At 38.2% G+C, this 288,358-nt stretch overlaps 2 protein-coding genes and 1 non-coding gene across 3 annotated transcripts; all 3 read left to right on the forward strand.

Annotated features, from left to right (window-relative positions):
• The first annotated feature begins 73,748 nt into the window (after nt 1-73,748).
• On the forward strand, nt 73,749-76,265 carry LOC141588575 (uncharacterized). Its single transcript, XM_074410008.1, has 5 exons — nt 73,749-73,932; nt 73,979-74,264; nt 74,352-75,087; nt 75,259-75,724; nt 75,934-76,265. The coding sequence occupies exons 1-5, from the start codon at nt 73,749-73,751 to the stop codon at nt 76,263-76,265; spliced, it is 2,004 nt and encodes a 667-aa protein (XP_074266109.1).
• A 156-nt stretch (nt 76,266-76,421) lies between these two features.
• Nucleotides 76,422-76,847, forward strand: LOC141588576 (uncharacterized). Its single transcript, XM_074410009.1, has one exon. The coding sequence runs from the start codon at nt 76,422-76,424 to the stop codon at nt 76,845-76,847; it is 426 nt and encodes a 141-aa protein (XP_074266110.1).
• Nucleotides 76,848-211,945: 135,098 nt separating this feature from the next.
• On the forward strand, nt 211,946-212,052 carry LOC141589366 (small nucleolar RNA R71). Its single transcript, XR_012520308.1, has one exon. It is a non-coding gene; the product is annotated as a small nucleolar RNA R71 (small nucleolar RNA).
• The last annotated feature ends 76,306 nt before the right edge of the window (nt 212,053-288,358 follow it).

Consider the following 288,358-nt stretch of genomic DNA (forward strand, 5'->3'; position numbering starts at 1 on the left):
TCACCAGTAGGCAGAAAGGTAACATGAGCATTGATAACTTGATCCATTTTGTTAATGACCTCCACTTTATAGTGTATATTATCCCAGATAAGCCATATTCTTCCTCCTTCATGACAACAATTATTATTCACCATAGCCCATTGAATACCCAGACCTTGATGAACCTTATTAATAGAGCTACTCCTAACCCTAGTCTCAACTAAACCAAAAAGACCTACATTATTAGTATGCAGAAACCATCTAATATCCTTCTGCTTATTCACATTATTCATACCACGGACATTCCAAAAACCAATGCTACCCATTTTCAATGTTTGGTTGTTCTCCCCCCAAATCCTCCTGAACCATCTGTCTATACTGCACAGATTGCTCCAAGACCTCCATCACACTCCTCCCTCCTGCCCCTACATGTGTCCCTTCTTGCCTAGTCAACCTGGTAAGTATCCTGGCAGTAGAGAAAGGAGTAAAAGACACAGGGATTGGGGTAATCATTCTAGTAGGCACAATGCTTGCATTCTTCTGAGTCATAGGTGCTACTGAGGGAATATGAACAGGTACTGCCACTGCAACAGGTTTTGGTTGTTGTGGTTGTTTAGGTACCCATTGTTGTTTGTTCTTTCCCTTCCCAATAGCCTGTTTCTTCCTACAGTCTCTACCAATATGACCAAGTCCCTTGCACTCTGAGCAAATGACAGGTTTCCATTCATAATGGACAATCTGCCTATGATCTATACCCAGTTCATCAGTAAACTCAATCACATCTGGTAGGTCCTCTCCCATTTTAACCTCAACCATAATTCTAGCATGTCCATTGAATGTTTTAAGGAGAGTGTTACTATCGCATCGAACTGGTTTCCCAACCAGTCCTGCAATCTTATTCAAAGCGAGATTAGTCTTTATAAGGGCAAACAACTATGAATCCCTTCTTCGTCGGTAGGCATAATATGACCCCTTCTACATTGGGTAAGTAGTTGTGTTGACTTAGTTTACCTCAACATCATAGTCCGAAGAGTTTCTCGTGATTATGATGGACTAAAGATAGAATTTACAGAAATTTATCGACCAAGAATTCTAACGGTAGAATTAGCTAAAAGGTTAGCTTATCAATTTACAGAGAATTGAGTCTTGGGATCATTTATATAATTCTTGAGGGAGGTCAATTGTATAAATGTTTTGAGTCTTCGCGTTATGACAGTAGTTCATTAGACTTAAAAATATAAACGATGCACATGCTTATTATTTTTATTCTTCTTCTCGCAGTGTAGAACACGTTTATTTTGATAATACTGTTACAACAAAATGTCTAGAAATAACGCAATCCAAATGCCTAGTGCCACACTTGGACACGAGTCCTGGCTGCAAATATTCATGGACCAGATGAATCAGTTCACACGTCTGAAAAACGACGGGTCCAACTTTGCGGATCGGGAAGCAAAGACTACGGAATCCGCCATTCCGACGGTAAGCTTAAGTACTTAACTGAGCCAATACCGGTAAACCCAGGCCCCAATGCAGGAGTCAACGAGTCACTCGCTTATAGTGACTTCGTTATGGAAGCGGGTGCGATAAAGAACGTACTCATCTTTGCAATGGAAACCAATTTGCAGAGACGCTTCATTGCCCAAGGTGCGAACAAGATTTTCACCACGCTCACTAACGAGTTCTCTAAAGCACCGAGAATCGTTACATATGAGCATACCTGTCGCTTCTTTGATGCAAAACTCCAGAAGGGCCAACCGGTTAGCCCACACATTCTTCACATGATTCAGAATGCCGAGAAGCTGGAGGCTCTTGATTGCAAAATCAGTGAGAGCATTGTCATTGACCGAATGCTTCATTCTCTTCATGATGGTTTTGCCCTTTTCAGGGCGAACTACTACATGAATGACTTAAAAAAGAGTCCTCATGAGCTACACTCCCTTCTCGTACAGACCGAGAAGGATATGAAATTGAGTGGGAGCATGAAGCAGGATGTTGTCACGATTTCCAACAAGGGTAAAGGTAAGGGCAAGGCTCATGGCGACCTAGCTGTAGGTAAGCCAAAGTTTAAAAAACCAGGAAACGGTAAGAGTGGGCCCGGTGAGACTAGTGGCTCACAGGGCAAGGCAAAGAGCAAGGGCGGTGACATTGAGTGCCACCATTGTCACAAGACTGGACATTGGAGGAGGAACTGTCCCGTCAACCGTGAGGACATCAAAGCGAGGCGCGTCGTTCTGTTGGTATGTCATCTTATATTCATATGATTGAGATTAACCATGCAAGTTTGAAAACTTGGGTACTTGATACTAGTTGTGGTTCTCATCTGTGTAATCATTTGCGAGCCTAAAGAACATCATACCTCTCGAAAAAGGTGATGTGGACTTGCGAGTCGGGAATGGAGCACGAGTTCTTCTTTGTCTCGAAGGGAACATATGTAATCCAACTCCCTAGTGGTTTTGAGTTATTTTTAAATAACTGTTACTATGTACCCAGTTTGTCTAAGAACATTATTTCTGTTTCCGTACTTCCTAAAGACGGTTTTGCATTTTCAATTAAGGATAATAGCTGTATTTTCTCTTTCAATGAAATGATTTATGGCAAAGCAGTTTCCATGAATGGAATTTACATCTTAGATCAAACCACGGAAGTATTACACATGAATAATAAGAAATTAAAGGTTGGTGACAAAGATCAAACCTATCTATGGCATTGTCGAATGGGACGCATAAATGAGAAACACGTAAAGAAACTTGTCGATAATGGGACTATTCCCGCATTCGAATTTTCTACATATGGCACGTGTGAATCATGTCTCATTGGCAAAATGACTCGAATTTCCTTCAAAGGTGTCGGAATGCGCGCTAGTGACCTATTAGGACTCATACATACTGATGTTTGTGGACCTATGTCAATTACCGCTAGAGATGGCTATAGATATTTTCACTTTCACGGACGATTTGAGTAGATACGGATATGTCTACTTAATGAAGCATAAAAGTGAGTCCTTTGAGAAATTCAAGGAATACCAGAACAGGGTACAAAACCAACTGGGTAGAAAGGTTAAAGCACTCCGTTCAGATCGGTGGCGAATATCTTTCAAATGAGTTTGATCAACACCTTAAAGACCTTGGAATCGTTCTACAGTTAACTCCACCTGGAACACCTCAATTAAATGGTGTGTCCAAACGGAGAAATCGAACCTTACTTGATATGGTTCGATCCATGATGAGTCACACGGTAGTGCCTGATTCATTATGGGGTTTTGCTCTTTTGTCAGCTACTCTTATACTTAACCGAAGTCCGACTAAAGGTGTCGACAAGACTCCATATGAAATGTGAAAGGGAACGGTCCCTAATTTTACCTTTATTCGGGTTTGGGGGTGCGAGGCTTATGTCAAGTGGAGACACGAGGATAAGCTCGTCCCGCGATCGGTCAAGACATACTTTATAGGTTATCCAAAAGGAAAATTTGGTCATTACTTCTATTCGCCTACCGAACATCGAGTTTTTGTTGCGGCTAGTGCGACGTTCTTAGAGAAAGAATTTCTCGAGAACAAGACGAGTAATAGAACCTTCGAGCTGTCGGAGATTCCAGAACCAATAACCGAGGAACGGATGGAGGAAGTTGTTCCTCCAACTGATGATACGGCTAATATTCCTGAGGAACCTAGGAGGCCGGGTAGAGTCTCTCACCCTCCGGACAGATACATTGGTATGGTCGAGGAGAATGACGTTTTACTCCTAGAGAGTAATGAACCCGTTACCTATAAAGGTGCTATGACCTGTTCTGACTCAAAGCTATGGCTCGAAACCATGCAATCCGAGATGGACTCCATGTATGAGAATGACGTATGGGATCTAGTTGATTTACCTAATAAGGTAAACCTCTACAGTGCAAGTGGCTTTACAAAATAAAGCGTTACGCCAGACGCGCAACGGATATACCTATAAGGCACGACTAGTGGCAAAAGGTTTCACTCAAGTGCACGGATTGCATTATGATGAGAGTTTTGCACCTGTAGTCATGCTACGTTCCATTCGGATAATCTTAGCGATTGCCGCTTTTCATGATAATGAAATTTGGCAAATGGATGTGAAAACCGCCTTCTTAAACGGTTATTTGGAGGAAGAGTTGTACATGGTGCAACCCGAAGGTTTCATAGATCCTGAACATCCTAAGAAAGTATGTAAGCTTAAGCGCTCCATTTATGGACTTAAGCAAGCTTCTCGGAGTTGGAATCATCGTTTCGACCAGGTGATAAAAGAGTATGGTTTCACTCGATCAGTCGAAGAACCATGCTTATATATCAAGTCGAGTGGGAGCAAGATTGTATTCTTGATATTGTATGTCGATGACATACTCCTGATTGGGAATGACATTCCTCTCCTATCTTCGGTTAAAGAATGGTTGAAGAACCATTTCCAGATGAAAGATCAGGGTGAGCCACAGCGCATTTTGGGAATCCGTATCTACCGAGATAGATCACGATGGACGTTATCACTTAGTCAGGAGTCTTATTTGGATAAGATTCTTGAGAAGTTCAGCATGACCAACTCCAAGAAGGGGAACCTTCCAATGACGACTCGGGATGCGAGTTGAGCAAGTCTCGATCACCCACGACGCCCTGAAGGATTGAGCGCATGAGTCGTGTTCCTTATGCATCCGCAATAGGATCGATCATGTATGCCATGATATGCACACGTCCGGACGTGGCATATGCATTGAGTATGACGAGTCGGTACCAAAAGACTCCGGTGAAACACCTTTGGATAGCTGTTAAAAACATCCTCAAGTACCTACGGAGGACTAAGGATTGGGTATTGACTTATGGAGGCGATACTAAGCTATGCGCAATCGGTTACGCAGATGCTAGCTTCCAAACGGATCGAGATGACTCAAAATCTCAGTGCGGGTTTGTCTTCACTCTTAATGGTGCTGCGGTCAGCTGGAAGAGTTCCAAATAGAGTGTTGTAGTAGATTCTACTACTGAACCCGAGTACTATGCCGCTTCGGAGGCAGCAAAGGAAGCGATATGGATGCGTCAATTCTTACAAGGACTTACAGTAGTTCCTAGTTCGAATGACCCGATCACCATCTATTGTGATAATAGAGGTGCCATCTTCCAAGCTAAGGAGCCAAAGTCTAGCAATAAATCTAGATATGTACATCGGAAAGCTCACCTGATCCGTGATTACGTGGAGCAAGAGGAGATAGTGATAGACAAGATTGCGACGGATGATAACATCGCGGATCCTCTCACTAAACCGTTGAATTATGATAAGCATGTAGGACACGTTATTTCCATGGGAATTAAACGTGTTCCTGAGTTGTAGTACTTGATTATGGATTTGATACATTATCTTTTTCATATACTATTTATAACTTCATCGTTTTATTATAATATTTTGTTTTTCATGTGGATTGTACTGACAACATTGAACGCCACAAAGTGAACTGAATTACATTATATTTGTTTGGTCCGTAATCGCCCATATGAGTTGATAACTCCGGCTATTATATTGTTCAGTCGATTGATGGTGGGTTCAACGAGCCATAAGTCAAACTGTTGACTGATCGATCAAAATGCGAGATTATAACGATACCTCGTAGGACAAATTTTTGACAACGTAATGTAGTCCTAAATTTTTAAAAACATTCGGTGCCAGGTCGTGGATAGGACATCCATTGTGTTCCTAGAGTCGATTCTTTTGACTATCGACTGTCTCTTGAGATTAAGGCAGTTTTTGGGTGACTTTGATTTCTTTCTCACGGTGCCGTGAATCGAGGCTAAGTAGATTTTTTCTGGGTCATTTCATACTGTACTTACATCTGCAGGATTCGAGTTAAGGAAAATATCCAACCCTTATCAGGTATAGTTATTTCTCAGGGCCACTCGAGGAGTTGTAACTGAAATGCATGGCCATGCTCGAATGATGATTCGTTTATCAGTTAAGTTACTCTCTAGTCGAGGAAACCACTCTTGATGATGATCGCTTGTAAAATACGACCTTTGTGAATACGGATTTGCAAATTGTTTTACATTGAGTGGGAGAAATTTTAGGATATGAGAATCGGTTATCGCACATACACTTGTGAGGACAAGTGGGAGTTTGTTGGAGCTTGTGTCCTCCACAAATTAGTGTGATAACATTTGTAAATCTCTTACAGGTTCACAAGGGTATACTTCGTATTTTAATCAGTTGATTAACGATTACCTAATAACGGTTGGCTTGCTAGAAAGTTTGACGTTATTATCATACAGATGGCAGTGATCGACTGGTCCGTAAAGGTCACACCTATAGGATGTGTTTGAGAGATGTGGTTATAGAAATATAATCAAATTGATGCCTTATATGACTAAACAGTTAGTCAATGTGTTGATAAGACAATTATTTAATGAAGATTAAATAATATTAGTTGAGACAAATTAACTGTCAATTCGTAAATTGAATATAATAAGTTATATTTAATTTAATGTATGTAATGTTTGCTTGGACGAATTAATCTGTTAATTCGTACTTAAATGTAATCGGTTATATTTAATCAACAAGTTGAATGTGTCATAGTGGTAATAGTAAGGGTACTCAAACCAAGAGGTTATGGGTTCGATCCTCACTAGAAACACATTTTATACATTTTTGGAATAACCGAAAATAAGAGAAATAACTCTCTTAATTTCGGAAATATTGGGCCGAAATTATGGAAAAGAAAATCCACCCTATTTCTCCATATACTCGGTTGTTATAAGGGGAGATGAGGGAATTTTTCTTAACCTAATTTTATTCCCATTCTTGCCTCCATCTCATCAGAAAAAACACAAAAACCTAAAATTAATTAGTTAATTTTTGGATCGATTCTAGCATAATCAAAGGGCATATCTCATATCGTCTTGGGTGCAACTGATAGGCGAATATCTACTTTGATATTGTTCTTAGGTCGTATTTCTAGGACCGAAGGTTATTTCTTAATCTTTTACAATTTTGTTTATGCAATTTATTTTATGACTAGTTTCATCATCATTATAATTCGTTATAGTCATTGTTGTCAGAATCGCGATTCGATCCAACGATTCTACGATTTTACGATCCAAAAATGCTTGACCGATCCTGGATCCTACGATTCCATCATAGTTATAGAATCTTACGATCTTGTTAATTTGAAAATTTCTAGAGATGGGATCATAATACGATCCTACGATTTTACGACCCTACGATCCAATTCTATAATAAAAAAAATTAATATATATTTTTATATAATGACACCGTAAACTAAAATTTCGTGTAAGTTGTAGAAACATGTTCATACAATGACACTAAAATAATTACTTACCAATATTTTATGAATAAATAATAATAAATAAGTATTTTAATTTTCAATTATATGTTTTTACCAAATAAAAAATTATATTTAGTGAGTTTGTAGAATCTTGCGATTCTACGATCCGATTCTATTGATTCGATCCTACTCTCCCCATCGATCCAAAGTAGAATCCCGATCCTGACAACATTGGTTATAGTCCTTAAAATTAAAGGGATGCATACAGATAAATCCCACATTTATTGCACGCATTTATATGAGATTCTCGTAGTATTATGCTACAAATGTCCCCTGGATAGTCTATTTTGGACTGCTTTGCTTTATTTGCAGGAATGTACCAAAGAAGGCGGAATTGAGCCTCTTTATCGTCCCTTAGCTTGCATTTACGGAGATGGAATGTAATACCACGATTTTTTTGAGTCTAGTATACTCGGCCGAATAGGGATATCTCGCCCGGGTAGTGCGTCGTGTGTTTCTGGTCAGGCTACTGTCCCGGAATACTCAGCCGAGTATGGTAATACTCGACCAAGTAAGGGATACTCGGCCGAGTATTCTCAATACTCGAACGAATATCCGGTCTGACAGGTTAAATTCCGCGGTTTGGTTAAGGTGATTAGAGATTATATAAATTATGCTTTTACAGTTTTTAAATCATTTTCACCAAAACTTAACGACGTTCATCTCTCTCTCTAATCACCCTAATCACTTTCAAGGCTAATTGATCGATCGCAAGTCTACATTTCCGTCTCTTGTCTCGATTTCTTTGGTAAGTCTCTAGTTCTTTGTAGTCAGCTAATAGGTTGTCTTTTAGGGTTTGGCCCTAATTATTGCTTTGGGTTAATTTGGGGGAAGGATTTATAGTGATGGTATGTGATTGTTGTGTGTAGGTGATGGTGTCATGGAGAATTGCGATTGATTGCTTGCGTGTTCTTGGATTGCGGAAGGGTAGGGTTTCCCTACTCGGTTTACTGTTTAATTATTATATGACTTTGTGGTAATTGTTGTATTATTGATTATCTGCTGATCGTTGTTGGTGCTGGTGTTGGTGTTGTGATGGTTGATGATGATGCTCGCGAGGTGCGTCCTCGGCTGAGTCGAGTCACTTGTGGGAGTGGCTTGACGCACTAGTTTTGCCCTATGTGGAACCCGCCACAGAAGGGGATGTGCACATCAATGAACAGGGTTATCGCTCGTTGATGAACGAGGCTTAGGTGGGGATTGGCTGCGGTCCCCCACTGGCGGAGAGGATTACTTGTTGCGATTTGTGTTCTGGCAGGGCTACAAACTTCGGTGTGTAGTCAGTTACTATGTGAGATCGGGAGTTGGAGGTGGATGGTGATCAGCAGTTTGTCTTTTCGTACTTGTTTTATTTTGATTATGCAGCGAGGTACCCCGTTGTTGTTGTTTTTGTAAACATGTGGTGATCCATTCAGGGATGGTGAGCAGATTGTCACAGGTGATGGTTGCCTTTAGCTACGGGGACGAGATGGGATGTTATCACTTCGAGTCTAGCTTCTGCTGTTACGAGTTTAGCTGTCTTTGATTTCAGTTGTATTGAGATCGTTATACTTTTCTTTTGAGTTGGTTTGAGATAATGTAATCGTTAACTCTTTACACTTTAATAAATGTTGTTTTGGAATGGTAACTTTGATATACTAACCTCGGGAAACCGCGATGGTGACAGTCTCTCATGCTAAGGTGGTCCTGGTAAGGCATCTTGGTATGTGGGGGTGTCACAAAGTGGTATCAGAGCGACGATTCTGGAACCTAAAACCAATGAACCCAATGAATATAGGGAGTTTAAATAAAATGAACCCGAGGAGATTTGTTTGGAGCTACCGCAAAGGCTTGGGAGACGTCCCGAAGTCGCATTGAGGCCCTTATGATTTCTAGCCGGTCACATGGGGGAAGTCAGTCTTAGGAACTGTTGTGTGTTGACTCATGTGCGTGTGATACCTATAACTTGAATCCTGTGAAGTTGTTGGATGAATAGTGAAAGTGTTGGAACTTGGTAATATATGAAAGGTGGAATGTGAATTCGTATATGATAGATCTTGAGCATGAAATATGTTGAACATGTTACCTGTTTAATACGTGGCTTTCAAAAGGGTAGTGGTACATATGTATATACTTTGATAGAATTACATGTTTAAGTATGTTATCGTAAGTTTATGTTGTGTTTAATGTACATGTGGATATGATAAAAGTTCGCCTATGTACTGGTTTTTAGAAGTATTGAGTTGTTATTGTTTGCCTCATTCATGTTCAAGTTGTTTTGTTAAGAAAAAAATGATTTGTATGAAGACCGATTATGGAAGGGTTGTTTTAAAATAGTCATAAGTCGAGTTCTAGATATGATACTGCTGTGATTCCTATTGGGGTGATAGCTTGTCCTCTTAAGATTATAACGATAGGTCACACGCCCAAAATGACCAAGTAACGAGTGAGATATGTCTGTTTTACGAAAACTGGACGTTGCTGAGAACTGTACCGATACTCGATCGAGTAGGCCCTACTCGGCCGCGTATCTTTGATACTCGACCGAGTATCCCATATTCGGCCGAATAATCTTTCTGGGATAATCTTGTTCAGCTTCTGGAGTCATGAACTCGGCCGAGTAGTTTCATTACTCGACCGAGTGTCCTGTACTAGGCCGAGTACGTCAGTCGTCAAGTACTTAATCGAGTATCTCTTTGGGCGGTTGTTTTGAGTCGACAGCTACGTTCTCACATATGTTTTGAGTAGTAGGTTATGTGCACATATATGTTTTGGATCTTAAAGCATTCTTTTATATATGTGAAGGTCTTGATACGTAAGTTACCGGATGCTATGATATGGAAATGTCGGCTTATGAGGGATATGTGTTGGATAGAGAGGACTTGAGTTATATGTGGTTGTGAGGGATAATGGAAAAAGAAAGGGAAGATTGATGAGCTAATTGAGGCAAGGAGCATATTTTGTGAGATATGGTGAGTGATATAGTCGCGTGTTGAGTAATATAAAAGTAAGTGTATATGGGCAAGGGTGATGTAAGTGTAAAGAAACGTGAGAATGAAAGATTGAAAGGAAGGATGTGAATAGTGACAACTTGAGTGTTGTAAGGATCTATGGAGGGAGATGGTTATGATTGTGTTAGTTAAGAATATATATGTAATGAAAGGTTGTTGTAGAGGGATGGAGAAGAGGGGTATATAGTGAACTTAGATGGAGTTATGTCGTGACGTGGATTTGTGGATAGTGACCGAGTTTGGGAATTTGGAATATCAAGAGGTAAGCCTAGTGTGTAATTCTTTGGGCAAGTAACGATATGAGGTGAATATTTGGTTTTCTAGGGATAAGAAAGGGAGATACAACTAATTTAAGAGTAACCTTTAGTTGTGTGGAGTTGATGGTGACAAGTGTAAGTGAGTAGTATGATGGGAGAGGATCAGTGATAATAAAGAATGAGAAGATATTGATATGATCAATGAATGGAATTTGAGTTGTGGAGCAACAAGGAGGTAACCGGATTACTAAAGAGTTAGGTAAAAGAAGGAAGGAGATAAATTATTAATTGGTATTATTGGATGGAAGCAAGCTGGGAGAATGTTGACCAAAGTTATGGAACATGAAAGTAAGGAATCATGGAAAGGTAAGATAGCATCATGAGAGGGTAGGGAGTTAATGGTTATATAGGAGTTCAGGACGACATGTTAGCCGTAAGTTTCGAGGTATTAAGGGAGTAAGAAGCTAGTAGAGTGTTTGCACGATATGAGATTTTGGTGGAGAGTTAGGTAATGATACAACTAAAGATAGAATTGGAAAGAATGTTGAGGTAAATTTTGTTGATGGATTTGGTGTTCATTATTCGAGATGATAGCCAAAGAGAGGAAACAGATTGTTATATTAAGAAGTGATAGTAAGAGAGTAGTGGCATGAAAGATGGTGGTGTCGTAGTGTTGTCACTAGTGGTTAAGGATGATGTTAAATAAGGAAGTTAGTCGTTCTAAAAAGGTTGATTTTGTTCATGCCTGATTGGTAAGTATGGATGTGAGAGAGTATAAGATGTGGATATATGAGGTGTTTGCTGGTAGTTGGGTACTTATGATATGGTTACGTATATCGGGTGATGATAATTGTGTGGATGGGAGGATATGTTATGAAGGGCATCTGAGTTAACCTCAGGTGAGAGATATCCATTGTCTAGTGGTAACTTACGTGATTAGGATTGGCTAGTTAGATTTGTTTATGGGTCCATGATATGTGTAAATGTTTGTGTTAGGTTCTGACCTCATGAGTAATGGTATGGTGTGATGGTTGTAAGTCATTATATGTTATTCCGTGTAATATGTTGCGTTGTGATCTAGTAAAACAGTTTAAAGAAAGTCTTCCAGTCAAGGAAGTTATACTGAGTCAGTGTTATGAGATTGTAAAAGTTGCGATGAATATCGATATGGTTGTTGTGCCTCGAGTGGAGATCTGGGCAGAGTTATATAGATTGTTGTTTATTTTCTGATGAGATGAATTTTCTAAAGTATATATATTAGTTATATAGATCGTTGTTTGTTTACTGCTGTTTGCTGTCAGTGTCGGTCTGGGCATATAGAGTGTTGTTTTGTTTATTAATATTTCTTACCAGTTTCGGCTTGTGAGTGATGGTAGAGTAGGGTATGGAAGAAAGTTGCGTATTTTTCCGTCGTTGTCATGGTATAGTGATATTCTTTTATTGAGGCAGTGAGTAAAGGGTGTTGGAAGCTAGTATTATGTTGAGTTAGATGAGTTTTACGGCAATAAATAGGAAAACTTGAGGATCTAGCGTGAGTGTGTCTAACAATTGTGGATCGTGAGTTATGATTGTGGAGATAAGTGCATTTATAAAGAAGTATATCATTTTGGCGGAAATGTTGAAGAGATAGAGTAGTGGTTATACTGAGGATTACATGATATAGGTTAGATGGAGTGTAGAATAATTGGAGGCACAAGAGCTGTTCGGGAGAGAGCCTTGGATATGGGATGGTTGTCGTGTTGAAGTTATAGTCGATGATAGGTGATATAGGATGAGGATAAGGGGAAGAACACAGCTAAGGATCTAGTACTAGTGGGTTACGAGGGCGTAACATTTATATTAACAGGAGTAGGATGCAACAAAGAGAGTTTGATGGCTGTGCATGTCGTAAGTATATTTGGAAGTTTACGCCTTGGTGTAGTTTAAAGGATGGATTTGTGTTATGGTTGATTTTATTAAAGGTACGGGCAGTGCTTTTACTAGTATGGGGATTATGAGTGTGAGTATTGACGGTTTGGGTGACGATGTTTAGGAGTATGATTAAACTTCGAGGACGAAATTCATTTTAAAGGTGGTAGAATGTAACATTCTGTTTTGGTGGTTGATCTTGTTTGGTGGACTGTCTTGATATCGAGTTTGCTAGTGAGTGTTATGGAAGTAAGACTGAGTTGGCAGTACTTATGTTATTGGCATTCGATAGTAGTATGGAGTTGGCTGAGTTATTCTACGGTTGATGTTGTGTTCTGAGTTGCGTGGTTTAGATAGGCGTTGTTAAGTGAGTGAGCGTCGAGAATGTAGGATGAGAGTTGAGAGATGTTGGTTGGCTGAGTGGCATGTGTGTATGCTTTGTTTTGTGTATGGTATGAACTTCGGGAACGAAGTTATTTTTAAGGAGGGAAGACTGTAATACCACGGTTTTCTGAGTCTAGTATACTCGGCCGAATAGGGCTAACTCGGCCAAATAGTGCGTCGCGTGTTTCTGGTCAGGCTATTGTCCAGGAATACTCGACCGAGTATGGTAATACTCGACCGAGTATCCAGTCTGACGGGTTAAATTTCGCGGTTTGGTTAAGGTGATTAGAGATTATATAAATTATGCTTTTACAGTTTCTAAATCATTTTTACCAAAACCTAACGACGTTCATCTCTCTCTCTCTCTCTCTCTCTCTCTCTCTCTCTCTCTCTCTCTCTCTCTCTCTCTCTCTCTCTCTCTCTCTCTCTCTCTCTAATCACCATCATCACTCTCAAGTCTAATTGATCGATCGCAAGTCTACACTTCTGTCTCTTATCTCGATTTCTTTGGTAAGTCTCTAGTTCTTTGTAATCAGCTAATAGGTTGTCTTTTAATTAGGGTTTGGCCCTAATTATTGTTTTAGGTTAATTTGGGAGAAGGGTTTATAGTGATGGTATGTGATTGTTCTGTGTAGGTGACGGTGTTATGGAGTATTGCGATCTATTGCTTGTGTGTGCTTGGATTGCGGAAAGGTAGGGTTTCCCTACTCGGTTTATCGTTTAATTAATATATGACTTTGTGGTAATTGTTGTACTATTGATTATCTGTTGATCGTTGTTGGTATTGGTGTTGTGATGGTTGATGATGATGTTTGCGAGGTGCGTCCTCGACTGAGTGGAGTCACTTGCGGGAGTGGCTTCACTCCCTAGTTTCGCCCTCTGTGGAACCCGCCACAGAAGGAGATGTGCACATTAATGAACATGGTTATCGCTCGTTGATGAGCAGGGCTTAGGTGGGGATTGGCTGCGGTCCCCCACTAGCGGCGAGGATTACCTACTCCGATGGGTAATCTGGCAGGGCTACACACTTCGGTGTGTAGTCAGTTACTATGTGAGATCGGGAGTTGGAGGTTGATGGTGATCAGCAGTTTGTCTTTTCGTACTTGTCTTATTTTTATTAGGTAGTGAACTGACCCCGTTGTTGTTGTTTTGTAAACCTTTGGTGATCCATTCGGGGATGGTGAGCAAATTGTGATAGGTGATGGTTGCCTTTAGCTATGGGGATGAGATGGGATTGTTATCACTTCGAGTTTAGCTTCTGCTGTTATGAGTTTAGCTGTTTTTGATTTCAGTTGTATTGAGATCTTTACACTTTTCTTTTGAGTTGGTTTGAGATAATGTAATCGTTAACTCTTTACACTTTAATAAATGTTGTTTTTGAATGGTAACTTTGATATACTAACCTCGGGAAACCGAGATGGTGACAGTCTCTCATGCTAGAGTGGTCCTGGTAAGGCATCTTGGTATGTGAGGGTGTCACATGGAAGAACTGGAGCAAGAGTGCCTCTGCCTCGGGAAGTGTGAAGTGGTCTTAGAAGCTAAATCAACGAAACAAGTGCTGGTTCAGTGGCAATGTACTCGATCGAAGCCTTTTGTTGGCTAATCTGTTCGATCGAGCGACTATGGTGAAGAGAAAGTCTCGATCGAAAGGTATGTTGCCTTCGATCGAGAGGTGGTATTTTGAAGGCCTTCGATCGAGAAGTGAAGTCCACGATCGAGAGGTTTGGATAGAATAAATGTTCGATCGAGTAGTTCTATTGAACTTAATACGGTCGTTATATACCAAAAATAAATGCCTAAGTACGACTAACAGAAGCTAGTGATAAGTAGGGTCGATCTCCACAGGGAGGCTAATGTATCTATCTGATAAGTACGTTTGTCAGGTCACAATTGGGGGTTTTGAAATTTGTTTTCTAAACTACTAAAGATATAAGGTATGAGAAATAAAAGCAAGAGCGATAAAAGCAAGAAAAAGCTAAGATTGATCAGATAAAGAGAGATATGTTAGGATTTCGGTTCACCACGGCAGTTTACTAACTCAATCATAAATATTCTTGACAATCGACTGTGAGAAGGGCAAGGGAAAGGTCCTTCCGGTCCGCTATCCACCCTAGACTACTACTAACTTAATTTCCGCCCTCATTAGGTAGTCTACTGTTCATAGAAGATCTGTTCACTCCAATCTTTCGATCTAGGAACGAATTTAACCAGATTAAAGTTATTTTGAAGCGTGCACTCAACTAAACATATTACAGTTATATTGCTATGGGGACGGGTTCTCACAATTAATCGTCTAGCCTGTCTATAACATCGTTACTTTACTACCATGGCTCCCCTAATCCTAACATATAAGGGTTTAGTTACTCATGCTATCAGATTTAACAATAACAACGATAAGCATACTAAAGGAAGACATGATAAATAGATTATGATAGAGATTAAACATAAACAATAACAATAACAAGGATAATAAACAAGTGAACGAAGATTAAGAACAAAAAAAGTATTAGATTAAGATTAAGAGGAAGAGAGATTACAAAAGTGTGAATCCGGCGTAAAGAACTAAAATAGCAGCAGTAATTAAGAGCCAAAGCAGTGTTTAAGAGTATGAAAGTATGAAGTAATAGATGTTTATGACCTAATGACGACTTCCCTTATATAGGGAAGAGAAAATTAACAAAAGATAAACCTAAACACGGAATAATTAACCCGTGTACTATAGCTAGTTACTCGATCGACGCTTTTTATTCCTCTCGATCGAGTACTTCTCCAGCAAAACTAATACGTGCAATTTATATAAAATTTTTAAGCCTCTTATTACACGCATTTCTATGCCTTTTGTATCGCTTTATATTGCAAAATGCTCGAATTGGCTACTTTGGTTTGTTTTGTCTTAATAGCAGAAATGGACCCGAAAGTAGCGGAATCGTCCCTTATTCGTCCCATTGAGCATGCGTGAAAGGAGGTCAATGGAAGCTGTCAAGACCAGTTGAGGGCTGATGCATTGGATTTCCACTCGATTGAGATGTTCTGGAGTTCGATCGAGCGGTTTAGCAGGAACTGAAGGTAGATCGAGTAGTTCTTTATACTCGATCGAAATGCGCTTTATTGGAAGAGTTCGATCGAGAGCCCTTTTTATTCGATCGAACAGTTTGGCTGGAGAAGACCTCGATCGAGTAGTCTGAAAGTACTCGATCGAATAGTTTTTTGTGTTACACGGGTTTTAGTAATCCGTGTTAGGTTTATTTTTTTAATAATTTCGCTCTCCTATATAAGGAAGTGATTATTAGGTCTAAAACACACGTCTACACTTCAAAAACTTTTCTTAATTATGTTTTGTGCTCTCTTTTGACAGCTGAAACTTTTCTGCCTCTTTTCTCTCGAATTTGGATTGTAATAATTCTTTTCTCTTTAATCTAAATCTTGTTTGCTCTCATTAATTGTTCCTTTATTATTGTTTAGGCTTTATTATCATCTCTTTATTATGTCTCTTATTAGCATGTACTTTGTTGTTATTGTTGACTGTCCTAAGAACATAAGTAGCAAATTTCCCTATGTTAAGACCAGGGGATCCATGGTAGAATTGTGACGATATAGTAAATAGATTAGAGATTTACATGTGAGAATATGTGACTGTAGCAATATAACTGTAACATATTTAGTTGAGTGCACGCTTCTAAATAACATTAATTCGGTTAACTTTGTTCCTGGATCGGAAGATTGGAATAAACAGACCTGTTATGAACAGTAGAACCCTAATGAGGACGGAAGTTAAGTTAGTGGAAATCTAGGTTGGTTTACCGGACCGGAAGGACCTTTCCCTTGCCCTTCTCACAGTAGATTGTCTAGGCTATTTGCAACTGTGTCGATAAACTGCCATGGTGAACCGAAATCCTGACATACTCTCTCTTATCTGATCGTTTATTTCTCATTTTCTCACTTAATTGCTCCTGCTTTATTTCTCTTGCCTTTTAATCTTTAGTAGTTTTAGAAACCAAACTTAAAACCCTCAATTGTGACTTAGATATACGGACTTACAGATAGATACCTTGCCTCCCTGTGGAGATCGACCCTACTATCACTAGCTTCTGTTACTTATATTTAGGTATTTATTTTTGGTACATAACGACCGTATCAAATTTTAGCGTCATTGTCGGGGAGGCAATAGCCTATTTATCTGTTCTTTGCTTCGTTTATTTCTACGTCTCAGGAAATTTTTATTCCTTGAGACAGTTCTCACTTATTTCCTTCAATGTTGTGTATGCCCAGGTCTAGCAGGTTAAAATTAGTTCCAGCTGATCCTGAGCCAGAGATATCTTTTCGGCATAGACTAAGACTATAGAGGAAGATTCAAAAGGAAGTCTTGAGTACTTTTGAACACGAGCTAGAACATTTTCTCTTTGCAGAAGATTCGTGTTGTGAAGAAGACAACTCTATTTCTGCTATAAAGCCATTTAAGATGCCTAACATTGCGAGTCATCCGGAGCCCACAGCTGCCTCAATCCCTAACGGTTTCAAGCTTTCGACAGAGGATGGAAATACATTCGATATCAGGCCATCGTATATAAACCTGGTTGAACAAAACCTGTACCGAGGCGTGGCGGGTGAAGATCCGCGCAAACATATTGAAGTTTTCACTGACTATTGCTCTACCATTCCCGCTACCAAGGGAGTGACTCAGGACAAGATTAAGGAGGTCCTATTTCCTTTTTCCTTGACCGATGGAGCCCGAGAGTGGCTCACTGATCTTGATAGAGAAGCAGCTGGTATCACCAACTGGGAGACTCTTGCACTTGCCTTTTATAAAAGGTATTTTCCTCAACAACGTACTAATCAGCTGAGAGGAAAAATCACAAGTTTCAAGTAGGCACCCGATGAGAATTTTTATGAAGCTTGGTGTCGGTTCAAGAAGTTAGTGCGGTCTCTTCCTCATCACTTTTTTGATTAGTAGTTTTTATGCAACCAGTTCTATAATGGGTTGTATGATGACCACCGTGATATATTGGATGCCTCATCTAATGGGCGATTTCAGAAGAACAATAATGATGACAAGGGATGGGGAATTATTGAGGCGATGGCTACCCATTGCGCTGAGTATGGGAATCCGAGAGACGGTATTCAGACAGTTAATTTAGTTGATAATGCTGTAGTGCCTCACTTGGAAGCCATGAATGCCCGTTTTGACAAGTTAGAGTTGCAGCATACTGGTGATCAACAGACGGTTCACTTGTTGACTAGACAGGAAACCGTTACTTGTGAGAGATGTGGGAGTAATGACGGTCACACTGTTGTTGACTGTCTAACAGAGAAGGAGCAAGTCCTTGCCTTTCAGCAATATAGGCAAGGAGGAGGTTCCTACTATAATAATGAGAGGGGAGTCCATCCCAATTTGAGATGGAGTAGTCAGAATGTGCTTAATCCTACTCCTCCTTCGCAGCAGCAACAAGCTTATGTTCCTTCTCACAAAGCTCAACAAGGCTTTCAAAAGCCTCCATCTTTTCCACCACCGCATCAAGGAGCTTCTTCTAGTGGAGTAAGTGAATTGGCTGAGTTGAAGTCGATGCTCCAATCATTGACTAAACAGTTGCCGATAAGTGACCAACAAAAAGAAGCATCAATAAAGTCACTCGAAACCCAAGTTGCTCAACTGGCTGCTAGCCAATCTATGAGAAAGCTGGGTCACTTACCGTCTCAATCTGAGAAGAATACACACGAGACGATAAACCTGATTAACTTACGCAGTGGTCTTTCTTATGAAGGACCCAAAATGTTAACTGTTGAGGACATATCAGACCCGGAGGATGTCGTTGTTGATGGTGAACAGTCGTCCATTGACGAAACTATGCTTAATTCGAAGAAAATACTCGATCGATTGATTTCGAGAGGTCGATCGAGTAGAATTGCTGAAGATAATGCTCGATCGAGTGGAATTATGGATCGATCGAGTACAGTGGACAATCGGGGATTCGATCGAGTGGGTGAAATTACTCGATCGAGTGAAAATTCTGGGAAAAGTGTTCGATTGAGTGAAATCTTGCCTCGATCGAACAATGCTGATAATGAAGGATTTGATCAAGAGTCTGAAAGTGCTCGATCGAGTGAAAAAGCTGTTGAAAGACCTCGATGGAGAGGTAAAAGGGACCGATCGAATAGAAATGAGTTTGAACCTGTCGAGACATTGGAAGAAGGGAATAAAGGGCTCGAAATTCCTATCACGGTGCCCTTTCCAAGGCAATTACAGTACAACAAGGCTAACCAACAGTTCGGGAAATTTGCTGAGATCCTGAAGAGCCTTCACGTCAACGTTCCTTTCGCCGAATTACTTACCTTGGTATCCTCTTACATGAAATTCATGAAAGAATTTTTATCGCGTAAGAGACATATAAATGATCACGAAACGGCGGCTCTGACTGAGGTAGGGACTGCCATAGTTCAGAATAAGACACCACCCAAACAATCAGACCCGGGTAGCTTTTCAATTCCTTGTCATATAGAGATCCATTTGATTTACAACGCGTTATGCGACTTAGGAGCTAGCGTGAGTGTTTTACCTTTGTCTTTCGCTAGGAGATTGGGTTTGACCAAGTTTAATTGTACTAATATGATCATTCAGGTGGCCGACCGTAGTATATCACGACCACTTGGAGTAATAGAGGACATACCTATCAAGATCGGGAGATTATTCATTCCCGTAGACTTTGTGGTTCTAGACATCCCCGAGGACACTCACACCCCTATCATTTTAGGGCGACCATTTTTATTTAATGCTCGTGCAGTAATTGACATCGGGGGAAAGACCCTTACATTTCAGGTAGGAGACGAGGAGCTGATATTTCATCATTCTAAATCTTGTAGAGCTCCCATGCAAGTTCAACCTTGCAATGCCCTACCCTCTATTGCCTCATATACAAACACTCCAGCTGAAAAAATTGAATATTGATACAGACGCTCCTTCTGTTACACAGCCGGTCTATCCGGCTAATTTTATTCCTCCTCCACCTTTTGAGGCGTCCGAGATCATTGACCAAGTGCGCCATGACGGTTTGCTTCTCGAGTTGCTTACCAGGCAGGCTCCTATGGAGCGGGATCAGGCACTTCCCTTGTTCCCTCTGTACGAGTATCACATGAGGAGAGGACGTCGATTCCTGAGGGCTGGCCATACGCTTCTTTCTACCGGTACCCGGCGGAGGGGTACCTGCAGCCAGAGAGTGAGGCGGACACAGCTGAGGAGGAGGAGAGGACTAGAGCTGACGAGAGCAGGAGGAGAGAGCAGGAGGAGGATCCTGACTTCACGGTGGTAGGAGAGGAGGAGGCGGCTGCTAACGTGTAGCTACTGCTCTACTCACTTCCCTAGTTTTCTGGCTGGTTTGGGGAAGTTCGTCATTTTGTATGTACTTCTTGCTCTTTTATTCCTTTTTGTCTCCTTTATTTATTTTATTTTTTTCCATTCATTTAATTTTTATTGGTTGTTTTACCCCATTCCCATGTATTTACTGCTGGTGTATGCTGGAGGACAACGACGGCGCTGTCCGTTTTGGTTTGGAGAGGGTATTGCATCCTTTGAGTCTGCATTTTGCATTTGTTTTTCATTCACGTTTACTTTCATGCTTGCATTGTAATTTATTTCAAAAATTCATCAAAAAAATCCAAAAACAAAAATTAGAAAATTAAAAATCAAAAAAATATTCATGTTTCATTTTGCATATAGGTTGAGTCGGAACGATAGATTTCCATGATGAAACTTCACTTTAACTTGTCATATCACTTGAGCCTTGCATCTATTTGGCAGTTATTAGTTTAGTCATGCGCATACGAGTTAATGTCATAAAATATAGCTGACTGTCTAGACTTGACCTGATAAATTGCAAACCTACTTTACAATTCCTGAGTTTTAGAGCCATATAACTGGTGACATTCATGACCATTTCATATAGGAATTGAGAGTAGTACTCCTTCCATAACATGTTCATCACTTTTGCACATTTATGAATTTCGATTGCTTGTCAATTGCATATATTCGGGTTTATGGTTGGTGTCACATGTAGGGAGGTACTTACAATATCCCTTTCTTTCATTCTAACCCATTTAGCTCCACATTAGCCAAATATAGCCTTTTTAACCCAGCTACACCCAAATTTAGCCGGCCAGTCAAGCTAGTTTAGTGTGACTTTTGTGGTATGTTTAGAATTATTGCGAGTTTGGCTCGTTCATATTTGTACAGAGTTGGTGGAAATATAAACAATGTGGGAATAAAATGATAAAAAGAAACGTGGAAAAAAAATGAAAAAAAATGAAAAACGTGAATCACAGTGATCAGAAAAAAAAAGAAAGAAAGAAAAAAAAAAAGAAAAAGAGAATTTGAAATGAAAAATAGACCGTATTAAAAAAGGGAAGTTTGTGACGGTCTACTCCCTCCATTCTTATTTATATCTTTTTGAGGAGATTGTGTATTGGTTAGTGAGTTTTGTGCCAAAGAAGGGCACTTGTGTTTGATTTTTAGTCAGCTGAGAATTGGATGGTCTTGAATGGTCCTGTTTAGGTGCTAGCTTGACGCTTTACCTCCACATTTCCATAATCTATTTTGCCTTTTCTTACATGTACCCTCACTTTCCCATATCTTTTGTAAGTCCTCGGCTGTGACGGACATTGTTGGTTGGAATGTATGTATGGTATTTGAATCGTCTATCATTGTTGTTGCATGCATGTTATGTAAGTCGCACTTTAGGTGAGTGACTGTCTTCTCTTCTTCTCTAACACATATACTTTCACCCTTTGTTTCATGAGAGAAGAGTGACCCGTGAGAGTCCGATTTTAATGGTCTTGCAAGGTCGACAAGCCAGCTTATTTATAGACATCATATAACTCGTTTGCGTATTGACTGTTGTAGCTGTAACTGTTAATTTTTGATTGCGTTAAATGGTTTAAGTGGACAAGTTATAGCTGGCTCTAAGTTTTCATATCCGTTCCATTAGTTTGAATTTAGTTTACTCGAGGACGAGTAAAGGTTCGGTTTGGGGAGATTTGATACGTGCAATTTATATAGACTTTTTAGCCTCTTATTGCACGCATTTCTATGCCTTTTGTATCGCTTTATATTGCAAAATGCCCCGAATTGGCTACTTTGGTTTTTTTGTCTTAATTGCAGAAATGGACCCGAAAGTAGCAGAATCGTCCCTTATTCGTCCCATTTAGCATGCATTGTAGGGAGACAGAGATCTTAGAGTAGAGGCCGTAACTCGGGATGCGTGAAAGGAGGTCAATGGAAGCTGCCAAGACGAGTTCAGAGCTGATGCATTGGATTTCCACTCGATCGAGATGTTATGGAGTTCGATCGAGTGGTTTGGCAGGAAATGAAGGTCGATCGGGTAGTTCTTTATACTCGATCAAAATGCGCTTTATTGGAAGAGTTCGATCGAGAGCCATTTTTATTCGATCGAACAGTTTGGCTGGAGAAGACCTCGATCGAGTAGTCTGCAGGTATTCGATCGAGTACTTTGTTGTGTTACACGGGTTTTAGTAATCCGTGTTAGGTTTATTTTGTTAATAATTTCGCTCTCCTATATAAGGAAGTGATTATTAGGTCTAAAACACACTTCTACACTTCAAAAACTTTGCTTAATTACGTTCTTTGCTCTCTTTTGACAGCTGAAACTTTTCTGCCTCTTTTCTCTCGGATTTGGATTGTAATCATTCTTTTCTCTTTAATCTAAATCATGTTTGCTCTCATTAATTATTCCTTTATTCTTGTTTATGCTTTATTATCATCTCTTTATTATGTCTCTTATTAGCATGCTCTTTGTTCTTATTGTTGACTGACCTAAGAACATGAGTAGCTAATTTCCCTATGTTAGGACTTGGGGATCCATGGTAGAATTGTGACGATGTAGTGAATAGACTAGACGATTTACATGTGAGAACCTATGACCATAGCATTATAACTGTAACATATTTAGTTAAGTGAACGCTTCTAAATAACATTAATTCGGTTAACTTTGTTCCTGGATCGGAAGATTGGAATAAGCAGACCTGCTATGAACAATAGACTACCCTAATGAAGACGGAAGTTAAGTTAGTGGAAATCTAGGGTGGATAGCGGACGGGAAAGACCTTTCCCTTGCCCTTCTCATCGTAGATTGTGTAGGCTATTTACAACTGAGTCGATAAACTGCCATGGTGAACCGAAATCCTGACATACTCTCTCTTATCTGATCGTTTATATCTCATTTTCTCACTTTATTGCTCCTGCTTTATTTCTCTTGCCTTTTAATCTTTAGTAGTTTTAGAAACCAAACTTAAAATCTCCAATTGTGACTTAGATAGGCTGACTTACAAATAGATACCTTGCTTCCCTGTGGAGATCGACCCTACTTATCACTAGCTTTTGTTAGTTATATTTAGGTATTTATTTTTGGTACATAACGACCGTATCAAAAACTGTTCGATCGAGCTTAAGAACCACTCGATCGACCATCTTCAGCTTCCAAACCAATCGATCGAACATCAAATATTCTCGATCGAGTGTCTTTCTTAGAGAACATCATCAAACTCGTTTGGTTAGCCTTCCATGGACCTCCTTCACGCTTCCTGAGGTATGACTCCTGCTCTAAATCTCCGTCTCCTTATAATGCTTGCAAAGTGGGACGACTAAGGCACGATTCCACTACTTTTAAGTCCATTTCTGCAATTAAGACAAAACAAACCAAAGTAGGCAATTCGGGGCATTTTGCAATACAAAGCAATGAAAAAGGCATAGAAATGCGTGCAATAAGAGGCTAAAAAGTCAATATACATTGCACGTATCAAATCTTCCCAAACCGAACCTTTACTCATCCTCGAGTAAACTAAATGCAAACTAATGGAACGGATATGAAAACTCAGAGCTAGCTATAACTTGTCCACTTAAGTCATTTAATGTAATCAAAATCTAACAGTTATAGCTCTAGCAAGCAATACGCAAACGAGTTGTATGATGTCTATAAATAAGCTGACCTGTCGACCTTACAAGACCATTAAAATGGGACTCTCACGGGTCACTCTTCTCTCATGAAGCAAAGGGTGAAGGTATATGTGTAATAGAAGAAGAGGAAGAACAGTCAATCACCTAAACCGCGACCTACATAACATGCATGCAACAAAAATGATAGACGAATCCAATCACCGCACATACATTCCAACCAACAATATCCGTCACAACCGAGGGCTTAAAAATGATATGGGAGAGTGAGGTTACAGATAAGAAAAGGCAAAACAGATTATGGAAATGGGGAGGTAAAGCGTCAAGCTAGCACCTAAACAGGGCCATTCAAGACCATCCAATTCTCAGCTGACTAGAAATCGAACACAAGTGCCCTTCTTTGGCACAAAACTTACTAACCAATACACAATCTCCTTAAAAAAGATATAAATAAAAACGGAGGAGTAAAACCGTCACAAACTTCCCTTTTTTAATACGGTCTTTTTTTATTTTCCAATTTTTATTTTCTTTTATTTCTTTTCTTTTTCTGACCATCACATTTTTTTTCTTTTTTTTTTATTCATTTCTTTTCTTTCATTTTTCATGCTTTTCTCATTTTCTTGCCCAATTTTCTTTCTTTTCTACCAACTCCATATGAATAAGAGCAAACCAACTCGCAACAAAGAAATATATACCACAAAAAGTACACTAAACTAGCTTGACTGGTAGCCTTAATTTGGGTGTAGTTAATGGGTCAAAAAGGCTAAGTTTGGCTAATGTGGAGCTAATTGGTTGAAATGAAAGAAAGGGGAAATTGTAAGCACCTCCCTGCATGTGACACCGACTACAAACCCGAATATATGCAAGCAAAAAGCAATCGAATGTTATAAAAGTGCAAAAATGATGAACATGCTATGCAAGGAGTATACTACTCTCAAATTCCTATATGAACTGGTCATGAATGACACCAGTTATATGGCTCTAATAACTAAAAAATTTTAAAGTAGTTTGCCAAATTTTCAGGTCAAGTCTATATGATCAGCTGTATTTTATGACACTAACTCGTAGACTATGCGCATGTAAAAGCTAATAACTATCTATTAGATGCAAGGCTCAAATGAAATGACAAGTTACAGTGCAATATCATCATGGAAATCTACCGTTCCGACTCGACCTATATGCAAAATGAGGCGTGATTTATTTTTTGATTTTGAGAATTTTCTATATTTTTTTATTTATTATTTTAAATAAAATACAATGCATACAGAAAAATAAACGTGAATGCAAAACAAAATGTAAATGTAGAATCAAAGTATGCAATACCCTCTCCAAACCAAAATGGACAATGCCCTCGTTGTCCTCCAGCATACACAAGCATTATATATAAGGGAATGGGATAAAACAACCAAAAAAACAATGAAAAATAAATAAAATAAACAAGAAGATGAAGATAAATAAAAGAACATAAATACATACAAAATGACGAACTTCCCCAAACCAGCCAGAAAACTGGGGAAGTGAGTGGACCAGCGGCTACTCGTCACCCTCCTCCTCCTCCTCCGTAACCACCACAAAGTCAGGATCCCGCTCTTGCTCCCGCCTCCTACCCTCCTCAACTGTGTCCGCCTCAGTCTCTTGCTGCAGGTACCCCTCCGCCGGGAACCGGTAAAAAAAAGGGTGTGACCAGCCATCTGGAACGGGACGTCTTCTCCTCATGTGATACTCGTATAGAGGGAACAAGACAAGTGCCTGGTCCCGCTCCATACGAGCTACCCTGGTACACATCTCAAGAAGCAAACTGTCACGACGCCCTCGGTCCATGACCTCAGGCTCCACAAAGAGAGCAGGAGGAACAAAATTAGCCGGAAAGACCGGCTGTGTAACAGAAGGTGTAGGAATAGGGGTAGGGGTCCGCATAGGAGTGGGCGTGGATGTGAACGTCCGCCCAGCCTCAGTCGGTGTGGACCCCTCCCCGATCTCAAGTCTCTTCCGCTTCTTAGGAGCGGAAGTAGTGGGGGCAAAGAGTGGAAGGTGGTAAGAATGTAGAGGTGGAGGTAACCTACCCGACACTGTAGTCAAAGGTATAAGACGGGGTAGGTCGGAATAGGGTAAGGTCACGGACCTGGTACGACCAATCTTCTAGGTCTGATAGTCTGAAGCTAACCAAAACATCGCCAAAAGGGCGTTAACATGTAAATCCGCTTCCTTATCTAAGTGAGTCAAGCCTCTGGGGAAATCAGTGTAAAGGGAACGTGCAATAAAAGAGGCTATGCCTCCATAAGTAATCGTGCCCGACACCTTCAGCCCAACCTCGTGAAAATATTGAGCTGTCGAGTAAGCAATGTTAAGAACAAAGGGGCCAGCGCTATCAATGTTCAGATAGCCTCCTAAAATCGACAACTCATTGTTATTAATGTTGTTGGGCTCCTTGCGACCAAAAATAATTCCACCAATGAGACACAAAAAGTAACGGGCCGGGGGTAGATGAATGTGAGCCAACTTGCGCTCCCCATAGGGTGTCTGTGCCAAAGTAGGCCAAAGTAAACGTAGGACCTTCTGAGGAGGGTCCAGCTCACCGTGGGAAGACAAACCTAACCGACTCCCGAACTCAGTTAAGGTCCAAGTGGTGGTCTGGTTAAACAACCTATATGAGACATAGGAGCTCTCCTTGTCAGTGTCGTAGGCACCAACAGAAAAGGTGAACGAGCTGAAAAACTCAAGTGTGAGCTGCTCGTAGGTCAGTGCGTACATGTTGGTCAACCCAATCATCCCCGTCCCATTCAGTAACTCGGCAACAGGCTCATAAATCCCCAGTCTATCAAGTGTAGTCCAACTCAAGAATTTAGTAGAAATAATATCACAGCGCCTTAAATTTTTAAAGCGTTTACGATGCATAGAATTCATAAAACGTACCTCAGGGTAATCAGGCAGGGGGTCAAGGGAGGTATCTGCACAGAAGGTGGCATTGGCGCGTCCAGAAGTAAGAGGACCCCGCCCTTGGCCAGCAGTAGAAGTAGCACATCCTGGAATAGGCCGACGGGGTACAAGCACGTATGTGAACTCAGCTGTGACAGACGGTGACGACGCAGTAGAGGTTATCACTGAGGAAGGGACGGTAGCAGTGGAAGTAGCAATGGCAGCGGTAGTAACAACAGAAATGACGGTGGGAGCAACAGGGACCACCATCTCAAACAGGGATGGGGTAACAGTAGAGCTAGTCGAGGGCATGGTGTTACTATCCATCCTAATCAATCAAATAAGTGCATTAATTAATCAAACAAGCAATTAAACACGATTTCCCCAAATTTTTCGAAAATTTTCGAACCCTAATGCCCTAATTAGATCGAAAAAAAACAGCAATTAATCAACAATAAATAAAGGGGAATACTAACTTGATTGATAACCCACAAGAATATGCAAAGAAATCGACAAATAGCACAAGAAATTAATCGGATTAATCTCGACTTCGAACAAACCCTAATTCCTCAATTAAAACGCAACAAAGACAAAATTGAAGGGAAAGATAGGGGGCAAATGTCGATATTAAAGCAATAAAAACAATGTGGGAGATGAATTTGGTATTGGGGAAGAAAAAGTGGAGGATTTGGGGGTTTTTTCATGAGCTTATCGCAAAAACAAAGAGGGAGAAAAGTTTGAATCAAAATAGAAGAGGAAGAGTTTACTCCCTGCGTCATATAAGCCTTAGTCACTTGATCAAATGATTTAAAACCACTCGATCAAGACCTTTTCCCTGCATTCTTCTCAATTGAGTAAAGAGCCATTCGATCGAGAACTCCTCTCTTTTGAGAATTCGATCGAGAGCCTAAAACTGCTTGATCGATCTCTTTTTCTAGGCAATCCTCTCGATCGAGTACAAAAAGCACTCGATTGAGGTGTTTTCCTTTGGCACACATCTCAATGCGATAAATCTTCCCCAAACCTTCATAGAAACACGTAGAAATACTTCCCGCAAATACCAAATTCACAAAATACGCAGTCTATATTCGGTTTTACGCTAAAACTAACTACGCTATAGTCTAACAGTCTAAAACGCACTTAAAAGGTCTAACGGAAATTCAAAATTACAAAATGTTACAACGGGGCATTCACCGCTCATCTTCCAAAACATTGTAGTAGCCCAAAAAAGGGCTTCTGACTGGAGGAGGTCCCTTTAGCATCGCGGACCGTCCTCTTGGATTGCCATGAGCTTGAACTCAAACAAATGGATGGAGAATAGTTCGCGTCTACATACGCCTTCACCTTCTTCTTTCCTTTTGCATTCCTATCTTTTTGGTGGCATTCCCATCACTTAATTTGACCTTCACTGTACCATGACCGACAGCATCTCCGGTATCCACTCCGTCTGTACCTGCAGTAAGGAAAATAACTGAATGGCCCTCCTTTTTGCTCTCAGTCTTAGGCGGAGGTGTCACTAAAGCAGCACAATACTCAATATTTTCAGCTGGAGTGTCTGTGTCTGGGTATATAGAGGGTAGGGCATTGCAAGGTTGAACTTGCATAGGAGCCCTATGAGCTTTGGACTGATAAAATGTCAACTTCTCATCTCCTACCTGGAAGGTAAGGGTCTTTCCCCCGACATCAATTACTGCGCGAGCAGTAAATAAGAATGGTCAACCTAAAATAATAGGGGTATAAGAGTCTTCGGGTATGTCTAAGACCACAAAGTCAACGGGAATAAAGAATCTCCCGATTTTCACAGGTATGTCCTCTAGGACACCTAGTGGTCGTGATATACTACGGTCGGCCATCTGAACGCTCATATTGGTACAACTAAACTTGGTCAAACCCAGTCTCTTAGCGAGAGACATAGGTAAGACAGTCACGCTAACTCCTAAGACACAAAGCACGTTGTTAATTAAGTGGGTCCCTATATGACAAGGAATTGAAAAGCTACCCAGATCTGATTGTTTGGGTGGTGTCTTATTCTGGACTAAGGCAGAACCTACTTCAGTCAAAGCCACCGTTTCATGGTCACTTATATGTCTCTTACGCGAAAAAATTTCTGTCATGAACTTCATGTAAGAGGGTACCTGGGTAAGCAGCTCGACGAAAGGAACGTTGACATGAAGGCTCTTCAGGATATCAGCAAATTTCCCAAACTGTTGGTTGGCCTTATTATTCTGAAATCGCCTTGAAAGGGAACCATGATAGGAATTTCTAACCCTTTGTTACGTTCTGCCAATGTCTCGACAGGATCATCAATATTTCTGCTCGATCGATCCCTTTTTCCTCTCGATCGAGGTCTTTCAGCAACTATTTCATTCGATCAAGCATCATCAACAACTCGATCGAAGTCCTCTTTATCAGCATCACTCGATCGAGGTATGATTTCACTATATCGAGCAAATTCCTCAGCCATTTCATTCGATCGAGGCATTTCCTCCTCTCGATTGAAGTCTTGATTATCAGTTGTACTCGATCAAACTCCAGCTTCACTCGATCGAGTACTATTTCCCACATTTCCTCTCGATCAACCACCAGAAATGAGTCGATCGAGGATTTTCCTGGATTGACATGGTTTTGTCCATCGACGATTGTTCACCCTCAAAGAACAATAGGTCTTGGGTCCGATATGTGTTCGCCAGTCGACATTTTGGGTCCTTCATAAGGGAGACCGCTTCGCAAATTTATCAAATTAATCGTCTCATGTTGGTTGTTCTCAAGTTGAGACGGTAAATGACCCGACTTCCTTGTAGATTGGTGTTGGGCCCTAAATTATCCTGCCTGATCAGGTATAGGCCAGGCAACAGCCAAGGACAACTTCCAGGCAAAAGATATCTAAAATCAGGCATTACTTCAACACGGATAGGCACCAAGCAGGAGTTGATAGAAGACAGGCGAAAGATAACCAGCAGCCTGAAAAGGAAAAGCACCAGGCTACTGTAGGCAACAAACAGGCAGTTTTATATATGTTCCCTACAAAAAAGGAAGACCAATTCCAGAAAGCAAAGATATAGGGAGCAGACAAAGCAACGGCTAAGAAAGAAGCAACCATCTCCGGGTAAATAGGGCACACTCCCTATTTACCAGGAAAACCTAAACGGCACAAAGACAATTGGAAGCAACCACCTATAAATAGAAAGGAAGAGAAGACAAGAAGGATCATCTGAAAAACCATCACTTTTACTCATATTCTTTGTATTCTTAAGCAATATATTTACTTTGTCACGCCCGATATAACAATACGTCGGGCTATCTAAAATCATAGTAACAATCACTCCTGGCTTGGTGCCCGTGGTTTTTTCCCTTATTCCCAGGGTTTTTCCACGTATAAATCCTTGTGTCATTATTTATTAGTTTGTTTTACATTTAATTATACCAATCAGGCAAGTCATTCGAGTTAGATCACCCTACATATAAATCCCTGGCAGGACGCTCTAGATCAATAAAAATCCTGCCAAAACAATTGGCGCCCACCGTGGGGGCATCTAACTCAGAAAATAATCAAAAGCCCACCACCAAATACCACAAAAAACTAAGAAAAAATGGCAGGAGATAGCATTGAGCAACAATTAGCTGCTGCCAAACAACAGTTGTTGGAGATGGAACAACTGAAACAAAAAATGATCCAGTCAAGTCAAGTGGCAAAATTGAAAGAATCGAGAATCCACCTAAAGATATTTGGGAGAAAAAGCTTCAGGATCAAAATTGAAAGTCCACTGGCACACCATTCTCCTCCATCATAAGGAACATTAACTTCTCCAATATTGGTACTCCAACTCCATCAAAATCCAAAGCAGGAGAAGAAATGGACTCAGGAGAACTCCAAAATCAAGAACTCCAAGATCAGACTAACACGGCCATTATGATGGCTATGCTCCAGGAAATCCAAAAACTTCACGAGAGATTTGAAAAGATCCCAGGAGTTCCTACCCCAATTGAAGAAGCAAATCCGAAAGCTATCTTTGATTCACCCTTCGTGGATGAAATAGTAAAGATAGACTGCAAAGAAATTTGTGATTCCCTCAATGAGAATCTATGATGCAACCACTGATCCACAAAACCATGTTGCCTATTACAAGCAAAGGATCTTTGGCAAAAGCATCAATTCCCGATGAACTACGTCAAGTCTGTATGTGTAAGGGATTTGGAACAACTACGAACGGACGTGCCTTGCAATGGTACATAAACCGCCAAATGGAAGCATCAAGTCCTTTGCGACCTGGTCAATTCTTTCAATCATCAATTTGCCAGCAGCAGGAACTAGAAAAGAGATCCGTGACATGTACGGGGTTAAACGAAGCCTGGAGAATCCATCAGATCATACATGACAAGATTCAACAAAGAAAAAGTGTCAATCCCCAGATGTGATGTTGGAACAGCCGTTGAAGCTTTCAGGCAAGGGCTACCCCTGGACAGTGACTTCTACGATGAAATGACCATGAAGCCCTGTCATACCTTTGAAGATGTCCAAGCATTAGCCATAGGCTATATCAGGCTGGAAGAAGACAAAGGCTACAAGGCAGATAATGCTGACAACAACTCAGGATATGACAAAACCAACAGAAAAAGCTTTAACAACAAAGGAAGCAGTTCCAGGCCATCTCCCTACACAAGACCTGACAGATCAGAAGTCAACTATACACATGAACAACGAGGTAACTCCTATACTTATCCTCCTGTCCAGGAATATAACTTCTCTGTTGACATTGCAGGATTAATCAAGAGGCTTGACCATATGGGAGACATTGTCAAGTGGCCAAAGAAGTCAGACAACCCCAACTCAAGAAAGGACACCACCAGGTGGTGTGAATTTCACATGGACATAGGTCACATGAGAAGAATGCCTGGGATTACGGAGACAAGTGGCTTACCCTGCTAAAGAAAGGGTACGAAAGACTTGATACAAACAAAGAACAGGGGAAAGATGATGGAACAAGAAGAAACACGAAAGGCAACAACGTGACCTACCCCCTCGCACCACCCATTTATGAAGTCAAATTCATCAATGGAGGATCGAAAATTTGTGGCTTTGACCAGTTCAGCTGCTAAGAAAATTGCCAGGGAGTCAAAAATGAAATCTCCTTTAAAACCTATCAATTTACCTCAAATTACTTTTGACGACAACGATATGCGGGATGCGTTCAGGACCTCCACCATGACGATCTAGTGATCACCATGCAAATAGGACTGCACGAGTCATGAGAATCACGATAGATGGAGGCGGCTCAAGTAAACCCGATCATGCTTGATGTCCTTAAAGCAATGAAGATTGATGAAAGCCAAATCATAAAGAAGTCTAATGTCCTAGTAGGATTCAGTGGAGAAACAAGAAACACACTGGGAGAAATACACCTGCCCACATATGTGGAAGGAGTATCTTCATATGAAAGATTTGGAGTCCTGGACTGCCTGTCATCCTACAATGCCATATTGGGAAGACCATGGATCCACAACGTAAGGGCCATACCCTCCACCTATCACCAATGCATCAAAATACCAACGGAATGGGAAGTAGCAACCATTAAAGGTGAACAAAAATCTGCCCAGGAATGTTATCGAGTCACTTTGAAGCCTTCAAGGCGGGTAAGTCCCTCGCCTAGCAATTACGATTACCCTGTCGGGACAACTCATGTGGCGAGAAACCAAAATGGGCGATCAAGTGATCTTAGACCCGATTACCAGCGGGCATGTCTTGGTAGGATCGATGTCCCTGATAATATCGGACGAGAATTAGTAAATTTTCTTAAAAGTAAATCTTCATGTTTTGCCTGGTCACATTTTGATATGACCGGAATAGATGCCAATATTATTACACATAAACTAAATGTTGATGAGTCTTATAAGCATCCGTCCCAGAGAAAAAGAAGAAAGTTTGCATTTGAAAGACATGCCATCATTAATGAAGAAGTAGACAAACTATTGGACATGGGGATGATAAGAGAAGTCATGTACCCTAGCTGGCTAGCCAACGTAGTGGTGGTTCAAAAGAAGAATGGCAAGTGGAGAGTTTGTGTAGATTACACAGACCTCAATAAAGCTTTGTCCAAAAGACCCATTTCCACTCCCACACATAGACGCAATGGTGGATGCTACAGCAGGACATGAACTCTTGACATTCATGGATGCCTCAAGTGGATTCAATCAAATCAAGATGCACCCATCGATCGGGAACATCTTTGCATTTATCACGGAAAGGGCATATCTTGCTCGCTACACAAAGAATGCCCTTTGGCCTGAAAAATGCGGGGGCAAACATAACATACCAATGCCTGGTCAATACAATGTTTAAAGACCAAATAGGGGACACCATGGAAGTCTATATTGATGACATGGTAGTTAAATCAAAGAAAGTGAAGATCATGTCGGGGACTTGGAAACGACCTTTAAGATCCTAGAAGATTTCAATATGAAACTCAACCCATCTAAATGCCATTTTGGGGTATCCTCAGGAAAATTCCTGGGGTACATGGTGACCAAAAGAGGAATAGAAGCTAGCCCAGAACAAATTAGAGCCATACTAGAACTGGAATCCCCAAGTCGAGTCAAAGACATTCAAAAAGCGACGGGACGAGTTGCGACCACTGAATAGATTCATTTCCGGATCATCGTAAGATGCAAGGCATTCTATGACCTACTCGGGAAGAACAAAACATTCAAATGGTTGCACGAACACGAGTCGGCCTTCCAGGAGCTCAAAACATACCGACTACACCTCCGCTACTTGCCAAACGGACAAAGGAGAACCCCCGACGGTCTACCTACCTCGTCAAAAAGCAGTGATAAGTGGAGTCGACCAAAGAAATTGATGGCCAACAAAGCATCCGTCTACTATGTAAGTAAAAGTCTCCTAGATGCAGAAACCAAGTATGGCCTACTTGAAAAATATGTACTTGCTTTAGTAATGTCCTGCACTAAACTTCGACCTTATTTTGAAAGTCACCCAATCGTTGTAAGAACCAACTTGCCTATCAAATATGTCCTGAGAAAGCCTGAGTTATCAGGCAGAATGGCAAAATGGTCAGTACAAATCAGCACCTATGATATAACCTTTGAACCCAGGACGGCAATTAAATCTCGGGCATTAGCGGACTTCGTGGTGAATTCGGTCCTACCCTAGAACCAGACCTCATAAAAGAGGTCAATCTTCTTGACACCCAAAAAACAGGACCGGGAATGGACTCTCCATGTAGATGGGGCAACAAATATGAAAGGCACTGGCCTAGGATTAGTCCTAAAATCACCACAGGGAGACCTGATTGCACAGGCTATTAGTTGTGAGTTCAAAGCCACGAATAATGAGGCTGAATATGAAGCCCCGATTCTTTGGATTAAAGGTATGTATAGAACTCGGTGTAGCAAACCTCAAGGTAAAAACTGACTCTCTCTTAATTTCCAATCAAGTTAAAGGAGTATATCTTTGCGCAAAAGATTCAAAGATGATACTCTATTTGGAATATGTCAAAAACCTTTGCAAAAAATTCAGAACCTTTGACATTGACCAAATACCAAGGGACCTAAATACCCAGGCGGATGCCCTAGCCAGCATGGGATCAAATTTCACCACTGTGTGTTTGACAAAATACCCATCGTCCCTGCTGGAACCAACCATAGAAAGGCACGAACAAATTTGTCCTATCCGGGAAGATACAAATTCTGGACTAAACCTTACTATGATTGGTTCCTACAGGGATACTCCCTACAAATAAAAACGAAGCAAGGGCCCCGAAAATCAAAGCATCCACTTATACCATTATAAATAACACCTTGTTTAAAAAGTCTCAAATTTTGGACCTTACTTACGTTGCACGGAACCAAATGAAGCCACCAGGTCATAGAAGACATACATAATGGATCTGCGGAAATCATAAAGGTGGAAGGAGCCTGGCAAGCAAAATTCTCGGGACAGGCTACTTCGGCCAACCCCGAGAGCCGATCGCATAGCATATGACTCAAAATGTGAAGCTTTGTCAAATCCATTCCCCTTATATCCATCAACCATCGAACTACTACATTCCATCTCGGCCCCCGGCCATTCATGAAATGGGGCATGGACATAGTAGGGAAGCTACCTCGGCGCCGGACAGAAAGTCTTCATGCTAGCAATGACTGACTACTTTTCCAAATGGATAGAGGCAGACTCTTACAGGCAAGTCAAAGAAAAAGATGTCATATCATTTATCAAAAGGAACATCATATGCAGATATGGAATACCTTCAGAAATAGTCTGTGATAATGGAACACAATTTGTGGGAAAAAGAACAGCTAATTTCTGTGCACAATGGAATATCAATCTAGTCACATCTACACCAGGCTACCCTAAAGCCAACGGCCAAGCAGAATCAAGCAACAAAGTAGTAATCAGTTGCCTGAAGAAAAAGCTGAAAAGAAGAAAAGGAAGATGGGCAGAAGAGCTCCCCCTAGTCCTATGGGCTGACAGGACCACACCCAAAACAGCCACAGGCCAAACACCATATTCCCTGGTCTATGGCTGAAGCAAAGAATATACAAGCAGAAATTCATGTGCCAACTACCGAGCGGCTGAACACAATAGAAGAGAACAGGCCCCTATTACAAGATAACCTACTCTTAACAGAAAGAACCGAGAGATGCGGCCAAAGTCGGGATAACCGCCTACCAACAGCAAAGAGAGAAGTTACAACAAGAATGTCAACATCAGAGTATTCAAAGAAGGAGACCTGGTACTAAGGAAAGTTTTCCCCAACACCAGAGAAAAGAACGCAGGCAAACTAGCCCCTACATGGGAAGGCCCGTACTTAATTGATTCAATAGTGGGACAAGGAGCTTACAGGCTACAAACTTTGGAAGGAGAAATGATCCCCAGATCTTGGAACATTTCCCACTTAAAACTATTTCATATCTGAGAAGCAGGTAAAATTACCCACCCTATATACATGTGCTAAATTCCATACCTGCTATGTGCTAAGTTCCCACTTAAAACTATTTCATACCTGCTATGTGCTAAGTTGCTTACCTGTTATTCTTAATTTTACCCAAAACTTTATTTCAAATCATGAAAACTTGTTTTACGCCTTCTTTTCACTTATTATATATTACACTTTAGGCTTAAACAAATGTTCAGGATTGAGGGCCACTCCACCCAACCTGAACAGCATTTCCAAAAATGCTCTAATTTGGCACCTGCCTGCCTGACCCGAAAAATAAAATGAGCTCAGTACATAAAAAGACAAGTACAAAGGTGGAATAGACCATAGTACTTGTCAAAGAAGCCCTCCTGACAGGCTGAGGGCCATAAGCCCTCCTGACCGGCAACCACCCTCATTCTTATAAGCCCTCCCGACAGCAGATAAAGCCACCATTTCCTATAAACACGGGGAATGAGGGCCATAAGCCCTCCTGACAGGCATTACTCTAACAAAAAAATATCACATGAATGTACAGGTACAAATCCCAGTCAAAAACAGCAAGAAAATCAAGAAAAGGATATATATATTAAAACCTACCCAGGAATACACCCTCCCAGTGGGGAAGAACACACCGTTTATCCAGGCAAAGCCAACAAAAACCAAAACAAATCCTAAATTATTTGTTCAGGGAACATCCCCCCCCTGAATAGGCCAAAACAACACAAAATCCCACAAACAGAAAAAATCAAACTAGCCCACCTTGGACACGAAGCAGAGCCAATCCCCCCTCTTCAGACCTCCTCTTCTTCATCTCCATCCCCTTCAACATCACTATTTTTCCCTTTGGATGGAGGAGAGTCCACCTCCTCGTCAGCATGCAACTTACAAAGCTCAGGATAAGTGGTATTGAGATCAGCCAATTCCCGATCGGGATTCCAAAAAGGCGACTTCAAGCAGCTCTTTCATAGCATCCACACGACCCTTGCCAAAGAAATACAATCAAAGCATCTTTATACCCGGCCCGAACCTCATCCCTTTCTACAACCAATTCTTCATTTACCTTTAATCGCTCCCGCATAGCTTTGTTTTTCAGACCTTCAATTCTTCTTGGGCAATATCAAACTTAGCCACGAAGAGCTTTCAAGGCATCTGAGCGAGATTTTAGCTTAGCAGACTCCACCAAAGAACCGAGCCTTCCCCGCCTCATTATCCTCCTTCAACGAATGATTCTCGGCCTTGGACACCTCCAAATCGCCTTTAAACTTGTCAAAGATCTTTTTCAAGATTTGTACCTCCCAATCCAAGGCATTTTTAGACCATGGACTGATTCCAGTTGACAGGCACTCCTCAGCACATCATTAACATTCTAAAACAAAAGATGCCCATCTAAGCCACAAAAAAAGAAAACACACACAAAAACCCACAACAAGCAAAGACAAAAAATATATACCTCCTGAAGCATGGTAACCAGGTTGGCAAAGATAATCCCTGGAACGATACATAGCGGCCAAAGCACGAGCAGAAGCTTCCCCTGCTGGTACTTGAAATAAGGATCATCAACCACAAAAGCCCGAGCCTGAATTTGATCCTTAGCAAACTGAACCTCATCCATACGAGCCCCCGACTCCCCGACCTCATGAACTCCTCCCAAAGACTCATCCACTCTCTTCCTCTTCTCAGGACGATCACTTTCATCCACAATCTTTTCAAAGCGACACCAACCGAGCCCCCCGCGAGTTCATGAATCAACAAAGACTATCACTCCCCGTTGCCTCACCGCTCTTTGACTTCTCCCCGTAATTTGAGAAACCCCGCCTTCACCAAAGACAGGACCAAAACTAGCAATTCTTGCAGAAGCCCCGGTAGCGCACGACGAATTTCTAAATCAGCAATATAAGCATGAATCCAATACAGGAAACAGAAGGACAAAACAAGCAAAAGAACTTACTCCCTGACGAAGATGCCCCTGGAACCTTAGTGCTCTTCACAGGCTTATAAGTGCTCAACTTAGCCTTCTTAAAACGAGGCATAGCAGCTTGCCCCAGACAGGCAGGCCAAGCCCTCTCCTCTTCAGGCAACGCCATAAACGCTGCTATCCGGTCAGCCGACCCCTCAGCATCAGGATCATTCACCCAATCATTTACTAAAAGAAAGCACGGGCAAAGTAAGTGAACTCTCCAAAAAATACTATTACCAAACCAAAAATTATGCGGGGAAAGAAAGATTACCTCCTTCAACATTTGGATAATTGAGATAGTCCAGTCGGGGGCAATTGAATCGGCCTTGATAAACATATAAGTCTGAGCCCACCTTTATCATCCCCTGAATCAAAATTGGTAATCAGGTGAGCCATCTTTGACCTGACTCGAAAATTGAACCTCCCAGTAGAATGACTCTTCAGGTGATAAACATTATTAAAATCATCCAGAGTAACAACCAACTTATGCTTAGAACATAAATGCTCAATAGAATGGACAATCTTCCAAACCATTGGCATGAGTTGAAACGGAGGAACCCTAATAGCCCTAATCACCTCAGTCATAAAAGGAGAAAGGGGAAGTTGACCACCACCCCTGAAAGCCCACTAAAAATACGAGAACCAACCCGGGCTACTCCAATTAGCCCGATAGGACCATTCTCGGGAATCCAAACCTCGGCCCCATGAGGAATGAGACCCCGCCCTTTATATAATGCTCAAAAGCAGGTTTCAGTTGATTAGCCTCATGGAAAGAGACTGCCAAAGCCTTATTAGGAGAATACTCAACCCCCTTATAAGACATAGACAAAATCTTTGGAGGAGGAACAACCTCCACCACATGATCCTCAGGAATGACATCAGGCACCCCCTCAACCTCAGCAAAAACCATTTCAACTTCAACAGGAACTTTTTCAACCTCACCAGGAGCTTTTGAAGCTGCTGTCCTTCTCCTGCCACCAGCCATATATTATTTTTTCTGGAAGATGAATTTTTGCAAAGGGAGAATTTTTTAGAAAGAGAAAGAAGAAAGTTAGAGATTGGAATGTGAAGACATACACGGAATAAGCAGGATATTTATAGCCGCAAAACCATAACGGCTAGGAAAGCAAGTGGTTAAGATCAATCATGACTCTCCTAGGGTTTTGTGAACCTACCCTATTTATGGCAAGTAACCGTTACAAGAAGTTGAATCAAACACAAATTCTGAATCCGATAGAAAGTCCCTGCACAAATCACTTGCCTGGCCCAAATTTTTATCTCCTCATTCCTGGCCAGACCCAATAAAGGAATAAGCAGATAAGGGGCAATTGTTGGGCCCTAAATTATCCTGCCTGATCAGGTATAGGCCAGGCAACAGCCAAGGACAACTTCCAGGCAAAAGATATCTAAAATCAGGCATTACTTCAACACGGATAGGCACCAAGCAGGAGTTGATAGAAGACAGGCGAAAGATAACCAGCAGCCTGAAAAGGAAAAGCACCAGGCTACTGCAGGCAACAAACAGGCAGTTTTATATATGTTCCCTACAAAAAAGGAAGACCAATTCCAGAAAGCAAAGATATAGGGAGCAGTCAAAGCAACGGCTAAGAAAGAAGCAACCATCTCCGGGTAAATAGGGCACACTCCCTATTTACCAGGAAAACCTAAACGGCACAAAGACAATTGGAAGCAACCACCTATAAATAGAAAGGAAGAGAAGACAAGAAGGATCATCTGAAAAACCATCACTTTTACTCATATTCTTTGTATTCTTAAGCAATATATTCGCCTGTCACGCCTGATATAACAATACTCTGTCAGGCTATCTAAAATCATAGTAACAATCACTCCTGGCTTGGTGCCCGTGGTTTTTTCCCTTATTCCCAGGGTTTTTCCACGTATAAATCCTTGTGTCATTATTTATTAGTTTGTTTTACATTTAATTATACCAATCAGGCAAGTCATTCGAGTTAGATCACCCTACATATAAATCCCTGGCAGGACGCTCTAGATCAATAAAAATCCTGCCAAAACAATTGGTTACTGGCAATTTGAGCTATCTAAGACTCGAGTGACTTAATCGCCGAATCTTTTTGTTGTTCACTCCTTTGCAATTGGAATGTCAACGATTGTATCATTGACTTCAATTCAGTCATCTCACTTACCCAACTGGAAGAAGCTCCTTGATTGGACGGTGGAAAAGATGGAGGCTTTTGAAAGCCTTGTTGAGCTTTATGAGGGGGAACATAAGGTTGTTGCTACTGTGGTGGAGGTGTAGGATTTAACACATTATGACTAGTCCATCTCAAATTGGGATGGACTCCGCTCTGATTGTTATAATAGGAATTTCCTTGCCTATATTGCTGAAAGGCAAGAACTTGCTCTTTCTCAGTTAAACAGTCAACACAGTGTGACCGTCATTACCTCTGCACCTCTCACATGAAATGGTTTCTTGCCTAGTCAACAAGGGAACCGTTTGTTTATCACCAGCATGCTGCAACTCCAACTTATCAAAACGGGCATTCATGACTTTAAGCTGAACCACAATTGCATTACCGACATAATGAACTGTCTGAATACCATCTCTTGGGTTCCCATACTCAGCACAATGGGTAGCCATCTCCTCAATAATTCCCCATCCCTTGTCATCATCGATGTTTTTCTGGAATCGACTGTTCGATGAAGCATCCAAAATAGCACGGTGGTCGTCATATAACCTATTATAGAACTGGTTGCACAAGAACCACTGATCGAAACCATGATGAGGAAGAGACCGCACCAACTTCTTAAACCGGCACCAAGCTTCATAAAAGTTCTCATCTGGTGCCTGCTTGAAACTTGTAATTTTTCCTCTCAGCTGATTAGTACGTTGTGGAGGAAAATACCTTTTATAAAAGGCAAGGGCCAGAGTCTCCCAGTTACTAATACTGACTGCCTCTCTATCAAGATCAGTGAGCCACTCTCAGGCTCCATCGATCAAAGAGAAAGGAAATAGAACCTCCTTAATCTTGTCCTGAGTCACTCCCTTAGTAGCAGGAATGGTTGAGCAATAATCCGTAAAAACCTCCATATGCTTCCATGGGTCCTCACCAGCTACACCACGATAAAGATTTTTTTCGACCAGGTTGATATAGGATGGTCGAATGTCGAATGTATTTCCATCCTCGGTCGAAAGCTTGAAACCTTTAGGGATTGAAGCAGCTCTAGGCTCCCAATGACTTGCAATATTAGGCATTTTCACAGGACTAGCGGCATAAATAGATTTGTCTTCTTCAAAAGTCGGTTCTTCTGCAAATAGAAAATGTTCTAGCTCGGGTTCAAAAGTACTCAAGGCTTCCTTTTGAATCTTTCTCTGCAGTCTTTGTCTATAACGGAAGGACCGTTCTGGTTCAGGATCAGCTGGAACTAACTCTGACCTGTTAGACCTGGGCATAAATAAGACAAAAGGAAATAAATAAGAACTGTCTCAAGGAATTAAAAATTCCCTGAGACTGAGAGACAAACTAAACAAAAACAGATAAATAGGCGAATTGCCTCCCCGACAACAGCGCCAAAATTTCATACGGTCGTTATGTACCAAAAATAAATACCTGATGTAGAGCGAGTCGTTGTTCACTCTATCAAACACATTTATATTCTCAACAAATAACTAGTTAGTGGTTAAGTCGAGTTCAATCCATGGGACGGTGTTTTTTGGGTTCTAAGTCTATCTATCTCAATTTATGCTAGTGTCACAATTGATTTTGGTTGGAGTTGGTGAGTCAAAACTAATAGAAGCAATAAAGTAAAACAAACAATAAATTAAGAAGGATGTAAACAAAGGACTAAAAGTGCTAGGATATCATGGGTTCATAGGGGATTCATGGGAGTTGATCATACAAACATGTTCTCAATTATATGCAAGCACTTATTGTTGTGATGGGATCGAGTTGGTGTATAAGCTTATAGTCCCTAAGAAGGTTTGGGTCCCGGAGCCGAATCGATTAGATTGTACAACACCTACAAGTCGACTGAATCCTTCCTATTCAACATTATACATGGTCTAATGAGGCTCGAGTTGGTTTATATGCTTACAAGCCGCATTGAAAAGATAGGTGATGGATCAAAAAAAATGCAAGGATTCATAGCCTCGCATTTCATCAAACATAACATGTGCATAAGTTGAAATCACAACAAGCAAGCAAATTAATTATGAAAGCATATTAGATTAAGCATGAATCATTCCCCATGTTTGTTTCCCCTAATTCCCCATTAATCCTAGCTAAAAGACTACTCACTCATTATCATGGGAAACATGTCATTAATGGTGTCAATCATCACAATAAGTATAAACATGATAAGAGAATGAGGAAATAAACAATAAAGAGTAAAGAGTAAAGAGATTATACCAAACTTCAGATGATCCAAATAATAAAGCAAAGAATAATAGAAGAAAATTTGATTGATTGATGAAGAGTCGTCAGTTCTCCAATAATATCCCAATAATCTTCAATTACCCAATAATAATAAACTTGAACAATGATTAAGGAAAGATTAATGTGGAATGATTAAGAATAATCTGTTCTAATCTACTCCAAATCTAATCTAAGAGAACTTTATTTAATCTAAGGAAACTTCTTACTAAGAGGGCTTGGTCTTGATTATTACAAATGGAGTATATATAGTGGTACATCATTAGGTTAAGTAAGGGTAGATTAGTAAATAGCATTGCTAAGTGTTGAGTAGGGAATGCAAGTCTCGAAGGAGATGCGCATATCACGTTGCTACTCCCACCACGATCCGCTCGGATCATCTTGAAGCACGGTAGGTTCTGCCAAGGGACCCGCCCGTCTCTGGGAGAAGACGCTCGGGTCACGGGGCTTGGAGACGCTCGTCTTTAGTGCGGGATGCTCGGATCGTGACAAAACAATCCGCCCGTCTTGTACTTAGGACGCACGGATTCTTAGGCAGTTTTCCACTCTTCCCTTTAGTAACCCATGTCATACGTATACTCTTTGTTCTTACTTCATTGGTCATCGTTCTTGCCTCCTCTTCATACTATTCCATCCGATATCGTCAAAAGGCTTCTAAATATGCACGGGAGACGGGAACTCCACCTCATTATGTTCTTTCCTACAAGACATATAAAATGTACTAGGAAAGCTAAATAGGAAGGAATTGACGGATAAAATGGTCATGAAATGCTATATTAGTATGCAAAATAGGAGGGTACGTATTAGGAAGCTCTTTTTCTCGTGGATGCCAATGAACACGGATGTTCACAGATATCTGGAGTAAGGGGTGAGGGTACGTATTAGGAAGCTCTTTTGATCGAACACCTAATCCCTCCCGCCTCGATAGCGGCCTCTACTAATGATCTAGGTAGCACCAAAACGGACACGGACACGGCACGGACACGTGACACGGCTTCCCATAAAATTTAGGACACGGGACACGTTATTTAAATTAAATAAATATATATTTTATAATTATGAACGTTCGATTTTATTTGTATAAAATTATTGGATAGTAAATTTAAAAAAGTGAAGGTAAAATTTGCCCTTGATTATAACTTATTTTCATTTACCATCTAAACGTATCTTCTAATCAATCTCTTTCGACTACTCATTTCTCATTTAAAGAACATCATTCACCTCAAATGATGTCTAAATGTTATGGACACGCGTCGGACACGGCCCAAATACCATGGACACGCGTCAGACACGTGCCCAAATAAATGTAGAAAGTTAGACACGGCTTTATAGGTGTCGGACACATTTCGGCGTGTGTCCGAGGAGTGTCGGTGTCCGACACGGTGTCGGACACGGGACGACTGATTAGGAGAAGTGTCCGTGCTACCTAGCTAATGATTAGGGAAGTTATTCGTACTCGATATGTTGTCTATTATATGCATGCAATGCAACATCCATTAGATTAATCCTAACATGTGAAGAATTAAACTAAGTCGGTGAACATTTAATTAGCATACAATAGGTCGAAGTAGGATTTAAGGTTGATTGCATGTGAGAGCATGTAAATAAATCATACAAATGCGATAAATAATACAATAATAGAAAATTACAATAATTACAACGGATTAATTGATTTACATCGAAAATACATTTGATACAGATGGTTTGAGAAAAGAAAGCATAAATAAATAAACGAACAGATTAGCAGCGATAATACAGTTAATAGTTAATTAATACGTAATTAAACTAATTAGGTCAAGGCAGAAACGGGAGTTCAGAGACATAACTCAACCTAGGAACAGGCGTAGCAGAGCTGCGTCCTTTGGAAGAGGCGCATCAGTTGCTGCGTCTGTTCCTGAGTTCAGTTCTGGCAGTGAAGCCGTAATTGCAAATCGTTAATGTTCGTGGGTGAATTTAATGATCGATTAATAATATTTGACTCGGATAGAAGTGGTTTAATAGATTATTTACATATGATTGGGTCATAAAAACTATAAAACATGAGATGAAACTAAATAGAACAAATTAAATACAAGATGAACGGATTAATTACGAGATAAACGAACTAATTTATTAATTAGGTTAAACAGATTATTAATGATGAACTAATGATAGCAATGATGAATTAAAGATGCAAATATATCAATGACAAATTCCAGAGACTCAATAATGATGAATCAAACCTCTACAACCCGAATTGATTTTAATGACGAAAACCCGCAAATATGAATTATAAGGGATTTAAGTCGGGAATTAAAAGATGAATTAATATTAATGATTTAAATATTAAAATTGTTATACAAAAAGTTGTCGTGTTAATGAAACCTAAACAATTAAAATCAAAAGAAAAACAATCAGACGAACAAAAGACGAAGGAAGAAGAAAGGAAGCAGGAACTGCAGCAGCCTCAGAAAGAGGCGCAGCAGGTGCCGCGTCCCTTCGAAGAGGCGCAGCAGTTGCTGCATCCTTTCTCGACATTTGTCTCCTGTTAATCCTTAAAAAGGGTTTAAACGAGGGTTTTAGAAATCGATTTTGAATGTATTTTCGACGTAAACCTTACAATAATGATTACAAAAGATAATGTACAATAATAAAATAAGGATTTACACCCTCAAACTTACATGTTGACGAAACGAGATTGACTAAGTTAACGATTAGTGATTGCTCGACTCGAATGTACGACGAAAGTGCCCTCTAAGAGGAAATTAAAACAAGTTGATTAAAGTTGATTGATGTTGAGTTGGTCAAATTGGTCGGTCATGCAAAACGAGGCTGGTACTCAGAAAGATCCGAGCTTACATGATCGAAAGATTAAGCACGTAGACGCCAAAAAAGCAAGAGCGTGGTCTAGAATGCAAAGGGAGAAGAGAAGGGCGGACACCGCGTGAGAAATATGTGAGACCGAAGGTCTCTATTATACTAATCATGGAATTAGGGTTTAGGAAAGGAGAGAAAGATCCGGAAACAACCGACTTAGATTAAACACGAAAACTTGGACAAAAAGAAAGCCAGGAGAAAAAGCGCAGCAGTTGCTGCGTCCCTTGGAAGAGGCGCATCACTTGCTGCGTCCTTTCCCCAGCGGCTTCCTCCTGCGCAAGAAAGCGCGTTTGACAGCCTGACGTATTTTAGGCATAACTTTCTCCACAAGACTCGGAATAAGGTGATTTTGGTGGCGTTGGAAAGCTAAAATAAAGATCTAGAACTTTCTGTGAAATAGGCCTAACCTAAAAAAGTCGTTATCACCTCAAAAAGTGGGCCTAAAGGTCGAGTTGTCATTTTAACTAAATGAAATGCACATTTTATAATGTAAACTTTAAGTTTAGCCCAAAGAAGTGAAATGGGACTCAAATTGAGAATAATCATGACATTTTATGACATCCTAACCTTAGGTAGACAAGCACATTGCTTTTGACTCGGGATTTGACGGTTTCAGGAAATGAAGACGGTTTTTGACCCGGACTCCAAATGAACTCTAATTACTGTTAAAACGACCTTAATGACACCTAGATGACAACCATGAGGTAGAAACAAGTATTTGAGCTATCACTTGTCAATAAACTTACGAGTTGTCATAAATCGTTCCGTGTACCAAACATGCGGCCCAATCATCACCGGGTGGCTTGCGGGAGGTGCAGAAATGAGGTATCTACAGAGCCCCCACTTTGACTGAGGCTTGGACAAGGCGAAAGTTAAAGTATAGTCATCAAGTCAATCAAAGATTACTACCTGACGACTATGGCGACGCGAGGCGACTCAAGGGGTCTGAGCCAAGGACCTGTCGTCGGGAACATTTTAGAGTATGTCGACTTCCGGGGAGGGTCGTTTAAAGTCCATTAGACTACGTAAGGAAGCTCGCCAGCCATAATAAGAGACCATACTTGAGACTTCTTTCCCTAGATGTGTCCGGAGGTGCATATGAGCTAAGGTTAAGCGTAGGAGCTAAGGTTAAGACCTAAAAGATATATAAGGATTGTGCTAGGGTGTGGGACCCTAAAAGAAAACATCGACGGGAAGGAGGCCAAATATAAGTTCAACCTAAGGGGTAACTAAAGTTTGGGTGTAGGAACTCTAAGGGAGTGTGATCCCAACAGATGGAAATGCTAGAAGTGTTTGAACTCTAGGGAGTTTGCTAACCTAAAGAATTAGGTGTATGAACCTGGGTATGTGAATCTAAAAGGACGGCTGGTATGGGAACTTCAAGGCTTGTGAACATAAGAGGATTTGGGATTCTAGGGTTAAGTTTAGGAACTACTGGGTTACTAATTCTTATTTTAAACGCGGGCATTTAAGCTTTCTGAGGTATGAGAACTCCAAAAGGATTTATGGGTTTATGAACCAAAGGATGTTGGTGTGGGAGCTTAAAGGTTTATGAACCTAAAGGAACCCATTTTGGGATCTAAGAATCTAGGGGGTAAGAATCCTAACTTTTGGTTTACGAACCTATGGAAGGAGGCGCTGGTTTTGGAACTTCTGGAGAACGACACCTTTCCCGAACTCTCTGAGGAAACAATAATATCGAGGGTAGCTGGACGTCGGTAGAAACTGCTGGGTGGAATCTGCTTGGGTCTTTTTTTCAAACAAACTTCGGTCGGCAAAACTTGAGGCTGATGTTGATCTCCACGTGTTGAGAGGGACAATTGGCTGTCCAGAAATCTCGCTGGGGGAACTTAATCGAGGCTGATCTCCACGTCTTGAGAGGAACATTTGGTTGTCCGGAACTCTAGCTAGGGGAACATAATTGAGGCGTGTCAAAACACCTGTCGGAGAATATTCGCTCGTTGTGGCAAGCGAGGTCTTGAGGTTGAATCTGCTTCTGATACTTACCTGCATGGTTAGTGGCCACACAAGAATGCAATCTAATAGAAAAATAGCACATAGCATATAAGCACATAAACAATTAGCACATGGATCTTGAAGGAGGAAGCACATGGGCTTTGCAAAACTTGTTTCTTTATAAAAGTTGTTTAAAACTTGCTCAAAGAAATTTGTCGTTTATAATGCGTTATGCATATTCAAATGGGCTTTAAACACGTGACTGATGTGATATAGACTCACTAGGACACAAGACGACAGAGTGACGCCACGGTGACTTAGATTTGACGCGACACAGGGATGAATTTGACAGACTTTGCCTAAGTATGCGCAACCCCTAGCTAAGTATGGGTGACAATGCGTATCAGTTCCAAAGGTAGAATAATTTCAAGAATGGTGACGATATATAAAGGCAAGGCATGAGTCATGGATCAGCTGTCTACTTGGACATCTTTTGTCGCCGCTTGCTGTAAGAGAGATCCCTCTTGAGGCACGATAACTTAGAGAATCGATCTAAGACCTTTGTCATTGTCCGGACCGAGCACTAGCTAGACTTAAAATAAGAGAGAGGAATAAAGAAAGGGTGGCATCTCGTAAGAGAAGCCCCCAGGATGAGATGGTGACTCTGAAATTTGGTAAAAAGGAGACTGGGTGACAAGAAGGAACCCCCAGTAAAGAGGTATAAATGGAAATTGTGGTTGGAAGGTTGAAATTGAAAGGGATGGTTGATAATTGAGGTGGTTGATAATTGAGGTTGTAAGCTTATAGTTGTGATGATTGTGTACTTGAGGGAAAGTTTATAATTAGGATGGTTGATAATTGAGGTTGAAAGTTAAAAGTGGGGATGGTTGTGTCCATGAGGACTGCCTACGTATTCACGTGAAGTGAAATCAAACCAGATCGTAGTTCTGAGGTTTGGTTAATTTTATTTGGGTGTTGCGGTTGTATCCCTCTTGTGTAATAAAGGACTGCCTACGTATCCACCTGAAGAGGTGAAATCAAATCATGCTCGTAGTTCAGGTGTGTGCCTAAGCTTATGTTGTCAGGACCTTAATGTGCATGGGTCAGGAGAGTATTTTCCTTTGGTGACTTGAAGAATCGATTTGAGATAACTCCCTCTGATCATAGACCAAAGAGGTATAACTAATTTTGTAAAAATTTCCTTGTCATGTGAGCACACTCAAAAGTGGACCTTAAGGATGGATAGGGGTTTGTCCCGTCCTAGGTAGCAAAGTATTTAAAGACTCCGTGTCTGGGTCAAGGTGAAACTGGATTGGAAATTTGGAATGTGGAGCTTGGTAATAAGAGGCTTTGATGAGCAAATCTCTGGAGTTTGATTTTGTGGAGTTAAGGCTCGAAGGGATTATGGCTTGTAATGTAGCTTGGAAATGGAGTCTCTGGCTTGATGTAGCCTAAGCACATAAAGGTAGGTTGAAATGACGCGGGATCAAGTTTCCATGTCTTGGCCCTAAAGGATGGGTATATTTGGCGAGCTTGAGAGGATTCTCAAAATTCCTAACTATCTCCCTGTAACGGTCTCGAGAAGGACTTAGGGTGTGTGAAAGGCTAAGTGAGGGTGCTAGCTGACCATCTTCATTTTCAGGTTCGGTTGTTGACTTGGCATTTGATATTTGAATTCTCTTTTGGCACTTGATTTCAGCCTTGTTCTTGATTCAGAGTCAGATTCTTGGTCTAGACAACTTTGACCTTGGATATTGTCATTGACTTGCTTGATCGAGTCTTCTTCTCATGACTCTTTTATCTTGGATATTAATCTTGGTTATTTCTCTTGATTAAGCCTTTGTTTTTGATCATGGCTCGTATCATCTTGGACTTGCTTCAATGGATTTGGGTCGGACTAGCACCTTTGGTGTGAAACGGGTTGGTCTTTAGTAATACGAGTTGTTTATTGTGGGGAATGGGCTTGCCTTCCGTCATGGATCGTTAACAAGGGAGATGGTCTGGATTTGTCCTAGAGTATCTTGAGATAAGCTCGTCCTAAACTAAGGTATAGTGAGGTTTCTATTGCCAGACATGGAATAGGTAAGAAAAGAACACGGAGTTTCAGGTCCTTTACAACTTGGAATGGAACATCGTTTAAGTGTACTCACATCGACTTGGCATGTGTTGTTGTTCGTTTTAAAATATCTCAAAACCAATTCTTGTTGTCACAGGAGAATGGATAAAGGAAGAGATGTGGATTACAATATATGGATTGAAAAGTGTACTTTTATTGAAATGAGTAATGAAATGTATTTAACACAGACTCGAGAAGACATGTGACTCGTGGGACAGCCCCCAGATTGTCACTAGAAATGGAAATGGACACAAAGAAAGACACTATGAAAAGTTATGGGATAGAAAGCCTAAGACTCAAGCTCGGACTCGGACTCGGACTTTGACTCGATTTCAGATCCAGACTCGTAATCATCGGCGCACGCTTGAACATTTACTCTTCCAGCAACTGGCTTTGGCATCTGGCTTTGAGCATTCACCCATTTGAGCACCTCGTCCTCATCATTGGGAACACTGGAAGGGTAATAGTCAAGAAGAGTTTCCTGATAAGTGGCATATCCATGAGGATTGTCTAACTTGCCATGTGGATTAAAAGTTGAGAGGGACAACTTCCCACGTTCGATCATATCCTGAATCACATACTTGAGCTTATAACACATCTCAGTATCATGTCCTCTGCCCCTGTGATATTGGCAATAAGCATTCTCATCCCAGAACCTAGACTTCTTTTCTGGATTGGTGTAGGACTGATAGGTTTCAACATTCGTCGCTCCCTGAGTCTATGAAGGGCATCCGTGTATGTAATACCAATGTTGGTAAATTTATTTTTGTTGTCGAAAGCCTTTGTGAATGACCTTGGAGAGTTGTTAGGTTTCTTTGATGAAGGCTCCTTGAGGTTGCCTTTGTTGATTTTGATTCTTGGATGAGAAGAACTAGGAATAGATTGCTTGCTTGTTGATTTCTCCTTAGGACTGTCAGGTTGAGGGTTTGTCTGGACACTTTTCATCTTGAGAGGTTGGGCATCAAGCTTCTTACCCATTTCAGTAAACTGGTTCTCCATGTTGGAAAGTCGAGAGTTTAGGCTATCAATAGCTCGCTCTATTTTGGAAAATTTATTGTTGAAGGCAATGGAAAGCATGAGCATTCCACTTTGGATATCGTCGTCTTCGAGCACGTTGATATCTCTGGCGTCATAAGGATCAAGGAGATGAGAACAGTCTAGAGATTATTCTTCATCATGTTTAATGATATTAGACCCAAGAGGGTCTATTTCCTTGGATTGTCCGACAGAAGCCGGCTTAGGAAGCTTGCCCTCTTCGATCATATCTTGGATGGTGTGTTTCAAGAGAAAACACTCTTCAATATCATGGCCTCTACCTTGGTGATATAAGCAGTATTTGTTGCCCTTCCAGAGGCTCACCTGTCTCTCTAAAGGTGGATCCGGAGTCGGCCCTATTGGATGTAGCTTGCCTTGGGCAGAGAGTCTCTTCAAAGCATCGGCATAAGACATGCCTAAATTGGTAAGCACCCTTTGATGCCTCATAGGTTTCCTTTCAGCTGTTTTCGGCTTTCTAGGACGATGGTTATTGCAAGAGGTAAGCTTTGGACGACCTAGACTTGAGGTTTCTCTAGGTGGCGTATTCTTTTCCACCATTCTGTTCTCATGGGTGAGGACGCGAATGCCAAATTTTCCATTGTAGCTTGAACTCGTAGGAACATGGTATAAATGTCTTGGAGAGACACGGTGATTGTGGCTTGATCTGCTTCGTGACTAAGCTGACTGACAGAACTTGTTGGATTCCTACTAGACAGAAATGACGCGCATTACAACTCGATTCGACATGGGATCACGCATACTAAGGCAACAAACAAAGGATATACGACGAGATGAGATGACTAGACTCTTGACTTGTGAATCCAGGAAATGTCGTGAGTGACTTCTCGTGTTTGGACTCACGGTGTTTGACTATAATTTTAGACTCGAGTGTTGACTTTGACGGAGTGACCCTCATATGATTGACTTTATTGACGGGATTGATGACACGTGTTAATTATAATTTGTGTGTTTAAGACAGACTTGACTCGAGGTTCGGGTATGTGTGTCCCGAACGTGTCATTAGGATAATTCAAGAGACGGATTTTGGAATGACTCGATGTGCTAGCCTCAAGTGCGTGAGTCGAGGTGTGGGAAATGTTTAGATCCTAACTGAAATGGGGTAGAGGGTCCAAAATGACGGCGTGACGCCTTAGGACTTTACTTGGACTTTGAAAAGACCCAAAATGTAAAGGAAGACGGGTTTATGACTAGACAGAGTTCCGACTAGGACATAGTCAGTTTTGAATTTTTACTCTAACTTAGCCCAATTGAATTTACATATTCACATTTAGATGTTTTGAAAATATTTTGGTTACAATTTTTTTTGGACTTTTTATTTTTTTCCGTTTTTATTTTTTGGATTTTTTCTTTTCGGTTTTTTTTTACGTTTTTGAAAAGGGGTTTTAGGCCCGAAGTTTGACTCAACATTTGGACAGAGTTTCGGCTTATTTTCCGCTATTTTGAAAATGTTTACATTTTGAAAAGGAATTTATTTTACAAAATGGTTTTATTTACAAAATGGTGATCACATATATCCAAACATATATACAGGCATTATAACGGGATGCTGAGTGCATTTAAAAGGGTTTTGGTTTAAAGGGTGGGTTGCCATACCGAACAATCAAACCCGGGGTCTGTGGAGAGGCTCGTACCAAACATGAGTAAGGCCGATTCCTAGTCCATTTTCTCGTGTAGTAAAAGTCCTCGATACAAACAGGAGTAAGTACCGTGATATGGTTGACGTCAATCGCTATCCATCCTTAGGCCCAAATAAGAATTTGGACCGTCTAGACGGGACGATTGGTCGAATGGGTTGGGTTGGGCCTAGGAAGACCGAATAAACGATCTAGGAAGACCGAGTTATGAAAACCAACAACTGTCTCGTAGAAACTATTCCCTAACCTTGTTCAAGTTTCACCCTTGGCTACACGTAAGTGTATTATCCCCAGCGGAGTCACCAAACTGTGAACGCGGACCCACGGGAGAAAAGCGAGCAAGCTTTTGTTGGATTCTGCATTTGTGGAGTCGCCACCAATTTTTGTGGGAAATTATAACGTTCGAATGCCTCGTGTCATGTCAAGACACGAAGTAATGACATAGACACTAAGAACTCGTTACCCTTAGCATTCTATGTCTAGAATGACTCTCGTGGATGCCAATGAACACGGATGTTCACAGAGATTTGGAGTAAGGGGTGAGGGTACATATTAGGAAGCTCTTTTGATCGAACACCTAATCCGGCCCGCCTCGATAGCGGCCTCTACTAATGATTAGGGAAGTTATTCGTACTCGATATGTTGTCGATTATATGCATGCAATGCAACATCCATTAGATTAATCCTAACATGTGAAGAATTAAACTAAGTCGGTGAACATGTAATTAGCATACAATAGGTCGAAGTAGGATTTAAGGTTGATTGCATGTGAGAGCATGTAAATAAATCATACAAATGCGATAAATAATACAATAATAGAAAATTACAATAATTACAACGGATTAATTGATTTACGTCGAAAATACATTTGAAACGGATGGTTTGAGAAAAGAAAGCATAAATAAATAAACGAACAGATTAGCAGCGATAATACAGTTAATAGTTAATTAATACGTAATTAAACTAATTAGGTCAAGGCAGAAATGGGAGTTCAGAGACAGAACTCAACCTAGGAACAGGCGTAGCAGAGCTGCGTCCTTTGGAAGAGGCGCAGCAGTTGTTGCGGGTTCCTGAGTTCATTTCTGGCTGTGAAGCCGTAATTGCAAATCGTTAATGTTCGTGGGTGAATTTAATGATCGATTAATACTATTTGACTCGGATGGAAGTGGTTTAATAGATTATTTACATATGATTGGGTCATAAAAACTATAAAACATGAGATGAAACTAAATACAACAAATTAAATATAAGATGAACGGATTAATTACGAGATAAACGAACTAATTTATTAATTAGGTTAAAAAGATTATTAATGATGAACTAATGATAGCAATGATGAATTACATATGCAAATATATCAAAGACAAATTTCAGAGACTCAATATTGATGAATCAAACCTCTAAAACCCGAATTAATTTTAATGACAAAAACCCGCAAATATGAATTATAAGGGATTTAAGTCGGGAATTAAAAGATGAATAAATATTAATGATTTAAATGTTAAAATTGTTATACTAAAAGTTGTCGTGTTAATGAAACGTAAACAATTAAAATCAAAAGAAAAACAATCAGACGAACAAAAGACGAAGGAAGAAGAAAGGAAGCAGGAACTGCGGCAGCCTCAGGAAGAGGCGCAGCAAGTGCTGCGTCCCTTCGAAGAGGCGCAACAGTTGCTGCATCCTTTCTCGACGTTTGTCTCCTGTTAATCCGTAAAAAGGGTTTAAACGAGGGTTTTAGAAATCGATTTTGAATGTATTTTCGACGTAAACCTTACAATAATGATTACAAAAAATATTGTACAATAATAAAATAAGGATTTACACCTTCAGACTTACATGTTTGATGAAACGAGATTGACTAAGTTAACGATTAGTGATTGCTCGACTCGAATGTACGACGAAAGTGCCCTCTAAGAGGAAATTAAAACAAGTTGATTAAAGTTGATTGATCTGGAGTTGGTCAAATTGGTCGCTCATGCAAAATGAGGCTGGCATTCAGAAAGATCCGAGCTTACGTGATCGAAAGATCAAGCCTGAGGCGCCAAAAAGCAAGATCGTGGTCTAGAATGCAAAGGGAGAAGAGAAGGGCGGACACCGCGTGAGAAATATGTGAGACCGAAGGTCTCTATTTATACTAATCACGGAATTAGGGTGTAGGAAAGGAGAGAAAGATCCGGAAACAACCGACTTAGGTTAAACACGGAAACTTGGACAAAAAGAAAGTCTGGATAAAAGGCGCAGCAGGTGGTGCATCCCTTGGAAGAAGCGCATCACTTGCTGCGTCCTTTCCCCAGCGGCTTCCTCCTGCGCAAGAAAGCGCGTTTGACAGCCTATCGTATTTTAGGCATAACTTTCTCTACAAGACTCGGAATAAGGTGATTTCGGTGGCGCTGGAAAGCTAAAAGAAAAATCTAGAACTTTCTCTGAAATATACCTGACCCAAAAAAGGCATTATCACCTCGAAAAGTGGGCCTAAAGGTCGAGTTGTCATTTTAACTAAATGAAATGCACATTTTGTAATGTAAACTTTATGTTTAGCCCAAAGAAGTGACATGGGACTCAAAATGAGAATAATCATGACATTTTATGACATCGTAAACTTAGGTAGACAAGCACATTGCTTTTGACTCGGGATTTGACGGTTTCAGGAAATGAAGACGGTTTTTGACCCAGACTCCAAATGAACTCTAATTACTGCCAAAACGACCGTAATGACACCTAGATGACAACCATGAGGTAGGCACAAGTATTTGAGTTATCATTTGACGATAAACTTGCGAACTGTCATAAATCGTCCCGTGTACCAAACATGCGGCCCAATCATCACCGGGTGGCTTGCGGGAGGTACAGAAATGAGGTATCTACACAATTAGGGGACTAAATGTGCACAATTAAGAGTCACATCAATACCTAAGTACGCCTTACATAAGCTAGTGATAAGTAAGGTCGATCTCCGCAGGGAAGCTAATATATCTATCTGATAAGTACGTCTGTCAGAGCACAATTGGGGGTTTGGAAATTTGTTTTCTAAACTACTAATGATATAAGGCATGAGAAATAAAGGCAAGAGCGATAAAAGCAAGAAAAAGCTAAGATTGATCAGATAAAGAGAGATATGTCAGGATTTCTGTTCACCATGGCAGTTTACTAACTCAATCATAAATATTCTGGACAATCTACTGTGAGAAGGGCAAGGGAAAGGTCCTTCCGGTCCGTTATCCACCCTAGACTACTACTAACTTAACTTCCGCCCTCATTAGGTAGTCTACTGTTCATAGCAGGTATGTTCACTCCAATCTTCCGATCTAGGAACGAATTTAACAAGAATAAAGTTATTTAGAAGCGTGTACTCAACTAAACATATTACTGTTATATTGATATGGGGACAGGTTCTCACAATTAATCGTCTAGCCTATCTATAACATCGTTACTTTACTACCATGGCTCCCCTAATCCTAACATATAAGGGTTTAGTTACGTACTCATGCTATCAGATTTAACAATAACAATGATAAGAACACTAAAGCAAGACATGATAAATAGATTATGATAGAGATTAAACATAAACAATAACAATAACAAGGATAATAAACAAGAGAACGAAGATTAAGAACAAATAAAGTATTAGATTAAGATTAAGCGGAAGAGAGATTACAAAAGTGTAAATCCGGCGTAAAGAACTAAAATAGCAGCAGTAATTAAGAGCCAAAGCAGTGTTTAAGAGTATGAAAGTATGAAGTAAGAGATGTTTATGACCTAATGACGACTTCCCTTATATAGGGAAGCGAAAATTAACAAAAAATAAACCTAAACACGGAATAATTGACCCGTGTACTATAGCTAGTTACTCGATCGAGGCTTTTTATTCCTCTCGATCGAGTACTTCTCCAGCAAAACTGTTCGATTGAGCAACTGAGGCTCTCGATCGAACACCTCCTAATTTGCCACTTTCGATCGAGCTCAAGAACCACTCGATCGACCATCTTCAGCTGCCAAACCACTCGATCGACCATCAAATCTTCTCGATCGAGTGTCTTTCACAGAGAACAGCATCAAACTCGTTTGATTAGCCTTCCAAGGACCTTCTTCACGCTTCCCGAGGTATGACACCTGCTCTAAATCTCTGTCTCCTTATAATTCATGCAAAGTGGGACGACTAAGGCACGATTCCACTACTTTTAAGTCCATTTCTGCAATTAAGATAAAACAAACAAAAGTAGCCAATTCGGGGCATTTTGCAATACAAAAAAATGAAAAAGGCATATAAATGCGTGCAATAAGAGGCTAAAAAGTCTATATAAATTGCACGTATCAATACTCGATCGAGAACTTTCGTTATTAGACGTAGGATTTAATATCTTAATTACGTTTTAGGTTAATAAAATATCTTCCCTATTTAAAGGGAAGACAAAATTAGGTTTAATTATCTATTATTCTGCATACTTTACTCTTAATTACTCAGTATACATTCTCGGTTGCAACGTTGCTTTGCTCTCTACATTCCGGATTCGAACTTTTGTAATTTTTCTTACTTTCTTTATTTAATTCTCTTTTGCACTCTTAATCTTTTGTTCTTAATTTCTGTTTTAATTCGTATTATTATTGGTTTATGTTATTTCTTCTTAATCATCTTTATATCTTGTCTTCCATTGTTTCATTAATTATTGTTTGTCTCATCATAAATATGCATAGCTAATTCCTTTAGTGCTAGGATTAGGGGAGCCATGATAGTGAAGCAATAATGTTATAATTAGATTAGGCGGTTTTGATCGTGAGAATTGATTCATAGCAATTTAATTGTAATCGTTTAGTTGAGTCCACGCTTCTAAACTAGTTAATCCGGTTAAATTAAGACCTAGATCGAGAGATTGGAATGAACAGACCTATTATGAACAATAGACTACACTAATCAGGGCGAAAGCTAAGTTGGTAGTATTTTGGGGCGGATAGCGGACCGAAAGGACCTTTATTTTACCATTCTCACATCAAACCGACTAACCTTACCTTTAGCAGAATTATGTGATATCATGTGAACCGGCATCCTGGCATTTTTCTCTTTATTTGATCACATTTTATTTCATTTTACTATTTTTATCGCTCTCTCTCTGCTTTACATTTCGTTCAGTGGTTTAGAAAACAAATTCAAACACCCTAATTTATTACCGTGACGGACTAGAATAACAAGTAGATATAATAGCCTCTCTGTGGAGTACGATATCTGACATACCTCTGCTATATTAGTGATTGCTCGACTCGAATGTACGACGAAAGTGCCCTCTAAGAGGAAATTAAAACAAGTTGATTAAAGTTGATTGATCTGGAGTTGGTCAAATTGGTCGCTCATGCAAAATGAGGCTGGCATTCAGAAAGATCCGAGCTTACGGGATCGAAAGATCAAGCCTGAGGCGCCAAAAAGCAAGAGCGTGGTCTAGAATGCAAAGGGAGAAGAGAAGGGCGGACACTGCGTGAGAAATATGTGAGACCGAAGGTCTCTATTTATACTAATCACGGAATTAAGGTGTAGGAAAGGAGAGAAAGATCCGGAAACAACTGACTTAGGTTAAACACGGAAACTTGGACAAAAAGAAAGTCTGGATAAAAGGCGCAGCAGGTGGTGCATCCCTTGGAAGAAGCGCATCACTTGTTGCGTCCTTTCCCCAGCGGCTTCCTACTGCGCAAGAAAGCGCGTTTGACAGCCTGTAGTATTTTAGGCATAACTTTCTCTACAAGACTTGGAATAAGGTGATTTCGGTGGCGCAGGAAAGCTAAAAGAAAAATCTAGAACTTTCTCTGAAATAGACCTGACCCGAAAAAGTCATTATCGCCTCGAAAAGTGGGCCTAAAGGTCGAGTTGTCATTTTAACTAAATGAAATGCACATTTTGTAATGTAAACTTTAAGTTTAGCCCAAAGAAGTGACATGGGACTCAAAATGAGAATAATCATGACATTTTATGACATCCTAACCTTAGGTAGACAAGCACATTGCTTTTGACTCGGGATTTGACGGTTTCGGGAAATGAAGACGGTTTTTGACCCGGACTCCAAATGAACTCTAATTACTGCCAAAACGACCGTAATGACACCTAGATGACAACCATGAGGTAGACACAAGTATTTGAGTTATCACTTGACGATAAACTTGCGAACTGTCATAAATCGTCCCGTGTACCAAACATGCGGCCCAATCATCACCGGGTGGCTTGCGGGAGGTACAGAAATGAGGTATCTACACAATTAGGAGACTAAATGTGCACAATTAAGAGTCACATCAATACCTAAGTACGCCTTACATAATCTAGTGATAAGTAAGGTCGATCTCCGCAGGGAGGCTAATATATCTATCTGATAAGTACGTCTGTCAGAGCACAATTGGGGGTTTTGAAATTTGTTTTCTAAACTACTAATGATATAAGGTATGAGAAATAAAGGCAAGAGCGATAAAAGCAAGAAAAAGCTAAGATTGATCAGATAAAGAGAGATATGTCAGGATTTCTGTTCACCATGGCAGTTTACTAACTCAATCATAAATATTCTGGACAATCTACTGTGAGAAGGGCAAGGGAAAGGTCCTTCTGGTCCGTTATCCACCCTAGACTACTACTAACTTAACTTCCGCCCTCATTAGGTAGTCTACTGTTCATAGCAGGTATGTTCACTCCAATCTTCCGATCTAGGAACGAATTTAACAAGAATAAAGTTATTTAGAAGCGTGTACTCAACTAAACATATTACAGTTATATTGATATGGGGACAGGTTCTCACAATTAATCGTCTAGCCTATCTATAACATCGTTACTTTACTACCATGGCTCCCCTAATCCTAACATATAAGGGTTTAGTTACGTACTCATGCTATCAGATTTAACAATAACAATGATAAGAACACTAAAGCAAGACATGATAAATAGATTATGATAGAGATTAAACATAAACAATAACAATAACAAGGATAATAAACAAGAGAACGAAGATTAAGAACAAATAAAGTATTAGATTAAGATTAAGCGGAAGAGAAATTACAAAAGTGTGAATCCGGCGTAAAGAACTAAAATAGCAGCAGTAATTAAGAGCCAAAGCAGTGTTTAAGAGTATGAAAGTATGAAGTAAGAGATGTTTATGACCTAATGACGACTTCCCTTATATAGGGAAGCGAAAATTAACAAAAAATAAACCTAAACACGGAATAATTGACCCGTGTACTATAGCTAGTTACTCGATCGAGGCTTTTTATTCCTCTCGATCGAGTACTTCTCCAGCAAAACTGTTCGATCGAGCAACTGAGGCTCTCGATCGAACACCTCCTAATTTGCCACTTTCGATCGAGCTCAAGAACCACTCGATCGACCATCTTCAGCTGCCAAACCACTCGATCGACCATCAAATCTTCTCGATCGAGTGTCTTTCACAGAGAACAGCATCAAACTCGTTTGATTAGCCTTCCAAGGACCTTCTTCACGCTTTCCGAGGTATGACACCTGCTCTAAATCTCTGTCTCCTTATAATGCATGCAAAGTGGAACGACTAAGGCACGATTCCACTACTTTTAAGTCCATTTCTGCAATTAAGATAAAACAAACAAAAGTAGCCAATTCGGGGCATTTTGCAATACAAAACAATGAAAAAGGCATATAAATGTGTGCAATAACAGGTTAAAAAGTCTATATAAATTGCACGTATCAGTACTCGATCGAGAACTTTCGTTATTAGACGTAGGATTTAATATCTTAATTACGTTTTAGGTTAATAAAATATCTTCCCTATTTAAAGGGAAGACAAAATTAGGTTTAATTATCTATTATTCTGCATACTTTACTCTTAATTACTCAGTATACATTCTCGGTTGCAACGTTGCTTTGCTCTCTACATTCCGGATTCGAACTTTTGTAATTTTTCTTACTTTCTTTATTTAATTCTCTTTTGCACTCTTAATATTTTGTTCTTAATTTCTGTTTTAATTCGTATTATTATTGGTTTATGTTATTTCTTCTTAATCATCTTTATATCTTGTCTTCCATTGTTTCATTAATTATTGTTTGTCTCATCATAAATATGCATAGCTAATTCCTTTAGTGCTAGGATTAGGGGAGCCATGATAGTGAAGCAATAATGTTATAATTAGATTAGGCGGTTTTGATCGTGAGAATTGATTCATAGCAATTTAATTGTAATCGTTTAGTTGAGTGCACGCTTCTAAACTAGTTAATCCGGTTAAATTAAGACCTAGATCGAGAGATTGGAATGAACAGACCTATTATGAACAATAGACTACACTAATCAGGGCGAAAGCTAAGTTGGTAGTATTTTGGGGCGGATAGCGGACCGAAAAGACCTTTATTTTACCATTCTCACATCAAACCGACTAACCTTACCTTTAGCAGAATTATGTGATATCATGTGAACCGACATCCTGGCATTTTTCTCTTTATTTGATCACATCTTATTTCATTTTACTATTTTTATCGCTCTCTCTCTGCTTTACATTTCGTTCAGTGGTTTAGAAAACAAATTCAAACACCCTAATTTATTACCGTGACGGACTAGAATAACAAGTAGATATAATAGCCTCTCTGTGGAGTACGATATCTGACATACCTCTGCTATATTAGTTAGAGCCGGTTGGTTTATTTTTGAAAGGGTTGCGATAGTCGTGTCAGTAACCCCGCAAGAAGATGTTTTGGCCACTGTGGTGAGAGTTATTGTCGTTGTACGGGTATATGTGGTGTCACTTATAAGTTTTTTCAATACATTTTTTAAATAACTAATATATGTTACTAGTCACATGCACATGTATATTCATATATTTAAAATATGGTGACTTAATCAAGTGATGAATTTTCTCTACTATTTTTTGGAAAACAAAAATAGCTTTAATGACTATAGTTTGTAGTTTAGTATCATCACTTAATCAATTGAAAATATATGTGAAACACAAAGAAATTAACATCTCTCGGTGTACAGCTAAGTTAAATTCGCCTACATATTATTATATATTCGTATGCTTATATTATTGACAACTCAACTACAAAAAGTAGAATAGAAGGAACATCAATAAATCAACAAAATTATACAAGAACAACATTTAAATGAAATAAATTAAACATTCCCCTTATATTAGCAATTATAGTTATGCACACCGGGTATATTTCTTATATAGAGAATCACACTTCATAAACAATCACTCATCATGTTTTTATATTATATAAATATAATTATATATATATATATATATATATATATATATATATATATATATATATATATATATGTGTATAATTAGCAAATACCATTTGTAGAAAACGCATACATTGATATTATTTATATCTATTGGGAAATTAAATAAACCATGGGTTAAAGGTCACAAGCATTATAATTTAGAGAGATTGTTAGAGTTTAAGAAGGTTCTTTTGAAACACATTCTCCAAAAAGTTTCATCAAATTGAAATGAATTTAGATGAATGTGATGAATATTGTGCATAGAAACTTAAATAATGTTACAAGAAACGACAACATTGGAAAAATGAGGTTTTAATGAAATAGTATTTTGTAAATAGTTATAAAAGGGAAATATATTTACATTGTCATGGCTAGAGTCTGATGATGTCATAGTAATATGTGAATGTCCCATGCCGATGCATCATAGTTGCGATCGTTCAAGACGACATGAATAATCACGATGCCCTAATTATCATTGTTTTTTATTTTTTTGAAAGACCTAATTATCATTGATGTGAAATACGGATCTCGTTTGAAGCCATACAAGTATAAAAAAGTATTAAGAGCAAAAGAGGCAAAGAAATTGTGCCATATTATACAATGATATATTTGCCATAATTACTAATAATGAGCATTTTTTGTATTCAGTATAATTGACACTTTTCGAAACCGAGTGCGACCACATCTTTTACATGATGGGTAGAAGTTACTTATATAAATATATAAAGTAAATTGTGCTTCTGATTCTTTTATTACCTAGATGGTCTACATTCAATGAGTAGAAGACATGTAAAAGAATTCTATATATGTTATATTTAGATCGGTTTGAAAAATAACATGTTGAAGTTAAGATGAGAAATGGGTTAGCCGCAACTCTTACCGATAGCTCTATAAAATTACTATTAGAACATAGGTCCTATTATTATCAAAGATGTGTATACAAATAACGAATAATAATTGAAAATATAACCCAAAAGATGATAATATGTATGCACTAGTTTTAGGGCCTAACCCCTTCTGGGCTAAATAAACTTAACTTTTAAAATTTGTTTCATATGAAATTTAATAGCATTGACTTGCCTAATCCATAATTGTTTATATATATCAAGTAGATGATAATATGTATACAACATCTCAGTTGCCCGAAGTAGTACATATCAAGTAGACCATAATGAAATAATTATTAAGATAATTAAAGTTTAGTTGATTACATAAACTAAAACCAAAGAAATATAACTGTAATCCAAAGTATAAGAATATCTAAGACTCGACGGAAACTATGAAACTAATCTGCATCGTCCATGTCCCGTCTAATCCCACATGCAAGCTCAACATCATCACCTGCTAGACTCACTACTCACCATTCCCACAATGGATCACCACAGTTTTGAAAATAATTGAAGGGGGTCAGTATGATTACACAAATATCAACAGCAACCACAAGAATAATTAACATAAGTTAACACAATAATATCCACCACCTCCAAACTCCAAGATCCACAAATGGCTCTCATCGCAACAGGTACCTACACCGCCAGTGGTAGACCGCAACCTTGCCACCTAAAGCCCCACTCATCACAACAAACGAACCAATATCATTAATGTGCACATCTCCCTTGTGACGGGAGCCACAAGAGGCGAACATGAGGGTGAAGACCATCTCCCGACAATGGCTCCACAATCAATACCAATAAACACCTTCATCAACCACAAATACGATATCACAATAATCACAAATAATCAACCCCAATATCAATCAATACAACAACGGTATAATCATACTATGTAGGGAAAACCTACCTTTTTGCAATCCAAGCACGCACAAGTAATCGCAATAGTAATCCTCCATGAAACTGTCAACTACAAATAATAATCACATACAATTAATACTACCCCGTAATAATCAATTTAAAGCCTGGTTACCAAGTCCCCCAAATCCCCCAAATCCCGCAAATCCCCCAAAACTAAGGTTATGTCTTCTATAAACATAAGAATAGAGATCGAGACTTACAACAACGTTTGACATGACGTAAGGTGAAATCCGACAAGAAAAGCTAGATCCTTGATAGGTTGATGATTAGAGTGATTAGGGAGTGTTTAGAGAAATGTTTTAGGGTTAGAAATGATTAACGAAAACTGATTATGTGATATATAACTCCCAAATTCATTCTAATCAAACTGCACAGAACACGTCCCCAGACCGGGCACTCGGCCGAGTACGCAATACTCGACCGAATGCCTCACTGACTCGGTCGAGTAACCCCTAGGCAGATGTCTGACCAAACACAAGTCTACTTTAATCAGTCGAGTACAACCCACTCGACCGAGTACCCGGCTATCAGAATACGTAGTATTACAGTCTTCCCTCCTTAAAAACAAACTTCGTCCTTCCAGTTCACACTCATATATGCACCACAAAATCCCCTTCCTCTAATCCCAACACCCACTCACCTAACCTCCATAATACTATCAAATACCAACAACACTAGCACCAACGCACATCTAACACTTTCTTACTTACCATATCGCCACTAATAAATCCAAAACCAAAAAAAATCACCAAGCAAGAGCACTACCGGAATGAAATGTTACATTCTACCACCCTTAAAAACAAGGTTACGTCCTCGTAACCGAACAACTAAATACCAATCATACAACCACAAAGGAGAATACCAAGTAAAAAAGGTTACTTCCACACAACCATGCTGCTAGAACCTTCACAACACTACAAGCCAACGTTACACCAAGAAAACCCTTACCTTTACAATTATAACATAGTAAATTTAATATGAAAATAACAACTTAACAAATGCAGAGTGTTAGACAAGATCAAACCATGTAATAAATCAACACCCACACATGATGAATAGATATGATGTCAACAATCCACATAAGAAAATATTAAGGCAATATAAAGTCACATTGTTAACCAAATTGTAAAATAATGGAAACAAACAACATACTCTGCTCCCGTAAAAGCAACTTCGTCCCAAAGTATTTTAGCGAGTACTTACCAATTCATACCATCACATAAACTATTAATTATGTCGTTAACCACGATTTACTTATACCTCAATTCATACAAAGTTACATAATGCAAGCTAAGTATTTCTATTATCGCTCAAAGTTTTGGAGTAGCATGCTCACTTGTAGGGATGTGTTTGTTCAAGCTGCTAGGGTTGTGCTACTACAAAGCTCTTGTTGAGCTGGAGCTATTTTAAAACACGGGTTTATGATCTTCTACAAGCTAAAGGATTCTCCTTCTCAAACACATAAAACACTGGGAGACTCTTTAAATTATTCAAAATATGTATGGATTGTACTTTAATTTTCTTATTTAGGTAGCCACACTGGCTACCCTTGTAGATTGGAACATGATTTGTAATTATTCATTTTCATATTTGATGTGACTCTTAATTGCGCACATTTAGTCCCCTAATTGAACCCATTTTGCATACTATTATAGCATTTCATGGCTATTTTATCCGTCAATCCCTTCCTATGTTGCTTTCCTAGTGCATTTTATATGTCTTATAGGAAAGGAGATAATGAGGCAGAATTCCCATCTCTCGTGCATATTTGGAAGCTTGATGACGATCTTAGATGGACTAGTATGGAGAGGAGTCAAGAATGATGACCAGAGAAGTAAGAATAAAGAGTATACATATATCATAGGCCTTTTAGCGAGAAGATGAATCTTGTCCAGGATCCGTGCGTCCTTGGCACGGGCGGGGCGGATTGCAGGGCCATGATCCGAGCGGCTCCTACACGGGACGAGCGGATCTCCAAACAGACTGGCCGTGCTTCAAGCCGATCTGGGCGGATCGTGGTGGGAGTAGCAACGTGATCTACGCATTTCCCACGGGACTTGCAATTCCTTATTTAAAACTTAGCATTGTTATTTACTAATCTATCCTTACTTAACCTAATTATGTACCACTATATATATTCCATTTGTAATAATCAGGGGAATTAAGTTCCCTTAGGAGAAGAATCCCTCTTAGTAGAGGCAAACCTTCCTTAGATTAGATTAGGAGTAGGTTAGAATAGATTAATCTCAATCATTCCACAAAATTACACATTAATATTTTCTTAATTATTATTCAAGCTTCATTATTATTGGGTAATTGAAGATTATTGGTTATTATTGGAGAATTGACAACTCTTCATCAATCAATCAACTTTTCTTCTATTATTCTTGGCTTTCCATTCGTTCATCTTAAGTTTGGTATCTCTTTACGCTTTACTCTTTATTGCTTATTTCCTTATTTTCTTATCATGTTTATACTTGTTGTGATGATTGACACAATTAGAGACATGTTTCCCACGATAATGAGTGAGTAATTAGTTAACTAGGATTAATGGGGGGCTAGGGGAGTTAATAATGGGACAATTTTATGCATAATGAGTTCATTTGTATAGTTGCTTATTGTTCCTCATCTTATGCACATACCATGTTTGTCGAAATGCTTGATTGACAACCTAGCATGTTTCTCTTATCTTTTCAATAAAGCTTGTAAGATATAAACCAACTCAAGTCTTATTAGACCTTACATATTGTTGAGTAGGAAAAACAAAAACCGACTTGTAGGTGTTGTCTGGAACACAAAAGACTCGGCTCACGAGATGTAAGTTTCCTAGAATTTAGTTTATCATGCATGTTGTTCAATAAGAGGAATTAAGTCGACTTGTAGGTGTTGTACAATCACAAATGACTCGGCTCCGGGACCCAAATCTTCTTATGAACCATTTGACATGAACTAACTTAAAATCCAACAATAATAGTTTGCTTGCATCCATATAACTCAATTATGTTATCTTACTCTGACTCCCTTATGATCCTATGCCATCCTAGTATCTTTGTTAATTGTTTACATCTCTTAATTTATTATTTGTTTTACTTTATTACTTCTATTAGTTTAGACTCACCAACTTCAACCTAAATCCATTGTGACACTAGCATAAATTGAGATAAATAGACTTAGAACCCAAAACACACCGTCCCGTGGATCGACCTCGACTTAACCAGTAACTAGTAGTTGTTTGTTGAGAAATACAAATGTGTTTGATGGAGTGAACAACGACTCGCTCACCATCAATATAAATATAACAATCCTAGCGTTATGAAAAAAAAACTAACATATGAATCTTTTATTTGAGGTAATATAATCTTCATGGTACTAAAGTTACTCAAATTTGTCAGAAATCAATAAAATATCACTTTAGTTGATTTTTATAAATGTATCAATATTGGTCAAATTGGTATGCAATTTTTTGTTTCCAAGCTAACAACAAAGGTGAATAAATAGATTTGGTTAACATACATGGGGTTATGCTATATAAATATCACACTTGTGTACATCACAACTCACTTCAATAAGATCAAATTATAATAACAAAATCAGAAGATAGTACATTAGAAAATGGAGTTTCTAAGTTCTTTGAAGTCAATCTTGTTCCTTGTTCTAATAGTTACATCAAGTTTGTTATTTTTCTATTCATATTTATGCATTATCTTTATTAGCATTTTCAAATATGCAATGCATAAAACATCTTACTCATTGCTCTTAGTCTTTCTACTTGCTGTAACTTACCTTGTCATTATTATTTGTAAAAAGATTATTAATTATAACCAAAATTTTCAGTGTCAAAATTTTCTAATTAATTTTGACAACACTTTTTATTTTATATAACTAACACATGGTTTCTAAAAATTAGATCGAGATTTTTATATTCGTTTTTCAGTTGCCTAAGTTTTTTTTCATTTTTCTTTTATATAATTCGAACATATTTTGTCATCTAATTTATAGCAGTGGAATCAAGTTTATGTCAGACAAAGTCGTAATATTCTCGATTTGCTTATGGGAAAAATAAAAAGTCCTACCTAAGTTTTAGTTTGTATAAAATTATTCGTTAATTTCAGTTAATAATAAATTTTTTAAACTTGTTATACAAATATGTATTTCTAAAAATTAATCGTATTATTGCAGGCTTATCAATTTTCTTTAGTGAAGTGGATTCGAGTTCGTTGAATGATGATGCTGGAGGAAAGGATACTATTAGTAAGAACCAGATAATAACCATTAAACCGTGCCAACAAAATAGTGATTGTACTGATTATTCGATTAGGTTTTGTAACCCGCAAGAAGATGTTTTGGCATTTGTGGTGAGGGTTATTGTCGTTGTACTGGTATATGTGGTGTCACCTATTAGTTTCTTCAACAAATTTTTTAAATAACTAATATATGTTACTAGTCACATGCACATGTATAATCATATATTTAAGGTATGTTGACTTAATGAAGTGACGAATTTGCTCTACTATTTTTTGGAAAACAAAAATAGCTTTAATGACTATAGTTTGTAGTTTAGTATCATTGATATCACTTAATCAATTGAAAATATATGTGAAACACAAAGATATTAGCATATCTCGGTGTACAACTAAGTTAAATTCGCCTACATATTATTATATATTCATATGCTTATATTATTGACAACTTAACTACAAAAAGTAGAATAGAAGGAATATCGATAAATCAACAAAATTATACAAGAACAACATTCAAATGAAATAAATAAAACATTCCCCTCATATTAGCAATTATGGTTATGCACATTGGGTATATTTCTCATATAGGGAATCACACTTCATACACAATCACTCATCATGTTTTTATATTATATAAATATAATTAGCAAATACCATTTGTAGAAAACGCATACATTGATATTATTTATATCTATTGGGAAATTAAATAAACCATGGGTCAAACGTCACAAGCATTATTAAGAGAGATTGTTAGAGCTTAAGAATGTTTTTGAAACAAATTCTCCAAAAAGTTTCATCAAATTGAAATGAATTTTAGATGAATGTGATGAATATTGTGCATAGAAAATAAAATAATGTCACAAGAAACGACAACATTGGCAAAAATGAGGTTTTAATGAAATAGTATTTTGTAAAGAGTTATAAAAGGGGAATATATTTCCATTGTCATGGCTAGAGTCTTATGACGTCATAGTGATATGTGAATGCCCCATGCCGATGCATCATAGTTGTGATCGTTCAAGATGACATGATTAATCGCGATGCCCTAATTATCATTGTTTTTTATTTTTTTTTGAAAGACCTAATTATCAATGATGTATTAGCCATAATAACTAATAAAGAGCATTTTTTGTATTCAGTATAACTGACACTTTTCAAAACCGAGTGCGACCATGTCTTTTATATGATGGGTAGAAGTTACTTATATAAATATATAAAGTAAATTGTGCTTCTGATTCTTTTCTTACCTAGATGCTCTACATTCCATGAGTAGAAGACATGTAAAAGAATTTTATATATGTTATATTAAGATCGGTTTGAAAAATAACAAGTTTAAGTTAAGATGGGAAATGGGTTAGCCGCAACTCTTACCGATAGCTCTATAAAATTATTACAAAACAGGTCATATTATTATCAAAGATGTGCATACAAATAACGATTAACAATTGAAAATATAACCCAAAAGATGATAATATGTATACACTAGTTTTGGAGCCTAACCCCTTCTGGACTAAATAAACTTAACTTTTAAAATTTAATTCATATGAAATTTAATAGCATTGATTTGCCTAAACCATAATTGTTTCTAATATATCAAGTAGATGATAATATGTATACACCATCTATTTTAGAGGTAGTACATATCAAGTAGACCATAATGATATAATTATTAAGATAATTAAAGTTTAGTTGATTACATAAACTAAAACCAAAAAAATACAACTGTAAATCTAAAGTATTAGAATATCTAAAACTTGACGGAAGCTTTGAAACTAATATACATCGTCCGTGTCCCGTCTAATCCCACATGCAAGCTCAACATCATCACCCGCTAGCTAGACTCACTGCTCACCATTCCCACAATTGATCACCACAGTTTTGACAACAATTAAAGAGGGTCAGTATGATTACACAAACATCAACAGCAACCACAAGAATAATCAATACAAGTTAACGCAACAATATCGACCACCTCCAAACTCCAAGATCCACAAATGGCTCTCAGCGCAATAGGTACCCACACCGCAAGTGGTAGATCGCAACCTTGCCACCTAAAGCCCCACTCATTGCAACTAGCGAACCCATATCATTAATGTGCACATCTCCCTTGTAACGGGAGCCACAAGAGGCGAACATAGGAGTGAAGATTATCTCCCAACAATGGCTCCCCAATCAATACCAATAAACACCTCCATCAACCACAAATACGATATTACAATAATCATAAAAAATCAACCACAATATCAATCAATACAACAACGGTATAATCATAATATGTAGGGAAATCCTACCTTTTCGCAATCCAAGCACGCCCAAATAATCGCAATAGTAATCCTCCATGAAACCGTCACCTATAAATAATAATCACATACAATTAATACTACCCCTTAATAATCAATCTAATGCCTAGTTACCAATTTCCCCAAATCCCCCAAAATTAAGGTTATGTCTACTATAAACATAAGAATATAGATTGAGACTTACAACAACGATTGACCTGACGTAAGGTGAAATCCGACAACAAAAGCTAGATTGTACCACCCTTAAAATTCACAAAGCAAGAACACTAACGGAATGAAATGTTACATTTTACCACCCTTAAAAACAAGGTTACGTCCTTGTAACCGAACTCATATCTGAATAACTAAATACCAATCATACAACCACAACGGAGAATACCAACTAAAGAAGGTTACTTCCACACAACCATGCTGCTAGAATCTTCACAAGACTACAAGCCAACGTTATAGCAATATAACCCTTATCCTTACAATGATAACATAATAAATTTAATATGAAAATAGTGCGATCACACTAGGAATTTTATTTTGCTTTGCATTTCTTTTAATAAGTTGCATGCATTGTCAAATCGCCATAACAACACATGCATATCATATCGAGTCTTCGACCGTGTCAATTATAGTTATCGATAATTCGACTTTTAGCTCACTTAAAATTGATAGATAATAAATTGACAAGACCTTTACTTTTAAAAGATTGAGACTTAGCCTTATCAAATAGTGGGAGCCTATGAATCTCAATTTCATAAGGGGTATAATACGATTTTTTGGGGTACTTCTATTGACGATGGGAAAGTGGGGGTAAAAAATAGTTATTACACTTCGAAAGTTTGGTTGATCTCAACGAATGTATTTTGCGACCGTAGCCGCAATTGGTTCGGGCTAAAGATGAACTTAACGTAAGTTCATCGACCGAGAGTTCTAATTGTAGAATCAGTTAAGAGGGTTAACCCACCAAGTTATATTAGTAAAGGTGTAGAGGGCCCGTTGGCTCACATCCAAGTTAATATGAATTTTGGGTCTCGGAATCATTTATTATAGTTGAGTAGAGGTCACTATAGAAATGCTAAACTTGTTGAAAATATTTTACAAGTTTAAAAATGATAAATGTTAATTATTTCCTTCATCTCCGTTTTTGTAGTTATTTTTCCGCAATGGATTCATCTAATTCTCTTACACCGATCACCATTAATTTGTGGCTCCTATCATTCAATGAAAAATGCTCCTTGTATGACAATGATACGACTAGAGAACTACGCTTTAGCATTGGTGAGGATGGAAATCTTTGTTACCTTACCACTTCCACACCTCCCACTCCCATATTCATGCCCACCTCTTTGGTAAGAGAATCTAGTGAAGAAAATCTCACTAATTCAAAGGCATCCTTGTTTGTAGAAGCAAGGAGAAATATTATATTGAGTGGGAGTTCTAGCAAGAATGTCCTTGCAACTGAAAGGAGTAATGGTATTATTAAAGGAAAGGCAAAGAAGGGTAAGAAACTCAAACCCGATTATGGATTGGAAGTGGATAGTGAGACTACCACAACCAAAACCAAGAAGGGTGCCCAATCCTACGATGAATGTCATTATTGTAATGTCATGGGCCATTGGAAACTAAATTGCCCCAAGTATTTGGAAGATATCAAAGCTGGACTTGTCACTCCAGTCAGGGTTAAAAAGTGTGGAAGCACTTAGCAAGGGTAACGTGGATCTCTGATTAGCAAACGGATCTAGAGTAAGGGAACCTATGTGATTGCCTTAACTAAGTGATTTTAAGTTGCATCTACACAATTGTTATTATGTACCCACTTTGTCTAAAAACATTATTTCCATTTCTATGTTAGACATGGAAGGATTTCTTTCCCTATAAAAAATAATCGTTGTATTTTGTTTAAAATGACTTGGCCGTGAGCCAAGCCACGCACTTCTATTAATGGTATTTATGTTTTAGACACTTCCAACTCAACTAAAGATATCTATAACCTACTCTCCAAAACACTCAAAACAAGTGACCCAAATGAATCGTACATTTGGTATTGTCGATTAGGTCACATAAATGAGAAACGGATTAAAAGGCTAGTGTCGACTGGAATTATTAAGCCATTTTATTTCTAATCATATGGAGTATGCGAATCTTGTCTCCTTGGAAAAATGATTCATGCCCCCTTTAGTAGTAAAGGGACACGAACAAGTGATTTGTTGGGACTAATACATACCGATGTATATGGTCCAATGAGTATCATCGCAAGGGGAAATTATGACTACTTCGTCACTTTTACCGATGATTTAAGTGGATATAGGTATATTTACTTAATCAAATATAAAAGTGAAGCATTTGAAAAATTTAAAGAATTTCAAAAGGAAGTAGAGAACCAATTGAATATGAAGATTAAAACACTACGATCCGATCGTAGTGGAGAATATCTTAGCAATGAATTCGATTCTCACTTAAAAGATTATGGTATTGTATCACAACTCACTCCACCAAGTACACCTCAACTCAATGGTGTTGCCGAAAGGAGGAATCGAACCCTACTAGATATGGTTCGATCTATGATGAGTCAAACGGATCTGCCAGATTTGTTTTGGGGTTTTGCAATTCTGACGGCCATAAAATATTTAAATCAATGTCCAACCAAAGCTGCAGATAAGACTCCATATGAGATATAGAAGGGAAAAGTTCAAACTTGTCATATATGAAAATTTAGGGTTGTGATGCTTATGTCAAGATTAAATCTACCGATAAGCTAGCACCCAAATCTGACAAGTGTTACTTTGTAGGTTATCCAAAAAACACTCGTGGATATTACTTCTACAACCGTCATGAGAATAAAGTGTTTGTGGCTGATGAGGCAGTCTTTCTAGAATTGGATTACATTTCTAGAAGACAGAACGGGAGAAAATTTGAACTTAACGAAGTTCAAAAACCATAGAAACAATGACCTAGAGATAGAAAGAGAAGCAGCCGTCCTCTCTAGGTCCTGAGATCTTTATCTTGATTGGTGACTAATCATGACTAAGAAGTCAAACAAATCTAATTCAAATAAGAATCACATTGCTCATGGTAATTCAGTAGTCTCGAATGGTATTCGAAATGAAAAAGTCAAAGTTCTAAGTCGGATTGATCCGGCAGAAGGCACAAAAGTGAAAAGTATCCATGAGATTAATGAGATCCCAATACTACAAGATTCTGAATTACATGTGGAGACTGTGATGATGGAAACTAGTACTGATGATGATGAGAGCAACACCATGGATGAGCAGGAGAATACAGCCGTAGATAAGGAAGAGGAGATCTGGTACCAAAGGCATGGTAAACGCACCATGGCTATAATTGAGGATAATCTGGATGATCTTCTGCAACTCTCGGATGAAGATGTCCAAGATGAAGTAGACTACTGGAAGCAGGCTGTCTACGGCTTTGTTGTGGGGGCAAATCCTCCATGGCAAGTCTTGGAAGGGTTCCTGAAACGAATATGGAGTAAGTTCAATTTCGATAAAATTTCATTTATGCCTAATGGTGTATTTCTTGCTCATTTTCAAACTGAAGAAATGAAACAACGAGTGCTAAATAGTGGACACTTCCTTTTTGATAATAAACCTTTGTTCATAAAGGAGTGGAAACCTGATATTGAATTAACTAAGGAGGAAATAAAGGCAGTACCTGCTTGGATTAGACTTCATAAGTTACCTCTGAAATTTTGGGGAAAGAGTCTTCCTAAATTGGCTAATCTGATTGGGGAATATATTAAGAGTGATGCTCCAATGGAGAGTAAATCAAGATTAGGGTTCGCTCGTGTTCAGGTGGAGCTTAAATTAGGGCAGCAATTTCCTAAAACAATTAAGTTCCTAGATGAGACTAAATGTCTTATTGAGATTGATATTGAGTATGAATGGAAGCCCACGGTGTGTTCAAAGTGCAACCTAATTGGTCATGAGAAGGAAAGGTGTAGGAAAAACAAACCTCCACCAATGAAGCAACAGACACACAAAGCCTGGAGGCCTAAGGTTACAGCTACTACTGCCCCTGTACAAATGATTGTACCTGTAGTGTACAAAGATAAGAGTACTAGTCAGATTCCTCCAGATAGGCCTAAACAATCAGATGAAAGTAAGTCTCCTGTTACTCCTCAGAGAGTGTCTCAACAGGATGTTGATATTAGCTCAGATTTTCAACAACATCCTATATACAAGGAAGCATTGAGTGGACTGAGCCCCCCTAAGACAGGTGTGGGTGTCATTGGTAGTGTTCCTTTCAATTTTTCAACATAATTTTTGGTTTTTAGAATATTCGTGGTATGAATAGAGTAGAGAAGCAATGTTTTATAAATAATTTTATGCTCAAGAATAAAGTTTGTTTATTTGGTTTGCTAGAGACCAAGGTTAATCCATGTAATTATAATATGGATGTGAATGTTTTTCAGGATTGGAGTATCTCAACGAATTCCCATCTTCACAAAGGGGGAAGGATCTGGGTCATGTGGAAGCCTAGTATGGTGGATATTATGTTTCTGGAGTATCATGCTTAATATGTTCATATGGAGGTTATTGAGAAAGCTTCCCAATGTTCCTTTATGGTGACTATGATATATGCATCTAACGATTTAAAGGAAAGGGAGGAGCTTTGGGGGAGTCTGAGGAGAATTGCCATTGGAATAGTGGTACCATGGGTGATTGGAGGGGATTTTAATTGTGTGACCCAAAGTTCTGAGAGGCTTGGAGGTAGGGTTCTGAATCTTTGAAACTGAACCCTTTAAGAATTGAATAGAGGATTGTGGTTTCCTGGATATGCAAGCTACTGGTGCGTACTACACTTGGAACAACAAGCAAAAGGTTGAGTTAAGAACTTACAGTAGACTTGATAGGGTATTCCATAATAGGGAGTGGATGAGAGCTAAGCCGGGCTATTTTGCTAATTTTCTGCCTGAGGGGAATTTTGATCATACTCCTTTCATAATTCGAGAGAAAGTTAAATATTCAAGCTCAAGCAGACCCTTTAAATATTTTAACATGTGGAGTAGAGCTCCTAACTTCAGAGAGGTGGTGAATAAGGGGTGGAATCATTTAATTCAGGGAACCCAAATGTTTCAGCTTGTGAGAAGGCTAAAATTACTGAAACCTGAGCTTAAGTAATTGAACAGAGAATGTTTTTCTGATATTGAGAATAAGGCTGATATAGCCTACGCTCAATTAATTCAGATTCAGGAAGCATTAATTCACCAGCCTGGAGATCAGGAATTAATACAACAAGAACATGCTGCTAATGAGAATGCTCGAATTCTTCAAACAGCCAAGACTGAATATTTGAAACAAAAAGCCAAGGCTCACTGGTTGTCTGAGGGGGACTCAAATACTTCTTATTTTCATGGGATTATTAAGGCTAGGAGAAACTCCAATTCTATATATCAAATTAAAGATCATGAGGGGCAGTTACACAAGGAGGAAAAGGATATTCAGCAAGCTTTTCTGAAATATTACCAGATGTTACTGGGTTCCAAGAGTAACACCATTCAAGTTAATGAAGCCATTGTCAGGAAAGGTTCTCTTTGCAACGAAGACCATGCTCAGATCCTCCTATCACCAGTAACAAGGAATGAGGTAAAGGAAGTTATGTTCAGTATTCCTAATGATAAAGCTCCTGGGCCTGATGGCTATTCTAGCAAGTTTTTTAAAGACTCATGGAATATTGTGGGCAATGATGTCATTAATGCAGTATTAGATTACAGTGGTCAGATCCTTAAACAACTTAATACAACTTTGGTCACTTTGATTCCCAAAAAGGAGAGACCTGAATCTGTTCTAGAATATAGACCTATTGCGTGTTGCAATGTCATCTATAAGTGCATCTCAAAGCTCATTTGCAATAGACTAACCAAGGTACTACCTCATATCATTTCCAATACTCAAGGGGGCTTTATTCAAGGGCGTAGCATATTGGAGAATATCATGGTGTGTCATGATATCATTAGACTCTATGAGAGGAAAGCAGTTTCTCCAAGATGCCTTATAAAGATGGATCTATAGAAAGCTTACGATACTGTGGAATAGGATTTCTTGGATCAGATGATGAAAGCTTTGAATATGCCTGAGAATTTTAGAGGATGGATTATGCAATGTGTCACAACTGATAGTTACTCTCTTAATCTCAATGGCAATGTTTTTGGATTTTTTCAAGGAAAGAGAGGACTCAGGCAAGGGGGCCCTCTCTCTCCTCTTTTATTCACAATTTGCATGGAATACCTGTCAAGATTACTGGCTCACACTACCTCTAGTGAAAAATTCAGATTCCATCCATTATGCAAGCCAATGAGTTTATCTCATCTCATGTTTGCGGATGATCTGCTTCTTTTTAGTAAAGGTAATACTGACTCTATGATGATACTCCTTAAGACTTTCTCGCACTTTTCACACTCCTCTGGGCCTAAGATGAGTAAGGGGAAATCTAATGTTTATTTCAATGGAGTTAAAGATGACATCAGGGCTGATATCCTCAAAGTATCAGGGCTCATTGAAAGTAATTTGCCATTCAGATATATCTTGGGGTCCCTACTAAAACCACAAGGTTATCTTGGAAAGAATGCCAACCACTCATTGACAAAATTGTCCACAAAATTCACATTCTTGGTTCTAGAAAGCTTTCCTATGCTGGGAGACTTACTCTAGTTAAGGCAGTTTTCAAGTCCTTACATAATTATTGGGCTCAGATTTTTATCCTTCCCTCAGGGGTCATCAACAAGATTGAGTGCATCTGTAGGAATTTTCTATGGAATGGTGGTGTAGACTATATGAAAGCCCCTTTAGTTTCTTGGGAAAAGACGTGCAGGCCTAAACAGGAAGGAGGGCTAGGACTCAGAAATGATCTCATATGGAATAGAGCAGCAATTGGCAAATTGGTGTGGTGGCTAGCTATCAAAACAGACAGATTATGGGTCAAATGGATCCAACATATTTATCTGAAAGGGCGAGATTGGTTAGCCTATGAACCCCCAGCTTCTACCTCGTGGTATTGGAGAAAGATATGTCAAGTTAAAAGCATCATGAAAGAGGCATTATGACAACAAATCTGGAATGACTCTAACAGCTACACCATTGCAAAGGGTTACGATCACATGTGAGACAAAGCACCCAAAATTAAGTGGCACAAGTATGTTTGGAACCAATATACGGTACCAAAGCACGCGTTTCTAGGGTGGATCTACTATCACGGAAACATGAATACAAATGATAAGCTATTTAATCTGAAGATTTGTGAACATAATACCTGTGACATGTATGGAATAGCAACAGAATCTACAGATCATCTCTTTTTCGACTGTCAGGTCAGCCGGAAGATTCTTCAACAGGTGAGTGACTGGGTAGGCATACGACTTCCGGTTAACAACATTGGTGTCTGGAGAAGCCAGTTGAAGGAGGGAAAAGCCAAATCTGATATGCTTAACGCCTTACTGAATGTGTGTATCTATCACATATGGGATCAACGAAACAAGGTTCGTCATGACCTTGTTATTTACGCACCTCAATTTACAACGAAGACGGTGATAGCTGAAGTGAAGATTATGGTAAGAGCATCAATGGAGAAGACAAAGGTAAGAGGAGTAGATGGATGGGTGACGCGGATTCTCAACTGGAATCCCTAATTTTTGGGGATTTTGGGGATGAATGTAATGAAAGGTTAATCTGTTTTTGATGTTGTATTTCCTTTTGTTGATGGACCGACTTGAGGATAGGGTCCAGTCGGGTAATATTTGTTGGGGCGACTCAAGCACCTGAAAACGGGTTTTGATTCGTCTTGTATGGTTACAGTTTTTTCTTTGATATAAATACTTACATTTTATCAGAAAAAAAAAAAAAAGTTCAAAAACCACAAACTGGAGAAGAGGTGCAAGAAGATGTTCCTTCATCGTCTAATCAAGTTATTGTTCCTTCCGAACCTAGGAAGTCAGGGAGGGTTAGTCGCCAACCCGATCGATACATGGGCATCATCGATTTGGATGACGAATTGGACGTCTTAATTTTGGAAAGTGACGAACCCGCAACCTACAAATGTAACACCCCCATACTCCAAGTGCCTTACCAGGACCACCCAGGTATAAGGATGCTACCATCTCGGTTACCCGAGGCAATGATAATCAAATAAACAATGACGAAACAACATTTAAATAGAAATACTTTAGCGAAAGGTTACAATCTCAAAACCAAAACCAAAATATGAATACATGTTCTCAAACCAACTGTCTAGTCAGCTAACTGAAAAGTTTATTAAACTACTAGCTACAGCGGAAGACTTCTATTATCAGACCGTGGCACATCCCAGCTATCCCAGTAACTCGACTCATACCTGCTCAATAATTGCTCACCATCCCCGAATGGATCACCACAGTTTTTAAAACATTAAACGGGGTCAGTACTAATCACACAATTTATATAAACCAACAATACAGTAAAACAAACAGCTCAATCACCACAGATATTCTCCGAACTCCAAACCCAACTCCACAATCCTGACTACACACTAAAGTGTGTAGCCCTGCCAGAGTGCCCATCGCAACAGGTCACTCCTCGCGCTGATGGGGACCGCAGCCGTTCCCACCTAAGCCCCGCTCATCTCCATCGAGCGATAAACCCAAATCTATTAATGTGCACATCCCTTATGTGGCGGGTTCCACAGAAGGGAAATCATGGGCGTAAAGCCACTCCCGCAAGTGACTCCACTCAGCCAGGGACGCACCCCGAAGAACACAGACAGATACAGTCAATCACAACTACTATCAGCAACCAAGTCCAGCAATCGTCACAATACGAGTATGATAATATTCAACAACCACAAACACCAATCAACACATCATGGGACTAATACCGAGTAGGAAACCCTACCCGGAAAGCACAAAGACAATCGACGATCTCACAAACTAATATCAAAATGCTTCCTCTACGAATCCTCCTCCTAACATACAAACATATAATCACTACCAATCATAAAGTACAACAAAACCCCCAATTCCCAACATTAGGGTTTAACCAACTTTAATGAAATACTATAAAAACGATATATAGGTCTTACCCTCGACGCAAGGATCACAACGGTATAAAGAAAGGTAAAATCCGACCTTCCAAGCTCCGGGATTTGTCAACAATGTGATTGATGCAAAGAACGTACTTTGATTTCTCTTTGTTGAAAGTGATTAGGTTTTAAAAGTGTTTAAAGAACAATGACGGAAGTTATTATATACTTAATCGCATTATTAACAAAACCCGAGAAATCATCCCCCATAAACCGGCTACTCGATCGAGTAGCTAAGGTACTCGATCGAGTGCCCCCTTACTCGATCGAGTATCTACGTTACTCGATCGAGTACCCAACAGGTCAGAAACTATTTTAATCTGCAGCTCGCCCTTACTCGACAGAGTAAGGCCTACTCGATAGAGTACCCAAAGACTCATAAATCCGTAGTATTACAGTCTTCCCTCCTTAAAAAGAACTTCGTCCCCGAAGTTCAAACCACAATAAAACAAAGACTCACACTACGACACTCCCGACTCAACAACCAAAACAAACTCAACATAAAACATGTTATTAACCCAAACTCAACCCGACTCAACGACAACAACCATACCGACACAACATAAAAGGTTATAAAAACTCTTAAAACTCTTTGCGATCATCTCCTACCCCCTAAAAGAAACAAGGTTACGTCCCCGTAACCATACATACCTGATCAAAAAGGAAAGGGTAACGCTCTCTCATGGCATCCTCTGCCTCCCATGTAGCTTCCTCAGTCTCGTGATTCGACCAAAGGATCTTAAGCAAAACTGTCTCACCACTCCTAGTCTTCCTAACCTTCCGGTCAAGAATTTGCTTAGGTACCTCAAGATATGATAAGGACTCATCTAGTTCTAAGCTCTCTGCCTCTAACACATGTGACGGGTCACTCACATACTTCCGCAGCTGCGATACATGAAACACATTATGCACTCTCTCTAACGCAACTGGTAAAGCCAGACGATATGCAACCTCTCCAACCTGCTCTAAGATCTCACAAGGCCCGATGAACTTCTGACTCAGCTTGCCTTTCTTACCAAATCTCATAACCCCACGCATAGGAGACACTTTCAGAAGAACCTTATCCCCAACCTGAAACTCTATATCTCGGCGATGTAGATCTGCATAACTCTTTTGCCTATCCTGAGCTGTTCTCATCCGTTCCCTGATCATCTTAATCTGTTCAACCATCTCATGTACCATCTCTGGTCCTAGAACCACTGCCTCAGCACTGTCGTCCCAACAAATCGGACTCCTGCATCTCCTCCCATATAAGCCTCAAACGGTGCCATGCCAATACTAGTGTGATAGATGTTGTTGTAAGATAACTCTATCAAATCCAACCTCGGTTCCCAGCTACCACCAAAGTCCATCACACAAGCTCGTAACATATCCTCAAGAGTTTTGATTGTTCTCTCAGTCTGACCGTCTGTCGCAGGATGAAAAGCACTACTCATCTTCAAAGTTGTTCCCAAAGATTCCTGCAACTCTTTCCAAAACCTTGAGATAAACCTCGCATCTCTGTCAGATACTATGTCCTTAGGGACTCCATGTAACTTTAGCACATTCTTCCGATAAGCCATAGCTAATTGTGCTTTAGTCCATGTATCTTTTATTGACACAAAGTGAGCTGACTTGGTCAGTCGATCCACTATCACCCAAATCATGTTGTTACCATGTTGACTCTTTGGCAAACCCACGATAAAATCCATAGAAATGGATTCCCACTTCCACTCAGGTACCTCTAAAGACTGAATCTTACCTTGTGGTTGTCGCTGCTCCCCTTTAACTCTCTGGCATGTCAAACAACGGGCCACAAACTCAGCTGTTTCTTTCTTCATCCCAGGCCACCAAAACGTGTTCTTCAAGTCCTTGTATAGTTTGTCACCACCTGGATGTACTGAATATGGTGTACAATGTGCCTCTGTCATGATAGTCTTTTTCAGCTCCTCATCATTAGGGACACACCACCTACCATCGAACCTCAAACTACCATCTGTATGAATAGAGAATCGAGACACTTTGTCCCTTTCTCTACTTCAGACTTTCCACTCAACCATCTTAGGATCTAAAGCCTCGTTTACCTCGAATATCATCATAAAGATCGGGATGTCTTGTCAAATCTCCCACAAAGATCCCCTCTCTCGCATCATATGTATCCCAAACTTCCCCACCTCATATCTCAACCTCATCAAAGATAGAGCTGTACACAGGGAGTGTACACTCTTCCTACTCAAAGCATCTGCAACAACATTGGCTTTCCCTTCATGGTAGATAATATCCATGTCATAATCGCCAATCAGCTCCATCCACCTCCTCTGTCTCATGTTCAACTCCTTTTGAGTGAAGATGTACTTGAGACTCTTGTGATCCGAAAATACCTTAAAGGTCGCCCCATAAAGGTAATGTCTCCAAATCTTGAGAGCAAACACCACTGCACCTAACTCTAGATCATGAGTAGGGTAGTTCTCCTCATACGGCTTCAATTACCTAGAAGCATAGGCAATCACCTTACCGTTGTGCATCAACACACATCCCAACCCATTATTTGAGGCATCTGTATAAACCTCAAAGTTCTCGATCCCTTCAGGCAATGCTAAGATAGGAGCTGTGGTCAAACGCTCCTTTAATGTTTGGAACGCCTTCTCACAACTCTCATCCCAACGAAACCTGTTCTCTTTCCTCATCAAAGCTGTCATAGGTCTAGCTATCTTGGAGAAATCTTTCACGAACCGTCGTAGTATCACTAAACCCAAGAAACTCCCGATCTCAAAGAACATTCTTTGGTGCTTCCCACTTTGTCACCGCCTCAATCTTCTTAGGATCCACTGACTACTTTCTCCTTAGAGATCACATGCCCTTAAAAGCAACTTTCTCTAACCGTAACTCAAACTTGACAAATTTTAGCATATAACTCATGCTCCCTCAAAGTCTGCAACACAATCCTCAGATGCTCCTCCTTAGTCTTAGAGTAGACTAAGATGTCATCGATCAACACCACCACAAACTTGTCCAAAAATTGTCTGAAGATTCTGTTCATCAAATCCATAAACACAGTCGGTGCATTAGATAACCCAAACGGCATCACCACATACTCATAATGGCCATACCTCGACGTGAAGGCTGTCTTTGGTATGTCCACCTCTCTAATCTTCACCTGATGGTATCCCGACCTCAAATCAATCTTAGAAAAGACTGCTGCACCACTCAACTGATCAAATAGGCCGTCTATCCTTGGCAACGTATACTTGTTCTTCACCGTCACTCGGTTCAGCTCCCTGTAGTCTATGCACAACCTCAAACTCCCATCTTTCTTCTTCACAAAAAGAACTGGTGCTCCCCACGGCGATACACTAGGTCTAATGTATCCCTTCTCTATCAGATCATCTAACTGTTTCCTGGGCTCCTCCATCTCTTTAGGACCCATCCGGTACGGTGCCTTAGAGATTGGCCCTGTCCCCGGTTTCAACTCAACTGTGAAATCTATCTCCCTCTTCGGTGGCAACCCCGGAATCTCCTCTGGAAAAACATCTGCAAACTTTCCCACCACTGGTATCTGATCAACTGTCGGACTCTCTATCCGGCCATCTCTCACATGACACAAGATCAAAGGACATCCCTTCCTCAGATAAGACTTCAAGGTGACAGCTGCAATCAACTTAACTTTGGGTTTGACTAGAAACCCACGATAAGACAAACTAACACCCTTAGGACCTCTCAAAGACACTTTCTTTTGATGACAGTCTATCTTAGCTTTATACTTTCCCAACCAATCCATCCCGACTATCATCTCAAACCCGTCAAAAGGAAACTCTAGCAAGTCTACAGGTAGATCAACTTGCCCAACTATCATAGACACATCTCTAAACAACCTCCCACATGATACAGACTTACCCGAAGGTATAAAAAGTTTCTCACTTACAGACTCATATACCCTCAAACCCAACCGTTTAACATGACTCGAAGATACAAACGACTGAGACGCCCCCGAATCAAACAAAACAAAGGTATGAATACCGTTAACAAGAAAAGTACTAGTGATAACATGTGCATCCTCCTCAGCTGCTTTCTTGTCCATCATGAACAGACTTTCCATCGGTCTTCCGTCCACCTCCCCGGACAAGATCTTGGCCGATGTGGTCGGCTTAGCACCCGACCCCTGATTGTTGTTGGTGTTCGTAGCTGGTTTCTGATAAGAATTACCGCCATTGCGGTTACCTTCACCCTGATAGCTCTGACTTCCCTGGTTAGACCATGACCCAGACGGTCTATTGCTCGCATAACTCTGTGCAGGTCCCTTAGAATAGCTCCCCCTAGCCGATCCCTGTAAAGCTCCCGGTGCACTCGTGCACTCATGTCTCTTGTGGCCTACACCGCCACAGCCAAAGCAAGTCATTCCCCAACTACCACTACTACTCACTCGGCCACGCCCAAAGGAAGCCCCAGCACTGAACCCTGACCCAGAAGAAAACCCTCTAGCATGATTGTGGTTGCCTTTCTTGTGACTAGATTGGCCACCACCTTCACTCTCAGCCTTTCTTTTCTCAACACCCACTCTCTACTGAGCCATCTCCACCAACCTCTCAGCTCTCCCAGCCCTCTCATAAGCTTCCTTAACATCAGTAAGGACTCCTACAGGCAGCTTATCCATGATCTTAGGGGTCAACCCCCTCTCAAACCTCGCCGTGTTCTCCTCACTCAAACCCATATCCTCAAAGCATACCTAGACTTCTCATTAAACTACTTGTAGTACTCAGCAACTGACATATCAGATGTCATCTTAAACCCATCAAACTCCTCTCTCAGCTTACTCCTCATATGTTCCGGTACAAACTCTTTCCTCATAGCCCTCCGAAACTATTCCCAAGCTATAGCAGGTAAGCCTTGGTTCGCATACATCTCCCTAGCACTCACCTTCACCTTATCCCACCACTCGCCAGCTGCTTCCCTTAGGTAGAACGCAGCTTGCTCTACTCTTATCTCATCAGGACAATGAACCAGGTCTAGTATATTCTCCATCTCACGATGCCAGTTGTCAAGAAGGTTTGGTTCCCCGGTCCCCTTGTACTCTTTTGGGTTGAACCTCGCTATATAGAGGCTGATCTTAGAGTGATCAACCTCCTTATCCTTATCTTTTCCCACTTTCTTTAAGGCCTCCGTAAGAGCATCTTGATGCTCCAACATCTTAACGATATCATCTATGTTCATGGTCTCAGCTCTCGCATAATAAGCGTTTCTCTTGGGCGGCATCTTGAAACTATATAAGAAAGGGTAGACATAAACATACGTACTAAAACCTCAAAACACGAAAGCGAACTGCCCAGAACACACTCGATCGAGTGCCTAAACCTGCTCGATCGAGTAAGAGGCTACTCGATCGAGTGCCCACCATACTCGATCGAGTGCCTCGACATCAGACCCCAAACAGACCTTCTGATCTCTAACATACTCGACCGAGTAGTCAGGCTACTCGATCGAGTGACCCCCTACTCGATCGAGTGCTCGAGGTACTCGATCGAGTGCCCAAAAACACGATTCTGGTTGCAAAATCGTCAAATACCCACTCGATCGAGTCAGACCCACTCGATCGACTCATGCTAACTCGAATATGCTCCCCACATGCTAGATCATATCCCAACATATTCTATGCAACTTTATAACTCGACATATAAAATAGTTAAGCATGCATTTCTACCAAGCTTTTCATATGATCAACAATTCAACGATATCATATTATCAAACGCCACATAGTAAACAACCAACATGCTTCTTGTTCAAACAACAGTTCTATATACTTCACCAACCTTTCATGCACAAACTCAACCTTCTACTCCAAACATCCAACAATTACAACATACAACTCCACATTCGCATACAAACTAACAAACATCACATACGACCTCGACATACACCCCCATGTGACCGGTTCAAAATTGTAGGACGAGTTCGCGACTTTAGGACATCTCCCAAGCCTTTGCATTAGCTCCTACAACCTTTACCCCGGGTTCATTTTAATTGACTCCCTATATTCATTAGGTTCATTGGTTACAGGTTTCAGGATCGTCGCTCTGATACCATTTTGTAACACCCCCATACTCCAAGTGCCTTACCAGGACCACCCAGGTATAAGGATGCTACCATCTCGGTTACCCGAGGCAATGATAATCAAATAAACAATAACGAAACAACATTTAAATAGAAATACTTTAGCAAAAGGTTACAATCTCAAAACCAAAACCAAAATATGAATACATGTTCTCAAACCAACTGTCTAGTCAGCTAACTGAAAAGTTTATTAAACTACTAGCTACAGCGGAAGACTTCTATCATCAGACCGTGGCACATCCCAGCTATCCCAGTAACTCGACTCTTACCTACTAAATAATTGCTCACCATCCCCGAATGGATCACCACAGTTTTTAAAACATTAAATGGGGTCAGTACTAATCACACAATTTATATAAACCAACAATACAGTAAAACAAACATTTCAATCACCACAGATATTCTCCGAACTCCAAACCCAACTCCACAATCCTGACTACAAACTAAAGTGTGTAGTCCTGCCATAGTGCCCATCGTAACAGGTCACTCCTCGCCGCTAGTGGGGGACCGCAGCCGTTCCCACCTAAGCCCCGCTCATCTCCATCGAGCAATAAACCCAAATCCATTAATGTGCACATCCCTTCTGTGGCGGGTTCCAAAGAAGGCGAATCATAGGCGTGAAGCCACTCCCACAAGTGACTCCACTCAGCCAGGGACGCACCCCGAAGAACACAGACAGATACAGTCAATCACAACTACTATCAGCAACCAAGTCTAGCAATCGTCACAATACGAGTATGATAATATTCAATAACCACAAACACCAATCAACACATCATGGGACTAATACTGAGTAGGGAAACCCTACCTGGAAAGCACAACACAATCAGACAATCTCACAGCTGATATCAAAACGCTTCCTCTACGAATCCTCCTCCTAACATACAAACATATAATCACTACCAATCATAAAGTACAACAAAACCCCCAATTCCCAAAATTAGGGTTTAACCAACTTTAATGAAATACTATAAAAACGGTATATAGGTCTTACCCTCGACGCAAGGATCACAACGGTATAAAGAAAGGTAAAATCCGACCTTCCAAGCTCTGGGATTTGTCAACAATGCGATTGATGCAAAGAACGTACTTTGATTTCTCTTTTTTGAAAGTGATTAGGTTTTAAAAGTGTTTAAAGAACAATGACGGAAGTTATTATATACTTAATCGCATTATTAACAAAACCCGAGAAATCATCCCCCGTAAACCGGCTACTCGATCGAGTAGATAAGGTACTCGATCGAGTGCCCCCTTACTCGATCGAGTATCTACGTTACTCGATCGAGTACCCAACAGGTCAGAAACTATTTTAATCTGCAACTCGCCCTTACTCGGCAGAGTAAGGCCTACTCGGTAGAGTACCCAGAGACTCATAAATCCGTAGTATTACAACAAAGCTGCAATTTCTAGTCCAAATTCAACTTTATCGCAAGAGGCCATGCAATCTGAAATAAAATCTATACATGAGAACCAAGTATGGTACTTGGTTGATTTACCTAAAGGTGTGAGAGCCCTTCAATACAAATGGATCTTTAAGGTAAAGAATGGTATAAATTGTAATACCCGTCCTTTTAGGAACCCGTTGACCGACCTTAGACGCATATCTTAACCTGCGGAAACCTTACGAGCGATGACTGGTGACGGTGTGAGCTTCAGTTTGAGAGTTACTCGATTTATTGGAGGCTACTCGATCGAGTAGATTCGGAGCTCGATCGAGTAGGGGTCACTCGATCGAGTAATTCAGTTACTCGATCGTGTAACGTGTTTACAGCAGGGATTTATAAATCGTGTTTTGTGAAACAGCAAATCATTTCCACACATTCTTCCCTAAACCTAGATGTCGTTTCTCTGATTCCCATTACCATAGTTCATTCCTTTGGAGTCCTCGAGGATGCTTATGTCATGGAGAGGAGTTACTTGAGTCGTGTAGCGGTCTTGACGTCATATTACTATGTATAGGTATGATATCATCATCGTCATCGTTGTTGTTGTTGTTTTAGTTAGAGTTGTAGTAATAGTGATAGGTGATTGTACTGTTTATATAGGTGTGTTGCTTGGTTGCTTGGTATCATGTGATCGGACGTTTAATCGTTGCGGCTAGATGAAGGTAGGTTCCCCTACTCAGTACTGTTGGTTGTCTAGTGTGTCTTTTGATGTGGTTCGGTTGATGTAGTGTTGTTGTGATTGATTGATTGTGGTAATTGGTTGGTGTTGTGTTGTTTTGATTAACGTTGTTGTGGTGTAGTTGATTGTGATTGTTGGTCTCTGGTTCTCGGGGTGCATCCTCGGCTGAGTTGAGTCACTTGCGGGAGTGGCTTCACGCCCTTGATTCGCCTTCTGTGGAACCCGCCACAGAAGGGATTTGCACATTAATGGACTTGCGTTATCGCTCAATATGATGAGCGGGGCTTAGGTGGGAACGACTGCGGTCCCCCAATGGCAGGGTTGGTTTAGTGGACAGTCGGTGACGGTGATTGATTGGAGGAGATGTGGCTTGTATGTGTTTTGTTGTATCTGTATCGTGTCGACAGTTGTTGGTGTATTTTCCTCAGTTACTGACCTTGTGTGTTTTTGTCTTGTTGTTTGCTTTTGTTGTGTCTGCCTTGATCCCTTATGGTTGGCAGTAAGTCTTAATAGGTGATGTCTTGGATGATAGCTGGGTACTTGGCGGGATGAGTCTTTCACGAGTCAAGGCAGAAGTAGTTCACATAGCCGATAGTAGTTTGAGTTGTACTTTTTGTATACCTTTAGTTTTGTTAATCATTTGTAATAAATCTTAATTGTTCTTTTATCGACATTTGATTATTACTGTCCTCGAGCAACCGATATGGTAACGCCCTTATATGCTAGGGAAGGTTTTGTTAAGGCTTTTTGGTATATGGAGGTGCTACAAAGTGGTATCAGAGAGACGATTTTGGAAACTGTAACAAATGAGCCTAAGGAACGTAGTGAGTATAATAAAATGAACCTGGTGTATGTGTATTGGGAGCCCCAGCTGATGCTAGATTTTGGGTGAGTAGGCGCCCTCATTTCAAAATCATGGCCCCATTATGCTTAAGCCAGTCATCGGTTATGGGATATCAAGTCGGGAATTATGTGCCTAATATGTATAATCATTATGTTAAAAATGTTTGTGATGAAGTCTTTGTTGATGCTAGTATGTGTGACGGTGATGGGAAACTGTGAAAGTCCGTGGTCGAGTAGAAATGTTTATGAACGAAGCGGAAGTGGTGGAATGGCTATAATACGTGACAGTGTGGGGTGATATGGTGATGGTAATGCTTTCTAAATTGTTCTGTGTGCATTAGTATAAAGGAATTGTGAGTCTTGTATGTGGTAATGATGGTAATTAGTAAGTTTTGAATTAGTTGTAACATTTGTCCAGGTAATATTTGGTAAGTGTGATGGATGAATGATTGAATGCTTCCGTGTTATGGCATAATTAAGTTGAGTAATCTAGTTAATAATTTGTTGTGACATAGTTAAATTATTAGTAAGATTCGATGATAAAGGATAGTTAATTGTTAGATGAATGTTTAGACTGATATAATTATAAGTCGTATTGTTGAAGTTGCAAATGCATGATTAGAGGTAAAGGAATGTGTCGAATGTATGCATGAGAAAGCTAATAGCGTAATCGTTTGGATGCGTAATGTTTGGCATATAATGAAGTAAAATGTATTGAACGAAGTGATATTTTTGTTAGATCGATACGTTGCATTTGTGTGATAGTAATACATCGTGAATGAGTATAATAATCTGTGATGATTTCCGAATTTATTTTGGAATCGACACGAGTTGCTGTTTTGCAGGAACCGTTACTTAAATACGTAACTCTTGACCTTATCCTTAGTCTTACCCGACCGAGTAGGGGTATTTACTCTATCGAGTAGACCTTATTCGATCTAGTTAGGAAGCTATGACGTTGGAAAAGTTGGATCTGCCATCAAAAACTTGACCGAGTAGCTTCAACTCAATCGAGTAGAGGCCACTCGATCGAGTAACCCACTTACTCGATCGAGTAAGTGAATAGTAACCGGAGAATTACGGGATTCATAACCCCTCTTCTCTATTCTTTCTTTCTTATTCTTTTCATTCACAAAACCCTAACACTCCATATCTCTCTCTAGTGCTCTTAACCTTGTGATTTTGTGTTTGAATCTTGTGTTTTCCCTTGCTTAATCCGTTCCTTTGCTTGCCAATCAAACAAGGTATGAATGTTTATCCTATTTTTTGTGTTTTTGACTAATTAGAAGCATGTAGGATGTTGGTATTTGCTGAAAAATCGATTTATATGTGCCAAATCTTGGTTGTAATTGTTTTAATATGATCTAATGCTTCAATTTGTTGATTATTGATGTTAGCTATGCAAAAATCGAATAAAAAAAGGGGGTTTATATGACTCAAAATTTCTAGGGTTTGAGATTTTGAATTGAATTTTGGTTGTCTTTTGTATGTAAAAGGGGGAAAATTGGGTAATGTATGTTATATATATATATATATATATATATATATATATATATATATATATATATATATATATATATATATATATATATATATATATATATATATATATATATATATATATATATATATATATATATATATATATATATATAGAGAGAGAGAGAGAGAGAGAGAGAGAGAGAGAGAGAGTAAAGTTCAAATGAGTCCCTTATATCTTTTGAGTCCATAAGTCCCTCCAACAACCCTTGGATCATGCATGGTGGAAGGTTGAGATTGAAAGCAAGAAACACACTTAACACTAATTAATTTACTTCTCTCACTAGTTTTAGTAATACATTCACTAATTCATTATCATACACAATTAACACCACCTTTTGTCTTATACTTCAAAGTTTGTGAAAATTTTGTTAACATTTTTCCTGGTTTGGTTTTTTCATATTTTTTTTCGAGACAAGTTTTCGACATTTTAGGATTTTATGAGTGTAATTCTAACAGCAAAAAGTGTAATTTTAAGGAATATTTTCGAGAATTTTGCGTTTTACAAGTTTAACTTCAATCTTTTCCGAGTGATTTTAACGAATAATATTTTGAATTTTTGTAATTTTATCACAAGTTATTGTAATTTAGCATTTTACGAGTGTTATTTTAATGACAAAAAATGTTATTTTAGTCCAGGTAAGTGTAATTTCAGTCCAATGAGATTGTTATTTTTAGTCAAGGAGAATGTAATTTTAGTCCAGAAAAGTGTAATTTTAGTCCAGAAAAGTATAATTTCAGTCCACTGAGAATGTAATTTTAGTCCATTGAGAGTGTAACATTAGTCCAATGAGAATATGAGAATATGACCAATTCTATTGAGAGTGTAACATTAGTCCGATAGAAGTAAGTGTAATTCTAGCAGAAAAAGTGTAATTTTAGCCGAAAAAAGTGTAATTTTAGCCGAAAAAAGTGTTATTCTAGCAAAAAAAAGTGTAATTTTAACAGAAAAAAGTGTAATTTTAGCGGAGAAAAGTGTAATTTTAACAGAAAAAAGTGTAATTTTAGCGGAGAAAAGTGTAATTTTAACAGCAAAAAGTGTAATTCTAACAACAACAAAAAGTGTAATTTTAGCAGAAAAAGTGTAATTTTAGCCGAAAAAAGTGTTATTCTAGCAGAAAAAAGTATAATTTTAACAGAAAAAAGTGTAATTTTAATGGAGAAAAGTGTAATTTTAATAGAAAAAGTGTAATTCTAACAACAACAAAAAGTGTAATTTTAACAGAAAAAAGTGCAATTTTAAAGGAGAAAAATGTAATTTTAACAGAAAAATGTGTAATTTTAATGGAGAAAAGTGTAATTTTAACAGAAGAAAGTGTAATTTTAACAGAAAAATCAAAATATAATTTATAATAACACCACCAAAACTGAAAAACAAAAAATATATAAAAAAAACTTAGATCTTTTTTTTTTAAAAAAAAGAGTTCTAATCTTATTCGAAACGTTTTTACAACGAAATATGAAACATGAAAGGGTCGTTCAAGACCAACCACCAACACCTCGTTCAACACTAACCCCAAATCTGAAAAAAAAAATAAAAAAAAATATATATTTCAAAAAAAAAAAACGAGATCTAAAAGAGAAAGGGAGGAAGAGAGGGCAGGCGGGTGGGTAGCGGTGGGTGTGATGGTCGGTGGTGGTGTATGAAAGGGTCGTTCAAGACCAACCACCAACACCAACCACCATGGTCGTTCAACACCAACCACCAACACTAACTCCAAATCTGGAAAAAAAAAAAAAAAAAAAAATCGGCAGGGAAGAGAAGAAAAAAAAAACCACACACAAGTACAAAACCATAGATCTACAAAACTAGCTATAAATTCATTTTGAAAACTAGATCTAAAATTAAAATCACAATTTATTTTCAAAACACTAAATCTAAAATTTTAAAATGCACATAATTTAACTAATAAATCCAAATCTGAAAAAAAAAAAAGAGATTTAAAAAAAAATAGGTGGCGGGCAGGTTGTGGTGGATGGCGGATCTGGTGCGTGTGGTGGTGGCGTGAGGATGGTGTCGGGTTGTGGGTGTCGGGGTTGTGGTGTGGTGTCATTGTCGGGTGGGGCTGGCCGTGGGATGGCGGGTGTGGATGGTGGTGGGTCGTGGATGGGTTTGTGGGTTTTTTATTTTGGGAGGTTTTGATTTATTTGGTTTTTGTCAGGTTTTGATTTATTTGGTTTTTGGTAGGTTTTGATTTATTTGGGTTTAGAGAGATGATAGTATTGAAATTGTGTGAGATGAGAGAGAAATGGTGAGTGGAAAAGTGTATATATGTTAGATTAGTGGTTAATTAGGATATGTTGTTAATTAATTAGTATAGTAGAGAGAGAGAGTGGTAAATTAGCTCATTAATCTCCTTTTTTTTGTTTCAATCACAACCCTCCATCTCCCTCATCCAATGGCTCTAAAGAGAACTTATGGACTCACATGTAAGTCATGGACTTACTAGATCCTAATACTATATATATATATATATATATATATATATATATATATATATATATATATATATATATATATATATATATATATATATATATATATCATGCTTAGGGTTGATTTTGATGGTTTCCACTCAAAATTTTGCCTTAAAACTCCGTCTTAAAAGTGCCCCAAACTGAAGTTCGTCTTACATTCTTGAGAAGTTTGTCTATTAGTGAAGCTAATTTGAAGGTTTAATTCTCAAAATTATTAGTTGTATTGTTAATTGATGCCATCCTTGCCATAAATTTTTACAGCTGTGAGATCGTCTGATGATAAATTTGAGAGTTATACTTATAATTTCTGGATTGTTTGGTGAAAGTGTGTACGTAGTAACTCTTTTCCATAATCATACATGAATGTTTTACATGTTTTCAAGTATATGTGATATGTGAATCTAAGATTGTGTTATGAAACAGATGCCGAGACCAACTGTGGGAACCCGTCAGAGCAAGAAGGGGAGGGCTTCTGAGCCCGAGGTAGGTGAGGGGAGTGGGGGACCTACAGTCCCAGCCGTGCCTGAGTACCCGTCTGTCGTCTTTGCGGACTTCACGCAAAGTGATAATTTTGCTGCTTTGCAGGGGCGCCGTATGCGACCCACCCGTTGCATTGACACCACTATTCTGACTAACATGAGGATTGAGACTGATGTTAGGCATATCTTTGAGACCTTGGGTATGCTTATATTATTGACAACTCAACTACAAAAAGTAGAATAGAAGGAACATCGATAAATCAACAAAATTATATAAGAACAACACTTAAATGAAATAAATTAAACATTCCCTTTATATTAGCAATTATAGTTATGCACACCGGGTATATTGCTTATATAGGGAATCACACTTCATACACAATCACTCATCATGTTTATATATATATATATATATGTATATATATATATATGTATATATATATATATGTATATATATATATATGTATATATATATATATGTATATATATATATATGTATATATATATATATATATATATATATATATATATAATTAGCAAATACCATTTGTAGAAAACGCATACAATGATATTATTTATATCTATTGGGAAATTAAATAAACCATGGGTCAAAGGTCACAAGCATTATAATTTAGAGAGATTGTTAGAGCTTAAGAAGGTTCTTTTGAAATACATTCTCCAAAAAGTTTCATCAAATTGAAATGAATTTAGATGAATGTGATGAACATTGTGCATAGAAACTTAAATAATGTTACAAGAAACGACAACATTGGAAAAATGAGGTTTTAATGAAATAGTATTTTGTAAAGAGTTATAAAAGGGAAATATATTTCCATTGTCATGGCTAGAGTCTGATGACGTCATGGTAATATGTGAATGTCCCATGCCGATGCATCATAGTTGCGATCGTTCAAGACGACATGAATAATCACGATGCCCTAATTATCATTGTTTTTATTTTTTTTGAAAGACCTAATTATCATTGATGTGAAATACGAATCTCGTTTGATGCCATACAAGTATAAAAAAGCATTAAGAGCAAAAGAGGCAAAGAAATTGTGCCGTATTATTTTGTAGGTAAAGATAGAAATAAGATGATATACAATGATATATATTTGCCATAATAACTAATAATGAGCATTTTTTGTATTCAGTATAATTGACACTTTTCGAAACCGAGTGCGACCACATCTTTTATATGATGGGTAGAAGTTACTTATATAAATATATAAAGTAAATTGTGCTTCTGATTCTATTATTACCTAGATGGTCTACATTCAATGAGTAGAAGACATGTAAAAGAATTCTATATATGTTATATTTAGATCGGTTTGAAAAATAACATGTTGAAGTTAAGATGGGAAATGGGTTAGCCGCAACTCTTACCTATAGCTCTATAAAATTACTATTACAACATAGGTCCTATTATTATCAAAGATGTGTATACAAATAACGATTAATAATTGAAAAGATAACCCAAAAGATGATAATATGTATGCACTAGTTTTAGGGCCTAACCCCTTCCAGGCTAAATAAACTTAACTTTTAAAATTTGTTTCATATGACATTTAATAGAATTGACTTGCCTAATCCATAATTGTTTCTATATATCAAGTAGATGATAATATGTATACAACATCTCGGTTGCCCGAAGTAGTACATATCAAGTAGACCATAATGAAATAATTATTAAGATAATTAAAGTTTAGTTGATTACATAAACTAAAACCAAAGAAATATAACTGTAAATCCAAAGTATAAGAATATCTAAGACTCGACGGAAGCTATGAAACTAATCTGCATCGTCCATGTCATGTCTAATCCCACATGCAAGCTCAACATCATCACCTGCTAGACTCACTGCTCACCATTCCACAATGGATCACCACAGTTTTGAAATCAATTGAAGGGGGTCAGTTTGATTACACAAATATCAACAGCAACCTCAAGAATAATCAACACAAGTTAACGTAACAATATCCACCACCTCCAAACTCCAAGATCCACAAATGGCTCTCATCGCAACAGGTAGCCACACCGCCAGTGGTAGACCGCAGCCTTGCCACCTAAAGCCCCACTCATCGCAACAAGCGAACCAATATCATTATTGTGCACATCCCCCTTGTGACAGGAGCCACAAGAGGCGAACATGGGGGTGAAGACCATCTCCCGACAATGGCTCCACAATCAATACCAATAAACACTTTCATCAACCACAAATACGATATCACAATAATCACAAATAATCAACCACAATATCAATCAATACAACAACGGTATAATCATACTATGTAGGGAAAACCTGTTGGGAAATGTGTCCTCAACAATAGTGCGATCACATGATTTAAATATCATTATTAAATCTCATTTTAAAGAATACAATTGGGAAGTAATTTTGTTACTGTCAACTGGTCAACATATATCGGTAATGATTGGCTGACTAGAGTTTGACATTACTGTCGTGTGACGGTGGTGATCAGTTGACCCCCTAGGTCATACCTATAGGGCGATACTCTTAATTGATCATTTAATTAATCGTATAATGTTACGAGTTAATTAAATTACTTGAAAATTGACGGACGATTTTGGAAGTAAAATTTACGTATCAAATTGAAATGTGATTAAATGAGATACGGTCTGAGTAATTGAATTGTGTCATTACTCGGATGAAATTATTGTTTAAAGAAACAATTAGATTTGAATGAATTATTATAAATGCGATTTATAAACGGTGAAATATTTTGGCACAAGTAATTATGAAATTACTAAGTCGATTTTTGTATATGACGTATTTTTATTAATACGTTGATTTTTAATATGTTAAAAATACATAACTATTTATGTTACATGTGACATGTGACATATTGACAATTGACAAAAATAATATGGAATCCATATTATCTTAAGTGGACCGAAATATGGAGGGATTATGGTGATTAAATTATGTTTAATAATTTAAGTGGAAACAATATGATGACACCCTACACCTAGCCTTGCATACCTATTCTCTTGGTTAGAGAATCATGCCCATGCATAGGCTAACCAATCCCTCCCCCCACCGGTTTTACCAAGAGCATTTAGGGAGTTTTTCTTCTCTAATTTATTCATTCATTCACTTGATTATTTTCTAGTGTTAGAAAGATAATTTTCCTCTCTACTTTTTATGATAAATTAGAGAGATTATTAACTCAAAATCTCTTCTCCTCTACACGGTTTTAGGAGCTAAAATACCAACTATTTTGGTTCAATTTTCATAAGATTAATATTATACTAGACCAAATAATATTAATTAGATTAAGAGAAAGCCTTGGGTATAAAGCTTAGGGAGAGATCTTACACTTAGATCTTGTTCATCCATAAGGGAAAGCTCAAGAACAAAAGAAAAGGAGATTTCTTTTGTGCCCTTTAAATCCGAAATACCCATTGTAAGGACATTATTTCTTCTCTTTGTTATTTTGTTTGCATGCATAAAATCCGTAATTAATTTTATGACAAATTATTTAGACATATAAGAGTATGTTAACATGTATATGAATCTACATTTCCTTTAATTGGTATCAGAGCCACGGTTGTTTGCATGCAAATTGGTTAAAAGTTTTTCCGAGTTATATGAATAACAAATAAAACTTGTAAAATTTGTGTTATTATGATATATCACGAAATTATTACATGCATGTTAATATTTCTGGTCCTAAAGTGTTTTAGGATATTTTGGTTAATTTTTCGGATTTTTATTGTTCATATTTTACAATAATGGCATTTAAATGTGATTTTATGAGTAAAAATGTCATTTTTGGTCTAAAAATAGCTATACTTCGAATTTTCACTTGGTTTTTGGATATATTGTTACATATATTATTTTGAGATAACCTGTAAATTTTCATAATTTTTGGACTTGTTATGCTCGAAAAATGAATTTTTCATTATTAAATTCGGATTTAAGTGAAAAATAGGTTAATATGAGTTAAATTTCGAATCTGGTCATAGAAAATTAATATGTTGTCACATGCAATTTTACAAGATGTGTGTAAAATAATTGGCTATAAAGAAGTCGTTTAGCATGATTTATGAATTTTTGAAGAAAAATAGCATAAATAGTGACATTATTAGTTGGAAATTAATAAAACATAATCTATGACTTAGGAAAAACGTCTAATGTTGCATTTTATTGTATTTTTCAGATCTAAAATTGAAAAGTTAATGAATATAATTTTTCCATGTTTTTATGATTATTTTATTAAATATCGATAAACCGCAACATTGTTTTTCCGGAAATTTTTTCGAAATTTTTAACCTAAGATTTTGAATATTATGAGTGTCATGGAATTTTTCCAGAATGTTCATGAATTTAAATTTCAAATTTTGAATTTATTTGAAATTTTTGGATTTATTTGAAGTTTAATGGCTTATTTTTGTAATTTTTGGTCCAATTATGAACAATTTTGTAAATAAAAGTTAATTATGGTCAAATTACTAGTGGAGACTATATTTTGAGTCCTAAGAGGTTAGGGTAATTAACTTATGCATAAATATGAGTTTATGCATTTTTGTGATTATAAAATGTTGAAATCACGCAAATCCGTAAAAACCGAGTAATATACGATATTGGCTATTTAAAAGGCGATTTAGCATAAAAATTGAGCATGTTCATACATATTATAATGCTGCATTTTTCCTTTATGATTGTCATAATTTTAATTTATGTAATTTTGAATTATGTAATTTTACTTAGTATGGCCTTAGATTTTAATTGATATTTCCCGAAATGTATGGGAATATCGATTCGGTTGTAATTTTTATTGTGATCTCGTATCACCGTTTTTTAATTTAATAGATTTATTTTATTTTAGTTACAAATGTATAAATAGGAAATTATGTAATTTATTATGTAATTTTATTCATTCCGGAGTTCCAAAAGACGGATTACTTCAAGAATGGCGATTCATAAAGACGGTGTTACCTCGAGATGCGTGCCACAACCGAAGTTCAAGGGACCAATGGAGTTGGTTTACGAATATGTAATAGATTAATAGTTTTTCTATTTTAGGAAAGGCCATACTAGGATTTATTTATTTTATGCTTGCATTTTATTTTATGTCGCATGCATCGCTAAATCGCCATAACTAAAACATGCATCCTTATTTTATCGAGTTTATCGACCGTGTCAATTCGAATTATCGTAGTTCACCGCTTTAGTTCACTTAAAACGTGATAGATAATAAATTGACATGACCTCTCGCTAAAACAAACAATTGAGACATAGCCTTACCAAATAGTAGAAACCATGAAAACCTATTTCGCGAGGGAGTGCACTCGGCCCTACCGGGGTACAAACCTTGTTACGTAGGGGAAGTGGGTGATGAATGTTAATCCACCGAGTTCATGTTAATGAGGGTTTCATCGGCCATACCGTGCCCAAGTTGATGTGGACTTGGATCATGGACACATTTATTCGAAATTTGGATTGAGCTCAACGGAAGTATTCGCGACCGTAGTTGCATGTGTTCCGGGCTATAGATAAATATTAGAGTAATTTTATCGACCAAGAGTTCTAAAAGTAGAATCGATTAAAACGTTAATCCACCGAGTTATATTGATAAGGGTTTCATCGGCCATACCGTGCCCAAGTTAATATGAATTTGGATCTTGGAATCATTTATTATAGTTGGGTAGAGGTCACTATATAAATGTTCATATCTTGTTAATTTGCAAGTATGATTTAAAAAGACAAATGTTAATATTTCCTTTCCTCCATATTTGTAGTGAATTACAATGAATCCATCAAATGCTACCGCACCTATTACTATTGAGTCATATCACCATGTTCTTGACGACATATGCTCCAACAATAATTTCGATACAACTAGAGAACTTCATTTCGGGATAGGTTCGGATGGAAACCTTAATTTCATCACTTCTTCTAAACCACCCACTACTACTAGACCTCGTGTGAGTCCGTCTCAGGAAGACTACCTCACACAATCTATAGGGTCTTTATCTCTGGAAGATAAAGATGCCAAAGCTAGTGGGAGCTCTAGCAATCAAGTTCTTGCTTCAAAGGGCAAGAGGTTCAAGAAGAAGGGAAAGAAAATCAAGAACTTCAAGCAAGTTAATGATGAGTGCCATTATTGCTATGGCATGGGACATTGGCTAAGGAATTGCCCTATGTATTTGCGAAATATAAGGGAAGGACTCATTACTCCAAGAGGTACAATTCCTAAAGAAATTTATGTTATTGATATAAATTATACTTCCACTACAACATGGGTACTAGATACCGGTTGTGGTTCTCACCTTTGTAATCATTTACAGGGTTTAAGAGATGTGGAGAAGCTTAGCAAGGGAGATGTGGATCTTCGACTTGGAAATGGAGCTCGGGTAGCGGCCGAATCCAAAGGAACTTATGTTCTAGCTTTGCCAAACGGTTTTGAGTTGTATTTGCATAATTGTTTTTATGTTCCTACGCTCTCTAAAAACATTATTTCAATCGCCATGCTAGACATGGACGGTTTTTGTTTTGTCATTAAGAACAATCGTTGCTCTATTTCTAGGAATGATTTGGTTATTGGCCAAGCTTCTTCCGTAAATGGCATTTACATTTTAGAGACCTCAAATCCGACAAATGATATTTATAACATTCAATCAAAGAAACTCAAAACAAGTGACCCAAGTGAAGCGTTCATTTGGCATTGTCGATTAGGTCACATAAACGAGAATCGCATCAAAAGATTAATTTCTACTAATGTGATTACACCATTTGATTATCAATCATTTGGTACATGCGAATATTGCCTACTTGGCAAAATGACTCGTAATCCTTTTAGTGGTAAAGGGACTCGAGCTAGTGAGCTATTGGGACTCATACACACCGATGTGTGTGGACCAATGAGTATCACCGCTCGTGGTAATTATGACTACTTTATAACCTTCACCGATGACTTAAGTAGACATGGGCATGTCTATTTAATGAAACATAAGAGTGAAGCGTTTGAGAAATTCAAGGAATTTCAAAACAAAGTAGAGAACCAATTGAACAAAAAGGTAAAAGCTCTACGTTCCGATCGTGGTGGTGAATACCTAAGCCTTGAATTTGATTCACACTTGAAAGGTTGTGGTATTATATCACAACTTTCTCCACCGGAACACCACAACTCAATGGTGTTGCCGAAAGGAGGAATCGAACCCTACTTGATATGGTTCGATCCATGATGAGCCAAACCGAGTTACCGAACTCGTTTTGGGGATTTGCGCTTCAAACCGCAATTAGATCTTTGAACAATAGTCCCACTAAATCCACCGAAAAGACTCCATATGAGATGTGGACGGGAAAGGTTCCCAATATATCCTATATGAGGATTTGGGGATGTGATGCTTACGTCAAGACTAAAGCCGACAATAAGCTTGCCCCAAGATCCGAAAAATGCACCTTTGTAGGTTACCCCTCGCATTGTCGAGGATACTACTTCTACAAACCTCAAGAAAACAAAGTGTTTGTGTCTAGTGAGGCTGTCTTCTTAGAAAGTCAATTTATTTCTAAGAGACAGAGTGGGAGAAATTTTGAACTTGATGAAGTTCAAGAGCCACAAACCGAGGTAGAGACACATGAAGATGTTCCTTCGTCGTCTAACGCGGTAGTACCTCCTCCACTAAGAAGGACGGGCCGAGTAATTCGCCATCCCGATCGATATGTGGGACTTATCGAGGAAGATGGAACACTCGATGTGTTGCTTATGGAAAGTGACGAGCCCGCCACCTTAATTCCACCTTATGGCTTGAAGCCATGAAGTCCGAAATGGATTCTATGCTTGAAAACCAAGTTTGGGACTTGGTAGATTTGCCTAAAGGGGCAAGACCCCTCCAATGCAAATGGATATTCAAGGTCAAAAATGGCATAGAAGGACATGACGATGTCTACAAAGCTAGGCTAGTGGCAAAAGGATTTACCCAAGTCCAAGGTCTCCATTATGATGAGACCTTCGCCCCCGTAGCCATGCTAAGATCCATACGGATTTTGTTAGCGATCGCCGCATTTCATGATTATGAGATATGGCAAATGGATGTCAAAACCGCTTTTCTAAATGGGCATTTAGAAGAGGAAGTGTACATGATACAACCCGAAGGTTTTGTTGATTCTAAAAATCCTAACAAAGTGTGCAAGCTTAAGAGATCCATTTATGGTCTTAAGCAAGCATCTAGAAGTTGGAATCATCGATTCAATCATGTTATAAAAGAAAATGGTTTCACTCGAAATGTTGAGGAACCATGTTTATACATGAAATTCAGTGGGAGCAATGTTGTGTTCCTAATCTTGTATGTCGATGACATACTACTCATTGGAAATGATATTCCAATGTTGTCTTCTGTTAAGAAGTGGTTAGGTAACCACTTCCAAATGAAGGATTTAGGAGAGGCACAACGCATATTAGGTATCCGGATCTATAGAGATAGACCCAAGAGGATATTGGCACTAAGTCAAGAGTCTTATGTTGATAAGATTCTTGACGATTCAAAGCATGGACAAATCCAAAAGGGGTTTGGTGCCTATGGTAACCGGAACGATATTGAGCAGGACTCAATGTCCCTCCGAACCCCATGATGTTGAACGCATGAAGTTGATCCCTTACGCTTCCGCTGTTGGATCAATCATGTATGCCATGATATGCACACGTCCTGATGTCTCGTATGCCTTGAGCATGACGAGTAGATATCAAGGAAATCCAGGTGAGAGTCACCTTTGGATTTCTTTGTCAAGAACATCCTTAAGTACTTGAGAAGAACTAAGGACTCTATCCTTGTGTTTGGAGGAGACACCGAGTTGCGTGTTACAGGATACACGGACTCAAGTTTTCAAACAGATAGAGATGACATGAAATCACAAAGTTGGTTTTGTTTTCATGCTCAATGGTGGTGCCGTAAGCTGGAGAAGCTTCAAGGAAGTCAGAATCGCGGATTCGACAACGGAGGTGAGTACATAGCAAAGCATCGAAGCGCCAAGGAAGCTATGTGGATCAAGCAATTCACGGAAGGTCTAAAAGTAGTACCTACCGCCGATGATCCCATCACTCTCTATTGTGATAATAGTGGGACGATCTTCCAAGCTAAGGAGCCAAAGTCTAGTAATAGATCTAGACATGTACTTAGAAAGTATCATGTAATAAGAGATTTCATTGAAAGAAAGGAAATTGCGATTTGTAAGGTTGGGACGGATGACAACATAGCCGATCCGCTCACCAAGCCTTTATCGCAGGCTAAGCATGATGGGCATGTTGCGTCCATGGGACTTAAACGTGTACCAAATTTTTGTTAGATTTTGAAATGAAATAAAAGTGTTGTTTTTTGTTCATGTTCATAATCGCATTTGTCTTTTATCCTTAATTTATACTTTGTTACATCCAAACGGGTTGTAGAGACAATTGAACCCCGTTAAAGTGAACATGGATTAACATTGTTTTGCCCATAGTTACTTATATGAGGTGACGTCTCGAAGTGACTAGAGTGTGAGGCGATTGATGGCAAGTTCAAGTGCCATACAGTCATGTGAGATGACTAGTCGATCACATAGGCAGATGTTAGGAACATTTTGTCGGGCCTTATGACCGCTTATAGAGTTCTGCAAATTTATATAGCCTGGTCGTGGCGAGAGCTACTATAGTGTTCTAATGAGTCGATTCTTTTGACTAGAGACTATTCGCCTAAGATGGCACGATTTTGATTAACTTTGATTTGTGTTACTACGACCTTCGTAAATGGGGTCAAATGGGCATATTTTGGGTTATGATGGTTGTGGCTAGTCGAAGGGAATGAGTGCGATAGGAATTGTCCACCCCTTGTCAGGGTTATAACAATATCTCAGGGCCACTCGAGGAGCAATGAACTGGAAATGCGTGGCCACGCTCGGAAGGTATCCAGAGTGGATAAATCCGGTCAATCAGTTATTCTCCAGATCGAGGAAACCACTCTCGATATGATCACTTGCAAGTACGACCTGAAAGACACCTTGCATTGAGTGGGAGATAGTAATAGGACAAGAGAATTGGTGACGCACACTTGTCGAGGACAAGTGGGATATTGTTTGCATGCATAAAATCCGTAATTAATTTTATGACAAATTATTTAGACATATAAGAGTATGTTAACATGTATATGAATCTACATTTCCTTCAAAACCTACCTTTTTGCAATCCAAGCACGCACAAGTAATCACAATAGTAATCCTCCATGAAATTGTCACCTACAAATAGTAATCACATACAATTAATACTACCCCTTAATAATCAATTTAGTGCCCAGTTAACAAGTCCCCCAAATCCCCCAAAACTAAGGTTATGTCTACTATAAACATAAGAATAGAGATCGAGACTTACAACAACGATTGACATGAGGTAAGGTGAAATCCGACAACAAAAGCTAGATCCTTGATAGGTTGATGATTAGAGTGATTAGGGAGTGTTTAGAGAAATGTTTTAGGGTTAGAAATGATTAACGAAAACTGATTATGTGATTATATAACTCCCAAATTCATTCTAATCAAACCGCGCAGAACACATCCCTAGACCGGGCACTCGGCCGAGTACGCAATACTCGACCGAATGCCTCACTGACGCGGTCGAGTAACCCCTAGGCAGATTTCTGACTAAACACAAGTCTACTTTACTCGGTCGAGTACAACCCACTCGACCGAGTACCCGGCTATCAGAATACGTAGTATTACAGTCTTCCCTCCTTAAAAACAAACTTCGTCCTTGCAGTTCACACTCATATATGCACCATAAAACCCCCTTCCTCTAATCCCAACACCCACTCACCTAACCTCCATAATACTGTCGAATACCCACAACACTAGCACCAACGCACATCTAACACTTTCTTACTTATCATATCGCCACTAATAAATCGAAAACCAAAAAAATTCACCAAGCAAGAACACTACCGGAATGAAATGTTATATGCTACCACCCTTAAAAACAAGGTTACGTCCTCGTAACCGAACAACTAAATACCAATCATACAACCACAAAGGAGAATACCAAGTAAACAAGGTTACTTCCACACAACCATGCTGCTAAGAACCTTCACAACACTACAAGCCAACGTTACACCAATAAAACCCTTATCTTTACAATTATAACATAATAAATTTAATATTAAAATAACAACTTAACAAATACAGAGTGTTAGACAAGATCAAACCATGTAATAAATCAACACCCACACATGATGAATAGATATGATGTCAACAATCCACATAAGAAAATATTAAGGCAGTATAAAGTCACATTGTTAACCAAATTGTAAAATAACGGAAACAAACAACATACGCTACTCCCGTAAAAGCAACTTCGTCCGGAAGTATTTTAGCGAGTACTTACCGATTCATACCATCACATAAACTATTAATTGTGTCGTTAACCACGATTTACTTATACCTCAGTTCATACAAAGTTACATAATGCAAGCTAGGTATTTCTATTATCGCTCTTTGTTTTGGAGTAGCATTCTCACTTGTAGGGATGTGTTTGTTCAAGCTGCTAGGGTTGTGCTACTACAAAGCTGTTGTTGAGCTGGAGCTATTTTAAAACACAGGTTTATGATCTTCTAAGACCTAAAGGATTCTCCTTCTCAAACACATAAAAGACTGGGAGACTCTTTAAATTATCCAAAACATGTATGGATTGTACTTTAATTTTCTTATTTAGGTAGCCACACTGGCTACCCTTGTAGATTGGAACATGATTTGCAATTATTCATTTTTATATTTGATGTGACTCTTAATTGCGCACATTTAGTCCCCTAATTGAACCCATTTTGCATACTATTATAGCATTTCATGGCTATTTGATCCGTCATTCCCTTCCTATGTTGCTTTCCTAGTGCATTTTATATGTCTTATAGGAAAGTAGATAATGAGGCAGAATTCCCATCTCCCGTACATATTTGGAAGCTTGATGACGATCTTAGATGGACTAGTATGGAAAGGAGGCAAGAATGATGACCAGAGAAGTAAAAATAAAGAGTATACATATATCATAGGCCTTTTAGAGAGAAGATGAATCTTGTCCAGGATCCGTGCGTCCTTGGCACGGGCGGGGCGGATTGCAGGGCCATGATCCGAGCGGCTCCTACACGAGACGAGCGGATCTTCAAGCAGACTGGTCGTGCTTCAAGCCGATCCGGGCGGATCATGGTGGGAGTAGCAACGCGATCTACGCATTTCCCACGGGACTTGCAATTCCTTATTTAAAACTTAGCATTGTTATTTACTAATATATCCTTACTTAACCTAATTATGTACCACTATATATACTCCATTTGTAATAATCAAGGGAATTAAGTTCCCTTAGGAGAAGAATCCTTCTTAGTGGAGGCAAACCTTCCTTAGATTAGATTACGAGTAGGTTAGAATAGATTAATCTCAATCATTCCACAAAATTACACATTAATATTTCTTTAATTATTATTCAAGCTTTATTATTATTGGGTAATTGAAGATTATTGGTTATTATTGGAGAATTGAAAACTCTTCATCAATCAATCAACTTTTCTTCTATTATTCTTGGCTTTCCATTCGTTCATTTTAAGTTTGGTATCTCTTTACTCTTTTTTGCTTATTTCCTCATTTTCTTATCATGTTTATATTTGTTGTAATGATTGACACCATAAGAGACATGTTTCCCATGATAATGAGTGAGTAGTTATTTAACTAGGATTAATGGGGTACTAGAGGAGTTAATCATAGGACAAGTTTATGCATAATGAGTTCATTTGTATGCTTGCTTATTGTTCCTCATCTTATGCACATACCATGTTTGACGAAATGCTTGATTGACAACCTAGCATGTTTCTCTTATCTTTTCAATAAAGCCTGTAAGATATAAAACAACTCAAGTCTTATTAGACCTTACATATTGTTGAGTAGGAAAAACCAAAATCGACTTGTAGGTGTTGTACAGACACAAAAGACTCGGCTCTGAGATGTAAGTTTCCCTAGGATTTGGTTTATCATGCTTGTTGTTCAATAAGAGGAATTAAGTCGACTTGTAGGTGTTGTACAGTCACAAATGACTCGGCTCCGGGACCCAAATCTTCTTCTGAACCATTTGACATGAACTAACTTAAAATCCAACAATAATAGTTTGCTTGCATCCATATAACTCATTTATGCTATCTTACTCTGACTCCCTTATGATCCCATGACATCCTAGTATATTTTTAATTGTTTACATCTCTTAATTTATTGTTTGTTTTACTTTATTGCTTCTATTAGTTTAGACACACCAACTTCAACCTAAATCCATTGTGACACTAGCATAAATTGAGATAGATAGACTTAGAACCCAAAGAACACTATCCCATAGATCGATCTCGACTTAACCACTAACTAGTTGTTTGTTGAGAAATATAAATGTGTTTGATGGAGTGAACAACGACTCGCTCACCATCAACATTAATGTAACAATCCTAGCGTTATGAAAAAAAAAACTAACATATGAATATTTTATTTGAGGTAATATAATCTTCATGGTACTAAAGTTACTCAAATTTGTCAGAAATCAATAAAATATCACTTTAGTTGATTTTTATAAATGTATCAATATTGGTCAAATTGGTATGCAATTTTTTGTTTCCAAGCTAACAACAAAGGTGAATATAAATAGATTTGGTTAACATACATGGGGTTATGCTATATAAATATCACACATGTGTACATCACAACTCACTTCAATAAGATCAAATTATAATAATAAAATCAGAAGATAGTACATTAGAAAAAATGGAATTTCTAAGTTCTTTGAAGTCAATCTTTTTCCTTGTTCTAATAGGTACATCAAGTTTGTTATTTTTCTATTCATATCTATGCATTATCTTTATTAGCATTTTCAAATATGCAATGCATAAAACATCTTACTCATTGCTCTTAGTCTTTCTACTTGCTGTAACTTACCTTGTCATTATTATTGTATGAAGATTATTAATTATAACCAAAATATTCAGTGTCAAAATTTTATAATTAATTTTGACAACACTTTTTATTTTATATAACTAACACATGGTTTCTAAAAATTAGTTCGAGATTTTTATATTCGTTTTTCAGTTGGCTAAGTTTTTTTACATTTTTCTTTTATATAATTCAAACATATTTTGTCATCTTAATTTATAGCAGTGGAATCAAGTTTATAATATTCTCGATTTGCTTATGGGAAAAATAAATTGGCCTACCTAAGTTTTAGTTTGTATAAAATTATTCGTTAATTTCAGTTAATAATAAAAAGGGTTAATTGATAAACACTACCAACTTTAACACTCTTTTTCATAATCACTACCAAGATAAAAAAAGTATCAAAATCACTACCCTAAAATCACCTCCGATCTAAAAACACTACCAAATAGCCGGAAAATCTCATTAAATTCGTGTTTTTCAAATTTCCCGCCTAAAAACTCCTTTTCTATTCCCATTCTACCCCTCCCCTTGTTAATTAAAGCTTCCAACTCTATTCCCAAATCTATCCCCGACATTATAAGGCGTCGTTGGTGACACGCCAATATACGTTGGCAACGACTCAGTTAATGCCGGCGAGCCAACCGCGTTCGTCATTGCCTACTGCACATCTCGCCGACGAATCCTTTGCGCCTCCGATCATCACTATACACCACCAGAAATGCCCACACTCCACCATTACACTTCTCGTCGTCACCTCCGATTACCATAAACGGAGCTTCGGCATTGCGCAAGGGTGAAAAGAAAGGAAAAAAATATGAGAGGAGAAGCGGGCATCACGATTGACGGCGAAGATAAGTGGTGCAGACGAGGCGTCCGGTGTATTGTCGGCTTGATCTGGGATGCGGTTTGGAGTGGCGGTTGTAGAATAGGAATAGAAAAGAAATCGGTATGTTGGTAGATTGGGAATAGCAAAGTAACACGAGTAATGAAAAAGAGGAATAAGAAATGGAGTTGAAGAGTTATAGAAGCAAGGGGCAAACTGGTCATTATTTTCTTAAATTTGACGGAAAAGGCCAATTGGTAGTGTTTTTGGATCGGAGATGATTTTAGGGTAGTGATTTTGAAACTTTTTTTATCTTGGTAGTGATTATGAAATAGACTGTTAAAGTTGGTAGTGATTATCAATTAACCCTAATAAAAATTTTAAACTTGTTATACAAATATGTATTTCTAAATATTAATCGTATTATTGCAGGCTTATCAATTTTTTTCAGTGAAGTGGATTCGAGTTTGCTGAATGATGATGTTGGAGGAAAGGATACTATTAGTAAGAACCAGATAATAACCATTAAACCGTGCCAACAAAATAGTGATTGTACTGATTACTCGATTAGGTTTTGTAACCCCGCAAGAAGATGTTTTGGCCGCTGTGGTGAGGGTTATTGTCGTTGTACTGGTAGATATGGTGTCACCTATTAGTTTCTTCAACACATTTTTTAAATAACTAATATATGTTACTAGTCACATGCACATGTATATTCATATATTTAAGGTATGGTGACTTAATGAAGTGATGAATTTGCTGTACTATTTTTTGGAAAACAAAAATAGCTTTAATGACTATAGTTTGTAGTTTAGTATCATTGATATCATTTAATCAATTGAAAATATATGTTAAACACAAAGAAATTAACATATCTCGGTGTACAACTAAGTTAAATTCGCCTACATATTATTATATATTCATATGCTTATATTATTGACAACTTAACTACAACAAGTAGAATAGAAGGAACATCGATAAATCAACAAAATTATACAAGAACATTCAAATGAAATAAATAAAACATTCCCCTCATATTAGCAATTATAGTTATGCACATTGGATATATTTCTCATATAGGGAATCACACTTCATACACAATCACTCATCATGTTTTTATATTACATAAATATAATTAGCAAATACCATTTGTAGAAAACGCATACATTGATATTATTTATATCTATTGGGAAATTAAATAAACCATGGGTCAAACGTCACAAGCATTATTAAGAGAGATTGCTAGAGCTTAAGAATGTTCTTTTGAAACACATTCTCCAAAAAGTTTCATCAAATTGAAATGAATTTTAGATGAATGTGATGAATATTGTGCATAGAAACTTAAATAATGTCACTGTAACACCCCCACACACCAGGACGCCTTACCAAGGACCATCCCAGTGTATGCCGGTGTCACCATCTCGGTTTCCCGAGGAAGTAGATCAAATTAGACAATAAAAGAACAATTTTTAAAATATTAATGTACCTCATACAATACGACTCAATACAAACTCTTTACACCAAAGATACAACTACAACACTCATGACACAACACCTCTAGACTGGTAGCGTGATGACTCGATCACTCCAATCCTAGCAGTCACAATCAACAGTACCTGCTAAGCCAACTGCTCACCATCCCCGAATGGATCACCGCAGATACCACAAAACAACACGGGGTCAGTATCGACTAATCAGATGTAAAACAGGTAAACAATGTAACTAGCTGATCATCCTCTAACCCAGTCTCCCGATCTCGCTCAGTAACCGACTACCCACCGAAGTGTGTACCCCTGGCAGATTACCCATCGCAACAGGTAATCCTCGCCGCCAGTGGGTGACCGCAGCCCATCCCACCTAGTCCAGCTCATCAACGAGCGACTAACAATCCCTGTCCCTTAATGTGCACATCCTCTCCCATGACGGGTTCCACGGAGGGCGAACTAGGGTGTGAAGCCACTCCCGCAAGTGACTCCACCACAATCACACACACAGCATCACAGCTGTCACAACACCACAACCGTCACAACACAACCACACCAACAACGTCACCACCACACCCAACATCCGATGATCAGCAGATAACAAAAGATATGAAACGATAACAGTCACAATCAATTAACGGTACTGAGTAGGAAAACCTACCTCGACAAAACCATGGAAGATATCTATAACGGCCAAGCAGGACTCCAGTACGCATCCTACAACGATAACCATTCCTATTACACAACTATCCTCAACGAATTACCCAAAAGAAGCACAAGGCAGAAACTTACCTAACGCACGCCTCGACGGCGGCACAGACGACAACCACGCACGCCATCCTTCCTAAGTGAATCCCGTCCTTCCATGGTGAAGGTGTATACTATAGGCATGAGAGTATATAAAGATAGGGTGATAGGGGAGAGAGATGGCTAGGGTTAGAGAAAGAGGAACTGTCGAGGAAATGGAAAATGAAATAGATCTCGCGAACATGCGTTTTATATTAACGCGTCAACAACAGCCATACTCGGTCGAGTACCAGAGTACTCGGCCAAGTAGGCTCTACTCGGTCGATTATTGAAGATACTCGGCCGAGTAGCCTCTGCTAGGTCGAGTAAGTCATCCTAACAAATATGTGTTGTAAGTCTGGTCCTTCCCCCTTCCTCCCCAAGGTCGGTCTTGGTCACCAGAGTCAGTCAACAAAACCCTTAAATATCCTGGGTATTACAGTCTTCCCCCCTTAAAAAGAACTTCGTCCTCGAAGTTCCGTCTCCGCGACATCAACAACAAGGCCACAAAACCACAATCCACACACATAAGGACATACGAACGCCGGCCGTACTCGATACTACCACCACATCACATTATTCGACCAACAAACATACCACCACAGTTAACACGTACAAAATATACGAAGAGGATACTCCCTCATAGACTCACAGCAAGGTACGTTCAAATCCCATACCACATGTTTTCCGTATACTAATCCGGTGAAAGCAAAACAACGACCACTTAAAGTACACATCCTACACCCCCATACAGGATTGCACGTTCAAGCTACCTGCCATATAACATAGATACAACTTCAAGGAAACGTAATGAACTTCAAAAAAATAACGTGTAACATAGTGTGATTCCAAATACCAACGTAGAAGGGGTTCAACTATTACAAGCATAATTTCAACATTTATCCTCGCGACATTACTCTTCCCCTATTAAAGGAACTTCGTCCCCGAAGTTCACCGCTAGCTACTTCCCGTACCCAAAGCCAACGCACACATCATGACTGTGACATTACTCATAGACTCTTGTAGCACAACTTACTTTATGACATTACACGCTTGTGATTCATAGAGGCAGAATGTTTCAGCAATTAAGTAGTGTATATAAATCCAAATATGGGGTTAACCAAAGATAGCAGCTTTATTCGTAAGCTTTTAGGTTGGACATGTACCGGCCACTAGTTTCACTCATCCAGTTGAGGCGATTATAACCGTAACCAAACATGTACACGTATAAGACTGATGACAGCTACAACACCGTCTGGGTATTGTTTGACATTTCTATATTGTTTAAAGACTCGGGTATCCCCCTGAATAATTAAGTTCCTGGATACTAACCAATGCTCTATAGCTAAACATTCACGAATGAATATGTTATCCAAGCAATCGCATACCTGTGACATGATCATAGTCCATCTTTTGAACAATTTATTGCACAAAATGACAATATAAAGCACCCACAAACTCCGTCATACAATTATTCACATAACTCTTGTAATTCACATAGCTATTACACGTCAGGGTCTCTGTATCAGCAATAATCGGCCGAGTATAAATGGCTACTCAGTCGAGTAAGCTCTACTCGATCGAGTATATTTGTATACTCGGCCGAGTAAGCTCTACTCGGTCGAGTAGTGACTACACTCGGTCGAGTTATGGCAGGCAGAGGGCTTTGACACCATCACGTAGAGCATTCACTAACTAACCTGCAACCAAATTCTTCACAACAATACCATACATACCTAATCCCTAACGTAACGAAATCCAACACGTCTCCACACGACAAGTTAAGTAAATAGCGGCCTTATGGCCGAGTACAGTCATCCAACAGTAGCTAATAAATTCCGAAAGTAAACATCCAATGTAAAAGTAATAAATCCAACACAAAAGAAATAAATTCAACACCAAAGAAGTCAATCTAGCAATATAATAACATAAGATCAATAACGAGGACCCTCCTCCATGTCATCGTCACCGCCTGCACCAGAAGTACCTGCACCTGAACTGCCCGCTCCTGGAAAACCTGCTGCTGCTGCTGATGAATCTCCCCCTAGCTAACTGCCATAGTTGGCTCCCCACGGTCCCGCAAGGCAGCCAAACTCAGTCTCCTCCGGAGGTCTCCAGTAACTCGGGTCAACTCCGTAGCTGTCGAATACTCCCGTGTCCACTCCCGGTCTCCTCCACCAGACATGTTGTGCTAGTTGTGTCCCTATGCCCTATTTAAGCGCCATCTCATGCATGTTGCGGAGCACTAAAGTAGTAGAGATCCGCTCAGCTAGGTCACTCGGCTGCATCCTGGGGTCATGCACTGTGGGGTAGGGCGAGTACTAGCAAGGGTAGAAGTCAGGGGCGGAGTAAGAGGGCTCAGGTACAACCGGGTCTGTCCTAGACTACCTCACCCTACGACGCTCTCGAGGTGGGGGAGGTGCCTGCTGCTGTCCCTCAGACACGGTCACAGGCTCAGGTAGGTCCAAGAGAATCCTTGGGTCAATCAGGTAGGTCTGGGGCGCAGGCCTAGGAATAGCACAAGGCTCCCACTCAGCCAAATGGTCAACCACAGGGAGATGGGCTGGGTCTGGAAGCACCATCCACATAGATCCCCTCACCCTCCAGGCATAAGACCCGTCATCCATCTTCCTCAACCATCTGTTCTGACGCCAGTACTGAGCGTCCATGGTAGGCACAATCTCTACATACTCATTCCCCTCAGGAGGTGGGGCCTCAAAATCCGTTAGGCGCTGAGCTAGGCGGGTCACTATGGCCCCGCAAGCAATATGTCGGGTATCGGACTGTGCCATGCACTCAAGACTAGAGCACACTACCCCTGGAGCACTGTAGTAGAACGGTTTCTGACAGTGTAGGTTAAGATAAAACATAAGCAACATGACCTCGTGAGAATTAAGCTTACTCACGTCATCCCTCGCATACAACAGGCAGGTCATCATCCTCAAGAACATACGGAGAACAACATGCTGAACATCATTAATTAGCATGGAACTGGCGCTAGGAGTAGGTCGGCCAGTCAAGTATGGAAGGTAAAGAGGTGCACCGCTGTTCTTGGCTACATCACTAAGGTACCCCTCCCCCTCGGCCTCTAGACCCAAATGGTCAGCAAACTCGTCTAGGGTAAGCTCATGATCCTCATTCATGAGACGAAAAGAGACAGTCTTTCCCTTTTTGTCATAAACATAGGAGCTCAAAAATTCCAAGGTCAAGTGGGGGTAGGATTTCTTCCTCAGGTGGTATAACCCCTCCATACCCAGAATCCGAAAGATATGAAATATGTCCTCTTTGATCCCAAAAGTCTCAAGAATACCAGGATTAATACAGCGGGTGGGACGGAAAGGACGACGCATAAGGGCCACAAAAGCCTTACGGTGATTGAAATCAGAGAATATTACCGATGGATGTGCCTCCGCCGGTGGAACTACAGGTTCACTGCTTGACTGTCCCGTCTCAAACTGGACATTAGCACGAGTCCTCTTGTTGGGTAGGCCTCGGGTTTTCACCATGCTTCAAAAGATAAGTCTTTAACAAAGATGCTAAGCACACCAAAACCTTTCAAAAGACGGACTGTTTATACTTGTATGAAAATTTGAGACAAACTTTTTAAGACGATTCCTTAGCAAATCACCAAGTATTTTATCAAAACACCACTTCTTTACTCAAAAACACCTTTTTCCAATCATCAAGGGGCTTAAGATAGTATGATAATCAAGCAAAGAGCAAGGTATGACGATTTTATCAAACCCTAGAACGCAAAAATCCAACTTAAATCAAGAAATTGCTCAATTAACGGTATAATCGAGGTTTGTATACCATTCAATCAAAAGTATAGCATGAATAAGACTCAATTGCAGTTACTTATAAAGGAATTTCAGAAATTTAATTAAATCACACCATAACCTTGAAAATAAAGGAAGAAATTGGGTTAAAACTTTACCTTAAACTGATTTGGGGCAAATAAGAACAAATTGAACACCAAGAGTCCACCCAAGAGCTTGAGGAAGGAGGAATATGGATATTTAGAGAGAAGGAGATGTGAAGATGGGAGGCGGAAATAAGAAAGAGTGGGACGAAATAGGGTTTTTGTATAACCCATGTAAGTCCCGCTACATCAATACTCGGTCGAGTGTTGAGCATACTCGGCCGAGTGTCGACTACTCGGTCGAGTATCCTTCTTGCTCGGTTGAGTTTTCAAGGACAGTAGCGATTTTAATTTTCACCAAACGGACACTCGGTCGAGTAGCTTTATACTCGGCCGAGTATGGTCTACTCGGCCGAGTACAGTCATCTACTCGGTCGAGTTTCCAAAAGTGAAGAGGAAATCATATTTTTCATTTTTCCTGCAAAATAAATAACATCGTTCGGAGTTCCGTGCAACCGGCTTATCACTTTTAAAGCTTAGTTATACCACATTAACACGCACCAACACGCATTTTCGTACATACATTATCAGTTTATCGTTACTTCTACCTTCCTACCTGACTTTTACTATAGAACAATACACATGTCACTCTAAACATATGTAACTATTTAACCACCGTACTCGCAAGGGTTAACTTACGTATTACATTATTACACGTTCCGCTAATCATACTATACTTACCTCTAACCAACATTTACAAGACAACAACTATCACATACGCAACCATTGTGGAACAATTAATTGACTTACCTCTGATCACTTATCACCATGATTCATTCACCAACTCTAGACTTTTCCATACACATTGACACGCATCACCATAAACACAAATACACACAACGGCCACCACTAAGCAACCAACGACTCTTACTAGCTACCCTTATTCATGTGTCTGGCTTAAGTTCGATGGGGCCATGATTTTGAAATGAGGGCGCCTTCTCACCCAAAATCTAGCATCGGTTGGGGATCCCAACGCACATACACCAGGTTCATTTTAGTTGACACCCTACATTCATTAGATTCATTAGTTCAGGTTCCAAAATCGTCGGCTCTGATACCACTTGGTAACACCCCCGCACACCAGAATGCCTTACCAAGGACCATCCCAGTGTATGACGGTGTCACCATCTCGGTTTCCCGAGGAAGTAGATCAAATTAGACAATAAAAGAATAATTTTTAAAATATTAATGTACCTCATACAATACGACTCAATACAAACTCTTTACACCAAAGATACAACTACAACACTCATGACACAACACCTCTAGACTGGTAGCGTGATGACTCGATCCCTCCAATCCTAGCAGCCACAATCAACAGTACCTGCTAGGCCAACTACTCACCATCCTCGAATGGATCACCGCAGATACCACAAAATAACACGGGGTCAGTATCGACTAATCAGATGTAAAATAGGTAAACAATGTAACCAGCTGATCATCCTCTAACCCAGTCTCCCGATCTCGCTCAGTAACCGACTACCCACCGAAGTGTGTAGCCCTGCCAGATTACCCATCGCAACAGGTAATCCTTGCCGCCAGTGGGTGACCGCAGCCCATCCCACCTAGTCCAGCTCATCAACGAGCGACTAACAATCCCTGTCCCTTAATGTGCACATCCCCTCCCGTGACGGGTTCCACGGAGGGTGAACTAGGGTGTGAAGCCACTCCCGCAAGTGACTCCACCACAATCACACACACACAGCATCACAGCTGTCACAACACCATAACCGTCACAACACAACCACACCAACAACGTCACCACCACACCCAACCTCCGATGATCAGCATATACCAAAAGATATGAAACGATAACAGTCACAATCAATTAACGGTACTGAGTAGGAAAACCTACCTCGACACAACCATGGAAGATATCTATAACAGCCAAGCAGGACTCTAGTACGCATCCTACAATGATAACCATTCCTATTAAACAACTATCCTCAACGAATTACCCAAAAGAAGCACAAGGCAGAAAATTACCTAACGCACGCCTCGACGGCGGCACAGACGACAACCACGCACACCATCCTTCCTAAATGAATCCCGTCCTTCCATGGTGAAGCTGTATACTATAGGCATGAGAGTACATAGAGATAGGGTGATAGGGGAGAGAGACGGCTAGGGTTAGAGAAAGAGGAACTGTCGAGGAAATGGGAAATAAAATACATCTCGCGAACTTGCGTTTTATATTAACGCGTCAACAGCAGCCATACTCGGTCGAGTACCAGAGTACTCGGCCGACTAGGCTCTACTCGGTCGAGTATTGAAGATACTCGGCCGAGTATCCTCTGCTGGGTCGAGTAAGTTGATACCTGTCGATGTAAGTATCAAAAATAATATTTATAATTTCCAAACTACTACTAGCAAGCGGTAGTAAGGGTCGATCCGCAGGGAGGTAGAAAGATAATAGCTGTTTCTATATTTCAGTCTATCGGGTAACAGTTGTAGGGGTTTTGATTTTTAGCTAATTCTAAGGCAAATGAAATAAATAAGTAAATAAAAACAAGCAATGAAAATATATGATGAGAATCAAATAATAAAAAGGAGCTAGGATGATCGGGTCACTATAGCTATGATGGCACAAAAGTCTAGGTAGGTCTCGAAATACAGTCGTGGGTGATGGGTATGACAAGTCCTCTCGGTCCAAGTCAACTAATAGCCCCTCTCGGTCTATGCTATTAGTCCCTAGGTGTCACTAATGCTAACTTTCGTTCTTGACTAGTGATCTTAATGCCTAAATTACATTATCTTTCGATCTAGCAATTTAGCCGTCTTAAATCGTTAATCTAAGTCCTTCCCTATCTTTCGATCTACGGGTTGGTCTAAGCTAAGCATCTAACAAGTCTCTGCTAGGTCTCATTGATAGATATTGCACTTAACGAATCAAACGAAGCAAATCAGACACGAAGATGGTCGATCGACCAGCTACTCCAGTCGATCGACCAGCTACTCCAGTCGATCGACCAACCGACTCAGTCGATCGACCAGATAAGCCAGTCGGTCGACCAAGCCCTAGTCCGAGGGTAACCTATTCTAATGCAATCTACGCTAATAGCTCGCCTACATCCTAGCAAAGGTGATTTAGCTACACATACTAACAACGATAACAACAATGAAATTCGGAATTAAAGCATAAGAATTCATAATTGAAATAATTAAACAAATAACTAACATGAATCAATAATACGGCTTTGGGAATCCTAACTAGCAATTCTATACTACGAATTAAAGCAGCGAGTATTAAACGAAGGAATAAAGAAATACCGTAGGGAGAACTGAAGAGGACAAAACCGAATGCAAAGAAAACTTTATTGACGGAAAGCTAAACTAAACTGATGGATATTGAATTGTATCTTCCGAACTTAATGATAAAAACTGAATGCTTATTCTGAAAACTAAGGTTGTGTTATATAGGAATAATCCTGCGTAACCTTTATTCCTAAACCTAATCACAATGGGCTTTGGAATTCTCGATCTTTTAACTTGCGCATCAGCTCGTTGAGTGGTCGATCGACCACTGAGGTCAGTCGATCGACCACAGGCGCTGTACAGAATTGCATTCTGACGATTCCTGCAGCGCGCACCGATCTTAAAACAGCTACCATTTCTTCGTTGCTTGGTCAAAGAAGGCATTCTACGCGGCGTTAGAAAGCTAAGAGGATAAGCTTTCATCTCCAATTGGACTCACTCGTTTATCTTCTCTAGAACTCGAGATATAGCCATCTGAAGCACGCTGCAATATCGTGAAGCATTCTGACGGTCTATAGACCATGTAGGTCAGTCTATAGACCACTGTAGCTGGAAATCCGCTTCTAAAACTCTCGCAAATATGTCTTTCAGGCCTTGAAATGCGCATCAAGTTCATCTCTCGAGTCACTACTCCATGTCAAATGCAATACTAAGTACTCGTGGACGGATTTGGATCATTTTCCGCTGAAATCTTCATATTTCTGCAATATCACACAAAAAGGAAGAAATACACGAAACAAGGGAAATAGTAGCATAAACTACTCAATTGAGCTCTGAAATGCGTGTGAAATGAGGTGCAAAACATCATATATTAGACACGCATCAAACTTCCCCAAATCAAACCCTTGCTTGTCCCCAAGCAAGAACTAGACTCGATCCTAAAACCTAATGGAACGAGTTCAATCTCAGAGCGAAATGAAACTATAAAGCCTAAACCAATTTAATGCTACAAATCAACAATCAATTAGCAATATGAATCATGCAAACGAGTTATGAAATCGTTAAAAACTGCTGAACCGTCAACTATAGAGACTTATCAAATTGGACTCTCACGGGTCGCTCATATCACACATAAGCACAGGTGAAAATATGTAAAAGATAGAAAGAAGTAATTTTGTAGTGACACTCACCTAACTACGACTTATAAGAACATGCCTGCAATCTAATATGAAAATAATCTCTACAACCGTACATATGCATTCCAACCAAACAGATGACCATGACACATGTCGAGGTGAATATGGATATGTGAGGTAATGGGTAAGAAGAGGCAAAAATGAATTTGGATAAGAGGAGTTAAAGCCAAGCTAGTAACTAGATGTCCAAATTATAACAACATCTAACTTCTTGCTCTAGATAAATCAATACAAAACGGTGCTAATGAGTAGCACTAATCTCACAATCTCCACAAAAAGTCAACTCCCCAAATAATAAGAATAAAGCATGGGAGCAAAAATCGCCATTTGATAAAGACTTTGAATTATGCGATTTTGATTTTTTTTTCCTTTTCTTTTCTTTTCTTCCTTCTTTTCATTTTTTTCTTTTTTTTGTTCTTTTTTTTTTCAATTCTATTTTCTCTTCCTTTCTTTCCTCCTTTCAACATTCCACCAACCTTCTCATACAGAGCAATATAACCAAGATGCAATAAACACATTCCCACAACTACCAATACTAGCTAGGATAGGGTAGGCTAAATAATGGTATGTAGCTTATGGGACGAAAAGGCAAATTTGGCTATGTGAGGCTTATGGGTAAAATGAGAAAAGGGGACCTCTACCACATGTGTCAACAAACCACAAACCGAATGCATACGGCTATTAAGCAGATTAAGTTCATATTTATTCATATTGATGTAACATGTCTCATAAGGAGTACTACTCACATTCCTAGATAAACTGGTCATAAATGTCACCAGTTATAGGCTCTAAATCTCAGAAAATATAAGTAGTTTGCCAAAAATCTAAGTCAAGTCTCAAGTTCAGCAAGAAATTTAACGAAAACTCGTAGACTATGCATATATGATTCTACTAATAACATGTTAATTAGCAAGGCTTAGGCGTAAACAGCTGCAAATGCAATGTCATCATTGAAATACTATCGTTCCGACTCGACCTATATGCTAGAATAAACGTGCATTTTTTTTGAATTTTTTGAAATTCTTCAATTTTTTTGAATTTCCTGTATATATAAGAGAAAATAACCAACAATGCAAGACAAAATGTAAACGTGAATGCAAGCAAATGAAATGCAACGGAAAACCCTTCCCCAAACCAAATTGCACAATGTCCCCATTGTGCAAAATCATGTAATGAAATAAAAGGAAAAACGGGAATTTGCGTGAACTTAACTAAACAAAACATGAAGTAAGAACTCGGAAACTCACAAGACTTTAAGCGCAGCAAAAGGAAACCTCCCCAAACCAGCGTGAGCTAGGAGGTTTGATGAGAGCTGATGCTACCAATAAGTACCTGAAAAGACAAACAAAAGTGCCGCGCATAATTTCCGAGAAAGCAATTTATGAAAAGCAAAATTATGTGCACAATAAGGAAATGGAAGAAAACAGAAATAAATCGGAGAATAAAGTGGAGAAAAGACGTCCTCAACTCCGCAAATCGACCAAACACAGCAGGGGAATGATCGAAAATAGGTACAGCAGCGGACAGCGGTAGATCGACCACCTTACCCAGTCGATCGACCAAGATGACGGAAACAGAAGCTCCTGGGCGTAGCACTCGTCGATCGACTAAGGTGGCGATCGTCGATCGTGAAATATTCTTGTAACTTCCTGATTTCTTCGAATTAGCTCAATAAATTGAGCTAACAAGGTCTATAAACCTGCAAATACACATAATAATGCGCCTAAAATTGTCTTAAAAAGGTCAAAACCCAAAGTAACAATCTAAAGTTTATAAAAATCCTAAGCAAACCAAACTAAGCGAAGTTTCGCGCACACGAAAAACGATAAATAGTCTAGAAGCAATAAATTGTCTTAAAAAGGTCTAAGAAATAAATCAACGGAAACTGCGGAAAATCTCCGACCAAGGCTTATGTCTACATGAAGTGGCTTCCGTAGTGCTCATCTCGAAAGTTTGGACTCCACTCTACTCACTTTGGAATACTCAACGGATCATCTCTAGCATCTTCCCAAGCATGGCCATCATCTTCTAGCTCCTCACACTCAAGGTCCGACTCGAAATTTTGGTAGCTCCTTCTTCTTGGGCTCCTCATCTGGCTCCTCGTCAGTTGCATAGCTCAGACATCCCAAACCGCCTCTCTGAACAATGGGCTCCTTCACAGCTGGAGCGATTAGCGGTTCTTTCTTCCCCAAACCGGTTCCTACAATAGCCAAAACAGAATAATCTTCCTCCAATTTGCTCCCAATCTGGGGCGGAGGTGTCATAACAGGAATAGGCACAGGGGCAGGCACATCAGAAAGCACAAAATAAGATTTCTTTTCAGAAATCATATTACAGGTCATGGGCCACATGGGGTCTTTCTTCCTAGGGGACTGGGCAAACATAATAGAGTGCTTCCCTACCTTAAATCTCAAAGTTCTTTCCCCTACATCAATTATTGCACTAGCAGTGTGCAGAAACGGTCTTCCCAAAATAATTGGGGTGTTGACATCTTCAGGAATATCCAAAACAACAAATTCAACAGGGAAAAAGAATTTTTCAATTTTAACAGGCACATTCTCTAAGACCCCTACTGGCCGAATCGCGCTGAACGGTCACCATTTGCTACGATCATGTCGTAATAGCAAATCTAGTCAATCCCAATTTCTTAGCCGGACTCAAGGGCACAACACGACACTAGCCCCTAAATCACATAGTGCCTTCTCAATTGAGAAGGTACCAATATTACGAGGGGGAAGAGAAACTACAGGTCGGACGAGTTTACAGGCGACTTTGTGAGTTAAATATGAACTAGACTCCTCTGTTAATGGGACAGACTCGACAACATTCAAAGACCTTTTCTTAGCTAGCAACTATCTCATAAACTTCATATATGCAGGTACCTGATTAACTAGCTCTAAGAAAGGTACTTGCACATTAAGACTACACACTAAATCTTTGAATTTATCGAACGTTACCTCATCTTTGGTTGGCACTAGTCTTTCCGGATAAGGAGCATCGAAGTAGCTTTGCCCTCTCCTCTAAGTCTCTCATCTAGGCATCGTAGACTTAGGTGAAAATCCACTACTTTGTCTTTGTTGTAACTTGACCCTTCTTGATCCGTCTCGGGAATGAACCATTGACCGTCGTAGGGTCATACTTTGGAATCGAAACGGACCCATCAGCATCGGATCTTGCCTCGATGATTTGGTAGTAGTACCCGAAACAAGTAATCCCTCAAGTTATCTGGCATTGGAGGATGGAATGGTTCGTCATCAGCTGCTTCCTCAGTCGATCGACCATGTTGGTTATTCGATCGACTGGTTTCAACAATACCAGAAGCTGTGTCTTTTCGCGGACTGGTCGATCGACTGGGTGATGTGGTCGATCGACCGTGATTACTGTTGATCGTTTTTTTTCTCGCCCTTTTTCTTCTTCCCATTTTCAGCAGCTTTCTCGGGTCCATCGAGAGCAGACCCGCTCCTCAGCGTCATTGCATGTACGGTCTCAATACGCTGATTCAGAGAGTGAAATTGAGTCGGTATCTCAGCTACATTCTTGTCTAATGTAGCAATTTGAGATTTCAGCTCCATGATTGAGACCTCATTTGCCGCATTACTTTTCTGTACCTCTACCATAAGCAGCTGCACTAGACTTATCAACTCCGCAACTTCATTATTTGACTCTTGCTGTGACGGAGTGGATGCTGGTGGGGCTTCATAAGGATGCCCATATGGCTGATGTGGTGAAGTAGAATCGTAATTATACGAATTGTCGAGCTGAAGTTGATGAAAAGCGAACATCTTCTCCTTAGGCCACCTGCATGCCTCAGATGTGTGTTCCGCTCCGCCGCATCTCCCACAAAACGACACCTGCTGCTCCTGAGAATGGAACATGGGTGCACCCTTCCGAAGTACTGTAGATAGGACCTGTAGGACCTAACAAAACAACACTAGAGGAAATGGTAAGAACTGCCTCAAGGTACTCAGTCTTCCCTTGAGGCAAAACACAGACTAAAAAAAAATATAAAAAATAAAAAACAACTAAAACTAGCGCTGCCTCCCCGGCAACAGCGCCAAAATTTGATACCTGTCGATGTAAGTATCAAAAATAATATTTATAATTTCCAAACTACTACTAGCAAGCGGTAGTAAGGGTCGATCCGCAGGGAGGTAGGAAGATAATAGTTGTTTCTATATTTCAGTCTATCGGGTAACAGTTGTGGGGGTTTTTATTTTTAGCTAATTCTAAGGCAAATGAAATAAATAAGTAAATAAAAACAAGCAATGAAAATATATGATGAGAATCAAATAATAAAAAGGAGATAGGATGATCGGGTCACTATAGCTACGATGGCACAAAAGTCTAGGTAGGTCTCGAAATACAGTCGTGGGTGATGGGTATGACAAGTCCTCTCGGTCCAAGTCAACTAATAGCCCCTCTCGGTCTATGCTATTAGTCCCTAGGTGTCACTAATGCTAACTTTCGTTCTTGACTAGTGATCCTAATGCCTAAATTACATTATCTTTCGATCTAGCAATTTAGCCGTCTTAAATCGTTAATCTAAGTCCTTCCCTATCTTTCGATCTACGGGTTGGTCTAAGCTAAGCATCTAACAAGTCTCCGCTAGGTCTCATTGATAGATATTGTACTTAACGAATCAAACGAAGCAAATCAGACACGAAGATGGTCGATCGACCAGCTACCCCAGTCGATCGACCAACCGACTCAGTCGATCGACCAGATAAGCCAGTCGGTCGACCAAGCCCTAGTCCGAGGGTAACCTATTCTAATGCAATCTACGCTAATAGCTCGCCTACATCCTAGCAAAGGTGATTTAGCTACACATACTAACAACGATAACAACAATGAAATTCGGAATTAAAGCATAAGAATTCATAATTGAAATAATTAAGCAAATAACTAACATGAATCAATAATACGGCTTTGGGAATCCTAACTACCAATTCTATACTACGAATTAAAGCAGCGAGTATTAAACGAAGGAATAAAGAAATACCGTAGGGAGAATTTAAGAGGACAAAACCGAATGCAAAGAAAACTTTATTGACGGAAAGCTAAACTAAACAGATGGATATTGAATTGTATCTTCCGAACTTAATGATAAAAACTGAATGCTTATTCTGAAAACTAAGGTTGTGTTATATAGGAATAGTCCTGCGTAACCTTTATTCCTAAACCTAATCACAATGGGTTTTGGAATTCTCGATCTTTTAACTTGCGCATCAGCTCGTGGAGTGGTCGATCGACCACTGAGGTCAGTCGATCGACCACAGGCGTTGTACAGAATTGCATTCTGACGATTCCTGCAGCGCGCACCGATCTTAAAACAGCTGCCATTTCTTCGTTACTTGGTCAAATCAGGCGTTCTACGCGGCGTTAGAAAGCTAAGAGGATAAGCTTGCATCTCCAATTGTAATCACTCGTTTATCGGCTCTAGAACTCGAGATATAGCCATCTGAAGCAGGCTGCAATATCGTGAAGCATTCTGACGGTCTATAGACCATGTAGGTCAGTCTATAGACCACTGTAGCTGGCAATCCGCTTCTAAACCTCTCGCAAATATGTCTTTCAGGCCTTGAAATGCGCACCAAGTTAATCTCTCGAGTCACTACTCCATGTCAAATGCAATACTAAGTACTCGGGGACGGATTTGGCTCATTTTCCGCTGAAATCTTCATATTTCTGCAATATCACACAAAAAGGAAGAAATACACGAAACAAGGGAAATAGTAGCATAAACTACTCAATTGAGCTCTGAAATGCGTGTGAAATGAGGTGCAAAACATCATATATTAGACACGCATCATAAGTCATCCTAACAAATATGTGTTGTAAGTCTGGTCCTTCCCCCTTCCTCCCCAAGGTCGGTCTTGGTCACCAGAGTCAGTCAACAAGGCCATTAAATATCCTGGGTATTATAGTCACAAGAAACGGCAACATTGGAAAAATGAGGTTTTAATGAAATAGTATTTTGTAAAGAGTTATAAAAGGGAAATATATTTCCATTGTCATGGCTAGAGTCTTATGATGTCATAGTGATATGTGAATGCCCCATGCCGATGCATCACCTTGTGATCGTTCAAGACGACATGATTAATCACGATTCCCTAATTATCATTGTTTTTTATTTTTTTTGAAAGACCTAATGATCAATGATGTATTAGCCATAATAATTAATAAAGAGCATTTTTTATATTCAATATAACTGACACTTTTCAAAACCGAGCGCGACCACGTCTTTTATATGATGGGTACAAGTTACTTATATAAATATATAAAGTAAATTGTGCTTCTAATTCTTTTCTTACCTAGATGGTCTACATTCAATGAGTAGAAGACATGTAAAAGAATTTTATATATGTTATATTAAGATCGTTTTGAAAAATAACAAGTTTAAGTTAAGATGGGAAATGGGTTAGCCGCAACTCTTACCGATAGCTCTATAAAATTATAATTACAAAATAGGTCGTATTATTATCAAAGATGTGCATACAAATAACGATTAACAATTGAAAATATAACCCAAAAGATGATGTAACACCCCCATACTCCAAGTGCCTTACCAGGACCACTCAGGTATAAGGATTCCACCATCTCGGTTACCCGAGGCATGATATTCATAAGACAATAACGAAACAACTTTAAAAGTAAATAAAGTTTAAAGTGATTACATAGCAATTCCAAACTGATAAAAAAGAAATACAAGATTCTCAGACGGTCTACTACTAAAACTATCAAAGCTATAAAACATCGTCTGACACAGCGGAAGACTTCTAACTGCCACGTGATGACTCATCCCAGCTATCCATACGCGTCATATCATACCTGCTCAATAAGTGCTCACCACCCCCGAATGGATCACCACAGTTTTTAAAACATTTAAACGGGGTCAGTACTAATCACACAATTTATATAATCCAACAACACAACAAACAACACAGCTTAAACGGTCACACACACACAATCACACCACTCCCATCAATCTCCGTCACCGATCCCTTTGGACCAGCCCGCGAGTGGGGACCGCAGCCGTACCCACCTAAGCCCCGCTCATCATACCGAGCGATAACCCTGTCCCATTAATGTGCACATCCCCTTCCGTGGCGGGTTCCACGAAGGGCGAAACTAGGGCGTGAAGCCACTCCCGCAAGTGACTCCACTCAGCCGAGAACGCATCTCGAGAACCAGAGACAAACAATCACATCCATCAACAACAATCAATCAACAACCGTTACGAAACCAAACAACAAGTACTAATTACAAAGACAACCACCACACATTATGTAACTAATCACGAGTAGGGAAACCCTACGGAAAGCACTTGATCGAGACGGTATCAACAAATTTGTATCAAAAAGCCTCTTCTACAAAACCTCCTCCTATCATACAAACACATAAACACTACCAAATCACAATCTACACAAAACCCCCAAATCCCCATATTAAGGTTTAACCAACTTAAAGGAAAAACAGTAAAAAGGGTACATAGATCTTACCCTCGATGCAAGGATCTCAACGGTATAACAAACGATGAAATCCGACCTTCCAAACTCCGGGATTCGCTAACAATGCGATTAAAGTGAAGAACGTAATTTGCTTTCTCTCTTGACAGTAATTTAGGTTTTGAAACGTGTTTAAGAACAATGACGGAAAAGCTTAAATACTTTAATCGCATAATTAACAAAACCCGAGAAATAACTCCCCGTAAACCGGCTACTCGATCGAGTAGCTAAGATACTCGATCGAGTGCCCCCTTACTCGATCGAGTATCCTAGTTACTCGATCGAGTACCCAACAGGTCAGAAACTATTTTAAAACGCAACTCACCCTTACTCGACAGAGTAAGGCCTACTCGATAGAGTACCCAGAGACTCATAAATACGGAGTATTACAGTCTTCCCTCCTTAAAAAGAACTTCGTCCCCGAAGTTCAACCCATACTCAAAAACAAACATACTAACTCGATCAAGACACAACAACGTGACTAAGAACTCAAAACAAAACTCCAACCCAAACATGAACTCGTAACACCAACTCCACTAACTATTCCTACCTCCACAACATGGCTCACGATATCGTATCGACTCCATTATATCTCTCTCAACACTAACTCCATACACTACCAACTAGCTCTGTAATACATCATCCAGAGCCAATCCAATATCAAAATACCCCTAACATCAAACGGAATGTTACATTCTACCACCCTTAAAAGGAACTTCGTCCTCGAAGTTTACTTACACTCATAAACATCATCATGCCACTATCAAAACTCTCGAACTCCTAAACATCACACTACTACAAGCACGGCCATGGCCTTTTAACAACATCAACCACAAAACAAATCCCTACTTAACGCTATGCTAACACTCTACTTCCAATTATTTTACAACATGCACAACCATGAAACTCACTTTTATCGCATCCTACTCCTCTTAAGACAAATGTTACGTCCTCGTAACTCACTAATACTAAATCCTTAGTTAAATCATCTCATCATCCTCATCACCACCACATGTCAAAGATAACCGTCTATAACCTCATTTCTATAACCGTTCCTATTTCCAAGGCTTTCTTACTTAAACAGTTCTCATACTTCAATTCACTCTGCACTCCATCTAACTAATACCGCAAAACCCATAGCATAACCAATACTCCAACTCTTCCACATTACCGCAACATGACATACCTCTCTATATAGACTATATAAAACTTCAATCGCCAAAAGCATAACTCACAATCCACACGTGTTACGTACACTCACACAAGATCCTCAAGTTCTTTTCTTTCATCACTGCAAAACTCATACATGACTTAACAAGACACTAAATCCAAACACCCTTCCCTCACTGGCCCAACGAAAGATTAAAACCACCGACTTTGAGATCATTACCACACATGTTCTACGAATCACTTGCCATGACTATGTGCACCGATGTCTCATCTACAACAAGGTCAAATGTTCTGTACAACCTCTTACAACTGTGCCCTATCAACAGAAAATCACTATACCATCACAACAACAAAACATACACAACTTTCTCCCATATCATACTCTACCCTCACACCCAAGTTGAAACTGGTAAGAAACATCAACAAACAAAACAACAGTCTACATGTTCAACCAAAACTCACAAAGAACAACAGCAAACAAAACAACAATCTATGTATAACTGGTATGCACTTTCGAAAACTCGTATCATAATCATCCCGCCTACTCCACCACAACCGGTGACGGCATCACAACACCGTCACCAACAACCGCACCCATGATGCAAAAATACCCGCATCACAATCGAAGTACCGTGTAGGATCACCACCCGAGGCACCACAACCGCACCGATAGACATCACAACTTACTCAAACCCATAAACACCGACTCAAAGATAACTTCTCAGACAAGAAAAACTTACTCAAATCCACTTTATTAAATCACAAGCAACATATTATATGGATAAACAGATAAGCACCTCATGAACATCATCTCTACCATTTCACGGAATACGCATGTGTTATCAATATACATAAAATTATAACTAGCCATGCCAAATCAATCAAATTATTACCTTTTTAGCCTCATTCCATCAGATTGTCGTACCCTACATATATCACAAACATTCATATAACATCTTTATAACTATCACACCATACCGCTTCTCGTGAGGTCAGAACCTCACACAAACATTTATACACATCATAGACCCATAATCACATCCAACTAGTCAATCCTGATCACGTAAGTTACCACTCGATAAAGGTTACCTATCGCCCGAGCTTAACTCATATGCCCCTCATAACATATTTTCCCATTCGCATAACCATCACCTCATGCCATACCATTAATATTCAACCACTAGCGCTCGCCTCATATAACCACATCTTATACTCCCTTACAACCATACATATCAATCCGGCCTTTGTAAAATCAACCTCTCTAGGACTACTGTCTTTCTTATCTATCATCACCCTTAACCACTAGTGACAACACCACAATACCACCACTGCTCGTATATCAAACCTCTTACACTCATATCAAAACAACAAGGTTTTTCTCCTATCTTTGGCTATCATCCCCAATAACGAGCATCAAATCCATCAACAAAATTACCTCAACATTATTTCCAATACTATCCTTAATTGTATCATCATCTAACCCTCCACCAAAATCTCATATCCTGCAGATATTCTACCAACTTCTTACTTTCCTTAATTCCTCAAAACTCAAGACTAATCTTGTTGTTCCGAAGCTCCTGTATAATCATTAATTCAATTCCTCATGATATTATCATGCATCTTGACAATTCCTTACTTTTATATCACATAACTCCGGTGAACATTTTCTTAGTTTTACTCCCCTCATGCTTTTCTTTTTACACTCGACTAAAGCGATTGACCATTTAACTCCTTATTACTTCTTCCTAACTTTTTAGTACTCCGATCACCTTCTCATTGCTCCAAAATTCCAATCCCATTATTTCTTATCGATATTATCTCACTCTTCCTTACCATGGGTCCCCTCTCATCACTCCACTCACTCACACTTGTCGTTAATTTGTCCATAAAAATCAACATTTAAAGTTCAAACAATTACATCTCTAGAAATCAATTTTTTTTTTTTTTTTGTTTTTTTTACCGTTAATTGCCCAAGGAAATCACACATTAGTTTCGTCTCTCGATAACACAAATTTCCAAACTCAGTCACTATCTGCAAATCCACGTCGCGACATGTCTCCATTAAGTTCACTATATACCACTCTTCTCAATTCCTCTAAAACGACCTTTCATTACATATATTCTTGACCCACACGACTCCTAACCATCTCACTCCATAATTCTTTACACATCTCAAGTTGCCACTATCCAAACCTTCCTTTCAATCTTTTCATTCTCACGTTCCTTAGACCCACATCATCCCTTACCCACTTTCACTTACTTTCACATCACTCAATTCCGTGAATAAATCACTCACCACGTCTCACCAAAACTTGCACCATGCCTCAATCAGCTCATCAATATTCTTTTTCTTTTTCCACTTCTCAGCACAACCACATATAGCTAATCTCCTCCCACCAAACTCATACTCACCATAAGGTGCCACTCACCACCCCATAGATTGGGTAACTTACGTATCAAGACCAACTTACATGTAAAACAATGCATAAAGAAGTAAAATAACAACTTTGAATTAAACATAATATGCAACGAATGTCAAAAGATAAGCATATGACCCAAAACAGGGTCACTAGATCGAAGTCTGAGGCCACTCGATCGAGTAAGGGACTTACTCGATCGAGTAGGTGAAGATCAGAAGCACGTAAAACAAATCACCAGGGCTACTCGATCGAGTAACTAACGTACTCGATCGAGTTCCCCTTACTCGATCGAGTACCAAGGCTACTCGATCGAGTACCCCAATTCTCAAGACTTTGTCAGTTTTTCGTAAAAAGCAGTCATAACTCACTCATTACTTAGTCGTTTTGGGCGTGTGACCTATCGTTAGAATCGTAAAAGGACAAGCTATCACCTCCAATTGGAATCACATCAAAATCATTTATGCATCTCAAGTTATAACAGTTTAAAGACAACTTTGCTCTAATCAGACGACATAACTATTTGATTTTTACTTCCAAACAACTTAAACAACAACCAAGCAAACAAAACCAGTCCAAAACTCATAAAACCAGTATTCATAATCATATGTTACTATTTTGAAAAGCCAAGCAACAACATTAATCATGCACATAGATTATTTAACTTGTCAATCACGATTTACCACATGCTTTTATTTTATAACTTTACGTACACAATAACATAATATACAACATAAAATCCCCTATTCACATGTTACAAACATTGCCATATTATTAAAATCCATTACCCACATAAACATGTTCCACACATGAATGTCATATTTTTATGCAATTACTTACTTAATCTCTTCCAACCAATTCATTCATTACAGCTACACACTTCTTACCACATATACACATGAACAATAGTGGACAAGTACATAAACTTATCATGCAACCTTATGCAAACCAAATATACGTATACGACACAACATTCCTATGCACATGTTATTATTATGCCACATTATGAATCATCCATCCTGCAACATCATCATTCATCACATATTATCACATATGAACTACTTTCTTTTTCTACCACATCATTCATCATTCTCATATACTTTTCCTACAATTCAAAACAACATTGTAAACCAACTATCATGCTTTCAATCAATAGCTTACGAAATCACATCATCACTATCTTTTCTACACATTCCCCATTCTCCACATACATACATCCACCGATTCATGCCACACATCACCATATAGGTACACAATTCACAAGATAAACACATAGCGATCCCGACTCATATCCCATGGTGACCGGTTCAAAATTGTAGGGCGAGTTCGCGACTTTAGGACGTCTCCCAAGCCTTTGCATTAGCTCCTACAACCTTTACCCCGGGTTCATTTTAATTGACTCCCTATATTCATTAAATTCATTGGTTACAGGTTACAGGATCGTCGCTCTGATACCATTTGTAACACCCCCATACTCCAAGTGCCTTACCAGGACCACTCAGGTATAAGGATGCCACCATCTCAGTTACCCGAGGCGTGATATTCATAAGACAATAACGAAACAACTTTAAAAGTAAATAAAGTTTAAAGTGATTACATAGCAATTCCAAACTGATAAAAAAGAAATACAAGATTCTCAGACGGTCTACTGATAAAACTATCAAAGCAATAAAACATCGTATGACACAGCGGAAGACTTCTAACTGCCACGTGATGACTCATTCCAGCTATCCCATACGCGTCATATCATACCTGCTCAATAAGTGCTCACCACCCCCGAATGGATCACCACAATTTTTAAAACATTTAAACGGGGTCAGTACTAATCACACAATTTATATAATCCAACAACACAACAAACAACACAGCTCAAACGGTCACACACACACAATCACACCACTCCCATCAATCTCTGTCACCGACTGTCCACTGGACCAGCCCTGCCAGTGGGGGACCGCAGCCTTACCCACCTAAGCCCCGCTCATCATACCGAGCGATAACCCTGTCCCATTAATGTGCACATCCTCTTCCGTGGCGGGTTCCACGAAGGGCGAAACTAGGACGTGAAGCCACTCCCGCAAGTGACTCCACTCAGCCGAGAACGCACCTCGAGAACCAGAGACAAACAATCACATCCATCAACAACAATCAATCAACAACCGTTACGAAACCAAACAACAAGTACTAATTACAGCACAACCACCACACATTATGTAACTAATACTGAGTAGGGAAACCCTACCTGGAAAGCACAATGATCCGGATCGGTATCAACAAAGTTTGTATCAAAAAGCCTCTTCTACAAAACCTCCTCCTATCATACAAACACATAAACACTACCAAATCACAATCTACACAAAACCCCCAAATCCCCATATTAAGGTTTAACCAACTTAAAGGAAAAACAGTAAAAAGGGTACATAGATCTTACCCTCGACACAAGGATCTCAACGGTATAACAAACGATGAAATCCGACCTTCCAAACTCCGGGATTTGCTAACAATGCGATTAAAGTGAAGAACGTAATTTGCTTTCTCTCTTGACAGTAATTTAGGTTTTGAAAAGTGTTTAAGAACAATGACGGAAAAGCTTAAATACTTTAATCGCATAATTAACAAAACCCGAGAAATAACTCCCCGTAAACCGGCTACTCGATTGAGTAGCTAAGGTACTCGATCGAGTGCCCCCTTACTCGATCAAGTATCCTAGTTACTCGATCGAGTACCCAACAGGTCAAAAACTATTTTAAAACGCAACTCACCCTTACTCGACAGAGTAAGGCCTACTCGATAGAGTACCCAGAGACTCATAAATACGGAGTATTACAGATGATAATATGTATACACTAGTTTTGGGGCCTAATGTAACACCCCCATACTCCAAGTGCCTTACCAGGACCACTCAGGTATAAAGCTGTTACCATCACGGTTCCCCGAAGCAATGATAATCATAAGACAATAACGAAACAACATTTAAATAGTATAAGTTTAGTGAAACAATACAATCCAAAACCAAATGTCCAAAATACGGGTTACATGTTCTCAAAACAACTATCTCATCAACTAAATAAAAGGTCTGACAAACTACTCAAGCTACAGCGGAAGACTCTATCATCTGAAGGTGACACATCCCAGCTAGCCCATGTATCTCGACTCATACCTGCTCAACAACTGCTCACCATCCCCGAATGGATCACCACACTTTTTAAAACAATAAACGGGGTCAGTACTAATCACACAATTTATATAACTCAACAATACCACAAACAACACAGCTCAATCGTCACAGATGTACTCCGAACTCCATCACCAACTCCACAATACTGACTACACCCTAAAGTGTTTAGCCCTGCCAGAGTACCCATCGCAACAGGTGATACGTGCATTTTATATAGTCTTTTTAGCCTATTTTATGCACGTATTTCTATGCCTTTATCGTGGTTTATTGCTACGAAATGCCCCGAATATGCTACTTTGGGTTATTATGTCTTATTTGCAGGTATGGATCCGAAAGTAGTGAAATCAAGCTATTTACCGTCCGTTTAGCATGCATTTGGAGGAAGAGATAATTCGGAGCTTGGAAAGTACTATTTTGAGATGCGCATTGGAGTAAGGAAGTTAGGCGAGCCAAGAGAGTGCTTCAATTTGCTAGTTCCTGCTTGTAAGAGCCATATCTCGAGTTCTAAAACGGATATTCAGGTGATTCCAATTTGAGATGAAAGTTTGTCCTCTTAGCTTTCCAACGCCACCGGAATCACCCTGTTTGACCAAGTAACGAAGAAATGGCAGCCGTTTGAAGTTCAGTGCGCGAAGCAGGAATTACGCGCTGAGAAGTGCTCGATCGAGAACTGTTTCTATTCGATCGAGAGCCCATTTGCTCGATCGAGAGCCACTTCTTCTCGATCGAGTGGTTTAGGATGAATAATTACTCGATCGACTATTTTTCCTTTCGATCGACCAGTTCCTTTTATGCCTTTGCTCGATCGAGTGATTTAGTTACTCGATCGAGTGGATTTTTGTGAAATTTGGGCTTTTTAGTTATTTTCCGTCATTAGGTTTAATTAAACTCCTAATTTCTTATAAATAGGAGTTAGGTCGACATAATTAGGGGTTTTCTCTCTCTCTTCTCTTCTCTCTCGGTATTACTTTTATTTGTTACTTTGTTCTTTCATTTTAGGACTATTTAATTCAGTAATTTCTCTCCCTTTTTCTCCTTAATTTCTTAATGTTATTTATTGTTTCTCCTTTATTTCTCGTTCTTCCTTTAATTATGCGTAGCTAATTCCCGTAGTATGTTAGGATTAGGGAAGCCGTGGTAGCGATGTTTTAACTGACTTGAATAGGTTAGACTTGCGATAGGAATTGTATTAGGCAATTTAACTGTTATCCGGTCGAATGAATGCATGCAAGAGACCATAAATCTAGTTAACCCCGACCTAGATCGAAAGATTGGAAGGGAAGGCTTGCTTAATTACAATAGGGTATTGCAGTGAGGGCGAAAGTTAAGTCATTTTACGCTCTAGGGCGGTTTAAGGACCGAAAGGTGACGACCATAGCTCTTCTTATCAATAGTTTAATCGCCTCAGTATTCCCAATAGTATAAGATTTGATAGCTGCCACGGTAGACCGACTCCTAGCATACTCCCTTATCTTCTGTTAATTTCTCCTTTTTATTTCCCTTGCTTAGTCTTTAGTTTAGTTAACACAATCAATTCAACCCCCATCGTGACATTAGACAGATAAATAGACAAATAGATAGTACACCGCCTCCCTGTGGAGATCGACCCTACTTGCCGCTGACTTCTATTAGCAGTAATCTAGGTATTTTATTTTTGGTACGAAACGACAGTATCAAATTTTGGCGCCGTTGTTTTGGGGAGGCAAACTATTTATTTATTTGTTAAATTTTATCGTGTTTAGCCTCGGGGATTTTTCCCTTGAGGCCGTTCCGATCTTTTTCCTTGAGTCTTTGTTTTGATAGGCCTTACGGGTACTACCTAGACGAGTTCTAGGTGAAAGACAGTCAAAGGGAAGGCTTGAGTACCTTTGACCCATCACCGATGTCCCATTATATGGAACAAAGGTGATCTGCTACTGGGAGATGTGGTTCTGCTGAGCACAATGCGGCTGTAGTTGTGCCGCCACATCCACCCTATCAATGGCCACCGCAACAAGATCCTCCCGATATACAAGAAGAAGAAATTGCGGAGCTGAAATCCTTATTGGAGACACTTGCATCTCAATTGCAAGATCGTGACCGAGAGAGGCAAGATCATGATAGACGCACTTCTTCGCGACTTGAAAAGCTCGAATCGACATTGCTCGGTTAGCGGTGAGATACAAGAAGAAGAGGTTGGGCGAGGTCTTTAATGGAGATACTTGTATCTCAAGTGCAGAATTATGATCGAGTGAGGCAAGAGAGTGATAGACGTGCGGATGCTCAAATCCTTGAGCTCGAGTCTGTAGTTGCTCAGTTAGCAGCTGAGATGCAAGAAGAAGAGGTATACCTTGTTAAGAGCGGTTTCTCCCCTGAGAAAACCGTGTTACCCAATGTTGAGGATGATCTCTATGACTCGGATGACGAGTTTCTATCATATTTCACTGCGCCACACGAGGATTTCAGCGCTGTACAGGAGGAATCACTCGATCGAGTGACAATTATTGGTCGATCGAGTGATTTTCCAGGAGAAAGTGCTCGATCGAGTGATATCACTGCTCGATCGAGTGGAATTCAGGAGGAAGTTGGTCGATCGAGTGATTATTCTGCTCGATCGACCGAGTTGGCCATTGGGAGCTTTGGTTCGTCATTTGGGTTTGATTTTGATGACGATTTCGATGACGATAATGGATACGGTGAATCTTCCCTATTCAAGGCCGAGTTGGATGCACTTGAGGCTGCGATTTACGGGACGAATTCCACTAAGAAGGGTGTCAAAGAGGCAGCTGAGTCGGTAATTGCTCCTAGCACGGAAGAGGTAATACCTTCCTTTGTCGATGATTCCGTCATTGAGAGTGACCAACACGAGGTAGTAAACGATAATTTATTTATTGTTTGTCTTAATAGTAAATTGCCTCAGTTGACTTTTGCTGCGCATCCCAATGCTTTACCCCTTCCCAGTAGGTCGTATAATTTGACGATTTTTCACCGTCCTTATCATTTTAATTTCGTTAATCTGAAATGGGGCCCTACTTTATTGACAATTGCTCCCGCGCTCCTATATTTTGTGGATAAATTTAGGAGCGCTCATAGGAAATTTGTTAGACTTAAATGTTTACATATTTTTATTTCCTATTTCTGTATTCCACTTTGGTGCTACTTACTCTTTTGTGTAGCACATGCGCAGCTTTTTGACAGGTTGCTGCGCGCTTTGAGCTGTTTTGATTGTAGCTGATTATAGAGGCTCAAAGAAAAGAAGGTCGAGCTGGGACCTGACTGAAGCTAGCGCTATCCGGGAGGCAACCCGGCGATTTTATTTTTGCATTTTAATTCATTTCAGTTGTAATAAATGGTTTTTATACCATAGACTATCTCAGTATGCTTGTTTTTGTCAGTTACGGGCTGTTTTTCATTGCATTTTGCAGGAAATACGATGAGAAGTACTCGATCGAGTACTTTTTGTACTCGATCGAGCACTTGTGCTGCCAAATTCACTCGATCGAGCAGATATTCCACTCGATCGACCACCTGCAGAACTGAAACTACTCGATCGACCTAGTTACCTTTCGATCGAGCAGTTTTTGAGCGCCCATCTTACTCGATCAGCTACTATTCCTCTTGATCGAGTGCTATTGACTTGGATTAGCTTCCTGAGACGGTTTTCCGGGCCCTAAGCAACCTCCCATGTTCATGGTCGGTTTGGGGAGGTCCCTTTATTCGCGCTATCCTGTGAGTTTTTCCGCATTTACTCTCTTTCTCCTTCAGTTTGCATTTCCTTTCCATGTTTTGGTACAATGGGGGCATTGTACGGTTTGGTTTGGGGAGGTTATGCATCCATATCTGTGTCCGCATATTGTTTTTATTTGCATTTCTGTTATCACGTTTAATTTTCTGTTTGCATTGTTATTTATTTCAAAAAATTTAAAATTCCATAAAATTGAAAAATTTCAAAAATTCAAAAAAATTCACGTTTATTTTAGCATATAGGTTGAGTCGGAACGGTAGATTTCCGTGATGAAATTGCACTGCAACTGTCTTTTTGCTTAAGCCTTGCATTAAACTGTTATCTTTTAGCTTTGTCTTATTGCATATCTACGAGTTAATGTTTAATTTAGCTGAACGAATAGACTTGACCTGAAATTTTGGCAACCTACTTATAATTTCTAAGACTTAGAGCCTTATAAACTGGTGGCATTTATGACCAGTTTCATGTAGGATTGTGAGTAGTTACTCCTTGCATAACATGTATCATTAATTTGCACATATATGAAATTCAATTGCTTTTTGCCTACATACATTCGGGTTAGTGGTTGGTGTCACATGCAGGGAGGTGCTTACAAATTCCCTTTCTTTCATTTTTACCCATTTAACTCCACATTAGCCAAATTTGCCAGTTGACCCTTAGCTACATCCAAATTTGGCCTGCCTTGTCAAGCTAGTTTAGATTGTTCTGCGGTATATTGTCTATTGTATCAAGTTTGGCTCATATTCTATTGATTTGGAGTTGGTAGGAAGGAAGGAGGAGGAAAAAGAATTCGAAAAAGAAAAAAAAAACGTGATGAGATGAAAAAAAAAAAAAAAAAGACGTGAAAAAGAAATCAAAAAAAAAAAAACCGAAAAGAAAAAGAAAAAGAAAGAAAAAAAAAGATTTTGTTTGAGACGGTTTGACTCCTATGTTCTATCTTTTATCATTTGAGGAGTATGTTCAGTTTGGTTTGGTGAGATTTTATGCCAAATAAAGGGCATGTGCTTATTTCATAATTGAGTTGGAAATGGATATGTCTCACATGGTTCTGTTTAGGTACTAGCTTGATCACCTATACCTCCACATTCCCATACATGTTTTGCCTTTTCCTACCCATTGCCTCACTTTACCATATTTTTGTAAGCCCTCGGCTGTGACAGGACCTTGTTTGGTTGAAATGTATGTTTGGTAGCTAGAATTGTCTATCATATTAGTTGCATGCATGTTTATGTGGGTCGTAGTCTAGGTGAGCGACTATTTTTCTTTCTCTCTTACATATATATGTTCACCCTTTGCTTCATGAGAGAAAGAGTGACCCGTGAGAGTCCGTTGTTAAAGGTCTTGCAAGGTCGACGGTTCAGCTTTATTATAAACATCTTATAACTTGTTTGCATTTGACTGTTCTGCTATAAGTGTTAGTTTGCTTGCATTAAATTGGCTTAAGTGGGCATTTGTAGCTAGCTCTGAGTTATCTTTTTCCGTTCCTTTAGTTGCATTTTAGTTTACTCGGGGACGAGTAAAGGTTTGGTTTGGGGAGATTTGATACGTGCATTTTATATAGTCTTTTTAGCCTATTTTATGCACGTATTTCTATGCCTTTATCGTGGTTTATTGCTACGAAATGCCCCGAATATGCTACTTTGGGTTATTATGTCTTATTTGCAGGTATGGATCTGAAAGTAGTGAAATCAAGCTATTTACCGTCCGTTTAGCATGCATTTGGAGGAAGAGATAATTCGGAGCTTGGAAAGTACTATTTTGAGATGCGCATTGGAGTAAGGAAGTTAGGCGAGCCAAGAGAGTGCTTCAATTTGCTAGTTCCTGCTTGTAAGAGCCATATCTCGAGTTCTACAACAGATATTCAGGTGATTCCAATTGGAGATGAAATTTTGTCCTCTTAGCTTTCCAACGCCACCGGAATAACCCTGTTTGAGCAAGTAACGAAGAAATGGCAGCCGTTTGAAGTTCAGTGCGCGAAGCAGGAATTACGCGCTGAGAAGTGCTCGATCGAGAACTGTTTCTATTCGATCGAGAGCCCATTTGCTCGATCGAGAGCCACTTCTTCTCGATCGAGTGGTTTAGGATGAATAAGTACTCGATCGACTATTTTTCCTTTCGATCGACCAGTTCCTTTTATGCCTTTGCTCGATCGAGTGATTTAGTTACTCGATCGAGTGGATTTTCTTTGTGGTGGGCTTTTTAGTTATTTTCCGTCATTAGGTTTAATTAAACTCCTAATTTCTTATAAATAGGAGTTAGGTCGACATAATTAGGGGTTTTCTCTCTCTCTTCTCTTCTCTCTCACATTACTTTTACTTTGTTACTTTGTTCTTTCATTTAGGACTATTTAATTCAGTAATTTCTCTCCCTTTTTCTCCTTAATTTCTTAATGTTATTTATTGTTTCTCCTTTATTTCTCGTTCTTCCTTTAATTATGCGTAGCTAATTCCCGTAGTATGTTAGGATTAGGGAAGCCGTGGTAGCGATGTTTTAACTGACTTGAATAGGTTAGACTTGCGATAGGAATTGTATTAGGCAATTTAACTGTTATCCGGTTGAATGAATGCATGCAAGAGACCATAAATCTAGTTAACCCCGACCTAGATCGAAAGATTGGAAGGGAAGGCTTGCTTAATTACAATAGGGTATTGCAGTGAGGGCGAAAGTTAAGCTGTTTACGCTCTAGGGCGGTTTAAGGACCGAAAGGTGACGACCATAGCTCTTCTTATCAATAGTTTAATCGCCTCAGTATTCCCAATAGTATAAGATTTGATAGCTGCCACGGTAGACCGACTCCTAGCATACTCCCTTATCTTCTGTTAATTTCTCCTTTTTATTTCCCTTGCTTAGTCTTTAGTTTAGTTAACACAATCAATTCAACCCCCATCGTGACATTAGACAGATAAATAGACAAATAGATAGTACACCGCCTCCCTGTGGAGATCGACCCTACTTGCCGCTGACTTCTATTAGCAGTAATCTAGGTATTTTATTTTTGGTACGAAACGACAGTATCAAATTTTGGCGCCGTTGCCGGGGAGGCAAACTATTTATTTATTTGTTAAATTTTATCTGTGTTTAGCCTCAGGGGATTTTTCCCTTGAGGCCGTTCTGATCTTTTTCCTTGAGTGCTGTTTTGATAGGCCTTACAGGTACTACCTAGACAGTTCTAGGTGAAAGACAGTCAAAGGGAAGGCTTGAGTACCTTTGACCCATCACCGATGTCCCATTATATGGAACAGTAGGTGATCTCGCTTTACGGAGATGTGGTTCTGCCGAGCACAATGCATTTGTAGTTGTGCCGCCACATCCACCCTATCAATGGCCACCGCAACAAGATCCTCCCGATATACAAGAAGAAGAAATTGCGGAGCTGAAATCCTTATTGGAGACACTTGCATCTCAATTGCAAGATCGTGACCGAGAGAGGCAAGATCATGATAGACGCACTTCTTCGCGACTTGAAAAGCTCGAAATCGACATTGCTCGGTTAGCGGTGAGATACAAGAAGAAGAGGTTGCGGGCGAGGTCTTTAATGGAGATACTTGTATCTCAAGTGCGAATTATGATCGAGTGAGGCAAGAGAGTGATAGACGTGCGGATGCTCAAATCCTTGAGCTCGAGTCCGTAGTTGCTCGATTAGCGGTGAGATGCAAGAAGAAGAGGTATACCTTGTTAAGAGCGGTTTCTCCCCTGAGAAAACCGTGTTACCCAATGTTGAGGATGATCTCTATGACTCGGATGACGAGTTTCTATCATATTTCACTGCCCCACACGAGGATTTCAGCACAGACAGGGAGGAATCACTCGATCGAGTGACAATTATTGGTCGATCGAGTGATTTTCCAGAAGAAAGTGCTCGATCGAGTGATATCACCTTTCGATCGAGTGGAATTCGGGAGGAAGTTGGTCGATCGAGTGATTATTCGCTTTCGATCGACCGAGTTGGCCATTGGGAGCTTTGGTTCGTCATTTGGGTTTGATTTTGATGACGATTTCGATGACGATAATGGATACGGTGAATCTTCCCTATTCAAGGCCGAGTTGGATGCACTTGAGGTGCGCGATTTACGGGACGAATTCCACTAAGAAGGGTGTCAAAGAGGCGGTGAGTCGGTAATTGCTCCTAGCACGGAAGAGGTAATACCTTCCTTTGTCGATGATTCCGTCATTGAGAGTGACCAACACGAGGTAGTAAACGATAATTTATTTATTGTTTGTCTTAATAGTAAATTTCCTCGATTGACTTTTTCTTTGCGCATCCCAATGCTTTACCCCTTCCCAAAGAGGGTCGTATAATTTGACGATTTTTCACCGTCCTTATCATTTTAATTTCGTTAATCTGAAATGGGGCCCTACTTTATTGACAATTGCTCCCGCGCTCCTATATTTTGTGGATAAATTTAGGAGCGCTCATAGGAAATTTGTTAGACTTAAATGTTTACATATTTTTATTTCCTATTTCTGTATTCCACTTTGGTGCTACTTACTCTTTTGTGTAGCACATGCGCAGCTTTTTGACAATTCTTTTGCGCGCTTTGAATTTGTTTTGATTGTAGCTGATTATAGAGGCTCAAAGAAAAGAAGGTCGAGCTGGGACCTGACTGAAGCTAGCGCTATCCGGGAGGCAACCCGGCGATTTTATTTTTGCATTTTAATTCATTTCAGTTGTAATAAATGGTTTTTATACCATAGACTATCTCAGTATGCTTGTTTTTGTCAGTTACGGGCTATTTTTCATTGCATTTTGCAGGAAATACGATGAGAAGTACTCGATCGAGTACTTTTTGTACTCGATCGAGCACTTGTGCTTCCAAATTCACTCGATCGAGCAGATATTCCACTCGATCGACCACCTGCAGAACTGAAACTACTCGATCGACCTAGTTACCTTTCGATCGAGCAGTTTTTGAGCGCCCATCTTACTCGATCAGCTACTATTCCTCTTGATCGAGTGCTATTGACTTGGATTAGCTTCCTGAGACGGTTTTCCGGGCCCTAAGCAACCTCCCATGTTCATGGTCGGTTTGGGGAGGTCCCTTTATTCGCGCTATCCTGTGAGTTTTTCCGCATTTACTCTCTTTCTCCTTCAGTTTGCATTTCCTTTCCATGTTTTGGTACAATGGGGGCATTATACGGTTTGGTTTGGGGAGGTTATGCATCCATATCTGTGTCCGCATATTGTTTTTATTTGCATTTCTGTTATCACGTTTAATTTTCTGTTTGCATTGTTATTTATTTCAAAAAATTTAAAATTCCATAAAATTGAAAAATTTCAAAAATTCAAAAAAATTCACGTTTATTTTAGCATATAGGTTGAGTCGGAACGGTAGATTTCCGTGATGAAATTGCACTGCAACTGTCTTTTTGCTTAAGCCTTGCATTAAACTGTTATCTTTTAGCTTTGTCTTATTGCATATCTACGAGTTAATGTTTAATTTAGCTGAACGAATAGACTTGACCTGAAATTTTGGCAACCTACTTATAATTTCTAAGACTTAGAGCCTTATAAACTGGTGGCATTTATGACCAGTTTCATGTAGGATTGTGAGTAGTTACTCCTTGCATAACATGTATCATTAATTTGCACATATATGAAATTCAATTGCTTTTTGCCTACATACATTCGGGTTAGTGGTTGGTGTCACATGCAGGGAGGTGCTTACAAATTCCCTTTCTTTCATTTTTACCCATTTAACTCCACATTAGCCAAATTTGCCAGTTGACCCTTAGCTACATCCAAATTTGGCCTGCCTTGTCAAGCTAGTTTAGATTGTTCTGCGGTATATTGTCTATTGTATCAAGTTTGGCTCATATTCTATTGATTTGGAGTTGGTAGGAAGGAAGGAGGAGGAAAAAGAATTCGAAAAAGAAAAAAAAAAAACGTGATGAGATGAAAAAAAAAAAAAAAAAAAAAAAGACGTGAAAAAGAAATCAAAAAAAAAAAAAAAAAAAAAAAAAAGAAAAAGAAAAAGAAAAAAAAGATTTTGTTTGAGACGGTTTGACTCCTATGTTCTATCTTTTATCATTTGAGGAGTATGTTCAGTTTGGTTTGGTGAGATTTTATGCCAAATGAAGGGCATGTGCTTATTTCATAATTGAGTTGGAAATGGATATGTCTCACATGGTTCTGTTTAGGTACTAGCTTGATCACCTATACCTCCACATTCCCATACATGTTTTGCCTTTTCCTACCCATTGCCTCACTTTACCATATTTTTGTAAGCCCTCGTGTGTGAGGACCTTGTTTGGTTGAAATGTATGTTTGGTAGCTAGAATTGTCTATCATATTAGTTGCATGCATGTTTATGTGGGTCGTAGTCTAGGTGAGCGACTATTTTTCTTTCTCTCTTACATATATATGTTCACCCTTTGCTTCATGAGAGAAAGAGTGACCCGTGAGAGTCCGTTGTTAAAGGTCTTGCAAGGTCGATTTGGTTTGACTTTATTATAAACATCTTATAACTTGTTTGCATTTGATCATTACTCGCTATAAGTGTTAGTTTGCTTGCATTAAATTGGCTTAAGTGGGCATTTGTAGCTAGCTCCGAGTTATCTTTTTCCGTTCCATTAGTTGCATTTTAGTTTACTCGGGGACGAGTAAAGGTTTGGTTTGGGGAGATTTGATACGTGCATTTTATATAGTCTTTTTAGCCTATTTTATGCACGTATTTCTATGCCTTTATCGTGGTTTATTGCTACGAAATGCCCCGAATATGCTACTTTGGGTTATTATGTCTTATTTGCAGGTATGGATCCGAAAGTAGTGAAATCAAGCTATTTACCGTCCGTTTAGCATGCATTTGGAGGAAGAGATAATTCGGAGCTTGGAAAGTACTATTTTGAGATGCGCATTGGAGTAAGGAAGTTAGGCGAGCCAAGAGAGTGCTTCAATTTGCTAGTTCCTGCTTGTAAGAGCCATATCTCGAGTTCTACAACAGATATTCAGGTGATTCCAATTGGAGATGAAAGTTTGTCCTCTTAGCTTTCCAACGCCACCGGAATCACCCTGTTTGACCAAGTAACGAAGAAATGGCAGCCGTTTGAAGTTCAGTGCGCGAAGCAGGAATTACGCGCTGAGAAGTGCTCGATCGAGAACTGTTTCTATTCGATCGAGAGCCCATTTGCTCGATCGAGAGCCACTTCTTCTCGATCGAGTGGTTTAGGATGAATAAGTACTCGATCGACTATTTTTCCTTTCGATCGACCAGTTCCTTTTATGCCTTTGCTCGATCGAGTGATTTAGTTACTCGATCGAGTGGATTTTGCTGACGGGCTGGGCTTTTTAGTTATTTTCCGTCATTAGGTTTAATTAAACTCCTAATTTCTTATAAATAGGAGTTAGGTCGACATAATTAGGGGTTTTCTCTCTCTCTTCTCTTCTCTCTCAGACTGTTACTTTTACACTGTTACTTTGTTCTTTCATTTCCGGACTATTTAATTCAGTAATTTCTCTCCCTTTTTCTCCTTAATTTCTTAATGTTATTTATTGTTTCTCCTTTATTTCTCGTTCTTCCTTTAATTATGCGTAGCTAATTCCCGTAGTATGTTAGGATTAGGGAAGCCGTGGTAGCGATGTTTTAACTGACTTGAATAGGTTAGACTTGCGATAGGAATTGTATTAGGCAATTTAACTGTTATCCGGTTGAATGAATGCATGCAAGAGACCATAAATCTAGTTAACCCCGACCTAGATCGAAAGATTGGAAGGGAAGGCTTGCTTAATTACAATAGGGTATTGCAGTGAGGGCGAAAGTTAAGTCATTTTACGCTCTAGGGCGGTTTAAGGACCGAAAGGTGACGACCATAGCTCTTCTTATCAATAGTTTAATCGCCTCAGTATTCCCAATAGTATAAGATTTGATAGCTGCCACGGTAGACCGACTCCTAGCATACTCCCTTATCTTCTGTTAATTTCTCCTTTTTATTTCCCTTGCTTAGTCTTTAGTTTAGTTAACACAATCAATTCAACCCCCATCGTGACATTAGACAGATAAATAGACAAATAGATAGTACACCGCCTCCCTGTGGAGATCGACCCTACTTGCCGCTGACTTCTGTTAGCAGTAATCTAGGTATTTTATTTTTGGTACGAAACGACAGTATCAACAGGTTACTCCTCGCCGCCAGTGGGGGGACCGCAGCCGTTCCCACCTAAGCCCCGCTCATCTCCGTCGAGCGATAAACTCAAATCCATTAATGTGCACATCCCTTCTGTGGCGGGTTCCACAGAAGGCGAATAATGGGCATGAAGCCACTCCCGTAAGTGACTCCACTCATCCAGGGATGCACCCCGAAGAAAACAGACAGATACAATCAATCACAACTACTAAACAGCAATCAAAACCAACAACTGTCACAATACTCGTATGATAACAATCAACAATCACAAATCACCACCAACACATTATGGGACTAATACTGAGTAGGGAAACCCTACCTGGAATGCAATACAGTCAGACGATCTCAACAGCTGTTATCAAAAGGCCTCCTCTACGAATCCTCCTCCTAACATAACATCACATATATCACTAACCACACAAAGCTAACACAAATCCCCAATTCCCAAAATTGAGGTTTAACGAGACTTAATTAAATATAACAAATTCGGTACGTAGATCTTACCCTCGATGCAAGGATCACAAAGATTTAAAGAAAGATGAATTCCGACCTTCCAAGCTCCGGGATTTGTCAATAATGCGATGAATGCGAAGTACGTAGGTTGAAATCTCTTTTTCAAAGTAATTAGGTTTGTAAAAGCGTATTATGAAAGTGACGGAAGTGTTTATATATTAATTCGCATTATTAACAAAACCCGACAAAATATTACCCGTAAACCGGGCTACTCGATGGAGTAACTGACGTACTCGATCGAGTGCCGCCTACTCGATCGAGTACCAAGGCTACTCGATCGAGTACCCTACAGGTCAGAAACTATTTTAAATCGCAAAACACCCTTACTCGACAGAGTAAGGCCCACTTGATAGAGTAACCAGAGACTCATAAAACCATAGTATTACAGTCTTCCCTCCTTAAAAAGAACTTCGTCCCCGAAGTTCAAACCACAACAAAGAAAAGACAAACACCACACTCCCGACGCAACAACCAAACCAAAACTCAACACAAAAACATCTTACCAACCAAACTATAAAATAAGAAATGAAGGAATTAATTAACATCTATCGTTTTATAGTACTCGCATATTTTAACACAAGTATTTAAGCATCTATGTAGTGACCTCCACCCAACTAACATAAATGATTCCGAGATCCAAATTCATATTAATACGGGTATGGTAAGCCGAGTCATGCCTTATTAATATAACTCGGTGGATTAACCCCTTAATCGATTCTACTTCTAGAACTCTCGGTCGATAAAAATTACTCTAATTTTCATCTTTAGCCCGGAACACATGCGACTATGGTCACGAATACTTCCGTTGAGCTCAATCCAAATTTCGATGTAATAACATTTTATTACCCACTTACCCAACGTAACAAGGTTTGTATTACGGTAAAGTCGGCTCAACTCCCTTATGAAATTGGGATTCATGGTTTCTACTATTTGGTAAGGCTATTTCTCAATTATTATATGTGAAAGGTCTTGTCAATTTATTATCTATCACGTTTTAATTGAACTAAACTACGATAATTATAATTGACACGGTCGATGAGTCGATTTGATATGCATGTTGTTGTTATGGTGATTTGGCAATGCATGTAACATATTAAAAGAAATGCCAAGCAATAAATAAAAATTCCTAGTATGGCCTTCCTAAATAGAAAATCTAATAATCTATTACATATTCGGAAACGAACTCCTTTGGTCCCTTGAATCTTCAAGTGGCACGCTTCCCAAGACACTGTCTTCGTCAGATCACCTTTCTGAATGGCACCGTCTTGGAAGATGCTCCATAATTACAAATAATAATAAAAATACAAAGTTATTCCTATTATACATTTGTAAAATGGAAAAAATAATAAAATAAAAGTGATACAAGATCACATTAAATTACAACCGAATCAATATTCCCTTTCATTACGGGTAATATCGATTAAAACTAAGGCCATACTAAGATAAAATTACATAATTTAAAATTATATAAATAAAAGACATTCAACAATTGAAATATTCAGCATTATAATATGTACCTATCATGCCAAATTATGTGCCAAATCGCCTTATTTAACGTATGTCGTATATATAACTCGGTTTCATGGAAATGCGTGATAATAATATTTTAAAATCACTAATTAACACTTAAATAACATCTAAGCTCAAGTTGATTATCCTAACACTCTTTAGGACTCAAAATTAGTCATCACTCAATTTTTGACAATAATTCAACTTGATTTAAGTTTTATGCTCATTTTTGACCTTAAAATCATTATTTATATGAAACAAATCCAAATTAAATTATAAAAATTTCAAAATTTGAATTTTAAATTTTTGAACATTCTGGAATATTTCCATGACACTCATAATGTCAAAAATCATGATTAAAATTTTCGAATTAATTTTGAGTAAATATAGTTGCATTTTATCGGTTTTATCTCATAAAATATTTAAAGTATCCAAAAATTACTCCCATTATTTTTAAAACTTTATATCTGTTAAGTGGGATATTTATGCAATCTAAAATAATTTTCTCATGCCATGCAATACGTTTTAGCTATTTTTGTTAAAATAGTCACTATTTATGCCATTTTTACTCTAAAAATCCATAAATCATGCAAAAAGAGATCATTAAATCTCGAAATTTACATACACTCTGTAAATCCTGCATGTGACAACATATTAAAGTTTCATGGCCTGGTTCGAAGTTTAACTATTGTTAACCATTTTACCTCTTTAAATCCATTTTTATCTCATAAAAATCATAAATCATGCAATATTAATCAAATTAATACTAGATTTTACATACAACTTATAAAATATGCATGTGAGGTCATATAAAATTTCAAGGTCAGAAACTTAGTTTAACCATTTTTAGCATTTTAATTCCCATTTTAGTCATAAAAATGTAATAAAATGACCAAAAATCCTTAAAATGAGCAATAAATTTCTATAAATCATAAAAATGACCTAAAAACATTTTAGGACCAGAATATATAACATGCATGCTGATTTCGTGGCTTATTCTTATAAATCACAAATTTTTAGTTTTATATGTTAACATTTTAACTCGGAAAAACAATAATCGATTATGCATGCAACATCCTATGCTCTGATACCACTTGTTAGGTTCATATACCTATTATTAGACTCCTCTAATAGTGAACTAACTAACTTGTTAATTATTTGTTCTTTAGATCTAGTGCATGCATAACAAAATAAATGATTTATGAGAAAAACAATGTTCCTTATATTGTAGGTTGGTTCGAAATATTGGACACAAGTAAGGTCACCTTCCTTCACTTGTTCTTGAGCTTAATGTAATGGATGATCCTACTAAGGCTCCAAGTATAGAAGCCACTCCAATAAGTTGCACCCAAGATTAATCCCAAAAATTCCTACTAATATTAACTAGATATGTAGTAAATATGTTCCCTTAATATTACTAATATTTCTAGTATTACTACCTCTAGTAATAGTTGGAGAGTATTAGTATTTTAGAGAGTTTTTTATGACTTTGCATGTGAGGTAAGATGAAGTAATAACAAGCAAAGGACAAGATGAAAAAATGAGCAACTAATGCTCTATTTGAAGAGCAAAAACCGGTGGGTTTGATGCATGGGGGAGAATCTTTTCCATTGGTTTTTAATCATTTGTAAAGTATAGGTAGAGTAGTGTAAGAATAGGTATGATTAAAGCTCATATGACAAGTCACTATTGTGGGAAATAAATCTGTATACTTCCCTTAAACTTGAAGGATTATAACGATTTAATAAAGATGATCAATGGTCATAAAATAAAATACATAAACAAAAGTAAAGGATTCAGAAATAACCTTTGGTCCTAGCAAATATGGCCTAAGAACAATATCAAAATTGATATTCGCCTATTAGTTGCACCCAAGACGATCTGAGATATGCCCTTTGATTATGCTAGAAATCAATCTAAAATTTTCTGTAAAATTTAATTGTCTTTGTGTTCTTGTGATGAGAAAGAGGAGGCAAGGTCAAGAAAAAGCATTAGGGTAGAAATAATTCTCTACCTTTCTTTTTATACAGACCGAAACTTGGAGTCAATTAGGAAAAGAAAAACTTTCCCTAATTTCGGCCAAGTGAACCGAAATAAGGAGTATTTTTTTCTCCTTATTTTGGTCTTTTCAAAAATATATAAAGTGTGTTAAATTGTCATCTAGTGAGGATCGAACCCATGACCTCTTGGCTTGTGTACCCTCATTATTACCACTATGACTCATTTAACTTGTTAATATTAAATACAACTGATTATATTTAACTACGAATTAACAGATTAATTCGTCCAAACTAACCTTATATATATTTAATTTAAATATAACTTATTATATTTAATTTACGAATTGTGATTAATTCGTCTCAACTTAATATTATTTAATTTTCATTAAATAATTATCTCATCAACACATTGACTAACTTTTTAGTCATTTTGGGCATCAATGTAATTATATTTCTATAACCACATTTCTCAAACACGTCCTATTGGTGTGACCTTTAGGGACCAGTTGATCACCGCCATCTGTATGATAATAACGTCAAACTTTCTAGCAAGCCAACCGTTATTAGGTAAACGTTAATCAACTGATTAAATATACGAAGTATACCCTTGTGAACCTGTAAGAGATTTACAAATGTTATCACACTAATTTGTGGAGGACACCAGCTCCAACAAACTCCCACATGTCCTCACAAGTGTATGTGCGATAACCGATTCTCATATCCTATAAAATTTCTCCCACTCAATGTAAAACAATTTGCAAATCCGAATTCACAAAGGTCGTATTTTACAAGCGATCAGTATCAAGAGTGGTTTTCCCGACTAGAGAGTAACTTAACTGATAAACGAATCAACATTCGAGCATGGCAATGCATTTCAGTTACAACTCCTCGAGTGGCCCCGAGAAATTACTATACCCGATAAAGGTTGGATATTTTCCTCAACTCGGATCTTGCGAGATATAAGCACAGTATGAAATGACCCGAGAAAAAATCTACTTAGCCCCGATTCACGGTGAGACCGTGAGAAAGAAACCAAAGTCACCCAAAAACTGCCTTAATCTCAAGAGACAGTTGATAGTCAAAAGAATCGACTCTAGGTACACAATGGATATCCTATCCACGACCTGGCTCCGAATGTTATAAAACATTTAGGACTCCATTACGTTGTCACAAAAAGTTGTCCTACGAGGTATCGTCATAATCTCGTATCTGTGATCGATTAGTCAACCGTTTAACTTATGGCTCGTTGAACCCACCATCAATCAACTGCACAATATAATAGCCGGAGTTATCAGCTCACATTGGTGATTACGGACCAAAACAAATATAATGTAATTCAGTTCACTTTGTGGCGTTCAATGTTGTCAGTACAATCCACATGAAAAACAAAATATTATATATATAAAACGATGAAGTTATAAATAGTATATGAAAAAGATAATATATCAAATCCATAATCAAGTACTACAACTCAGGAACATGTTTAATTCCCATGGAGTTAACATGCCCTACATGCTTATCATAATTCAATGGTTTGGTGAGAGGATCCGCGATGTTATCATCCGTCGCAATCTTGTCAATCACTATCACTTCTTGCTCCACGTAATCACGGATCAGGTGAGCCTTCCGAAGTATATGTCTAGATTTGTTGCTAGACTTTGGCTCCTTAGCCTGGAAGATGGCACCTCTATTGTCACAATAGATGGTGATCGGGTCATTCGAACTAGGAACTACCGAAAGCCCTTGTAAGAATTGACGCATCCATATCGCTTCCTTTGTTGCCTCCGAAGCGGCATAGTACTAAGATTCAGTAGTAGAATCTGCTACAACACTCTGTTTGGAACTCTTCCAGCTGACGGCAGCAACATTAAGAGTGAAGACGAACCCGGACTGAGATTTTGAATCATCTCGATCCGTTTGGAAGCTAGCATCTGCGTAACCGATTGCGCATAGCTTAGTATCGCCTCCATAAGTCAATACCCAATCCTTTGTCCTCCGTAGGTACTTGAGGATATTTTTTACTGCTATCCAGTGTGTTTCACCTGGAGTCTTTTGGTACCGACTCGTCATACTCAATGCATATGCCACGTCTGGACGTGTGCATATCATGGCATACATGATCGATCCTATTGCAGATGCATAAGGAACACGACTCATGCGCTCTATCCCTTCAGGCGTCGTGGGTGACTGAGACTTTCTCAACTGCATCCCAGTCGTCATAGGAAGGTTCCTCTTCTTGGAGTTGGTCATGCTGAACCTCTCAAGAACCTTATCCAAATAAGACTCCTAACTAAGTGATAACGTCCGTCGTGATCTATCTCGGTAGATACGGATTCCCAAAATACGTTGTGCCTCACCCAGATCTTTCATCTGGAAATGGTTCTTCAACCATTCATTAACCGAAGATAGGAGAGGAATGTCATTCCCAATCAAGAGTATGTCATCGACATACAATATTAAGAACACAATCTTGCTCCCACTCGACTTGATATATAAGAAAGGTTCTTCGACCGATCGAGTGAAGCCATACTCTTTTATCACTTGGTCGAAACGATGATTCCAACTCCGAGAAGCTTGCTTAAGTCCATAAATGGAACGCTTAAGCTTGCATACCTTCTTAGGATGTTTAGGATCTATGAAACCTTCGGGTTGCACCATGTACAACTCTTCCTCCAAATAACCGTTTAAGAAGGCGGTTTTCACATCCATTTGCCAAATCTCATAATCATGAAATGCGGCAATCGCTAAGATTATCCGAATGGAACGTAGCATGACTACAGGTACAAAAATCTCATCATAATGCAATCCTTGCACTTGAGTGAAACCTTTTGCCACAAGTCGTGCCTTATAGATATCTGGTTGCGCGTCTACAGAACGCTTTATTTTGTAAAGCCATTTTTGCCTTTGTAGAGGTTTTACCTTATTTGGTAAATCAACTAGATCTCATACGTTATTCTCATACATGGAGTCCATCTCGGATTGCATGGCTTCGAGCCATAGCTTTGAGTCGGAACAGGCCATAGCACCTTTATAGGTTGCGGGTTCATTACTTTCTAGAAGTAAAACGTCATTCTCCTCGACCATACCAATGTATCTCTCCGGAGGATGAGAGTCTCTACCCGACCTCCTAGGTTCCTCAGGAATATTAACCGTATCATCAGTTGGAGGTACAGCTTCCTCCATCTGTTCCTCGGTTGTTGGTTCTGGAATCTCCGACAGCTCGAAGGTTCTACTACTCGACTTGTTCTCGAGAAATTCTTTCTCTAAGAACGTCGCACTAGCCGCAACAAAAACTCGATGTTTGGTTGGCGAATAAAAGTAATGACCAAATGTTCCTTTTGGATAACCTATAAAGTATGTCTTGACCGATCGCGGGCCGAGCTTATCCTCGTGTCTGCACTTGACATAATCCTCGCAGCCCCAAACCCGAATAAAGGACAAGTTAGGTATTGTTCCCTTCCACATTTCATATGGAGTCTTGTCGACAGCTTTAGACGGACTTCGGTTAAGTATAAGAGCAGCTGACAAAATAGCATAACCCCATAATGAATCGGGCACTATGGTGTGACTCATCATGGATCGAACCATATCAAGTAAGGTTTGATTTCTCCGTTCAGACACACCATTCAATTGAGGTGTTCCAGGTGGAGTTAACTGAAAAACGATTCCACAGTCTTTTAGGTGTTGATCAAACTCATTTGAAAGATATTCGCCACCCCGATCTGAACGGAGTGCTTTAATCTTTCTACCCAGTTGGTTCTGTACCCTATTCTGGTATTCCTTGAATTTCTCAAAGGACTCACTTTTATGCTTCATTAAGTAGACATATCCGTATCTACTCAAATCGTCCGTGAAAGTGATAAAATATCTATAGCCATCTCTAGCGGTAATTGACATAGGTCCACATACATCCGTATGTATGAGTCCTAATAGGTCACTAGCGCGCATTCCAACACCTTTGAAGGAAATTCGAGTCATCATGCCAATGAGACATGATTCACACGTGCCATATGCAGAAAAACCGAATGAGGGAATAGTCCCATTATCGACGAGTTTCTTTACGCGTTTCTCATTTATGTGTCCCATTCGACAATGCCATAGATAGGTTTGATCTTTGTCACCAACCTTTAATTTCTTATTATTCATGTGTAATACTTCCGTAGTTTGATCTAAGATATAAATTCCATTCATGGAAACTGCTTTGCCATAAATCATTTCATTAAAAGAGAAAATACAACTATTATCCTTTATTGAAAATGTAAAACCGTCTTTAGCAAGTACGGAAACAGAAATAATGTTCTTAGATAAACTGAGTACATAGTAACAGTTATTTAAAGATAACTCAAAACCACTAGGGAGTTGGATTACATATGTTCCCTTCGAGGCAGCAGCTACTCGTGCTCCATTCCCGACTCGCAGGTCCACATCACCTTTTTCGAGAGGTATGATGTTCTTTAGGCCCTACAAATGATTACACAGATGAGAACCACAACCAGTATCTAGTACCCAAGTTCCGAAACTTGCATGGTTAATCTCAATCATATGAATATAAGATGACATACCAACAGGAACGACGCGGCGTGCCTTGATGTCCTCACGGTAGACGGGACAGTTCCTCCTCCAATGTCCATCTTGTGACAATGGTGGCACTCTATGTCACCGCCCTTGCTCTTTGTCTTGCCCTGTGAGCCACTAGTCTCACCAGGCGCACTCTTACCGTTTCCTGGCTTCTTAAACTTTGGCTTACCTACAGCTAGGTCGCCATAAGCCTTGCCCTTACCTTTACTCTTGTTGTGAATCGTGAGAACATCCTGCTTCATGCTCCCACTCAATTTCATATCCTTCTCGGTCTGTACGAGAAGGGAGTGTAGCTCATGAGGACTCTTTTTCAAGTCATTCATGTAGTAGTTCGCCCTAAAAAGGGCAAAACCATCGTGAAGAGAATGAAGCATTCGGTCAATGACAATGCTCTCACTGATTCTACAATTCAGTGACTCCAGTTTCTCGACATTCTCAATCATGTGAAGAATGTGTGGGCTAACCGGTTGGCCCTTCTGGAGTTTCGCATCAAAGAAGCGACAGGTATGCTCATATGTAACGATTCTCGGTGCCTTTGAGAACTCGTTAGTGAGCGTGGTGAAAATCTTGTTTGCACCTTGGGCAATGAAGCGTCTCTGCAAATTGGTTTCCATTGCAAAGATGAGTACGTTCTTTATCGCACCCGCTTCCATAACGAAATCACTATAAGCGAGTGACTCGTTGATTCCGCATTTGGGCCTGGGTTGGCCGGTATTGGCTCGATTAAATACCGAGCTTACCGTCGGCGATGGCGACATTCCGTAGTGCCGCCTCCCGGTCCGCAAAATTGGACCCATCATTCTTGGTCGAGTGGGTGATTCATTTGGTCCATGAACATTTTAATCTAGGACGAACGATCTAGTGTGGCACTAGGCATTGGGATTGCGTTATTTCCAGGCATTTGTTGTAACAGTATTATTGATAATAAGCGTGTTCTACACTGCGAAAGAAGAATAAAATAATAAGCATGTGCATCGTTTTTATTTTAAGTCTAATGAACTAATGTCATAACGCGAAGACTCAAAACATTTATACAATTGACCTCCCTCAAGAATTATATAAATGACCCCAAGACTCAATTTTCTGTAAATTGATAAGCTAACCTTTTAGCTAATTGTACCGTTAGAATTCTTGGTCGATAAATTTTTGTAAATACTATCTTTAGTCCATCATAATCACGAGAAACTCTTCGGACTATGATGTTGAGGTAAACTATGTCAACACAACTACTTACCCAACGTAGAAGGGGTCATATTAGGCCTACCGACGAAGAAGGGATTCATAGATGTTTGCCCTCATAAAGACTAATCTCAATTTCCCTTTTAGAGGAAGATCCCATCAACTTTTTAATTCATTTTAAGTGAACTATTATCTAGCATGCGAGAATGATTTAAACTAAAGTGATGGCTTATAGACTGTGACATCTGCATGTCCATGAAAACTTAACATACAACTATATGAGTCAATTTTCATGCATTTTAGTAGTAGGTGGTTTGGTTTTAGGCGGAATATGATGCAATTACTAGCATGTGAATGAAAAGCAATAAAATGAAAAACGTAAAAAAAACAGTAAAAGTCCTAGTGTGGCCTATCCTATCAAAATGAACAATAAATACAAGTTTGGAATCCATCCTTGGACCCGAGAAGCTTGTCTTGATGTTCCATCTTGATCCATGTAGCGGGAGTGAGCTTGAATCTTCATCTTTAGTCTTCTTTGAAATTACAATAAATAAAATTACATAATTGACCTATTAATTACTTTCTAATTTCAAAAACCCAAAACTAAAATAAAGGAGATTCGAGATCTCATAATTACATAAGAAATCATGTTTCCTTCATTACGAAAACATGATTGACTAAGGCCACACTAAGTATTACAAAATACAACCGATTGCAAAAATAAATACGTAAATAAAATTCATTCATTCGATTCATTCAACAAAAATAAAAGCATCAACTAAAATAAATTAAACATACATAATACAATACATTAATTATGTTGATTAATTTATCCAAACCACATATTTAAATTAAATTAAGTGACAATTCCGCAATTTAATCACATTAATTTCATTCTCAATCCCTATTAAACTTGTAATATGAATTCTATCCGTCAAAATTTTAAACTGCTTTAAAATAACTCGGTATCATTAAATTGTGAACCGATTCACAATAACTAATTGGCCAAAAAAAAAAAAAAAACAAATTCAATTTTTTTAAATTGGTCACGGCTGAAAAAAACAAATTTTTTTTTTTATATTTTTTCAGCTGTCACGGCTGAATAAAATAAAAACCCTTTCCTATTTTAATTCGGTAAATAGGAAAAACAAGGAAAAACTTTCCATAAATTTTTTTTTCTCTCTTTTTCGGCAAAAAGGCAACAAAAAAAACTTTCTTCATTTTTTTTCTTTTTCTCGGTTTACCAAAAATAAAATTAAAATAAAGTTTTTTTTTTTCGGTAAACCCTAAAAAAACGATCTCCTTTTTTTTCTTTTTGCGGCAATATGCCCTAAAACAAGATTTGATGACTAAATTGTTTACCTTTGCTATTAGAACATGATTAGCATATGAAATAATAAACATGATCAATTTATATGCCAAAAACTATATAGCAAAAACAATCTTTTTATCATAAACATGACGATTCCATTTAATTTTAACTTAATCTGCATTAAATCAAAACTACCAATTCTTCATATGATAATTTTAACTGATTATAAACTATAATATGAAAAATAGAATGGAAAAATATCATCAAACTGAAAGAAAAAAAAACGGCAAGAAAAAACGGCACAAAGATTTTCGAACCACAAAAAAAAATCGAAACCCTAATTTTTTTTTCCGAAAATCCTATTGTTCACATACAAATTTTATGAAAATCATCAAAATTAAAATCGTAGCCTAGTGCTCTGATACCCCTTGTGGGAAATAAATCTGTATACTTCCCTTAAACTTGAAGGATTATAACGATTTAATAAAGATGATCAATGGTCATAAAATAAAATACATAAACAAAAGTAAAGGATTCAGAAATAACCTTTGATCCTAGAAAATATGGCCTAAGAACAATATCAAAATTGATATTCGCCTATTAGTTGCACCCAAGACGATCTGAGATATGCCCTTTGATTATGCTAGAAATCAATCTAAAATTTTTTGTAAAATTTAATTGTCTTTGTGTTCTTGTGATGAGAAAGAGGAGGCAAGGTCAAGAAAAAGCATTAGGGTAGAAATAATTCTCTACCTTTATTTTTATACAGACCGAAACTTGGAGTCAATTAGGAAAAGAAAAACTTTCCCTAATTTCGGCCAAGTGAACCGAAATAAGGAGTATTTTTTTCTCCTTATTTTGGTCTTTCCAAAAATATATAAAGTGTGTTAAATTGTCATCTAGTGAGGATCGAACCCATGACCTCTTGGCTTGTGTACCCTCACTATTACCACTATGACACGTCCAACTTGTTGATATTAAATACAACTGATTATATTTAGCTACGAATTAACAGATTAATTCGTCCAAACTAACCTTATATATATTTAACTAGCTTAAAACCCGTGCAAAGTTGCACGGGAATATATAAAAGAATTTAAAAGGTTGACTTATAAATTTATTGCAAAATTAATATTTTCTCTATCCACTTTAAACTTCTTACTTTAGAAAATATCTTAAGCATTTCTATCAATCCTTTTGAACCTAACTTATCATATTTTTGCCCAATGATTTTGGCGGTTAATTACACCAATTAAGGTTCTTAAGATAACAAAATTAGTGAAAAGCATTAATCATGCATTACAATTAAAACTGTTAAAATTTAACCCGGCCCAACCCTTAAACCCGAACGTTTGATCCATTTAACAGTCAAGTTCTGTAAATTATAACATGTAATCCGAATGTTCCACAACTCTTAATGACTCGTTATTTCTGGGCCAAACCTGACATGTTCTATCTAATGGATTGAAATTAAGATGATGATAAATGTATATTAAATATCACTAAAACATTAATAATTAATGGTATATATTGTTATGAAAATAGTTAATTTCTATGTATAAAAAATGGAATAATAAATAATAACCATTACTAAGTTGCGGTTTTTTTAAATCATAAACATGATATAAAAAACAATTATTTAAAAGAAACTTTGTTATTATAATTTTTCAATGTAAGAATTATGACTTCAATAAGAAATGAATATGATTAAAATAGTGGTATCAAATATGATTTAATTGAAAAATATATTTTTATTGTAGTGAAGATGTTAAAAAAAGGTGCTAGATTATTATTATGACCCGTATTCTAACTTTGGTCTGCCTCTGACCCATATAACATGACATGTATTATATATGACTCGTCCAGTATATTAAACTTGTTAATAGACTAAATACAAAAAATTAGCTTTCCGTTTTCACAAAACCTTATCCGATGACACGTTTAAAGACCAATTTGCTTGTACATCCGTGATCATTTGACAAAAAATAACTTTTATTTTTCATAGTACCATATAAATAACAATTAAAGCTGCTAAATACAGGATATTGAGACAATTGAGCAATATTAGGTTGCCGAAACTCAATCTAAGATGGCTTAAAATAAGAGAAGTCTAATAATTTTTAGAAAATCCGTTCAAAAATATTTATATGATATACCAAAAAATTAGGCTTATTTCACTGACGATATTGCTAAGAAAAATAATTTCATGTATACGTTAAATGACCATAAACATAATTCCATTATGGACTATCGCTCAATTATTTTTCTTACCGCATGATACATATAACTGTGTAAGGCTAGTTAATACATACTAAGAATTTCAAAAGCAATCAATAGTTCCATGTTACATATTATCGTTTAATATTTTAATTGCTAAGTATAACTTAGAAATACTATATACCAAAAAATATCTTAAAATATCGAAAATATATGGTATTTGAAAATGAGTTAACAAACTTAATTTGTTTTTCTTTATTTATTGCTTCAATTTAGGAGTTATTTTAGGAAATACATTGATTTTAAATAGAAATGAGGTATGAGTAGTTTTGTGGGAAAAAAATGTGTTGTGGTTGTTGTTTTATTATTTAGTATAGATTTAAATATAACTTATTATATTTAATTTACGAATTGACAGTTAATTAGTCTCAACTTAATATTATTTAATTTTCATTAAATAATTATCTCATCAACACATTGACTAACTTTTTAGTCATTTTGAGCATCAATGTAATTATATTTCTATAACCACATTTCTCAAACACGTCCTATAGGTGTGATCTTTATGGACCAGTTGATCACCGCCATCTGTATGATAATAACGTCAAACTTTCTAGCAAGCCAACCGTTATTAGGTAAACGTTAATCAACTGATTAAATATACGAAGTATACCCTTGTGAACCTGTAAGAGATTTACAAATGTTATCACACTAATTTGTGGAGGACAACAGCTCCAACAACTATCACACTCTGACCAAAATAAACAGAAACAAAAGAAGCATCTTTTGTTCTCTTATTTGACCGGAAATATGGACCCATTTTGGTCCATTTTTGCCTTTTGTCATTTGTCCCACAAATGCTTATAAGTCATATGTTTAACTATCTTACATAATTAATTATTAATGTAATCATTTAACACTTAAATATTATAATTAATAATATAATATACACTCCACTTTTTGAGTAGTATACTACCATTATATCAACATATAATGGGTCCTACAATTACTAGTTAGTTAAAATTACAACTTCTTGTAACTTTAAATAACTAATTACCTCTATCTCAAAACTTATATAAAACCTCAACTAATTTAGCAATTTAACACTTAAATACTAAATTAAATCTTATTTAATCACATTACAATAAGATGCAAAATCGCACTCCCATAATTACGGAATTAATCAATCTGTATCGCATACAATTAATTAAATATCTATTTGGGCCTCATCCTATAGGTGTGACCTAAAGGGATCAACAGACCACCACCGTCACACGACAGTAATGTCAAACTCTAGTCAGCCAATCATTACCGATTAATAATGATCAGTCGACTGTATAAAGAATCATCCCTTTCGTATTCTTAGTATGAGATATAATTAAGATATTAAATCATGTGATCGCACTATTGTTGAGGACACATTTTCCAACAGTTACGTCCTCGTAGCCGAACTCATATCTGAATAACTAAATACCAATTATACAACCACAACGGATAATACCAACTAAAGAAGGTTACTTCCACACAACCATGCTGCTAGAATCTTCACAACACTACAAGCCAACGGTATACCAATATAACCCTTATCTTTACAATGATAACATAAAACCGAAAAAAATGAGAGAGAGAGAGAGAGAGAGAGAAAAAAAACAAAAACTCCCAAAAAAATCAGTAAACCCTAATTCTGCAAACCCTAATTAAAAAATCCCTAAAATTAATCGATGTCGATCGATTGTACTGACCCAATTCAATTCCCTCCTCTAATCTCAAATAAACCAATACAATTACCAAATAAACAAGCTTCTTGGTCTGTCTCGTCTTCGACTACCGTAGTAGTTGGTGGACCTGATTGTGAGCAAGTTCAGAAGACGGCGAATGTTAATCAATTGGTCGGAATTCCTGCGTATGATTTGGATTCTTTAGCCCCTACTGAAGATTGGGTTATTCAAACCAGACGCCGTGGGAAGCAACCTTTGGCTAGCATTCCGGAGGAACCCTCTGACTTGCTGCAGTTCTCAGATGATGATGTGAAAGAAGAGTTAGAATATTGGAAAAATTCTGTGTATGGGTTTGTCCTTGGTGCGAATCCGCCTGTTGAAGTGGTTGAAGGTTTTCTCAAGCGCTTATGGTCAAATTATACCATTGATAAGATTTCCTTCTGTGCTAATGGAGTTTTCCTGGTACGTTTTCGCACTAGTCAAGCCCGTCAACAGATTCTGCAGCAAGGTCACATTTTGTTTGACGATAAGCCTTTAATTGTCCGCCCTTGGGATGAAGGAGTAGCTCTGGAGAAAGAATATATCAAAGAGGTTCCGGTATGGGTCAAAATTTTTAACCTTCCACTCATATTTTGGGGGAAGTGTCTACCTAAAATTGCTGGTATTATGGGCAAATATGTTAGATGTGATGATGCTACCCAAGGGAAAACACGGCTTAGTTTTGCCAGAGTGATGATTGATGTTCCATTTGGTCAACCTATCCCTGAGTCAGTCAAATTCCGAGATGTGGATGGAAGCACCATTTCCCTGAAAGTGGAGTTTGAATGGAAGCCACTCCTTTGTACTCAGTGCCAAGGGGTAGGACATGAAGCTGTTAAGTGTAGGAAAGGCAAGAAGGATGGAAAGAAAGATATCCCTCAGAAGACTGTTAACCAGGTGGGGAAAAAACAATGGCGACCTAAGCAGACTCAGAAACCTGCTGTCACTGTTGTGGCCTCTCCTCCCACACTTAAAGTGGATATCCCTATAAGTACCCTTGTTGAAAAACCCAACAATTTTGAAGTTTCATCGTCTAGGAATGGGAAGTACCACATGGCTAATACCCCTGCTCGCAAGATTATTCGTCTGAGTAGGCAAGAAATTGTTGAGACTAGACTTCAGGCTATGCAGTTTGGTTCCCATAATTTGCTGGAAACTTTGAACAACTTAACCCCTAAAGTAGGAATAGGGATAATTGGTAGTGTATTGCTCCAGATGGGGGTAATGCATAACTGGGGGTTCTGGAATGTGAGGGGGTTGAACAGTCCTTCTAAACAAAATAGCATCAAAAATTTTCTTCATCTTCACCAGATAGGACTGTTTGGCCTCCTTGAGACAAAGGTCAAGCCTCTGTCTCTAAATTCTGTTAAAAATAACTTCTGCAACTCTTGGTGTATTACTACTAACACTCATCTTCACCATGGAGGTCGAGTGTGGATTATTTGGAACCCTACTATGTTCAATGTTCAAATCCTTCTGTATGATGCTCAGTTTATTCATTTACTAGCTACGGACTTGGAGTCTAAGTCTCAGTTTACTCTTACCATGGTGTATGCTTATAATGGGACTCAAGAAAGAAAAGAGTTGTGGGAAAAGATTTACCAAATTAAAAATCAGACTCAGGGGCCTTGGGTTATTTGTGGTGATTTTAACACTGTCCTTAGTCCAACTGAAAGACTTGGTGGTCACAGCACAGAGGAAGAAATTGAGGATTTTAAACAATGTGTTGATGAGTGTGAAGTGATGGATTGTCCGCTCTCGGATCTCTTTATACTTGGTGCAACAAGCAAGATCCTTCCACCAGAGTTTATAGCCGTCTTGATAGAGTTTTAGTTAATCAGATGTGGCTCACTGATAATCCTCTTGCCTATGCTCACTTTTACTGTGAAGGCACGTTTGATCATACACCTTGTGTGGTACAAGAACTATGTGATGGCCATAAGAAGAGGAGAAGCTTTAAATATCTCAATATGTGGAGTCAATCTATTGACTTCAAATCTTATGTCCAAGGGCATTGGAGTAAAACATGGTCTGGGACCAAAATGTACAATTTAGTTCACAAGCTTAAAAATCTTAAAGGGCCACTTAAGAACCTCAACAAGACTGATTTTGATGATATTGAGAACAATGCTGCCAGGGCTAGGATGTATCTTGAATCCATTCAGGAGAAGCTAAGTATTGATCCCAATAATCCTGAGCTAATTCACATGGAGATTGATGCTGCCAGCAGTGTGAGATTTCTGGAGGATGCTTGTTATACTTTCTTGGTACAGAAATCCAAAGTCACATGGGTGGATAAAGGTGATAGCAACAATAGATATTTCCACAGTGTGATTAAAACCAGACAAGTGAGGAGTAAAGTTATGAAAATTGAAGATAGCAAGGGTGTGATGTGTGAGGATATTACTCAAATTCAAGCTGCTTTTTTTGAGTTTTATACTGAGTTACTTGGAACCAGCTCACCTGTTACAAAAGTATCTCAAAATGTGGTTCAGCTGGGTAATCTTTGTACTGAGGAACATCGTGCTATCCTGCTTTCTCCCATCACCAATGATGAGATTAAACAGGTATTATTTTCAACCCCCCCCCCCCCCCATAAGGCTGCTGGGCCTGATGGGTATTCCAGTGCGTTTTTTAGGGATTTCTGGGACATTGTGGGTCATTCTGTGTGTGAGGCCATTCATGATTTTTTCTAAAATGGTTAGCTTTTAAAACAACTTAATCACACTCTTGTTACCTTAATCCCTAAATGTGATTTACCCAAAAATGTTACACAATTCAGACCCATCTCTTGTTCCAATGTAGTGTATAAGTGTATTTCCAAGTTGTTGTGCAACAGTCTAGCTCAAATTCTTCCTCATATTATTAGTGATAGCCAGGGTGGGTTTATTAAAGGTCGTAGTATTGTGGAGAACATTCTAATCTGTCAAGATGTGATTAGATGTTATAATAGGAAGACTGTGTCACCTAGGTTCATGCTCAAAGTGGACTTAAAAAAAGCCTATGACTCAGTTAATTGGGATTTCTTGGAACAAATGCTTACCTACTTAAATTTCCCTCCTTTCTTTATTCATCTAATCATAGAGTGCACAAGAACTGATTCATACTCTCTTGTCCTTAATGGTGAGTCTTTTGGTCATTTCAAGGGTGTTAAAGGTCTGAGGCAGGATGATCCCCTGCCCCCCCTTCTTTTCACTATTGCTATGAAATATTTGAGTAGGATCCTGGCCTATACCACAGCTACTTTTTCTTTTAAATTCCATCCTCTTTGTAGTCCCTTGAGATTGTCCCACCTTATGTTTGCTGATGATTTATTACTTTTCTGCAAAGGAGATGTGAAGTTAATAATGGTTATCTTAAGATCCTTTTCTACTTTTTCTCATGCCTCTGGACTCCAAATGAATCCTACCAAGACCAATGCCTTTTTTAATGGGGTTCCTAGTTGTGTTAAGCATGAGATACTACAAATTTCTGGGGTTCAAGAAGGTCATCTGCTATTCAGGTACCTTGGAGTCCCCATTACCTGTGGCAGGATGTCTAAAACTTATTGTAGTATTCTAGTGGAGAAGCTAATCAATCGCATAAGAAGTTTTGGCTCCAAAAAATTAGCATACTCTGGGAGATTGGTGTTAGTGTCCTCTGTGCTCACTGCTTTATACAACTACTGGGTGAATATCTTTGTTATACCTAAGGGTGTTCTCAACAAACTCAACTCCATATGTAGGAATTATTTATGGGATGGAGGGCTTGACTTTATCGGATGTCCAAGGGTGAGTTGGGAGAAAATCTGCTCCCCCAAGTCTGAGGGGGGACTGGGACTTAGAGACAGTCATTTTTGGAACATTGCAGCTATGGGCAAACTTGTTTGGTGGATATACTATAATCCAGACAGACTTTGGGTGAAGTGGGTTAATCAAATCTACTTGAAGGGCGAATGTTGTGATGATTACCAACCTGGGAATGACATCAGTTGGGGTTGGACGTCAGTTTGTATGATCAAAGACAAACTGGTTGCTGGTTATTCCAATGGGCAATGGGTGTTCGATACAAAAGGCTATACAATACAAAGTGGTTATGAGCTTCTCAGACTGAAGTTCCAGACTGTAAACTGGCACAAACAGATCTGGAATACTTGGTGCATCCCTAAACATCAATTTTTAGCTTGGCTTGTGGCTAGAGAGGCTCTTCTACTCAAGGAGAGACTCCTGTCATTAGGTATAGCTGCTGATGCTGACTGCTTATTATGTGGCAGGGGGATAGAAAACCATATTCACTTGTTTCAGACGTGTGAATATGCAAGGAAGATCTTTGATGAACTTGGCAAACTGTTGGATGTTGCTCTTCCTGCAACTGATTTGTTGCATCTTATAGATTATGGACATCATTCAAAGTTGAAGAAAGGGGTGATGTTGTGTGCTGTTCTTGCAGCATATTATCACATCTGGATCCAGAGAAATCAGGCTAGAGTTGCTCGGTGCGTTCTTAGGCCTAATCTAGTTGTCTCACAGATAATGAAGTTACTTAAAATGCGGGTTGGTTCACGTCTTAAGCCTAATTTAGCAAGCCGAGATGTTATGTGGCTAAGTAGTGTTAAATTGAATGTGTAGTTTCTTTTATAGGAACTGAAATTGTGATGTAACCAAAAAACGGTGTTGTAACTTTGGTTACGGTTTTTAATGGAATTCTTACATTTCACCAAAAAAAAAATACAATGATAACATAGTAAATTTAATATGAAAATAGTGCGATCACACTAGGAATTTTATTTTGCTTTGCATTTCTTTTAATAAGTTGCATGCATTGCCAAATCGCCATAACAACACATGCATATCATATCGAGTCTTCGACCGTGTCAATTATAGTTATCGATAATTCGACTTTTAGCTCACTTAAAATTAATAGATAATAAATTGACAAGACCTTTACTTTTAAAAGATTGAGACTTAGCCTTATCAAATAGTGGGAGCCTATGAATCTCAATTTCATAAGGGGTATAATACGATTTTTCGGGGTACTTCTATTGACGTTGGGAAAGTGGGGGTAAAAAATAGTTATTACACTTCGAAAGTTTGGTCGATCTCAACGAAGGTATTTTGCGACCGTAGCCGCAATTGGTTGGGGTAAAGATGAACTTAACGTAAGTTCATTGACCGAGAGTTCTAATTGTAGAATCGGTTAAGAGGGTTAACCCACCAAGTTATATTAGTAAAGGTGTAGAGGGCCCGTTGGCTCACATCCAAGTTAATATGAACTTTGGGTCTCAGAATCATTTATTATAGTTGGGTAGAGGTCACTATAGAAATTATAAACTTGTTGAAAATATTTTACAAGTTTAAAAATGAAAATGTTAATTATTTCCTTCATCTCCGTTTTTGTAGTTATTTTTCCACAATGGATTCATCTAATTCTCTTACACCGATCACCATTAGTTCGTGGCTCCTATCATTCAATGAAAAATGCTCCTTGTATGACAATGATACGACTAGAGAACTATGCTTTGGCATTGGTGAGGATGGAAATCTTTGCTACCTTACCACTTCCACACCTCCCACTCCCATATTCATGCCCACCTCTTTGGTAAGAGAATCTAGTGAAGAAAATCTCACTAATTCCAAGGCATCCTTGTATGTAGACGCAAGGAGAAATATTATATTTAGTGGGAGTTTTAGCAAGAATGTCCTTGCAACTGAAAGGAGTAATGGTATTATTAAAGGAAAGGCAAATAAGGGTAAGAAACTCAAACCCGATTATGGATTGGAAGTTGATAGTGAGACTACCACAACCAAAACCAAGAAGGATGCCCAATCCTACGATGAATGTCATTATTGTAATGTCATGGGCCATTGGAAGCGAAATTGCCCCAAGTATTCGGAAGATATCAAAGCTGGACTTGTCACTCCAGTCGGGGTTAAGAAGTGTGGAAGCACTTAGCAAGGGTAACGTGGATCTCCGATTAGCAAATGGATCTAGAGTAGCCGTCATTTCAAAGGGAACCTATGTGATTGCCTTAACTAAGTGATTTTAAGTTGCATATACACAATTGTTATTATGTACCCACTTTGTCTAAAAACATTATTTCCATTTCTATGTTAGACATAGAAGGATTTCTTTCCCTATCAAAAACAATCGTTGTATTTTGTTTAAAATGACTTGGCCGTGAGCCAAGCCACTTTTATTAATGGTATTTATGTTTTAGATACTTCCAACTCAACTAATGATATCTATAACATACTCTCCAAAAGACTCAAAACAAGTGACCCAAATGAATCGTACATTTGGTATTGTCGATTAGGTCACATAAATGAGAAACTGATTAAAAGGCTAGTGTCGACTGGAATTATTAAGCCATTTGATTTCTAATCATATGGAGTATGCGAATCTTGTCTCCTAGGAAAAATGATTCGTGCCCCCTTCAGTAGTAAAGGGACACGAGCAAGTGATTTGTTGGGATTAATACATACCGATGTATATGGTCCAATGAGTATCACCGCAAGGGGAAATTATGACTACTTCGTCACTTTTACCGATAATTTAAGTGGATATAGGTATGTTTACTTAATCAAATATAAAAGTGAAGTATTTAAAAAATTTAAAGAATTTCAAAAGGAAGTAGAGAACCAATTGAATATGAAGATTAAACACTACGATCCGATCGTAGTGGAGAATATCTTAGCAATGAATTTGATTCTCGCTTAAAATATTATGGTATTGTATCACAACTCACTACGCCAGGTACACCTCAACTCAATGGTGTTGCCGAAAGGAGGAATCGAACCCTACTAGATATGGTTTGATCTATGATGAGTCAAACGGATCTACCAGATTTGTTTTGGGGTTTTGCAATTCTGACGGACACAAAGATATTTAAGCCAATGTCCAACCAAAGCTGCAGATAAGACTCCATATGAGATATGGAAGGGAAAAGTCCCAAACTTGTCATATATGAAAATTTATGGTTGTAATGCTTATGTCAATATTAAATCTACCGATAAGCTAGCACCCAAATCTGACAAGTGTTACTTTGTAGGTTATCCAAAAAACACTCGTGGATATTACTTCTACAACCGTCATGAGAACAAAGTGTTTGTGGCTGATGAGGCTGTCTTTCTAGAATTGGATTACATTTCTAGAAGACAAAACGGGAGAAAATTTGAACTTAACGAAGTTCAAAAACCACAAACTGGAGAGGAGGTGCAAGAATATGTTCCTTCATCGTCTAATCAAGTTATTGTTCCTTCCGAACCTAGGAAGTCAAGAAGGGTTAGTCGCCAACCCGATCGATACATGGGCATCATCGAGTTGGATGACGAATTGGACGTCTTACTTTTGGAAAGTGACGAACCCGCAACCTACAAAGCTGCAACTTCAAGTCCAAATTCAACTTTATAGCAAGAGGCCATGCAATCCGAAATAAAATCTATACATGAGAACCAAGTATGGGACTTGGTTGATTTGCCTAAAGGTGTGAGATCCCTTCAATGCAAATGGATCTTTAAGGTAAAGAATGGTATAAATTGTAATACCCGTCCTTTTAGGAACCCGTTGACCGACCTTAGACGCATATCCTGACCTGCGGAAACCTTACGAGCGATGACTGGTGACGGTGTGAGCTTCAGTTTGAGAGTTACTCGATCTATTGGAGGTTACTCGATCGAGTAGATTCGGAGCTCGATCGAGTAGAGGTCACTCGATCGAGTAAGTCAGTTACTCGATCGAGTAACGTGTTTACAGCGGGGATTTATAAATCGTGTTTTGTGAAACCGCAAATCATTTCCACATATTTTTCCCTAAACCTAGATGTCGTCTCTCTTCTTCCCTTCACCATAGTTCTTTCCTTTGGAGTCCTTGAGGATGCTTATGTCATGGAGAAGAGTGATGAATATTCATATATTTAAGGTATGGTGACTTGATGAAGTGATGAATTTGCTCTACTATTTTTTGGAAAACAAAATAGCTTTAATGACTATAGTTGTAATACCCGGTATTTTAATATGATATTATATTAGGCCGAGTTACCAGCTGGGTCGTGTAGTGTATTTGTGACTCGGGTAACTATGTGACTCGGGTTTTAATTAATCTAACTAGGCTAGGCCCGTATCGTCTTAATAGCACCTATCCTATGCATATAACTCATCTAACCAAACCCTAATCTCCCTATCACCATATTCACTTTAATCATGAGAAAAGAGAGAAAAGAGAGAAGAGGGAGCCGTGTGTGAAGGAGCGCGTGAGGCATTGCATTGAGGCGATTCTCAGCCTATTCTCATCCTATTTCGTAAGTAGACTATCCTATTACCTCTTTATTCAATTATTAGCATAATTATAGTAGTAGTGGAATAATTTTTGTAACCCTAGAAATTGGTTTGGGGGTTTTGATTATAAATTGTATGAGATAAATGAATAGAATAGTTACAGCAATTTACAGATTCGTTGGTCTGTGTTATTTGAGTGTTTTACCTGTCTTAAATTTGTGCGATGCAAAAAGTTAAAGAAGAGACTCATGTTTATTCCAAGCCTAGTTTATGCCTGTGAAAATTGGTAGCATTTCACCGTGTAGTTTTTCCTGAAGAAATTATTTGTGAACGTCTATCTAAAAAGTCCGCGAATCAGTAGAGGCTAAAAGTTTACTTCTAAAACATAATTTAGATATGGAATTGGTACTAGTACTCTTTCATATATTTAATTTAAAGAGTTTAGATGAGTTAGGCGTTAGTTTTACTTAAAAATCATTTGTCAAACTCGTTTTATGAATCAATACTTTTTATGCGACGGTTTCTGTCAGTTTTTGGAAATCAGTCTGAAAACCCTTGATAAGTTTGGAATTTGAGAAAAACACGTTAGATATAATTTGTAGCTAAGACTCATGGGGTTCCAATTCAATTGGCCTTGCATCAATTCGAATTTTCTAGAATTAGTTATTCATTTTATACTGAGTCTGCCATATGCAGGAAAATCAGGAAAAGTCGTGTTTGTTCTTTAAGTTGATATTCCTATTAATTTACGATGAGTCTAGGTTATGTGAATGATTAATTGACTGAGTAGGTGGTAATTATACATAATTATGTTATGTAGGTGATGGATATGTGAAGGATCATAATTGATTGCTTGTGCGTGCTTGGATTGCGAAAAGGTAGGGAAATACACTTGACTTATTATCGTTGTTGTTGAATGGTGTTGATTTGTTGTGTTTCGTATGACCCATTCGTGGTTGTTGCTTTATGCTATGACTCATATACTGGATCGTGTTGATCGAGTTGATCGTATTGAGTATGCTATCACAACATTTTGTAGCTGGCATGATTTTATAATTGATCAGTTCAATGGTATACATATTACATTGCATTGTTTACTGTTAAGCATTTCATGTGCATTGGAGTTGGAGGATAGTGTGGTGGTGACGAGGTTGTGATACGTTGTGCTGTTGTGATAAGGCCCAAAGGCGGGTTCTGCAGACTGCCTGGATAACCTCATTGTACGATTGCGAGTGGTATATCGACGACGGTCGATTGATAGTCTTAGGGGATCGGTATGGCTGGGCGTTCCGGGTTATGAGATATGAGTTGAGATGGAGGTGGAGGTGACGGAGGAGCATGCATATCATATTTTGTTGTTTCATTGTATTCCCTACTCAACCTCGTGGTTGACCCTATGTATTCGTGAACACCTGTGAGGATCCAAATATTGGGGAGCAGACTTGACAGGTTTATGAGACAGGATGAGAGCTTGATGGGCGTGAGACACTGGATCAGAAGACTTAGTAGCTAGATCATCATTTAGAAGACTTTCACTTTCATTTATGTAGTTCTTTGTAATTTGATGTAAAAGAGGTTTTGTAATAATTAAGTTAAAGTAATTATATAATTTGCCTTGGAGTTTAATTTGTTATTCACTACCTCGGGAGACCGAGATGGTAATAGTCCGGTTTATTAGGGAATGTCTTGCTAGAGGCTCCTTCATAAATCGGGGTGTTATAAAGTGGTATCAGAGCGAATGATCCTCAGGCCTAAACTAATGAACCCAATGAACGTAGGATGTGTCTAAATAAAATGAACCCCTGGGAATAAACTGTTAGGAGCTCACAGTGCGGTTAAGAAGGCGCCCTTAATGCGTGCACTTTTGCCCTCTCAGTTTTGAACCAGGTAACCCGAGAGAAATCGAGTGAATGGGGTAGTTAGAAGGAAAACCTTGGATATAATCGAGTGGGTGTACACCTTAAGACCCATATATTCTAACCATGCTGCAGGACAACGTTACGATAAGTATTTTGTATGAATGATGGCGTGATCATATGATGTTGTGGAGATGAGAAATAAATTTTCGTGTTCAGATTGATAATCAATGAAGTGTTGGATTGTGATAATCGTGAGCGTGAAAATAATTGCGAATTGATGATATTTATCTGGATGAATGTTGAATGACGTGTTGATAGTGCCATTATGTCTAGCGATATGCGGTTATGTGATCCCGAAGCCATGCTAGTATAGTATTGTGATAGTAATCAGAAACACTATTGAATTGCATGTTTCTAGTCATAGCAATCGTGATTTAGATGTAAGGAGTAGATCGAGATGCGAAGGAATTCTATGGGATAGATGTTTACGTAAGTACAAAGTGTGAGATTTAAGTTGGGATGGGTTAGTATACATAGTATGTTCATAAGAGCTTGTAACATAGTAAAGAATGACCTAGTGCTGAAACTCATTTTGTTTGATTTTACTCTTTAATTGACCTTACTGCCATTTCTTTTCTATTTATTTCCTATGGATGAAAATTTTATGAGAGATAGCCTCGTGAGTTAGTGTTCATTTGGCGTTGGTTTCATGATTATAGGATATACGGATTAGGAGTAATAAATATTTTAGTGGGCTGTGGTCAGGAAGTTCCTGTGCAGTGATGTTTTGACCAACGATTTTGGAAAAATCCTCATTTAAATTGTATTAATAATTTTTGCATAATTCCAACTCCATCGATCAGAAGATTCGCATATGTTTTCAAATTGATAAGCCACGAAAATTCTTGATGTCTCTATATTAAATGGTAAGTTTTGCAAACTGACCCAAGTTTCGGACCAATTGCTGTCACATACTTGTTTGGACCAACTGAGTTGTAAAATTCTTTAAAAATGGAATTTTTGTGCTTTAGACCTAATTCTTTTTCCCCTGTGTATTTAAATCTCCGTATTTTATAAAAGTAATATGAATCAAGTTTTAATCGAACGGTTAATTGTTCGTGGTCTTTGAAAGTTACAACGTGAATCATGACTTGTAAAATGTGCGTTCTATGTTGAGTTTTCATACAATTGTTTGGTTATTTCATGAGCCTTATTAATGTGACCTTATAATGTTTTTATATGATGATAGTAGCACGCATGTTCAGTAGTTAGGTATCTTAACAAGTGATAAAATTAAAGTTTAGTTGATAACATTGTTGGCATGATAGTATGAGTGAAATTGAATAGCTTAATTGGATTCTTAATCGAGGGTGAAATATTTTATACGAGTCCAGTTGTTTGCATATTTTATATATGCTTGGCATGTTGTAATATCTCTGGTGTGTTCATCATATTTGTATAGTGGTCGGATATATATAAATATAAAACTATGTTGTCATATCTTGGTAAAGTTGGTGGCGTTAAATGTTAACTTGATTGTTCTAATATACTCGCATGAATATTTATAATAATTATGTCTAAATGTTCACACATGTAGGATGTCATCTGAGTTCTAATGTCTTTTATGTGAGTCTGTGTGCCTATAGTTATACTTATTACTTTCATTGCATTAATTTATTTTGATTGAACCTAAACTTATGATATGATAATAAAATAGTGTTGTTGTTCCTTATTGGATATGTTCATAGTTGTATTGTCATGAAATGCTAAGGTGATTGTTGCAATTGTCACGATATTTGAAATATAGTTTGATATAGTTACGATATTTGAAATATATTCTCGAACCGTCGAATTATAACGAGATAACCCTTTGATGATTCACATGTTATGCGTATGTTTAAACGATAGTCGTTATAGTTACGTTTAATTGAGCCGCGAGTTGCCTATTTGTTCAAACCGTGCAAACCAGAGAACTTGTTCACCTTGCCAATCTTTTGTCATAGATAATGTTTTACAAGTTATATGATGGTATATGTACATGTTTAAGTTGTTTATGCGATATCTTTTATTTTGCTGAAAATGAATTATACTGAGTTGATGGATACAATTGAATGGTATGGTTACTAAAATGTTAAACATATGTGTGATATGGAAGTAATTTTGTTGTTATTGTGAATAATATAACTATTAATACTCAATTGTAATTTCAGTTGTTTGACTTCTACATTATTAAGTTAATTACTCATGGCCTTACGATCGATGGTTCGTAAGGAGTTTAAGCGGGAATTTTATAATGTGCCTCCGATCTGAACTAATAATCTTCTTATATTGATTATATGGTTAGACTCTTGTCTAGTTCTTATGACGTGATAAATCATTTTAAAATTTAACATGCGATTGAGTTGGTACTTATACTTTTGTGTGACCATGCAACCTGTGATAAATAGATCTATAATAAAGAGGTAAAATTTTGATTGAACACAGTTAATTTGTAGTTACTTGCTTTACTTTATGGTACGAATCGTATGCTTTGATGAGACGTCACCAGGGAATGTGTACTATCTAAAAGATCTCGATTAAATCTTTGTAGTCGTGTTAGCCGTGAATATAAGCGAGTAAAGAAGTGTGACTAGAACCCTGATGTTGAGGTAATAGTCGTTCATTAGTAAAGATAGGACTGAAATGAATGAGATGAACCTGTAAATTATGAAATATGAGTCGACACCTAAGCTTGTATTGGTTGAAGGAATTGAATTAAGTTTATCGATCTTGAGCTTAGTAGTAAGCTGTAAATGAATTCTATGGACGGCTCTGTTATAAGATTTATGTTAAGAAAGTTATTCACCGTCAAAGTATGAAAGTAAAAGTTTTGAAAATGAAGTTAAATTTTGTCGTGTGAGTATAAATTCGGAATGAGATTTCCGGCCGATTAATACGGTTGTATGGTTTCATGATATTTGCTAGTCGGAGGAATGAAGCTAGAACGAGTCACAAATAGTGGGTTAATTTAGTCATGTTGTTCGTTCATGTAGTGAATTGGTGGGTTGTGGTTAGTTACGAATGTCAAAACGGGAAATGTAATGTGGTGATTTAAGTGAGTTATGTGTTAACATGGTATGTTGATATTAGCATGATATGTAATGAATATTTGTAAAATTGGTGTAGTTAAATACATTTAATCTTTTATGTCATTGTGTTGGGTGCAGTTTAAATATATTTAACACCAAGAACGAAATTTTATGTATGATAGTCTTGTATGTGAACTTTCCAATATCGTTGTTTACTCGCTTGATTGACTCGACCAATAAGTTTGTAAAATTTACCAATCAATGTGCGTTCGTCATTCGTGAATAAATCCCAAACTCTTTTTTATAAGGATTAAAAATATTTCTAGGATGATAAGTACTGCGAAACTGGTTGTCTTCATTTTATTGGTGATTCTGTGTCTTGACCTAAATCTGTACAGTTATGTAAAGGAAAGTCAGACTGGACCTATTAGGTTACAAATTTTCATAAATCGATTTATTAAGTTTTGACCCTAATTCTTTTCTTATGTTGATTGATTCCCTATGTTCCTAAGGTATGAGATTACAATGATTAGTGAAATGAATAATTACTAATGATTTTTACTGGTAACCTTGTAAAGCATTGTTCCATTCATAATTTGATTATTCACATGAATAAATGTTACCAATATTTCTTGGAAAATATCTTTGTCACGAGAATACGCGGATAGGATTATCGTGGTATGTTACGTTAGTGATCTTGCTTAGTAACCTTGATGAAACGATGTTATTTGACATGAACCATATGTGAGCACCTAGGCATCTTGAGAGAGCTTGTATATTGATTGTCTTTAGTAGGGATTAGTTAACTTGAGCGTGAGTTGTGAATCTTTTATCCTCTTTAAGTTGTTAGCAGTAGTTTGAGAACTTTTGTTATAATAATGAAGGTTACGGGGACGTAATCATGTTTAAGGAGGGTAGGATTGTAAAATCTTTATACCTTCATGTGTGATTTCTCAGTTTGGCTATATTGGTTATGTGTTGTGTGGGTTATGTTGGAGTGTTACATGATGTGTTTCTGTTATGGTTAAACTTCGGGGACGAAGTTTATTTTAAGGAGGGTGGAATGTAATACTGCGTTTAATATTCAATTTGGTGGGTGCCTTACATACTTTTGTATATGCGTTTCATAATTCGTTTGCGTTAGTTGGTAGAGAGGGTAAACTTCGGGACGAAGTTTCTTTTAAGGAGGGTAGACTGTAATACCCGGTATTTTAATATGATATTATATTAGGCCGAGTTACCAGCTGGGTCGTGTAGTGTATTTGTGACTCGGGTAACTATGTGACTCGGGTTTTAATTAATCTAACTAGGCTAGGCCCGTATCGTCTTAATAGCACCTATCCTATGCATATAATTCATCTAACCAAACCCTAATCTCCCTATCACCATATTCACTTTAATCATGAGAAAAGAGAGAAAAGAGAGAAGAGGGAGTCGTGTGTGAAGGGAGCCGCGTGAGGCATTGCGAGGCGATTCTCAGCCTATTCTCATCCTATTTCGTAAGTAGACTATCCTATTACCTCTTTATTCAATTATTAGCATAATTATAGTAGTAGTGGAATAATTTTTGTAACCCTAGAAATTGGTTTGGGGGTTTTGATTATAAATTGTATGAGATAAATGAATAGAATAGTTCTGACAATTTCTGATTCGTTGGTCTGTGTTATTTGAGTGTTTTACCTGTCTTAAAGTCGTGGGATGCAAAAAGTTAAAGAATAGACTCATGTTTATTCCAAGCCTTGTTTATGCCTGTGAACATTGGTAGCATTTCACGGTGTAGTTTTTCCTGAATAAATTATTTGTGAACGTCTATCTAAAAAGTCCGCGAATCAGTAGAGGCTAAAGGTTTACTTCTAAAACATAATTTAGATATGGAATTGGTGCTGGGTCTCTTTCATATATTTAATTTAAAGAGTTTAGATGAGTTAGTCGTTGGTTTTACTTAAAAATCATTTGTCAAACTCGTTTTATGAATCAATACTTTTTATGCGACGGTTTCTGTCAGTTTTTGGAAATCAGTCTGAAAACTCTTGATAAGTTTGGAATTTGAGAAAACCACATTAGATATAATTTGTAGCTAAGACTCATTGGGTTCCAATTCAATTGGCCTTGCATCAATTCGAATTTTCTGGAATTAGTTATTCATTTTATACCGAGTCTGCCATATGCAGGAAAATCAGGAAAAGTCGTGTTTGTTCTTTTAGTTGATATTCCTATTATTTTACGATGAGTCTAGGTTATGTGAATGATTAATTGACTGAGTAGGTGGTAATTATACATAATTATGTTATGTAGGTGATGGATATGTGAAGGATCATAATTGATTGCTTGTGCGTGCTTGGATTGCGAAAAGGTAGGGAAATACACTTGACTTATTATCGTTGTTGTTGAATGGTGTTGATTTGTTGTGTTTCGTATGACCCAGTTGTGAACGTTGACTTATTTCGTGGTTGTTGCTTTATGTTATGACTCATATACTGGATCGTGATTGATCGAGTTGATCGTATTGAGTATGCTATCACAACATTTTGTAGCTGGCATGATTTTATAATTGATCAGTTCAATGGTATACATATTGCATTGCATTGTTTACTGTTAAGCATTTCATGTGCATTGGAGTTGGAGGATAGTGTGGTGGTGACGAGGTTGTGATACGTTGTGATGTTGTGATAAGGCCCGAGGCGGGTTCTGCGCAGACCTCTGTATAACCTGTTGGTAGTTTGGTATATCGACGACGGTCGATTGATAGTCTAAAGGGGATTGGTATGGTGGGCGTTAGGGTTATGAGATATGAGTTGAGATGGAGGTGGAGGTGACGGAGGAGCATGCATATCATATTTTGTTGTTTCATTGTATTCCCTACTCAACCTCGTGGTTGACCCTATGTATTCGTGAACACCTGTGACGATCCAAATATTGGGGAGCAGACTTGACAGGTTTATGAGACGGGATGGGAGCTTGATGGGCGTGAGACACTTTGGATCGAGAAGACTTAGTAGCTAGATCATCATTTAGAAGACTTTCACTTTCATTTATGTAGTTCTTTGTAATTTGATGTAAAAGAGGTTTTGTAATAATTAAGTTAAAGTAATTATATAATTTTCCTTGGAGTTTAATTTGTTATTCACTACCTCGGGAGACCGAGATGGTAATAGTCCGGTTTATTAGGGAATGTCTTGCTAGAGGCTCCTTCATAAATCGGGGTGTTACAAAGTGGTATCAGAGCGAATGATCCTCAGGCCTAAACTAATGAACCCAATGAACGTAGGATGTGTCTAAATAAAATGAACCCCTGGGAATAAACTGTTAGGAGCTCACAGTGCGGTTAAGAAGGCGCCCTCAATGCGTGCACTTTTGCCCTCTCAGTTTTGAACCAGGTAACCCGAGAGAAATCGAGTGAATGGGGTAGTTAGAAGGAAAACCTTGGATATAATCGAGTGGGTGTACACCTTAAGACCCATATATTCTAACCATCTTTGCAGGACAACGTTACGATAAGTATTTTGTATGAATGATGACGTGATCATATGATGTTGTGGAGATGAGAAATAAATTTTCGTGTTCAGATTGATAATCAATGAAGTGTTGGATTGTGATAATCGTGAGCGTGAAAATAATTGTGAATTGATGATATTTATCTGGATGGATGTTGAATGACGTGTTGATAGTGCCATTATGTCTAGCGATATGCGGTTATGTGATCCCGAAGCCATGCTAGTATAGTATTGTGATAGTAATCAGAAACACTATTGAATTGCATGTTTCTAGTCATAGCAATCGTGATTTAGATGTAAGGAGTAGATCGAGATGCGAAGGAATTCTATGGGATAGATGTTTACGTAAGTACAAAGTGTGAGATTTAAGTTGGGATGGGTTAGTATACATAGTATGTTCATAAGAGCTTGTAACATAGTAAAGAATGACCTAGTGTTGAAACTCATTTTGTTTGATTTTACTCTTTAATTGACCTTACTGCCATTTCTTTTCTATTTATTTCTTATGGATGAAAATTTTATGAGAGATAGCCTCGTGAGTTAGAGTTCATTTGGCGTTGGTTTCATGATTATAGGATATACGGATTAGGAGTAATAAATATTTTAGTGGGCTGTGGTCAGGAAGTTCCTGTGCAGTGATGTTTTGACCAACGATTTTGGAAAAATCCTCATTTAAATTGTATTAATAATTTTTGCATAATTCCAACTCCATCGATCAGAAGATTCGCATATGTTTTCAAATTGATAAACCACGAAAATTCTTGATGTCTCTATATTAAATGGTAAGTTTTGCAAACTGACCCAAGTTTCGGACCAATTGCTGTCACATACTTGTTTGGACCAACTGAGTTGTAAAATTCTTTAAAAATGGAATTTTTGTGCTTTAGACCTAATTCTTTTTCGCCTATGTATTTAAATCTCCATATTTTATAAAAGTAATATGAATCAAGTTTTAATCGAACGGTTAATTGTTCGTGGTCTTTGAAAGTTACAACGTGAATCATGACTTGTAAAATGTGCGTTCTATGTTGAGTTTTCATACAATTGTTTGGTTATTTCATGAGCCTTATTAATGTGACCTTATAATGTTTTTATATGATGATAGTAGCACGCATGTTCAGTAGTTAGGTATCTTAACAAGTGATAAAATTAAAGTTTAGTTGATAACATTGTTGGCATGATAGTATGAGTGAAATTGAATAGCTTAATTGGATTCTTAATCGAGGGTGAAATATTTTATACGAGTCCAGTTGTTTGCATATTTTATATATGCTTGGCATGTTGTAATATCTCTGGTGTGTTCATCATATTTGTATAGTGGTCTGATATATATAAATATAAAACTATGTTGTCATATCTTGGTAAAGTTGGTGGCGTTAAATGTTAACTTGATTGTTCTAATATACTCGCATGAATATTTATAATAATTATGTCTAAATGTTCACACATGTAGGATGTCATCTGAGTTCTAATGTCTTTTATGTGAGTCTGTGTGCCTATAGTTATACTTATTACTTTCATTGCATTAATTTATTTCAGTTGAACCTAAACTTATGATATGATAATAAAATAGTGTTGTTGTTCCTTATTGGATATGTTCATAGTTGTATTGTCATGAAATGCTAAGGTGATTGTTGCAATTGTCACGATATTTGAAATATAGTTTGATATAGTTACGATATTTTAAATATATTCTCGAACCGTCGAATTATAACGAGATAACCCTTTGATGATTCACATGTTATGCGTATGTTTAAACGATAGTCGTTATAGTTACGTTTAATTGAGCCGCGAGTTGCCTATTTGTTCAAACCGTGCAAACCAGAGAACTTGTTCACCTTGCCAATCTTTTGTCATAGATAATGTTTTACAAGTTATATGATGGTATATGTACATGTTTAAGTTGTTTATGCGATATCTTTTATTTTGCTGAAAATGAATTATACTGAGTTGATGGATACAATTGAATGGTATGGTTACTAAAATGTTAAACATATGTGTGATATGGAAGTAATTTTGTTGTTATTGTGAATAATATAACTATTAATACTCAATTGTAATTTCAGTTGTTTGACTTCTACATTATTAAGTTAATTACTCATGGACCTTACGATCGATGGTTCTGTAAGGAGTTTAACTGGGAATTTTATAATGTGCCTCCGATCTGAACTAATAATCTTCTTATATTGATTATATGGTTAGACTCTTGTCTAGTTCTTATGACGTGATAAATCATTTTAAAATTTAACATGCGATTGAGTTGGTACTTATACTTTTGTGTGACCATGCAACCTGTGATAAATAGATCTATAATAAAGAGGTAAAATTTTGATTGAACACAGTTAATTTGTAGTTACTTGCTTTACTTTATGGTACGAATCGTATGCTTTGATGAGACGTCACCAGGGAATGTGTACTATCTAAAAGATCTCCGATTAAATGCTGTAGTCGTGTTAGCCGTGAATATAACTGAGTAAAGAAGTGTGACTAGAACCCTGATGTTGAGGTAATAGTCGTTCATTAGTAAAGATAGGACTGAAATGAATGAGATGAACCTGTAAATTATGAAATATGAGTCGACACCTAAGCTTGTATTGGTTGAAGGAATTGAATTAAGTTTATCTGATCTTGAGCTTCGTAGTAAGCTGTAAATGAATTCTATGGACGGCTCTGTTATAAGATTTATGTTAAGAAAGTTATTCACCGTCCAGTATGAAAGTAAAAGTTTTGAAAATGAAGTTAAATTTTGTCGTGTGAGTATAAATTCGGAATGAGATTTCCGGCCGATTAATGTCCGGTTGTATGGTTTCATGATATTTGCTAGTCTGGAGGAATGAAGCTAGAACGGAGTCACAAATAGTGGGTTAATTTAGTCATGTTGTTCGTTCATGTAGTGAATTGGTGGGTTGTGGTTAGTTACGAATGTCAAAACGGGAAATGTAATGTGGTGATTTAAGTGAGTTATGTGTTAACATGGTATGTTGATATTAGCATGATATGTAATGAATATTTGTAAAATTGGTGTAGTTAAATACATTTAATCTTTTATGTCATTGTGTTGGGTGCAGTTTAAATATATTTAACACCAAGAACGAAATTTTATGTATGATAGTCTTGTATGTGAACTTTCCAATATCGTTGTTTACTCGCTTGATTGACTCGACCAATAAGTTTGTAAAATTTACCAATCAATGTGCGTTCGTCATTCGTGAATAAATCCCAAACTCTTTTTTATAAGGATTAAAAATATTTCTAGGATGATAAATCTGCAAACTGGTTGTCTTCATTTTATTGGTGATTCGTGTCTTGACCTAAATCAATCTGATTATGTAAAGGAAAGTCGATGGACCTATTAGGTTACAAACTTTCATAAATCGATTTATTAAGTTTTGACCCTAATTCTTTTCTTATGTTGATTGATTCCCTATGTTCCTAAGGTATGAGATTACAATGATTAGTGAAATGAATAATTACTAATGATTTTCTTGGTAACCTTGTAAAGCATTGTTCCATTCATAATTTGATTATTCACATGAATAAATGTTACCAATATTTCTTGGAAAATATGTTGTCACGAGAATACGCCGGATAGGATTATCGTGGTATGTTACGTTAGTGATCTTGCTTAGTAACCTTGATGAAACGATGTTATTTGACATGAACCATATGTGAGCACCTAGGCATCTTGAGAGAGCTTGTATATTGATTGTCTTTAGTAGGGATTAGTTAACTTGAGCGTGAGTTGTGAATCTTTTATCCTCTTTAAGTTGTTAGCAGTAGTTTGAGAACTTTTGTTATAATAATGAAGGTTACGGGGACGTAATCATGTTTAAGGAGGGTAGGATTGTAAAATCTTTATACCTTCATGTGTGATTTCTCAGTTTGGCTATATTGGTTATGTGTTGTGTGGGTTATGTTGGAGTGTTACATGATGTGTTTCTGTTATGGTTAAACTTCGGGGACGAAGTTTATTTTAAGGAGGGTGGAATGTAATACTGCGTTTAATATTCAATTTGGTGGGTGCCTTACATACTTTTGTATATGCGTTTCATAATTCGTTTGCGTTAGTTGGTAGAGAGGGTAAACTTCGGGACGAAGTTTCTTTTAAGGAGGGTAGACTGTAATACCCGGCATTTTAATATGATATTATATTAGGCCGAGTTACCAGCTGGGTCGTGTAGTGTATTTGTGACTCGGGTAACTATGTGACTCGGGTTTTAATTAATCTAACTAGGCTAGGCCCGTATCGTCTTAATAGCACCTATCCTATGCATATAATTCATCTAACCAAACCCTAATCTCCCTATCACCATATTCACTTTAATCATGAGAAAAGAGAGAAAAGAGAGAAGAGGGAGCCGTGTGTGAAGGGAGCCGCGTGAGGCATTGCGAGGCGATTCTCAGCCTATTCTCATCTTATTTCGTAAGTAGACTATCCTATTACCTCTTTATTCAATTATTAGCATAATTATAGTAGTAGTGGAATAATTTTTGTAACCCTAGAAATTGGTTTGGGGGTTTTGATTATAAATTGTATGAGATAAATGAATAGAATAGTTACAGCAATTTACAGATTCGTTGGTCTGTGTTATTTGAGTGTTTTACCTGTCTTAAAGTCGTGGGATGCAAAAAGTTAAAGAAGAGACTCATGTTTATTCCAAGCCTAGTTTATGCCTGTGAACATTGGTAGCATTTCACGGTGTAGGTTTTCCTGAATAAATTATTTGTGAACGTCTATCTAAAAAGTCCGCGAATTAGTAGAGGCTAAAGGTTTACTTCTAAAACATAATTTAGATATGGAATTGGTGCTGGGTCTCTTTCATATATTTAATTTAAAGAGTTTAGATGAGTTAGGCGTTGGTTTTACTTAAAAATCATTTGTCAAACTCGTTTTATGAATCAATACTTTTTATGCGACGGTTTCTGTCAGTTTTTGGAAATCAGTCTGAAAACTCTTGATAAGTTTGGAATTTGAGAAAACCACATTAGATATAATTTGTAGCTAAGACTCATAGGGTTCCAATTCAATTGGCCTTGCATCAATTCGAATTTTCTGGAATTAGTTATTCATTTTATACCGAGTCTGCCATATGCAGGAAAATCAGGAAAAGTCGTGTTTGTTCTTTTAGTTGATATTCCTATTAATTTACGATGAGTCTAGGTTATGTGAATGATTAATTGACTGAGTAGGTGGTAATTATACATAATTATGTTATGTAGGTGATGGATATGTGAAGGATCATAATTGATTGCTTGTGCGTGCTTGGATTGCGAAAAGGTAGGGAAATACACTTGACTTATTATCGTTGTTGTTGAATGGTGTTGATTTGTTGTGTTTCGTATGACCCAGTTGTGAACGTTGACTTATTTCGTGGTTGTTGCTTTATGCTATGACTCATATCTTTGGATCGTGATTGATCGAGTTGATCGTATTGAGTATGCTATCACAACATTTTGTAGCTGGCATGATTTTATAATTGATCAGTTCAATGGTATACATATTGCATTGCATTGTTTACTGTTAAGCATTTCATGTGCATTGGAGTTGGAGGATAGTGTGGTGGTGACGAGGTTGTGATACGTTGTGATGTTGTGATAAGGCCCGAGGCGGGTTCTGCGGGACACATACTGTATAACCTCATTTGCGAGTGGTATATCGACGACGGTCGATTGATAGTCTCTTAGGGAATCGGTATGGTGGGCGTTCCGGGTTATGAGATATGAGTTGAGATGGAGGTGGAGGTGACGGAGGAGCATGCATATCATATTTTGTTGTTTCATTGTATTCCCTACTCAACCTCGTGGTTGACCCTATGTATTCGTGAACACCTGTGACGATCCAAATATTGGGGAGCAGACTTGACAGGTTTATGAGACAGGATGGGAGCTTGATGGGCGTGAGACACTGGATCAGAAGACTTAGTAGCTAGATCATCATTTAGAAGACTTTCACTTTCATTTATGTAGTTCTTTGTAATTTGATGTAAAAGAGGTTTTGTAATAATTAAGTTAAAGTAATTATATAATTTGCCTTGGAGTTTAATTTGTTATTCACTACCTCGGGAGACCGAGATGGTAACAGTCCGGTTTATTAGGGAATGTCTTGCTAGATGCTCCTTCATAAATCGGGGTGTTACAATAGTTTGTAGTTTAGTATCATTGATATCACTTAACCAATTGAAAATATATGTGAAACACAAAGAAATTAACATATCTCGGTGTACAACTAAGTTAAATTCGTCTACATATTATTATATATTCATATGCTTATATTATTGACAACTCAACTACAAAAAGTAAAATAGAAGGAGCATCGATAAATCAACAAAATTATACAAAAACAACATTCAAATGAAATAAAAAAAACATTCCCCTCATATTAACAATTATAGTTATGCACACTGGACATATTTCTCATATAGGGAATCACACTTCATACACAATCACTCATCATGTTTTCATATTATATAAATATAACTAGCAAATACCATTTGTAGAAAACGCGTACATTGATATTACTTATATCTATTGGGAAATTAAATAAACCATGGGTCAAACGTCACAAGCATTATAATTATGAGAGATTGTTAGAGCTTAAGAATGTTCTTTTGAAACACATTCTCCTAAAAAATTTATCAAATTGAAATGAATTTAGATGAATGTGATGAATATTGTGCATAGAAACTTAAATAATGTCACAAGAAACGACAACATTAGAAAAATGAGGTTTTAATGAAATAGTATTTTGTAAAGTGTTATAAAAGGGAGATATATTTCCATTGTCATGGCTAGAGTCTTATGACGTCATAGTGATATGTGAATGCCCCATACCGATGCATCATAGTTGTGATCGTTCAAGATGACATGATTAATCGCGATGCTCTAATTATCATTGTTTTTTATTTTTTTAAAAGACCTAATTATCAATGATGTATTTGCCATAATAACTAATAAAGAGCATTTTTTGTATTCAGTATAACTGACACTTTTCAAAACCAAGTGCGACCACGTCTTTTACATGATGGGTAGAAGTTACTTATATAAATATATAAAGTAAATTGTGCTTCTGATTCTTTTCTTACCTAGATAATCTACATTCAATGAGTAGAAGACATGTAAAAGAATTTTATATATGTTATATTAAGATCATTTTGAAAAATAACAAGTTTAAGTTAAGATGGGAAATGGGTTAGCCGCAACTCTTACCGATAGCTCTATAAAATTATAATTACAAAATATGTCGTATTATTATCAAAGATGTGCATACAAATAACGATTAACAATTGAAAAAATAACCCAAAAGATAATAATATGTATACACTAGTTTTCGGGCCTAACCCCTTCTGGGCTAAATAAACTTAACTTTTAAAATTTAATTTATATGAAATTTGTAGGCTTGCTTATTGTATACACTAGATGATAATATGTATACACTAGTTTTGGGGCCTAACCCCTTTCTGGGCTAAATTTAATACATATGAAATTTGTATGCTTAATGAGTTCATTTGAATGCTTGCTTATTGTTCCTCATCTTATGCACATACCATGTTTGACGAAATGCTTGATTGACAACCTAGCATGTTTCTCTTATCTTTTCAATAAAGCTTGTAAGATATAAACCAACTCAAGTCTTATTAGACCTTTCATATTGTTGAGTAGGAAAAACCAAAATCGACTTGTAGGTGTCGTACAGACACAAAAGACTCGGCTCTGAGATGTAAGTTTCCCTAGGATTTGGTTTATCATGCATGTTGTTCAATAAGAGGAATTAAGTCGACTTATAGGTGTTGTACAGTCACAAATGACTCGGCTCCGGGACCCAAATCTTCTTAAGAACCATTCGACATGAACTAACTTAAAATCCAACAATAATAGTTTGCTTGCATCCATATAACTCATTTCTGCTATCTTACTCTGACTCCCTTAGCTTATGATCCCATGACATCCTAGTATCTTTGTTAATTGTTTACATCTCTTAATTTATTGTTTGTTTTACTTTATTACTTCTATTAGTTTAGACTCACCAACTTCAACCTTAATCCATTCTGACACTAGCATAAATTGAGATAGATAGACTTAGAACCCAAAGCACACAGTCCCGTGGATCGACCTCGACTTAACCACTAACTAGTTGATTGTTGAGAAATATAAATGTGTTTGATGGAGTGAACAACGACTCGCTCACCATCAAAATTAATGTAACAATCCTAGCGTTATGAATAAAAAAATAACATATGAATCTTTTATTTGAGGTAATATTATCTTCATGGTACTAAAGTTACTCATATTTGTCAGAAATCAATAAAATATCACTTTAGTTGATTGTTATAAATGTATCAATACTGGTCAAATTGGTATGCAATTTTTTGTTTCCAAGCAAACAAGAAAGGTGAATAAATAGATTTGGTTAACATACATGGGGTTATGCATGCTATATAAATATCACACTTGTGTACATCACAACTCACTTCAATAAGATCAAATTATAATAACAAAATCAGAAGATAGTACATTAGAAAATGGAGTTTCTAAGTTCTTTGAAGACAATCTTGTTCCTTGTTCTAATAGTTACATCAAGTTTGTTATTTTTCTATTCATATTTATGCATTATCTTTATTAGCATTTTCAAATATGCAATGCATAAAACATCTTACTCATTTCTCTTAGTCTTTCTACTTGCTGTAACTTACCTTGTCATTATTATTTGTAAAAAGATTATTAATTATAACCAGAATATTCAGTGTCAAAATTTTCTGATTAATTTTGACAACACTTTTTCTTTTATATAACTAACACATGGTTTCTAAAAATTAGATCGAGATTTTTATATTCGTTATTCAGTTGGCTAAGTTTTTTTTCATTTTTCTTTTAAATAATTCAAACATATTTTGTCATCTTAATTTATAGCAGTGGAATCAAGTTTATGTCAGACAAAGTCGTCATATTCTCGATTTGCTTATGGGAAAAATAAATTGGCTTACCTAAGTTTTAGTTTGTATAAAATTATTCGTTAATTTCAGTTAATAATAAAAAATTTTAACTTGTTATACAAATATGTATTTCTAAAAATTAATCGTATTATTGCAGGCTTATCAATTTTCTTCAGTGAAGTGGATTCGAGTTCGCTGAATGATGATGTTGGAGGAAAGGATACTATTAGTAAGAACCAGATAATAACCATTAAACCGTGCCAACAAAATATTGATTGTACTGATTATTCGATTAGGTTTTGTAATCCCGCAAGAAGATGTTTTGGCCGCTGTGGCGAGGGTTATTGTCGTTGTACTGGTATATGTGGTGTCACCTATTAGTTTCTTCAACACATTTTTTAAATAACTAATATATGTTACTAGTCACATGCACATGTATATTCATATATTTATGGTATGGTGACTTAATGAAGTGATGAATTTGCTCTACTATTTTTTGGAAAACAAAAATACCTTTAGGGACTATAGTTTGTAGTTTAGCATTGATATCACTTAATCAATTGAAAATATATGTGAAACACAAAGAAATTAACATATCTCGGTGTACAACTAAGTTAAATTCGCCTACATATTATTATATATTCATATGCTTATATTATTGACAACTCAACTACAAAAAGTAGAATAGAAGGAGCATCAATAAATCAAAAAAATTATACAAAAACAACATTCAAATGAAATAAATAAAACATTCCCCTCATATTAGCAATTATAGTTATGCACACTGGGTATATTTCTCATATAGGGAATCACACTTTATACACAATCATCCATCATGTTTTTATATTATATAAATATAATTAGCAAATACCATTTGTAGAAAACGCATACATTGATATTATTTATATCTATTGGGAAATTAAATAAACAATGGGTCAAACGTCACAAGCATTATAATTAAGAAAGATTGTTAGATCTTAAGAATGTTCTTTTGAAACTAAATCTCCAAAAAGTTTCATCAAATTGAAATGAATTTAGATGAATGTGATGAATATTGTGCAGAGAAACTTAAATAATGTCACAAGAAACGGCAACATTGGAAAAATGAGGTTTTAATGAAATAGTATTTTATAAAGAGTTATAAAAGGGAAATATATTTCCATTGTCATGGCTAGAGTCTTATGACGTCTTAGTGATATGTGAATGCCCCATGCCGATGCATCATAGTGTTGATCGTTCAAGACGACATGATTAATCGCGATGCCCTAATTATCATTGTTTTTTATTTTTTCTTTTGAAAGACCTGATTATCAATGATGTATTTGCCATAATAACTAACAAAGAGCATTTTTTGTATTCAGTATAACTGACATTTTTCAAAACTGAATGCGACCACATCTTTTACATGATGGGTAGAAGTTACTTATATAAATATATAAAGTAAATTGTGCTTCTGATTCTTTTCTTACCTAGATGGTCTACATTCAATGAGTAGAAAATATGTAAAAGAATTTTATATATGTTATATTAAGATCGGTTTGAAAAATAACAAGTTTAAGTTAAGATGGTAAATGGGTTAGCCGCAACTCTTACCGATAGCTCTATAAAATTATAATTACAAAATTGGTCGTATTATTATCAAATATGTGCATACAAATAACGATTAACAATTGAAAATATAACCCAAAAGATGATAATATGTATACACTAGTTTTGGGGCCTAACCCCTTCTGGGCTAAATAAACATAACTTTTAAAATTTAATGTATATGAAATTTGTAGGCTTGCTTATTGTATACACTAGATGATAATATGTATACACTAGTTTTGGGACCTAATCTCTTCTGGGCAAAATTTAATTCATATGAAATTTGTATGCTTAATGAGTTCATTTGTATGCTTGCTTATTGTTCCTCATCTTATGCACATACCATGTTTGACAAAATGCTTGATTGACAACCTAGCATGTTTCTCTTATCTTTTCAATAAATCTTGTAAGATATAAACCAACTCAAGTCTTATTAGACCTTACATATTGTTGAGTAGGAAAAAAAAAATCGACTTATAGGTGTCGTACAGACACAAAAGACTCGGCTCTCAAATGTAAGTTTCCCTAGGATTTGGTTTATCATGCATGATGTTCAAAAAGAGGAATTAAGTCGACTTGTAGGTGTTGTACAGTCACAAGTGACTCGGCTCCGGGACCCAAATCTTATTATGAACCATTTGACATGAACTAACTTAAAATCCAACAATAATAGTTTGCTTGCATCCATATAACTCCTTTATGCTATCTTACTCTGACTCCCTTGTGATCCCATGACATCCTAGTATCTTTGTTAATTGTTTACATCTCTTAATTTATTGTTTGTTTTACTTTATTACTTCTATTAGATTAGACTCACCAACTTCAACCTAAATCCATTGTGACACTAGCATAAATTGAGATAGATAGACTTAGAACCCAAAGCACACAGTCCCGTGGATCGACCTCGACTTAACCACTAACTAGTTGATTGTTGAGAAATATAAATGTGTTTGATGGAGTGAACAACGACTCGCTCACCATCAAAATTAATGTAACAATCCTAGCGTTATGAATAAAAAAATAACATATGAATCTTTTATTTGAGGTAATATTATCTTCATGGTACTAAAGTTACTCATATTTGTCAGAAATCAATAAAATATCACTTTAGTTGATTGTTATAAATGTATCAATACTGGTCAAATTGGTATGCAATTTTTTGTTTCCAAGCAAACAAGAAAGGTGAATAAATATATTTGGTTAACATACATGGGGTTATGCATGCTATATAAATATCACACTTGTGTACATCACAACTCACTTCAATAAGATCAAATTATAATAACAAAATCAGAAGATAGTACATTAGAAAATGGAGTTTCTAAGTTCTTTGAAGACAATCTTGTTCCTTGTTCTAATAGTTACATCAAGTTTGTTATTTTTCTATTCATATTTATGCATTATCTTTATTAGCATTTTCAAATATGCAATGCATAAAACATCTTACTCATTTCTCTTAGTCTTTCTACTTGCTGTAACTTACCTTGTCATTATTATTTGTAAAAAGATTATTAATTATAACCAGAATATTCAGTGTCAAAATTTTCTGATTAATTTTGACAACACTTTTTCTTTTATATAACTAACACATGGTTTCTAAAAATTAGATCGAGATTTTTATATTCGTTATTCAGTTGGCTAAGTTTTTTTTCATTTTTCTTTTAAATAATTCAAACATATTTTGTCATCTTAATTTATAGCAGTGGAATCAAGTTTATGTCAGACAAAGTCGTCATATTCTCGATTTGCTTATGGGAAAAATAAATAGGCCTACCTAAGATTTACTTTGTATAAAATTATTCGTTAATTTAAGTTTATAATAAATTTTTTTAACTTGTTATACAAATATGTATTTCTAAAAATTAATCGTATTATTGCAGGCTTATCAATTTTCTTCAGTGAAGTGGATTCGAGTTCGTTGAATGATGATGTTGGAGGAAAGGATACTATTAGTAAGAACCAGATAATAACCATTAAACCGTGCCAACAAAATAGTGATTTGTTGATTATTCGATTAGGTTTTGTAACCCCGCAAGAAGATGTTTTGGCATTTGTGGTGAGGGTTATTGTCGTTGTACTGGTATATGTGGTGTCACCTATTAGTTTCTTCAACACATTTTTTAAATAACTAATATATGTTACTAGTCACATGCACATGTATATTCATATATTTAAGGTATGGTGACTTAATGAAGTGATGAATTTGCTCTACTATTTTTTGGAAAACAAAAATAACTTTAATGACCATAGTTTGTAGTTTTGTATCATTGATATCACTTAATCAATTGAAAATATATGTGAAACACAAAGAAATTAACATATCTCGGTGTACAACTAAGTTAAATTCGCCTACATATTATTATATATTCATATGCTTATATTATTGACAACTCAACTACAAAAAGTAGAATAGAAGGAGCATCGATAAATCAACAAAATTATACAAAAACAACATTCAAATGAAATAAATAAAACATTCCCCTCATATTAGCAATTATAGTTATGCACACTCGGTATATTTCTCATATAGGGAATCACGTACACTTCATACACAATCATCCATCATGTTTTTATATTATATAAATATAATTAGCAAATACTATTTGTAGAAAACGCATACATTGATATTATTTATATCTATTGGGAAATTAAATAAACCATTGGTCAAACGTCACAAGCATTATTATTAAGAAACATAGTTAGAGCTTAAGAATGTTCTTTTGAAACACATTATCCAAAAAGTTTCATCAAATTGAAATGAATTTAGATGAATGTGATGAATATTGTGCATAGAAACTTAAATAATGTCACAAGAAACGACAACATTGGAAAATGAGGTTTTAATGAAATAGTATTTTGTAAAGAGTTATAAAAGGCAAATATATTTCCATTGTCATGGCTAGAGTCTTATGACTTCATAGTGATATGTGAATGCCCCATGCCGATGCATCATAGTTGATCGTTAAAGACGACATGATTAATCGCGATGCCCTAATTATCATTGTTTTTTTTTGAAAGACCTAATTATCAATGATGTATTTGCCATAATAACTAATAAAGAGCATTTTTTGTATTCACTATAACTGACACTTTTCAAAACCGAGTGCGACCACGTCTTTTACATGATGGGTAGAAGTTACTTATATAAATATATAAAGTAAATTGTGCTTCTGATTCTTTTTTTTACCTAGATGGTCTACATTCAATGAGTAGAAGACATGTAAAAGAATTTTATATATGTTATATTAAGATCGGTTAGAAAAATAACAAGTTTAAGTTAAGATGGGAAATGGGTTAGCCGCAACTCTTACCGATAGCTCTATAAAATTATAATTACAAAATAGGTCGTATTATTATCAAAGATGTGCATACAAATAACGATTAACAATTGAAAATATAGCCCAAAAGATGATAATATGTATACACTAGTTTTGGGGCCTAACCCCTTCTGGGCTAAATAAACTTAACTTTTAAAATTTAATTTATATGAAATTTGTAGGCTTGCTTATTGTGTACACTAGATGATAATATGTAGACACTAGTTTTGGGACCTAACCCCTTCTGGGCTAAATTTAATTCATATGAAATTTGTATGCTTAATGAGTTCATTTGTATGCTTGCTTATTGTTCCTCATCTTATGCACATACCATGTTTGACAAAATGCTTGATTGACAACCTAGCATGTTTCTCTTGTCTTTTCAATAAAGCTTGTAAGATATAAACCAACTCAAGTCTTATTAGACCTTACATATTGTTGAGTAGGAAAAACAAAAATCGACTTGTAGGTGTCGTACAGACACAAAAGACTCGACTCTCAGATGTAAGTTTCCCTAGGATTTGGTTTATCATGCATGATGTTCAATAAGAGGAATTAAGTCGACTTGTAGGTGTTGTACAGTCACAAGTGACTCGGCTCCGGGACCCAAATCTTCTTATGAACCATTTGACATGAACTAACATAAAATCCAACAATAATAGTTTGCTTGCATCCATATAACTCATTTATGCTATCTTACTCTGACTCCCTGATGATCCCATGACATCCTAGTATCTTTGTTAATTGTTTACATCTCTTAGTTTATTGTTTGTTTTACTTTATTACTTCTATTAGTTTAGACTCACCAACTTCAACCTTAATCCATTCTGACACTAGCATAAATTGAGATAGATAGACTTAGAACCCAAAGCACACGATCCGTGGATCGACCTCGACTTAACCACTAACTAGTTGATTGTTGAGAAATATAAATGTGTTTGATGGAGTGAACAACGACTCGCTCACCATCAAAATTAATGTAACAATCCTAGCGTTATGAATAAAAAAATAACATATGAATCTTTTATTTGAGGTAATATTATCTTCATGGTACTAAAGTTACTCATATTTGTCAGAAATCAATAAAATATCACTTTAGTTGATTGTTATAAATGTATCAATCTTTGGTCAAATTGGTATGCAATTTTTTGTTTCCAAGCAAACAAGAAAGGTGAATAAATAGATTTGGTTAACATACATGGGGTTATGCATGCTATATAAATATCACACTTGTGTACATCACAACTCACTTCAATAAGATCAAATTATAATAACAAAATCAGAAGATAGTACATTAGAAAATGGAGTTTCTAAGTTCTTTGAAGACAATCTTGTTCCTTGTTCTAATAGTTACATCAAGTTTGTTATTTTTCTATTCATATTTATGCATTATCTTTATTAGCATTTTCAAATATGCAATGCATAAAACATCTTACTCATTTCTCTTAGTCTTTCTACTTCTTTGTAACTTACCTTGTCATTATTATTTGTAAAAAGATTATTAATTATAACCAGAATATTCAGTGTCAAAATTTTCTGATTAATTTTGACAACACTTTTTCTTTTATATAACTAACACATGGTTTCTAAAAATTAGATCGAGATTTTTATATTCGTTATTCAGTTGGCTAAGTTTTTTTTCATTTTTCTTTTAAATAATTCAAACATATTTTGTCATCTTAATTTATAGCAGTGGAATCAAGTTTATGTCAGACAAAGTCGTCATATTCTCGATTTGCTTATGGGAAAAATAAATAGGCCTACCTAAGATTTACTTTGTATAAAATTATTCGTTAATTTAAGTTTATAATAAATTTTTTTAACTTGTTATACAAATATGTATTTCTAAAAATTAATCGTATTATTGCAGGCTTATCAATTTTCTTCAGTGAAGTGGATTCGAGTTCGTTGAATGATGATGTTGGAGGAAAGGATACTATTAGTAAGAACCAGATAATAACCATTAAACCGTGCCAACAAAATAGTGATTGTACTGATTATTCGATTAGGTTTTGTAACCCCGCAAGAAGATGTTTTGGCCGCTGTGGTGAGGGTTATTGTCGTTGTACTGGTATATGTGGTGTCACCTATTAGTTTCTTCAACACATTTTTTAAATAACTAATATATGTTACTAGTCACATGCACATGTATATTCATATATTTAAGGTATGGTGACTTAATGAAGTGATGAATTTGCTCTACTATTTTTTGGAAAACAAAAATAACTTTAATGACCATAGTTTGTAGTTTTGTATCATTGATATCACTTAATCAATTGAAAATATATGTGAAACACAAAGAAATTAACATATCTCGGTGTACAACTAAGTTAAATTCGTCTACATATTATTATATATTCATATGCTTATATTATTGACAACTCAACTACAAAAAGTAGAATAGAAGGAGCATCGATAAATCAACAAAATTATACAAAAACAACATTTAAATGAAATAAATAAAACATTCCCCTCATATTAGCAATTATAGTTATGCACACTCGGTATATTTCTCATATAGGGAATCACGTACACTTCATACACAATCATCCATCATGTTTTTATATTATATAAATATAATTAGCAAATACCATTTGTAGAAAACGCATACATTGATATTATTTATATCTATTGGGAAATTAAATAAACTGTTCCGGGTGTAATTCCAGAGCAGATTTGTTACCACGTAAGCTTGTGGAATGATGACTTTGCTTGACTCTTCCTTTCGGCCTCTCCTGAAACAATGAACAAACTGAGGGCTCGGCTTGGTACCGAGCGAACTCACTCCGACGCTCAAGTCAGTAAACTTAAAAGGGATTAAGTTGTGTGTTACTTGGCACAAAGTATATTGTAGAGAGATAAGGGAGTTTATACCAGATTAGTATGTTTAATTGATTATTTTCGGATCCTTTCCTCAATGAGGGTTGAGGACTATTTATAGACTTTCACCTTTTGTCACGTAGTGGCCAAGTGGCCAAGTGGCTAGCAGGTGGAAAGACTGTTCTACCCTCGGCCGAGGGACCCATGGCAGGCAGGCGGGCCCTGTTGACTCCATGCCGAGGGGTCTTGGATGTGAGTACGCGGATGTGTATCCCGGCTGGCTAGTTGCCTAGCCGAGACCCCCGTGACAGGCCGACAGGATGCGTCGGTTAGGCTGTCCAAGGTGTTGACTTGATGTGGATATCTTTGACCTTGCTCAATATGTTGACTCGGTCAGCGGGTGCAGAATATGCCCCATCAATTTGCCCCTAGCGTAGTCTATGCCGTGGTATGGACCTTCGATGAGTGTTGAGCGTATTCTGCGCAAGTTGAAATTTCTTCCCCGGCTTCTTCCTCCTCGGCTTGGTTCTGCTCTGGCCGTACCGTATCCCCCCTCCACATGGATGTGTAAAGGGCATCAAATGTGGAAAAGAAAATGGTGCTTGCCGGGACCGAGGTTGTGAGTGCCGTGTGCTTTTGATTGCCCCCAGCCGGTGCTGCCAAGTTTGGTTGAACAGCGGGCCGTTTGGCAAGTAGATACCAAGGATCGTGTTGAAAAAGATACGTCGATTGGCATTCTGTCAAGGAGCGTGTTGAAGAAGTTTAGTAACTGTTTGTCGATTGACATTCCATGGCTGCATGCTTGACACGTGGCTCGACGTTGATTGGTTGACGCTTCATGGGCTTTGCTCTGATTGGTCGGATTGAGTGGGCTTTGCTCTATAAATAGGGCAGTTAGCCCCTCATTTTGGCCTTCCAAATTTCATTTTCTCAAAAAATTTTCTCTCGTTTGGTTTTTCTTTCGCAGAGTTCCTATCTCTTTCTAATTTCTCGAGGCGTTACTCGGTGTAACATTTCCTTCTAAGGTAATCAAACAAATTCTTCAACCTTTTTCTTGTTAAATATTCGTTGTCATGTCTTCTGCGATCGGACCTAGTAATCTGCGCAGGGGGTTCCCGTCGCGCCCTGATGAAGAGGAGGCACTGGCCGCCATTTCGATAAGGTCCGGGGGCCCTAGGTCTCCTTCTCCTGAGGTTGATCCCAAATTTCTGGAGAGTTTCGAGGATGATGATGATGGTGATGATGACGGTGATGATGTTGATGATGATGGTGATGATGAGAAAAGGACTCATTCCGATGAGGAGAGGCCGCATCTCTTGGATCACGGCGACGCCTGTAAGATCGGCCCGATCGTGCTTGGACCAACAAGTTCGCCGAGTTGTTCGGTTCGAATTTTTCGAACATCATTTCTCCTTCGGCAGGGAGTATAGGATTGTTATTCCTAAAGAGGGTCAGGCCGTCTGTTGCCCTCCCCCGGGTTGTATCGGCGTATACATCAGACACCTGGAGTATGGGCTCCGGTTTCCTCTGAATGCATACGTTATGGCCATCATTAAAGCCATGAATGTCGCCGTGGCTCAACTGCATCCGTTGGCCATTAGGACTATAGTTGGCTTCGTGTGGCTCTGTCTCTTTAAGAAGGAGGCCCCAACGGTGAACCTCTTCCGCCGGCTTCATCACCTTCGACTGAATGTCCAAGGTGGCAAGGGGTGGTATAGCATACAGACCGAGCCGGGCTATATCACCGTTTCTAAGCTTACTTCCTGCAAGGACTGGAAGGCGCGGTGGGTATACGTTGAGGTTCCAGGGGATTATCCACTGCCCCGGTCCTTCCAAAGCCGCGTCAATTTGCGGTGTGAGAGTCGGGGGGAGCGTGAGAAATATGTCTCCCGGAGTAAGCTTAAGATGGACGCCTTTAGGGTCCATCTCAATGAGGACGAAAGGCGGGCAATGAAGCTATTTGAGGCTGAGAAGGATGGGACGCCGAAGGGATGGATGCCCCGACGCAGATCATTCTTCAGGATGAGCTGCTCTGCCACGTCGGCCTCATACCGGCCCTCGAACAGGGTGAGTGGGGTCGGTGTGAGGCCCATCTCTGCTTTTAATGTTTCTGTTTTTGAACTTTGATTTATTTCTTTTACTTAACTCTTGCTTCGTTTCCTTTGCAGACCGCTTTGGCCGGAATCGTCACGAGACCCTCAAGAGGTTAGGACTTGACAAGGACGGGAAAGTTGTCGAGTTGCATCCTAAGGCCGAGACACGTGATCGCAGACCGGCCCCAAACGACCTTATGGATCAGCAGTTGAAGGTTTTGGATGCGGGGGCGGCTCAGAGGAAGATCGCCGGTAACGTGCCGCGCCGAAAGCGAAAAGCAACGTCTTCGGCGGCGACGGCGTCAACTTCAGTTCAACCTTCAATCATTGCAGTCCAAAAGGAGAAGGTGGTGGTCGTCGATATTACCGATGAGGAGGTCACCGTGGCAGAGGAATCTCCTCTCTTACGTAAGAGAAAAGAGACAGCGTCTGCTGCCGCTGCTACTGCTACCGAGGCCGGCAAAGAAATGGGTCCTCCAGCCAAGAAGGCCAAGCCTGGTACAGATCTAACCTGTGGCTCAGTTAGCCGGTTCATTAGGCGTTCTGGTGATAGGCTCTACGGTATGTCGGTAAATGTTGACATGGATGCTTTGTCCGAATTTTTGTAGATCACCGCCGCCGCCGTCTACCGGTCCCTCGAATGGCTATTAGAGAAGAGGCATGTGCAGACGGGTGATAAGAATGCCGCCGTCGTCTCCTCCTCCCCCTAAGCCTTCCCCGCCCAGATTAGGAAGATCTTTGGCGAAGTGGGTGGCGTGGCGGTGCTCACATTATGGAGCAAGAGAAGGTCATGGCTGAGGCGGCTTCTGCGCTTGAACGGCTTAGGCAAGAGGCCGAGAAGGCGAAGAACAACTTCCAGGCCGCCGAAAAGGATTTCCTCGATGAGCGAAAGCTCAGGGAGGATGCTGAAAAGGCGGTCCTAGCCGAGAGGGCCAAGGTTGAGGCTGCGGAGGCTGACGCTGCTAAGCTGCGGGAGGAGCTGGACAAGCTTCAGCCTGCTTTTGATTTTGCCGTTAAGAAGAGGGAAGAATGGAAGTCTACGTATTTGGCTCAATCGAAATCACACGGGGAATACAAAGGCTATCCTCGCCCGGAGGGAGGAGGACATTGAGACACTCAAACTGATGTCATCCCTAACATGTGCGCCCAATCAGGGACCAGGCCGAAGAAGCTGCCAGGGATGTAATCAGAGAGCTCTTTCCTGACGGCTCTTTCCCGTGGCAAAAATTTGATCAGTTGTTTGATGATAAGGTGGCTGCTGCGGAGGCTAAGCTGGCGGAGGAGATAGAGGCGAAGAGGGCCACCGAGGAGGAGGCGGAGAAGGCGGCCCATCTTTGAAAAGGTGAAGGCGGCCGGGGAGGAGGCTGAGAGGGCAAAGCGTGAATTTGGTGAAGGCGCCAAGTCGGATCAGGTCGCCATCAAGACGATCTTCTTGATGTCGCCGGTGGCAGCAAAGAGAGCATAGGGAGACGGGCGGTCGTCACCAGATTTACCGGCATCTCGGATAGCTTTAGGCTGTTCGGGGCCAACTATTGAGCCTTTCCTCCCCGCCATCTTTTGGCACTTCATGTCTTTATGTCTGTACCCTTTTCTTTGTTTTTTCTTTTTTGTAAACTTTGGTAGGTAGTGTTTAGGCTATCCCTATGGGGACTACGTCGACTTCTTTCTTGTATTATTGTGTAAACATTTTTAATAAGAGTTTGTTTATTTTGCCTGCGGCTTGGCCGAGGTCTTTTTCTCATTTTTGTCCGAGTTGTCTTCTTTCGTTATTAATTGAGCGCTTTTTCCCGTTTACGCCCGGCTTGGCGAGCGGTTAGAATGCGTATCTCAACTGTACTTAACGTTTTTAAACATGTTGGCGTGTCGGTCGCTTCCTCCACCGCCCGAGGCGGTCAGATTTGCGTTTCCCAACCGCCGCTGTGAACATGTTAGCGTATCGGTCGTTGTGTCCCCGTCACTCTCGGTCTGGCCGAGGCAATCGGGGTTCTGGCGCTTGACAGCGTTCGTCAGATCAGACGTGTTGATCGCTTCCTCTTTCGCTCTCGGCCATGCCGAGGCGTTCGATTTGCGCTTCTCAACCGTACTTATACGTTCCTAAGCATGTTGGATCAACTGCTGTGGGGCAAGTCGCGTTTCCCTCGTCACCCCCGGCTTTGGCCGAGGTGATCGAGTTTACGTTTGATTTGCTTTGTTGTAAATATCTTGGTATGACTATGGGAGGGACACTTCATTTTGATAGAAAACTTGGAACATTCTTCCTTAGATATAATCAAGCGTTGGGGTGCCCACAACGGTCTCGGACACCTCCGCCGCTATACGAAGTATTTTCTAAGATTGTCGGTGTTCCAGTGGCTCATTAGAGGCACTCCCTCCATGTCTGTCAGCCGGTATGTACCCGGCCTCATTTCTTCAACCACTTTGTAGGGTCCTTCCCAGTTGGCCGTCATTTTGCCATGGATGTTTCCTTTGTTGGTGGCGGCCGACTTTCTTAGGACTAGATATCCTACTCTTAGGTCCCTTTCGTGGACCCTTCGGTTGTAGGCTCTTCTCATTCTGTTTTGGTAAACGGCTAAGTTGAGCCGTGCCGTGTCTCGACTTTCTTCGACCAGGTCTATGGAGGGTTTCAGGCCTTCCTCATTTTCGATCGGGTTAAAGGTTTGCGTTCTGAATGTCGGCACCGCTGCTTCAATTGGTAGGACGGCTTCAGACCCATAGACAAGGTGGAATGGACTGTATCCCGTTGCTTCTTTCTCCGTGGTTCTAAGGGACCAAAGGACGCCGGGTAGTTCATCAGCCCACCTTCCCTTTAGATCTTCAACCTTCTTCTTTAGCCCGTTTAGGATTATTTTATTAGCTGCCTCCGCCTGCCCGTTGCTCTGAGGGTGGCAGACGGAGGAGTATGCAAACTTGATACCGAGTTCTTCTAGCCAGTTCATCACCGTGTCACTCCAAAACTCTCGGCCGTGGTCAAATACCATGACTTAGGGTAACCCAAAACGAGTTATGACGTTCTCCCAAATCACCTTCCTTACGGCCGCCGTGGTTTTGGCAGGTACTGCGACAGTTTCGACCCATTTGGTGAAGTAATCAACGGCGACGATCAGGTACTTCCTTCCTCCGGAGGCCGTCGGAAATGGCCCTAATAAATCCATCCCCCACTGTGCAAATGGTAGGGGGCTAAGTACTGGCTGCAAGTCTCGGGAAGGTGCATGTATCACCGGAGCATGCATCTGACAATTCTTGCACTTCTTAGTCTTAGTTCTGGAATCTTCAATCATGGTAGGCCAGAAGTAGCCGGCTCGGAGAGCTTTGTGGGCTAGCGTTCTTGCCCCCATGTGATGTCCACAGATGCCTTCGTGAATCTCTGTCAGTATGAGCTCTGCGTCGGCTGGGCCGACACATTTCAAAAGTGGTCTTATCACAGACCTTCTGTATAGTTCTCCTTCGAACACCACGTACCTTGCGGCGATCCTCTTCATCTTCTGAGAGAGACTGCGGTCCTCCGGTAACTCTTTTGCTAGTTTGTATTTTATTATCGGAGTCATCCACGTCGTCTCGGCTTCGATGTCGCCCACCATGCCGACGGTCTCAGTGATGCTTTTAGCATTCCTGATATCCACCAGCACGGTTCGGCTGACATTCTTGATGGTAGAACTGGCAAGTTTTGAGAGAGCGTCGGCTCGGTTGTTCTCAGACCTGGGGATGCATTGGATTTGAAAAGATTTCAATTTTGCTGTGTCAGCTTTTACTCTTTCCAAGTATCTTACCATCCCGTCGTCCCGAGCCTCATACTCTCCTCTGATTTGGTTAGTAACCAATAGTGAGTCTGTCTTCAACACAATGTGTTCGCTCGCAGACTCTAGCTAGCTCGACTCCGATTATCACCGCCTCGTATTCGGATTCGTTGTTTGAGGCCGAGAAGGTAAATTTCAAGGCGTACTCAAACTCGTCCCCGTTTGGGCTGATGATAAGGATGCCGGCTCCTGAGCTGTTCGCCGTGGAGGACCCGTCGGTGTATATTTCCCATACACCGGGGTTTGGTTCTTCTTGATATGTACACTCGGCCAGGAAGTCTGCAAGTGCCTGTCCCTTTATCGAGGGCCTCGGCTTGTATTGAATGCCGAAGCCGGATAGCTCTACTGCCCATTTGATGAGCCTGCCGGATTGTTCAAATTTTTCCAATGCTTTCTCCAATGGTTGGTCGGTTAAGACCGTCACGGGATGTGCGTCGAAGTAAGGTTTCAGCTTCCTTGCGGCAACGACGCAAAAGGCGCTTTTTCAATCGTGGGTAATTTCTTTCGGCGGGCAACAATGTATGGTGACAAGTAGATTGGGTGTTCTTTGTTTGTCTTCTTCTCGATAATAACGCCGACCGTGGCCGAGGTAACTGCTATGTATAGATATAGCGTCTCCCAAAGCATCGGCACGGGACGGTGGTCGGGAGAGTTATAAGATGAGCTTTCAGTTGCCTGAAAGCTGTGCTCTGTTCCTCCCCCTAGCTGAAGTCTTTATTCCCCTTCAACACTTTAAAGAATGGGGTGCTCTTGTCGGCTGACCGAGAAATAAAGCGGGCAAGAGCCGCCATCCTCCCGGTCAGCATCATAACCTCTTTTCGATTCCTCGGCTCCAGAGGTCCGGTATTGCTTGGACTTTTTCGGATTGGCATCAATTCCCCCGGCGCTGACAAGCACGCCGAGGAACTTACCTGCCCGGACACTGAAGTTGAATTTCATTGGCTTAAGTTTCATCTTGTATTTCCTTAGTGAACAAAATGTTTTGCTCAAGTCGGCCAAGTGCTCGCTGTCAGACTTGCTTTTTACAATAGCATCGTCGACGTAAGCCTCGATGTTTCGCCCTTTTTGATCTTGGAACACTTTGTCCACCAGCCTAGTGTAAGTTGCGCCAGCGTTTTTCAAACCGAACGACATCATTTTATACATGTATGTGCCGTGTATGGTGATGAATGCGCACTTAGGCATGTCTTCTTCGACCATGAATACGATGGTACCACGAGAAGGCGTCGGCGAGGCTCAGCATAGTGTAGCCTGCCGTTGCGTCTATTAAACTATCTATTCGAGGCAAGGGATAACAATCTTTAGGACATGCTTTATTAAGATTTGTAAAATCCACACACATCCTCCACCCCCCGATGACTTCCTCACCATTACAACATTTGCCAGACACTCGGGGTAAGTACAAGGCATGATAAAGCCTGCCTCTAACAGTTTGTCTACCTCGGCCTTGATGGCCTCATCTTTCTCGGCCGAGGAGTTCCTCATCTTCTGCTTGACAGGGCGAGCGTTGGAGAGCACGTTCAGCTTGTGAACGATCACATCTCGGCTCACTCCTGGCATCTCGGCGGCTTAGTACGCGAAGACGTCTTTGTTCTTCCTCAGCAGGTCTAGGAGATCGGCTCTGAGCTTTGGCTCCAGGCCGACACCGATAGTTACGGTGCGTCCTGGGTCAATTTCCACTTGCTCGGTCTCGGCCCCTTCGACCATGCTGACATTGTTGGTGCTCATCGGATCACCCTCCTGTCGTAAGGATGGGCTCTTCCCTTTCTCTGATTTCTTCGCCACTTTGAGGGATTGCATGTTACACCCTCTGGCAGATATTTGGACATTGACAATTTCGTCTTTCTCGTCCTTTGAGACGAGCTTTTGTGCCTCCCCTCGGTCCGAGACATACATCAATGTCAGGGCCCGGATGGACATTACAGCATCGGCCTCGCTCAAAGTGACTCGGCTTATAAGAACATTGTAGGCAGACGAACCATCAATGACCACGAACTCAGACCAAACATTTTTGGCCGTATCCTCCTGGCCAAACATCACCGGCAACTTGATTGATCCCGGGGTACCAGGCCGGCCCCTGAGAAGCTGTATAGTGGGTTGGTACAGGGGCTCAGGTCCTCAATCTTCAGACCGAGATTGAGGAAGCATTCCCTGAACATGATGTTTGTGTAGGCGCCTGTATCAATTAGGCACCTCTTAACCAAGTGGTTGGATATGTCCAGGTGGACCACCAGCGGGTCGCTGTGCGGGGCTACGACTCCTTCGTAGTCTTTCCTTCCGATGGTTATATCGGGGACGGTGGAAGCTGGGATCGCTGTGGTGGGCACAAAGTTGATGGCTTGGTAAAGCTCATTTAGGTGCCGTTTGTGCCCATTAGCCGACCCTCCGTTCTCGTCTCCTCCGGTAACCACCTGGATCACTCCCATTCTCTGGAATACTGATTTCCTGTTCGCCCCGTCGGAGCTCGTTCCCGGGGTCCCAGCTACGTACTTGCTGAGGGCCCCCTTTCGGATCAGATCTTCGATGTCGTTCTTCAGATGCCGACAGTCGTCGGTCTTATGGCCGGGCTGGCCGTGGTAATCGCAAAATTGGCTTGCGTCGCCCTCCGCCTTTGTCTTGGGGGGCCTTGCCCACTTCAGCCCTTCATTCTTGCTCAGGGCAAAGACCTCGGCCGGTGATTTGACCAGGGGGGTGAGACCGTGGTACCGCTTCTGGGTGTATGGTCCCGAACTCCCCCCGGCGCCCGCCGAGTTCTGTTTCCTGTTAGATCTTTTGGTCGTGACCGATTATTGTCACGGCGACCTTCGTCGATGTTCTCCGGCGGCTCCTCCTCTCTGGTTGCCCAGCTTCGCTGTGGCCTACCCAGGTCTTGTGGTAGTCCTCCACCTTTATGGCTCGGTCGGCCATCTTTCAAGCGGAGGCTAGATTGAGGTCTTCGCACTTGATGAGCTCATTTTGAAATCGCCCTTGGCAGCCTTTCATCGGTGCGAAGGCCTTGAGTTCGGGGTTTAGTTCACGAATTTCTTTGAACCTTAGCGTCGAACCTCTTGACGTAGCTCCGGAGGGATTCGTCTTCCCCTGTCGGATAGTCGGGAGATCCGTGTCTCCACGCCCCTTCGCTTGTTGCAAGAGTCTTGGGCTATGAAATTATCCCCGAGGTCGGCATAACAAAGACACCGAGCCATTAGGTAGCCCTTTGTACCAACTACGGGCCATCCCGTGCGGGGTTGTTGGGAAGACTCGGCACCATATCTCATCAGTGCTCCCATACCGACATGTAAGACTCGAAAGCCTCGGCGTGGTCGGTTGGAGTCCTTTGTCCCCTTTGTATGATAGGGACGGCGGCTTCGATTTGGTCGGCACGGAACCGAGGACGTAGTCATGGAGGGGTTTGTCGACCACGTGCCGAATGACACGCGGCGATCGGCTTCTCGCATCCCTAGTCCGGCTTCTCTCCCCGTAGCGGGAAGGGTTTCTTGTTATCCGACTCTGGTGAGTCGGGCTCCTTTCTTCGTTTCTTCGGGGGTGGCCTCGTTGTTGACGCGGCGACGCTGTCCTCCCGCGAGGTGGGGAAGGACTTTGGTCTGCCACTGACACCACGGGCACCGCCGGCGTCCTTGCATGCTCAGCTCCTTGTATTGCTCCGGTCAAGTTTATCGGAGTCACTTTATGGGCCCTGGTCACTGCGGGTGTCTGCCGTCACCGTCGTTGCGACGGGGTGATCGCGTATTACCCATCGGTCCGGAACGACTTCGGTTTGTTGCATCGACCACATGTCCCATGACAAAGTGACATGGCCGGCGGGCAGCGGTGTTTTGGTATTATTGGCATCCGTACGCCGGTTGAATTACTCGGCCGGTGGGGGACGCCAATCTCGTAATTGTGGTTTGTGTCATCCGATAGAATGCAGTTTCGTCGGTCACAATTACTTCTTGTTGTTTCGACATCTTCTTAGCTTGTTGGGTGGGTTTTGTTTTGTGGTTTTTTTTTTGTAAGGGATTTGACTAGCTTTTAGTATGGCCTTCTGATAGGCTTATCGCGTACCTATGCAAAAATAATTTCCCTAGACACAAGTTAATGTAGTAATAGGGGTCGAACACAAGGAAACGGGAATTACGTCGTGAATTGCTATGGGTGGATTTTTATCAAGGTCGATTACGATTTGGTTTTAGTTTGTTTGGTTTGATGATTAATGAAAATTGCAATGTAAATAATATGATAAAAGATAGTCTAAAGGGGTCGGGTCACTCATGCAAAGGTAAACATATGAACATGATAAACTTGGTACTAATAATCTTTGTCAATTACTTAGGTTTAAAGATACCCACCTTACGGCATTAGCATCAACCATAGACCGGGTCCTAGAAAAACTCTCGTCCATGACTAGGTCGTCCTACCATACATGCTTAGTCTAATTCAATTCCGTGCCTCTCAACTTTAGAACGAATAAACAAGTTTTAATCTACGACTACGGCCGATAATCAAAGATTAAGCGTAACAAAGCAAGCATGTGATGGAAGCAATTGATCGAAATTATTATAAACTTTATTTAATCATATTATATGTTTGATTTTGCATGGCTCCCCTAGCCTTTAGACTAGAGAATTTAGCTACTCATATTAAGATATAAAATGCAAACTAAATTGTAGAGAATATTAGACATGGTTGTATGAATTATATTAATTGGGTGATATAACATATGAAAAGAACAAAGCTAAAGTAACAATTATAAAAACTATGTGATAACTAAAGCAATGATGTAAATTGTAAACTTGTAATAAGAAATACCTTAATAAGGAAGACTTGTATGGAAGAACAAATAACTAGAACCAAAAGATTGAATAACAAATGCTTGAGAATCTCTTGAAATACAAAGTGTTGAATGATTAACTAAGGAATGCTTAAACAACTTAAACTTGAAATGAAAACTAATGAGAGAAAACTTATAATGCTTGAGGCTTAATGTAGTAAACTTGGACGTAAAAATGGGATGCTTAAAACCTAGGAATACCTCTCCTATTTATAGGAGAGGAGGAGAAAAACGTAAGGACCTACGAGCATGCAACCCCGATTGAGGTTGGGCGGCCCCGATCGGGGTCATATGATCCTCGGTATTTTGCCTTAACTCTCCTCTTAATTGCTAAGGTATCCAATGTTTGGTGATTAAATGTGCGATTAATCACCCGGTTAATGTTCTAAATTCCTAGCATCCTAAGCTCTATTGGCATCCAATGCTTGCAACCTTGATATGGACCTTCATTTTGGGCTTGACTTTGCATTTGGCTTCATTTGCAATTCCTTACTTCAATCCACTAATCTTCATGCAAAACCCAAGTAATCTTCACATACTTAGTCCAATATTTAGCCTTGTTTAGCTTAGTGAACTTGGTGTACAAAATCATAGGAAAAAGCCTCTAAATGCTTAGATTCCTACAAAACCGTAACAAACACAACAATACACCTAGAACACAAAATTAGCTCAAAAATATACTAATTAAAGTATGATAATCAATAAAAACCGAGCTAAAATGAGGGGTAAAAGCATATATAAAATGAACATATCAAACTCCCCCAAGCTAAACCCTTGCTTGTCCTCAAGCAAGAAATCAAATCCCATCAATTGCTATATCCTAAACAAGCTAAGCATAATGATTTAAAAACCCGAAACAACATGGGCAAAGGATAAAGCAAGACATGGATGAGATTTACACGACGGCGTAGCATAGAAAACTTTGAATGAACCTTTAAGCTCTTGCATGATCTTTCGACTTATGGACTCTCACGGGACACTCAAACTCTTTTATATGTGAAAGGATAATTTTTTTTGTGAATGAACACTCAACTATCCTCAACATATAACAATGTGCCCGCAATCTAATATGGTAAACATGTCAAAACTAGCAAGCAAAGACAATCAAATGTAAGCATGATAAAGAAGCCAAATGGGTAGGAAGAAGGTAAATAAACATGGGTAAGAAGGGGGAACAAAAGAGTTATGGTAATGTGGAGCTAAGTCAAGCTAGCAACTACCAAAATGCAAGGATGCTCAAATCCCAATTCTAACCCAAATTTTCAATTCAAACCATAAGAAATTTCTCCAAAATATAATGAATAAAGCTTGAGAATTTCTCACATCTTTTCTTCTTCTTCTCTTTCTTTTCTTTTCTTTTTCAATGCATACTTCTTTTTTCCATGCTTTTTTCCTCATTCATTTGCTTTTTTTTTCTTTTTTTCTTTTTTTCATTTTCTTTCATTTTCCAATTTTCCAATTTTTTCTCATTTCTCTTTTTTTTTTTTCTTTTTTTTTTTGAGCATTAAGACCAAGCTCACATGACTTCAAACAACCAAATATATCCCAATGAGCACCCAAACACTATCCAACTAAGCTACTAGCTCAACAAGGGTGGGCAATTTCAATGATGTAGCTAAGGATAAATTTTGTGAAGGGGTAAAAAAGGCTAAAATATCATGTGAATGGCTCCAAAATGCTAAAACAAATGAATGCATGCTTACCAGGAAATGACATGAAGACCATACTTGTGCGTTTTGATGTAACACACATTATAAGGAGACACCTACACTCACCTAAGTGAGACCAAATAAAGATGAAATGGCCTTGAAGGAGGTTCTACCTTACCATTTTGTAGCTTGCCATAAGTCAAGATCAAGCCTATTCGGTTCATTCTCCATCTCCCACCTACTATGTCAAGACATCCCCATGTAGCTAATATCCCATCATTAAAGAATAAATCATTAGCAACAAGCTATTGTTAGGATAAGCAAAGAGGAAAGTAGGCAACAAGCAAGCACAAAGCAAAAATTTCTCTCAAAAATTTTCAAATTTCCTACACTACATGCAAACTACACTATATGCAAATGCAATCCCCCCCCCCCCCAAGCTAGACATCACATTGTCCTCAATGTGCCAACTATCCAAATCACCCAAGCAAACCATAAAAATGGCTCAAAGCACAAAGCAAGGACTAGAGGTTATGTCTAATGGGTTGCAAGATCTAAACTAATATGCAAAGTAATTAAAAACTTACTCAACTTGCTAGCCCCCCCCCCAAGCTAGCATGAATTCGGGGGACTTCTTCATTGATCAACTAAGAAAAGGGCCAAAAATTGAACCCCTTCCTCCCTTTCTTCTTCTTCTTTCCACTACCACTTGATTCTCCTTGTTGGCCACTTCCACTTGAGTCATCCCCTTGAAGAGGAGTGACATACTCACCAATATCTTGGCCACTACCAAGACCTTCACCATAACTACTAATCCCACCATAGCCACCATAGCCTCCATATCCTCCATAGCATGCCTCAACCCCATAATCCGAACCACAAAAATCCGGGCCGGGTTCATATTGAGCAAATGTACCTGCATCATTGTGAGGAGGGGAAGGGGGAATAGGAGATGGAGGAGGAAATCCACCCGGAGGATAAGTATAAAATGAAGGGTGTGGCCCCTCGGGTCGGATAACTCCTTGTCTAGCAAAATGATCATAAATAGGATGTAATGCAAGTCGTTGGTCATCACGAATTTGATTAACACCTAAGTTCATTTCGCGCATCATGTTCATCATTTCTATGCTAGATGGTGACTCAATGCTAGAGGTGGAATGACGTGCTTAGAACCTCCCACACGTCTCTCAACGGTGGTAGTTGACTCACCTCTAAGGGCTAAATGGTAGGTCGGTCTAACAAAGGGGTCACTTCCACTACGAGGCCTAGTATGAACCAAAGCCTTTATTTCTTTCTTTTCCTCGGGTAGACGAATGGAGTCTTGTCTACCTATCTTCCAAATCATGTTGGGATGAGCATCTTTAAACCAATTACAAGAAAGAAAGTATTCATAATCAAGACCAACTCCCCTAGACCTAGACTCAAGCAATGGTCTCAAACCGGTAGTCTCTTGGTTGAACCTACACAAATGGTGAGCAATTTTTGTGACCAAACCACCTAAGACAATGCAACTATTCTTGGGATTAGTTTGTTTGGTCAAGTGGACCGCAAAGTGGTAGGGGATATTGGTTCCCCACTTCTCATCACCATTAACATTTAAGAAAGCACCCAAGATTTCTAACTCAATCTTCCTCACCGAGTGAGGTTCATTTCTACCAAAAAAGGTCCATCCCATAAACCTTTGCCAAATCCTTATGTCGGGATAATGAATAAATTGATGTGGTGTATGATCAAAACCCGGAAAAGGCAAGTGAGAAATGGCTTCCCAAGTTAAAATGGGGTTGTAATCATCGGGTGACTCGGTTGGCAACTTATGAGGCAAATCAAAGATAGCGGCGAAATCCGCTAAGTCCATCTTATGATCTTCATTAAATAAACGAAAGGTAACAAAGAGAATGAAACCGGGTCTCTTAGACCTATGGAACTCAAAAGAGCTCAAAAACTCAAGGGTGAGTTTGGGGAAGGTCTTATAATTCATGGTATAACAAGATTTCATGCCAAGATTTTTAAACAAAGCTTTAACATTTTTCTCTATTCCGATGTTGTTTAAAGATGCTTGGTTAATGAATTTCGTTGGTTCCATACCTTTGCTTTTCAAAACAACCCAATTGTTGTATTGAGCTAGTGAGTTGAAGATCACATTTGGATATTCCGGGTCATGCCATTGTGGAACATCCTCCATTTGGACATCCGCTGCTGCATTTGAAGCCTCCGCCTCACCTCTCCTTCTCTTAGAAGCACCTTGTGAAGGAGCTTTTCTTGGTGCCATATTGCTGAAATTTTAAGACAAAAGTCATCTTAAGGCAAACCAAAATCCATCCTAATAGGCATAATAGTATGAATTAGTGAACTAATTCACACTACAAACATGGAATAATCATTCTACAACCAATTTCTAGCACTATTAAGCACAAAATCGAATTCCCCCAAACTGATTTAGGGTTTGCATAATCCAATTAATTGATTGCAATAGATGAATTTAAAGAGAAAAGAGAAGAGATCTTACTAAGTTGATGTTAATGGTTGAACAAAGCTTGCAAATCAATGAAGAAAATGAAGTTTCCTTGTGATTTGAGGTAGAAAAGTGAAGAAAAAGATGGAGAATGGGAAGGAGTAGTACCGTCGGGTTTGCTTTGTTATGATAGAATCTTGCTTTTTTTTTTTTTACTTACCCGCAAATACCATAAAAGAGCTACAGTACCACGACCCCGATCGGGGTTAGGCGGCCCCGATCGGGGTTGACCACTTACCCGCTTTTTGACTTCCTCGTGTAAGGGGGTGTCTTGTTTTTCTTTTTTTCGAAAACCACGTCCCAGAACCGGGTTTTTGCATGGGGTTGCGTGTCAAATGCACTCCATTTTCTCCTTTCTTCATTTTCACCTAAAAATCACAAAAGAAAAATCATTAAGTTGAATATTTTATTACTAATCTACGAAAAACAATTAAATTGCAGAAAATCAAAAACAAAAATGAATAAAAGCAATAAAAAGCTTGGGTTGCCTCCCAAGAAGCGCTGGTTTAACGTCTCGCACGACGAAAAAGCTTGAATCGGTTTAAGCTTTCTTTGGTAGAGGTTGAACGGTCATTTCCTCTATCACACGAACGATCACATTCTCATGGTAGAGCTTCAAACGATGATCGTTTGCCTTGAATTTTTCGCCCTTGGTGGTCATCACTTCAACGGAACCGAACTTGTTGACATTTGTGACGGTATATGGACCGGACCACCGTGATCGTAACTTTCCCGGAAATAGTTTGTATCGGGAATTGAATAGCAAGACCTTATCACCAATTTGAAATTCCTTGTTCAAGATCTTCTTATCATGCCATCTCTTTGTTCTCTCCTTGTAGAGACGGGAGCTCTCATAAGCTTGCAAACGGAATTCATCGAGCTCATTGAGTTGCAACAACCGCTTCTCTCCACTCAATTTCGGGTCCATGTTAAGCTCCTTAATTGCCCAAAAAGCCTTTTGTTCCATCTCAACGGGAAGATGGCACGCCTTTCCATAGACCAACCTATATGGTGAGGTACCAATAGGTGTCTTAAACGCGGTGCGGTAGGCCCATAAGGTATCATCGAGCTTCATACTCCAATCCTTTCGTGATTTGGCAACAACTTTCTCAAGTATGGACTTGATCTCACGGTTGGAAACCTCTACTTGGCCACTAGTTTGTGGATGATAAGCCAAGCCTCTTCTATGGTAGACTCCATATTTTTCCAACAAAGCATCAAGTTGTTTCTCACCGAAATGAGTACCACGATCACTAATGATTGCTCTTGGAACACCGAACCTCGGGAATATGATCTTCTTGAACAATTTAATCACGTTGCGAGCATCATTGGTAGGAGTAGCAATTGCCTCTACCCATTTAGAGACATAATCAACGGCAACCAAAATATACTGATTCCCTTTTGAGGAAGGAAACGGTCCTTGATAATCTATGCCCCAAACATCGAACACCTCTACTTCCAAAATTCCATTGAAAGGCATCTCATGTCTTCTTGATATGGAACCCGTCCTTTGGCAAGCATCACAAGCCATCACGAAATTTTTGGCATCTTGGAACATGGTTGGCCAATAGAAGCCGGATTGCAACACCTTTGCAACGGTCTTGGATGGTCCATGATGACCACCATAAGGAGAAGAATGGCATCCTTATAGCACCCCTTTCACATCCCATTGTGGGACACATCTCCGGAATAGCCCATCGGAGCAATGTTTGAACAAGTGCGGATCATCCCATAGGAAGAACTTGGCATCATGTAAGAACTTCTTCCTTTGTTGATATGAAAGGTTGGGTGGCAATTCTCTTCCAACTAGGTAGTTGGCTATGTCGGCATACCAAGGAGTATTGGCTTCCAACATCATTAGAACATCGTCGGCGAAGGAATCATCAATAGGTAATTCAATACCTCCATCTTTGAACTTCAAACGGGATAAGTGATCGGCAACAACATTTTCGGCCCCCTTCTTGTCTTTAATCTCAAGATCAAATTCTTGCAAAAGCAAGATCCATCTTATCAACCTTGGCTTAGCTTCTTGTTTGGCTAGGAGATGCTTCAATGCGGCATGATCAGTATGAACAATGACTTTGGAACCAATCAAGTAAGAGCGGAATTTGTCTAAAGCATAGACAATGGCAAGTAGCTCTTTCTCCGTGGTGGCATAATTGATTTGAGCCGCATCCAAGGTTTTGCTAGCGTAGTATATAGCATGGAGAACCTTGTCCTTTCTTTGTCCTAGCACGGCACCTACCGCATAGTCACTTGCATCACACATGAGCTCGAATGGCAAGTTCCAATCCGGTGATTGGATGATAGGTGCGGAAATCAAAGCCTTCTTGATCCTATTAAAAGACTCAAGACAATCGTTAGTAAACACAAAGGGAGCATCTTTTAAAAGAAGCTCCGTAAGGGGTTTGGCAATCTTAGAAAAATCTTTGATAAAACGGCGGTAGAAACCCGCATGGCCTAGGAAACTCCTTACACTCTTCACATTTACCGGTGGGGGTAGTTGCTCAATAACTTGGACCTTAGCACGGTCCACTTCAATTCCTCTCTCCAAAACAATATGACCAAGCACCACTCCTTCATTCACCATGAAGTGGCACTTTTCTCAATTCAACACCAAATCAACTTCTTCACAACGCTTCAAAACTTTGGACAAGTTAGTCAAACAAGCATCAAAAGAAGAACCATAAACACTAAAGTCATCCATAAACACCTCCATGATAGACTCAATGTAGTCGGAAAAGATGCTTATCATGCAACGTTGGAAGGTGGCAGGGGCATTACAAAGACCAAAAGGCATTCTACGGTAGGCAAATGTACCATAGGGACATGTAAACGTGGTCTTCTCTTGGTCATCCAGGTGAATGGGTATTTGAAAGAACCCGGAATAGCCATCTAGGTAGCAAAAGTATTTGTGACATGCCAACCTTTCCAACATTTGGTCAATAAAAGGTAATGGGTAGTGGTCTTTCTTGGTGGCTAGATTTAGCCTCCTATAGTCAATGCACATTCTCCAACCCGTCACAATTCTAGTTGGAATTAACTCATTTTTATCATTTTTGACTACGGTGGTTCCTCCTTTCTTAGGAACCACTTGGACCGGACTCACCCATTTAGAATCGGAAATCGCATAGATAATTCCCGCATCTAACAATTTAAGCACTTCCTTTTTGACCACTTCTTGCATGTTAGGATTTAGTCGTCTTTGACCTTGGACACATGGTTTATGATATTCCTCAAGATTGATTCGGTGCATGCAAAATTCGGGACTTATGCCTTTTAAATCGTCAAGTTTATAGCCAATGGCTTTCTTGTGGGACCTCAAGACATGAAGCAATTTAGCCAATTGACTCTCATCTAATTTAGCACTAACGATTACCGGACACATCCCCTCATTATCAAGAAAAGCATACCTCAAATTGGAAGGAAGGGGCTTAAGCTCGGGTTTTTGTACCTCAACATCTTGCGGTGTAGCAACCAAGCCTATAAAGTGTGAGCTCTCCTCCAATGATAGCTCCTCTCCATCCAATTCTTGCTCCAAAGCATCAATCTCCTCATTTCCAATCTCATCATCACCTGCAAATGATTCTAAAAGCAAGAGTGCCTCAAGGGATCTTTAGACAAAGATCGAGGTGTAGAGTCTTCTATAACAATGTCAACAACATCCAAAATGTCAATAGAATAACAAGACTCTTCTATCATAGGACTCTTCATGGCACTATTCAAATTATATGTGACCTTATCGTCACCCACTTCCAATGTAATTTTACCGTTCTTGACATCAATCAATGCACCCGCGGTGTGTAAAAATGGTCTTCCCAAAATGATTGGGATTTGGGCATCTTCGGCCATGTCAAGAACAATAAAATCAACCGGAATGAAAAACTTACCAACCTTAACGGGAACATCCTCCAAAACTCCCAAAGGGCGTTTTATAGAACGGTCCGCCATTTGCAATGTGACACTAGTGCATTTTAAGACTCCCATATTAAGCTTAGCACAAATAGAGTAAGGTATTACACTCACACTAGCACCTAAATCGCATAAAGCTTTATCAATTTGGTAGGTGCCAATTGTGCATGGAATAGAAAAGCTACCGGGATCTTTTAACTTAGGAGGGGACTTGTTTTGCAAAAGAGCACTCACCTCGGCGGTGAGAGCTATTGTTTCAACCTCATCAAAAGTCCTCTTCTTAGTTAAAATATCTTTCATGAACTTAGTGTAAGATGGAATTTGAGTGATTAATTCGGTAAAAGGAAAGTTACTGTAGATTCTTCACAACTTCCATGAATTTACCGAATTGAGAATTCTTTTGATGCTTTGCCAACCTATTAGGGAATGGCACTTTGACTTTTTCCGGAATCTTTGCTTCAATATCTTTCTTTGGAGGAGCATCCTCCACTTCCTTGACTTTCTCAACATCAACAAGTGGGTCATCCACTTTCTTTGGAATTTCTTCAATTTCTTTATCATTTGGAGAGACCTCCAACTCAACAAGTACCTCCTCATCATATTTGGGCATGGATGGCCCATCATATTTCGTTCCACTTCTTAAGGAAATAGCATTAAGGGTAGCATGAGGTTGCTCACCTTGAGGGGGTAGTTGACCCGATTTCCTTGAAGAGCTAGATGAGGCCAATTGAGCCATTTGTTGCTCAAACATTTTGATTGCGGCATTTTGAGCTTGCTCATTCTTTTGGATTTGAGCCAACAATTCCTTTTGCATACGGACTATCAAGCCCTCAAGCTTACCTCCCTCTTGGTTATTTTGTTGGGCATTTTGTTGTGGAGGTTGAGTTTGTTGGAAATTGTTTTGTGGGGGCATTTGTTGATTTTGATACCCCGGTGGAGGGATATATTTTTGTTGTTGAGGGACATAGGCATTTTGTTGAGGTGGAGGTTGTGGTTGAGGATTTAGCACATTGTTGCTTCTATAAGACATATTCGGGTGAAATCTTGAATTTGGGTTATATGTATTTGAGAATGTACCCGGTGGATAAACATTTTGTGCATTTTGTCTTAAAGCTAAAAAGGCATTTACCTCTTCAATGGGAGCTTGGCAATGAGCGGTATAATGACCCGCACCTCCGCAACCTTCACACACAATGATTTGGCTTGTTGAAGACATGGCATTGACTTGTTGAATGGAATCTCTAGCATCCCTCTCCGCCAATTGTTGTTGGAGCAAAGCAATTTGAGCTAGCAAAACAGAGTTGTTAGAGGATTCTTCTTTACCTTTAGATGGCACAACTCGGGAATTGACATATTGGGCGTCATGGACCGCCATAAATTCGATCGTGGCATGAGCAAGATCGGTGTCAATATGATCAAACCGCCCATTGTTGGCGGAATCAAGAATCCTTCGGGACTCGGCACAACATCCATTGTAGAATGTTATTGCAAGAAACCAATCATCTAGCCCATGATGTGGGCATTGTCGTTGAAGCTCTTTGTACCTCTCCCAAGCCTCATATAAGCTCTCAAGAGCTTGTTGACGGAATCCGGTGATTTGGCTCCTCAAAGTTTGAGTTTTCTCCGGTGGAAAAAACTTTTGGTAAAAGCAAGAGCCAGTGTCTCCCAATTGGTGATTCCCATGGCGGTGCGGTCAAGGCTATTGATCCAAAGCTTGGCCTTGTCCTTCAAAGAGAAAGGGAAAAGTATTTCCCTTATTTGGGCTTGGGTGACGCCCGTTTGACGGATCATGGAGCAATAGTCACAAAAGTTTTGCACATGCAAATTGGGATCCTCCAAAGGACTTCCTCCAAATTGCTTTCTCTCCACAAGGCTAATGAAAGCCGGTTTGATCTCGAAGTCCGGCGCGGTGATTTGAGTGGTTGTGATTCGTAGGAAGCATGGCCGCGGTGGGCTTTGAATGATCGGAAAGTTTCACCATCTTTTTGATAGTAGATGGTGATGGTGGTGGAGATGATGAATTTGAAACCTCCTCTTCTTCAAGAACCTCTAGATCGTCTAAGTAAGACTTTCTAGCACTTTCAACTTGTACGGATGAGGTGGCTTCTTTCACTTCCCTCCAAAAACGTCGTCTTCTCCTAAATGTTTTCTCGGGATCGGAATCCGGTGAAAGCAATTCTCCACTTCGAGAGGACCTGGGCATAAGACAACAATTTCTAGAGAAGTGATAAGTAATGGTCTTAAGGAACAAGTGTTCCCCAAGACAAAGGAAAACAAGATAAAAATCGACAATTCAAAAAGCAATAAAACCGCCTCCCCGGCAACGGCGCCAAAATTTGATAGGCTTATCGCGTACCTATGCAAAAATAATTTCCCTAGACACAAGTTAATGTAGTAATAGGGGTCGAACACAAGAAAACGGGAATTACGTCGTGAATTGCTATGGGTGGATTTTTATCAAGGTCGATTAGGATTTGGTTTTAGTTTGTTTGGTTTGATGATTAATGAAAATTGCAATGTAAATAATATAATAAAAGATAGTCTAAAGGGGTCGGGTTACTCATGCAAAGGTAAACATATGAACATGATAAACTTGGTACTAATAATCTTTGTCAATTACTTAGGTTTAAAGATACCCACCTTACGGCATTAGCATCAACCATAGACCGGGTCCTAGAAAAACTCTCGTCCATGACTAGGTCGTCCTACCATACATGCTTAGTCTAATTCAATTCCGTGCCTCTCGACTTTAGAACGAATAAACAAGTTTTAATCTACGACTACGGCCGATAATCAAAGATTAAGCGTAACAAAGCAAGCATGTGATGAAAGCAATTGATCAAAATTATTATAAACTTTATTTAATCATATTATATGTTTGATTTTGCATGGCTCCCCTAGCCTTTAGACTAGAGAATTTAGCTACTCATATTAAGATATAAAATGCAAACTAAATTGTAGAGAATATTAGACATGGTTGTATGAATTATATTAATTGGGTGATATAACATATGAAAAGAACAAAGCTAAAGTAACAATTATAAAAACTATGTGATAACTAAAGCAATGATGTAAATTGTAAACTTGTAATAAGAAATACCTTAATAAGGAAGACTTGTATGGAAGAACAAATAACTAGAACCAAAAGATTGAATAACAAATGCTTGAGAATCTCTTGAAATACAAAGTGTTGAATGATTAACTAAGGAATGCTTAAACAACTTAAACTTGAAATGAAAACTAATGAGAGAAAACATATAATGCTTGAGGCTTAATGTAGTAAACTTGGACGTAAAAATGGGATGCTTAAAACCTAGGAATACCTCTCCTATTTATAGGAGAGGAGGAGAAAAACGTAAGGACCTACGAGCATGCAACCCCGATCGGGGTTGGGCCCCGATCGGGTCATATGATCCTCGGTATTTTGCCTTAACTCTCCTCTTAATTGCTAAGGTATCCAATGTTTGGTGATTAAATGTGCGATTAATCACCCGGTTAATGTTCTAAATTCCTAGCATCTTAAGCTCTATTGGCATCCAATGCTTGCAACCTTGATATGGACCTTCATTTTGGGCTTGACTTTGCATTTGGCTTCATTTGCAATTCCTTACTTCAATCCACTAATCTTCATGCAAAACCCAAGTAATCTTCACATACTTAGTCCAATATTTAGCCTTGTTTAGCTTAGTGAACTTGGTGTACAAAATCATAGGAAAAAGCCTCTAAATGCTTAGATTCCTACAAAACCGTAACAAACACAACAATACACCTAGAACACAAAATTAGCTCAAAAATATACTAATTAAAGTATGATAATCAATAAAAACCGAGCTAAAATGAGGGGTAAAAGCATATATAAAATGAACATATCACCTTCCCACAGATGGCGCCAATTGTTCCGGGTGTAATTCCAGAGCAGATTTGTTACCACGTAAGCTTGTGGAATGATGACTTTGCTTGACTCTTCCTTTCGGCCTCTCCTGAAACAATGAACAAACTGAGGGCTCGGCTTGGTACCGAGCGAACTCACTCCGACGCTCAAGTCAGTAAACTTAAAAGGGATTAAGTTGTGTGTTACTTGGCACAAAGTATATTGTAGAGAGATAAGGGAGTTTATACCAGATTAGTATGTTTAATTGATTATTTTCGGATCCTTTCCTCAATGAGGGTTGAGGAGTATTTATAGACTTTCACCTTTTGTTACGTAGTGGCCAAGTGGCTAGCAGGTGGAAAGACTGTTCTACCCTCGGCCGAGGGACCCATGACAGGCCGGCGGGCCCTGTTGACTCCATGCCGAGGGGTCTTGGATGTGAGTACGCGGATGTGTATCCCGGCTGGCTAGTTGCCTAGCCGAGACCCCCGTGACAGGCCGACAGGATGCGTCGGTTAGGCTGTCCAAGGTGTTGACTTGCTGTGGATATCTTTGACCTTGCTCAATATGTTGACTCGGTCAGCGGGTGCAGAATATGCCCCATCATAAACCATTGGTCAAACGTCACAAGCATTATTATTAAGAAAGATTGTTAGAGCTTAAGAATGTTCTTTTGAAACACATTATCCAAAAAGTTTCATCAAATTGAAATGAATTTAGATGAATGTGATGAATATTGTGCATAGAAACTTAAATAATGTCACAAGAAACGGCAACATTGGAAAATGAGGTTTTAATGAAATAGTATTTTGTAAAGAGTTATAAAAGGGAAATATATTTCCATTGTCATGGCTAGAGTCTTATGACGTCATAGTGATATGTGAATGCCCCATGCCGATGCATCATAGTTGATCGTTCAAGACGACATGATTAATCGCGATGCCCTAATTATCATTGTTTTTTTTTTGAAAGACCTAATTATCAATGATGTATTTGTCATAATAACTAATAAAGAGCATTTTATGTATTCAGTATAACTGACAGTTTTCAAAACCGAGTGCGACCACGTCTTTTACATGATGGGTAGAAGTTACTTATATAAATATATAAAGTAAATTGTGCTTCTGATTCTTTTTTTTACCTAGATGGTCTACATTCAATGAGTGGAAGACATGTAAAAGAATTTTATATATGTTATATTAAGATCGGTTAGAAAAATAACAAGTTTAAGTTAAGATGAGAAATGGGTTAACCGCAACTCTTACCGATAGCTCTATAAAATTATAATTACAAAATAGGTCGTATTATTATCAAAGATGTGCATACAAATAACGATTAGCAATTGAAAATATAACCCAAAAGATGATAATATGTATACACTAGTTTTGGGGCCTAACCCCTTCTGGGCTAAATAAACTTAACTTTTAAAATTTAATTTATATGAAATTTGTAGGCTTGCTTATTGTGTACACTAGATGATAATATGTATACACTAGTTTTGGGACCTAACCCCTTCTGGGCTAAATTTAATTCATATGAAATTTGTATGCTTAATGAGTTCATTTGTATGCTTGCTTATTGGTCCTCATCTTATGCACATACCATGTTTGACAAAATGCTTGATTGACAACCTAGCATGTTTCTCTTGTCTATTCAATAAAGCTTGTAAGATATAAACCAACTCAAGTCTTATTAGACCTTACATATTGTTGAGTAGGAAAAACAAAAATCGACTTGTAGGTGTAAATGAGACACAAAAGACTCGACTCTCATATGTAAGTTTCCCTAGGATTTGGTTTATCATGCATGATGTTCAATAAGAGGAATTAAGTCGACTTGTAGGTGTTGTACAGTCACAAGTGACTCGGCTCCGGGACCCAAATCTTCTTATGAACCATTTGACATGAACTAACTTAAAATCCAACAATAATAGTTTGCTTGCATCCATATAACTCATTTATGCTATCTTACTCTGACTCCCTTATGATCCCATGACATCCTAGTATCTTTGTTAATTGTTTACATCTCTTAATTTATTGTTTGTTTTACTTTATTACTTCTATTAGTTTAGACTCACCAACTTCAACCTTAATCCATTCTGACACTAGCATAAATTGAGATAGATAGACTTAGAACCCAAAGCACACCGTCCCGTGGATCGACCTCGACTTAACCACTAACTAGTTGATTGTTGAGAAATATAAATGTGTTTGATGGAGTGAACAACGACTCGCTCACCATCAAAATTAATGTAACAATCCTAGCGTTATGAAAAAAAAAACTAACATATGAATCTTTTATTTGAGGTAATATTATCTTCATGGTACTAAAGTTACTCATATTTGTCAGAAATCAATAAAATATCACTTTAGTTGATTTTTATAAATGTATCAATACTGGTCAAATTGGTATGCAATTTTTTGTTTCCAAGCAAACAAGAAAGGTGAATAAATAGATTTGGTTAACATACATGGGGTTATGCATGCTATATAAATATCACACTTGTGTACATCACAACTCACTTCAATAAGATAAAATTATAATAACAAAATCAGAAGATAGTACATTAGAAAATGGAGTTTCTAAGTTCTTTGAAGACAATCTTGTTCCTTGTTCTAATAGTTACATCAAGTTTGTTATTTTTCTATTCATATTTATGCATTAACTTTATTAGCATTTTCAAATATGCAATGCATAAAACATCTTACTCATTTCTCTTAGTCTTTCTACTTGTTGTAACTTACCTTGTCATTATTATTTGTAAAAAGATTATTAATTATAACCAGAATATTCAGTGTCAAAATTTTCTGATTAATTTTGACAACACTTTTTCTTTTATATAACTAACACATGGTTTCTAAAAATTAGATCGAGATTTTTATATTCGTTATTCAGTTGGCTAAGTTTTTTTTCATTTTTCTTTTAAATAATTCAAACATATTTTGTCATCTTAATTTATAGCAGTGGAATCAAGTTTATGTCAGACAAAGTCGTCATATTCTCGATTTGCTTATGGGAAAAATAAATAGGCCTACCTAAGATTTACTTTGTATAAAATTATTCGTTAATTTCAGTTAATAATAAATTTTTTAAACTTGTTATACAAATATGTATTTCTAAAAATTAATCGTATTATTGCAGGCTTATCAATTTTCTTCAGTGAAGTGGATTCGAGTTCGTTGAATGATGATGTTGGAGGAAATGATACTATTAGTAAGAACCAGATAATAACCATTAAACCGTGCCAACAAAATAGTGATTGTACTGATTATTCGATTAGGTTTTGTAACCCCGCAAGAAGATGTTTTGGCCGCTGTGGTGAAGGTTATTGTCGTTGTACTGGTATATGTGGTGTCACCTATTAGTTTCTTCAACACATTTTTTAAATAACTAATATATGTTACTAGTCACATGCACATGTATATTCATATATTTAAGGTATGGTGACTTAATGAAGTGATAAATTTGCTCTACTATTTTTTGGAAAACAAAAATAACTTTAATGACTATAGTTTGTAGTTTTGTATCATTGATATCACTTAATCAATTGAAAATATATGTGAAACACAAAGAAATTAACATATCTCGGTGTACAACTAAGTTAAATTCGCCTACATAATATTATATATTCATATGCTTATATTATTGGCAACTCAACTACAAAAAGTAGAATAGAAGGAGCATCGATAAATCAACAAAATTATACAAAAACAACATTCAAATGAAATAAATAAAACATTCCCCTCATATTAGCAATTATAGTTATGCACACTCGGTATATTTCTCATATAGGGAATCACGTAAACTTCATGCACATTCATCCATCATGTTTTTATATTATATAAATATAATTAGCAAATACCATTTGTAGAAAACGCATACATTGATATTATTTATATCTATTGGGAAATTAAATAAACCATTGGTCAAACGTCACAAGCATTATTATTAAGAAAGATTGTTAGAGCTTAAGAATGTTCTTTTGAAACACATTATCCAAAAAGTTTCATCAAATTGAAATGAATTTAGATGAATGTGATGAATATTGTGCGTAGAAACTTAAATAATGTCACAAGAAACGGCAACATTGGAAAATGAGGTTTTAATGAAATAGAATTTTGTAAAGAGTTATAAAAGGGAAATATATTTCCATTGTCATGGCTAGAGTCTTATGACGTCATAGTGATATGTGAATGCCCCATGCCGATGCATCATAGTTGATCGTTCAAGACGACATGATTAATCGCGATGCCCTAATTATCATTGTTTTTTTTTCTTTTTTGAAAGACCTAATTATCAATGATGTATTTGCCATAATAACTAATAAAGAGCATTTTTTGTATTCAGTATAACTGACACTTTTCAAAACCGAGTGCGACCACGTCTTTTACATGATGGGTAAAAATTACTTATATAAATATATAAAGTAAATTGTGCTTCTGATTCTTTTTTTTTACTTAGATGGTCTACATTCAATGAGTAGAAGACATGTAAAAGAATTTTATATATGTTATATTAAGATCGGTTAGAAAAATAACAAGTTTAAGTTAAGATGGGAAATGGGTTAGCCGCAACTCTTACCGATAGCTCTATAAAATTATAATTACAAAATAGGTCGTATTATTATCAAATATGTGTATTCAAATAACGATTAACAATTGAAAATATAACTCAAAAGATGATAATATGTATACACTAGTTTTGGGGCCTAACCCCTTCTGGGCTAAATAAACTTAACTTTTAAAATTTAATTTATATGAAATTTGTAGGCTTGCTTATTGTGTACACTAGATGATAATATGTATACACTAGTTTTGGGACCTAACCCCTTCTGGGCTAAATTTAATTCATATGAAATTTGTATGCTTAATGTAATACTACGGTTTTATGAGTCTCGGGGTACTCTATCGAGTAGGCCTTACTCTGTCGAGTAAGGGTGGGTTACAGTTTAAAATAGTTTCTGACCTGTTGGGTACTCGATCGAGTAACTTAGATACTCGATCGAGTAAGGGGGCACTCGATCAAGTACCTCAGTTACTCGATCGAGTAGCCCGGTTCACGGCTAATGTTTTGACGGGTTTTATTAATAATGCGGGAATGATATATAAGGCTTTCGTCACTTTTATCAAAACACTTTTACAATCTAAAAACCTTCAAGAGAAGATTAGAAGTTACGTTGAATCATTCTCGCTGCTTTATTAGCAAATCCCGAAGCTAGAAGTGTCGGATCCTGTCGTTCTTTATATCTTTGTGATCCTTGCGTCGAGGGTAAGATCTACGTACCGAATTTGTTATATTTAATTAGGTTTCGTTAAACCCTAATTTTGGGATTGGGGGTTTTCTATGTTTATGTTGATGTGGTAGTGATTGTATGATTATGTGTATAGGAGAAGGGTTCGTAGAGGGAAGGTTTTGAGATAGCTACTAGATCGTCTGATGATTGTATTGCTTTCCAGGTAGGGTTTCCCTACTCAGTATTAGTTACATAATGTGTGGTGATTGTGCTGTAGTTAGTGATTGTTGATTGATTCAGACGGTTGTTGATGATGTATTGTGATTGTGATTGCTTGTCTCTGGTTCTCGAGATGCGTTCTCGGCTGAGTGGAGTCACTTGCGGGAGTGGCTTCACGCCCTAATTTCGCCCTTCGTGGAACCCGCCACGGAAGGGGATGTGCACATTAATGGGATAGGGTTATCGCTCGGTATGATGAGCGGGGATTTGGTGGGTACAGCTGCGGTCCCCCACTGGCAGGGCTGGTCCAATGGACAGTCGGTGACGGAGATTGATTGGAGTGATGATTGTGTGTGACTGTTTGAGCTGTGTTGTTTACTGTGTTGTTGGTTATATGAATTGTGTGATTAGTACTGACCCCGTGGCAGTTAGAAGTCTTCCGCTGTGTCAGACGATGTTTTATAGCTTTGATAGTTTTAGCAGTAGACCGTCTGAGAATCTGTATTTCTTTTATCAGTTTTGGAGTTGGTTTGTAATCACTTTAAACATTATATACTTTTAAGTATGTTTCGTTATTGTCTTATGATTATCATTGTCTCGGGGAACCGAGATGGTAGCACTTCCATGCCTTAAGTGGTCCTGGTAAGGCACTTGGAGTATGGGGGTGTTACAAAATGGTATCAGAGCGATGATCCTGAAACCTGTAACCAATGAATCCAATGAACATAGAGAGTCAATTAAAATGAACCCGGGGTAGAAGTTGTAGGAGCTAATGCAAAGACTTGGGAGACGTCCTAAAGTCGCGAACTCGCTCTACAATTTTGAACCGGTCACTGTGGGATATGAGTCGGGATCGCTATGTATTTACCTTGTGCATTGTGTAGCTATGTAGTGATGTGTGGCATGAATCAGTGGATGTATGTATGTGGAGAATGGGGAATGTGTAGAAAAGATGGTGATGATGTTATTTCGTAAGTTATTGATTGAAAGCATGATAGTTGTTTTACGATATGGCATTATAGAAATACGGAAAGGAAATTTGTTTGATTGGAGTTATACATAGAGTTATGTATACATATATGGTGTTGGTAGTGTTGTACGAGTTTATATAGCTGAAAGTTTGAGTAAGAGCATGAATAATTGGTGGAAAAAGATGATAATTGTTGCATGATAATATGATATTTTTTTTTAAAAGCATGTTGTGTGATGGAAGAGATTTTATAAGGTTGTTATGCTAGTAACATGTGAATATGATACTTGATGTCATATAATTGTGATGTTGTTTACGTAAAGTTATATAATAAAAACATGTGGGTAATATGTGATTGGTAAGTTGAATGATATATGTGCATCGAGTTATTTGTTGCTTGGCTTTTGAAGTTAGTAACATGTGGTTAGGGATACTGGTTTTATGAGCATCGAGTTGTTTTGTTTACCATGTTGTCGTTTAAGTTGTTGGGAAGTAAAATCAAGTAGTTGTGCTTTCGATTATAAAGAGGTTGTCTTTAAACTGTTATAACTTGAGATGCATAAATGATTTTAATGTGATTCCAATTGGAGGTGATAGCTTGTTCTTTTACGATTCTAACGATAGGTCACACGCCCAAAACGACCAAGAAATGAGTGAGTTATGACTGTTTACGAAAAACTGGACAAAGTCTTTGAGAAATGCGTAGGTACTCGATCGAGTAGCCTTGGTACTCGATCGAGTAGGGGGGCACTCGATCGAGTATGTCAGTTACTCGATCGAGTAGCCCTGGTGATTTGTTTTACGTGCTTCTGACCTTCACCTACTCGATCGAGTAAGTCCCTTACTTGATCGAGTGGCCAGTACTCGATCTAGTGACCCATGATTCGGGTCATGTGCTTATCTTTTGAATTCATTGCATATTATGTTTAATTCAAAGGTATTATTTTGCTTCTTTGTGCGTTGTTTTACGTGTGTGTCGGTCTTCATGCGTAAGTTACCCAACCTTATGATGTAAGGAGTGGCACCTGTGGTGAGTATGAGTTCGGTGGGGAGGGCATGAATATGTGTGGTGTTGTGATAGATAGTGGGAAGAGGAAAAGGAAGATCGTTATGGCTTAAGTGAGACATAAAGCATGTTTTGTGAGATGAGATGAGTGATATGTTTGTGTGTTGAGTAATGTAAAAGTAAGTGAATACGGGCAAGGGGTGATGTGAGTCTAAGGAACGTGAGAATGAAAGGATTGAGAGTAAGGATCTGGATAGTGGCAACTTGAGATGTGTGAAGAATTATGGAGGGAGATGGTTAGGAGTCGCGTGGGTTAGAATATACATAGTGAAAGTTCGTTTTAAAGGGGTTGAGAAGAGTAGTATATAGTGAACGTTGTGGAGACATGTCGCGAGGTGGATTTGTAGACAGTGAGTGAGTTTGGGAGATTTGGTTTATTAAGAGGTGAAACTATTGTGGGATTTCCTTGGGCAATTAACGGTATGAAAGGAATTTTGATTTCTAGAGATGTACAAAGGAGATGCAATTGTTGAAAAGTGAACGTTGACTTTATGGACAGATTAGAGGCAAGTGTGGGTGATAGCATAATAAGAGAAGATCCATGGTAAGAAAGAGTGAGATGATATCGATATGAAATAATGGAATTTGAGTTTCGGGAACGATGAGAAGGTAACTGGAGCACTAAAGAGTAGGTAGAAGTAATAAGGAGTTGAGCTATTAAATGGTATTGTTGAGCATAAAGAGAAAAGAAGGATAAAAGTAAACTGAGAAAAAAATGTTCACCGGAGTTATGTGACATAAAATTAAGGAATCGTCGAGATGTATGATACTATTAAGAGTAAGTAAGTTAATGGTTATACAGAAGTTTCAGGACAACATGATTAATCATGAGTTTCGAGGAATTAAGGGACTAAGAAGTTGGTGGAGTATTTGCACGATACGAGATTTTTGGTGGAGAGTTAGATGATGATACAAATAAGGATAGTATTGGGAAGAATGTTGAGGTAATTTTGTTGATGGATTCGACGTTCGTTATTTGGGGTGTTAAGTAAAGATAGGAAAGAAATCGTGATGTTTAGAGACGAGTGTAAGAGGTTTGATGTCCGGACAGCGGTAGTGTTATGGTTTGTGACTAGTGGTTAAGGGTGGTGGTATATTAGAAAGGTAGCAATTCTAATGAGGTTGATTTTGTAGGGACCGGATTGATATGTATGGTTGTGAGAAAGTATAAGATGTGGTTATATGAGGCGGTTGTTAGTAGTTGAGTATTAATGGTATGGTTACAATTGGCAGGGGTTGATGGATATGTGAATGGGAGAATATGTTATGAGGGGTGTACGAGTTAAGCTCGGGTGAGGGGTAACTTTTATCAGGTGGTAACTTACGTGATCAGGATTGACTGGTTGTATGTGATTACGGGTCTGTGATATATATATAAATGTTTGTGTGAGGTTTTGACCTCACAAGACGTGATATGGTGTGGTTATCATAAGTTGTTATTTGAATGTTCTATAATGCATGTTGGGTACGCTAATCTAATTGAATGATGATTAAAAAGGTAATAATTTGAGTGATCTGGCATGACTGGTTATACTTGTATGTATTCATGATACATGTCAATCTGTGATATGGTAAGGGGATGATATTCATGAGGTTATTATCTGTTTAATTCATAAAATATGTTGCGTTGTGATTTAGTAAAGTGGATTTGAGTAAGTTTTTCTTGTCTGAGAAGTTATTCTGAGTCAGTGTTTATGGGAATCGTATGCAGTTGTGATGTCTATCGATGTGGTTGTTGTGCCTCAGGTGGTGATCCGGGCACGGTACATAGTGTTGTGATGCGGGTATTTTCACACTGCGGTGTGGCTGTTGGTGGCGGTGTTGCGATGCCGTCACCGGTTGTGGTGGAGTAGGCGGGATGATTATGATTCAAGTTTCGAAAGTACATACCAGTTACACGTAAATTGTTGTTTTGTTTGATGTTGCTTCCTGTGAGCTTCAGTTTGTACAGATAGACAGTTGTTTTGTTATTGATGTTTCTTATTAGTTAAGTTTTGGAATGAGGGTAGAGTATGATATGAAAGAGAGTTGTATATGTTTTCGTTGTTGTCATGGCATAGTGACATTCTGTTGATGGGACACAGTTGTCAGAAGTTGTTACAGTAATTTTTATCTTGTTCTAGATAAGGCTTTAGTAGACATGGTAATGGCAAGTGATTCGTAAAACATGTGTGGTAATGACCTGAAAGACGCAGGTGGTTCATAATCCTTTGTTGAGACAGTGAGTGTAGAGTGTTTGGAGGAATTAGTGTCATGTTAAGTTATGTATGAGTTTTGTGGTAATGAAAGAAAAGAACTTGAGAAGCTAGTGTGAGTGTACGTAACAAATGTGGATCGTGAGTTATGCTTTTGGGATATAGGTGCTTTATATAGAGGGGTATGTTGTTTTGCAGTAATAATGGAGAGTTAGTATAGTGATTTTGCTACGAGTTTCTGGTATAGGTTATGTGGTGTGCCGAATGAGTTGAGGTATGAGAAATGTTTAAGTAAGAGAGCCTTGGATATATGCATGGTGAGTGTTTAGATTATAGGTGGTTACCTTTGACATGCGGTGGTGATGAGGATTATGAGACGATATAGCTAGGATTTAGTATTAGTGAGTTACGAGGACGTAACATTTATCTTAAGAGGAGTAGGATGCGATAAAAGAGATTTTGATGGTTGTACATATGGTAGTATGTTTGGAAGTAGAGTGTTGGTGTAGCATAATGGACGGATATTTGTTTTTATTGATTTTATTAAAGGTCATGACCGTGCTTGTAGTAGCTAGTGTTGACAGTTGGATGATGAGGTTATGAGTGTGAGTAAACTTCGAGGACGAAGTTCCTTTTAAGGGGGGTAGAATGTAACATTCCGTTTGATGTCTATGAGTGTCTTGATATTGGATTTGATAGTGGATGATATTATGGAGCTAGCAGCGTTAGAGGATGATAGTTGGTTATGTGTGGAGTTGGTGTCGTGAGAGATATATATGTGGTAGATACGATATCGTGAGTCATGTTGTGGAAGTAAACATAGTTGGTGGAGTGGGTGATAAGATTTCATGTTTTATGTTTGGTCGAGTTCTTGAGTTCTTAGCTATGTTGTTGTGTCTTGGTCGAGTTAGTATGGTTGTTTTTATGTATGGGTTGAACTTCGGGAACGAAGTTCTTTTTAAGGAGGGAAGACTTTAATACTACGGTTTTATGAGTCTCGGAGTACTCTATCGAGTAGGCCTTACTCTGTCGAGTAAGGGTGGGTTGCAGTTTAAAATAGTTTCTGACCTGTTGGGTACTCGATCGAGTAACTTAGATACTCGATCGAGTAAGGGGGCACTCGATCGAGTACCTCAGTTACTTGATTGAGTAGCCCGGTTTACGGGTAATGTTTTGACGGGTTTTATTAATAATGCGGGAATGATATATAAGGCTTTCGTCACTTTTCTCAAAACACTTTTACAATCTAAAAACCTTCAAGAGAAGATTAGAAGTTACGTTGAATCATTCTCGCTGCAGTATTAGCAAATCCCGGAGCTAGAAGTGTCGGATCCTGTCGTTCTTTATATCTTTGTAATCCTTGCGTTGAGGGTAAGATCTACGTACCGAATTTGTTATATTTAATTAGGTTTCGTTAAACCCTAATTTTGGGATTGGGGGTTTTCTATGTTTATGTTGATGTGGTAGTGATTGTATGATTATGTGTATAGGAGAAGGGTTCGTAGAGGGAAGGTTTTGAGACAGCTACTAGATCGTCTGATGATTGTATTGCTTTCCAGGTAGGGTTTCCCTACTCAGTATTAGTTACATAATGTGTGGTGATTGTGCTGTAGTTAGTGATTGTTGATTGATTCAGACGGTTGTTGATGCTGTATTGTGATTGTGATTGCTTGTCTCTGGTTCTCGAGATGCGTTCTCGGCTGAGTGGAGTCACTTGCGGCAGTGGCTTCACGCCCTAGTTTCGCCCTTCGTGGAACCCGCCACGGAAGGGGATGTGCACATTAATGGGACAGGGTTATCGCTCGGTATGATGAGCGGGGATTTGGTGAGTACGATTGCGGTCCCCCATTGGCAGGGCTGGTCCAGTGGACAATCGGTGACGAAGATTGATTGGAGTGGGTAATTGTGTGTGACTGTTTGAGCTGTATTGTTTACTGTGTTGTTGGTTATATGAATTGTGTGATTAGTACTGACCCCGTTTAGTGTTTTAAAAACTGTGGTGATCCATTCGGGGGTGGTGAGCAGTTATTGAGCAGGTATGATATGACGCGTATGGGATAGCTGGGATGATTCATCACGTGGCAGTTAGAAGTCTTCCGTTGTGTCAGACGATGTTTTATAGCTTTGATAGTTTTAGCAGTAGACCGTCTTAGAATCTGTATTTCTTTTATCAGTTTTGGAGTTGGTTTGTAATCACTTTAAACATTATATACTTTTAAGTATGTTTCATTATTGTCTTATTATTATCATTGTCTCGGGGAACCGAGATGGTAGCACTTCCATGCCTTAAGTGGTCCTGGTAAGGCACTTGGAGTATGGGGGTGTTACACTTAATGAGTTCATTTGTATGCTTGCTTATTGTTCCTCATCTTATGCACATACCATGTTTGACAAAATGCTTGATTGACAACCTAGCATGTTTCTCTTATCTTTTCAATAAAGCTTGTAAGATATAAACCAACTCAGGTCTTATTAGACCTTACATATTGTTGAGTAGGAAAAACAAAAATCGACTTGTAGGTGTCATAAAGACACAAAAGACTCGTCTCTCAGATGTAAGTTTCCTTAGGATTTGGTTTATCATGCATGATATTCAATAAGAGGAACTAAGTCGACATGTAGGTGTTGTACAGTCACAAGTGACTCGGCTCCGGGACCCAAATTTTCTAATTAACCATTTGACATGAACTAACTTAAAATCCAACAATAATAGTTTGCTTGCATTCATATAACTCATTTATGCTATCTTACTCTGACTCCCTTATGATCCCATGACATCCTTGTATCTTTGTTAAGTGTTTACATCTCTTAATTTATTGTTTGTTTTACTTTATTACTTCTATTAGTTTAGACTCACCAACTTCAACCTAAATCCATTCTGACACTAGCATAAATTGAGATAGATAGACTTAGAACCCAAAGCACACTGTCCCGTGGATCGACCTCGACTTAACCACTAACTAGTTGATTGTTGAGAAATATAAATGTGTTTGATGGAGTGAACAACGACTCGCTCACCATCAAAATTAATGTAACAATCCTAGCGTTATGAATAAAAAACTAACATATGAATCTTTTATTTGAGGTAATATAATCTTCATGGCACTAAAGTTACTCATATTTGTCAGAAATCAATAAAATATCACTTTAGTTGATTTTTATAAATGTATCAATACTGGTCAAATTGGTATGCAATTTTTTGTTGCCAAGCAAACAACAAAGGTGAATAAATAGATTTGGTTAACATACACGGGGTTATGCTATATAAATATCACACTTGTGTACATCACAACTCACTTCAATAAGATCAAATTATAATAACAAAATCAGAAGATAGTACATTAGAAAATGGAGTTTCTAAGTTCTTTGAAGACAATCTTATTCCTTGTTCTAATAGTTACATCATGTTTGTTATTTTTCTATTCATATTTATGCATTTTCTTTATTAGCATTTACAAATATGCAATGCATAAAACATCTTACTCATTTCTCTTAGTCTTTCTACTTGCTGTAACTTACCTTGTCATTATTATTTGTAAAAAGATTATTAATTATAACCACAATATTCAGTGTCAAAATTTTCAAATTAATTTTGACAGCACTTTTTCTTTTATATAACTAACACATGGTTTCTAAAAATTAGATCGAGATTTTTATATTTGTTTTTCAGTTGGCTAATTTTTTTTTTCATTTTTCTTTTATATAATTCAAACATATTTTGTCATATTAATTTATAGCAGTGGAACCAAGTTTATGTCAGACAAAGTCCTCATATTCTCGATTTGTTTATGGGAAAAATAAATAGGCCACCTAAGTTTTACTTTGTATAAAATTATTCGTTAATTTCAGTTAATAATAAAAATTTTAAACTTGTTATACAAATATGTATTTCTAAAAATTAATCGTATTATTGCAGGCTTATCAATTTTCTTCAGTGAAGTGGATTCGAGTTCGTTGAATGATGATGTTGGAGGAAAGGATACTATTAGTAAGAACCAGATAATAACCATTAAACCGTGCCAACAAAATAGTGATTGTACTGATTATTCGATTAGGTTTTGTAACCCCGCAAGAAGATGTTTTGGCCGCTGTGGTGAGGGTTATTGTCGTTGTACTGGTATATGTGGTGTCACCTATTAGTTTTTTCAACACATTTTTTAAATAACTAATATATGTTACTAGTCACATGCACATGTATATTCATATATTTAAGGTATGGTGACTTAATGAAGTGATGAATTTGCTCTACTATTTTTTGGAAAACAAAAATAGCTTTAATGACTATAGTTTGTAGTTTAGTATCATTGATATCACTTAATCAATTGAAAATATATGTGAAACACAAAGAAATTAACATATCTCGGTGTATAACTAAGTTAAATTCGCCTACATATTATTATATATACATATGCTTATAATATTGACAACTCAACTACAAAAAGTAGAATAAAAGGAGCATCGATAAATCAACAAAATTATACAAAAACAACATTCAAATGAAATAAATAAAACATTCCCCTCATTTTAGCAATTATAGTTATGCACACTGGGTATATTTCTCATATAGGGAATCACACTTCATACACAATCATCCATCATGTTTTTATATTATATAAATATAATTAGCAAATACCATTTGTGGAAAACGCATACATTGATATTATTTATATCTATTGGGAAATTAAATAAACCATGGGTCAAACGTCACAAGCATTATAATTAAGAAAGATTGTTAGAGCTTAAGAATGTTCTTTTGAAACACATTCTCCAAAAAGTTTCATCAAATTGAAATGAATTTAGATGAATGTGATGAATATTGTGCATAGAAACTTAAATAATGTCACAAGAAACGGCAACATTGGAAAAATGAGGTTTTAATGAAATAGTATTTTGTAAAGAGTTATAAAAGGGAAATATATTTCCATTGTCATGGCTAGAGTCTTATGACGTCATAGTGATATGTGAATGCCCCATGCCGATGCATCATAGTTGTGATCGTTCAAGACGACATGATTAATCGTGGTGCCCTAATTGTCATTGTTTTTTTTTAAAGACCTAATTATCAATGATGTATTTGCCATAATAACTAATAAAGAGCATTTTTTATATTAAGTATAACTGACACTTTTCAAAACCGAGTGCGACCACGTCTTTTACATGATGGGTAGAAGTTACTTATATAAATATATAAAGTAAATTGTGCTTCTGATTCTTTTCTTACCTAGATGGTCTACATTCAATGAGTAGAAGACATGTAAAATAATTTTATATATGTTATATTAAGATCAGTTTGAAAAATAAAAAGTTTAAGTTAAGATGGGAAATGGGTTAGCCGCAACTCTTACCGATAGCTCTATAAAATTATAATTACAAAATAGGTCGTATTATTATCAAAGATGTGCATACAAATAACGATTAACAATTGAAAATATAACACAAAAGATGATAATATGTATACACTAGTTTTGGGGCCTAACCCCTTCTGAGCTAAATAAACTTAACGTTTAAAATTTAATTTATATGAAATTTGTAGGCTTGCTTATTGTATACACTAGATGATACGGAGTAATATGTATACACTAGTTTTGGGACCTAACCCCTTCTGGGCTAAATTTAATTCATATGAAATTTGTATGCTTAATGAGTTTATTTGTATGCTTGCTTATTGTTCCTAATATTATGAGAAAACCATGTTTGACGAAATGCTTGATTGACAACCTAGCATGTTTCTCTTATGTTTTCAATAAAGCTTGTAAGATATAAACCAACTCAAGTCTTATTAGACCTTACATATTGTTGAGTAGGAAAAAAAAAAAATCGACTTGTAGGTGTCGTACAGACACAAAAGACTCGGCTCTCAGATGTAAGTTTTCCTAGGATTTGGTTTATTATGCATGATGTTCAATAAGAGGAATTAAGTCGACTTGTAGGTGTTGTACAGTCACAAGTGACTCGGCTCCAGGACCCAAATCTTCTTATGAACCATTTGAAATGAACGAACTTAAAATCCAACAATAATAGTTTGCTTGCATCCATATAACTCATTTATGCTATTTTACTCTGACTCTCTTATGATCCCATGATATCCTAGTATCTTTGTTAATTGTTTACATCTCTTAATTTATTGTTTGTTTTACTTTATTATTTCTATTAGTTTAGACTCACCGACTTTAACATAAATCCATTGTGACACTAGCATAAATTGAGATGGATAGACTTAGCACACCGTTTCGTGGATCGACCTCGACTTAACCACTAATAGTTGTTTGTTGAGAAATATAAATGTGTTTGATGGAGTGAACAATGACTCGCTCACCATCAATATTAATGTAACAATCCTAGCGTTATGAAAAAAAACTAACATATGAATCTTTTATTTGAGGTAATATAATCTTCATGGTACTAAAGTTACTCAAATTTGTCAGAAATCAATAAAATATCACTTTAGTTGATTTTTATAAATGTATCAATATTGTTCAAATTGGTATGCAATTTTTTGTTTCCAAGCTAACAACAAAGGTGAATAAATAGATTTGGTTAACATACATGGGGTTATTCTATATAAATATCACACTTGTGTACATCACAACTCACTTCAATAAGATCAAATTATAATAACAAAATCAGAAGATAGTACATTAGTAAATGGAGTTTCTAAGTTCTTTGAAGTCAATCTTGTTCCTTGTTCTAATAGTTACGTCAAGTTTGTTAATTTTTTATTCATATTTATGCATTATCTTTATTAGCATTTTCAAATATGCAATGCATAAAACATCTTACTCATTGCTCTTAGTCTTTCTACTTGCTGTAACTTACCTTGTCATTATTATTTGTAAAAAGATTGACACGGCTATCGCGTACCTGTCAAAAATACCAACTGGCTCCAACTAATATAGCTAGGGAAGTCGGGTCGAATCCACAGAGAGGTAGGAAATTGTCAGCTTAATCTAAGTTCGTCAAGGTAACCAAATTGGGGGGTTTTTAATCGTGATATTCTAAACTAATAAGAAGGTAAGGAAGAGAAAATAAGAGAATAAAGATCAACCAAGGAGAGAAAAACAGCTAAGACAGACGGTTCACCACAATCATTCGGTCAAGTAATCTAGGTCTCGGGTTAATGCAAATACGATCTAAGGAGCAGTGAATATCTCCTTTCGGTCTCAATTCGCCCTAGAGCGTAAATAGCTTAGCTTTCGCCCTAACTACAATACCCTATTGTTCGCTACTAGTCTCGCCTTTTCCAACCTTTCGGTCCAGGTCAAGGGTCACTAAGATATAAATGTCTAATTGCGTGGACTCAATTAAACAGATACAGATAAATGTAACAATTAACAACAAAGATTATACCAGTATTAACCCAATAAATCGATTACTATTCCCTCATAATTATGGATCCCCTATAGCTTTAGCAGAAGAAAATTAGCTACTCATTATCATCGAATTAACAATAACAACAAATAAATAATTGAAACTAGACATGATAATAAACTAATAAGGAATGAGTTAAAGCAAATATGATAACAATAAAAGGGAAGAAGGAATTAAAGCAAATGATTAAAAATTAAGAGATTAAAAGAGATTGATAATACCAATAGAAATCCAAATCTGAGTAGCCAAAGAGTAAAGGAAGGGTAAAATCCAAAGAACATTAACCAGTGATAGAGTAAAAGTGAACAGATCCAAGAGAGCAGTTACGTTGTTCACTCCCTGAGTCTTATACGAAAAATTCCATCCTAAATCTAATCTATGGACTAATTACAAAAGCCCATAAGATAATTAGGCGGAAAAAGTCTTAAGAAGGACAAACCACTCGATCGAGTAGAAATAAACTACTCGATCGAGCAACTATGCGTCAATCCTCTCGATCGAGTAGAAATAAACTACTCGATCGAGCACTCCTTGCTTTGTCTCCTCTTTTGTATACTCGGAATGGTCGATCGAGCATCCTTCGGCATATAAAGCATTAGATCGAGCATAAAATCTACTCAATCGAGCTGTTTAAGCACGTTAGACCTTGAAGCACTTCCCGAATCCAGCCCACGCGTCTTCCAAGTGTTAGATTTCCAAGCTCCAGCTCCTCATTCTCCATAAATGCATGCAAATGGGACGGATTAAGGCTCGATTTAGCTCCTCTTTGGTCAATTCCTGCAAATTACATAAAACGAACCAAAGTAGAATATTCGGGGGTATTTGTAGCTAGATGCTACATAAAAAGTACAGAAATGCGTGTAAAAATGAGGTAAAAACCTTCTACAAAATACACGCATCAAATCTCCCCAAATCAAACCTTTGCTTGTCCCCAAGCAAATATGAATGCAACTAAGAATAAATAGTGGAACGGGACCAACGCATCAGCTACAAATCACCCACTAAAACCAATTTAATGCAACAATTGACAAAGTGGCACAGGAAAAGTGCAAACGAGTTGAATCAATGTTTCAAACTTACTGAACCGTCGACCTTGCAATATTCAAAAGATATCGGACTCTCACGGGTCGCTCGTCACTCAAAATTTAGGTACAAGGTGAGTATATATGTGAAAGATAGACAGAAGTAAAGACACTCACCTAACTCGACCTATAAGAACATGCATGCAGTTAACATGAATAAAGTCTCTACAACCATACATATGCATTCCAACCATACTAGTGAAAAAGACACATGCCGAGGACTTATATTTGGGTAAGTGAGGTAAGGGGTAAGAAGGGGCTAAAATGAATTTGGATATGTGGGGTTAATAGCCAGGCTAGCAACAACGAATCCAAATATAACTGCGTCCCATCTTCATACTTAATATAACAAAATAAAACAGTGCAAATTCCATGCACTAAACTCACTAAACACCAATACTTGTCAACTCCCCATAAAGTATAGATAGAACATGGGAGTGAAAATCATTATACAATTTTTTCCTTATCCATATGATTTTTCTTTCTTTTTCTTCTCTTCTTATTTCGTTTTTTTTCTTTTTCATTCTCTTTTTTTTTTCAACAATTCTTTTTCTTTCATTCCCTTTAGTTCTTCCACCATCTTCTGAAAACATATAGAATAACCAAATTGCAATAAAACATTCCAACAACTACTCGTCACTAGCTCGGCTAGGGTAGGAAGTATTATAGAAAGTAGTTAATAGGACAAAAAGGCAATTTGGCTATGTGGGGCTCATGGGTAGAATGAAATAAAGGGAACTGCCTCTCCTAACATGTGTCACCATCCACAGACCGAATGCATACAGGTATTAAGAAGACTAGACTCATGCTTATGCAAATTGATGTTACATGCCTTAAAGAGAGTACTACTCACATCCTAAATGAATTTGGTCATGAATGTCACCAGTTTATAAAGCTCTAACCTCAGAATGTAATGTAGCTTGCCGATATGATGAATCGAGTTTATTCGTTGAGATAAGAGAGAAACAAAAACTCGTAGATCATGCACATAATCATGCCAACTAAATGTCAAGAATATGCAAGGCTCAAGTAAAGATTTCAATGTAGCGTCAAAGTTCAAACGTTCCGACTCAAATTAAACGTGAATTTTTTTGAATTTTTGGAATTTTTTCTAAATTTCTGAATTTTTATGATTTTTTTTTTTTGAATTAATTAAAACAACAATGCATGCGAAAATAATTAAACGTGCAAGCGAAAATGCAAGAAAACATGCAGACAGACATAGATATGGATGCATACCTCCCCAAACCAAACCGTACAATGCCCTCATTGTACCAAAAATAGGGAAAGAAATGCAAACTAAAGGGAAAAGGAGAAGTGGAGTCGGAAAACTAACAAAACGTCATAAAGAGGGACCTCCCCAAACCGACCATGAACATGGGAGGTCAAAGAAAGTCAAGCAGTAGCTCAATAGACGTAAAACAGCCGCTGGAAGACGAAACTGCTCGATCGAGCAACTTGGAATAGCTCGATCGAGTAAACTGGTGGATGGAAGTCCTCGATCGAGTAGAAAACTACTCGATCGAGTAAACGTGATTTCTGCTTTGGTCGATCGAGTAAGAATATCACTAGATTGAGTGAAAATTACCCCCAAAAGCGCTCGATCGAGCAGTAAACTACTCGATCGAGTGAAGTAACCTGCAAAACACGCAATACAAAGCAAGAGAAGCATAAAGAGTTCGTAAGACAGCGTCTAAAGTTCAACAAAAAGCTAAAGAAAAACAAAAAGTTCAACAAAAGTTCAATAAAACAGTCCGGGCTGCCTCCCGGAGAGCGCTGGTTTATGAGGTCCCGCACGACCTTTCTGGTATCAATTAACTAGCGCGTCTAGCTCGTCAAAGTACAGGACTTCGACACGATTGTCTGCTTCATTCGCCTCGTGGTAATGCTTCACATATTGGCCATTCACTTTTAACCTATGACCCTCGGCATCTTCGAGCTCCACGGATCCAAATTTGGTAACAGCTGTCACCGTATAAGGACCGCTCCACCTGGACTTCAGCTTGCCAGGAAACAATCTCAAACGGGCATTAAACAGCAGCACCTTTTGCCCAACATGGAACTCCCGAGGTAGAATTCTCTTGTCATGCCATCTCTTCGTCTTTTCTTTGTAAATGCGCGAGCTATCATAGGCATTAAGCCTAAACTCTTCCAACTCATCTAGCTGCAAAAGACGATTCTGACCACACAACTTAGAATCAAAGTTAAGCTCACGAATTGCCCACCAAGCCTTACATTCCAATTCAACAGGTAAGTGACATGATTTCCCATAAACTAACCTATAAGGTGATGCACCAATAGGTGTCTTAAAGGCAGTTCTATAGGCCCATAATGTATCCTCTAACTTAAGACTCCAGTCCTTCCGTGATTTAGAAACTACCTTAGACAAGATCTCTTTCAACTCGCGGTTAGAGATCTCAACCTGACCACTAGTTTGGAGATGATACCCCAAACCACGCCGGTGTTGGACACCAACTTTAGACAGAATAGAAGTTAGTTTCTTTTCCTTAAAGTGCATTCCCCCATCACTAATGACGACCCTAGGGACACCAAATCGGGGAAATATGACCTTTTTGAACATTTTTATCATGGTCTTGGCATCACAATGGGGTGAAGCAATTGCCTCAACCCATTTGGACACATAATCTACAGCCACTAAAATGTACCTGTTACCTTTACTAGACGGGAATGGTCCTTGGAAATCAATGCCCCAGACATTGAAAACCTCAACCTCTAAGATGCCGTTTTGTGGCATCTCATGTCTTTTTGAAATGTTCCCTGATCGTTGGCAAGCATCACAAGCTGAAACGAAAGACTTAGCATCAGCAAACAAAGAGGGCCAGAAAAAACCAGACTGAAGTACCTTAGCCACGGTACGCGATGGACCGTGGTGACCACCATAGGAAGAGGAGTGACAGCCTTCCAGGAATGCTTTGGCCTTCCACTGTGGAATACACCGTCTGTAGAGACCGTCTTCACATTCCTTAAACAAATAAGGATCATCCCAGAAATACTGCTTAACGTTATACAGGAAACGCTTCCTCTGCTGATGAGAAAGGTCAGGCGGCAGCTTGCCAGTGACAACGAAGTTAGCTATATCTTCATACCAAGGTTCTTGGTCAACAATGGACGATATAAGAGCAATTAAAGTATCGTCAGGAAAAGAATCATCAATAGGTAGAGAATCTTCCCCTTCTTGTCGCATCAGTCGCGACAAGTGATCAGCTACAACGTTCTCAGCTCATTTCTTATCCTTAATCTGCAAATCAAACTCCTGAAGATGGAGTATCCATCTCAATAGTCGTGGTTTAGCCTCCTTCTTAGCAAGGAGATGCCTCAAAGCTGCATGGTCGGAAAAACAAGTAACCCGACCCAACTAAATAAGTACGAAACTTCTCTAAGGCATAAACTACAGCTAGCAGCTCTTTCTCAGTGGTAGTGTACTTCACTTGAGCCTCATCCAGAGTTCGGCTCACATAGTAGATCCCGTTCAAAGCTTTGTCTTTCCTTTGGCCCAGCACCGCTCCTAGTGCATAGTCACTGGCATCACACATTATCTGAAACGGCAAGTCCCAGTCGGGAGGTTGTATGATCGGCGCGAGAGACTAAAGCCTGCTTTAACCCGTTAAAAGCAGAAAGACACTCATCAGTAAACACAAAAGGGGCATCCTTAAGTAGCAATTGTGTAAGTGGTTTAGCAATTTTTGAGAAGTCCTTGATAAACCGGCGATAAAAGCGGCATGACCAAGGAAACTCCTCACCCCCTTAACATTAACAGGAGGCGGTAATTCTTTGAATCACTTCCACCTTTGCTTTATCAACCTCTATTCCCCTATCGGAAACTAAGTGCCCTAAGACAACTCCCTCGTTGACCATAAAGTGGCACTTCTCCCGATTCAAAGACAAGATTAACCTCAATACACGTGCCGCAACACTTTCTCAAGGTTAGACAGACAGTTAGAAAAATCACTTCCATAAACACTGAAATCGTCCATGAAAACTTCCATAATAGACTCAATATACTCTGAAAATATCCCCATCATGCACCTTTGAAAGGTGGCAGGGGCATTACACAAACCAAAAGGCATCTTGCGATAAGCAAAACGCCCGAGGACAAGTAAATGTAGTCTTAGCTTGATCGATGCGGGTGAATGGGGATCCGAAAGAACCACGAATACCCGTCTAAATAGCGAAAAATTTATGAGATGCTAACCTTTCTACCATTTGATCAATAAAAGGAAGGGGAAAGTGATCTTTCTTGGTGGCGGCATTGAACTGTCTGTAATCTATACACATCCGCCAACCAGTCACTACTCGAGTAGGTATTAATTCATCCTTATCATTCTTAACTACAGTTGTCCCTCCTTTCTTCGGGACCACCTGTATTGGACTCACCCATTTAGAATTGCCAACAGAATAAATAATACCTGCGTCTAGCAGCTTCATTACCTCAGCCATCACAACATCCTGCATCTTCGGTTCGGCCGGTTCGACCACTGTCTGCTCAGGTTTGTGATCTTCCTCCAACTCTATCCTTGGCATAGAAACATCGGGACTAATCCCCTTGATATCGTCCAACGAATAACCCAGTGCTTTCCTGTTTTTCTTAAGTACAGCTAACAAAAAGGTCAGCTGATCATTATCAAGCTTAGCGCTAACAATGACTGGAGATTGCTCAGTACCATCTAAAAAGACATATTTAAGATGAGAAGGGAGAGGCTTACGTTCCGGCACCTTTACCTCAATGGAGCAGAGAGTGCTAATCATTTGTTCCACTTGCTCTCCCTCTTGCTCATCTAAATCATCAACAAGCAAATCCAATGCAGCGTCATCGTCGTCTGGGCTATCTGCACATTCATCAAAAAGCATAAGGGCTTCTAGTGGGTCCTTCATAAAAGAACCCTACCAGAAATCATAAATAGACTCGTCAATAATATCAACCGAATAACAAGTATCCTCTATCATTGGCCGAGCCAAAGTACTAGACAGACTGAAAGTGATCGCGTCATCCCCAACTGCAAGAGTCAAACGCCCTTGTCTGACATCAATAACAGCCCCAGCTGTACAAAGGAAAGGTCTTCCTAAGATAATTGGGGTCCGAGTGTCCTCAGCTATATCTAAAACAATGAAATCTACTGGGATAAAGAACTTGCCTATTTTCACAGGCACATCCTCTAAGACACCTAAGGGCTTTCTAACAGATCTATCAGCCATCTGTAGGGTAATGTTAGTCACTTTAAAATGACTCATGTTAAGTTTCTTGCAGACAGGAAGGGGCATGACGCTAACACTGGCTCCTAAATCACAAAGAGCCTGATCAATGACCAAGTTGCCTATAATACAGGTAATAGAAAAGCTGTCTGGGTCTTTCATTTTAGGTGGACCCTTATTTAAAAGCACATTACTAGACTCTTCCATAAATGAAATCGTCTCAAATTCACTTAAATTTCTCTTACGCATCACAATATCTTTCATAAACTTAGCGTAAGTAGGAACCTGAGTAACAAGTTCGGAAAAAGGGACAGTTACCTGGAGATTCTTCACAACGTCCACAAACTTACCATACTGTCGCTCGATCTTTGCGTCCTTCAGACGACCTGGGAAGGGCACTTTGGTAGCAATGAGTGGACCCGCAACTTTCTCTTTACCTTTATCAATGCGTGACACCTCCACAGCAGGGGAAGATGACACGGTAGAGAAATTAGATAGTAATATAGGATCTTCGCCACTTCTGGTACTCGATCGAGCACAATTACCACTCGATCGAGTGGTTTCACATTGCAATATACTCGATCGACCATCTTTATCACTCGATCGAGTGATTTCTTCAGCAAATTCAGTCGATCGAGTAAGAATATCACTCGATCGACCATCTTCAATTTCTGCACTACTCGACCGACCAGTATTTTCACTCGATCGAGTGATGGGATGAATTGATTCACTCGATCGAGTAGCTAAATCACTCGATCGAGTGTCTTGATTACACGCAGCAAGTATTTCGGTTAAAAACTCATCCATATCATCCTCCGGGGCATCTTCAGCTATCAGAACCCCGTCTTCCAGTTCTTTTGGCTCTTCATGAGTAAGGCCAACTTGGAGATTCGTTGCATTGGTTGGAATGCATATCGGTAGAAGCTTGGCTTGGTCTTTCGCGAGTGTTAACTACGCGACTTGTTCCCCTAATTCCGCTATGACAGCTTCTTTCCTATTGCACTTCTCATCAAATTGTTGTGATATGCTCAACATAAAAGATTTCAATTCGGCAATTTCCTCATTTGCAGGAGGAGAAACTGGCTGCGGTGCTGGTGTAGAAAGAGCAGAGACGTTCTTTATTTCTTCATATAGCTGAGAAAAAGGAACTCCTTGCTTGTATTTCTGATAAGCAAGGACGCGCTCTATACTTGCCAGGCATCCAATAGGGTCATGCCCTTCCATGCCACATCTACCACATGGCTCTATATGTTCAGTAATCGAACAAACCTGTAATTTAGACATTCTGGCAAATAGACTTACAAAGCAACGAACAACCTGCAAAACTAATCAAAAATTTGCAGAAATGAGATCAGCCTCAAGGAATAAATCCCTTGAGACGAGAAACAAACTTAAATAAAGCACAACATTGCGCCACCTCCCCGGCAACGGCGCCAAAATTTGACACGGCTATCGCGTACCTGTCAAAAATACCAACTGGCTCCAACTAATATAGCTAGGGAAGTCGGGTCGAATCCACAGAGAGGTAGGAAATTGTCAGCTTAATCTAAGTTCGTCAAGGTAACCAAATTGGGGGGTTTTTAATCGTGATATTCTAAACTAATAAGAAGGTAAGGAAGAGAAAATAAGAGAATAAAGATCAACCAAGGAGAAAAAAACAGCTAAGATAGACGGTTCACCACAATCATTCGGTCAAGTAATCTAGGTCTCGGGTTAATGCAAATACGATCTAAGGAGCAGTGAATATCTCCTTTCGGTCTCAATTCGCCCTAAAGCGTAAATAGCTTAGCTTTCGCCCTAACTACAATACCCTATTGTTCGCTACTAGTCTCTCCTTTTCCAACCTTTCGGTCCAGGTCAAGGGTCACTAAGATATAAATGTCTAATTGCGTCGACTCAATTAAACAGATACAGATAAATCTAACAATTAACAACGAAGATTATACCAGCATTAACCCAATAAATCGATTACTATTCCCTCATAATTATGGATCCCCTATAGCCTTAGCAGAAGAAAATTAGCTACTCATTATCATCGAATTAACAATAACAACAAATAAATAATTGAAACTAGACATGATAATAAACTAATAAGGAATGAGTTAAAGCAATTATGATAACAATAAAAGGGAAGAAGGAATTAAAGCAAATGATTAAAAATTAAGAGATTAAAAGAGATTGATAATACCAATAGAAATCCAAATCTGAGTAGCCAAAGAGTAAAGGAAGGGTAAAATCCAAAGAACATTAACCAGTGATAGAGAAAAGTGAACAGATCCAAGAGAGCAGTTACGTTGTTCTCTCCCTCAGTCTTATATTCCATCCTAAACCTAATCTATGGACTAATTACAAAAGCCCATAAGATAATTAGGCGGAAAAAGTCTTTAGAAGGACAAACCACTCGATCGAGTAGAAATAAACTACTCGATCGAGCACTCCTTGCTTTGTCTCCTCTTTTGTATACTCGGAATGGTCGATCGAGCATCCTTAGGCATATAAAGCATTCGATCGAGCATAAAATCTACTCGATCGAGCTGTTTAAGCACGTTAGACCTTGAAGCACTTCCCGAATCCAGCCCACGCGTCTTCCAAGTGTTAGATTTCCAAGCTCCAGCTCCTCATTCTCCATAAATGCATGCAAATGGGACGGATTAAGGCTCGATTTAGCTCCTCTTTGGTCAATTCCTGCAAATTACATAAAACGAACTAAAGTAGAATATTCGGGGGTATTTGTAGCTAGATGCTACATAAAAAGTACAGAAATGCGTGTAAAAATGAGATAAAGACCTTATATAAAAGACACGCATCAAATCTCCCCAAACCAAACCTTTGCTTGTCCCCAAGCAAATATGAATGCAACTAAGAATAAATAGTGGAACGGGACCAACGCATCAGCTACAAATCACCCACTAAAATCAATTTAAAGCAACAGCTGACAAAGTGGCACAGGAAAAGTGCAAACGAGTTGAATCAAGGTTTCAAACTTACTGAACCGTCGACCTTGCAAGATTCAAAAAATATCGGACTCTCACGGGTCGCTCGTCACTCAAAATTTAGGTACAAGGTGAGTATATATGTGAAAGATAGACAGAAGTAAAGACACTCACCTAACTCGACCTATAAGAACATGCATGCAGTTAACATGAATAAAGTCTCTACAACCATACATATGCATTCCAACCATACTAGTGAAAAAGACACATGCCGAGGACTTACATTTGGGTAAGTGAGGTAATGGGTAAGAAGGGGCTAAAATGAATTTGGATATGTGGGGTTAATAGCCAGGCTAGCAACAACGAATCCAAATATAACTGCGTCCCATCTTCATACTCAATATAACAAAATAAAACAGTGCAAATTCCATGCACTAAACTCACTAAGCACCAATACTTGTCAACTCCCCATAAAGTATAGATAGAACATGGGAGTGAAAATCATTATACAATTTTTTCCTTATCCATATGATTTTTCTTTCTTTTTCTTCTCTTCTTATTTCGTTTTTTTTCTTTTTCATTCTCTTTTTTTTTTCAACAATTCTTTTTCTTTCATTCCCTTTAGTTCTTCCACCATCTTCTGAAATCATATAGAATAACCAAATTGCAATAAAACATTCCAACAACTACTCGTCACTAGCTCGGCTAGGGTAGGAAGTATTATAGAAAGTAGTTAATAGGACAAAAAGGCAATTTGGCTATGTGGGGCTCATGGGTAGAATGAAATAAAGGGAACTGCCTCTCCTAACATGTGTCACCATCCACAGACCGAATGCATACAGGTATTAAGAACACTAGACTCATGCTTATGCAAATTGATGTTACATGCCTTAAAGAGAGTACTACTCACATCCTAAATGAATTTGGTCATGAATGTCACCAGTTTATAAAGCTCTAACCTCAGAATGTAATGTAGCTTGTCGATATGATGAATCGAGTTTATTCGTTGAGATAAGAGAGAAACAAAAACTCGTAGATCATGCACATAATCATGCCAACTAAATGTCAAGAATATGCAAGGCCCAAGTAAAGATTCAATGTAGCGTCAAAGTTCAAACGTTCCGACTCAAATTAAACGTGAATTTTTTTGAATTTTTGGAATTTTTATGATTTTTTTTTTTGAATTAATTAAAACAACAATGCATGCGAAAATAATTAAACGTGCAAGCGAAAATGCAATAAAACATGCAGACAGACATAGATATGGATGCATACCTCTCCAAACCAAACCGTACAATGCCCTCATTGTACCAAAAATAGGGAAAGAAATGCAAACTAAAGAGAAAAGGAGAAGTGGAGTCGGAAAACTTACAAAACGTCATAAAGAGGGACCTCCCCAAACCGACCATGAACATGGGAGGTCAAAGAAAGTCAAGCAGTAGCTCAATAGACGTAAAAAATTGACGGAAGACGAAACGCTCGATCGAGCAACTTGGAATAGCTCGATCGAGTAAACTGGTGGATGGAAGTCCTCGATCGAGTAGAAAACTACTCGATCGAGTAAACGTGATTTCTGCTTTGGTCGATCGAGTAAGCATATCACTCGATCGAGTGAAAATTACCCCAAAAAGCGCTCGATCGAGCAGTAAACTACTCGATCGAGTGAAGTAACCTGCAAAACACGCAATTCAAAGCTAGAGAAGCATAAAGAGTTCGTAAGACAGCGTCTAAAGTTCAACAAAGAGCTAAAGAAAAACAAAAAGTTCAACAAAAGTTCAATAAAACAGTCCGGGCTGCCTCCCGGAGAGCGCTTGTTTATGAGGTCCCGCACGACCTTTCTGGTATCAATTAACTGGCGCGTCTAGCTCGTCAAAGTACAGGACTTCGACACGATTGTTTGCTTCATTCGCCTCGTGGTAATGCTTCACATATTGGCCATTCACTTTAAACCTATGACCCTCGGCATCTTCGAGCTCCACGGATCCAAATTTGGTAACAGCTGTCACCGTATAAGGACCGCTCCATCTGGACTTCAGCTTGCCAGGAAACAATCTCAAACGGGCATTAAACAGCAGCACCTTTTGCCCAACATGGAACTCCCGAGGTAGAATTCTCTTGTCATGCCATCTCTTCGTCTTTTCTTTGTAAATGCGCGAGCTATCATAGGCATTAAGCCTAAACTCATCCAACTCATCTAGCTGCAAAAGACGATTCTGACCACACAACTTAGAATCAAAGTTAAGCTCACGAATTGCCCACCAAGCCTTACATTCCAATTCAACAGGTAAGTGACATGATTTCCCATAAACTAACCTATAAGGTGATGCACCAATTGGTGTCTTAAAGGCAGTTCTGTAGGCCCATAATGTATCCTCTAACTTAAGACTCCAGTCCTTCCATGATTTAGAAACTACCTTAGACAAGATCTCTTTCAACTCGCGGTTAGAGACCTCAACCTGACCACTAGTTTGGGGATGATACCCCAAACCACGCCGGTGTTGGACACCAACTTTAGACAGAATAGAAGTTAGTTTCTTTTCCTTAAAGTGCAATCCCCCATCACTAATGACGACCGTAAGGACACCAAATCGGGGAAATATGACCTTTTTGAACATTTTTATCACGGTCTTGGCATCACAATGGGGTGAAGCAATTGCCTCAACCCATTTGGACACATAATCTACAGCCACTAAAATGTACCTGTTACCTTTACTAGACGGGAATGGTCCTTGGAAATCAATGCCCCAGACATCGAAAACCTCAACCTCTAAGATGCCGTTTTGTGGCATCTCATGTCTCTTTGAAATGTTCCATGATCGTTGGCAAGCATCACAAGCTGAAACGAAAGACTTAGCATCAGCAAACAAAGAGGGCCAGAAAAAACTAGACTGAAGTACCTTAGCCACGGTACGCGATGGACCGTGGTGACCACCATAGGAAGAGGAGTGACAGCCTTCCAAGACTACTTTGGCCTCCCACTGCGGAATACACCGTCTGTAGAGACCGTCTGCACATTCCTTAAACAAATAAGGATCATCCCAGAAATACTGCTTAGCGTTATACAGGAAACGCTTCCTCTGGTGATGAGAAAGGTCAAGCGGCAGCTTGCCACTGACAACGAAGTTAGCTATATATGCATACCAAGGTTCTTGGTCTACAATGGACGATATAAGAGCAATTAAAGTATCGTCAGGAAAAGAATCATTAATAGGTAGAGAATCTTCCCCTTCTTGTCGCATCAGTCTCGACAAGTGATCAACTACAACGTTCTCAGCTCCTTTCTTATCCTTAATCTGCAAATCAAACTCCTGAAGAAGGAGTATCCATCTCAATAGTCGTAATATTCTCGATTTGCTTATGGGAAAAATAAATAGGCCTACCTAAGTTTTAGTTTGTATAAAATTATTCGTTAATTTCAGTTAATAATAAATTTTTTAAACTTCTTATACAAATATGTATTTCTAAAAATTAATCGTATTATTGAAGGCTTATCAATTTTCTTCAGTGAAGTGGATTCGAGTTCGTTGAATGATGATGTTGGAGGAAAGGAAACTATTAGTAAGAACCAGATAATAACCATTAAACTGTGCCAACAAAATAGTGATAGTACTGATTATTCAATTAGGTTTTGTAACCCCGCAAGAAGATGTTTTGGCCGCTGTGGTGAGGGTTATTGTCGTTGTACTGGTATATGTGGTGTCACCTATTAGTTTCTTCAACACATTTTTTAAATAACTAAGGGGGCGTTTGGTTGGGGGGAATAAGGAAAGGGAAAGAGAATAAAAATGGTTGATTCCTTTTGTTGTTGTTTGTTTGACACAAAGAAAGGGTAACCCATACACCCCCTTACCCCCAAAACCATTCTCATCCTTACCCCTCCCCCCCTTGGGTAAGCCCATAACCCTATAATCCCTTCTTCCTCCTATTCCCTATTTCCACCACTCCCACCAACACCCACCACACCCTCTCACACCGTCAACCACTGCCACCTACACCCTACACGGCTACACCCACCACACCGACACAACCACCACCAGGGACGCCGACACAACCACCACCAGCGCCGCCGCCTGTCCACGGTACCCCATATCCTCAACCACTAAACACCACACCAACACCTTCAGTAACTCTCCCACCCCACCAACCACCACCAACACCTTCCTCGGCCACACCACTGCAACCGCCCGACGCCGGCCACACCAGATCTGGTGTTTTAAGGGGTGGGGGAGGGGTTTTCGAAGGTTTGTGGTGGATTTTTTTTAGAATGAATAAGGTGTTTGGGGTCGGGATTGTGGTGTTTGTTGAGGGCATAAAGCGTGGTAATTAGGTTCGCCGTGGGGTACCGTGAGGAAGATCGTCGGCGCCGCTACTTGTGGTGGTGTCGGTGTAGATAATGGTGGCAGGTGGTGGGTAATGGTGGAGGAGGTGGTGGATGTTGGCTTTTAATTCCCTTTTCCTCTAATTGTCAACCAAACACCCAAGTATAATATGGGTGATCCCATTCATTTTCCTCTCTTACCCTTTCTTGATTTCATTCTCTTACCCTTTCCCGTACCAAACGCCCCCTAATATATGTTACTAGTCACATGCACATGTATATTCATATATTTAAGGTATGGTGACTTAATGAAGTGATGAATTTGCTCTACTATTTTTTGGAAAATAAAAATAGCTTTAATGACTATAGTTTGTAGTTTTGTATCATTGATATCACTTAATCAATTGAAAATATATGTGAAACACAAAAAAATTAACATATCTCGGTGTACAACTAAGTTAAATTCGCCTACATATTATTATATATTCATATGCTTATATTATTGACAACTCAACTACAAAAAGTAGAATAGAAGGAGCATCGATAAATCAACAAAATTATACAAAAACAACATTCAAATGAAATAAATAAAACATTCCCCTCATATTAGCAATTATAGTTATGCACAATGGGTATATTTCTCATATAGGGAATCACATACATTGATATTATTTATATCTATTGGGAAATTAAATAAACCATGGGTCAAACGTCACAAGCATTATAATTACGAAAGATTGTTAGAGCTTAAGATTGTTCTTTTGAAACACATTCTCCAAAAAGTTTCATCAAATTGAAATGAATTTTGAAGAATGTGATGAATATTGTGCATAGAAACTTAAATAATGTCACAAGAAACGGCAACATTGGAAAAATGAGGTTTTAATGAAATAGTATTTTGTAAAGAGTTATAAAAGGGAAATATATTTCCAATGTCATGGCTAGAGTCTTATGACGTCATAGTGATATGTGTATGCCCCATGCCGATGCAACATAGTTGTGATCGTTCAAGGCGACATAATTAATCGCGATGCCCTAATTATCATTGTTTTTTTTTGAAAGACCTAATTATCAATGATGTATTTGCCATAATAACTAATAAAAAGCATTTTTTGTATTCAGTATAACTGACACTTTTCAAAACCGAGTGCAACCACGTCTTTTACATGATGGGTAGAAGTTACTTATATAAATATAAAAAGTAAATTGTGCTTCTGATTCTTTTCTTACCTAGATGGTCTACATTCAATGAGTAGAAGACATGTAAAATAATTTTATATATGTTAGATTAAGATCAGTTTGAAAAATAAAAAGTTTAAGTTAAGATGGGAAATGGGTTAGCCGCAACTCTTACTGATAGCTCTATAAAATTATAATTACAAAATAGGTCGTATTATTATCAAAGATGTGCATACAAATAACGATTAACAATTGAAAATATAACCCAAAAGATGATAATATGTATACACTAGTTTTGGGGCCTAACCCCTTCTGGGTAAATAAACTTAACTTTTAAAATTTATTTTATATGAAATTTGTAGGCGTGCTTATTGTATACACTAGATGATAATATGTATACACTAGTTTTGGGACCTAACCCCTTCTGGGCTAAATTTAATTCAAATGAAATTTGTATGCTTTATGAGTTCATTTGTATGCTTGCTTATTGTTCCTTATCTTATGCACATAACATGTTTGACGAAATGCTTGATTGACAACCTAGCATGTTTCTCTTATCTTTTCAATAAAGCTTGTAAGATATAAACCAACTGAAGTCTTATTAGACCTTACATATTGTTGAGTAGGAAAAACAAAAATCGACTTGTAGGTGTCGTACAGACACAAAAGACTCGGCTCTCAGATGTATGTTTCCCTAGGATTTGGTTTATCATGCATGATGTTCAATAAGAGGAATTAAGTCGACTTGTAGGTGTTGTACAATCACAAGTGACTCTGCTTCGGGACCCAAATCTTCTTATGAATCATTTGACATGAACTAACTTAAAATCCAACAATAATAGTTTGCTTACATCCATATAACTCATTTATGCTATCTTACTCTGATGATACGGTCGTTTCTGTATAAAAAATAAATACCTAAATACACTAACAGAAGCTAGCAGTAAGTAGGGTCGATCTCCACAGGGAGGCGGTCACTATTCACTTGTCTACTCGGTCTGTCTGATGTCACAATTGGGGGTTTTGAAATATTTTAACTAAACTAATAAGATTAAAAAGGAATAAGAGAAATTAAAAAGAGAGAGAGAAAACTAGGATTTCGGGTCATCAATGAACATCAGTCAATCGCAGTTAAGGTCACAGATCAGTCGATGTGTCGGTCTAAGGGGCAACGAATATCTCCTTTCGGTCTTAATTCGCCCTAAAATGCTACTAGCTTAACTTTCGCCCTCACTAAAACATCATATTGTTCACTGCGGGTCTCACCCCTTCCAACCTTTCGGTCCAGGTCAAGGCTTACCAAAATTAAAAGGCTAATTTCTTCGAATCAACTAGCAAGATATAGTTAAGGCAGCGATTAACAACATAGACATAACTACAACGACGAATCTAATAACCTAATTAGCAATTAACATCGGTCTATTGAATCACCTAATCCTAGCAGAGAGTTTAGCTAGACATAAATAAATAGAGAACAAGAATAAAGAGAGAAAGAACAAAAAAACATTAATTAAACTAAGAGGAAGGGAAAGAAAGAGTTACAGAGATAAATCCGGAATTAAAGAAGAACAAAGTAATAGAAACAGTGTATTGAAACAATAAGGGATGTCGACCGAGAGGAGAAGCCCCCTAAAACTGACGTCCTAACTTCCCATTTATAAGAAAATAAGATTATTATTTAACCTAATGACGGAATAAATCTAAAAAGTCCAAGCCCATAAGAGAATCACTCGATCGAGTGGTTTAAAACCACTCGATCGAGGAAATCCGAGCTCAAACCGTTCGATCGACTAAAATAAGTACTCGATCGACTACACCCTAATATCAATCTGTTCGATCGACCATAAATTCTACTCGATCGACTTATTAATTGACCTAAAACCACTCGATCGACTAGTAAAGTGCTCGATCGAGTGAATCTTGACTTCAGCAGCTACAAAATCTCGTTAGTTCAGCTATGAATTGTCCTTTTAGCTCCCGAAATGGCTTCACGCATCCCAAGACAGCAATATTTCCGCTCCAAATTCACTCTTCCTCCAAATGCCTTCTAAACGGACGATAAATGGCTTGATTTCACTACTTTATGGTTTATTCCTGCAAATAGAGCAAAACACACCAAAGTAGCATATTCGGGGCATTTCGTACCATAAACTACGATAATAGCATAGAAATACGTGCATAAAAAGGCCTAAAAAGACTATATAAAATGCACGTATCAAATCTCCCCAAACCAAACCTTTACTCGTCCTCGAGTAAACTAAATGCAAACTAATGGAACAGAAAAGATAACTCAGAGCTAGCTACAAATGCCCACTTAAACCAATTTAATGCAAGCAAACTAACACTTATAGCAAAACAGTCAAATGCAAACGAGTTGTAAGATGTTTATAATAAAGATGAACCGTCGACCTTGCAAGGCCTTTAATAATGGACTCTCACGGGTCACTCTTCTCTCATGAAGCAAAGGGTGAACATATATATGTAAGAGAGAAAGAAAAATAGTCGCTCACCTAAACTACGACCCACATAAACATGCATGCAACAAATATGATAGACAATTCTAGCTACCGTACACACTATCCAACCAAACAAGGTCCTGTCACAGCCGAGGGCTTACAAAAATATGGTAAAGTGAGGCAATGGGTAAGAAAAGGCAGAACATTTATGGGAATGAGGAGGTATAGGTGATCAAGCTAGTACCTAAACAGAACCATATAACAATATCCATTTCCAACTCAATTATGAATTAAGCATATATATATGCCCTTCATTTGGCACAAAACTCACCAAACCGAACTGAAAATACTCCTCATTAAATGTAAATAAAGCATAGGAGCGAAACCGTCTCATCAAACAACATCTTTTTCTTCTTTTTCTTTCTATTGTTTTTCGGATTCTTCTTTTCTTTTCTTTTTCCGAATTCCTTTTTCAAATTCTTTTTTTTTTCTTTTCTTTTTCACGTCTTTTTTCATCATCCTCCCTTTCTTCTTAGATTACCAACTCCGAATCAACAGAATACGAGCCAAACTTGGCACAATGAAATATATACCGCAAAACATACACTAAACTAGCTTGACAAGGCATGCTAAATTTGGGATGTAGTTAAGGGTCAACAGGCAAATTTGGCTAATGTGGAGTTTATGGGTAAAAATGAAAGAAAGGGAAATTGTAGGCACCTCCCTGCATGTGACACCAACCACTAACCCGAATGTATGAAGGCAAAAAGCAATTGAATTTCATATTTGTGCAAATTGATGATACATGTTATGCAAGGAGTAACTACTCACAATCCTACATTAAACTGGTCATAAATGACACCAGTTTATACGGCTCTAATCCTTAGAATTTATAAGTAGCTCGCCAAAATTTCAGGTCAAGTCTATTCGTTCAGCTAAATTTTAACATAAACTCGTAGATATGCAAAAAGACAATGCTAAAAAGAATAATAGTTCAATGCAAGGCTTAAGCAAAAAGACAATCGCAGTGCAATTTCATCATTGAAATTTATCGTTCCAACTCAACCTATATGCAAAAATAAACATGAAATTTTTTCAATTTTTTCAATTTTATCAATTTTTTTATTTTTATGAGATTTTCAAATTTTATAAAAATAACAGACAATGCATACATAAATTAAATATGATAACAGAAATGCAATAAAAACAATATGCAGACACAGATATGGATACATAACCTCTCCAAACCAAACCGTACAATGCCCTAATTTTACCAAAACATGGAAAGGAAATGCAAACTAAAGGAGTAAGAGAGTAAATACGGGAATCTTACAAGATTGCGCGAATAAGGGACCTCCCCAAACCAGCCAGCAACGTGGGAGGTCGCTAAATAGCCCAAATATCGTCACAGGAAGCGAATCCAAGTCAAAGGGCATCCAAAACAGCTCGATCGAGAGGAATAGTGGTCGATCGAGTTGTTCTCTTTTTGCAGGTGCTCGATCGAGTAGAATGAGAGTGCTCGATCGAGTAAAACAGCAGAAAAAGCTCTCGATCGAGTACAAAAAGTACTCGATCGAGTGATCTCCAGTGTGTTCCTGCAAAAACGCACAAAAAAAAAGCGCCCGCAAAACTAACAAAACAAGCATAACTGAATAGTCTATGGTACGAAGACCATTTATTACACACAACTGAATTAAAATGCAATGTTTGAAAAACAATCAAAATAAAAATCTCCGGGTTGCGTCCCGGGTAGCGCTAGCTTCAGTCAGGTCCCAGCTCGACCTTCTTTTTCATCCAGCTGCTCCAATCAGTCATAATCAAAACAGCTCAAAGCTCTTAGCATGAGATCATACATCTGCGCATGTGCTACACAAGAGCATAAGTAGCACCAAAGTATAATAATAAAATAGGAAATTGAAATAATTAATCGTTTAAGCCTGAAAAATTTCCTATGAGAGCTCCTACATTTACCCACAAAATAGAGGAGCCCAGGAGCAATTGACAATAAAGTAGGATCCCGTTTCAGATTAATGAAATTGAGATGATAAGGATGGTGAAAAATCGTTAAATTAACTGACCGACTGGGAGGGGGTATATTATTGAAATACGAAGCATGAGTAAAATGAGGAATTGTACTGTTCAAACAAACAATAATAGAATTATCGTTTACTACCTCGGGTTGGTTGCTCTCAACGATGGAATCATAGATAAAGAAATTTATTACCTCTTTCGTACTAGGAGCAATTACCGACTCAACTGCTTCCTCGTCACTCTCCTCAGTGGATTTCATCCCGTAAATCGCAGCCTCAAGTGCATCCAACTCGGCTTTGAATAGAGGAGATTCACCGTATCCATTATCATCATCAAAATCGTCATCTAGAACAAACCCACATGATGAATCAATGCTCTCGCTGGCCAGACTATTCGATCAAGTAGAATTATCACTCGATCTAGAGCTTTCTTCCTGATTTTCACTCGATCGAGTTCTTTGAACTACTTGATCGAACGGTTTTTCTGGAAATTCACTCGATCGACTAATATAAGTCACTCGATCGAGTGATTCTTCCTGTACAGTGCTGAAATCCTCGTGTAAGGCATTGAAATATGATAGAAATTCGTAATTTGAGTCATAAAAATCATCCTCAGCATTGGGCAACACGGTTTCTTTACGGGAAAAACTGCTCTCGGCAAAGTACACCTCTTCTGGTTGCCCACTATCCGACTCAGCAGCTAACTGAGCTATTTGAGACTTCAGCTCAATGAGTTGAGCTTCCATACGTCTGTCACACTCTTGCCTTTTGGATGCAAGTGTCTCCAACAAAGATTTCAGCTCCGCAATCTCTTCTTTCCGTATATCAGGAGGATCTTGTTGTTGCGGTGGCCAGACAAACGGAGACTCTTGGTAGCCTCGTTGATAGGGTAGATGCGGCGGCATAACTACAGAGGAATGGCTAGCTCGTCCCCAAAGCATGAACTCGAGGACCTCGTCACTTTCTGCCATAAAAGAAACTGCATTGTGCTCAGCAGCACCACATCTTCCGCAGTAAATCACCTGCTGCGCCATATAATGGGACATAGGTGACGGGTCAAAGGTACTCAAGCCTTCCCTTTGACGATCATTCACCTAGAACTGTCTAGGTAGGACCTGTAGGGCCTATCAAAACAGCACTAAAGGAAATGATTAGAACGGCCTCAAGGGAAAAATCCCTTGAGGCTAAAAACAGACAGAATAAAACAAACAAATAAAGTAGTTGCCTCCCCGGCAACGGCGCCAAAATTTGATACGGTCGTTTCTGTACCAAAAATAAATACCTAAATACACTAACAGAAGCTAGCAGTAAGTAGGGTCGATCTCTACAGGGAGGCGGTCACTATTCACTTGTCTACTCGGTCTGTCTGATGTCACAATTGGGGGCTTTGAAATATTTTAACTAAACTAATAAGATTAAAAAGGAATAAGAGAAATTAAAAAGGGAAAGAGAAAACTAGTATTTCGGGTCATCAATGAACATCAGTCAATCGCAGTTAAGGTCACAGATCAGTCGATGTGTCGGTCTAAGGGGCAACGAATATCTCCTTTCGGTCTCAATTCGCCCTAAAATGCTATTAGCTTAACTTTCGCCCTCACGAAAGCATCCTATTGTTCACTGCGGGTCTCACCCCTTCCAACCTTTTGGTCCAGGTTAAGGCTTACCAAAATTAAAAGGCTAATTGCTTCGAATCAACTAGCAAGATACAGTTAAGGCAGCGATTAAAAACATAGACATAACTACAACGATGAATCTAATAACCTAATTAGCAATTAACATCGGTCTATTGAATCACCTAATCCTAGCAGAGAGTTTAGCTAGACATAATTAAATAGAGAACAAGAATAAAGAGAGAAAGAACAAAAAAACATTAATTAAACTAAGAGGAAGGGAAAGAAAGAGTTACAGAGATAAATCCGGAATTAAAGAAGAACAAAGTAATAGAAACAGTGTATTGAAACAATAAGGGATGTCGACCGAGAGGAGAAGCCCCCTAAAACTGACGTCCTAACTTCCTATTTATAAGAAAATAAGATTATTATTTAACCTAATAACGGAATAAAGCTGAAAAGTCCAAGCCCATAAGAAAATCCACTCGATCGAGTGGTTTAAAACCACTCGATCGAGCAAATCCGAGCTCAAACCGTTCGATCGACTAAAATAAGTACTCGATCGACTACACCCTAATATCAATCTGTTCGATCGACCATAAATTCTACTCGATCGATTTATTAATTGACCTAAAACCACTCGATCGACTAGTAAAGTGCTCGATCGAGTGAATCTTGACTTCAGCAGCTACAAAATCTCGTTAGTTCAGCTCTGACTTGTCCTTTTAGCTCCCGAAATGGCTTCACGCATCCCAAGACATCAATATTTCCGCTCCAAATTCACTCTTCCTCCAAATGCATGCTAAACGGACGATAAATGGCTTTATTTCACTACTTTCTGGTTCATTCCTGCAAATAGAGCAAAACACACCAAACTAGCATATTCGGGGCATTTCGTAGCATAAACTACGATAATAGCATAGAAATACGTGCATAAAAAGGCTTAAAAAGACTATATAAAATGCACGTATCATCTGACTCCCTTATGATCCCATGACATCCTAGTATCTTTGTTAATTGTTTACATCTCTTAATTTATTGTTTGTTTTACTTTATTATTTCTATTAGTTTAGACTCACCAACTTCAACCTAAATCCATTGTGACACTAGCATAAATTGAGATAGATAGACTTAAAACCCAAAGCACACCGTCCCGTGGATCTACCTCGACTTAACCACTAACTAGTTGTTTGTTGAGAAATATAAATGTGTTTGATGGAGTGAACAACGACTCGCTCACCATCAATATTAATGTAACAATCCTAGCGTTATGAAAAAAAAACTAACATATGAATCTTTTATTTGAGGTAATATAATCTTCATGGTACTAAAGTTACTCAAATTTGTCAGAAATCAATAAAATATCACTTTCGTTGATTTTTATAAATGTATCAATGTTGGTCAAATTGGTATGCAATTTTTTGTTTCCAAGCAAACAACAAAGGTGAATAAATAGATTTGGTTAACATACATGGGGTTATGCTATATAAATATCACACTTGTGTACATCACAACTCACTTCAATAAGATCAAATTATAATAACAAAATCAGAAGATAGTACATTAGAAAATGGAGTTTCTAAGTTCTTTGAAGTCAATCTTGTTCCTTGTTCTAATAGTTACATCAAGTTTGTTATTTTTCTATTCATATTTATGCATTATCTTTATTAGCATTTTCAAATATGCAATGCATAAAACATCTTACTCATTGCTCTTAGTCTTTCTACTTGCTGTAACTTACCTTGTCATTATTATTTGTAAAAAGATTATTAGTTATAACCAAAATATTCAGTGTCAAAATTTTCTAATTAATTTTGACAACACTTTTTCTTTTATATAACTAACACATGGTTTCTAAAAATTAGATCGAGATTTTTATATTCGTTTTTCAGTTGGCTAAGTTTTTTTTTTCATTTTTGTTTTATATAATTCAAACATATTTTGTCATCTTAATTTATAGCAGTGGAATCAAGTTTATGTCAGACAAAGTCGAAATATTATCGATTTGCTTATGGGAAAAATAAATAGGCCTACCTAAGTTTTAGTTTATATAAAATTATTCATTAATTTCAGTTAATAATAAATTTTTTAAACTTCTTATACAAATATGTATTTCTAAAAATGAATCGTATTATTCCAGGCTTATCAATTTTCTTCAGTGAAGTGGATTCGAGTTCATTGAATGATGATGTTGGAGGAAAGGATACTATTAGTAAGAACCAGATAATAACCATTAAACCGTGCCAACAAAATAGTGATTGTACTGATTATTCGATTAGGTTTTGTAACCCCGCAAGAAGATGTTTTGGTCATTTGTGGTGAGGGTTATTGTCGTTGTACTGGTATATGTGGTGTCACCTATTAGTTTCTTCAGCACATTTTTTAAATAACTAATATATGTTACTAGTCACATGCACATGTATATTCATATATTTAAGGTATGGTGACTTAGTGAAGTGATGAATTTGCTCTACTATTTTTTTGGAAAACAAAAATAGCTTTAATGACTATAGTTTGTAGTTTAGTATCATTGATATCACTTAATCAATTGAAAATATATGTGAAACACATAGAAATTAACATATCTCGGTGTACAACTAAGTTAAATTCGCCTACGTATTATTAAATATTCATAAGCTTATATTATTGACAACTCAACTACAAAAAGTAGAATGGAAGGAGCATCGATAAATCAACAAAATTATACAAAAACAACATTCAAATGAAATAAAAAAAAACATTCCCCTCGTATTAGCAATTATAGTTATGCACACTGGGTATATTTCTCATATAGGGAATCACACTTCATAAACAATCACTCACCATGTTTTTATATTATATAAATATAATTAGCAAATACCATTTGTAGAAAACGCATACATTGATATTATTTATATATATTGGGAAATTCAATAAACCATAGGTCAAACGTCACAAGCATTATAATTAACAGAGATTGTTAGAGCTTAATAATGTTTTTTTGAAACACATTCTCCAAAAAGTTTCATCAAATTGAAATGAATTTAGATGAATGTGATGAATATTGTGCATAGAAACCTAAATAATGTCACAAGAAACGGCAACATTGGAAAAATGAGGTTTTAATGAAATAGTATTTTGTAAAGAGTTATAAAAGGGAAATATATTTCCATTGTCATGGCTAGAGTCTTATGACGTCATAGTGATATGTGAATGGCCCATGCCGATGCATCATAGTTGTGATCGTTCAAGACGACATGATTAATCGCGATGCCCTAATTATCATTGTTTTTTTTTTTGAAAGACCTAATTATCAATGATGTATTTGCCATAATAACTAATAAAGAGCATTTTTTGTATTCAGTATAACTGACACTTTTCAAAACCGAGTGCGACCACGTCTTTTACATGATGGGTAGAAGTTACTTATATAAATATATAAAGTAAATTGTGCTTCTGATTCTTTTCTTACCTAGATGGTCTACATTCAATGAGTAGAAGACATGTTAAAGAATTTTATATATGTTACATTAAGATCGGTTTGAAAAATAACAAGTGTAAGTTAAGATGGGAAATGGGTTAGCCGCAACTCTTACCGATAGCTCTATAAAATTATAATTACAAAATAGGTCGTCTTATTATTAAAGATGTGCATACAAATAACGATTAACAATTGAAAATATAACCCAAAAGATGATAATATGTATACACTAGTTTTGGGGCCTAACCCCTTCTGGGCTAAATAAACTTAACTTTTAAAATTTAATTCATATGAAATTTAATAGCATTGATTTGCGTAAACCATAATTGTTTCTAATATATCAAGTAGTTGATAATATGTATACACTATCTCAGTTGCCTGAGGTAGTACATATCAAGTAGACCATAATGAAATAATTATTAAGATAATTAAAGTTTAGTTGATTACATAAACTAAAACCAAAGAAATACAACTGTAAATCTAAAGTATAAGAATATCTAAAACTTGACGGAAGCTATGAAACTAATATACATTGTCCGTGTCCCGTCTAATCCCATGTGCAAGCTCAACATCAGCACCTGTTAGCTAAACTCACTGCTCACCATTCCCACAATTGATCACCACAGTTTTGACAACAATTGAAGAGGGTCAGTATGATTACACAAACATCAACAACAATCACAAGAATAATCAATACAAGTTAACGTAACAATATCGACCACCTCCAAACTCCAAGATCCACAAATGGCTCTCAGCGCAACAGGTACCCACACCGCCAGTGGTAGACCGCAGCCTTGCCACCTAAAGCCCCACTCATTGCAACGAGCAAACCCATATCATTAATGTACACATCCCCCTTGTGACGGGAGCCACAAGAGACGAACAAGGGGGTGAAGATTATCTCCCAACAATGGCTCCCCAATCAATACCAACAAACACCTCCATCAACCACAAATACGATATTACAATAATCATAAAAAATTAACCACATTATCAATCAATACAACAACGGTATAATCATAATATGTAGGGAAATCCTACCTTTTGCCAATCCAAGCACGCACAAGTAATCGCAATAGTAATCCTCCATGAAACCGTCACCTATAAATAATAATCACATACAATTAATACTAACCCTCAATAATCAATCTAGTGCACAGTTACCAATTTCCCCAAATCCCCCAAAATTAAGGTTATATCTACTATAAACATAAGAATATAGATCGAGACTTACAACAACGATTGACATGACGTAAGGTGAAATCCGACAACAAAAGGTAGATTCTACCACCCTTAAAATTCACCAAGCAAGAACACTAACGGAATGAAATGTTACATTCTACCACCCTTAAAAACAAGGTTACGTCCTCGTAACCAAACTCATATCTGAATAACTAAATACCAATCATACAACCACAACGGAGAATACCAACTAAAGAAGGTTACTTCCACACAACCATGCTGCTAGAATCTTCACAACACTACAAGTCAACGTTATACCAATATAACCCTTATCCTTACAATGATAACATAGTAAATTTAATATGAAAATAGTGCGACCGTGTCAATTATAGTTATCATTGACCTTCAAAGTAGGGAAACATTCCATTGTCTTTGCCCAGACAGCTAAGAAGAAAGACCCCATGTGGCCAGTCACTTGTAATACGGTTTCTGAAAAGAAATCCTATTTTATGCTATCTGACATACCTGTCTCTATGCCTGTTTCTACTATAACACCTCCGCCCCAGATTGGGAGCAAATTGGAGGAAGATTCTTCTGTTTTGGATATTGCAGGAGCTGGTTTGGGGAAGGAAGAGCCGCATGTCGCTTCAGCTGTGAGGGAGCCAATCGTTCAAAGAGGCGACCTACACTGTCTTAGCTATGGCACTGATGAGGAGCCTGATGAGGAGCCTGATGAGGAGCCAGTCAAAGTGAGGGAGTCCGATCTAGATTCTGATGAGCCGGATGAGGTCATTGATTGGGGAGATGCTGAAGCTGTTGATCCGTCGAGTTCTGCGGATGTTGGATTTGAGAAGAGTGCGGCTGAGAAGATGAGCACTGTAGAGGCTACTTCTTGTAGCCAGGAGCCGAGCAAGTGGGCCATTCCGTGGCCGTTCTTGATCAACTATTAGTTGGTTAAGAGTTTACAAACATTTTATTTGCTTTCGTTAAACTCTCTTTTTATTTATTTTTTGTGCGCGAGACTTCACAATTTTAATAAGTTTGCTTAGGATTTTATTTGCTTTAGACTGTTATTTTGGGTTTTGCGCAATTTTGGGCGCGTTATTGTGTGTATTTGCAGGTTTATAGACCATATTAGCTCGAGTTATTGAGCTAATTCGAAGGAATCAGAAAGTTACAGCAGGTGTTTCAGTCGATCGACTGGGTGATGTGGTTGATCGACTGAGCTGCGACTTCCAGGAGCTTCTGTTCCTGTTCACACTGATCGATGGACTGGGTGATGTGGTCGATCGACCATGTCCGCTGCTGTACTTGTTTTCGATCATTCCCCTGCTGAGTTTGGTCGATTTGCGGAGTTGAGGGAGTCTTTTCTCCACTTTATTCTCCGACTCATTTCTGTTTTCTTCCGTTTTTTTATTTTACACTTAATGTTGCGTTTCAATAATTGTTTTCTCGGTTTTATGCGCGGTACTTTTGTTTGTTCTTTTCAGGTACTTATTGGTAGCACTGCTAGCTACTGAAACCTCCTAGCTCACGCTGGTTTGGAGAGGTTTCCTTTTGTTGCGCTTAAAGTCTTGTGAGTTTCCGAGTTCTTACTTCATGTTTTGTTTAGTTAATTTAACGCAAATTCCCGTTTTCCTTTTATTTCATTACATGATTTTGCACAATGGGGACATTGTGTGATTTGGTTTGGGGAAGGGTTTTGCGTTGCATTTCATTTGCTTGCATTCACGTTTACATTTTGCCTTGCATTGTTTTTTTTAATTTCTCCATATATATACAGAAAATTCAAAAAAAAAATTGAAAAATTTCAAAACAAAATTCAAAAAATGCACGTTTATTTTAGCATATAGGTCGAGTCGGAACGGTAGTATTTCAATGATGACATTGCATTTTCAGCTGTATTATGCCTGAGCCTTGCTAATTGACATGTTATTAGTAGAATCATATATGCATAATCTACGAGTTTTCGTTAATTCTTGCTGAACTTGAGATTCGACTTTGATTATTGGCAAACTACATCATTTTCTGAGATTTAGAGCCAATAACTGGTGTCATTTGTGTCCAGTTTATCTAGGATTGTGAGTAGTTACTCCTTGTAAGACATGTTACATCAATATGCATAAATATGAACTTAATCTGCTTAATACCTGTATGCATTCGGTTCGTGGTTTGTTGACACGCGTGGAAGAGGTTTCCTTTATTCATTTTGCCCATAAGCTTCACAAAGCCAAAAATAGCCTTTTTGTCCCGTTACTACATCCTACATTTAGCCTGCCCTTGTCAAGCTAGTAGTTTAGTTTTTGGGATTGTTACTACATTTTTGGTGGCATATGCTCATTTTGAGATGTTGTTGGGAAGATGAAAAAGGAAGGAAAGAAAGAAGAAAAAAAAAGAGAAAAGAAATGTTTCGAAAAAAAAGAAAAAAAAGGAAGAAACGCGTGCTATACTGTATAATCCGGTCGGTCGACTGCCCATCTTGGTCAATTGACCGAAGCCCAAGAAGAAAAGAAAATCAAATCGCATAATTCAAAGTCTTTATTAAATGGCGATTTTTGCTCCCATGCTATATGTGTATCTTATGGGGAGTTGATTAATTATGGAGATTGTGAGATTTGTGCTTGCTATTAGCACCGTTTCGATTGAAAGTTTGAGCAAGAAGTTGGAAGTTGTTATGATTTGGTTCTCTTAGTTACTAGCTTGGCTTTTAACTCTGTTTTTATCCAAATTTATCTTAGCCTCTTCTTGCCCATACCTCACATATCCATGTTTACCTCGGCATGTGTCATGGTCATTTGTTTGGTTGGAATGCATATGTACGGTTGTAGAGATTACTTTCATATTAGATTGCAGGCATGTTCTTATAGGTCATAGTTAGGTGAGTATCATTACAACATAAATTCTTTCTATCTTATACATTATTCACCTGTGCTCATGAGTGATTCGAGCGACCCGTGAGAGTCCATAATGATAAGTCTCTGATTGAGTTGTTGCAGTTTTTAACGACTTCATAACTCGTTTGCATGATTCATATTGCTAATTGATTGTTAGTTGTTGCATTAAATTGGTTTAGGCTATTCGGTTTGCATTTCGCTCTGAGATTGAACTCGTTCCATTAGGTTTTAGGATCGAGTCTAGTTCTTGCTTGGGGACAAGCAAGGATTTGGTTTGGGGAAGTTTGATGCGTGTCATTTATATGATGTTTTACACCTCATTTTACACGCATTTCAGACTTCATTTATGTAGTTTATGCTACTATTTTCCCTATTTCCGTCTACTTTCGTGTTTTTGTACATTATTGCAGAAATGTGAAGAATCGAGCGGAAATCGAGCCGAATCCGTCCCCGAGTACCTTGCATTGCATTTGACATGAAGTATTTACACAAGGAACGAACTTGGTGCGTATTTCGAGGCCTGAAAGATAATTTTATGAAGAATTAGAAGCCAAGTACCAGCTACTCCAGTCGATCGACTGCCTCCTATAGTCGATCGACCAGAGCACGACATACAGAAGCTACTGTATAGCGAGGGTTAGTCGATCGACCGGTCCCAGTGGTCGATCGACCATACCGTGACTTTGACGCAAATTAAAAGAACGAGAAGTTTGTAGCCCATCGTAATTAGGTTTTGGGAAATAAGAACTACGTTGTATTCCTATATAACGTAGCTTAAGTTTCAGTTTCAAGCATCCAGTTTTCATTCAGTTTTAGTTTATCATCGATAATTAGGGTTCTTAAAGATTATTGTTCTTTCATCAATAAAGTTTCTGTTTTGAATTTGGTTTTGATCTTTCCTTTACAATTCCTCTATACGGTATTCTTCTGTCCCATTATTCAGTTTTATTGCTTTCATTCGTAGTATAGAATTGCTAGGTTAGATCTCCCGGAAACCAAATTATTGTTTTATGTTAATTGTTCATTTAATCAATTTAAGTATGAATTCAAATGTTTTAGTTGTTAAGTTTATTGTCGTTATTATTTCCAGTATGAGTAGCTAAATACCTTGTGCTAGGATGTAAGCCAAGGAATCTGTAGAAGTAGGCGGCATTAGAATAGTAGACCTGGAATCGCGCCACGGTCGATCGACCGCACACCCTGGTCGAGCGACTGGCCACGTGAGTTTTACCTTCGTTTTAATTAATTTAATTGCTATGTTTGACGAATCGAGTGCACGCGACTTGTTGAATGCCTAGGAATTGACCAATCCAATAAAGATCGAAAGATAGGGAAGGGAGATAGCCTGCCTAATTAAGACGACTAAATTAATAAGATCGAGAGATGAGTTAATTTAGCCTTTTAGTCACTTTTCAGGACGAAAGTTAGTATTAGTGATATTAGGGACCTGTAGCGAGATCGAAAGATGCTACCTGTTGAGAATGGACCGAGAGGACTTCTTATTTTCCCGTCTCACGTGTTTGGTTTAGACCTGCCTAGTATACTGCCGCCGAAACTATAGTGAACCGACCATCTTAGCACCCCTTTTATTATTTTATTTCATCCGTTTATTTAGTTTACTTTTCTTTTACTGCCTTTAGCTTCAGAACAAAATCAAATCAAACCCCCACACTTGTTACTTTAAAGACTAAAATCAGACAACTATTGATTGCAATGCCTTCCTGTGGTTCGACCCTGACTACCACTAGCTATAGTAGTAGTTTGGACTATAAATATTATTTTTGGTGCACACAACGACAGGCATCACAACATTTAAATGAAATAAATAAAACATTTCCCTCATATTAGCAATTATAATTATGCACATCGGGTATATTTCTCATATAGGGAATCACACTTCATACACAATCACTCATCATGTTTTTATATTATATAAATATAATTAGCAGATACCATTTGTAGAAAACGAATACAATGATATTATTTATATCTATTGGGAAATTAAATAAACCATGGGTCAAAGGTCCCAAGCATTATAATTAAGAGAGATTGTTAGAGCTTAAGAAGGTTCTTTTGAAACACATTCTCCAAAAGGTTTCATCAAATTGAAATGAATTTAGATGAATATGATGAATATTGTGCATAAAAACTTAAATAATGTCACAAGAAACGACAACATTGGAAAAATTAGGTTTTAATGAAATAGTATTTTGTAAAGAGTTATAAAAGGTAAATATATTTCCATTGTCATGGCTAAAGTCTGATGACGTCATAGTGATTCATGAATGCCCCATGTCGATGCATCATAGTTGTGATCGTTCAAGACAACATGAGTAATCACGATGCCCTAATTATCATTGTTTTTTATTTTTTTTAAAGACCTAATTATCATTGATGTGAAATACGGATATCGTTTGATGCCATAAAAGTATAAAAAAGCATTGAGAGCAAAAGAGGTAAAAAAATCGTGCCATATTATTTTATAGGTAAAGATGGAAATAAGATGATATACAATGATGTATTTGCCATAATAACTAATAATGAGCATTTTTTATATTCAGTATAACTGTCATTTTTCGAAACCGAGTGCGACCACGTCTTTTACATGATGGGTACAAGTTACTTATATAAATATATAAAGTAAATTGTGCTTCTGATTAATTTTTTACCTAGATGGTCTTTATTCAATGAGTAGAAGACATATACTATATATGTTATATTTAGATCGGTTTGAAAAATAACATGTTTAAGTTAAGATGGGAAATGGGTTAGCCGCACCTTTTACCGATAGCTCTATAAAATTATAATTACAACATAGGTAGTATTATTATTATTAAAGATATGTATACAAATAACGACTAACAATTGAAAATATAACCCAAAAGATGATAATATGTATACACTAGTTTTGGGGCCTGACCCCTTCCTGGCTAAATAAACTTAAGTTTTAAACTTTAATTCATATGAAATTTAATAGCATTGACTTGCCTAATCCATAATTGTTTCTAATATATCAAGTAGATGATAATATGTATACACCATCTCGGTTGCTCGAGGTAGTACATATCAAGTAGACTATAATGAAATAATTATTAAGATAATTGAAGTTTAGTTGATTACATAAACTAAGACCAAAAAAATACAATTGTAAATCCAAAGTATAAGAATATCTAAGACTCAACAGAAGCTATAAAGTAATATGCATCGTCCGTGGCCCATCTAATCCCACATGCAAGCTCAACATCATTACCTGTTAGACTCACTGCTCACCATTCCCACAATGGATCACCACGGTTTTGAGAACAATTCAAGGGGGTCACTATGATTAGACAAACATCAAAAACAATCACAAGAATAATCAACACAAGTTAACACAACAATATCCACCACCTCTAAACTCCAAGATCTACAAATGGCTCTCATCACAACAGGTACCCACACCGCCAGTAGTAGACTGCAGCCTTGCCACCTAAAGCCCCACTCATCGCAATGAGCGAATCCATATCATTAATGTGCACATCCCCCTTGTGACGGGAGCCACAAGAGGCGAACATGGGGGTGAAGACCATCTCCCGACAATGGCTCCACAATCAATACCAATAAACACCTCCATCAACCACAAATACGATATCACAATAATCACAAATAATCAACCACAATATCAATCAATACAACAACGGTATAATCATACTATGTAGGGAAACTCTACCTTATCGCAATCCAAGCACGCACAAGTAATCGCAATAGTAATCCATCATGAAATCGTCACCCACAAATAATAATCACATACAATTAATACTACTCCTTAATAATCAATCGAATGCCCAGTTACCAAATCCCCCAAATCCCCCAAAATTAGGGTTATGTCTACTATAAACATAAAAATAGAAATCGAGACATACAATAATATTTATAATTCCTAACTACAACTATAGATAGCGGTAGCAGGGTCGAACCACAGATAGGCAAATGTAATTCTTAGTTGTTCTATTTAAGTCTAAGGTAACAAATATGTGGGGGTTTGAGTTGAGTTGATCTATGACTAAAGGCAATGAAATATAAAGGCAAACTAAATAAATGTATGAATTCAAATATAAAAGGGGTACTAAGATGGTCGGTTCACTGTAGTATCGGCGGCAGCATACTAAGTAAGTCTAAAACAATCACGTGAGACGGGAAAATAAGAAGTCCTCTCGGTCCAGTCTTAACATGTAGCATCTTTCGATCTCGCTACAGGTCCCTAATATCACTAATACTGACTTTCGTCCTGAAAAGTGACTAAAAACCTAAACTTTACCTATCTTTCAATCTCAGCATAGTTTAGTCATTTTAATTGGTAGTCTAACAACTTTCCCTATCTTTCGATCTAATGGGTCAGTAATTCCTAAGCATTCAACTAGTCGCGTGCACTCGATTCGTCAAATATAGAGTTTAAATCAATTAAAACGAAGGTAATCTCAACGTGGCTAGTCGATCGACCAGGGAACCCAGTCGATCGACCGGCGTGCGATTCAGGCCAAACAATTCTACGCCGCCTAATTCTACAGATTCCCTACATCCTAGCACGAATAATTTAGCTACTCATGACTAATACGAAAATAACAACAAGATTAATGAAATAAACTACTGAATTCATGATTGAAATAATTAAATAAGCAAATAACATAAAACGATAATTTGGCCAGGAAACTAACTAGCAATTTCTATACTACGAACGAAACAGAGTAAACTGAAATAAGAGCAGAAGAATACCGTAAAAGCAGGAAGGAAGATCAAAAACCGAAATGCAAAAGTAAATTGTATTGAGTGATTAAAACTTTGAATGCCAAGCCCTAATTAGTTCCCTAATAACTGAATAAAACTGGATCAAAAACTGAATGAATAAAGCTTAATGTCAGGTTACGTTATATAGGAATATAACGTAACATTATTCGCAAAACCTAATACACATTGGGCTTCCTTATTCTCGATCTTCTTATTCACGTCAGAATAGCGGCTTGGTCGATCGACCGTGAAAGGCAGTCGATCGACTGCTCTTCGCTAAACAGTAGCTACTGGAACTCGTGGGTTGGTCGATCGAGTAAAGCGTGATCGATCGATCAAGTAGCTGATACTTGACTTCTAAATTCTCGTGGATTTGTCTTTCGGGCCTCGAAATGCGCACCAAGCTCGTTCCTTGAGTAAATACTTCACGTCAAATGCAATGCAAGATACTCGGGGTGGATTTAGCTTGATTTTCTACTCATTTCCGCATAAATCTACAATATTACATAAAAATACGAAAGTAGACGAAATGGGACAAATAGTAGCATAAACTACATAAATGAGCTCTGAAATGCGTGTAAAATAGGGTGTAAAACATCATATAAAGGACATGCATCAAACTTCCCCAAACCAAACCCTTGCTTGTCCCCAAGCAAGAACTAGACTCGATCCTAAAACCTAATTGGAACGAGTCCAATCTCAGAGCGAAATGCAAACCGAATAGCCTAAACCAGTTTAATGCAGCAACTAACAATCAATTAGCAATATGAATCATGCAAACGAGTTATGAAGCCGTTAAAATCTGCTGAACCGTCAACTATAGAGACTTATCATATTGGACTCTCACGGGTCGCTCAAATCACTCAAATAAGCACAAGGTGAATAATGTATAAGATAGAAAGAATTCATTTTGTAATGACTCTCACCTAACTACGACCTATAAGAACATGCCTGCAATCTAATATGAAAATGACCTCTACAACCGTACATATGCATTCCAACCAAACGAATGACCATGACACATGCCGAGGTAAATATGGATATGTGAGGTAGGGGTAAGAAGAGGCAAAACAATTATGGGAATGTGGAGGTATAGGTGATCAAGCTAGTACCTAAACAGAACCATATGACAACATCCAACTTCTTGCTCATAATCAACAATTTAACCCGGTGCTAGTTAGAAGCACAAATCTCGCAATCTCCATAATAATTAAACAATCAACTCCCCATAAGATAGAAATGCAACATGGGAGCAAAAATCGCCATATAAATAAAGACTTTGAACTCTGCGAATTGATTTTCTTTCTTTTTTTTTTTCTTTTTCTTCTTAGGCTTTAGTCGATCGACCAAGATGGGCAGTCGATCGACCACCTCTACAGTACAGCACGCATTTTTTTTTCTCTTTTTTTCCGAAACATTTTTTTCTCTTTTTTTTTTCTTTTGTTTCTTTCATCTTCCCAACATTATCTCAAAATGAGCATATGCCACCAAAAATGTAGTAACAATCCCAAAACATAAACTACTAGCTTGACAAGGGCAGGCTAAATGTAGGATGTAGTAACGGGACAAAAAGGCTATTTTTGGCAGTGTGGAGCTTAAGGGCAAAAAGAACAAAGGGGTGACCTCTTCCACATGTGTCAACAAACCACAAACCGAATGCATACAGGTATTAAGCAGATTAAGTTCATATTTATGCAAATTGATGTAACATGTCTCATAAGGAGTAACTACTCACATTCCTAGATAAACTGGTCATGGATGACACCAGTTATAGGCTCTAAATCTCAGAAATATAAGTAGTTTGCCAAAAATCTAAGTCAAGTCTCAAGTCCAGCAAGAAATTTAACGAAAACTCGTAGACTATGCAAATGATTCTACTAATAACATGTCAATTAAGCACGGCTCAGGCAAAAACAGCTGAAAATACAATGTCATCATTGAAATACTACCGTTCCGACTCGACCTATATGCTAAAATAAACGTGATATTTTTTTGAAATTTTGAAATTTTTCAATTTTTTTGAATTTTTATATATATAAGGGAAAATAAACAACAATGCAAGACAAAAATGTAAACGTGAATGCAAGCAAATGAAATGCAACGCAAAACCCTTCCCCAAACCAAATCGCACAATGTCCCCATTGTGCAAAATCATATAGTAAAATAAAAGAGAAATCGGAATTTGCATAAATTAACTACATAAGGCATGAAGTAAGAACTCGGAAACTCACAAGACTTTAAGCGCAGCAAAAGGAAACCTCCCCAAACCAGCGTGAGCTAGGAGGTTTCAGTAGCCATCAGTGCTACCAATAAGTACCTGAAAAGACAAATAATACCACGCGTAATTTCGAGAAAGCAAAAATTGGGAACGGTAAAATTATGTGTAAAATAAAGGAACGGAAGAAAACAGAAACGAAACGGAGAATAAAGTGGAGAAAGGACTCCCTAAACTCCGCAAATTGACCAAACTCAGTAGGGGAATGATCGAAAACAAGTACAGCAGCGTTGGGTGGTCGATCGACCACATCACTCAGTCGATCGACCAAGGTGACACGAACAAGAGCTTCTGTAACTGTAGCAGTCAGTCGATCGACCAAATAGGCCAGTCGATCGACTGAAAATCCTGCTGTAAGTTCTGATTTCTTCAAATTAACTCAATAAATTGAGCTATCAAGGTCTATAAACCTGCAAATACACACAATAACGCGCCCAAAATTGCGCAAAACCCAAAGCAATAGTCTAAAGTGTATAAAATCCTAAGCAAACTTATTAAAATGTATGTAAAGTCTTTGATCAACTAATAGTTGATCAAGAACGGCCACGGAATGGCCCACTTGGTCGGCTTCTGGCTACAAGAAGTAGCCTTTACAGTGCTCATCTCCTCAGCTGCACTCTTCTCAACTCCAACATCCGAAGAACTCAACGGATCAACAGCTTCAACATCCTTCCAAGCAAAGACCTCTTCTAGCTCATCAGAATACAAATCGGACTCCGTCACTTTGACTGGATCATCTTCAGGCTCCTCATCAGTGCCATAGCTAAGACATCCTAGACCGCCTCTTTGAACGATGGGCTCCCTCACAGCTGGAGCAACATGCGGCTCTTCCTTCCCCAAACCAGCTCCTGCAAAATCCAAAACAGAAGAATCTTCCTCCAAGTTGCTCCCAATCTGGGGCGGAGGTGTTACAGCAGAAATAGGCATAGAGACAGGCATATCAGGAAGCACAAAATAGGATTTGTTTTCAGAAACCGTATTACAAGTTATCAGCCACATGGGGTCTTTCTTCTTAGCTGTCTGGGCAAAGACAATAGAATGCTTTCCTACTTTGAAAGTCAAAGTCCCTGAACCAACATCAATAACTGCACTAGCAGTGTGCAGAAATGGTCTACCCAATATAATAGGAATGTGGGCATCCTCGGGCATATCTAGTACAACGAAGTCAACAGGGAAAAAGAACTTTCCTATTTACACGGGAATGTCCTCTAAGACTCCTATAGGCTGGACCACAGATCGGTCAGCCATCTGTACTGTCATGTTGGTAACTGCAAACCTAGTCAATTTGAGCTTTCTAGCAAGACTCAAGGGCATAACGCTAATACTGGCTCCTAGGTCACATAAGGCCTTCTCAATAGAAAAGGTGCCAATGCTACATGGAACTGAAAAACTACCCGGGTCTTCTAGCTTATGGAGTGCAGTATGGGTCAAATAAGAGCATGACTCCTCAGTTAGTGCGACAGTATGCACAGTTTCAAGTGACTTCTTCTTAGACAACAGTTGCTTCATAAATTTCGTATAGGCAGGCACTTGATTAACCAATTCAAGGAAAGGAACTTGTACGTTTAAGCTACGAATAACATTATCAAATTTATTAAACGATACCTGTTCCTTTGTCGGCACTAATCTCTCTGGATAAGGGTCTTTAAGAAGCAACTTAGCCCTCTCCTCTAAATCTCTCATGCCGGCGTCAATGGACTTAAGTTGAAAGTCCACAACCTTCTCCTTGTTGTAGCTTGACCCTTCTTCAGACCGTCTCAAATGTGAACCATTAATCGACATAGGGTCGTACTTCGGAACCGGAACTGACCCATCAGCATTTGGATCATGCCTCAATATTTTCGGAGCAGTAGTACCACAAAACAAATGGTCCCTCAAGTTATCAGGCATTGGAGGACGAAAAGGTTCACCTTCAGCAGCGTGGTCAGTCGATCGACCAGGTTGATCAGTCCATCGACTGACTTCTACAGGACCAGAAGCTACTGTTTCTCTCGGACTGGTCGATCGACTGGGTATATCAGTCAATCGACTGATATACCTGGTAATCGTCTTTTTCTTTCCACTATTCGTTCCAGCCTTCTTCTTACTCGGTTCCGCCTCATCTTTTTCAGCAATGTCCTCGACCATAGCGGGCCCATCAAGGGTAGACCCACTCCTCAAGATGATGGCATTAAGGGTCTCCTTTTGATCGGTCTGCGTCGGTAAATGTCTCGGAGCTCGAGTTGTATTCTTGCTAGCCAATTGAGAAATTTGGCTCTCTAACATTTTCATCCCGGCCTCTCTAGCTTGGGATTCTTTCAGCAATAGATTCTTCAATTCGACAAATTCGGAACCTTGGGATTGCTGCTGCTGCTGAGGGACATACGGAGGCTTTTGGAACTGTTGTTGCTTATGAGGGGGCACATAATTCTGTTGTTGCTGCGGCTGTGGAGGTGGAGTTGGATTTAGGACATTTTGGCTACTCCGCCTCAAGTTCGGATGGGTATTCGGCTCAAAATAAGTGTTTGTCTGCCAATAATGTTGAAAGGCAGCACAAGACTCAAAGGGACTAGGACAATTGTCTGAAACATGTCCCTCAGCTCCACATCTTTTACAGACGAAAGGACCGTGTGAAACAGCATTTACATGATAGATCCCTCCTTTTGAAGCTCCTCCCAACTCGTACTTATCAAATCTCGCCGTGAGAGCCTCTAATGCAGCTACAGAAGGAGATTCAGCAGCTCTCCTTTGATTTCCCCTGAAATTTTCATACTCTGCTTTATGGGTGGCCAAGTCATCAATGATTTTCCACCCCTTAGTTTCCCCCATATTCTCCTGGAATCTGCCACTAGCTGCCGCATCCAGGATAGCTCTCTGATCGTCATAGAGCCCGTTATAAAATTGATTGTACATGCTCCATTTCTCAAACCCATGATGAGGAATGGTTCGCACCAGCTTCTTAAAACTGACCCACGCCTCGTGAAAGTTCTCATAAGGACCCTGTTTAAAGCTCGTGATCTGAGCTCTAATGGCATTAGTCTTCGAGGCAGAGAAATACTTCTTGTAGAATGCTAGGGCCAAAGAATTCCAGTCAGTGATCCCATTAGCAGCTCAATCCAGGTCTCTGTACCACTCCCTTGCAGCATCACGGAGTGAGAATATAAACATAGTCTCTTTTACCTGGTCCTGGGTCACACCGGTTGGTGGGGGTATAGAGCAGCAATAGTCAATAAATATCTCCATATGCTTGGCTGCATCTTCATTTGCATCTCCCCCGAATTGGTTCCTCTCAACCAAGTTGATATAAGAAGGCTTCGGTTCGAATTTTCTATCTGCTCCCGGTAATTCGAATCCTTTGTAAAGATTCGCAGCTGTCGGCTCAGAATGACTGGCTATACTCGCTTCTTCAGCCATAACTTAAAAATCTGGAGATGTGACGGTCTCGACTGAAGAAGTGGAAAAAGGAGATTAAGGTGGATCCTCCTCGAATAACTCGTTCTCGTAAAAACTATAATGAGAACCAGGCTCTTCCTCTGAGTGTTGTTCTTGAAACAATCTCCTCTTCATGCGCAAAGTTCTCTCAATCTCAGGATCGAATGGTAGTAATTCACCACCCTGTGACATGCGCATAAGAATAAACTACAAAAAGAATATGAGAATAGTTTAAGGAACGAGTGTCCCTTAAACTAAGAAACAGACTAAAATAAAACAACTAAAAATTAGAACAATTGCCTCTCCGGCAACGGCGCCAAAATTTGATACCCGTCGTAAGGTGTCAAAAATAATATTTATAATTCCTAACTACAACTATAGATAGCGGTAGCAGGGTCGAACCACAGAGAGGCAGATGTAATTATTAGTTGTTCTATTTAAGTCTAAGGTAACAAATATGTGGGGGTTTGAGTTGAGTTGATCTATGACTAAAGGCAATGAAATATAAAGGCAAACTAAATAAATGTATGAATTCAAATATAAAAGGGGTACTAAGATGGTCGGTTCACTGTAGTTTCGGTGGCAGCATACTAAGTAAGTCTAAAACAATCACGTGAGACGGGAAAATAAGAACTCCTCTCGGTCCAGTCTTAACAGGTAGCATCTTTCGATCTCGCTACAGGTCCCTAATATCACTAATACTGACTTTCGTCCTGAAAAGTGACTAAAAACCTAAACTTTACCTATCTTTCGATCTCAGCATAGTTTAGTCATTTTAATTGGTAGCCTAACAACTTTCCCTATCTTTCGATCTAATAGGTCAGTCATTCCTAAGCATTCAACTTGTCGCGTGCACTCGATTCGTCAAATATAGAGTTTAAATCAATTAAAACGAAGGTAATCTCAACGTGGCCAGTCGATCGACCAGGGAACCCAGTCGATCGACCGGCGTGCGATTCAGGCCAAACAATTCTACGCCGCCTAATTCTACATATTCCCTACATCCTAGCACGAATAATTTAGCTACTCATGACTAATACGAAAATAACAACAAGATTAATGAAATAAACTACTGAATTCATGATTGAAATAATTAAATAAGAAAATAACATAAAACGATAATTTCGGCTTCGGGAAACTAACTAGCAATTTCTATACTACGAACGAAACAGAGTAAACTGAAATAAGATCAGAAGAATACCGTAAAAGCAGGAAGGAAGATCAAAAACCGAAATGCAAAAGTAAATTGTATTGAGTGATTAAAACTTTGAATGCCAAACCCTAATTAGTTCCCTAATAACTGAATAAAACTGGATCAAAAACTGAATGAATAAAGCTTAATGTCAGGTTACGTTATATAGGAATATAACGTAACATTATTCGCAAAACCTAATACACATTGGGCTTCCTTATTCTCGATCTTCTTATTCACGTCAGAATAGCGGCTTGGTCGATCGACCGTAAAAGGCAGTCGATCGACTGCTCTTCGCTAAACAGTAGCTACTGGAACTCGTGGGTTGGTCGATCGACTAAAGGCAGCGGTCGATCGACTGAAGTAGCTGATACTTGACTTCTAAATTCTTGATGCGGTCGTTTCTACACCAAAAATAAATACCTAAATTTATCGCTAATGAAGTCGGTAAGTAGGGTCGATCTCCACAGGAGGCTAAGTTGCTATCTATCTGTTTAATTCGGTCCGTCGGGGTGTCACGGTGGGGGTTTTCAATTGTGTTAACTAAACTAGAGATTAAAGCGAGAGAAATAAATAAGAGAAATTAACAGCAAGAGAGAAGGGAATATGCTAGGAGTCGGTCCACCGTGGCAGCTATCAGATCTTATACTATCGGGAATATTAAGGCGAATAGACTATTGATAAGAAGAGCTATGGTCGTCACCTTTCGGTCCTTAAACCGCCCTAGAGTGTAAAATGACTTAACTTTCGCCCTCACCGCAATACCCTATTGTAATTAGGCAAGCCTTCCCTTCCAATCTTTCGATCTAGGTCGGGGTTAACTAAAATTATTGGTCTCTGTATGTCACTCATTCGACCGATAACAATTAAATTGCCTAATACAATTCTTATCGCAAGACTAATCATTTAATACAATTAAAGCATTGCTACCACGGCTTCCCTAATCCTAACATACTAAGGGATTTAGCTACGCATAATTAAATAGAGAACAAGAAATAAAGAAATAACAATAAACATAAACAATAATTAAAGAAGAAAAGAAAGGAAAGAATTAATACTGAATTATTGATCCGGAAATTAAGAACAAAGTAGCAGTGTACAGTAACCGAGTAAGGGAAGAAGAGAAGAGAGGAAGAGCTCCCCCATTATGTCGACCTAACTCCTATTTATAACAAATTAGGAGTATAATTAAACCTAATGACGGAATATAAAGCTTAAAAGCCCGACCCGTAGCAAAGTCTACTCGATCGAGTAACTAAATCACTCGATCGAGCAAAGGCATAAAAGGAACTGGTCGATCGAAAGGAAATATAGTTGATCGAGTACTTATTCATCCTAAACCACTCGATCGAGAAGAAGTGGCTCTCGATCGAGCAAATGGGCTCTCGATCGAACAGAAATAGTTCTCGATCGAGCACTTCTCAGCGCGTAATTCCTGCTTCGCGCACTGAACTTCAAACGGCTGCCATTTCTTCGTTACTTGGTCAAACAGGGTGATTCTGGTGGCATTGGAAAGCTAAAAGGACAAACTTTCATCTCCAATTGGAATCACCTGAATATCTGTTGTAGAACCCGAGATATGGCTCTTACAAGCAGGAACTAGCAAATTGAAACACTCTCTTGGCTCGCCTAACTTCCTTACTCCAATGCGCATCTCAAAATAGCTTCATTCCCGCTCCAAATTCACTCTTCCTCCAAATGCATGCTAAAAGGATGGTAAAAGGCTTGATTTCACTACTTTTGGGTTCATTCCTGCAAATAAGACAAAACAAACCAAAGTAGCATATTCGGGGCATTTCGTAGCATAAAACCACGATAAAAGCATAAAGATACGCGCATAAATTAGGCTAAAAAGACTATATAAAATGCACGTATCAAATCTCCCCAAACCAAACCTTTACTCGTCCTCGAGTAAACTAAAATGCAACTAAAGGAACAGAAGAAGATAACTCAGAGCTAGCTACAAATGCCCGCTTAAGCCAATTTAATGCAAGCAAACCAACACTTATAGCAAAACAGTCAAATGCAAACGAGTTATAAGATGTTTATAATAAAGCTGAACCGTCGACCTTGCAAGACCTTTAATAGTGGACTCTCACGGGTCACTCTTCTCTCATGAAGCAAAGGGTAAGCATATGAATGTAAGAGAGAAGAAGAAAAATAGTCGCTCACCTAGACTACGACCCACATAGACATGCATGCAACTAATATGATAGACAATTCTAGCTACCATACACACATTCCAACCAAACGAGGTCCTGTCACAGCCGAGGGCTTACAAAAATATGGTAAAGTGAGGCAATGGGTAAGAAAAGGCAAAACAATTATGGGAATGTGGAGGTATAGGTGATCAAGCTAGTACCTAAACAAAACCATATATCAACATCCAATTCTCAACTCAATTATGGAATAAGCACATGCCCTTCACTTGGCATAAAACTCACCAAACCGAACCAAACATACTCCTCAAGTGATATAAGATAGAACATAGGAGCGAGAAGCAAATCAACCAAACAACATCTTTTTTTTCTTTTCTTTTCTTTCTATTTCTTTCGGTTTCTTCTTTTTCATTCCCTTTTTTTTTCATTTTTCTTTTTCTTTCTATCGATTCTTTTTTTTCAACTTCTTTTTCACGTTTTTTTTTTCAACTCCTTTTCTTCATAAATACCAACTCCAAAACAATAGATACAAGCCAAACTTGATACAATGAAATATGTACCGCAAAACAACAATCTAGACTAGCTTGACAAGGCAGGCTAAATTTGGATGTAGCTAAAGGGTCAACTGGCAAATTTGGCTAATGTGGAGTTAAATGGGTAAAAATGAAAGAAAGGGAATGTAAGCACCTCCCTGCATGTGACACCAACCACTAACCCGAATGTATGACAGCAAAAAGTAATTGAATTTCATATATGTGCAAATTGATGATACATGATATGCAAGGAGTAACTACTCACAATCCTACATGAAACTGGTCGTAAATGACACCAGTTTATAAGGCTCTAATCCTTAGAAATTATAAGTAGGTTGCCAAAATATCAGGTCAAGTCTATTCGTTCAGCTAAATTAAACATTAACTCGTAGATATGCAATAAGACAGAGCTAAAAGATAACAGTTCAATGCAAGGCTTAAGCAAAAAGACAAATGCAGTGCAATATCATCATTGAAATCTACCGTTCCGACTCAACCTATATGCGAAAATAAACATGAATTTTTTTGAATTTTTAACAATTTTTTTGAATTTTTTATGGAATTTTAAAATTTTATGAAATAAATAACAATGCAAACAGAAAATTAAACGTGATAAGTAAAATGCAAATAAAAACAATATGGAGACACGAGATATGGATGCATAACCTCCCCAAACCAAACCGTACAATGCCCCCATTGTACCCAAACATGGAAAGGAAATGCAAACTAAAGGAAGAAAAGAGTAAGAGCGGAAAACTCACAAGATAGCGCGAATAAGGGGACCTCCCCAAACCGACCATGAAATGGGAGGTTGCTAAGACCCGGAAAACCGTCTCAGGAAGCTAATCCAAGTCAATAACACTCGATATCCGTCCAACAGTGGTCGATCGAGTGAATGGGCGCTCAAAAACTGCTCGATCGAGTGGTGATGTGGTCGATCGAGTGGTAATGTTTCTGCAGGTGGTCGATCGAGTGATGCTCGATGAATTCCTGCAAAATGCAATTAAAACAGCCCGCAACTAACCAAAACAAGCATACTGAGAAAGTTTTATGGTATAAGAACCATTTATTACAACTGAAAATGAAATAAAAACAAAATAAAATCTCCGGGTTGCCTCCCGGGTAGCGCTAGCTTCAGACAGGTCCCAGCTCGACCTTCTTTTTCTTCGAGCCTCTCTAATTAATCACCATCAAAACAGCTCAAAGCACGCAGCATTAAATCATAAGCCTGCGCATGTGCTACACAACAGCATAAGTAGCACCAAAGTGGATTACAGAAATAGGAAATAAAAATATGTAAACATTTAAGTCTAACAAATTTCCTATGGGCGCTCCTAAATTTGTCCACAAAATATAGGAGCGCGGGAGCAGTCGCCAATGAAATAGGGTATCGTCTCAGATTAATGAACTTGAAATGATAAGGACGGTGAAAAATCTTTAAATTAATCGACCACATGAGAGGAGGTATAACCTTAAAAGAAATAGCGCGAGTCAATCGAGGCAATATACTATTAAAGCGAACAATAATAAAGTTATCGTTTACTACCTCAGGTTGGTTGCTCTCAACAACGGAATCACTGACAAAGGAATGGATTACCTCATCCGTGCGAGGAACAATTACCGTCTCAGCTGCTTCTTCATCAACCTCCTCAGTGGAATCCATCCCGTAAATCGCAGCTTCAAGTGTATCCGACTCGGCTGTGAATAAGGGAGGTTCACCGTAATCTTCATCATCGTCAAACCCGTCATCCAATATGAACCCAAGTGACGAATAAAAGCTCCCATCAATGGCCAATTCAGTCAATCGAGCGAATTGCTCACTCGATCGACCAAGTTCCTTCCGCACCTCACTCGATCGAGTAACAAAATCACTCGATCGAGTACTATCCTCCTGTCTGTCACTCGATCGAGCAGAATGTTCACTCGATCGAGCACTTTCTCCTGGAAAATCACTCGATCGACCAATAATAGTCACTCGATCGAGTGATTCCTCCTGGACAGCGCGGTATCCCCTGCATGCATTCTGGAAATACGATAGAAAGTCGTCATCCGAAATATAGAAATCATTTTCAGCATTGGGCAACGCGGGTTCTTCATGGGAAAAACCGCTCTTGGTCAAGCACACCTCTTTTGATTTCCGTTCATCCAACCCAGCTGTTAACCGAGCAATTTGGACTCAGAACTCAAAGCAATTTCGGTGACTTGAGCACCCACATGTCTACCAAATTCCAGAATTAAGGATTTGACTCGCGGTTTCTTTTTCTCCATATCACGAGGATCTTCTTGCGGTGGCCATTGATGGGGTGGATGTGGCGGCACAACTACTGTTTGCATTGTGCTCAAGAACACCACATCCCCAAGATTTCTTCCTTTCCCCTCTAGCAGGTTTCTCAGCTTGGGCTTCAAACTGAGCAATTAGTCGGGAAACAGATGTCATCTTGGCAAGAGGGATCGAAGGTACTCAAGCCCTCCCTTCGATAATCTCCTCGTGCTTTGTCTAATAAACCCGTGAGCCTATCAAAACAAAGCACTAAAGAGAAAGATAAGAACAGCCTCAAGGTACTTAGTCTTCCCTTGAAGCGAAAGGACAAACAAAATAAAACAGATAAAAAGCGTCGCCTCCCCGGCAACGGCGCCAAAATTTGATGCGGTCGTTTCTACACCAAAAATAAATACCTAAGTTACTGCTAACAGAAGTCAGCGGTAAGTAGGGTCGATCTCCACAGGGAGGCTAAGTTGCTATCTATCTGTTTAATTCGGTCTGTCAGGGTGTCACAGTGTGGGGGTTTTCAATTGTGTTAACTAAACTAGAGATTAAAGCGAGAGAAATAAATAAGAGAAATTAACAGCAAGAGAGAAGGGAATATGCTAGGAGTCGGTCCACCGTGGCAGCTATCAGATCTTATACTATCGGGAATATTAAGGCGAATAGACTATTGATAAGAAGAGCTATGGTCGTCACCTTTCGGTCCTTAAACCGCCCTAGAGTGTAAACAGCTTAACTTTCGCCCTCACTGCAATACCCTATTGTAATTAGGCAAGCCTTCCCTTCCAATCTTTCGATCTAGGTCGGGGTTAACTAAAATTATTGGTCTCCTGTATGTCACTCATTCGACCTGATAACAATTAAATTGCCTAATACAATTCTATCGCAAGACTAATCTGTTTAATACAATTAAAGCATTGCTACCACGGCTTCCCTAATCCTAATATACTAAGGGATTTAGCTACGCATAATTAAATAGAGAACAAGAAATAAAGAAATAACAATAAACATAAACAATAATTAAAGAAGAAAAGAAAGGAAATAATTAATACTGAATTATTGATCCGGAAATTAAGAACAAAGTAGCAGTGTACAGTAACCGAGTAAGGGAAGAAGAGAAGAGAGGAAGAGCTCCCCCATTATGTCGACCTAACTCCTATTTATAACAAATTAGGAGTATAATTAAACCTAATGACGGAATATAAAGCTTAAAAGCCCAGCCCGTAGCAAAGTCTACTCGATCGAGTAACTAAATCACTCGATCGAGCAAAGGCATAAAAGGAACTGGTCGATCGAAAGGAAATATAGTTGATCGAGTACTTATTCATCCTAAACCACTCGATCGAGAAGAAGTGGCTCTCGATCGAGCAAATGGGCTCTCGATCGAACAGAAATAGTTCTCGATCGAGCACTTCTCAGCGCGTAATTCCTGCTTCGCGCACTGAACTTCAAACGGCTGCCATTTCTTCGTTACTTGGTCAAACAGGGTGATTCTGGTGGCATTGGAAAGCTAAAAGGACAAACTTTCATCTCCAATTGGAATCACCTGAATATCTGTTGTAGAACCCGAGATATGGCTCTTACAAGCAGGAACTAGCAAATTGAAACACTCTCTTGGCTCGCCTAACTTCCTTACTCCAATGCGCATCTCAAAATAGCTTCATTCCCGCTCCAAATTCACTCTTCCTCCAAATGCATGCTAAAAGGATGGTAAAAGGCTTGATTTCACTACTTTTGGGTTCATTCCTGCAAATAAGACAAAACAAACCAAAGTAGCATATTCGGGGCATTTCGTAGCATAAAACCACGATAAAAGCATAAAGATACGCGCATAAATTAGGCTAAAAAGACTATATAAAATGCACGTATCAATTCTCGTGGATTTGTCTTTCGGACCTCGAAATGCGCACCAAGCTCGTTCCTTGAGTAAATACTTCACGTCAAATGCAATGCAAGGTACTCGGGAGTGGATTTAGCTTGATTTTCTACTCATTTCCGCATAAATCTGCAATATTACATAAAAATACGAAAGTAGATGAAATGGGGCAAATAGTAGCATAAACTACATAAATGAGCTCTGAAATGCGTGTAAAATAGGGTGTAAAACATCATATAAAGGACACGCATTAGTGATTAGGGAACGTTTATTTTTTTTTTAGGGTTAGAAATGATTAACGAAAACTGATTATGTGATTATATAACTGCCAAGACATTCTAATCAAACCGTGAAGAACACGTCCCCAGACTGGGCACTCGGCCGAGTATGCAATAATCGACCGAATGCCTCACTGACTTGGTCGAGTGACCCCTAGGCAGATGTCTGACCAAACACAAGTCTACTTTACTCGGTCGAGTACAACGCACTCGACCGAATACCCGGCTATAAGAATACGTAGTATTACAGTCTTTCCTCCTTAAAAAAGAACTTCGTCCTCGCAGTTCAAACTCATAAATACACAACAAAACCCCTTTCTTATAATCCCAACACCCACTCACCTAGCCTCCATAATACTGTCAAATACCAACAACACTAGCACCAACGCACATCTAACACTTTCTTACTTATCATATCGCCACTAATAAATCCAAAAACAATAATTCACCAAGCAAGAACACTAACGGAATGAAATGTTACATTCTACCACCCTTAAAAAAAGGTTACATCCTCATCACCGAACTTATATCTGAACAACTAAATACCAATCGTACAACCACAATGGAGAATATCAACTAAACAAGCTTATTTCCACACAACCATGCTGCTAGAATCTTCAAAACACTTCAAGTCAACGTTATAACAATATAACCCTTATCTTCACAATTATAACATTGTAAATTTAATATGAAAATAAGAACTTAACAAATGCAGAGTGTTAGATAAGATCAAACCATGAAATAAATTAATAACCACACATGATGAATAGATATTATGTCAACAATGCACATATGAAAATATTAAGGCAATATAAAGTCACATTGTTAACGAAATCGTAAAATAACGGAAACAAACAACACACTCTACTCCCGTAAAAGCAACTTCGTCCCGAAGTATTTTAGCGAATACTTACCCATTCATACCATCACATAAACAACAAATTGAGTCGTTAACCACGATTTACTCATACCTCAATTCATACAAAGTTACATAATGCATGCTAGGTATTTCTATTCTCAGTCTTTGTTTTGGAGTAGCATTCTCACTTGTAGGGATGTGCTTGTTCAAGCTCCTGAGGCTGTGCTGTTACAAAACTGTTGTTGAGCCGGAGCAATTTTAAAACTCAGGTTTATGATCTTCTAAGACCTAAAGGATTCTCATTCACAAACACATAAAACATTGGGAGACTCTTTAAATTATCCAAAGAACTTGGTGTTCGGGTTCTTAGCTACACAGTGTAAGCTCCCCACTATTGACATGCTGTGTAATAGTCTATTATTCCTGGTAAGCAGATGCTCTTTATGTGTGTACCATTTTGAGTCAGTATCAAATATTTTCTTTGAGCGTCCATTTTCAACTTCTGTTTAGTGTGTTGTGGTTTTATGGATCAGAGCTACTTCATTTGTTCAGTTGAAACACATACTTAACTGGTATATGTCTCATAACAGAGGAAAAAGCTGGAATAAAAAGCAGCGAATGTGTGTTTTCATGTGTGCTATCTATCTTATTTGGAATGAGAGAAATAGGAGAATTTTTCAAGATGTTAGGAATGTCCCAACCACACTTGTTTGGAAAAATAAGTACTTGATTTTATTCGTTCAAGCAATGTAGAAGCTTTTGAAACTTTAGCATAATAGCTTTTTTCGATTGTACTTTAATTTTCTTATTTAGGTAGCCACACTGACTATCCTTGTAGATTGGAACAGGATTTGTAATTATTCATTTTCATATTAATGTAACGATCCGAGCGTTCTCGAAAAAAAAAAACTAACATATGGATCTTTTTTTTGAGGTAATATAATCTTCATGGTACTAAAGTTACTCAAATTTGTCAGAAATCAATAAAATATCATATTAGTTGATTTTATAAACGTATCAATATTGGTCAAATTGGTATGCAATTATTTGTTTCCAAGCTAACAACAAAAGTGAATAACTAGATTTGGTTAACATATGTTTGGGGTTATGCTATATAAATATCACACATGTGTACATCAGAACTCACTTCAATAAGATCAAATTATAATAACAAAATAAGAAGATAGTACATTAGAAAAAATGGAGTTTCTAAGTTCTTTGAAGTCAATTTTGTTCCTTGTTCTAATAGTTACATCAAGTTTGTTATTTTTCTATTCCTATTTATGCATTATCTTCATTAGCATTTTCAAATATGCAATTCATAAAACATCTTACTTATTGCTCTTAGTCTTTCAACTTGCTGTAACTTACCTTGTCATTGTTATTTGTAAAAAGATTATTAATTATAACCAAAATATTCAGTGTCAAAATTTTCTAATTAATTTTGACGACATTTTATCTTTTATATAACTAACACATGGTTTCTAAAAATTCGATCGAGATTTTTATATTCGTTTTTCATTTGGCTAAGTTTTTTTTTCTTTTATCTTTTATATAATTCAAACATATTTTGTCATCTTAATTATAGTAGTGGAATCAAGTTTACGTCAGACAAAGTCGTAATTTTCTCGATTTGCTTATTGGGAAAATAATTAGGCTTACCTAAGTTTTAGTTTTTATAAAATTATTCGTTAATTTCAGTTAATAATAAATTATTTAAACTTGTTATACAAATATGTATTTCTTAAAATTAATCATATTATTGCATGCTTATCAGTTTTCTTCAGTGAAGTAGATTCGAGTTCGTTGAATGATGATTTTGGAGGAAAGGATACTATTAGTAAGAACCTGATAATAAGCATTAAACCGTGTCAACAAAATAGTGATTGTACTGATTATTCGATTAAGTTTTGTAACCCCGCAAGAAGATGTTTTGGGCGCTGTGGTGAGGGTTATTGTCGTTGTACTGGTATATGTGGTGTCACCTATTAGTTTCTTCAACACATTTTTTTAATAACTAATATATGTTACTAGTCACATGCACATGTATATTCATATATTTAAGGTATGGTGACTTAATCAAGTGATGAATTTGCTCTACTATTTTTTGGAAAACAAAAATAGCTTTAATGACTATAGTTTGTACTTTAGTATCATTGATATCACTTAATCAATTGAAAATATATGTGAAACATAAAGAAATTAAAATATCTCGGTGTACAACTAAGTTAAATTTGCCTACATGTTATTATATATTCATCTGCTTATATTATTGACAGCTCAACTACAAAAAGTACAATAGAAGGAACATCGATAAATCAACAAAATTATACCAGAACAACATTCAAAAGAAATAAATAAAACATTCCTTTAATTTTAGCAATTATAGTTGTGCACACCGGGTATATTTCTCATATAGGGAATCACACTTCATACAATCACTCATCATATTTTAATATTATATAAATATAATTAGCAAATACCATTTGTAGAAAACGCATACATTGATATTACTTATATCTATTGGAAAATTAAATAAATCATGGGTCAAAGGTCACAAGCATTATAATTAAGTGAGATTGTTAGAGCTTAAGAAGGTTCTTTTGAAACACATTCTCCAAAAAGTTTCATCAAATTTAAATGGATTTAGATGAATGTGATGAATATTGTGCATAGAAACTTAAATAATGTCACAAGAAACGGCATCATTTGAAAAATGAGGTTTTAATGAAATAGTAATTTGTAATGAGTTATAAAAAGGAAATATATTTTCATTGTCATGGCTAGAGTCTGATCACGTCATAGTGATATGTGAATCCCCATGCCGATGCATCATAGTGTTGATCGTTTAAGACGACATGAATAATCGTGATGCCCTAATTAACATTGTTTTTTATTTTTTTAAAAGACCTAATTATCATTGATGTGAAATACGGATCTTGTTTGATGCCATACAAGTATAAAAACAGCATTAAGAGCAAAAGAGGTAAAGAAATTGTGCCATATTATTTTATAGGTAAAGATGGAAATAAGATGATATACAATGATGTATTGGCCATAATAACTAATAATGAGCATTTTTTATATCCAGTATAACTGACACTTTTCGAAACCGAGTGCGACCACGTCTTTTGCATGATGGGTAGAAGTTACTTATATAAATATATAAAGTAAATTGTGCTTCTGATTCTTTTCTTACCTAGATGGTCTACATTCAATGAGTAGAAGACACATACTATATATGTTATATTTAGATCGGTTTGAAAAATAACATGTTTAAGTTAAGATGGGAAATGGGTTAGCCGCAACTCTTACCGATAGCTCTATAAAATTACAATTACAACATAGGTCGTATTATTATCAAAGATGTGTATACAAATAATGACTAACAATTGAAAATATAACCCAAAAGATGATAATATGTATACACTAGTTTTGGGGCCTGATCCATTCCGGACTAAATAAACTTAACTTTTAAAATTTAATTCATATGAAATTTAATAGCATTGACTTGCCTAATCCATAATTGTTTCTAATATATCAAGTAGATGATAATATGTATACACCATCTCGGTTGCCCGAGGTAGTACATATCAAGTAGACTATAATGAAATAATTATTAAGATAATTAAAGTTTAGTTGATTATATAAACTAAAACAAAAAAAATACAACTGTAAATCCAAAGTATTAGAATATCTAAGACTCGACATAAGCTATAAAACTAATATGCATCGTGTGTGTCCCGTCTAATCCCACATACAAGCTCAACATCATTACTTGCTAGACTCACTGCTCACCATTCCCATAATGGATCGCCACGATTTTGATAACAATTGAAGGGTGTCAGTATGATTAGACAAACATCAAAAACAATCACAAGAATAATCAACATAAGTTAACACACCAATATCCACCACCTCCAAACTCCAAGATCCACAAATGGCTCTCATCGCAATAGGTACCGACACCACTAGTGGTAGACTGCAGCCTTGCCACCTAATAAAGGCCCACTCGTCGCAAGGAGCGAATCCATATCATTAATGTTGACATCCCCCTTGTGACGGGAGCCACTAGAGGCGAACATAGGGATGAAAACCATCTCCCGACAATGGCTTCACAATCAATACCAATAAACACCTCCATCAACCACAGATACGATATCACAATAATCACAATTAATCAACCACAATATCAATCAATACAACAACGGTATAATCATACTATGTAGGGAAACCCTACCTTTTCGCAATCCAAGCACGCACAAGTAATCGCAATAGTAATCCATCATAAGACCATCACCTACAAATAATAATCACATACAATTAATACTACCCCTCAATAATCAATCGAATGCCTAGTTACCAATTCCCCCAAATCCCCCAAAATTAGGGTTATGTCTTCTATAAACAAAAGAATAGAGATCGAGACTTACAACAACAATTAACATAACGTAATATGAAATCCGACAACTAAAGCTAGATCCTTGATAGGTTGATGATTAGAGTAATTAGGGAGAGTTTAGAGAAGTTTTTTAGGGTAAGAAATGATTAACGAAAACTGATTATGTGATTATATAACTGCCAAATCATTCTAATCAAACCGTGAAGAACGCGTCCCCAGACCGGGCACTCGGCCGAGTACGCAATAATCGACTTAATGCCTTACTGACTTGGTCGAGTGACCCCTAGGCAGATGTCTGACCAAACACAAGTCTACTTTACTCGGTCGTGTACAACCTACTCGACCGAATACCCGACTATCAGAACACGTAGTATTACAGTCTTCCCTCCTAACTTCGTCCTCGCAGTTCACACTCATATATGCACAACAAAACCCTCTTCCTCTAATCCCAATACCCACTCACCTAACAACCATAATACTGTCAAATACCAATAACACTAGTACCAACGCACATCTAACACTTTCTTATTTATCATATCACCACTAATAAATCCAAAAAAAATAATTCACCAAGCAAGAACATTAACGGAATGAAATGTTACATTCTACCATCCTTAAAAACAAGTTACGTCCTCATCACCGAACTCATATCTGAACAACTAAATACCAATCGTACAACCAGAATGGATAATACCAACTAAATAAGGTTACTCCCACACAACCATGCTGCTAGAATCTTTACAACACTTCAAGCCAATGTTATACCAATATAACCCTTATCTTCACAATTATAACATTGTAAATTTAATATGAAAATAAGAACTTAACAAATGCAGAGTGTTAGACAAGATCAAACCATGAAATAAATTAACACCCACACATTATGAATAGATTTGATGTCAACAATGCACATATGAAAATATTAAGGCAATTTATAGTCTTACTGGTAACGAAATTATAAAATAACGGAAACAAACAACACACTCTACTCCCATAAAAGCAACTTCGTCCCGAAGTATTTTAGCGAATACTTACCCATTCATACCATCACATAAACTACTAATTGTGTCGTTAACCACGATTTACTCATACCTCAATTCATACAAAGTTACATAATGCAAGCTAGGTATTTCTATTCTCACTCTTTGTTTTGGAGTAGCATTCTCACTTGTAGAGATGTGCTTGTTCAAGCTGCTGAGGCTTTGCTGTTACAAAACTGTTGTTGAGCCGGAGCAATTTTAAAACTCAGGTTTGTGATCTTCTAAGACCTAAAGGATTATCCTTCACAAACACATAAAACATTGGGAGACTCTTTAAATTATCTAAAGCACTTGGTGTTTGGGTTCTTAGCTACACAGTGTAAACTCCCCACTATTAACATGTTGTGTGTAAATACCTCATTTCTGCACCTCCTGCCAACCACCCAGTGATGATTGAGCCACATGTTTGATACGCGGAACGATTTTATGATAATTCGTAAGTTCATCAAGAAGTAATAGCTTTAACACTCGAGTCAACCTCATGGTCGTCATCTACGCACCAATACGGTCGTTTTGACAGTAATTTAGAGTTCATTTGGAGTCCGGGTCAAAAACCACTTCATTTTCTATAAACCATTAAAAATGCCGAGTCGGAATGTTCTAGAAGGTTCTAGAATTCTCTAGATACGTATTCCTAAGTTAATTTAATATCTTAAGGAATTATCTTCCGTATATTGTATTTCACGGAATAAGGAAGTGTATAACTACCAAAATTCCATAAAAAAACGCGGAAATCTTTCTTGCTGAGGAGGAAAACTCCGGGGACATGACGCAGTAGGTGTTGCGCCTCTTCCAAGAGTCACAGTGGCTGCTGCTGTGGACACGGGCCACATGCACGCCAGGCCAATCTGTGGACGTGCATCGGTCTCTTGAAAGCCACGCACGGCGGCGTAAAAATGCTTTCGACCGGATCGCTTTAGATCGGTCGGTTTCATCTCGGCAAGGGCCGTGAAACGATGTTGAGATGTTTGGAGTCACCACCAAGCAATTATGGGATGCCTGGAACCCGTTCGAAATCCGCTTTATATCTCGGTCAAATGAAGCACAAAGGAGTGTTTGACATAGGTACTAAAGATAAGGACTCGTCCCCCTTTTAGCATTCTATGCCTAAAATGACTCTCGTACACCCTGGATAAGGCCATTCACTATCCAAAGGTTCTGAGTACAAGGTGAGGGTACGTATTGGGAAGCCCTTTAATCGGACACCCAATCTCGCCCGCGTTAGCGTCCTCAACTAATCGATCGTGGTTGTTTAAGTGCAAAAGTTGATAAAACGGTTAAAATGCATGAATGCACATCCAAAAGTCTTAACCTAACATGTGATAATTTCCTAAGTCGTTTTGTTTATCCATGTACCAAGAAATTTGTGTCAAAGTTGGATTTAGATTGATTTGCATGTGAATACGGAAATTAAACATCCATTTATTAAATTCGGATTATGATGCTTAACACGATCCATTTATTTGAAAAAAGTGTGTTTAAAAGATAAAGTATAAAATGTAAGCTTGAGAATCTGATCTGTCATGTATTCGGATTAACCATAATCGGGATCGTCCTAAACAAGTGCTAAAAACGAAACGGAACAGTGCCAGGAAGCCAATTGGGGCGCGAGCCTATTGGCGAGGGAACAAGGTCTGTCCAGGTTTTGAAATGTGAAAACAGGCGGCCTCTTGGGGCGCGATCCATGAGTCGACCTAAGGGGGTGCCTCCTGGTTGTTAAAAAGGTTGTTTAAAACCGTTTTTTGTGATTAATGATTTGCAAGTATGATTTCCCAGACTCGGAATAATTACTGTTATGTTAGTAATATTCGTTGTCGGATTTGCAAGTTTGAAAAGCATAGTAAAATGTGTAAAAGGAAAATGTTTGATTTGAACTAATTATGTAAAGTTCAATTATTTGTAATTAGTCAAGTTTGTCATCGTATTCGGATTAAACCGACATGGTATAAAGAACCAAGGATGATTATGAATTATGACTAATATATTTGCAAATGTAAATAAATGAGAAAAATGGTAAACAAAATAAAAGGGGGTTAAAATACCCTTTAATTTGTAATTAACCAATAATATCGTCGGGTCACGGAATAAACCGTCATGGTATAAAGAACCAAGGACGATTTTTGTAATGGTCAAAATATGTTTATCATAAAAATGAAATAAAATGGTAAATAAAAGAAAAGGATTTCCTTTAAAATGTAATTAACCAATTAACATCACCGAGTCACGGATTTAAACGTCATGGTATATGGAACCAAGGGTGATTATGATTTATGGTTAAAAAGTTTGTCATAAAACTGATTTGGAACATTTGAAATGGTAAAAACCGATTGCAAATAAGAAATGAAATAAAGAGGAAAGACGAGAACAAACATGTTTGAGTCTGACCCGAGACCCACAAGAGGCACGAGCCTCTTTGCATAGCAAAGGGCTTCTGTCTTGGGCCAAAACTCGGTTTTGGCTCGTCTAACCTATATTTGAATCATGTTATGCATTGTTCATGCATATAAACTCATAAAAACAGTAAGGACATAAAATAAATGAATTGTTTACACCCTCAAACTTACGTGTATTGATGTTTGCGATGTAGACGACTTTAGAGACGGTTTTCTCGTAGCGACTACTCACGATCAAAGAAGTTTAAAAGAGTGCCTTAAAAAAGGATTTTGTTTTGAAAATATGTTAATTAAAACATGTTGATTGATGAATTGAGTTGGTCGAATGGTTCGGTCGAATGCACGGCGATGGTACCAAACAATATGTGTAAGGCTTGTGTTTACGATCGGTAGGTCGTAAACACGTGTCGATTTTATGACTTAAGAAGTCGGGTCTAGAAGTTTAAGAGAGAGCTGAGGGGGCGGACACTCGCGTGAGAATTTTGTTGTGTGAAGGTTGGTATTTATAGAGAAATGTGGGATGGTAGGTCGGCTGAGTTTGCTTAGGGGCTAAGCAGACTCCTACTTTAGGCGCGAGCCACCTAGTGACTGAAAGGGGTGTACTGTCCCTTTCAATTTGGACGTGGCCTTTGCTCTATCTATTACTTGGTTGGTTTGATTTATGGTAACCAAATGAGATGTCGTGTAACAATATGGGCATCTAATAAGATGATTTTGGGTGTTACTTGAGGTAGGCGTTTTGTGTGCTTGACTCGGGTTTGACCCGTGTGAGTCTGGATTTGAATTTTGAGTTGGTTTTTGGCTCGGTGGTCGGTTTTTACTCTAAGTAAGGTCATTTTAATGGAAATGACACGATAAAGACATTCATGGCATTATTTTTGACATTCGAGGTTTGGGTTAACTCGGATTGACTCAGGTTGACTCGAGCTTCGGGTTTTTGAGTCGGTTTTGGGTTCGAAGATGGTTTTGACTCTAATTAAGGTCATCTTAATGGAAATGACATGATAAAGGCATTCATGACATTATTTTTGACGTTCGGGATTTGGGTTGACTCGGGTTGACTCAGGTTGACTCGAGTTGCGGGTTTCTGAGTCGGTTTTGGGTCCAAAGACGGTTTTAACTCGAAATATTGTTATTTTAATGCAAATGAAGTTATAAAACTTTTGAAATAATTTTTCATATTCGAGTAGTGC

The sequence above is a fragment of the Silene latifolia genome, chromosome 6, assembly GCF_048544455.1.
Source record: "Silene latifolia isolate original U9 population chromosome 6, ASM4854445v1, whole genome shotgun sequence".
NCBI classification, from domain to species: Eukaryota; Viridiplantae; Streptophyta; class Magnoliopsida; order Caryophyllales; family Caryophyllaceae; genus Silene; species Silene latifolia.

Coding starts and splice junctions, on each gene's coding strand:
- LOC141588575 (XM_074410008.1), top strand. CDS start 73,749: ATGGAGGTTATTGAGAAAGCTTCCCAATGTTCCTTTATGGTGACTATG. Junction 75,088..75,258: donor TTTGCAATAGACTAACCAAG/GTACTACCTCAT, acceptor ACTGTGGAATAG/GATTTCTTGGATCAGATGAT. Junction 75,725..75,933: donor AGTATCAGGGCTCATTGAAA/GTAATTTGCCAT, acceptor TCCTTCCCTCAG/GGGTCATCAACAAGATTGAG.
- LOC141588576 (XM_074410009.1), top strand. CDS start 76,422: ATGAATACAAATGATAAGCTATTTAATCTGAAGATTTGTGAACATAAT.